General features: G+C 41.1%; 3 protein-coding genes and 2 long non-coding RNA genes across 27 annotated transcripts; 3 read left to right on the top strand and 2 right to left on the bottom strand.

Annotated features, from left to right (window-relative positions):
• Positions 1–12,532: 12,532 nt before the first annotated feature.
• On the top strand, positions 12,533–79,387 carry REPS1 (RALBP1 associated Eps domain containing 1). Of its 12 annotated transcripts, none has more exons than XM_040551474.1 (20): positions 12,533–12,890; positions 29,139–29,262; positions 33,850–34,046; positions 41,786–41,939; positions 48,268–48,395; positions 48,862–49,024; positions 49,335–49,398; positions 50,284–50,438; positions 57,254–57,393; positions 61,848–61,928; positions 64,874–64,961; positions 65,834–65,935; positions 69,897–69,966; positions 72,111–72,229; positions 72,966–73,030; positions 74,322–74,507; positions 75,346–75,441; positions 75,991–76,139; positions 76,766–76,871; positions 78,047–79,387. In XM_040551474.1, exons 1-20 carry the CDS (start codon positions 12,738–12,740, stop codon positions 78,113–78,115), a joined length of 2,409 nt encoding a protein of 802 aa, XP_040407408.1. In that variant the 5' UTR covers positions 12,533–12,737; the 3' UTR covers positions 78,116–79,387. The 12 variants fall into 12 exon arrangements, with proteins under 12 accessions (XP_040407408.1, XP_040407417.1, XP_040407413.1 ...); XM_040551483.1 differs by having other exon boundaries at positions 69,894–69,966; positions 75,991–76,096; XM_040551479.1 differs by having other exon boundaries at positions 12,534–12,890; positions 57,275–57,393; positions 61,851–61,928; positions 69,894–69,966.
• Positions 79,388–85,884: 6,497 nt separating this feature from the next.
• CCDC28A (coiled-coil domain containing 28A) lies at positions 85,885–90,920 on the bottom strand. 2 transcript variants are annotated; one of them, XM_040551485.1, is made up of 6 exons: positions 90,852–90,920; positions 90,408–90,585; positions 89,456–89,619; positions 88,341–88,495; positions 87,651–87,673; positions 85,885–86,640 (listed from the first exon to the last, which is right to left on the bottom strand). In XM_040551485.1, exons 2-6 carry the CDS (start codon positions 90,563–90,565, stop codon positions 86,586–86,588), a joined length of 555 nt encoding a protein of 184 aa, XP_040407419.1. In that variant the 5' UTR covers positions 90,566–90,585; positions 90,852–90,920; the 3' UTR covers positions 85,885–86,585. The 2 variants fall into 2 exon arrangements, with proteins under 2 accessions (XP_040407419.1, XP_040407418.1); XM_040551484.1 differs by lacking the exon at positions 90,852–90,920 and having other exon boundaries at positions 90,408–90,744.
• A 223-nt stretch (positions 90,921–91,143) lies between these two features.
• Positions 91,144–103,631, top strand: LOC121068191. Of its 2 annotated transcripts, XR_005818690.1 has the most exons (5): positions 91,144–92,138; positions 95,402–95,544; positions 95,785–97,391; positions 100,342–101,365; positions 102,438–103,631. It is a non-coding gene; the product is annotated as an uncharacterized LOC121068191 (long non-coding RNA). The 2 variants fall into 2 exon arrangements; XR_005818689.1 differs by lacking the exon at positions 95,785–97,391.
• Positions 103,632–109,383: 5,752 nt separating this feature from the next.
• NHSL1 (NHS like 1) lies at positions 109,384–276,067 on the top strand. Of its 10 annotated transcripts, none has more exons than XM_040551765.1 (9): positions 176,015–176,906; positions 227,519–227,671; positions 242,628–242,755; positions 251,777–251,969; positions 256,820–256,951; positions 266,240–269,668; positions 270,213–270,342; positions 270,747–270,798; positions 273,784–274,008. In XM_040551765.1, the coding sequence occupies exons 1-9, from the start codon at positions 176,702–176,704 to the stop codon at positions 273,808–273,810; spliced, it is 4,449 nt and encodes a 1,482-aa protein (XP_040407699.1). In that variant the 5' UTR covers positions 176,015–176,701; the 3' UTR covers positions 273,811–274,008. The 10 variants fall into 10 exon arrangements, with proteins under 10 accessions (XP_040407689.1, XP_040407699.1, XP_040407694.1 ...); XM_040551764.1 differs by lacking the exons at positions 176,015–176,906; positions 270,747–270,798 and adding exons at positions 189,999–190,069; positions 190,431–190,559 and having other exon boundaries at positions 273,784–276,067; XM_040551755.1 differs by lacking the exons at positions 176,015–176,906; positions 270,747–270,798 and adding an exon at positions 109,384–109,758 and having other exon boundaries at positions 273,784–276,067.
• LOC121067367 lies at positions 168,530–171,438 on the bottom strand. Its single transcript, XR_005818267.1, has 3 exons — positions 171,172–171,438; positions 170,878–171,063; positions 168,530–170,729 (listed from the first exon to the last, which is right to left on the bottom strand). It is a non-coding gene; the product is annotated as an uncharacterized LOC121067367 (long non-coding RNA).
• Positions 276,068–288,358: the final 12,291 nt, after the last annotated feature.

Genomic DNA, 288,358 nt, shown 5'->3' with positions numbered 1-288,358 from the left:
CAGTCCCGTCACGTATCTATGCAGTTGGCTGGCCATGAGTCACTTCTCAACATGGGTGTGCCATGCTCTGCAACCCACTGTAGGGTTGTGACTCAACCTGAGGTAGTAAAGCTACTTCAGCCCTGGCTAAAATAGGTCTTTAAAAATATGTTTTCACATGATTTAAAGATTTCAAGTGGCAGAGGGCTGACTACATTCCTAATTCCCATGGACTATATAACCCCACAGAAAAAAATAGAATATCTTTTCCTTGAACAAGATAGGGTCACTGGCTGCAATAAGAAACATAAAATCACAGCAGCTCAGTGCTGGCATAGAAATCTGAGGGGAGTAAACAATAATCAGAGTATGGTTGTTTTTAGAGACAGTCAGAAGAACAACTATATTGTTTGAGGCAAGCCATTCAACCAGGAAAATAGCGCTGTATTCTCTTATCAACTCTGTACCCAAAGCATCTCCATCATTCTTGGTCCAGTCATTAGTCTTACTTGGCCATTCTCTGTCTTAAGTCAGCAGTTGTTTCAAGGGAGAAAATAATTTTTCCAAAACAAAGAACATAGTGATGCTTTGTAAAACCTTACACGAATTTTCCTGTAAAGCCATGTTTTAAAAGATTAATTGTATGGATTCTTGTCTTTGCTCTTCCTAAAACCAAAGCAAAACAAAACAAAAATGTTCTCTTCTTTTTTCTTTCGATGAGCTGAAAAAGTAACCTAGCAAAACAAGCATTTCTTTCAGTGTAAAAGTAAACGTGACGGACCAGCCTCAGAACAAGACAGACTATAAATACAGACACAGTTACTGCTGACAGTCTTGGCACCTGAACGAGCACTTCCGTGGAATTAAGTGGAGTGATTCACTTACACTGCTATTCACCTGTGTCTGCCTGTGATAGAGGCCTTATTTCAGAAATGGCCTCAGGGCATCATCCCCTCCTTGTTATCCACTAGATGCCTCAAACAATGCAATGCCTCTTCTCCCTAGATTAAGCATGTTAATCTTTACTACAGCTGAGCAGAAAAGAGGAGGAGTACTTAAAATTCTTGATGTAAATGACTGAAATGACTTGCCCTACAGCTAACCCAAGAGTAAACCTCTGCGTAATGACAGAAATATGCTATATCAGTACAGCCTAAAAGACTGCACTCATAACCTTAACTGTCAAAAGAAATACGGGATGACCTTAATCATATGTCTGATAGTAGTTACTTGAGAACCTCAGGACCAAACTCAAAACCTCTCTAAACATGCACAAGGTCAGAATTAGTGCATGATACATGTTGAGCTTGGGTGATGCTTTTCCATATAGGAGGCTGTGAAGCAAAGAGGATATGCAGTAATGCGTTTTTTGGAGAGTATCCAAGAGTGTTTGGAGACAGTTTACACAGAGAAAAACTATATAAAAAGCTGATTGTATTTCATGTGTTTTATGGCATTCTTTGCTATAACAAATGAATACTTGAGAGAGAGGAACATGAAGACATTACTTTCTCAGATTCATTTTATCAAAATCTCTCTTGTAGCAAGGAAACAGCAGTACATCTCTTAATTTCCACACAGAATGGTAACAGATGAATCATCTAGTCCCTCTGTACTCCTGTTTAGTATGCATCACATAAAAACAAAAAAACAACCCCCCCCCCCCTCCTTTCTTCTACACATACACATACTGACATTTTGGGGACTTTTTCGGAAAACCGACAAAACTGGCTTTACATAAGGTTGTCAACTAATGGTAGCAGAGATGACAGTTACATTAATATAGAATTACTATTCACATCCCCTTCAAATACAGCTCTAGGTATAATATCTCTATTTATTAGTTTCCTATAAATTTCCTCCCTAAAGCTCAAGCGTTTATAATGACTCATGACAGAAGGACATCAAATCTTCTCCTGAAGGAAATCTTACTGAAATAGTACTGTGAATTGACATTTGTCAGAAAACATTTATTTAACATATGAAATGTTGTCAATGCAAAAGTTGCTACGTTAATTTTTTTTTCAGTGAAATGTCAAGACCTCCTACTGGTCATGGAAGCATTTCAGTGTACTTATGACAGTTAATAATCATTTAATGCAATGATCCTGTTTTTTATATGCATTATTTTTAGGAATAAAACCTGTAACTTTGCTATTCCACATTCAAGTTTTTCATCTCAAAAACTTGCTTAAGGTGCAAGATACTGGATCATTTGACCCCAATAATCTTTGCAATTTCACTGTATTTACCCTGTATTTTGAAGTCAAGTACACTTGACTTTAAAGTCAAAGTCAAGGAGCACTTTATTGGTTCCTGCTTATGGAGAAGTGTGTTCTTAAAATGCAGTTTTCTGGTTTTAAGATGCAATACCAGCTCTGAAATTCAAATTAGGTTCAAATTCTTAACTGTTCAAACTTTATTAATTTAATTGTCACTGCAGCAGCAAGTCTTTTGATCCTCAATCATCTCATGCTGTTTGAAACTACAACACACAACTCTGGTCAGACTCCAAATGCTGACGGTCTCACCTATGGAGCTGATGTTCTAGGAGGAATTTCTGTCAAGGTGCAGGAGGTCGAACTGTGTGCTGATTTCAAACGGTAGACAACTATCTACTAGGGACGTACTAGGACAACACCAAATTAATTTACACTGTTGAACATACCATACAGGTTGATTACAAGCTGATGCGTCCGTTTTCTCCTGCATCTACAATTTATAATCTTGCATGGATTTTCCATCTGCTGCATTATTTGTAATTGTGAATCCAAAACTTCTGGGATAAATCTTACCATTTCTTTTTCCCTTGAGGAATTTTTTTGCAAGCATCTCCAATGCATTGGAGAAGATTAGATTTTAAAACATAGTTAAGAAGTTTAAGTGTAACTACCTTCTTGTTTGGCTCATAGATACCCTACATAATTGTTACATGTATGTAAGTGTTTCTCATGTATGTAAGTGCTTCTCAATAAATGCTTCTCAGGGTGTTGTGATGTAATATTTTGAAGCAAATATCTGTTCTTTGTCACACAAATGTACAATGGACACAAATGAATAGGATAAATGCATCTCACTTTCCCTATTTTTAGTCAAGGAAAACAGACAAGCTGTGTTGCACACAGAAAAGCATTTCCTCTGTATTTCCCTCGTATTCCCCAGAACATTACTCCATTTTAAAAGTTCATCTCCATTTTCAATGTAAGGGAGCCTTGTAAAATAATGTTATATGACATGAAAGTGTATTTCTGATGGCCTCCGATTTTGGCAGAAACAGTATGGGGGTGGAGGGCTGTTAATGATACTAGAAACTACATATGTGAGTATTTGTGCACAAAAAAACCACACATATATAACTGCAATTAAGGTCATATCATGAAACAGAAATGGGAAGGTGGCTTTATTTTTTCCTTTAGACAATGAGATACATCATGGACTAAGTATAGTAAGTCAGTGTAGGATGAGGAACTTGCTAGCTACATAAACATGGTGTGCTTATACACCAGAGAGGAAAGGTACATGTGGGCACATGTACAACATTTGGGAAGAGGTACAAAGGAAATACTAGCTATATTCTTTAGGAGCATATTCAGGAGAGGTGAGCTCTTAAAACAGAAATTCAAAAAAATGGAACAGGGGCTTATTTTCAGTTATTTTGCACAGTTACATAGCTGGAGCCTTAAGAAGACAGTTCACAGACATCCTATAGGTGGAGGAAAAATACGACTCTCTAAAACAGAGTCAACTGATCATTATGTCAATCAGTGGATCAATTCTATGTAGAAATAGGGAGGTATGCAAAGCCAAACAGTACAACTTTCCCTCTTTCAGTTCCATACTGAATTATTATTTCATTTGCCAATTGAAGCGAAGGAGAAAAGAGAGTGGATGGAAAAATGGAGCGAGAGCCTCACCTCTTGCTTTTAATTAAAAGGGTGGGTTGTGACCCTTCACTCTCTAATCTTTTAGAAGACTTCCATGGACCTCAGCTGGCATTTCCTCAGTGCACCTTTCAGAAGAAATTGCACTAGGATATACATCAGCCACTGAGAACTTTTTATCTGTAGATGCTAGCAAAGCAGGGTAATATGAATTGCATAGAGAACACAGCGCATAACAATTAACATCCTCCCTGAAAAGTCAACCAATGTTTAAGAAATCATTGGGTAAAGTGCAGTGTCTAAGAATTGGGGTAGGAATAGAAACATCCCTAGTTTTTGATCAGGCTTTTAAATTGTATTACCTGTGCATGGACCTGCATTAGTAGCCATAGTAGAAAGTGAAATGTCTACATTAAGTTAGTTACCTGACTCTGTGAATATATAGTTATGTCATATAGTAAAGAAGAAAGATAAGGATCTCACCTATTGAAGAGCACTACTGTGGAGAGAGCTTAGGGCTGTTTTCTTACTTTTTGATAGCTAAAGGCACATGGAACCAAAACCAGTTCTTTGGTCAGAGTTTTAGGTTAAGAGACATATAACTCATAATGCAATAACTGAAGTACCAAGGCTATATTGTTGACCCCATTCTCTTGTTTACCCAAAGATTCCTAAAGCAAATACAAAAATTATCCTCAGCATTAACAGCTTCTCAAAATAGCAAATAGTCATCAATAAAGACTTGGTATGTCTGTTAATTAGCTACTATAGCAGAGAGTGTTTCCATCACAGAGGAAGGCAAACAGAAGGTGGTTAGTCTAGTACATCACCAGAAGTGTAGATCCTTTTTCATTCACTTACTTTCTGAGGAATACACATCCTTTATTTCATTACTGGGAAATACAGTTTGTACATGTTCCCAAGCTAAAAACTAACCGCAAAAGCTATTTTTCTCACAGGTCAGATGTGAGGAAACAGAACCATTTCACTTCCTTCAACATCCCTATATAAAGAGAAGAGGAAAGTGGGACCAGACCTATTGTTCTTACAGTTTCCTGTCTCCTTTCTGACTATGCCTCATTTGAAAAAGCAGGGCTCTGCCACTTAGAGTGCATCATCTCCATTTAGGGTATTCGGATATTTAATAATACATAAATGGCTCTTGTACAACACAGACAATATCAGAAGAGTCTTCATTTGATAAAAAGGCTGTATGTCAAAGGTAGCTGCTGCCTCTGTTTTGCTTTCATATAAAATATTGTAGCTTTTCAAATCACAACTAATTCAAAATGAGTTTTCTCTCTTCCAAGAGAGTAAGATGAAAATGCACAAATATATATCCTACCCCTCAAGGAACTACTTTGCTTCTTTGCTTTTTTTTTTTTTTTTTTCCCTCTGTATTTTTTTCTGATTCTTCAGTTGTTTGAGTGGCTGGAGTACGATGATCAAATATAAAGAGGGGAAAGGTCTGAGTTATGAAGTACATTTGGCCCACTGTTGGCTGCCCTCAACCTGGGCTGTTTGGCCAGGGGTCACAACAATTCTTGTTGGAATGAGCTGGGAAATGGTAGAAGAGCTTCCTGCTCTTGCCCAGCTAGGAGCTGTAGCTGGAGATCTGTGAAAGCAAGCATGAGCTCACAGCTCCCCACAGGCCCTACGTGCTGTCCAATGCTAGTTCTTCTGTCTGTACAAGATCCTCCGCAAAATAACTCCAGTGATCATGCCCTCAGCTTTTCCTCTCTTGGTATCTCAGGGATTTGTAAGAGACCTATAAAAACAAGCAGTATCCAGACATTTTCCAGAGCTGGCCAGGAAGAGCTAGTATATCTCCCTGTGTGTTGGGAGGGGAAGAAGAAGATGCTACTTCATAGCACCTGTTCAAGCTAACATGTTCTAAATTACCATCTCATCCAGACAACAGTAGTACTTGGATTCCTGTAAAGAATCAGCCTTGCCTTGTAGCACCGCAGTTGTCTGATCTGCTGTGGAGCACAGAGGAGACACCAATTCGGGACACAGCCTTTCAATCAGAGAGGCGACAACACATTCTAATCCCTTCCAAATAAAATTGTTTCCTTTGTATAAAAGCCAAACTGCCCTTAGCATGAAAGAAAAGGCACATTGGAAGAGGAATGATGCAAGGAGCTGCTTTTCTTCACCTCTTAATTCACCTTCCAGAAGAGGGAGATGCATTCACGTGCTCAGGGCAGACTCCCTCCTCTGTCACAGACACAAATCCTGTCAATGGACCTTGGTGGGAAGCACACATGCGGACATGCATAACTTGGCAGTTATATGAAAAAATGTGAGGATAGCAAAAGATGCAAATGTTTTTCTGTATTTATACATCTATATCCATTCCATCCTGTCGGTTCCTAATATGCTCCTTCTATGATTAATTGCAAGAACTGTACAATTTGAACCTTTTCCTAGGAGGCGCAGGCAGAAATGAAGTACTTGGCAATAATTCCTCTTCGACTCAGACAGCCTTATCACCATGTAGATTTAGCACCCGTTCTACCAAATATAGTCCTCCGAAAATGACTGGAACAGAACATGATGTTTCAAAAATAAAGAAATGCAATTTCTTTAAAAACATTCAAATGTGTGGTAATTAAGTGTATATCCACTCTGATCAAATAATAGGTTCAGTTCAAAGAACATTTCTTGATTTCACATTACATACAGGATTGTCATTAGCATTTGCTAACTGAGTCAAGTTTAGCAGGAAGTTATTATGGTAAGAGCTTTGCTTTAGGAATTATTTATAAAGGAAAACTTCATCTTTCTTCTCTGACATCTTGAGTAACTCAATGCAAAGAGAAGTTTCAGTTCTGTGTATGTTCTGTATACTTTGCTGTGCGAAGAAATGAGCCTGTAAAATACATTAAAGGAAAGCAATAGAGAGAGACATTTAATTATTAGACTCTTTCCTACAGTCACCACAGATGAAGCACACAGAATTCTTAATATTCCTCCTATATGCAACCCAAAGATCAGGCAAAAATCATTAATATCTGTGTTGTTTTTAACAAAAGAAACAGATTTGAAAGCAGGTTGAGACATTTTTGATCTAGAGGGCTTCAGTAAAAAGACATAGACTAGCTCATTGTTATCATAAACAAATGTAAGACTTAGTAGGAGGTTCATTTTTTATTTATCTTAACATATCAAGAGCAACCCACATCACTATGGAGAAAAAGGAAGGACTTAAAATCCTTGGAAAACTGATATTAATGGAAAACAGCTCAAAGAACAGGCTGAGTCAAGTGTTGACCAAGAGGCAGAATCCCACTGTGAAATAACAAGCTGGTGAATCCAGAAGAGAGAAGGTACCAAAGCACAAGGAAAAGATGAGTTGGAGTACAAATCCCAAGACCATTAGCATCTTGGAAGATTGTGTTGCTAGTGGGAGGAAATAAAATGCAGAAGGAGAAAGGGGGAAACCATCACCACTGAGTAACTGATTTTAACTGAAAATGGTTAAGGAAGAAAAACAGTAAGATGGAAACTGAAACATAAATGAAATGGGAAAGGAGTATTACAATTATGCATACAGCTAAAGCAGAGAGTAGGAAAAGGAAAGAGGGGTATATGTGTAATATGGGAAACAAATAAAGAGGTGAAATTTAGCTTTCAGCACTTCTTCCCACCTAGTAACCAATTTCTGAGAAATTCAGCAATGTGCCAGAAGTTTCTTGAAATAGCCATTAACAATCCTCCCTGATGGAGGTAATTACTTAAGGTAGGGAGGAATAACATCCTCTTCCATCAGCAAGTTGGAGTGCACTTCCACATTCAGGGGGCAAGAGGAAAGAGAAAAAAGTAGGAGAACAATGGAAACTGCTTAAGAACCCAGAGAGAGCCAAGAGCCAAGAAAATAAGATAGTGAAGGGGGTATAAGAATGCATTCAGACCAGCTGGGGCTTCAGTAATGTAAGCCCCAGCTAGGGGGACTTCAATACAAAGAAAGACATTGAGGGACAGCAAAAGTAACCCAAATGTATGAAGGAAAAAGTAATTTGATTAAAACCTTATCAAACTTCATTTTATCAATATATAAAGAATTTTATACAGAATTATGTACATTAGATAATACCATAAAGAACAAAGAAAAATTGAAGCATCTTACTCCTCCTGATGCTACTGAATTATAAATACAGGCTGTATTTATAAAAGAGGATGTAGACACTGGCAAGAATAATCTGTAAATAAATACGGCAACAAGACCAGATGGATTTTGAGTTAAATATTGAAAGGCTTTCAAAGGAGTTTTAATTTCTCTAACAAGAAACTTATTTGGTAGTTTAATGCGAGCAGAAGACATCCTCTCCTTTTGGAAGAAACAATGATAGTTTTTAAATCTAAAGAGAGGTGGGATTTGACCAGCTGCTCAGGCTTTTGAGGTAGAGGTAAATGTGAAAAGACCTTCTCCCTTCACTCATTCTCTATCAGAGTTCCTCTCTGGAAGTGATCAAACACACAGCTGTGGTGGGGTGAGGATAAGTGCCCCGCAGCTTTTAAGGTGCAGGTATGAAATCTGAGGTAGAAATCTGCCCAAATCGTAAAGGAGTAAAGGCTTCTCTTTTCCAGTATCTTCCACTTCAAGGTGTTTGTTTTTCTCCTTTTTTTTTAATCAAATATGTTTTCCTTTAGAGGCTTTAATTTGATTTCTTACTCCTTTCAACCACTTGACATATTTGGATGAAGGAGAAAAGGGGTTAATTTCTGAAATAAGTGAAACTTCTATAGGGGCTATTATAGATTTATACAAATTAAAAGCTTACTGGAGAGAGCAGGGAAAACTGAGCAGATGCAATGGCAAATGATACAGAAAAGGTATTACACATCTTCCATTGTGGAAATTTACAAAAAGAAATACTATGAAATACTCCACAGATAGTAGATGTCTCCAGCCAGGATCCCGTACATATTTCAATGGTGACACAACACCCTGGAAAGGCTGCTGAGAAAAAGCTATTATTTGCCCTTACGGGATGTACTTGCACAGAGGTGCAGGAGGGACCAGAATGACCACTTTGTGGTGAGTAACAAAATTGCTCCAGATCCTCTTTGCTTGCTGAACACTCCTTGCAAAGGCCCTCACCTTGTACAGAAGGAAAAAACAACACCCCCGTGTTGGGACTGGCTCTCTGTATGGAAATAATTTTTTCATCCACCAATGAAAATTTCATAGTCTTAAATGTGGAACACCCTTTTGATGGAGAAACAACCGCAGCAGGGCTGGTAGAAAAGAGGGTAGACTCTGTGAAATATGGATGCTATTTCATAGAAAGTAAAATAAGTGGCAGGTGTAACCTTACCATAAAGCGACATTTTTTGAAATTGTACAAATGGAAGGATTGCATTTCCATCAAGGATGGAAAGAGGTTACAAACTGTAACGTACCTCCAGAAATGTACAAAAGTGTAGGTACAGATACCTGTAAAGTGACAAATTTTGCATTAAAATGTAGCTTCTAGCCAAAGGAAAAAAGAAGGCTTTTAGAAAAGCAGAACAGGCCTTCTTCCATTTATAAATGTTAACGCCATTCTGAAAATATTCTTCTGTCTGGAAATAAAATATGCCACCTCCAAAAGCACCTTCTTTTTGAAAAGAGCAGACAGTAACAACAAAAACAACTCTGAAGTCAGAGGCAGCAGGTTTTTTTTTAAACACCTCACATTCATTTCTAGCCTTAATCTACTCATCTTTTCACGGAAGGATCAGGATAGAACAAGTTTCTGTAGCTCCTGATGAGCTGTAAGTAAAGGAGTATATTGACAGAGATTGTAAAACCTGCTCCACAGCATTATGTATGTGAAAGAATTTAGAATGACAAATAACCTCAGGGTCATTTTAATAAACTTGGGGAACCGGGTGCGAGATGGAAAGTGAACCCCAATACATATTTTAAAAGGTTGGAAGTTATTTAAAGTTGTTTTAATTTAAAAACACAGTATCTGAGCATATAACATACTTTCCTGCAAGCAAGGGTAGTGCACGAGTGCAGTTCTGATTCACTGTTGTCAGAACTCAGAGATCAGAGGCCCATCAAAACCAGGTAGATCCTAGACATCGCATTCCCACTGTACCTGGTGAAGACTAGACCCTGCTTATGTGTATGTTTGAGTTATGTTTATCTTTAGAAATGAGTCTCGACATGTGTAGCAACTAGTTTCTAGAAACCAGTACTAATTTCACAGCTGATAAAATATACAGAAACCTGAACAGTGTTTTAACTGGCACTTCCCTTAAATGAGTAAAATACTGCTTTTACATTTTTTCTTTTACATTTTTTAGTAGCCATGGACACACATATTTCTGGTCACATATCAAGATGTATTCTTTTTCTAAAATTAAAAAAAAAAAAAGTTTTATTGATGTATATAATTTGGCTCTGATTATAAGAGTTGTGATGGGCAGCAAAATACCTTTGCACTTCCTTCCATTAATTGGATCATTAGACTTGACCTTCCCATGATGATGATTTTCTCTGACTTTGATCCCTTAAAAGGATGATTACTTCAGTACCAATATGTCATTTAATAGTTGAATCATAGAAAATAAAATACCAGGTGGAGAATGACTTAACTCTTAGCTGGTCAGGACTCTAAATTCTAAGATATATTAAAAAGAGAGAATGAAAGGTACAATACTTTAAAAGCCAAGAGAGTTCATCCTCTTGCTATCTTGAAATCATAATTCAAGGCAGTTAATCAAGTTTTTCATGTACGATAGACTGAATTTACTATATCAAAAATGAAAGTATGACTGATTATATATTTTGGTGGGGATTTTTCCAGAAACCTCCTTCTTTGCATATCTAATATGAACACTGGGAAATGCTGTGATACAGATCTTCCCAAACCAAGGGAACTAATAATAGACATATGGTCTCATTGTTTAGGTTGGTTGCACTGAAAAGTGCAAATATGGAGAAATTAATCTAATTTACAAACATGCATTAATAGTATTTTCCTCAGCCCATCCTGTAGGAAACTGCATACTGCCCAGCAAATAAAACAGGATAGAAATCCTCACTGAGAATTCACTGAAATTATTATTATTTTTTTTATTATCAGTAGATGCTGACCTAATGGGAACAGGTAATGTTCTGAACAGCAAAACTCCCCTTGGATTGGAGATTAGCAAGCATCTAATCTGGGGGAAAGGAGATCCTCCAGCCAGACACTGAAACACTGTACTGGGACTCTAAGGCAACGATGCTTCCTCGGGAGTTAGAAATTAATTTGCTACATATCATTTCATTCTTATTCTTTCTGCTAAGTCTTTGAACTAGCACAAAGGTTATGGTATGAGAACTGGAAGTGAGATCCAGCAACCTGTTCTACAAAATAGCTAAACAAACAGCTTTATAGTGGTGCTATACACAGTGAAAAGCCCAGTACGTTCCCCCACACACACACCTTGACGTGACATATCATGGTTTTAGTGAAATATACATTTATTAAACTTATTTCAGCATTGTCTGGATTTAGAGCTGTAGAAATAGTCCATTCTAGGGAATCTCCTCCCCCTGTTATTCTTTGTGTCTTGCACGTACTGTTGCAGCCAAGTAACGGCCATTAATGTCAAGAGTGTCCCCAGTGCAAAAATTGCAAACAGTAAAATAGTAACTCAATTAAAATAAGGTGTTCAGATTATTTTTAGACATAAAACTCATGCAAAATTATTTTGACAAATACAACTATTTCAGTGTCTCCTTACCCTAGCTTATGGTGAAGTTTACGGCTATAGACACACATATACTAATATTTCAGTGCCAGTGCCCACGCTAGCACACAATCACTGAACTTGTGACGCAAAAGCACTTGGAGCCCAATCGTCTACTAATAAGTACTTTAAAACTCTTCTACAAACGTCTCTGTAAAACTAATAGGATTGCAGTGCGCAATTAGGCAGTGAAAGAAAGGTTACGTTTGTTGTACTACAGAGGTTCTGATGTCAAAGTAGCTCCAATTAAGTGACCTACGATGCTAAGTTGGCCTTATCTCAGCCTATAAAATCATAATAACCAGATATAATATCAAAAAGTTAATTATGTTTTCAGCATAGCCTATATTGAAGAATTTTAAGTAAGTGGGAAATGTGGAGAATCTGAAATGTTAAGAAACTGTGTAGTTTCAACATTACTATCACTTGGGGTTGCAAAAGGCTGATTACGATGCATTTTGGGGAAGATCCTTTATTATTTTAATGAAGGTAATTTATCAGAAGTTTTAGTTTGTACCAGGAGGATGTACAGCGTATTTTAAACAGAGTGGAAGATGAGTCCGTGGTTGAAGCTGAGAACAAAACCATGTTCGGTTGACAGGGAAGAGGGACGAAGTGCTGAAGGGAAGCACACCAGACACCAAAAGCACTCTGGAAAGGAAAAAAAATGGCGGCGCTGCCTCCCCCTCCCCGCCCGCCTCCCGCCTCCCTCCCGCCTGGGGGCGCTGCGGCGCCGGGCCCCGCTCATCCGGGCCTCGGGGAAGCGGGGCGGTGCCTCCGAGCCCCGCCCACACGGCTCCAGCCCCACCCCTCCGGCCGGGCGCAGGCGCGGGGAGGGGGGCGCGCAGGCGCGCCGCCGTGTGGGCGGGCCGGGGGGCGGTTGGCGGGGGGAAGGTGCGGGCGGCCGCTCGCGCGCGGCGGCGGCGGTTGGCTGGGGGCGCGCGGCGGCGGCGGCCGGTGGTGGCCGGGCACACCGACGGGCAGGGCCGGGCCGAGCCGAGCCGAGCGGCCCCGTGCGCTCTCCGGTGCCCCCCCTCCGCCCGCCCGCCCCTCTCGCCGCCAGCCAGTGGATGCGGGGAGGCGGCGGCGGCGGCGGTGGTGGTGGCGGCGGCGGTGCGGTGCGCGGAGCCGGTGGGTAAGATGGAGGGCCTGACGCTGAGCGAGGCGGAGCAGCGCTACTACTGCGACCTCTTCTCCTACTGCGACACCGAGAGCACCAAGAAGGTGGCGTCCAACGGCCGCGTCCTGGAGCTCTTCCGCGCCGCGCAGCTGCCCAACGACGTGGTGATGCAGGTAGACCTGGCGGCCCCCCGCGGGGCGGCGGAGCCCGGCACCGCCCCGCCGCTACTGCCCGCGGGGGGACGGCCCCGGCCACTCCCTTCCCTTCCCTACCCTTCCCTTCCCATCTTTTCCCTTCCCTTCACCGGGCTCGGGCCGGGGGGTGCGGGGCTATTGTCCGGGGCCAGCCGGCCGCCGCCACCTGAGGCCGGGCGGGAGGGGACGGCCCAGCCCTCGCAGCAGGCCCCGGGGTGAGGGGGAGTCTGGGGGGGGGGTGTCCTGCAGCTGGTGGGGGCGCTCGGCCTGTTGGTTTGCCCCCAAAAGGGTCTGGGGGGTGTGGGGGGAGGCTGGGCCCGCAGCCTGCCGGTGAAGAGCAAGGCGGGAGAACAGCTGGGTTCTGGAACAGCTTCTGTTCCCGGCAGGTATTAGCTGTAGTTATCAAAATACTTCCAACAATGAAAAATGGAGTGCTAATAGTGACGTAAGTCCGCACTTGCAGTATGTGTACACAGACTTGTAACGCTATTTCCTTGGCCAAGTAACATCTAAAAGGTGGTAGTAGTAGTACAGAGCCACTGACATAGAAAAGTCTGCTCTGGTGCGCCTCTTGTAATCACTTGAGGAACGCGTCCCCGGTGGACCATTCATACCGATACCTCTTTGCAATAGTTTGTGGCTTTTGGAGTACCCTGTGTTCAACATGTTTTAGGGTGGCTCAAAATAACACATTAATTACAAACTTCTTTTGGATACAGCTTTACCCACAGTCCATTCTGTCTTCTATGCAGTTATGTCCTGTTCCTAGTGAGAAAAGCTGCCCTTTTAACAAAACACCGAAGTTACTGTAGTCAGAAATACAGCACACAAGTTTCAGCATTCAGCAGTTGAGTACCAGATTTCAGGAGAAAACTTACCCTTAACAAGGATTACTGATCTCTTTTGGGCCCATAAAAGCAACTTGTTTAGTTGAAAGGAATTTAAGGTGCCCTGAATCATGTACTCCACCTCAGTATGAAAGATGATAGTTGTCGGCGGTTGTGTTTTTAAATGAAGTAGCAGTAGTGGGGTGAATAAGAAATGCTTCTTACTGGTAAAACTAGTAATCTTTTATTTGATGACTTGTTAGACTGGACTTAATGGTTAGAGAGTCTGCACGTTCAGTATTAGGAATGAGGTTTCCCAGGGGCCGCCCACTGCTCCTTTTCGCGTGTGGCCAACACGTTACAGAAGAATCATCCTGAGAAAGTGAATGTTTACATGTTTGTTGTATTTAAAATCTCTTTTTCCATAAAGCTTGCGTACTTTTTCTACACTGTGACCCAGGCTCATGCTGGAGATTTTTATGCAGGGATTTAGTACAAGAACTTGGAGACACTTTGAATTTTGAATGGAAGTGGCCGCAGATTATATCCTTATCTGTCGCAAAGGAGGTGAAATATTTTCTTGCCAAGTGGAGTGCATCATGAAGGAAAGAGAAACTACTCAGGCATCATTCCATGGGCTCTAAATAAGTGAACTTAAGAAGCAGACCTGGCTTCTCTCTGTGGTGATCTCAAGGAAAACCTTGCCATTAAAACAGCAAACAAGATGTTAGATTGCTTGAGGAATGAAACTGTAAATAATGCAAAGAAGGTCAAAATGCCCTTAGTAGTTTGACCCATTTAAAATGTCTTGCGCAATTGCTATTGGTCACCTGTGAAGTACTTTGTATCTGAGGGAGAGAATCTAGTTGCCTAGCTCTTCTTCCTACTCATTGAAATATGGCTGCACCTCTGCTTAATGCACACGCGGTGGGTGTTCTTTTGAGGGAAAGTGTATTTGTTCCTTCAGAAGCTGTGAATGTGCAACTAAAAACTCAGGATGATACAAGCTTAAGAGATAATGAAACCCCATGATGGAGGTGGAATTTTACTTTAACCACACGGTACCGTGTTCTTACTTGTTCATTTGAAGCACCTGATGTTTGTGAGGGAAAGGAACTTGATTCAGGTACCCGATTTTTATATAATCCTGGAATGCAAGTGGAGTGCTAGTCAAGTGAAATGCTAAGTATGTTGTAGGTATACAAGAGTGCAAAATTGCTGCTCTTCAAACTTGCAGGCGCCAGGTAGTCTTGAGGAACTACAGGAGTTTTTTTCTCTTCAGTGCTATAGGTCTGTAGATACCTTTGAATAATCTAGAGTTGATCCTATTGAAAATGAGCATGTGTGACTTAATTGCATTTTTAGACCCGTAACTTGTTTTGTTCCCAAGTCTGTCTGGGGGCTGTTTGCACATGCAACCTGTCCTGCAAGAAGCTGTGTTTGAGTTTTCTGTCTTGCAAAAGGAAAATTTAATACGTGATCTTATAATAAGTGTTCTTAATCATTCTCATTTCTGGCTCCAAGGGATACTACCGGCTGTCTGTTAAATGGGAATAAATGAACATGCGGAAGACTGAAGCAGTTATGATTGGTGTATATAAATCATATGCTCTCAAAGCAACAAAAAACTGGAATGAAAAGCGGAGCCTGCCACATAGTATGCATCCGTGAAAGGACAGCCTTATCGTTACCACAGCGTAAATACCACAGACAGCCTTACAACCTTAACTGCGCGTGTGAGGACACCGGCCTTTCATTAACCTGTATTTCTGCCTTTTTGTGCACATCCTTGAAATGAGCATTCAGGTGGAAGATTTGCATAAAATGGTGAATAAAAGTGTGTGTGTTGAGATGACAAGTTGGGCTGCTTCACAACAGTTAGGAGTTTTAAAATTGCTCTCAGGGCATGGTTCCACTCCGCAGTTACACCAGTCCTGTGGTGAGCTGCCACCGAAGGAGGTGGTTCGGTCTTCCCCCGGCCACGTGCTCCTGCTGCTTCTTCCCCTTGTACAGACACCAATGTCCATCCAATGCTGTTCTACTACACTGGTTCCAGGGGCTACACAGGCAGAAAATCACAGTTTTTGTTGATTTTTTTATCTCTGTATCACCTAACGGTGAGGTTGAATGGATGTTAGCACTGGCACAAAGAAAGAGGCAGGAAAACTGTTTGCTGACAAAGGAAAAGAGGGGAACCTTCCTCATTTATAGTTGCTGGGTATTTCAGTTTTGACTTAGCACGAGTTTCATGGTAGCTTAAACCACCAGAAGTTGGAACTACCTTATTCTTTTGAACATACAGTGAGCTGGTTCAGGGGGCTTGTTTAGCCAGAAGTTTTGTCGCTTTTTTTTGTTGTTTTTTCGCTTGTCTCAGCTGCCTGATTGATGGCTCAGTTGCCTGTGCATTGGTGTTTATGTTAGCAAGCAATACAGCGCAACACAAGAGATGCCGAGGACCTGACACTGTATATGCATTTCACAGGCTTTGCTTTGACAAAGTTCTGGCATGATGTCTCAGCGTGAGTGTAAGCGGGAGTTCATTAGGTGCATTCCTAGAGTGCGCCTTCTAGGTTCACTTCACACAAAAGAAATCCAGTTGCCTGTTCTGAGGTGGTTCCCGAGCGTGAACCAGAGCAGCGGGGGTGATCAGAAGATCTGCTTCAAAAGTGCTTCTCACATCTGACCTAAAATACTAATGTAGGTACGCTGTTCAAGTCTGTTCCTGGTTCCTCTGTGCTAGCGGTGAAGTTGCTTGTAAAAGCTATGGTCAGACAAAAGGGGGAAAAAAAGAGAAGTTCATTATTTGTGTGTGGGATTAGTATAGCAGCTGTCCCGTTTGTTTGAACTTTCACTCTTTGATTATGAATTATAGAAACTTCGCAAGACAAGAATACGATCTGTTGTGCATATAATACTCATCTGAAATAAGTGAGTCAAAGCATCTCACTTTAAAATTACAGCATTATCATTAAACAACAAATGTTTAATGCATGTACTTTTTCGAAATCTAGTGAACTGTAATCTTCAGTGTTGGCATTGTATACCGTACTTACCCAACTTCTAATTCTGTGTTACAAAGTCTTTGAAATGACAGATGAATTATACAGTTATGCTATTTTTTTCCAATTACAACTGTGGTTGCACTAACTCATTAAAAACATAATATTAAGCCTATTTTAGTCTTTGTCTTGTTTGCCAATTTCAGGCATGTTTCTAAGGAGTCTTTACAGACAGATTAGTTCTGATCATTCTTGTGTCATTGGTAAAGAAATTACTGCCACTGCTTGCCTACCTCTACCCTCTGTCAGAGTTTGCTTCCTTCACATGGAAAATTGTAAGAAAGTGCATACCTGGGATGCAGCTGCTTCACTGTAAGGTCCAGAATCCGAGTGTAAAGCCTAATTCGTCAGCTACGATTTCTGTCTTCTGTTGTTCTTGGGGTGATAGCTTTTGGCAAGCACGGGGAGCAGAGAGCATGGAATGGCAGTTTCCGAAGGTGCCAGAGTTCACCTGTCGGCACGGGGTGCAGTTACAGTTGGAATTGCAGTCCACAGGCAGAACATGGCAAAATGAAATGGCAGGTTCTTGGGTTTGAAATGTTGGCTACTTTGTTCGAGGCTGGGTATTAAAGAGAACAGCAGTCTAAGAAAATAAAACTTTGTTCAGGGTGATTTTGTTGTTGCAATTAATGTTTCAGTGAACTTCTCTACACAAAGACTACCTGTTTATCAGATCAGTAGAATTTACTAAACGCCAACTGCAACTGAAAGCTGAGCCAGGGCATGCTTAGGTTTACCTGTGCGGTGGAGACACGCAGAAGACTACTTAAATTCAGCAAATTAATCAGAATTATGATATTTTCAGAGCTGGTGGGGTAGGAAGTTAGAATTTCTTGTGCAGTGCAAATCTGTACCTTCCTTTCAACTGTTTGGATTTGGAATATATTTAAAAATTTATAGCACTTTCAGATCTTCTCAAAAAATGCATGCTGTGTAAAAACCATTCTCCTCCTAATAATGATCTTTGCATAAACTGCAAACAAGCCCAATTTTAAAAAACAAGCCCAATTTTCACTTAATTGCATCCAACTGATACACTTTGGGGTTGTATTTTTTTTAGTGTAAAGCTTACAGGTTTTCTGCATTTTAAAACAAAATTAGATTTCTTCTGAGGCATATTTGTAACAGCTGAGTATTAAGGCATTCTTCTAGTGTAGAAATATATGATTATATTACTACTAATAAAACTGCTATTTTTTTGTTAGCCTGAGCAAGTAAAACTTGCATCTGTAGCCCTTTATAATTATGATGATATGTAATCTATGTAAATAATCTATATCATATTTATTTAAGGGACGTTTGTATGTGCTTTGTATGCCAGTTCTCATTTAGGAAATGAGTTGTTAGAAATCTTGTAAATAGAAGCAGTGCCTGGATCTACAGCTAAGAACATTCAATTTGTGAATTTTATATCTTTTTCCTAAAATGCTGTTGTGGTGGAGTATTCTTCTTCCAGCTGAGCAGTAAGTTAGATTTCTTTCTCTGTAAAGATGAGGTATTTAAGCAGTCTACTTCTTGCTAATGCCAGAAGCGATGCCTAGATTTGTATCCTGTGCATTGTGCTTTGCATTTTCTGTAGAATTCTGGTAAAAATGTTTTGCGTGAATGCTGTTACCTTCATAGAGACTGTGCTGGGCTGCAAATCAATTTCTCTTTGCAGTTAATTAGTTTGAGTAGTCTCATATCTCACTTAGCATTTAGTCAGAGAATAATTATTGTTTTTCAAACCAAAGGCAGGAAGCTGATGGCAAAACTTCAGTACTGTAGATAAGGTCTATTAGACTTGCATTTGTTTTCAGCTGGTTTCTCAGTGTAATTGTTTTTAAGCTTTTGAAATTGACTGGAATTCATAATGTATAGTCACTTCCGTAGTAAATGACCCCTTCATAATTCCATGTGCCAGCACAGCATTCAGCTAATTTTGAGTGTCACAGCTCAGCTTTGTTTGAAGACAGTTTTTTAAATGTGCCATCAGAGCACAGTAGGGGTGATTAATACCCATTAAAAATCAGGAATTAGGTGATCTTTAAGGTCCCTTGCAATCCAAACCATTCTATGATTCAAATATCAGAGCCTTTTGTGACAAATGCATCTGTCTTAGAATCAAGTTAACAAGTACAAAACTTGTAAACTTGATGTTTTTCCTGTAAAGATGATTCTTTAATACTAAAGTTTTGAGGACTTTCCACATGGGAGCAACATATTGTCTGTCAGACTTTTTTTTGCTGGAGTTCCAGGAATGGTTACCAGGAAGACGTATTTCGTACTTGTTCTCTTACCTTTATCGTTTCTTTAGACCACAGGGATATTATTAAGGCAGCAGTGTTTTTCTTTCAGTCAAGCACTAAGGGAGCTGGTTCTTGCGTTTGTGACCTGTGATTTTCCAAGTGGGGTTGGTGTCCAAAGAGTTAGATTATCCCTTGCACTTGTTATACAAAAAGTACATTAAAACTTAGACGTGCCTGTCTCAGTATAGAAACAGTGTTTTGATAGGTTAAAGGACTTGGAAAAAAAAACAGTCTGACCTGAATTTCTGGAACGATTAACTTACGAGATCTAAAATGCTCTTGAAGTATATTATCAGAGCAGCTAGGAGGCTCCACTTTAAATGCGTCTCTTTCAACTTCAGTAACCCCAGAAGAGAGTGACCAGCACTGGGCTGTACAAAATCTAGCATTGGGTGCTGACTTACTGCTGCTTCAGAAAATTAGTCATGATTGTGTAGAAAAGCCTGTTCTTACAGCAGTGACGCGTGCAACTTGTTTTTCAGAAATAAAATGTCTTAAGTCATTTAAGAACATAGTGTTTGTTAGTAGCTCTAAGTCTCAAATAGAGCCCTATAAATGTGCAGTTCTTAGAATTTTAATTAGGTTTTGTTTCAACTTTGGTAGACATTAAGGCTTGTAGACCTTTTTGGGAGAAGGAAAGCAGTGCAAAGCTAAGAAACTGATCAGTACTGTCAGGTTAATACTCTGAGGAAAACAGACATAGATGGGAGAGCAGCACGAAGTAGCGGGCACAGTAGCTTCATGTGAACTTGAAGAAGTGCTCAGGTATAACAAGACTGATCGAGCAGTCCTGTTTGGCCAGGCCACTGTGTCTCCACTAATTCTGGGATGGAGAACGTCTTAATTTTCATTTTACATTAGTGAAAAGCCAGTAGGTTGTGTTCACTCTTTGAGGCTTTTCTGTTTCATGTTTCTTCTGGTGTAGTGATGAAAGATGACTTTTGGTGAAAATACTAAAGTCCAAAAAGTAAAGAAATAACTAACAAGGAATATCAATCAGTGGAATGTTTCAACCATATATGAGGTCTGAAAGGAATCAAAATCAAATGCATGCTGTTTTGTTCAGCATTTAGCGATTTCGAAGAAGTTTTGCAGTTGCATGGCAGGAACATCTGCAGTTAGAACATCCACGTGACCTCCCATGAAGAAACTTGCAAGATTTATTATTGTAGTAATACTTTGAAATGCTAAATATATTGCTGTAAAATGCAATACTTCTTCATTACCTGCTGAAGTTGTCTGCTTTTTCAGTGCTTGTATTGATGCTTTGGCTGTTATCATTTGTTCTAGAAAATACAATCACTTGAGTATGATGGAGTCATCCTGGGAGTCTCACATTGTCACAGACTGACTCAGTCATTGCGAGTTGGTGCTGAAGTGTGTGTTTCCTCCTCTCCCATTGCTTGAATTCTTCATGGCACCACCAGGAGAAAGGAGAGAGACATCCTTGTTTTGAGGGGAATTCTCCATAACCTGGTGTGTGAATATATTTCCTCTATCTATAGGTGGTTTATTTGGGCAAGGCATACAGTACTTTGTGGATCTTGCAGTGACGTTCTGTTCAGTTGCCTCATTTCTACCTTTTCGGCACCTCTTAAATGCAAAGCACACAACTTTCTGAAAGCTGCAGCCTTGCGAGAAGTTTAAAGGCAAATGAACAAATCATTGCTGCCAACCACATGCTCCCATGTGTCTTGTAGCTGCTGAAGTGTTTATTGGCTTTAAACTAAAAGGATTCAGTTTAATAAAACAACAGATAACTGTCACTTTTTGCAGGCTTACTGAGTAATCACACTGCGATCAGACATGAGAATCAGCCAGTGCTCAGGAAGGGGGAATTGTGCAACTGAGAGCAGAGAAGGAGCCACACAACAGTGGTGTGTCTGAGGGAAGAGTTATTTAGGTTAAGCAGCGATGTAAAATTGCATAGGAAGAGGCAGGTATGTGGTGCATCTCCTTTTAAAAGAACCTCTCATTCAGTGTCAAGAATTGAAAGTGGCTTTTCTGGGCTGTGTTTTGCTGCTTCATTTTTCTTTTTATTCTGAAATCTCCTTGCTGCTTTGTTATTGTTGCTGATCATAGGTACCTTTTTCACATGAGCACCTGCTCTACCAGAAGAACAGCGGTAGAGAACATCTTGGGGGCGAGCAGAGAGCAACTCTACCTTCAGTTTTTCCAGTCTTCCAGCTATGGCTTTGTACTCCTTTACTTGGGAGGACAATAGTTGCTTTCTAAGTGAGTGTTCATCTGTCTATCTGGATTTTCCTTTGATCCTATTAACCAAGTCAGGAAGGATATGCTTCTTTGTCCTATTTTTGAGGATACTTGGCAATAACTGGTTAAAGAGTTAGCCCTCTGGGACAGTCTGTGGCTCTAGATCAGTAGTCTTTGGAGGGAGGCCCCCTCCAAATCACCATTTTGAACTTGTGTAGTTCAAACACGTGTGCTCCAGGCAGGCAGCACCAGTTCCCCTGCGGCCTGTGGAGAGGCCCCTGGTGGAGCAGGCTGTCCCCCTGCAGCCCATGGGTCCCACATGGAGCAGATCTCCACGCTGCAGCCCGGAGAGGAGCCCCTGGTGGAGCAGGAGATCTGGCTGGAGTTGCTGCCCTTGGGGTATCTTTGCTGGAGCAGTCTGCTCCTAAAGGATGGACCCCATGATATGGACCCATATTGGAGCAGTTCTTGAACTGCAGCCTGTGGGAAGCCCCCTTCAGGAAGTATGGCATCCCATGGGAGGGACCCAAGCTGGAGCAGGGGAAGAGCCTTGAGGATGAAGGAGCAGCAAAGACAAAGTGTTTGGGACTGGCTGCAACCACCATTCCCCTGCGCTGCTTAGGGTGAGAGATTGAAGGGGGTGGATGGGGAGAAGGTGTTTTTAGTTTGCTTTTAATTCTCGCTGGTCTAGCGTGTTACCAGTAGGCAGTAAATCTCAGTAATCTCCCTACACTGAGTCAGTTTTGCCTTTGATGGTAATTGGTGAGTGATTCCCCTGTTCTTACCTCAGTCTGTGACCTTTATCATATTTTTTCCCCTCCATTTGAGAAGGGGGAGCGAGAGAACTGTGGTGGTGCTAAGCCTACCCATCAGTGTGAAACAATGATAAATAATAAAGACGTGTGAAAAATATTGATTTAGAAATGAAGGATCTAAAATATGACCGGTTCAAAAATTAGTACAGTATGTGAAAACACTGAATTAATTTTTAGTTGTAATGTTCAATGCATTCACTTCTTAAAAGATACATTTATTTCATGTGTATGTCAGAGCAGAATTTCAGATGTTCAGTGCTTTTTGTCTGCTGCTTTTCTATTAACAGAATGCAAGCGTGACTCCAAATCTGCTGACCCTTATTCAGGGAGTCGACACCCTTGTTTTACAAATTCCAAAATACTGGAGCAGAGTCATTCCTCAGAATTAAAATGCTGGCTCATTTTTATAAAAGCTAATTAAATTCTTTATTTCTGACGTGATTAATTCTGGAACTTCTGAATCATATGTATGTTTGAACCTGAAATGACCTGTGGAATGGGAAAGTTTAGCTTTATCCATAGAGAACTGATTCTCAGAGCTAATGAGTAGGTTTTTCTTATTGCTATTTGTTGCAGAATATATTCCATGAAAGTACTCTAGCAGTCTGCTTGCACCATGGCTACATGCAGTGTGTGAAAATCAAGGACAGATAAGTATGTCTCTCCATATATAGAGACAGTAGGAGACAAAATAGTTCATTGCCAGAGTGCGTGCATCTTCTTGGAAGTACTCCAGTGCTATTGGTTCTGTTTCTTTAAAGGCCTGTGTTCTGAAGCCAGATTTGTGGCTTTGACCGAGATCCCTCTTCTTGCTATGGTCAGTAGGACCTGAAAGGAAGACCTTACTATTCGTTGTGCAACAAAGTACGTCACTGTCCCAAATATACCCGCAGGTGGGAATTCTTAGTATCAACTGAGTGTACTTAACGCTATATGTAAGTACCTAATAAAATAACTATGTATTAGATCTAGGTAATATTATATTTGCTGTTCAGCACATGAATGTTTTCTACTTCACAGTTACTGAATTAAATATAGCTGCTTCTTCATAAATGCATTTTGCAATGATCTTCAGGTAGGTTTAAGTCTGTTTAAATATGCCAGATACTGCTAATAGTGGTGAAGTGTAGAATCCTGAGCAATAATACTAGGACTGTTTCGCTTAGTGGCAGTTTGTTTGTCCTGTCTTCAGATTTTTCTTCCTGTGTGCCAAGGTTTGTGGAGCCCTGCAGGGAACTGGGTCAGAGACTTGGTTAAAAATAACTCATCGGAAGGAGGATCTCTTGTCAGTTCTCTGTCTTGTTCTTACTACACGGTGCTGTAAACAAGTCTTGCATCTGAGAAGCTGCCTGTTGTCAAGTGAGATTTTTCTGAAGGAAATTCCCAAATTCTTAATAATAACTAATCGATGTTGTTTTGTCAAGCTGATGATAGCTGAGAGAGACTAGTTGGAGAGCTGTCAGGCTGGAAGACAGTGGTCTGCAGTTAGTGAAATAGATCCAGTTAAATGAAGTCACAGAAATTGATCTGTTGAAGATGACTGCAGAACAAGATTAGAAGGTAACGAATGTCAGGAAAGATTTATTCAATTCAGAAAAAAACACAGGAAATAGGTGGTCTTAGGTCTTCTGTGTACGGGGATGGTCACTGATTACAGTATAGGTTACTAAAACATTTTTTCAAGTTCCCTTATACCAAATTACATTACACTGTCAAGTTATGGTTAATTTTTGTTGTAGCTGAGTTGAGTGGATTTTGTGACTTCAGAAGAGCACCTTTGTATGACAGCATATTCTAGTACCCAATATGAGGCTGTAGTGCAATACTTTTAATTTGGACAGTATCATGTCATTTTCTGTTTAATGTTTGTCCGCAAAGAGCAAAGCTCTTCGTGTCATTGGAGATATCAAAGGATACTCATCAAAGAATGACTGCATATGGGAGACAGAAATAACACTATTGACACAATGTTTTTTATTTTAAACTGTGAATCAAAATCATTCTGTAATCATAGTTGCATTTTTATTAAATTACTTAAAAACAGAGTACAGGTTATTCTGTTTTTTATTTTTTTGTCTGAAGTGTAGATCCTTAGCTTGTTTTTGAATGTATTGCTTGTTTTTCATTAAAAAATTATGGTCAATACATGTAGCAAAACTGGAATATCATGTACTGAGTACTGAAGCACCAGTGTGCTCATATGGTCTGGTTTAACTTTAGTTTTTACAGTATCTGATACAAACTTACGAGAAAACTTGTGTTGCACCTCTGGTGCATAGTTTATAGGATATAATTCCTGGTAATTGTTTCATTTAAACCTAAGAGAAAACTTTCTTACTCTAAGGTTTACTGAACACTGGCAGAGGTTGCTCAGAGAGGCTGTAGAGTCTCCCTCCTTGGATATACTCCAAACACAACTGGACATGGTCCCAAGCAACCTGCAGTAGCTGAGCCTGCTTTGAGCCAGCGTGGTTGGACTGGATTATCTCCAGAGGTCCTTTCCACCTTCAACCATTCTGTGATAATGTGCATTGTTTCTTTGTGTTTATGATTTAAAAAAAAAAAGGTTTATACCAATAAGAAAATGCAGTCACAACAGGACTACTAGAATACTCCAAATTAATAATCTGTTTATAAAATTGGGACCAAAATGTTTATTCTGAATCCCAGTTCTGCTTCTTTCTTAATATCCATATGTGATTTGTATACACGTATCTATAAAGTAAAAATAACTTTGTGTCTATATGCTTTTAGTGGGTATCAGACTTGTGTTAACATCCTAGTTAGGTTGACATGTTACAGAAGGTCCACCGGAGATTTTGTTCACTCCCTCCTCTCACCATCCACCATGTGTGTTGTCACTGCCAGCCTTGAGAAGTGCCTCAGTCTTGCTTCTTACAGCCCTCTTTTATGGAATGGTTAGTTCTTTAGTAACTCTCTCCAAGCAGGTGAAAGATTTTTATCTTTACTATGTAGGTGGCATGCATCTTATTTCCTTTACTGCCTTACCGTTGAAGAAGTTAGAAACTGTTGTACTTTTGTATAAATAATGTTTACAGATTGTGGGCTTGATTTGCCTTGTAAAAGAGCCTGGATGCATGGGACTGTGATAATCTGGGAAACTTTCCCAGAGAGGTTTTCTGAGGTCTGAGAGGTACATTTTGATAGATGTGATTTGTTCCACTTCACCTGGATTTCTAAAAAAGTTCTCAACCTTTCATTTTTTTCAGTTCACAATCATTTCCAAGTCCAAGGACCTCTTGCTTGAAACCAGTAAGAGTTCTAGAAAGTATGTGCTTGAAGAGGTGCCCTTTGTCAACATACTACTTCCTATATACGTCTGATCTGTGCCAGCTCCTAATATTGTTAATGCTACTGTTACCTCTTTGCAACATGCAAATGCACTGTGTGCAACTTCCTAATTGACAGCCACTGCACTGATTTTTGTATCAACAGTTTCAAGCTATTCCGGAACTTCACAGAGTTGTTGGCATTAACTTGGTTAATCACAGTACTGTAATGTCAGGATCCTCGTAACTAAGGAGGTGAAAACAGCAATAGAGCATTTTGTCTTGAAGATGGCTCTGCATTCCTTGAAGAGTTTAAGGAATTTATTCCTTATCTTCAATAGTCCTAAGAAGATGAAAGTCCTAAACATAAAACAAATCTCAGAGAAGCAATCCCTTGATTTTTTTTTTTTATTTTTATGTTTTTGATCCTGTCAGTATAGCTTACTGCCTCGCCTGTTGAGTGTTTAAATCCTCCTTCAAGGAGATTATAGGTAGGCTGTTTTGGGTACGTTCAAGCATGCTGTCAGTCAGCTGAGGTGCTCCACTAGTTCTTTGCGTTTAGTGATTTTGCTCAACCGTCAGTCATGTGTCTGGGTTATAGTCTGTTTGAACTGGAGGACTCCTTTATGCGTCTGGGTGGATTTGACAACTCCTTGTTCAGCAGTGTACAGGAATTTTTTCTTTTTCTGTATCCTTTGCTTTTTCCTTCTCATGATACTTAAATGGCTTTCTTTTTTTTTTTTTTTACTTTTCTCTACTTTCTGAATCCATGCTTGTCTTTCCTCTCTAATACTTGCCTGCCATTGTAGCTTAATTATTAATCCAGTCTTCAACAAAGGTTTTTTTCAACCTGGCAATATTGACTAGCTCCAAAAAAGACAACTTCTAGTCTGGCACTGATTTTGAAATTGCCAAAAGCCATTGCTGCCTGATGATTGCATTGGCTTCAAATAAGTATGTCACTGCTTCCTTTCATAAAAAGCTTTTCCAGAGTCGTCTTGGTTATTTATATGTTAATGCTAGATCACTGGATCCACAAGTTTTTTTTTCTTTAATTATTGTCAAGTGCATGGATACTCAGCAGTCTTCCAGGATACGGTGCTTATTTTAAAAGTAAAATAGCTCTTCTGCTGATTTTGTTTGTTCTAGCTGTCTCTCGTCGAGTCTCCACTGCTTTAATTCTGCCAGTTATTTAAACTTAGTGTTATTATTTCATCCTTAGGCTGGGCATGGACAGTTTATTTCAGATGTTGATGCCTCAAAGTTTTTGAGTTTTCACCTGACAGTTTACTGTCACTTGTTTCCTTATGGCACTCTTTGTAGTCCAACTAGTGTATTGACAGTAATGTACTGTATTCAAAATTATTGAACTCTTTAGTTAATGAACTTTAAAGAAATCCATTGGCATCTGTCCAGATACCATGCTGCATAAATAGTATATTGGGAAAATCCAAATAACACAGGTGCCATAGGACAACGTAGGAAGTGTAATGCAGACATACCCAAGTGAATTACTGCAGCAAGCTTCTGTACAGCAGGATTTATGAGCGCTATGTACAGCTGTAGACCTGTTGATCCTCCTGGGAGTGCTTTGGGACTAAGTCTTTGTCAGCTTCCCACTCCTTCCTGTGACAGGTTTCACAACAGCTTATTTTCATGGGGTCCTAGAATCCTGGTACATGGTAAGGAAATACCTAAGGAGCTTTTGCTGGGCTATATCTAGCTCAGCTTTAGTTAATAAAGCCATGTGTTTGATAGTAGTTACCAGAGTCTCTCTCCTGTTTTAACAATGCTACAGCATACAGACTAACTCCTTTGGGCCTTGTGGTTCAGTCGCTGCTATGTGAAATCAAAGCCGACTTTCTCAGTTGTAACTTGCCTGCAGCCAGTAACTGTGAACTTCTCTGTCCTTCAGAGCTGCTTCTCATGAAAACTGGGAAATCTTTCAGGACAGCTTTCTCTAAGCCCAATAAATGTTTATCCCAGTAGTTACGAGACTGAGAAAATATATCGAGACTAGATTTGCTAAACTGGAAGCTTATGACTGAGCTCTGATGTGAAGGGTGAGGAGGGGAATTTGTGATTAGTGGATGTAGATAAGGCTGAGATTGGGTACCTTCTCTGCATTTATCTTCATAGACGAGCTTTCACAGGCCTTTGAGCCTGGAGAGGGGTTTGAAGGAGATGTACTAGTAGTATTGTGAGAAGAGTGGACCTCTTGAGAAATATCAAGTTCATGGGATCAGATGGGATGCTTCTGAGCATGTTGTGAGAGCTAGCTAACGTCATTGTAAGCCTTCTTTCTTATCTTTGGATTGTGAAGATCAGGGATCTTGGTGACTGGTGAAAGACATGTAGCCGCCTTCAGCAAAGAACTGCATCTTGGTCAGACACTCTTCAGTCTGTGAGAAAATCATAGAGCAAGTCCACCTGGAAGCCATTTCTTAGCATACGGCAAAACTAGTGACTAGGGTCAGCAAGCATGAATTTAGCAAGGAAACTTGTCAACCAGATTGCTGTGATGGAAAGACAAGAACTGCGTAAGGGGAGAAGAGCAGTGATGTTATCTACCTTGACTTCAGCAAGGCTTTCACCGTGGTGTCTCATTTGGAATATTACGGTCTTGATGGGACTGCTAGGTGGGTTAAAAGAAAAAGTGGATTGTTGAATTCAGTCTGATTTGGGGCATGTCATGTTTAATGTCTTGCCAGTGACCTTACCAAAGCAGGAATGTATCCCTACCAGGTTTGCAGACTCCCAAAAGGGGGGCGAAAGCAGGCAGTGTGTTTGAATGTGACAGCTTGAAGAGACCAAAATTTCTCTAAATTCATAACAAAAAGATACTAAATCACTTTCATGTGGCACATGGGGGAAGAAAGGGGAATAAGATAACATCACTTTTGTGCTGTATTTCTTAAATGAAACAGAGCATCTCTGTCATCATTTAGAGAACGTGAAGATTTGCCGCCTTCAATCCTGAAGTGATTTGATATATATATATATATACATACTTTTTTTGTGCTCTGAATGCTTTACAGGTTTATTTTACAAGTTAGAAGTTGAGCTGTAGCAAACCTATATCAGAATAGGCTGGAAGATACCATTTACAACTGTATCGAATTTTCACTTTTTATAAATCCTACCATCTTCATGGAAATTCTTCAGGCAGAAATCGGGGAGAGATAAGGGGCAGGACCATTTCTCCATTCTCTTCTTTATTAGTAACATCCTGTTCAATTTTGAGAATTGAACTTGAAAACCCTCATTTCATGTTTCTGGATTACATCTGGTAATCAGTATAATACTAATACCCTTAAAAGCAGATTTTTCTTTTCTATAATAGTTAAGAAACAAAGACAGTATAGCTGCTGATAGAATAGCTAGTAGTGAAGTAGGATGCTTATGGGCTTTCTAGTCTAATTTAAAAAAAAAAAGTCCCCAGCAGTGTCTTTTTTCACCTAGACTCTCACAGATGTTATGAGAATAAAAGTTAGATAATTGGGAAAAACATAAGATTCAGACTTGCAACTTCTGGTTGTGAAGAATGTCATTCTCTTTAAGTCTTGCCACCTACTATTTAGGGATTCCATGTGAAGTTGTTACTGAAAGGTTGTATATAGAAAGTTATGAGCATTTAATGCAAGGTAGGCTGCTTTGAAATGTATGAAATTGCCTCTGTAGAGCAGTTTGTATTTTAAGTTTCCTTATAGAAGTAACTGTGTGTTTTGTTGCAGATTATGGAGCTCTGTGGTGCAACAAGACTTGGCTATTTTGGAAGAAGTCAGTTTTATATTGCTTTGAAACTTGTTGCTGTGGCCCAGTCTGGTCTCCCTCTAAGAGTGGAAAGCTTGAATACAGGTAAAATAAAGGATGGAGGGTGGGTTGGAACTCAGTTGCTAAGCGGAATTGCCGTACTTGGCTCACAGAGTTTGTTAGAGTAATCTTGTAAATTAATATGGTATGTCTTTCTATGTGTGTTACTAACTTAATACCAGCTGTGGAGAGACTATGAGGAAGTGTGTTCTTATTATGCAATAAATGAGATCTTACTCCTCCTACTGAGTGAGGAGTGCGGTGCTATCATGGGCCAAGTGGGCAAATACTACTGACTACAGTGTTGGGGGCAATTTCATTCTATAGATTATTGTGTGATAACTTTTGTGCTGCATCCTCTGAATAAAGTACAAATAGGACTAATGTGTGAAGGAAAAGAGGAATGCAACATTTGCAGGCTTTTGTAGGTGATGAGTTTATGGAGCCTTGATTACAACAAATGCACTTACCTTTTCCAGTGACACATTCCTTTGCACTTGGCTTGACAGTTTTCTCCCTTGTGTAGCCCAAATACAGAGATTAATGGCTTAAGATCTTTCTATTGAAAAACCTGAGCTGTACAAGATCTTTATCAGCCAAAACACGTTATCTTGCTTTTTCAAAGGTCAGCTGTGATGTGGGTAATTAATTGGAAATAGGAGATGCTCATTTTAGAATGAGGGTTCAGAACAGCGCAGAGAGCTTTGATATGAGGCTCTGCTGTAGCCTTCTGTAAGTGGATCCATGTTGCTCTGAGATGAAAAGAGATTTAGGAAAATGATGTACTGAATTGTAAGCCACTGCAGCCTTTTGCAGCAAGCACATAACTCTCAGCTTGCAGATATTTTTGGAGTGCAACTTTGTATAAGGGTGACTTCTGTGGCAAGTTTTGTTTGTAGAATACATGTTATGAGAATTTTTATATGCTGGTAATATAAAAACTCTTAAGCTTTCTTTCTGAAAAATATAGATTAAGCAGAGTAGGTAAGGAAATTACATTAAAAGCCATTTGATAGCTTTATCACATACTTCAGTCCTATAAAAGCAAGGAATCATCAAGTATACTTTACAATTACGTTTATTCTAGAATTGTACAAACGGTTTATACTGCTTTCATTTTTTGTAGCCTTTTGGAAAAGTGCATAGTCTTATTCAACACTTTGCTAATATTCAAGTTCCTTTCTGCTCGTAAGCCACCCTCAGTGTATAAACTGTTACCCTTGTTTTTGTGCTGAGTGGTCTAAAGCTTCAGCAAATTGTAGCAGAATGCCGTAGAATCAGCAAGTTGGAAAAGGAACCTTCAGCTCCTAATACTTCATAGAACTGGGGCTTGATGAATAATCCCACCATAGTTTATCAAATGCCCATTGAAGAAAGTCTATAATCTCTATATGTAATTGTTTCAGAGTTTTCATATGCTTGATTTTAATATTTGATACCTTAATTGGGCTTTCTAATATGAAAAAGGTTAGCTGTGATATCAGAAGGAATTTGAAGGAAAGAATTGAAATGAAGGTACAGAGTTAATTCAAAAATATGAAAACTCTCACAAAAAAGTGGCAACTGGAACTTCTATGATGGTGTACCTTTCATTGGTTTATAACAATACTAGAAAGACTAGTAATGGTTTCTTCTAGGAATAATTTTCTGTAACCAGTTTCAAACCTACTAAATACAGTAAGTATAATTAACAGAACATTTATGTTTACCCTGTTTTTAGCTTTGGTTGTCTGTTGCCTTGGTTGCAGTGGTTCCAGTCCTGTCTATGAAATCTGGGCTTCTAGGATAATTTTGGGGGTGTCGTTGCAGATACTAAGCAGCTAAAATACAAAAGGCTAAAGACTTGTAAAATGATTCTGAGCTTCGGTTATCTTCCTTTGAGCACTAGGGTTCAGCAGCCTGGCCAGCTGGGTTTTGTCCATAGCTCATCTCCTGGAGGGTTTGAAGAGGCTATCCCAAACTAAACTGTCCGTTCTCTCTTCAAAGCTTAAATATTTAAAGTTAGTTAAAGCTTTTATTTTAGGACATTTACTTTATATCTCTGTATTCTGTGCATGTTTTTTATTCTGTGACTGTCTTAAATATTTTTCACGCGTTTACATTTTCTCTCCCCTTCTCTTCTTGTTTGTTTTGCTGTGTGGGTCCCTGTGTTTCTCTTCAGTGGGCAGGAAGCTTTCTTTATGCGAGTTGCTGAGACCAGACTACGGTCAAATTTTGGGTGCTAAGTCCATTCAATGCAATTTTTGTCCAGTTGATTCTCAGTTAACCAAATGCTTTTATGAATAGACTAATGTTGTTTACTAAAAATACTGGCTTTAATTATACTACAATCCTCTCAATTTGTTTGTTTTTGCCATCCCAGAAAATTGTCCTTCCAGGAAGCTAAAAATTGAGACATTAATGAGCAGTCTCTCTAAAGTAATGTTTGCTTTCTAAGTATGGAATACCAGTTTTGGTGGAAGATGATGTTAACAAGGATGTGGGCATGAAAAGTATGGAAAACTTTATAATTTGTTTGAATTCAGGATCATAATTCCATTCATAACAGCTGTTGCAGTTATAATTCAGGAATTTCTGAATTATAGCAAATGTCAGTGTTAAAATGAGTTTTTCTGCTGTTACAGGGAAATGACAGAAATAAAGATGTCTTATATTTCAATTCCCATGTAAAAACTTAGTAGTACAGTAAGAATAAATCATTATCTAGTCTTGTCTTTAAACAATATTTCATGTTCCTTACGAGCCCTGGATGTTGTTTTGTGAGATGGTGCTAGCTAGGTACCTCATGATGGAACAAACAGTTGTGTAGACTCAATAGACTTCTTACCATAGAATCATAGAACAGCTTGGGTTGGAAGGGACCTGAAAGACCATCTAGTTCCCACCCCACTGCCATGGGCAGGGATGCCACCCACTAGACTAGGTCACCCAGGGCCTCATCCAGCCTGGCCTTGAACACCTCCGGGGATGGGGCATCCACAACCTCTCTGGGCAACCTGTGCCAGGGCCTCACCACCCTCTGACTGAAGAATTTCCTCTAATCTGTTTCCCCTCTTTTAGCTTAAAGCCATTCCCCCTTGTCCTGTCATTATCTGCCCAAGCAAAAATTTGATCTTTTTTTTTTTAAAGCCTTCTCTAAGTATTGAAAAGCTTCAGTAAGGTCACCCTGGAGCCTTCTCTTCTTTAGGCTGAACATCCCCATCTCTCTCAACCGCTCTTCATAGAAGAGGTGCTCCAGCCCTCTTGACTTCCCCAGTGTCAGACATTCTAGTGTTCTATGCAATGACTTTTTCACTTTTTTTTGTGGGCTGGTTTTAGTTCACTTTTCAGCCATGGAAATGAATTTCCTAGTACAACACAGAGTACAGTGAAGATATGGAAATGGGCATTCAAGGATGAGGAAGAAATTAGAAATTGTTTTAACGTTTGTCTGATGAGTGACCAGAAATTTAGCAGAGGTTGTGTTGCCTGCTCCTTCCTTGTGTTGAAAACCATTTAGCATGTTGAATTGTGCCTAGTGACTGAGGCTTAAATCCAGAATTTGTTCTTACTGGGACGATTTTTCTTTAATACTGGATACAAAAAGTTGTCTGTAATTGTTGAGTGCTGTTGATTCAAATGACACTCAAGTACAAATCAATTTAATGTATAAAGTTTTTGTAATAAATTGTATGCCATTTCGTTAATTTTAGTATAATTGATAGTACCACTGACCAATTTTTCAATATCAAAATCAATGTACAGCAATCAGTGGGAGAAATTAAACTTGGCCCATACTTGTAAATTGTTTTTCAAACACACCAAATATATGAGTAAGCTGTATGGCAAATTCATGGTTTATTTTGATTCACGGTAGACCAGTGAGAAAACTGCCTGGGATTCAGAAAAATGATAGAAATCTTGCAGTGAGAAGTAGATGATTTATATAATTCTTAACTATGATACATAAAGCTAAGGGCCTTCTATTTTTTGTAGAAACTTTATTTTATAGATGTTCATAACAACGGAAGGTGATATTGGATATTGTTCACAGTTTATCTCATTAAAACAACTAATTTAGCTTCTCATGTAGAAAGTCATACACAGCTGTGTTTAGTCATTATTTGTGGTTTTTGCAATAAGGCTAGATTATATTGTCTGCTATAAATAAAAATGACAGCAACTCACTAGAAGATGATGGTGAACATATTGTAGTATTTCAGCATTTGTTTTGCTGATGAACCATTTTTATGAAGATGTTCTGATTTTATGTATGTGCTAGAAATGATAATATCTCGATAGTTACCGCAAATCACACTTCAGTAGTTAAAATCTTGGTAAAACTAAGATAAAAATGAGCTAAATCTGGACTGTCTGGTTGCTACTCTATTAAATGCAGATTTGTAGTGCAAAACTTACCTCACATAGTTCCATTAAGTTCCTGTACCAGAATTTGGCTACAAGAATCATAAAGCGTGATGAAGAAAAGGCATTTCCTTTTTTCCAACCTGCAGGTGTTGGCTTGACTGTAGCAGTGTTCTCAGTGTTTAAATAATTGAGGCACATGAAATTTTAACTACAAAATCAAGTGCATATTTTTTTTAAGATTCATAGTTCTGTACAGTAAATGGCCTGCTCTGTTTTTTTAAACAGTAAAGGACCTCCCTCTTCCCAGATTTGTAGTGTCAAAGAATGAACAAGAATCAAGACACACAGCCTTGTATTCTTCGGATGCTGATAACCCAGCTTCATATTCGGGTGTGATTCCTCCTCCACCTGGCAGGATACAAGTCAAAAAAGGCTCCGTGAGCCATGATGCTGTTCAGCAACGTACATCAACTGATCAACAGGTAAATTAACTTTAAAGGATTAAATAGGACTTGTAACCACTACTTTGCCACATAGGTATCAATCTGATAGCATTTCTGAACTTTATTGCTTTCAATATTGTTTATTTAAAAAAACAAAAATTATAAGGTGTTATATACTACATCCGCTGCTAAAATCTTTGTAGGGGGCGTTTTTTTAATGCAGTCTTAGAACATGTTTGAAATATTGGTGATAATTGATAAAGAATTGAGACAGAAGGGGAAATAAATGCATAAGATATGATTGCAACTATAAAGTGGTAATCATTGCATTAGTATCTAGTTGATCAGATAGTTCACGTCAGCTTTCTGATCTTCACAACAGCATTACTGAATGCCATTGAAGACTGGATGTCTAGTCCTTCAATATGCTGTCATAACCTTAAACCTGAAATACTTTATTTAGAAAAATCTCACAATGACTGTTCTCTTTCTTACATTTTATTGTTCAGGATTTTGATTGTTAAGTACAGAAGATAAGAACCGGAAATAAGACACGCTTTTTCATTGTGTTGTAGTAATGAGGACACTGATTTCCTTTTGCTCACTGGTTCCCATTTTTAAGCTACTGAATACGTGAATGAATGAAAACTGTATGGGCTTACAACTTTGTGCTTCCTCATAATTCTTTGTTTAATTATAGTATTTACATTCGCTTTCCGTGGGGAAATCTAACAAAAGCAAGAACACTAAGTTCAAATACTGTGTCTTCCAGGGTGTATGTGTCTGTGCATAGGTGTTGACTCTCCTGTTTTCTTCCACCATGACATGCTCTTTCCTGAGCTTGGTTTGTAGAGAATCAAGTAACTTGGAAATTATTCTTAATCTTGCTGTGAGTCAAAGAGCTCACTCATCAACAAATGTTTATTAATCTCTCTGGAAGTAGCTGAGGTTGATCCATTGTTTTTAAAGTGGTGTGGAGTAAATTGGCAGAGGCCACCTGTAATCATTGTTTGCTTGCTACTTCCTTCCAAATTGCAAATGAAGACTGATGAAATGAGGTCTTACTGAAGATAGCTTGTTGTTGTCCAAATTTGGGTAGGTATGTTTGAAATATAGTTCCAGAGAGGCCCATCAAGAAATCAACAATCACAGACCCACTTGATCTGATGATGGGATTTTAGTTTGGTTGAAATAATATTTGTATGCTTCCAATTGGGTGTTGAGTTTTGGTGAATGGCTGTAATTTGATACAGAAATATGACCTGTTGTAACTTCAAAATAACAAAGTCTGGTGTTTGAAGTCTACAAATTCTGTCAAAGAAACCACATACTCAGAAAGGTGTATAAGCATCCAAATTTCATTTTTTCTGTCTTGGCTGACATAAAAAGCACGGTATCTCTCTCTCTCACAAATCTGTATGGGTGTATCAGAATAAAGAAAGTCTGTGTACAAGTGCTTTGAGAGATCTGGCCCAGGAAACAGTCTTGGAGCAGATGTAGCAGACAACACTGCATTGAGTCCAGCAGTTTTAAGCTGTATTCATGGTTCAGAACATCAGGGAAATATTGTCTGATTTTGCACCCAGTTGTAAAACTAGATTTTCTGTGGCTGATTCTTACATTTCTGACTGTACAATGAATCTATTCAAGCAGCCTTGTCCCAATCTAATATTTATTGATTAGACCATATTAGAAACGAGCAGAGAATTTGAGTGCCCTTTAACTGAGAAAGCGATGGGAACCCAAGTTTCTCACTTAACCACATAAACAGGTTTTTTTCCCAAAATAGAAGCTGTTTTTTTCCTAGAAATTTCTGATCCAGTTGTTTTTACCTGGAGATATTGCTCAGATTTGTTAAAGAAATAAGTTTAGACTATGAATTGCCATTACATGCTACCTCTTTCAGTGATGAAGATGGAAGGAGCTGGAGTTTGAGAAGTAAATTATTTTTCTATAGGTCACTTTTCTTTTGGGAGGAATTTGTCCTAAGCTTATATACTTCGTTTACAGAGCTTGTCATTTAGCTGTTAGATACTCCGTTAGTGACTTTGGATTTTGATTTTTTTCTTAAACTGCTTGCTGGCCTTGACAATGTTAACTACTTCAAAATACACTGATTTCATAAATAATATTTCAGCAAGAGTGTTTCAGGTGAAATCATATGATATCTTGGCCTTGGTTACTTTCATGTGACATTTTCTATATTGGTGAAATTAGTCACGCACAGGTTAATGTTCCATAATTACAAGTAACGTATGTAGAAGAATTTCACTTAAGGTATTGTATACTGGAATGTCATAGCTAGAACTTTATCAATGCATTGTTCTCGCTGCTCCCCTCAATGAGCTCCATTCAGAGGCAGTGGAGTGTCAGGAAATTGCAATCAGGTTGTGTTTGAAAACAGTTGTAAATGAGGTTTCTTTTAAAGTAAGCATAAGGCAAATTCAAGAACATCCTTTTTTTTTTTCTAGCCATTTTTGTGGTGAAATTTTTAGTTTATAATAGTATTATGTAAATGAAGCACTAGCCAGAAGTTTGTGGGTTTGTAATATTACTAGTATGAGTAGTAGATGACTGAAGTCATGCCCAGCTCTCATGGAAGTTACAAAACTGACTGTAAGAGTAAAGACAAATAATGAATCAAACCTTTACTAACTGTATGTTGACTGCAGACCCTAGTGGAGATAAAACACAGGGAGAAAATATTTTTTTCTGCTAGAGGAATTTCTTCTTGCCAAATAATACAGTAGGCAGATCAAAACACTTCTGCTGACATTGTGGCATCTATATAACGGTCCATAATCTCAGTTTTTGTTTGACAAAATATTTCACAATAATCCTTGTAATCTTTCCCTGCCCTTGATCCAAATTTGTTCTCATAGGAAATACCTGGCTAGGTTTTTATTTTTTGTTTCAGATGAGATCTCTCTAGTATTAATAATTATTTTTAAGATACATTCCTGTTTCTGATGGATGTCTCACATCATATCTTGACAGATCTGCTTTTTCCACAGCTGCTATAATTGACAAGTTAGTGGTCTGACAGTTGTTACGCATCAGTCTTGTCTTCAACTTGTTGATCCTCATTATGCACTTTGATATTAATTTCTATTCTGCAAGAAACTATTTTGCACTTTAAAATTTGATAGTACGGTGTTATCTATGTCCCTGAAGTAATTCTGATGCCCCCTTTACATTTGTTGTCAGAATTCATCAGTGTGCTATTTAGTGTGTATAAACAATTACCTAAAGCATCAAGTTAGGTCATTCCCCAAGTCAGTCTTTTAGAGCTTTCATTTCAGTCGTAGTTCTCATGCTAATGCAGTTCATTCTGTAGTGGGTTCTTTAGCCACTTAAATTCCTGTATTAATCTACAGGTTGTTGGAATTGTCCTGCATGGCACCACACTGAAGTATTCTGAATTTTAGGTTAAGTGTAGCGTGGTTCCTTTGTCTAGAAAACCACAAAAATATCAACCAACTTGAGTATAATTTCTGGTGCTGTGATTTATCCTCTTTCTCTGGGATTTTAGTTATTTTCTTCAAAACTTAGTCTAAAACCTTTCAGATTATTGAGGTCAAGCAAGTTTGTGGTTGGCTGAGCCACGCTCCCATCTAAGAACATGTAGTGCTTCATGCAGAGAAGGTCCCATTGAACCTTGGACTATTTTGTTCTTCAATGTGAATGCTAGTTAATTACCAAATCATGGGTTCTGCAATGCAATTACCACCTCTAGCATAATCTTTCTTCATAATGGATCTGTTCCCTGACTCTTATGCAGGCTGTGTGGTATCAGGACCTGGATCACAACACCCTTAGAGCTACCCTTCGGATACCATGTCTGGCTTCATTGTCTCTGGAATTCTTCTTAGGAGGCTTTCTTCTGGCCTGAGGTGTGATGAGATCCAGGAAAAGGTTTATCATCCCATTTGACTCATGTATGCTTGCGATTTCCTTTTGAGGTTGAGATCACTCCAGAGTTGCTTTAGCACAGTATTGTTTTGCTTTACACCAGTTTGTTTGACTTACATTCACTATGGCTCTCTTTTTAGAGCCGTATATTATAACACCTTTTTTTAATTAGCACGTTTAGTTACTGCTTATCAGCCCCCAAAAGTACTAGTTCCTTCATAGTGTCTTAGTTTAGTAATTCCAGTTTAATAAAAATCATGCTTTCTTAACAACTTAGGTTAGGTTGATTTTTAATGTGACTTTTTTTTAATTAAGATGTATCACTCGATTTTTGCCTGTTAACTATGAGTTTATTTTTGTAATTGAGAAGAGTGTTCTCAGTGGATTGATGTAACATGAAAATGTTAATTATTTATTTCAACATGCTTTAATTTACATCTGTTTTCTGCAATAAAGTAAAGGGAAGATAAATGTGTTAAGATAGTCAAAGCCAGAATGTTGCAATTACTATCACTTCTATTGAGTTTTGTTCGGATAGAAATTAAAATCTTATGTTAATAAAATTTTTATTAAAGATTTAATAGAATTGCTTTGAAAGTGTTTCAACATTTTTTCAAAATAAGATTTTAATAGTAGCCGATTTAATAAACGATACATTAACGTAATGATACATATGCAGATGAGTAAAATTGTTCAAGTTCCCAAAGAGATTAGGTAGGTAACTTCTGTTAAAATTGATAAAATTGAAAACCAGGAAGTTATCAGTGAGTTGCACAAACTATTGTAGCTGTTACATGTTAGTATTTTGAAGAGCGTTCCATTTAGGTTCTGTACTGTAATACTCTCAGAAAATCTGATCCCAGATATTTCAGGTTTTCAAAATTAGATTCTTTTACTAATAGATTGGACAGAGGAAAATGAACATCCCTTCTCAACTGCATCATATTCTCTCATGAACTGAGAGCGTTTTGAGAGTGAATGTATGTGGCCGTTGAGGAACAGAGGTGTTCCTCAGGAACATATTGCCTCTGTTTACTAAAACTAGAAGTCTGGTGTAAAGTCAATGTGGTCTGTTGTATGAAGTTTTCACTTTCTCTTAGGCATGAGTATATTAAAACAGCAACTGCTTGTCCACTGCAAAGGCAGGCACCTAGTTGTTTTCCTGTTTATAAAGGGTGAGTTAACCTGTATGTAGTTAGTTTTGGTAAGTCCTTACTCTCTGTGTTTTTCCATGACTGCTTTTGCATCTGAGTCAATGTTCCTATGGTCCTGCCTCTCAGTCTTTTCTGGACTGTGTCTTCCTTCTTTATGCTTGCATCAATCCATTAGTACTTTGGTTGAGCCGTTTTTTATATAAATATTAAAATATATAAAAAAGGTGTTTAGTTTTAAGCTTCTAATAAGTTAGCTCAGTGAATGTGAGGAGTGGTTTGAGAGGGACTGAGATTGCACAGGAGAGCACATCTGTGCCTTGCTCAGTTGATTTAAAATGTTTTGGGAATGTCTCATAATGAAGAAGCTGAAGATGTGTCAAGTCCTTCTTCCAGAAGCATTTTGACATTAGAATTAATTGTGTGTTTTTTCTGTTTAATAATTTTGAAGTCTGTAAGCTGAAGCTCCAAATTAGTTGTGGGAAGTTTGTAAATGTTTAGGATTTCAATATAACATTGACTGGAATGATGAGAACAAAGTTAACGGTTAGGCCTCTTTGTGCTTTTCATGATCCGACAAAAAATCTCACAAAATTTTATGGAAAGTGTTAGAAGATTTGAAGTTGGGGATCATTTATGGTTTATAGCTTGAGCATAAGTCAAAGTGTTAGGCTTATTCAATAATAACAGTTGTCAGGTTCCTTAGGACAAGGCTGCTTCATGGGGACTGTGTCAAGACTTAATGTTCACATCCAGTTACTAGAAGTAGTGAGTGGTTTTCCTTTAGGTAGGTATCTTACATTTGTCTACTTCACGGTTTCTTCTGTGTCTGTTTGGACCATCTGACTTAACTAGATAAGAATACTGGAGTATTCTTTCCCATCTTTCCCCCACGTTACCTGTAAGAGCAAAAATATACTACCATCTGAAATAAATTTCTTGCCAAGTAAGACACTAAGAAGAGGCAACTTCAGGCAAATTTCAGAAGGGTAAGTAACTGCAATAAAAATCTTGGCTGGTGGAGATACTGTGGAAAATAGTTGTGCAAATGGATGGTTTATGCATTAAAAATTTAAGTGATTTAGTACTGCTCTCAGCTGCTTTGTAACACTCTTTGCAAATATGTATGGGCATCCATTTAAATACTTTGAATGAAATGTTGAAAGTCATGTGGCATAGGAACTTGTTTAAAGAAATCTGACTCAGTTGTTAGGACTTCATAAAATCTCAGTTGCAGAACCAGCCATGCTGACCCTGTATCCAAGGAAATATAGAAATCAGAGATAAAAAGAAAAGTGAGAGAGAGTCTGCATCAGCACATCAGAAACTAATCTTGTCATCGTGGCCCCTAAAACTTTTTTTGTTAGGATACGTGTAGTTGTAGTATGTACCTTGATTGAAGAATGCTGGTTTATGGCACTTTCTGATTGACTTAGGTTTTTACAGAGGTAATATTGTTAAAAAGCACAATGGCCTTTGCATTTTTGGCAAAGTAGACGAATTTTTGGGAATAATCGTGTGGAAACCTGCAGTCGATCTGGCTGTTGGTACTTGATGGTATGTTAGCAGTTGATAGGAAGCTCCTTTCTGGATATATTCTTGTGACTTTCAGTTTATTTGGATAGCTGTCTGAAACTAACACAAGTTATGGGATAGCACACATTCAAGTGTGTTATTAAATGCTTGAAAACTTATTTACAGAGGGTGTGTTAGTCTCTGTGCCTTATGGGTGAACTGGAAAGGTAAATAAAGACTATACCTTATAATATATTCAGGTGAGAGAGTACCAAACAGATATTTTTGTCCACTGCTGAAACAACTTTTGAGATGTCTTAGCTTTGTTTTTACTTTTTAGGAAATTTGGAGCTTAAGCTTTGCCTTCTTGTACTTGTTTTCACTACTATAGTTTAGCTAGAGTTGGAAGGTATAGTAAGCTAATTTAAAAATTAGCAAGGAAATTATTCTATGATATAAATACTTTGTACAATTTAAACTACTTTTCCATCATATTTTACTTCAAAATTGAATTATCTCGTAATCTGGATCTCTTGTGAGAACTGATCTCAGTTAAAAATTACACGTGATTCTATTTTCGTGTCTGTTCATGGGGGGGAAATAGTACAATATGATATTAAGGAAAAGCTTGAACCTTAAAATTAAGACAACTACCTTAGTTTGTATAGCAGAGAAGTATATCATAAATGGCATTATTCTTCTGGGAAAAAAATACATTACATTTTTGCGTATTTAAAAATAATGGACATAGTCTGTCGACTATATTTTTTTTCAGTGTTTTATTCTGATTTATTTCTTTAGAATAAATTTGGATTGTGAATCATTTGATAAAATTTAGGTATGATGATAGGCTGTATAGTAAGTCTCTCTTTTGAGACCTGGGTTCAAATGTAACTTCTATCACAGGTGAGAGTGAGTCTTATAAGAGTCTCCTTTGAAACCAAGTTATTTAGCTTGGCATTGATATTGTCTTAAGAATGGCAGATTAAGAATATGGTAGATGAAGTGTTTTTGAAATGAACATGTCCAGTGTGAGTTGTACAGTACCTGACATCTGTTCCCTCATTTTGATAAGTACTAAAATTTTCACTGAGTATATTTGAACTGTAGTGATGATTGTTTCTAGAAGTTAGTTTTAGATAGGCTTTTATGCATTTAGTTATATAGTACAAAACTTAAAAGATTCCTTTGTTTTATTAGGAGTCCACATCTCCAGTTGTTTCACCACAGCAGTCCCCACCAACCTCTCCACATACATGGAGGAAGCACAGCCGCCATCCCAGCGGAGGGAATAATGAACGACCTCTTGCTGGACCTGGGCCTTTTTGGGCTCCATTTAGTGAAGCACAACCAGGTATAAATGTCTTCTGTTATGCTTCAGCTGTAGCATAAAGTTGTGGAATTCTGAAATAAGTATATTCTTTGTGTTTTCCAATTCTGGAAACTTTGTTGTAGATTCAAACCTTCATGTTGGTGTCAGCATTGTGGAATCTGTGGCCTTGTACATGGCAGATCCATTTCTCAGTGTGGTATGGGAAATGCTGAGAATTTGGAGGGAGGGAGAAGATGAAAGTGCAAAGTTATAATATGATGCTCATTGATAGGAACCATCAGTATACCCAGAAATGTGGGGAGCTCAAGGAAAGAGGCAGATAATGTATTTTGTTTGAATTATGTTTCTGGTAGATGAGGTGACTTGTCAGAACAACTAATTCTCTTTTTGCTTCCTTTAAAGTTCACATAAGCATGACTGAAGCTACTGTATCTCAGATGTGTCAAAGTAGAATCGCTTGTTTTTCTGAAGTTTTCATCCTTTCGTGTTTTTCATTTAACATGAAGACCCTCACTGTTGTTGTATTTCTGTGCTCTGATTGAAAAAATTTTCTCCCTTAGTATCTCAAATTTGAAGAAGCTGTTTTATTTTTCGATGTCTGTTAGACTTACATTTGGGAACAGTGTAGTAATTCTAATTCAGATTTCATTTTTGATGCTCATAAATAATATGTTGCATTTTGTAGGCTGTGATTTCAGGTTGAACTGTCGTTGGTTGTTTATTTAAGCCTTGATATTCTAATTGATCTTTCAGTTTATCCTCACTCCATGGTTATAAGCATCCATAGAGGACCAGGTATTACGTTGTCAGAATTGGTTGAATAAAGAAATGAAACTTACTTGCATGGACATTTAGAAGTGAAATGGGTTTTATGCACAGGTTGATGTCAATGTTTGGCTGGCACTTAGTAGTAAATAATACTCGATTTAGAATCAAAAATAAATGTTATTAGTATGTTCAGGTTTTAGTCCAGCCATTTAAGCATACCGTTTGTGATTTTTTCCAGTATTCAGTTTCCTGATATCTCTTCCTTTGCAAGGTTTAGTTGCGTTTCTTGTAAGCTTGAAATAGAAGTTTGTTAGCTTCTTTCTAACTTAGGCAGTCAGGGACTACAAGGAAGCATAGAAATTACTCCTACTGTTGAAGTGTTCAATATTGCCCTTCAAAATAAAGTTGTAATACCATGTTAATACTTCAGTTCGCCAGTGCTTTCCTTGTGATGTCTATTGGATATTTTTTCAGAAGTTTGAAAAACTTTCTGAATTAGTTCAGCGTATGTTGATTTTACGTTCCATACGGAAACATATCCTTAGTGTGTTTAAAGTAATACAGGGATGCTGTTAAAGAATGTTTGTTTGTTCTGCCAGTGCTAAGGATAGAGGGAATTTCCATATATTTAATAAAAATTGTCATCCTCATTCACTGGATGATTCTTTTGTGCTGTAGATTATTCCTTTGAATTTCAGTTGTTGTAGACAGTTCCTCATTCTTCTTCCACCCCTTGTCTTGAGCCTGCATTTTAAAGATGTGATTGTGTAGAAAAACAAGAATTCTGATGTTTAGGTGTAGAACCAGATAGACTGTTGGTTGCTTTCCTTAAAAACAGTGCTGCAAGCTCATCTTGATTCTGATGTAAAATGTTGCTGAGAAATCAGGTAATTTGCAGCTACATTATTTCACTAGGACTTGAGGCAGGACTATGCCATTTCACTTGTGATCCAAGAAAAATAAGAACCCAGGTCTCTCTGCTTGTGTTTCATAGTCTGTGAAATACTGTTTGAGAGTAGTGGTGGGCTTGTCAACTGAAAGCATGGAGCCTCAAGTATGAAAATATTTCTAATGGGTCTAATAATAGCACTGTCCTTAATCGGACAAAAATTGAAGCATAATTTCTGTTTAAAGAAAGATGTGTTCAAAGAAATATTATGACCTGTGCATAGTAAACACATTCCAGTGCATCATCATATTCCCACCATGAAGAAAATGGAATAGTACTCTGTATCAAATCAGGTGTACAATAAATTAATAGATAATGCCTCAATTGTCATTAATTGTCCTTGTATCAGAAGTGTCAAGCAGCACTTAGAGCTGTATTTCTTAATTTCTTGAGGAAGAAAACTGGTTCCTGTCTCAATAGAACAAAAGAATTTGGATTTTACGGTTTTTGCCACCTAGTTTTCAAGTAGTTCAGTTATGATAGTTAGTGATCCTTCATAAGGAGATGGAATCTGAGGCACTGTCATGACTAGTTCAGTGAGTTTACACAAGTGATCTGAAATCATAAGCTAAGGTTTGTTACCATCTTTGTTCAAGACTTTTTGTTAAGGTGGGCCCTAAAAGACACATTTACTTTAACATCAGGAACAAAGTTTGATGACAGACACTCGTCACCTGTGGGAAGTGAAGTTTATGGTTAGTTTAGGTCTCATTCTTAAATGTTAGTCAGTTCTATTAAAACCTGAGCCTATCAAGTCTTTCAGGCATCTGATTTATGTTTGTTAAGGTAAAGCTGTTCAAAATTGCGTTAATGTTCCCAAGCAAAAATGACTGATTTCTAAACTCCCCCAGCCTTTTCACGTTTTATTGCTGAGCATGGTGCTATGTGGTGTGGAATATCTCTTTGGTTAGTCTGGGTCATTGCCTGGTTGTATCCCCTCCCAGCCTCTTGCGCATTCCGCAGTCTATTCACTGAGGGGGGCAGAGAGAAACAGAAGATTTTGATGCTCTGCAAACACTGTTCAGTCATAGCTGAAACACTGATTCACTATTGTTCTGGTCACAAATTTAAAACATAGAACCATATTAGCTGCTATAATTCCACCCCAGCCAAACCCACTACATGCAGAAACAGAACTGAATGTGAGGTAGGACCCTCCTGCTTCTAGAATTACAGAAGAGGAAAAAATTCTGTGAACTTCAGCTCATTTTGCATTCCAGCTTCACCAGCTAGAAGGATGCTGACTCTGAGAAACATGGAGAAAGCACCTGTTCTGCATGCCCAAATTCAAATGGCATGTCATGGGACTAGAATTTATTTTTTAAGTTTGATCATCTTGTAGTTTGGACTGGAAACAGAGCTGAGCATTTATGTTGGTAATATCCAAATAATGATTTTAAACTAGTAAAAAAAAAGTCTTCTGTTCAGTCATAGGGTCTCTGCTAGCTTTCTTTGGCATTACCTGAGAGTTTTATTTCAATGTTTGAATATGTATGAGAATTTGCAGCCCCAAGCCATTCTCATTTGTTTCCCTTGTTGGGAGTGATTTTGCTACAGCTAGTGAAATCAGCCATCAGGAAACTTCGTGGACAGAAGTGGAGGATGTCTATTGCTTGAGTTTACTGAGCTTGCAGGGCAATATATGGTCCTTTGTCTCCTACTTAATACTTGAGTAATTACTGATACTTGGCCTTGTTACAGGTGTGGTTATTCAGGGAGGGAGGAGCTCTACAGCATTTCATTATTGTACTCACCTGGTTGTTTCTTCACAAATAAGTGGTAAGGAGGGTTAATTTGCAAAACTACTTGAAAAATTAGTTCTCAAAAGAAAATCCACCTTGACATATCTTATTGAAAAGTATAAGTTACTTCTTATCCAGATAAACTACAAACATAAGAAACAGCCTAAAGTGAAGGGGTAACTTTTCTCCCACAGGAAATTAGATTACTTTCCAGAAGTTAACTGTGTTGGTATTGAAGCTATAGGAGAAGAATATAGAGCAGCCACAGGAATTCAAGCTATGTCTTCATAGTAAACATTGCATTAAGACCTCTCTAGCTTGTCCTAATCTGATATCTGATAATCAGTGTTAGGCATACACTCTATTCACAGTGCTTTTGATGGCGTTCTCTGATAGAAGCGCACAGTTTTGAAGTTTTATTTCTTCATTTGCTTTACAGATCATAAGTACTGACTGTTCTGAGTCTTCCCTATGACTCAGTTTTCTTCCACCTTCTCTTCTACCAGTGTTCCCAGTCTGGATTTGTAGTTTGAGAAGAAACTGGAGTGTGATTTTTTTTTTTCTAATTCAAGTGTGAAATAGATGTAGTTTTTGATGACTGAGATCTACTGGCTGGTGGTATTTCATGAATGTGTGTCTAGGTGTCCACAGTTACTGGCAGTCTTTTTTTAATGTTCTAAAAGACATAGGATGTCTGTCCCCTAAAAAATCAGTGTAGCCAGAACAGCAGAACAAGAGTGTCCTTGGAAGATTTGAACAGGGGAGAAGGGAATGATGTGTGTGAAGTACTTGGAAGTTCAGACAATTTGGTGCTACTGGTGTCCCCGTTTCTATGACAGTACTGCTTTGGAAAAGGTGTAATGCAAAGAGGGGTACAGATTGAACAGTACTAAAACTGTTGGAAGAAATAAAGGTAGGAAGAAACAAGCTTAGTGGTACTAATGTCAGTTGCTGCAGAGCAGAGAAAGGGAAAAGCAGTTTCATCAAAAGTAAACTCGGAGCATGGCGTTTTCATTGGAGAGATGGGAAGGATTTGCCTGAATCTAGTCTGTTAGCCCTATGCTGAGAGAGAGCAGGTGGATAGAAACTGAGCTTTACTGCATGCTTCTTTCTGAAGCTTTAGAGTTAGGCTAGCTACTGAAGAACACTGAAGGCAAAAAGAATGCTCAAACACATTGCCTTTATTCTCAGGAATTTGGGCTAGTCACTAAAAACTCCAGGTCAAATGGGGAGCTTTCAGGAGTGGAGGCACATTAGGGAACAAGTTAGTTAATAGTGGTCCTAGTAAAGCCAATTTAAAAAAAGGGGGGGGGGGGAATCTATTTCATTATCTTGTTGAAAATCAGAAATAACATAACCTTTCAGTTTTGTATATTTGATTTATCTCTTCCAAAAATTATTTTATATCTTTCTCCTCCTAAAAGTCTCAATTTTTCCTCTTTGTAATGTGAGGTTAAATGTATTATATACAATTATGGCTGTTGTACATTGGAGAACAACAAACAAACTGGTTTTAACAAATTTTCTCATTACTTTCTTAGAAAAGGTCCTTTATGGAACTAAAAAGTAATTACATACTGTCAAATATTAATTAGCAACTTTGTATACTAGCAACTTTACTGTTACTCTAGGTGTTAGCCCTAAGTGTGCCTCACTGATTTTCAGATTTCCTTTGCTGCTTACTGCAGATTGTGTACCTGTTAGTGTTTTCAGTCTCCAAGAACCTGAAACTGTTTGTTAGCTTCATAGAATTGCCTATATGAAAATGGATTTCTTCTAGCAATAGTTTGTCAGTTTCTTGAGAATAAATTTTGGGGTTTTATTGCTTCAATTTGGATCTTAGTGGCAGTTGTGTTATTAACATACTTTTTGTTTGTGGGTTGTGTGGTGTGCTTATAAAAAGTCACAAAAAGTTGGCCTGCCTTTTAAGAGGGAATCTGCTTCTATAGAGGAGACAAATTCCTATTTACGTTCTTCTTGAAATAAAGCATTTCAAGAGAGAGAATTTTCTTGTTCAAGAAGAATAAAATATTCAGTTCCACAACTGCTGTTTAGATTTAAGGAGTTCAGCATTTCTTTTAAGAATTGCGGAGTTGAAGGGAGTCCTGGAATTCTTCTAGCCTTTTAGATGGTTCATTTTCCCTCTTCTCTGAGTTCCTTGTACGCAGAACAGTAGATGGCCAAATCTTTCAAGGTTTGCTTCATCATTGTTTTAATAATAATTGTTTTAATCATTGTTTTAACAGCAGTATTTCAGAAGTAGCTTATAACAAGGCACTGGGTGAATGACAGTTACTGTGTTCCAGTTACTTAATACACTGCAGATGTCATCAGTATGCCTTTTATAAACCAGACTGTTTTTAAGTAGCTGAGTTAATTTTTTAGAATAATTTCTAAGCTTTATGTGCCGAAAAGTGTGAGATTAAGAGGAATTTCAAAGGCTGTGTTTTTGAAAGACGAACTAAAACCAAAAAAATAAAAGTTTAAAATAAGTGGCATGCTGAGATCACTTGCCACTTTTAAACAACTGTCCATACAGGAGCTCATTTCAATTAAGTTAAAACTTTGAGTATTGTTCAAGAATTTTTAAGTGTATGAAACCCAATTTAAATTTTACACATGTGCAATAAACTTGTTCCTCACTTCTGTATTTTTAGTACAAATTTAAGTTCACCTAATGTAGAAATCTACAAGAGTTGTCAGGAGATAAACTTTTTCACCTTGGTGTAATTTAGATTTAGTTTTCTTCACCATTCTTGAAGTGTGTCTTCCTGACAGCTGTCTCAGGCTTTTTTCACTGTTTTCCCTATCTGTAGTTCTTAGACAGTTTTTCAGGGTTGGACAGTTTTTCAGGGTTGTGTTCTGAAATAAGTGTTTCTTCTACTTTCAGGCTCATCTACTTCTAGTGATCCCATATGGTCTGGCCATTCACCACCACCTCACCAAGAAAATTGGGTCAGTTTTGCAGATACCCCACCAACCAGTGCTCTTTTAGCCATGCATCCTGCTTCTGTCCAGGTGTGACACTTTATTGGTATTTAATTTGCTTCATTCAGATTGTTGCAGTCCTTTTTTCATATTTTTCACTGCGGATGTTTACCGTGTAGCTGTGCTGTAGTTTGTTCAATGCTATATACCCAACAGATACTTGTTTAAATTGAGTTGACCTCATTTGGAGTGATTTAACTGGAAGTTACTAATCTTAGAAATGTCAGCAGTTATGACTTTGAATTATTTGTGCTTAGCTTCTTTGCAAATGTGCTGTGCTTTTTTTTTGCTTACATACCTGCAATCATTCCTACCCATGCGTATCCATGTGCAAAAATACCCTGTCACTATCCTGTAGATGCAATCTGTTGATAGTTTCTTGTAGTTTTTAAAGTACTGCGAGATTTAACTATGCTTTACTTTTTGAAGGCAAGAAGTTCAGAATTCATAGGAACACTTTAGGTAGATAATACTGAGGAAAAATATTTCATTTCAGGACCAGACAACAGTACGAACTGTAGCATCAGCTACAACAACCAATGAAATTCGTAGGCAATCAAGTAGTTATGATGACCCCTGGAAAATAACTGATGAACAAAGGCAGTATTATGTTAATCAGTTTAAAACCATTCAACCTGATCTAAATGGATTTATACCAGGTAAGTTACTCTTTAAAAAAATATAATTGTGGGTGCAGTAGTTCTGTTACAAAGACTTCATTGGGTACTCTAGGTTTGCATACCATTTCAAAGAAAGTTCTGCATTTTACTGATAACTTCCTGGTAAACTGCAGTGTAATTCAAGAAAGGACTTGAAACCAGTTTGCCTTTTTTGTTTCAATTCTAGAAATAAGTTCTGTTTTTTCCCCAAACCTTTGCCAAGTAGCTTATCTCCTTGACCATAAATCTGCAAATCTTCTAATTATTTAACTTGGTTCAAATATTAAAAATTGTTATTGTAATTTTTCAGGATCTGCAGCTAAAGAATTTTTCACTAAATCAAAACTACCTATTCTTGAACTTTCTCATATTTGGTAAGTGTAATGCATATTGAGATTATTTTGAAAGATCACAGCTACCTGTCAATCATTTACCTGATTTTCTGTTTACTAGAAGGTGTTAAGTAATATTTCACTATTACTCTAGCAAGTTCAGTCTTACATTTATGCAAATATTACTTTAGTGGGCTTCAGTGGATCTAGCCTGACATTACTAAAAAGGCATTTTTTAGCTTGTGAAGAAATTTCAAGCCCTTTAGAGTAAGAAGTACTTTGACATTTTATATTGTTAAAGATGTATTTAAATACAAATAATGAATTTCTTAATCCTATATTTCTTTGAGTCTCAGTACGTTTTATTTAAACATACAGATGCAAATATTTTTAAATGCAATTCGTGGTACTTTATAATCAATTCATCTTTGACTTGATGCAGATCTTTTATTGTATTCTAGAATTTATACTGCATCATTGCATTGTATCATTAAATGGCTTACTTTGACAGATTTAGTCTTTCAAACAGTGTAATGATTTATAATTCATTTTTTTCTGTTGAAAAACAAATCATGTTACCTCAGCAGTATCATTTCTAGACACTTTAAGAAAGTGCTTTAGTATACTAGAAATCTGAGACCAATAATGTTGTGTAGTACTGTCTTAAATGCAGGGAAGCGAGTAAAAACCAACCCAAAATGGAGAGAAATAAGCGGGTTTAAATATATTTAACTTCTGAGAAATGTCACTTGATAAAAGCTCACCTTCTTTGAAGAATAAAGCATGTAGCACTAATATGGAGTGCTTAATAGGGTAAATAAACTACAGGCTGCATTCTTTGATCTTCCAAGTAGCACCACAAAAGTTTGTCATTTGGAAATAAACTTAAGAAATTTTGTTGTGTTTATAGTAAGTTTTCCTTTTTAGGGAACTCTCAGATTTTGATAAAGACGGTGCACTGACGTTGGATGAGTTCTGTGCTGCATTTCATCTGGTAGTTGCTAGGAAGAACGGATATGATTTGCCAGAAAAGCTACCTGAAAGTTTAATGCCCAAACTGATTGATTTAGAAGACTCAACGGGTAAGACATGTTTCAGCACAGATTTTAGTATTTGCAATTGATGTCATAGTTAAGGTTATATTATATCAGCAGACACCTGTAGGTTTGTTGAGTGAGTGAGCATTTTGCTATACTTGGTGAAAAGTGAATCATTGTGCAATTTTTAGAAATCTTAATCGGTGCTCAGAAGTAATCCAAGCACATATATATTTCTCTACATGGAGATGTTATTTAAGAATAGTATACATATGGTCTCATTTGGAAATGCAGCCTGTGTTCTTTATAGGTGGTTTAAGGAAAACGAGATTATCACAGTATGGATTTATTCATGGTCACCATTGTATTCCAAATTCCCAATCCAAATGTACTTCAAACTTGGTTTCAAATAAATATACTTTGCCCAAATTTCTGAAAATAGGGCATGAGTTTTCTAAGTCTTGAAGATACTTTAAAAATATTCTGAGATTCAATGGTAGGGGTAGGACAGTTAGGTAGTTTAAAAGTACAGGATCAAATAGCACAGATATTTTAATTCTACTCTTGACTAAACAACAGAATTTATCCTCCATTGCCCTCACAACTAGTTTTTCTGTGCATAGTCCTTTAAATTTGGTTACTCCCAGATAAACCATTGGATGTATGAGTTCAGCTTGTTAATATTTACCTAAAACACTTGGAAAGCAAAGTGGAAGCATCACTGAAAAGCAAACTACTATCCCATGTAAATGTGCTATTTAAAAACAGGCTGGTTTTGGCAATCTTTCATTTTTATTTTAAAACAGATAAATGAAGCTGAATATTTATAATCTGCTTCATAAATACTATACTTGCATCGAATACTGAATCTTTGTAGAACTTGAAATAATTTGTGTCAAAATGAACTTCAGATGATTCCTCAAAATTCCATTCTTACCATTCTTGATGGTGAGGCTTTGAGTATAGGTAATAGGTAATAAAACTTGTAGCCTTTTTACTTTACTGTTGCTTATGATCTTGTATTCAGAGGAAAGGTGTTTTTAGGTACCATTCACTACTGATGACTTCTATATTTGTGTTGCTTTTTAAAAAAGTGAAATGTATTGGATAGGAAAAAAACACCTTAAGCAGTCTTTGCTTTGGAAAGTCAGGTTATACTGTAGGTATTGTACAGGTATCACGGTTTTCTAGAGCTTTCTTTTTACTAAATATTTCAAAAGGGGGTCCCTTCCTATTGTGTTTGTCAGATTTCAGAGATTTTTAACCTGGCAATTATTGATGAGTTCTTAAACTAGATACAGTGGCTCTTGCTATCTATGCTTTAATAATTAAACCGTGTTTTGTGGGGGTAGCTCAGCTTCTCAGCCTCTCAGCTGCAGTCAGCAGCAAATGCAGTGTTCTCAGTATGAGTTAGCACGTTACTATGGAGAAGACTTTTGTAAGAAAAATCTACAATTAATTGGGTGAAGGTCTAGCAAATGTCTAAAAGCTACCCACTCTATTTTTGTGTCAAGGTGATTGCCAAGCAACATCTTGATAGGATATGGAATAACGAAAAAATAGTTACAAAAATACCTACATATATACCTGGTCGTCCACTACTTTAATTGGCATAGCCAGTTTTGAGAGTTTTGTCATATAACTGAAGTTGTCTGGAAACTTTATATATTGGACATAAACCAAGAAGTTGTGTATGTTATTTTACAGGCAGCTTTGTTAAAACTTTTACTTATTTTTATGAAATACAAAGTAGTCTTTAAATTTGAGGAAAAACTTCCTTTTAGAAGGAGTAAAAATGTTTTTCCTCCCTTATATTAAAGGGAAGTTATCTTATTCTGGTGAATATTGAAAGGTTACTATGCTGTGTAAGCTATGCTAAAAATAAATAAAATCCAACTGATACTTGATTCTGCTGATGTTTTTAATGGCAACAACGAAAAGACTTGCAAACTTGTTAAGTTTTATACAGTTAAATGTATTTCTTCTATATTTGGGCCACCAGTGTTGGAAATAGCTTATCTTTTCTAGCACTTGACATGGATTTATCACCAGAACTTGTAGGTTAAATATTTTAGGAGAAGTTACTGACTTAGCTTAAACTTCACTTGTAGTTGCAGCAGTTCAAATCTATATTTCTATAATCTATTAATTTATAATTAAAATTTACTAATATATCTAAGTGTAGGTTACTGTGTATATTAAGATGTGTTCACCCTGAGGACTATAAATTAAGCTTATTACAGTCAACCAGTTAAATTTCTTAATATTTTTCCCATAAAAAGCTGTATTTCAATAAAAGCTCACTTCCACAGCCGCCTTAGAAATAGGAACTGTAAAGTATGGTACTGAAATAGCTTTTTGACTGCATTTTTTCACGGGATAACAACTTTCTCAAAGAAAGAAATCGTGTTAGTGATCCTGTTCTGCTGACTGAAGCAACAATACCATACTTTCGGACAGTTCAAGAAAGTGAGTTACTTGATTTTTCTCTTTACTTTCTTTTATATCAGTTTTAAACTTTTTTGATGTGTTAACAGTACCATTATTTACTTTTTTTTTTTGGTTAGAAACTCTTCCTTCATATTCCACGCTGGAAGTGTGGAAGCTTCAGCTCTGCACCTGAAACTTGCTGTATCTTTCCATTTTAATTTTGTGTGTTATAGCACTACTCTCCTACAGAATTTTAAAAACAAATTTTAAAGGAGGTGGTGATACCCCACACAATATTCTTATCTCTAAATTGGAGAGACATGAATCTCATGGATGGACCACTCAGTGGGTAAGGGAATTGGCTGTATGGTCGCACGCAAAGAGTTGTGGTCGATGGCACAGTGGAGATTGGTAACAAGCGGTGTTCTTCAGAGGTCAGTGCTGGAACTGGCATTGTTTAACGTCTTTGTCAGCAACATGGACAGTAGGAATGAGTGCACCTCAGCAGGTTTGCCAGTGACACCAAGCTGTGTGGTGTGGTCAACATGCTGGAGGGAAGGGATGCCAACTACTGGGCCCTGGACATGCTTGAGAGGTGGGCCTGCGTGAACCTCAGGAGTTTCAACAAAGCCAAGCACAATGTCCTGCACCTGGGTTGGGACAATACCAGGCACAAACAAAGGGTGGGCAGAGAATGGATTGAGAGCAGCCCTGAGGAGAAGGACTTGAGGGTGTTGGTTGATGAGAAGCTCCACATAGGCTGGCGATGTGCACTTGCAGCCCAGAAAACCAACCATACCCTGGGCTGTATCAAAAGGAGCATGGCCAGCAGGGTGAGGGAGGTGACTCTCCCCCTCTTCTGCTCTTGTGAGGCACCAGTTGGAGTGTGCGTTCAGCTCTGGAGCCCCCAGCACAAGAAGGGCATGGAAGTATTAGAACAAGTCCAGAGGAGAGCCACAAAGACGATCAGGGGGCTGGAGCACCTCTCCGATGAAGACGGGCTGAGGAAGTTGGGGTTGTTCAGCCTGGAGAAGAGAAGGCCCTGGAGAGACCGTAAAAGCAGCCTTTCAATACTTAAAGGGGGCCTATAGAAAAGCTGGGGAGGGGCTCTTCGTCAGAGAGTGTAGTTATAGGACAAGGAGAAATGGCTTTAAACTAAAAAAAGGGTAGGTTTAGATTACATATAAAGAAGAAATTATTTACTCAGAGGGTGGTGAGGCACTAGAACAGCTCAGGTTGCCCAGAGAAGTTGTGGATGACCCATCCTTCATAGATCATAGAATGGCTTGGGTTGGAAGTGTTGAAAGCCAGGCTGGATGGGGCTTTGAGTAACCTGGTCTAGTGGGTGACATCCCTGCCCATGGCAGGGGGGTTGGAATTAGATGGTCTTTAAATTCCTTACCAACCCAAATCATTGTAAGATTCTGTGATCTTTATGCTGACTAGGGAGAGAAATGAGGTGTGTTGAGTTCTTAGAATACTGTGGCAATTCTGCAATGCATTTGAAAGATTTTAGTATTTTGAATTGGATCATACACTTAACTATCTGGATTGCAGCGGCTTCACTTAAGATATAACATTGTGGTGTGGTATCTGTAGATAGGTAACGTCAGCTTTTCAGAATGAGTCAGATGTGTCAGCGTAAAAACTACCTGTAGAAGAAAACTGCAGTGAAGAGAGGATGAAGTCAGAAAATTGTGCAGATACTTCTCTCCAAGTCATTAAACATTTATTTTAAGAATTGAGTACTGTTGATAGCATCTGTCTCGATGGAATTTATGATCTGCAGCTGAAATGAACACTAGTCTAATATTTATTGTGAAAATTAATATCGATATCTTCCTTTAAACTCAGTTTTATATCTGTTTATAAAAGCTAACAATCCTTTACAAAACTCAGAGCAGGTTTTGCTTGTCTGTAAATTTATTTTTTGTTTAGGCTGTTGCAACAATGACACTTCTTTTTAAGGAAAATAAACTAAATTTAGTTCTTCTGTAGCTGGTATTTTGTCACTCAGATGCCTTCCTCAATAACAGAAAACAGACTGAGTTTTTGCAAGAATACTTAATTTCTACAGGGTGCTTTTAAGGCTAAAAGTGTATTATGTATCATAATTATATCATTCCTAACTAGAAACATTTGTCTTTTATTTAAAAGTACAGTTTTTAACAAAGTACAGCATATGAATTAATTTGATGCTTCTCAATCATTTTTAATGGAGAATCTGTCATGCTTTGTGTCGCATTAGCTGTACTCAAATTTTTCCAAATTTTTTTTGTTTTATTTTTTCATGTAGGTATCTGTAAATTCCTTGAATTACAGGTAGCCACGTAGCCTATCCACAGCAGTTTTCAGCCTTTATTTTTTAACCTTGCATTTAAGATTAGTAGTAGAAATATGTATTTCTAAAACATTACTACTGGTATATGTTGAATTTAGTATATTAATGTTGTGTGCAGTGACCACAATGTCATCTTGACTACTTGCAGACATCATGCTGCCTCTGAAGGTCTTGATAGCTTGATATAATGTTTGTTGTCAGTTTTTTTCTAAAGGAGATATTAGATGCAGCTTGTATCTTGAATAATTTAAGGCATTTTATCCGGAAGGGCAGTCGTACAGGATGTTAGGTACTGGGCATAGTTTGGGAAACAAGTCTCAACCTCACACCTGGCTGTTTACTGAAAGTATACAAGACCTTTGAAGTTTTGACAAGTTACTGGTTTTTCTGTTTTCTTTTTGTTAAAAGACTGAGGTGTTACTGACATTATCGGCTCAAGATGGGACAATTTATTTCTTTCTGGAGGTGTTTTGGATATTGTTATTAGTCAGTGCCTCCTGCTGTCCCCAGCAGCACTTTAGAAGTATCGGCTGCTATTGGTTTTTCAAGGTGCAGTTGGCCACCATTCATTCAAGTGTTCCCAGTTTGAATTTACTCTGAGCACCAATTTTACATATCTGCACCCCCTCCAAACCATGCAACACCACCTGGTGTTGGATTTTTTATAAGTTTCTTCACAATGAAAGACAGCAGACACAATGCAGAGTTACAGCAGAAGAGTAGGCTGCAGAGTTTAGTTGTCAAGCCCGAAACCAATCCTTTTGAAATTTTTTATAGATTTTAATTTCTGGTACAGTGTGTCACGTGTTCTTGTGGTAGTCATCTTCGATATATCTTTCAAGCAGTCCTCTTAAGTGGTAATTTAATTAAATAGTCTTCTACAGTATTTTACCTTGTTCAGAGTTTTAATTCTTTGGTCTATAGACATTGTTAGTTTGTATAGCTACTTATCAGTCACTTTTTCCACCTATTCTTGCTACATTATACATTTGTAAACTGAACTTCAGTTGTTGGAAGCTTTCAAGGCGTTACTTGTAGTCTGTGTAGCAAATTAGCTGACACTAAGCAGGATTTCATTGTGTCATGCAGTATGTAATCTGCTGTTTACATTTAGGTTACCCAATTCCTCTATAGTTAGAACAGAACAAAAGAGTGCTGCATCATGAAAATTGGTACAGCTCTGGAGGAGGAGGCTTTCTGCGAGGGATTCTACCTGCTGAAAGCCCAGGGAAAATTGTAATTACAGGAACAATGTACAGTTGCAATGTGACAGCTGCTAGACTGGTTCAGGTTGCAAGATGAAATGAATGGAAACACGGTTCTTTTAGTAAAGAGGCTTAAAGCTTAAAATCCTCTTTGCAGAATAGTCTTTTAAGGGAGTGGTTTACTTACCTGTTTTCATTTTTTTTGCATTGATACACTGTTTTTGCTTTATCTTATATAAGGGTGTATTTTATTCTATAAGGTAACTTGTTAGTGCTGGATTTTAGGTAATAAACACAAGTGTAAAGTTACTTTATCATACTATAAGTAATTATATTTACCTGTACATATAATCAAGATCTGAAAGTGCTATTTAAAACCTGAAGTACAGGGAAGCCAGTAAGATTGGGAATAATGTCAAAGTCTGATTTTTCAGGAAGATCCTCTAAAGAAGGGTAGCACCTGATAGTACATGTGATTTGACTCTGTTTTGTCTGTTGCTAGGTATTTACTTGGAATAATCTGATCAGGAGGTGTAGGGATGGGTCAAGGAATAATGGCTTTACATTAAAAGAAGGTAGATTTATATTAGATATTCAGAAAAAAAATCTTTACTCAGAGGGTGGTGGGGCACTGGCACAGGTTACCCAGAGAAGCTGTGGATGCCCCATCCCTGGAAATGTTCAAGGCCAGGCTGGATGGGGCTTTGAGCAACCTGGTCTAGCAGACCATCGAAGGGCGTTGGAACTACATGATATTTAAGGTCCCTTCCAACCCAAACCCTTCTCTTAAAAGTTGAAATAAGGGACACTTAGCATTTGAGATATGAACAACTTTTTTTTTTTTTGAGAACAAACTGAATGCCATTCATGATTTTGGTTTATAGTCATTTCTTTCATTTCAGAAGTTGGGGAACAGACCGGTGAGGTAGGTTATTCCAGCTCTCCAGCAGAAGCACCTCCAAGCAAGTCTCCATCAATGCCATCCCTAAACCAGACCTGGCCAGAATTGAATCAGAGCAGTGAGGTTAGCATTTCTATCTAAGAGTTATTTCATTGCCACCCTCCATCAATCGCTAAACTGTATGCATCTGTAATTCAAAAGTGTATTGTTGATCGCAAGTTGTGAATGCATTGACAGAAACTTCAGCAGAACGATGGATACGGAATCAGAAGAAGATTCCACACATTAAATTGTAAAAATGTGTTTTAATTTTTGTCTTATTGTGACATGAGCTAATGTTTAAAATGCTGTCAGTAATATTAAGCTTCATATTCATCACTAAATGATCTCATGTCATACATATTGGAGAGGTTTAATTAATTTTTATTTCTTGGTGTTTCATTATTTTATAACTGAAGGCTTTTATAGCCAAAGCTTTTGCAAAACTTCAAAATAAACTTCAGAATAAATTCCTGGCGTATCTGGACATTGATATTTTCTCTGGAGGTAATTTTACCACGGAATATAAAATGCTTCACAAGTAATATAGAGAAATTATAGCTCTGGGATTACATCAAAAGAAAAGTTGGATCTCAAGACAGTCATTGGTAAATTTCTTTAAATTTTAAATTTTTGCTGTTTTGTGCTGCAGGTATTCACTTGATCATTGTTTGCTGTCTGTATTTACTGTATAAGATTGCTTATATAGTAGGTTGTATTTTGTCAGCATTTGGAGCTGAGGTTACAAAAAAGTATTTCTTCACAAATGGCCATTGTTTATAAAGTCCTTAAGAGTTTAACTCCTAGAGTTTCTTATTGATTTTTATTTTAACATATTTAGCCCGTGATTTAATCGGAATAAACCAGTGTTTTATTCTGAGAGAGATTTCAGAGGCTCAAATGATTTCCTGATGGCAACCTTACTACAAAGATGGTATAGGCTTATTTTTTCATTATAAGAGAAAGTATTGAAATTACTTTAATAATGAGACTCTCAAGAAGATTCTAAAACTTCTTAACATCTAAGATAGTTCTATCAGTAGTTGAGTATTATCTTGCCTCTTACTGAAAGAGCTTTTTGTGGCTCCTTTCTTAGTTAGACTTCAAGTGACTAGAAGATTCTTGGTAAGAGTTTTAGACAGACCAAAGCAGAGTCAGTATGAAATGGAAAATAAATTATTTTTTTTTAGGATTAAAGGTTAAGAGCAGAGGAAATTTCCTTCATCTCTAGGGGGAAGAGAGCTGATAAGAGTCTCCCCTTCCTTTCAAGGGCAAGTGCAAACCTCACAGTGGTATCCTTAAATAAAAAACGTGTAAAATAGTGAATCTGAGTTCTGTTTGACAGAGTGGCTTTTAAATTGCTGGTAGAAAGTATGTTTTAGGAGGGAGGCAAGCAGATACTCGGTTATTGCTAAAAAGTTGTAAATGCTTTGCAAATGTATTAAAATTTGCATTGGTATATTTCCACATGCTTATGATAAAGATTTATTAAGTTAACTTGGTAAGCTGCATTGTAGTTGAACAAATTCTTTCAGTGTCCAATGCAACTCAAATCAACTGCATATAGGGTAATTACACTGGTGGAACAAAGTTAATGATAACTTGCTATCAGCCAAAATATTCTTTTACAAAACTGACTTTATACATCAAGCAAGAGACTGTGATACTTTCTTCTGAAAATCAAATCAGACTTTAAGAGCTTTGGAAAAGTTCTCTGACTAAATATACTACCAAACATTAACTATACTAAAATAAGAGTTAAACATTTATTAAGCGTTGAGGTTTTTGATCTAACATAATGGAACTTCTGATTCTTCAGCTGTACGCTGTGCATGCTTGCTCCTAAGCATTTTCTTTCCAGCTTGAGTTAGGTCAAAGTCCTCAAGGTTTTAGTGCTGTGAAAAAATTTCTGGTATTACTGCAGGCACCAGTCTAACTGTTGACTCTTGTAGTTGTCATCAACAAATGAGTTGTTTGAAAAAGCTATGCAGCTTTGGATCAACTGCCATTCCAGACAGTTTGCATCCCAGTTACTTTAAAAAACATTGGTTACTCTTTTATTTTTTTTCTAGCTCGCAGTTGAATTTTAGACTCTAGTTGCTAGGTTCAGTTAGTGTAAGCTCACAAAGTATATGGACCAAGCTGTCACCTTCAAACTTCAAAATAAAGGAACACCGTAAAAATCTACCTGGTTACTCCATTTTACATTCTCATCCCTATTCACATTCTCATCTCTACAATCCACTGACCACTTTTCTCATTTCAGACATCTTTTCCATCCAGATTCAATGTTGAGCATTTAGTTCTGAGAGTTTAAAAAATTGAAAAGCCTATTTTTTGTTGAAAGCAGTCTAGTGTCATATTAGCTTTGACACAGATATGGAGAGTTGCTTTTGAGTTCACGACTGTTTCAGATATTTAGATCTTTTTAGTAGTAATTTAGGTTGTTGAATTGTAGCTTTTAGTAAATGTTTTGAAAGTATTTTTAAGACTTTTATGAGTCTTAAAGACAGGTATTTTAGATTCAGCTAGTGGAAGATTTATCCTAGCTAGTTATTTGTATTGTCGGCGCTCTTAAATCTCTCGGTTAAATGCAGTCCAGTAGATGTGTAATGTATGTAAGTTCTTATTAACCAGGGAGTTAACAGTAACTAGCTTCTGGTACTATCTCAAGGTGAAGTATGAATAGCATGTTCCCTGGTTTAGTCAGAAGGTGTTGATATTCATTTATCTGTGCCCAGCTATGGACCCTGAGGACAGGTAATAAATGCCCTGCAGTATGGTTTTGGAGGACTGGAGTAAGATGTAAATTCAGCACCCATCTCTTAAATATATTATATATATATATATATATATATACACACACATGTTTATTTTAGGTATAACATATATGCTGTATGCCTTTATGAAAGTGTTGAAAAATTGAGAAGCGAGATTTCTGTAATTAAATAGTCTATTTGCCAGTGTAGCCAGTAATGTTGAAGCCACTAGCCAAGTAAAGTTTAAACGGTAGTGGTAGTTTTAAAATAAAAATTAACTGCATTTCATGAAAATGAGCAGCCGTGTAAAGGCAAGAGGCCAAATCAGGGAAAAGGCTGGCAGAATTTGGCTGTTAAATTTTTCACTTAGTAAAAATTGACTAAACACATTTGTGTAGCTCCATACTACTTGCAGTGGTGCTTCTTCATGGAGGGGTGGAGTGCCACTGAGATAAGTTGATTCCTACAAGAGGTGAGATGGAGCATTTAGGAAGGGAAAGCTTACATCCTCCCTAAAAAGGTGTAGTTTTGTATTTAAAAAGAACAAAACTGAATGACATCTCATGGTCTTTGCCTTTGTTGGCAAGTCTGGAATGAGAAGTAAGGCCCTGTCTCTGCAAGGCACCACACATGAAGGCTCTTATAAACTCAGTGTTTTTTTTCCAGATTTCATTTAATTAATTTCAGCTGACTGAAAACAGCTCTTTAGGAATTTCCTTAAAGACCTATTTCTGAAATACTGTTTTGGACTGGTTTTATATACAGGCTATTAATTTCGTATAGCTTCATGTAGAGGAGTGCATGAGGTTGGGTTGACTAACACCATATACCATGTCCTGTGTAGTCTGGAAACATTCGCGTTGATTTGTCTCTAGAGCTGGGACAAGAGTATTAATTTATTTTCATGACTATACTAACATTTTTATCTTTCTGAGTGCTAAAAATCTTGTTTGAAGATAGGCTAATATGGTATTTTACCAAGATATAACAAGTTCAGCATTCCTATTGTGATTTGTCATCTAGTTTTCTGGATCACATTAATTTCATGTACTTTGGTACTTCATTGATCCAGTCGTGGCTGTATTTTGACTTCCTAAGCATGAGGACTCTTGACAACTATGTATTGATAAAAGCATGCCTATATCTTGTAAAACTGTTCAGAGATTGACTTATTTGCTTTTAATTTAACAATCAACAGTATGTTTGAATTTAATTCTTTGCCTTGACAATGATTTAGATTTGTAAAAATACTCTTACAGAATAGAATCACTTCTCAGGGGTTGCACTGGCAAGCTGAACTGGTGTGATTGGAGTACTCTGCTCAGCATTCATTTATCTGAGACTTTGTAAGAAAATCAGTGCTTACTAAATACATTTGACACTGGGCAACTACAAAGCTGAGGAACCTTTCTGTAGATTTTATAATTACAAACAGGTGGCACTGATTGAATCTCTACAGTATTTGATTGGCTAACCAGTTTTTTGACTTGAGACTTTCACTGGCAAACTCTGACATTATTTCCGAGGTGACTGTGCACCTGTATCTTCATTACGAAATGTAAAAAGATTAATATCTGACAATAAACTTGGTTGCACAACAATATCAGACTGAAATAGAAAGATTTTTTTATGTATTAGTGTGGTTTCTAAGTCAAGTACTGCCCAGTGCAAATACAGTACTTCCCAGTGCAACATCCAAACTACTATGCTAAGTCCTCCTCAGTGATCTTTTACTCCCATCTTTCTCATCATGCTGACTTCTCTCCTCTGTCTGTTCAGCAGTGGGAGACATTTAGCGAACGCTCTTCAAGCTCACAAACTCTGACCCAATTTGATTCTAACATTGCACCAGCTGATCCTGTAAGTCAATCACTTAGCTTGCTTGTTTGAAATTAATTTTATTAACACTGAATTTCCATTCATTGTATATAGCTGTTATGCATGATTCCATGAACTGCTTTTTTGGGAATGGTGGCAGGCTTATTAATTTTTTTTGCTGATTTTAGGAATAGAAATTTTCTGGTACTGCTCACGTTTAATATCTGAGTGCAGTGAATGCTAATTTTCTTGATACAGATGCAATACAACACTGCTGTCAAAACCTGTAGTAGACAAAGCATTTAAACAATATGTTTTGAAAATGAGTTAACTCAAGGGTCACTCCCCATGATAAATTAGTCCCTTTTTCAGATTCTGTCTTCAGTATTTTTTGAAGCTGCAGATCTTTATTTGCACAAAATCTTAGGAGCTGATAATGCCGACTTAACTGAAAAAGCTATCAGGCTTTAATGGAAGTGGTATTTCATACTGCTTATGTTTTCAGTGACTTGGTTATTAATTGGGCTTTTAGTATTTCTCCAGCAAAACCTGTGCTGTTTTAATGTTTTACTTAGCGAGGAGTGCTCTGAATGATGATGTACTTAAATATCTTGTCCAGCTTTGGAGCCAGAAATCTACTACATTGTTTCATGTTCTCCTGGTTTTCAACTTCAAGACATGTAACACTGAAGTGATTCTGTAGCACATTAAAATTACTTGAGAATTTAGCTGCTACTTTTCCTCCTGCTTTTCTTACATATTCAATTAGCCCTATGTTACTGTCCATTGTCATTTGATTATACAGCGAAATATAATAGGTGCACATAATATGCATTTAACTGCTTCTAATATTAAACACGCCCCTTCTGAAAAGATATTTACAAAAATTACATCTATATGCAAGTATAGTACATATTCACAAATATATACTTAGTATTAGTACTCCAGTCTGAGATATCACTGATATTTATGTGCAAATAGCATTTCTAAATGCTGGAAGCTGGAATTCAAACTGCACTGTCTCCAGTGTCCAGAATTGCCTGGAATACTTAAATTAAAATGTCACTTAGTTAAAAAGCAGCCCCTTTTCATCTCCAAGATAGACTTTTTAGGGTTAAATGTACTATATTTTTGAAGTTGTTTTTGAAATCACTTTATGGTTGTTTCTCTTCGTATATAATTACTTAACAATGTAGAGCTATCACTGTCTTGTTTCCACAACAAAGTAGTAGTATATTCCTGCACATAATTATTAAATGACAGAAATCTGAAGTTTGAAATTTTCCCATGTGTGGTTAACTTTAAAAGTAGAATTGTGATGTGTGGAAAACTCATATATGGCCATATACTTGTGTGTGTATATACATGTGTACATAAATATAAATTCAATAGAAATTTATACTGGTAAATGCCTTTGTACTCAATTCTTGTAGTTGAGAAGATTTTTAAAGAACAGCAAGCATCTTTGATGCGTGGTAACTTTGTCTTCTTACAGTAAGCAGAAATGACAGCAAATTTTCACTAACAGCATTCAGGCTTCTTATTTTAACAGTTTCAACAGTGATGCAGTGATTTTTTTTTTCAACTACTGTTGCTCTCCCAAGGGAGGGAATTCGCTTTCTTGAGTATTTGTTAATAATGATCTAAAGAGTGAGTTCATAGACCAGTTATTTTTTCTTACAACTGGAAAAGCAGTTTAGTTGGAGGAAAAAGATGAATGGAAAACGTTTTTAAAAGCACTTTCATCTCCTGGTATATTAACATAATGTCCCTATTTTAAGTGAAAGTTGGTAGCATGTTAAGTTGTTTTCTGTAAAATTAGATTATTAATCTGTATTAATACTTTATGTATAAATCCATTTAATTGAGGCAAATTATTTTTGTAGTAGCTGCACATTAGAGCAGAGGGCTGAAGTAACTACAGCAAGTGATTTTTGCATGATAATCCCATTATGGGGGAGAAAAATGCAGTATATCTTAATGTATTCCTAAAAACCTCATGTGACAAATGTTTGAGCTATATCTAAAAATGTGGCCTTAAAAGTTTGTTTGTGTTAAGAGTAGTGCAAATCAGTTTAAACAGTTCTAGAAATGAATAATGTAAATGTACTATTCTTGGTGAAAGTGATCTACTTGACCAGTCAAAATCGGATTAAGCGTCTGATACCACAGCAGTTTTGAAACGATGTTTTTTCTAGGGACAGAATATAACCTAGTTTGTTCTTGTGCTGTCATCGTTCCCTCCATTTGCATATTCTGAACAGAGGTGACAGAAAAAATCTCACATGAGTATGGCTGTATTTTAAGTTACTTGTGGACAAAACAAAATTTGAGATATTTAAAGCTATCTACACTTAGTTTAGTATCCTATCCAAGTGGAAAGGGCTGTCTATAAATTACATTAAAATGGAGTCACTTGTCTGAATAGCAAAGAAGATGCCTAAGTGTAAGATCAACATCTATCTAAAGATACATTCTGTAGGGTTTATTATACTAAAATTCCAAATATTTTTACCACTTTAAAGAAGACTGATGAAACTATTTGTCTTAAAAATACTACAAAGTACCTATTTTATTGGGAATTAGTCATACCATTTTAAAGGGGAAGTAATTTTCTGAGGCATCATAAGTAAAGCTTAGGAGTAGGGTTTTAAAGGTTTTTTTTGAAGATGCACTTGATGTAACAGACTTCAGTATGCCAAAAGTTATGGAAACCTGTCAAAATTGGGGTCCTATTTACAATAGTCATGGTTATCTAGCAAAACATTTTGAATGTGCTGTAAGTAGAATGTTAGGTTACACTTTATAAATGGTTAGAGGGACTTCAGCTCATACAGCTTTGGTTTTATAGGTATGTTAAATTCCCTAGAACTGTGTAAAATTAGACTTCGGGATTTTTGTTTAGAAATGACATCTCACATGGTGTCAGACTCTTAAGGGAACAATGTAAAACTAGGTTAACACCACTTACTCTGTCTCCTCCACAGGATACTGCAATTGTGCACCCAGTTCCCATAAGAATGACTCCAAGCAAAATCCACATGCAGGAAATGGAGCTTAAAAGAACTGGAAGTGGTATGATGTTTTCCCTTGTTAACCAGGAAAGTGTTGTACACTTAGTGTTGGGTTTGCTTCCTTAAATATCCTGACTTATTTTTTTCTACTTGAAAATATCTTGAGTTGTAACCAGCATAACAGTTGATGAGATTTCTGAGTTAGGAGTTTGAGTATTGTTCAGGTAGATGCAGAGTTTGAATTAGCCATTTGCTACAGTGAGGATTTCACCATCTGTAGAAGATTATTGCTTGGAGTAATAAAGAAGCATTATGGTATATGTTTGATTTGGGCCTCAATGAGAATGTATAGGTTTCCTTATTAAATTCTGGAGGTGGCTGTGAAGATGGGGGAACGTAGCCTGCTTTGGTAAATCCTGTATTTAACAGGAAATGAAACTGAATTTTGGAGAGACAACTTATACTGCTGTGGTCAGAAATACTGCTTATTCTTTTGAAACCTAATAGCATTCAAAAGTATCTGTAGGCCTATTTTATACTCTGGTCAAGAATAAACAAGGTTGTTTGATAATTTTCCCTGAACAGTGGAGTCTACAGTCTTATAGATGTGTACTAATATGTCAGCATTTTCTAAAGTAACGTACAGCATTCAGCATATGAGAATAGAGAACTATTCTCAACATGCTTTTAACATTTCCTTAGCCTTGTAAATAAATGAAGATTCACAACTCTCAATCCTGAGAAATGCACACAAAGTGTAAATTTCAAACTTAACGCTTTTGATGTCTCAATTATTTTAAAGTACAACAGTTTTAGTCTTCCTTATAGCACTTCAGATAAGGGCAGAGAAAGCTACTGTGAAGCTTTAACCTCATAAGTAAAAGCTAGTTTGATTATATCTGTTTATTTAGACTGATTTTTTTTTCTGTCCAGATCATACTAACCCTACTAGCCCACTACTTGTGAAACCGCCTGATCTCCCGGAAGAAAACAAAATGAGTTCATCTGTAAAATTTACATCTGGAAATACAGTTAGTAAGTATCAAATACCTTCTGATCTTGTTTTTATGTTAAGCAAAATGTAGAGATATTCAGTGGATGAAATGCTCAAAAATGAGATAAACGTATCCTGAGAATAGAGACATTTCTGATATGATGTATTAGAAATAGTATTAAGAAGGTTCTATTAATGTAACTGTAGATATTTTCCTGCATCTGTGTTCAAAAATGTTCATTTTTATCAGTTTTGTCATCTTTGTTTTCTATTTTAATTTTAGGATGAGAAATTGAAATGTATGGAAAGTGGAATTGACTAAGTAGCATTTGATTCTGATTTCCTCAGAACCATGTAACTTGATGAGCAAAAACCTCTTGACAATAAAATTTTCAGACAGTTACCTGTTTTAGGTACTAAACAAAATAGACTTTTAGATTTTGTTTATAGGTACAGCTTTTCAAGTGTTTATTTGCTTATAATAGCCTCCTTGATTTTCAGCATCTCCTGTGTCCAAAAAGTTTTACGTTATTTTGGTTTGATTAGTCAGAGGTCCCAGATTACATGTAGCCTGAATAATGAGTTCTGGAGTCTGTTGTGGAGATTGTTTTCCTGTTCTCTTTTAGCTGGGAACATTTTTCAGTAAAAATAAAGTTTGAAGAACTCATTACTTTAAATCCTTCACTGTGCCATATTAAGGCAGAAGTATTTAGGTTTGTAACATAAATTGCAAAAATGCATCTTCTGAATTGCTCTGTTTTCTTTTTTTCATGAACTGTTCCAATGACACACTTTTCTTCCATGGTAATTTCTTGAGCCTGTATTTTTCTTTCAAAGCACGGTTCCATTTTCGGTAGGAAGCCCTCTCACGCAAAAGAAAGAATAAGCAAATACAGTCTTGTAGTAGAAAAGTTACTACTATATGCAGGATCTAAGTTCCGAGACTCCTTTCATACTCCCTTATGTGAGTATAGTTTAACATTTGTAATTGTACAATTACTTCTGTAATTTTTGTTATAGCAGGAAGGATTCTTCCCTGAGAGGAAGACTAAGGTGAAATACAACAAACCTTGTTTCAGTATAACAAAGGCTACTCTGTAGTTTCTCAAATTGAGTTACAGGATGCCCATTCTTTTACTGAAAGAAATGGCTATTGTCAGTATTGTAAGTAATTTGTGTGGTTGTGGTTAACACCATTTGGGTAAATCCTGAACAAATCTTCTAATATAAGCTACCTCTAGAAACTGAATTTCTGATACTAAAAACAAAACAACAACAAAAAATTAAGAATCTAACAAGATTTTGTTTTGCAGATTTGCTGTCTCGATAGTTAAATTTTCAAGGTTCTTTAGAGTCATGCATTAATGCTGTCTGACTACCTTCCGTGCTAAGTCAGTGACAAAGTCTGTAATGTATTTCCTTCAGTTATTGGGTTGATCTCATTTTTCAGTGTTTGCTTTATTTGCTTATTCTCGATTATCTGTGCCAGAATCCATTTAAGAATGAGTCCCATTTTTATTTTAAACAAGTATTTTTCTGTGTGGTTTTTTTATATCACTGTTTTGGAAATGTTTTCTCATAAATGGATATTCCTAAATAAGAATATTTGGTTGCTAGGTTCACATTCTTTTTTTCGCATTGTACAGAAGAGTACAGATATTTCAGTGGTTTATTGATCAAAATTTAAATGCAAGTTAGTTATTTTACTTCACTTATTCTTCTGTTCGTGGATCAAGATTTTAAAATAGTATTTGAAATTGAGAGCCAATGGAGATTCATGAGCATCAGCTTGGTATTGAGAAATTTCCATTTTGACTTGATTTTTCATGTATTACATCGAGTAATTCAGCTTAGAAGTGATTAATTTATAGAGAGTACCTCAAACCTAATCCAGGAAGCAAGGAAAAACTTCTCTATTGCATGATATGAGAAAAGTCATTAGGCATAGACACTGCGCTGTTGTTTTTCTTTGCAAATGAAGTGATTTGGAACAAAGGAGAAGAGAATTAAAAAAGCTTAGTGATAACTGGAGAAGCTAATTCATCTGATTGCTGGGCACCCACAGTGTTGAAACTGTTGCTATGCAAGTAAAAATAAAAGCAGCAAAAATAATTACTGTTTTCACAGTTTGTTTTCACTTCAAAGCAACATACTACTTCAGCGTGTCATAAAGGACAAGTTTGTGAATGTTATTTTAAAATCCTGTTAAATGATGTAAACAAGATCATGGAATACTGCAGTCAGAAGGGAAAGATAATCTAAATTACCTCCCTTCATAATGAAATACCAGCAAAGCTGGAGACTAACATGCACTACTAGCATGGGAGGGCAGAAACCACTCCTGAGAAAAATAACATTGGAGAAGTCCCTGTATCATTCCTAATAGGAACTTTACCTGATTATCATACTGAAGTAACTGGTAATGCTCAAAAGGGATTCTCTTCTATTTAAGATTGTGTTCAGGTTCGTGGGTTAGGACTAGCCAATATATGAAGATTACATTTGCTGAGTGACTAATCCTTTGCATTATGTAACCATTAAAATCATTTACTCCAAATGGCTTTGAAATCAATTCAGAAATATTCCTTATACTGTCAGTGGAAACCCAGTAGTTTCATACTGAAATGATGTAAAACTTCTTGATCCAGAAGATCTTGCTCTTTCTTCCTTAGAAGTGGGATTGATTACACACATTCTTGTTTCATTAGGTTATATTACATCCTGAATGGCTCCAAAAATGTATACACTAGTAGAGATGTCTGGAGAAAGATCATTTCATTAACTGAGTAGCTGACTTCTGCTTTAAGCTTAATTTTCTCAGTTGATCCTTGGAAACTTAAATACCGTCACATAGCCACAAATTCTGTAGGTTTTTTTTTAAGACTGTGTACCTAGGTATTTTTTTTAATTTTCTGTAGATCTCATTCAATAGAGACATACCTGTAAACCTGCAAAATAACTTCTAATCTGAAATTAAGGTGAAATAGGGTATTACTCAGCTGGCTGTGCATGGTAAAGGTGTCAAGCCAATTTCACTAGACCAGTGTATCTGCAGTTTCAAGAAAAAAAAAGGAACAGGTAAGAAGGTGCCTTAATGAATAGGAAAGCTACCTGTGCAGGATTCTCATGTCTGGGTCCTGTTCCATGCATCTTTGCACTTTTGAAAACTTCATTGTCCTCAGACGTTAAAGTAATCGTTTGAGACTAAGTAATCCAGAAAAATTATTATAGTCTTAAGTAGAATTTTCTCTTTACTGGTAGCTAATTGTGTGAGTCACATTTTTCTTGTTGCTTACCCACCCTACATTGTGCTTCACCAGGTGTTCTGGAATCATCCCGAATTAATTTTTGACAGCCATTTTTCTGTCAACATTCATTCCATGCCAATTTTGTGATTTTGGTGAGACTAATTTCTGATGAGAATAGTTGGCTTTAGACAGCTTTTAAGGCTAAGGGTGTGCTTAAGAAAACTGTCTGAATGATGCTATAATAGCATCTTTCATTTTCATAGGTAGGCTTAAACAAAAGCTGAACAGTTAAAATATATATAATATATATAATATATAAATATATTTATATATAATATATAATATATTATATATTATATATTTATATATATTTTATATATATATATATATATATATAATATATATATTTAGTCCAAAACAGAGCTGACTACTACTAGCATTGAAGGTACAGAAGTTACACTAGTCACAAAACTATGTAGTTTGTCTGCGTACTATACATATCTTTTGCTTTGCCTGACTTCTAAGGTTAGTGACAGGCTTTCAGTGCTTCTACAATCACACATTCTACTCGTTCATTTTTTTGAGTGTCCCTTATGTTGACTAAGTTGTTATAGCGTTGGAATGCCGACTGTTTTAGAGCTATGCTCAGGAAATTTACATTTAATATTTTAAATACAATATATTATCTGTATCTGTTGGAGTATATTGGTTGTGCAAACTGAATATGAAACTTTTTACTTCCTTCTACCAGCAGATGGTTACAGCAGTTCGGACTCCTATACTTCAGATCCAGAGCAAATTGGAAGCAGTGTAACACGACAACGGTCAGTAGAGTAGCAACTGAAAAAATAAGAATTGATTAAAGAAGCCCGTTCTGAGCTTCTGTTTTTTTGACAGCTTGCTTATGAAGTGACAGCCAGATAAACAATTACTTTAATAGTCGGAAAAGTGGAGGCAATCTGTATTTTAACATATTAAAATGTATGCTGTTCATGTTAATGTGGAAAGCAAACGTTCAGAAACACAGGCAATCATAATGTTGCTTGAAACCAATCTTTGGTATCTTAAAAAATATCCATTAGGCATTAATGGAGAAGAACCTTGTGATTATGTACTGCAAGAATTTTTTTAAAAAAATCCTGGCAGTAACTTGATCTCTTTTGTTAATGGGCTTCTATAAAATGAAAGGCAGGAACAGGCCCAACACAAATTAAGGGGCTGGGTGAAGTTATGCAATCATATAACCAGCAACTGTATTGTATGACATAAGAGAATGTGCTGTACCAGCTGGTGCTAATTGTCCCCATTAAATCTGTGCCTGAATAGGATAAAAACCAGCTATGCCATTAACCACCTTACCTCTGAAACTGATTGTGAGTTTCAAAACAAAAATAGTGTGACTTCCATAGCAAAGAAAGATTTGCAGTTACCTTTCAGTACAGCAGCTTGAAAACTTTTTTGCCCCATTGTTACTTAATGGGGAAAATGGACTCTGTCCTGCTTGTGTGTATTTTTGCACTATCAAGAAGACGGCTCGTTGTTTGTTTTCCATGTTCTTTTCATCTCTGATTTTGGGTTGGGTTCTCTTGCTGGTTTGTGTAGATGAGTGGAGCTTTCTTATGAGCTGCCGTTTTCTGGCACAGGTAGTTTCTATCTAGAACTGACAAATCTGGCCATGTCCACACCCACTTCTACTTCCTTCTATTTATACCTTTTCTACCAATTGCAGCTTTATCTATAAAGATGACATTGTCCTTAACACTACCCTAAGTCCAGAGTACTTTTTGTATTTTCAAAAAGCAAAAACAAGTCTGTATCAGGTAATGATACTTATGTGATACTATGTGTCAGGAGTGTTTGAAAACCTCTCTCCCTTTTTTTTAATCCTACTTGTGCCCTTAATTCCTCATTGTTTTCAGACTTCATTGTTTGGAAGGTTACACAATTTACAGAAGTATCCTGGAGAGTATATTAAGAAAACATTTTTTTCTATTGAGATAACTTGATTTTCTGCCTGACTTAATATGTTCAGGAATGTCAAGTTTTGTATGAAACCTACGGAAACCTACAGTACCTGTTTCCTCTCCTAGTTTTATCTCATTTACAGAAAAATGTTACAGAAGTTAGTCATTCAGAAAAGATTTTATCACTTACATATGAGTTGAAGAAAATAGTAGCAGTATCATGAGTGATTCAATAAATCTGTCTTGCTCAAGACAGAGCAGACAAGTTAGGAAGTTTAAGCAAACTGTTTTTAAGTGGAAGCTGCACAAAAATATTGTATGCAATAAATCCCAGTATCCTGCTTAAGTTCCCCTTGAGAAGTGCAGTACTAACCATTGCAGCCTTTCTAAACTTTGTGTGTTTGATGAACTTGCAACATACATCCACTAGATGGTGATCATACCTAAGAATAAGTCAAAATTTCTGAAGATGCTACCAAGTGTAGAGATTGGGAAAATCTCTAGCAGAGAACTACAATCTACCTTGTATACTGTGATACTCCTTAAACCTTATATATCTGCAGGCAGATCCAACAGAAACACATTCTTCTTCAATGACATTAAACTTAAGTTTAATTAGGATGTTGAGTACATTTTATGTACTTTGAAAATCAAAGTGACTACCACCTGGATGAAATTACCATATTTAAGATTCTGTACTCCTGAACTATCATGGTTTGGGTTGTGTATGAGAAACCATTGGTTTCCTAACGATAAATTACTAGCAGTAATATAAGAATAATCTAGAGAATGGAGATTTAAGTAAGTATAAATAGAAAAACAATTGTGAAATCAAAGGATACCAGAAGTTTGAAACTGATTTTGCACTCTTCAAAATCAATGGCAATCATCAGGCTCTTTTTCATCTGTCAACCTTTACTTGTTAACTAAATATTTAGAAGAAATTTTGAATTTTAGTTTTGTTGTGGCTCTAAAGTGATTTTAGGCAGCTTTTTGTTTTGCAGATCACATTCAGGAACATCTCCAGATAACACCGCGCCACCGCCACCCCCGCCAAGGCCTCATCCTTCTCATTCTCGATCGTCATCTTTAGACATGAACAGATCCTTTTCAGTTACCCCAGGTAGACATACTGTGTTCCTAGTATATTTTATTTTTCAACATATATTCCTGAAGCAGACAATTTCTTCTTTTTTCCTCTGGAGTGAGATTTAGAATAAGCTTTTAAAACACTACTTCTGAATGAAAAAGCTGAAAATATTGCCACTCTTAGCTTGTATTGAAATCTGTACAACGCTTTGCTTAAATAACTTAAGACTAAATTTGAATCATAGAAGTGATGTCATTGTAGCCCTTTGGACAAATGTGAGAATCTAAGTCAGGAAATAATGTTTTGGTAGTGTATCCATGTGCAGTGGATTGCATCTGCCAGTAAATGTTCAAGAGGAGTTACTTTGGTATTGGATATATTAAAGATGAGTGTTAAGTTCTCAAGGCAAAATCATTAAAGGTCATTTTTGGTACTGTTGTTAAGCGTTATTGTACTTATGATTTGTCAGTACATTTCAGCTTGGGATCACAAAGTAGGGGGAAATGTTAACAGTATATAGTGGGAGTAAAAGAAAAAAAATCAGGAAAGTATGACAATATTTTGAACGGGAGCAAAGGACAAGATACATGCTCTGATTCCTTGTTTTGTCTATTTGCAAATTTGAAAGTTGACATTACAGTAGTGGTCCTAAATGGCAGATTTGTATGTAGGCAAAATTTGTATGTCTTCATTTTTTGACGAGTCAAAAAATTAGATACAGTGTAATTTGAAAAGTAACAACCTTAGCTAAATGTGATCCCTCTTACAGGACAGCAACAGGCTGGAGTTGTTGCCTATCCCCCCGCAGTGCCTCCAAGACCACAGCCTTCACAGGTGATGTCCCTTTTGAAAAGTCATACTCTAACCTGATGCACTGGATGGTACTATTTAGTACTATTGTTATTTAACTCTGAATTTTAACTTCCCTCTAAAATGAGGAGTAATAGCTGATAATTTTTTGAAACCGCTGGGGTGTGAAAGATGTGAAAGGTCAAACTTATAGCCAAATGTTAGCCTTTCCCAAATAACGAATTGCTTCTGATAGAACCATGTGAAAGAATTCAAGTAGAGGAAGAAGAATTTAACAGCTCTGAGTTGTAATAACGAGAGAAATGTTACACTTCAATATTTCTTTACCTGTGCCTGTATAGCCACAGAGAGATCTTCTAAAGTTTTTCAACTTAAATGCTTGTGTTTACATCCATGACTCTGGCCCAGGTAACAGTTTTTAACAGAACGTGTCTGCTCCAAAAGGCATGTTTCGACTACTTCCCTTGTTATAAACTTGGTCATTTTTGTAGTCTCAATCTGAGTCAGTTCAGTTAGCTGATTTGGTAGAAAACAAATCCTGCAAAAATTGTTTTTGTCTTAGACAGCCGAATCCTTCAGCTGTTCTGCAGATCTGACATGGGACAGGTAGAATCTCTTTCGAGTTGTTTTTCAGGAGCAATTATTTTTGAGTCACAAACAATAGAAATAAGGCCTTGTGGTTGCTCTGTTTTTCTATTCTGTTCGAAACTGGGTTTTGCAGTGGAAATATTTAATAGTGATCTCCTGAATGCTTTCTCTGATATGTACCACCAATTCAGACATTGCTACAGTGTTTTTCTTTCTTGAAATATTTGTAATGTCCATTTCCTGCTTGGCTTTCTGTTTTCATCAAACTTCTTGAAGTGAGCCAATTGATTCAGAAATTATCAGGAAGGAAAGAGGGTATAATGACAGACATATCCCATAGACTATGATCACGTAATCATGTGTTTTTCCCTATGGAACTAGACTAAGATGTTTAACAGAGCCAAGTCAGACTATGAAACAGCAGAAACGTATGTACTGTCCAGTGAGTCTAGATGGCCCTACTCTATGCATCTTTGGTCTCATCCATTGGATGATAGTACATCTGACTGAACTTCCTTTTCTGTTATCTGTTTCTGCTTTCACAACCACACAGAGCAGTCTGTCTTTTAGACAAGATGCACTTTGTTCTACAGACAGGATATAAATCTTTGATTAAAAAAGCAAATAATATTTAATATTCTGTCACAAACTGTTGTTTGGCAAGAGTCTTTGCATCAGGTAACTGTTAAGAGCATTGTTACTAAGCATTTTTGTTCCTTTATTGCAGGGTGCAGGTCCTCATGTGCATCGCCCAGTAGATGCTGAAGGCCTAATAGCTCATACCAGTACCTCACCTCAACAAATACCAGAGCAGCCAAATTTTGCAGACTTCAGTCAGTTTGAGGTGTTTGCTGCATCAGCTGTAAACAAGGAGGAAGATGATGAAATTGAAACACACTCGGAAGTCTTGCAGGTGAGTGGAAATGAAGATGTCAATTGTTTAATGCCACCAACAGTTAGGAGATTTTGTTAAAACCTACTTTTGCTGTTTGAACCAGTGGTTTGGTTTGTGTGTTTGTTGTTGTTGTTGTTGTGTGGTGCCTCAGTCCCTTGCTAGAAAGCACTTACATTATGGATGGCTGTGCTTCTTTATTAATTACCAAACACGTAGGCAGAAGAACTTGTTTTCCTCTCAATTCTTCATTGTAATTCAAAAGATTTTATATTTATTAGCATATATGGGCACAAACATAATTGTGTTTGTACGTTTAACACTTAGCACAGGCAAAACTTCTCTTCTGCTCATTCTTGCCAGCCTTCCAAATGACTTACGAAATGGTAAGTTTTAAAGTAGGCAGTAGGTCCTAGTAAATGAGATAACTATCAAGTATTTTAAACATCTTCTAAAACCCCAGTAATTTGGTTTTGTTCAATGTCACTGGACAAACAGCTGAAGTGAATAGAGCTTTAACATATTTCTACAATAGATTGAGATGTTTACAGAGCCTTGTTTCCTACTACATGACATAGAACAGCTAAAAAGCTGAGGTTTCCTGACTGTGTGCCTTTTTTGTGAGCTGCTTCCAGGTCAGAACAATGTGACCAAGACAGTTTTAGATGGTTTTGCTCCAAAGCATGTATTTTTACTTTATTCCAGCCTATGCCTCTAAAGAAGACTTCAGCTTTTAATTTAAATGTTAACTGTATTCTTATACAAGAAAAACACAGCATACTTCTGTTTATTCCAATTGTTGCTGAATCAAGCATTTGTTAAGCATTAATTTTCTAAATGTAGTTTAATATCCCTTTAGGTTGAAAAGCCCTCTGATTCTGCAAGTTCTCTTAGAGTTGCCAAAGCAGATGGAAGAGTCGAAGAGAAAGCATCTGCTAATGTCCCCACTAGTGCGGTATGCAAAGTAAAATTGGAAGGAGAGCACAGTTGTCTGATGTATATGCAATTTCATGGTGGTTTTGATTTATTACACCAACTTTATGCACTTAACCCAATTTTATTAGACCCATTATTTGCTTGAAATAGGCACGTGCATGATGAATTCTTGCATCATAAGGTGTTCATGATTAGCATTATTCTCAAGACAGCAGAAAATTAAGATACTTGCAAGTGTTCAAATGTTTGAAATAAAACAAAGCTTTTCATACAAATCTTTGTAACGGTAGCTTTTTTATGGTATAAAAGCATAATTATTAGGAGGGAAGGAAAGGGTGCACAAAGGAAAGGGTGCACTCATCTGTTGTGTATTTGCAATTGTCAGCTAGAGTTCTTATTTTTTATCTACACAATAGGAAGATGCAGTTACATGTCCATCAGAAAACATGATTGTTAATTCAGTTAGCTAGTTAACTGGTTCTAGGAGTATGTAACACAAATTAACATGTCATAGATCGAAGTTAAAAAGCAGTTTCTGAGAATTAATAGGCTGTGTTTTCCCCTCCAGGGTAAAGGCACTACCCCACTTGCTCCACCACCAAAGCCTATTCGCAGAAGATTAAAATCAGAAGATGAACTAAGACCTGAAGCTGAGGAACATACACAGAAAACAGGTGTCATAGCTGCTGTTCTTGCTTCACAGCCATCTATTCCTAGGTAACCCAAGAAGTGTATAAATACATCTGTTATTGGGAAGTTTACATTTAAACAGCAATACACACTTTCTGTTCTAGGAACTGCAAATAACTTTAATGTGTTTGAATTAGATTTATGTAACAGCTTAAAGATTTTTGGTTTTATGAGATCATCCCAAAGCCCCTGCTTATTGAGAGACCGTGTAGAGATCTTGAATTCTGGAGTGTGAACCCCTAACTTCTGCGAGTATGTTGGAAACAAGCGGTGGAAGTATTAAGATGCATTACTTCATTTTAAGTAATGGTTACTATTAACAGTCCAAAATCTACAGTCTTTCTGTCCCTAACACAAAAGTAGGCTATTACATTAGTCTCTTTGAGGTGAATGAATGTGATACTACTGTATGTTGGGACTTCAGAAAAGTGGTTATGAGAAGTTTCTAAAATGTGCTTCTTGCTGTTTCCTTGAAACCAAGTATATGTGACTTCTGCGCAGACAAGATTAATCGAGCCAGGCAAAAGAGGGAAAATCAACAGTGCAACAAGTTTAAAATTCTGAAAAGAGAATTCTGTTCATTTTTAAAAAGTGTAAATGAGGTATGCAGTTAAGTAATGAAATGACTTAAGATACTTCTAATATATTTTCAGATCGGTGGGGAAGGACAAGAAGGCAATTCAGGCATCAATCAGACGTAACAAGGAAACCAACACTGTTTTGGCCAGATTGAATAGTGAACTTCAGCAGCAACTAAAGGTAATACAGTAATCTTTATTTTAAAAACAAATCAGAAGGCGGCAAGATGTCAGTGATGCACAGTAGCTGGCATTTCTGCAAACCAATGATTAATAGAGAGTAGAGGAATAGAGGATATCAGCATAAAATATTTAGTTGTTTTTATAGATCACAGAATACACCTAGTTTTGGTAGAATTTGTGAAATTACAAAGGACACTTGTTACTACTAAATACATTTTCAGTGCATTGATTTGCTTTTGGCTCCACTAAAATTGCAGAAACCTTAAGCTAATACAGTCTAGAGTAGCTGTTGTGGTCATCAGATACTTTGAAAACAGTATTGAGAAAAGCAGATGAAGTGGCTTGCCTTCTTCTGAAGGAAAAGGCAAACCTTAGTCTTATCAAAATAATATTTTCTAAGCAAATACATATATGGGACATATGCGTACATATATGGGATAAAAGCAAATACATATATGGGATAAAAGCAAATACATATATGGGATAAAAGCAAATACATATATGGGATAAAAGCAAATACATATATGGGATAAAAGCAAATACATATATGGGATGCAAAGCTTGCAGCTCAATAAGAAGAGCTACAGCCATCCATTTATCTAGGTCAGCTGTTATCTTTTTGAATTTGTCTGTAGGCACCATTTTTCTTAACATCTTTTGCCATCTTTCTTACCTTATGTCTAATTTTAATTACCAAGTTAATCAAACTTAATGTAAACATGAACTAAGTGGTACTGTCTAGACTGGAAGATAGGCCATTTTAAAAAAGGATCAAGTGTAATTGTTTGTTACTGTTTCTTAAAGAGAGTAAAGCTGCATAAGTCAGGTAAGAGGGGGAAAATTGTCTGTTTCTCATCTTTTAATAAAAGCATTTTATACTTTATTTAAAAATGTTAGATTTGCAGCTAGTTTCAACTTCATGGTTTTGGGTGACTTGAAAGGAATGGAGAAATACTAAGTGGCCACACTTTTGAGCAAAGTACTGATTCTTCGCTTGAGTGCTAACTATCTAGTCTTCTGTTCAGATTATGAGAAAAGCTCTCCACATTTTTAGAGGAGATCTGAATATTAGTTCTTCAAAACTGAAGCTGACATTTACCAGCTTTGGTCACATGAGGAAACTTTTAATGTTAATTCTCTGTGGGCAGTCAGTAGAAAATATTTCTTTTGTAGGATGTTCTTGAAGAGAGAATCTCCCTGGAAGTCCAACTGGAACAACTTCGACCTTTCTCTCACCTCTAAGCCTACTGCCGTTAACTGTGAATTTACTAATTTTGAAAGGGGTATTGGTTTAAAGATCCTATTTAAAGATCCATGCATCTAGCTCAGTGCACTCTATTCTACATTAAATGTTGTGGTTCTCTTTTGTCAATTTGTCCACTTTTGTATTTAAGTATTTTAATTTCAGTACAGAAAAAAAGAACTTTTTCCTTGAATGTGACACTGCCTCTCACATCGTTTTCTGTGGGCATCCGTGCTTTTTGTTGAACTTGAGTTTGCAAAGTTTGTCGCCAAAATTTCCAACTGGAACTTCTTAGTGGTTTCCTTTTTTCCCTGTTGAAACATCTGTGCAGAAGAGGATTGCTTATCAGTTGACTTTAAGCACGTAAACTCTTCTTTTGCTGTGGCATTTATTTTATTGTGCCAGAAAAGAGAAAATCTAACAACGTGTCATCAGCCAATAGTACCTCCCAAACTGCCTTGCACAACTTGTAAGTTGTTCACAATTCTACAAAGCCTGCCCCTTTGCAATAAACCAACTTACACAGGTTGACAGAGTTCTTGCAGGCTGTTCACCATATCAAACAGATTTGGGTTTGTGTTTGTTGCATACATTGCAGAGTATGTAACCGCAGATTGTCAGGTGTTCCATTTATCCATCCATGACCCTGATTCAGCCGCATGCATATAAAGACTTATGGTACAATTGGTAGTCTCTCCAATGGACCTTTTTCAGTCCTCTTTTTTTGTGAAGAGTTGGGTATAAATCCCCAACGTAATTGCACATTTCCTAAGCACCACCTGTAATTGCATGTTTCACACATTACCTTTTAATAACAGATCACAGCCACCAGTCTTCACTATAACAAAATGTATTGTCAAGTAATGTGTCAATACCTCTGTGAACTTCTAATTCCCAGCAAAAAATAAATAAATCTAAAAAAAAAAAAAGAACAGTTTGCTTCTTAGGAATTCTGGGGTACCTTCTGTCATCTTGTTTCCAGGCCTTATTTCTCTGGCATATAGACAGGCTTCACTATTAACAGAGTTCCCCGAGTGTATCCTGCTATTCAGGTTGATGTACTGTATTAGGATTTGTTGTATATTGTATGATACACACCTTTTGATCTCATATGTAAATTTGCATTAATTGCTGACTAACAGCAGATATTCTATTTAATGGCTTCTTCTGGCTGTGGGATCATAGATGTTTAACTGCATGGATGTATCTCTGCAGAATCAGAACTAGCAATTGTGTGATTTTTACACCAATAAAACAGCACAATATTTTAATTTTGTTGATTCATCTTTACCTGGGAATTGAAACTCATTCAAATAGGGGGAGGGGCTTATTACAGGTGTGCAGGGAATTTTTTGTAATTTTGTGGTATGTACAAGAAATAGTTGCGTACTCCCTTGACCATTTTCTTTCCTCAAATTTTTTTAGCTGTTGGTCAGAAATTATTAAATTCTCTTGGTAATCTGTGGCTATACTCCTTTTGTATCCTCCTATGAGCAAATTAAATGTAGCTGTAACTTTTAAGAAGTAAATGCTGGTACTGACTTGGGTCGAAGAATTGTATAGTTCTTTAGTCTGCATTTCCAGTTTTATTTCTTTGAGAGTACTTTTCAAAATTAAAACTAAATGGATTGCCTGTTAGCAATACTTACCTTCGCTGTCTCACCTTTATGCTTAAATGAAATTCTCTTAATATTTGCTTCTGTTATAAGAGGACAGCTCAAGTCAGATTTTTCTCCTGGATATGCTGTTACAGTAAAAATGAAGTATTTCTGGTTTCGGTTATCATACACAGACTGGTTAATTTTTATTACTATAATTATTCCAACATGTTTTCAAATGTCATGAAAGTGTTACAGATGACGTATATGTTAATCCAAAGCAAGATTCCCTGGTATGAAAAACAAGAATGTCACAGTTGCATAAAAAGAGATTTTCTACTTCCATGTATAAATGGGTAGCTAAATGGGCACAAAGTTTACATTTTAACTATATCTTGTCAGTTAGTAGATTAAAGTGTAAGCCTTGAAGAAAAAAAAAAAGATATAACCAGGGATATGCAAAACAAGAAAAAGCTTAAAGTAGGTCACTTCACTGCAGTCAAAGGATGTTGATTTCAAACCCAACTGTATCTTGTCTGTACAGTTTATTTTAAAGTTAAATACACCTTAAAAGTAGCATGTTTTTCATATTGATATTTAAGTATTAATCCTATGTTTACAGCAGCAGGATTCCTAAATCAGAATTTTGCATTTTAAGCTTAAGGGTAAAAAGCCTTTAGCATTCAAACATTACATGTACGTATGAATTTTTAACATCCATATCTTTCAGTTGAATGATGTTATGTAGTGTTTTAAGTGAAGAATTTAAGAAAATTGAACACTTGTATCTTGCCAACAAATCTATTTTAAGGGTTTCTATGGTTTATTTTAATACATCACTTAGTACACTTAACAGTTTTTTTCTGATTAGAAGAGCTTCTAACTGAAAAAAGTGTATGTTTTAAGAACATCACTGCCAATGATGTTCAAAAATTACCTCAATTAGTAACGTAACCAAACTTTAATACTTTATGACATTTACTTGCACTTCCCTGTCTGCTCTGTTTGTTTTATCTTGGTCCAAGTACCTGATGCATTATTTTTTTATGATCCTAAATTGTAAGCTCTTCTGGGCAAGGAATATATGTTCAGTACAAGAGAGATGCTCTCTGTACTGCACGTATGAATACAGGCCAGTAAGTAGCATAGAGCATGATTCATGTACCCAGTTAGGATGATGGATAGGGGCATGCATTTCTTAAACACCTGCAAAAAGTTCTTAGGATTTTGTGATTGGATGAGCATATGTTTTCATGTCTGATTTGCTTTTCCTCTTTCTGCTAGTGATGTGCCTATTTCTTCATTCCACCTGCTTTAGAGTTGCTTTTCAATTGCTTTTTCTCTCTACTGTCCATCTTTGGTCTGCAGAGATCGTTTCCAAAATGCAAAGGTGAAAAGCTACTTTTATTAAAGCAGTACTTTAAGTCTACCCAGTGTAAGTTAGGTATTCTCAATACTTTTGTACCTCGTGCCCCTCGGTTTACTTGCAGTTGTTTACTACCTGAACTAGAGGATCTCTTAACGGTAAAAATGTCTTATGTAGGATAAACTAAGTTGAAGTTAAGAAAGAAAAACTAAAAATAAATTTTCAGCATTGTTTCTTGTGTAAGATGTCTGTCCCTTGTGGATGGGGTGTGCTGTTTGTCTTCCATGCTCTCTTGGGCTCAGCTATACTCAGTTTCTCTGAATTCAACCTTATGTTTTCTGAATCACTTTTTCCTAAATGGAGAATAAATATGTATCCCTGTTGATGAGAGATAAAAAGTAATTTCCCTGATACTGCCCTGCTAGAGAGGGAGCTGTTTTAAAGCCTGCATCTCTTTAATATTTCTCATATTCTGTGTGAAGACAGTGCTTGCTCAATCATAAAAAGTTGAATAGTAATAACGAAAAACTTATTTCCATTCCTTACTCTTCTGAAGTGTGCCCAGTTATTACCTTTAAAATCTCCCACCATCACACCCTGCCACTATTTGCTGGGCTTCTTTCATTATCGGAAAGGCAATGAAGAGTGAATAGTGGTTTAATGTGCAAGGCTGTAGCCCTGCCAGGATGGTGGTGGCTTTTTGTTTGTTTGTTTTTCCAGCACAAGCACTTTTGCAGAATGTTTCTGAAACCCTACCCGAAGAGAGCCTTTGTGGTTGTTCTTGTACTCATGGTCCAGTTCACCAACACTTACTTGGCTAAATAATTTTACAGAAGTAATACAATGTTCTGTTATAAAATGTTTTTCATTTGCTATAGTGGACCCAACTTTTCTGGCAGAAGATCTGATTCATTACCTAGTAACATGGGACTGTAGATTTATAAGCTTACACAGTCCAGCCACTGTTTACTTTCCTGCTATGTTTTAGAGGGTTTCTAAGGGACAGTCTTTCAGTGCTATGATCATATGAGGACCAGGGAGTTTTAAAACATGCTTTTGATGTTCATAAAGTGCAAATTACTAGCATTCGTTTTCCTTGTAAACCAATATTTAGCACACTTTCATCTTCTCCCAAGGTACAACTTTGAAATGAGTGTAACAAAAAGTAAGGAATAAGGATCAAATTTTCCATTTCAGACTAGCAACTTCTCAAGTGCCAGGCGACTTCAAGGGGACTGCTGGTGTTTGTGGTGTACCTTTCTGAATCCATAACTCTATTTAAATTAGATCTGCTCAGGTAGTTTCATGTGCTTCTGACAACAGTTGCTTCAGGCCAACCTCAAACTTAGAAGCCTGGTACTTCCAGCCAGTGCCTTGCCTTAGAAACCAAGTCTCCAGCCATCTTCAAATTTCAGCCACACTCTTTGGGTAAAACCCTTGTGTTTTCCATTGAATTTAAGACATTGTATTTTACAATGTGTCTCCTGCAAGAACTTCTGGCACAGATGATGATCACTACTGCATCACAAGGCAAAGATGTGCTAATTAATTAAGGTGAAGAGAGAAGCTGAGCTCCTCCATCAAGGTGCTTGTGCACCAAAAGCCAAATCAGGTGAGTACAGCCATCTGCATTTTTGGTACTGTTTCTTATGCGAAGAATAGCGCTACCCTTACGGATCATTGCATTCTGAGAGTCTATTTGTATTTTGTTGAAATTTATCTCCAGTATTTTGAACATCTAGAGCATTGCTTTTAAAGAGACTGATACAATTGGTTGCTGTGCCAGATTAAAACAGAAACATGCTTTATTTCTTCAGAAAGCAATGCTGCAGTGATGAGATTTGGAGCAGTATTTTTTTCTCCTGCAAGCTTTTAACAATTTTTAAGAAGTTATACAATATGCTTTAACAATACATGTAATAGAGAACAGTCTTATTTTTGTAATGAGAAATTTCAAATTCATTTATAGCTGTATTTACATATTCTCAAAAGCAAAGCAGCAAATGTGCAAGTAGCCTGTTATCCATGACCTGAAGTCTTCTAGATTGGCGCCTACAAATTAAAAGACACCAACTGAGCTGCAGCTCATTTGCATTTACTCTAACAACCGATACCCTGTGACAGTCCCTTGCAATGAGCTAGCAAAAGCCGAGAATTGTTATTTAGATTGTTCTGCCTTATTGATGCAGATCTAACAGAACCATCTTCCTTCCATTTACAGTGCAGTTGTTCTCTGGGGCCTGCTCTGATGTCTTGTTCCCACTGTCAAGTGTTTTATACTGCCTGCTGTTTGGTACTTCTGGGAAGTCAACAGAGTGTTTGGTATGTATTCGTTCATATTAAATGTTCTTACTATCTTACAGGGAGGGAGAAGAGCTGTGATAAAGTCCATGTTATGTGAAGACAGTGAGATTGCATTAGGCATAAATCGCTGACTGAATTTAATTGCTTGTAATTAAAAGGGAATGAACTTCCAGTGTTGCTGGCTAAAATGTTCTGTTAGTAATGCTAACTCAGAATAATACCAAATACTACTACCAAATACCACCAGAATAATACCAAATAATACCAAATAAATATTAACAGTATCCACTGTAAATAGGGAGAATGATATAATTAAGTCTCAGTATTTTATATGTGGCTTATAAGAATCTGACATGCCCCCGACCTCCACAGTAAATCTCTGATTTGTTATGGATTTAATGAAATCTATGTAAGATCACGATCTAAATTCTTAACCAAGCTTTTAATTTTCAGGTGACCTTGCTCTTATGCCTTTGTTTCTTGTACCTTTGTGTTACATAGTTGTGAACTACAATCTGCAGAATACTGATAGAATCAGGCCACTAGGGCTTGATAAATTTGTTGCTGTTACTTCACACAGCTGAGCGCTTCAAAACACAACTCACATGAACGTGTTAGCATTTGTATACATTTATCATTTTAACAAATGTACTGGGGAAAAAAACACAGTCCTTACCTATTTAGATCAAAACTTATTTTTAGAGTTCATTTTTATCTACTAAATGAAAGATCTGTCTGAAGACTATCCCTTTATTTTTGGATAAAGAGGCAGTTAATTTAATACCCCTGGCTCTTGTCTTAGAAAAGAGGAGTTGGAGGAGACACTGCTTTTCTTTTAGCCTTTCTTCCTCACTTTTATTTTCCTTTTTTGGCTCATTACGGTTCTAAAGCTGTCTCGGAGTGAGACAGCACTAGACTGGTGATGCAGGAAATAGTGTCTCCTTTCAAACACTCTTTTTGTTGTCAGTGTAAGTTTAAGGCAGGAAATATTCAAGGTTAACACATTTTTTATCATCATAAACAACTCTTCAAGAAACAAGATAACAAAAGGAGTTTGTTTCTGCAGCCACTTGGGGCTTGTGTAATTTTATAATTGCAAAAGACTGCACAGATGTGTTACAGTATCTTCCTTTCCTTCAAAAGCTTGGAAATGTGATTAGTTTATTACTGCATAAGAACGTGCTCCAGTCCTTCAACGACCTTGCTACAAGATTTTTTTTTGTGTGAAATCCAAAAGATAAGGAGCATATACCATTAATGGCTTGTGTGAAAGACACTTTTGTTTCGAAGAGACAAAATTCTAATTGTGTCATTCTTTGCAGTTACTGTATTCTTTAAGACTTGCTATTGCCTTCAGGCTTAAGATGCTTGAAGTACTAATTTTTGTATTGTTCTAAGGAGCAGTTTAACTTGGAACAGTTTTATGTCCATATCTTGAATTACACCTATGTATTATGTACTTAAATGCTACAGCAACTGAGATCAAGACATCAACAGACACACATCTGTAAGTTACCTGGTTAAAAACATAAGCTGAAGCAGAGTTAGATGACAGAGCCCAAAAAGGAATTAAAGTTTTCTTTAGTGTAAAATAGCTTTAGTTATGAAAAATACTGTTTAAAAGTGTATTTTGGAGACCTGTATCTATTACAATAATCTGATATACTACACTGCTGTTAGTGAGTGTCTAGCTTTCCTCCTGAACTAAAACTTGCTGAAAATGTCATTTTGCTTGTATAAATGCAGCTATAATAATGACTCTTGCCACTGTAACTAGCACCACACCTTTACATACCTTAAGGTATGAGACTAAAACATAAACACGCTGCCTTTTATGCTGAGGTCTGTATAAGCAAGGCACTAGTGCTGACAGTGAAAAGTTATTGTGTGGAAAAGGGTTAATTGCCTAATCAGTTGTTTGTTTCTCCACTCTTTAACCAATAAGCTTCATTTTGTGAGGAGCATGTTAGCTTAGTAGAACAAGAATATGTCTTTAGGTTTCACAACATCACAGGTATATATATTCATCATCACAGTGCAGACTTAGTGCTATGTGCAGCCGAGAAAGGAGCTGCAGCTGATGAAATCCACAACTGCATCTTGCAGCTAAAGCAGATTCTCCAATTTTGCACCGTTTACTCACTGGACACATGCCTCCTTTGGAGGGATGAAAGCTTTACTCTCAAGTAGAAGGTTAACGATATACTCTAGCGGTCAGCAACCCTGCCCAGAGCAGGAGGGTTGAAACTGGATGATCTTTAAGGTCCTGTTCAACCCAGGTCATTCTATGATTCTATGATACCCCTTGTATTATAAGTATATACAACAGAATTTGCACTGTATCATCTAACAAAATCTAGAACCAAAGACATGGTTTCATGCCTTAGAATAGAAATTTTGGATCTAAAAGCAGCCTTACTTCATACTAATACAGATATTTCTTCCTGTGAATACAGAGGTATTGTTTCTACCAGATTATTTATAACAAACAACTGCAGAATTATGTATAGTGGATTTATATTGAACATAACTTTTCAAATTTTTGAATTTCACAGAACTTAATCAAGATATACGGACAGTTATCATGCATGCTAATTCTGTTTAGTGACATTTCATAATTATTCAGTAATGAAAAAAGTAAATTGCAACTATTCATACCATGTAAGAACTCATCATTTCCTTAACATAGCTGAACAGAAAGCACCGCCTCTAAATAAAAATTTTATATTTAAAATGTCTTTTGACAAAAATTAAAATTTCAGTGGGTCAGTACTAGTAAACAAAACACACTAAGGACAGTGTGCAGATTGTCTATGTACTGATGAGGAAGACAACAACACTACTACCTCCAGAAAATTTGGAGAAATACAAATGAACTTATATACATACCATTTTCAACAATATGACCAACACTGAGCAGAACAGATTTCCTTCCACATTTCCCTCCATTTTCCCATTAAATAAGTCAATAATATAAATCATACCACCCATCACAACCACCTACTTCAGTCCCTAGAAACTGAGTACTGACCAAATGCAGTACTCAAAGAGGAATGCGCAAGAGTAAACACTTGGATTTGCACTTTGATTCTTCGTTGTGTAAGATGATTAAAACACCACCAACAACTCTAGCTTCCGGTGGCAGGGAGGGAAAAAAAAACACAGAAAACTGCAAGAACCCAACTTCAGAAAGCTGTTCTTTCAGCCTGTGGCACTATTTGGAATATCTTGAGCATCTGCTAAATGTAGTTTTTGGCTGAAGCAAGACATTAAGGAATAACATTTTCACAAATAGATGAGGTATAAACAAGATAACGATGTTATATGAAACTATGTGGCACTTAGTCCTGTGACAGATCAGGTATGCACCAGTCCAGATTCAGTTCTGAGACCTAGATTCGTTTTCAACCAATGGATTAATCCTCTCAGTAAGAATGAAGCATTACTTAACTCCAGAGTTAGCTAGCAGATTAAGGGAGAATGGCAGAGGAATGTTACCACTATTACATGCCATTTACATTGTTCGTGAGACTCGGGCTTAGACAGCTTTTCACAGATGGTGCACTGATGTATGTATTCTCTGTATCTTAAACTAGAGTACCACCTTCCTCAGTGAATACACATTTTTTAAAAAGAAATATCTAGTAGTATAAACTAAATGCAACGCTCCTCACCTGTATTCTTAGCTCACTGAAAGCACAACATACAAGCCAAGCCATGTAGCTTTGTCTTCTTGATGGGTTAAGAGCATTTTGTTCAATTACCTAAGGTCAGCTGAAGTAATCAATGCACCTGTAGCCTGACTCTAGAAATAATAAAAGAAAGGCTAGCCCCATATCCACAGTAAAAATCAGTGCTAAAGAGCTGCATATATTCCTAGAGAAAAAAATAAAGGAATTAGGATTCACTTATCAATGAGACAGTACTTCTGAATTCTATAGAAGGGATATGTTTGTTTCAGATTTTCTTGGCAAAGTGCATGTGGAGACTTTGCTTCTGATGGGCTGTTATCTACAGCCAACAAACTGTCGAAGTGTTGAATTCTAGCTAAATAAATCACTACGTGAAAAACATCCTGTAATTAGATCTAGTAATTTATGAAGTAGAAGGACCTAAAATCCATGCTATATACAATACTAATTTCAAAGAAGGGACATTATTGAACAGATCTGACTCCTAGGAAGATACCAGTTACAGGGAAATACACAGTAACATGCTTACAGTTAGTAATTATAATGCACAATAAACAGTTAAGGAAAAGGATACATAGAAGAATTCAGTTCTTCCAGCTGCAAAATAAGTATAGAAAGTATCAGAAATGCATTTCAGTTAAAGGCAACAATTATGCTGATAAAATGCAAGAAATATTTTAAAACAACAACGCAAATCATTAATGGTTTGAGCTGACATGTTTGATTTGATTAGAAAAGAACAGCAAACCTGCACTGAATTTTGGAACAACAAATTTAAATCTGTATATCAAGAAGTTTTAACAACTTGAATTTTAACAATTAAATCTTAAATTTTGTTGTTCAATTGAAATTAAATGTTAGCAATTTAGCGATTTGTTTGTATGGAAACACTAGAGAAAGAACAAACTGAAAGTGTTGAATGTGTAGATCAAAAATCCTTATCTTCCACAGATGAAAGAGGAAGTGCCACAGGAAAATGGTCATAGCTGATCTATAGGCTGTCTCTAAAAATGCCTACACCCTCAGACAGTTTACAGCTAGACTGCTCCACTCACCAAAACAAGCAGCAGTCTACAAAAAAGAAAAGGTACTGTATTTCTCAAAACCAAGATGAAGCAGCTAAGACATGTCTTTACTTGTTACATAACTGTTTTCCTCAGCTCTAAGTTTCATCATGGGTTGCAGTCTGCGCAAAATCAGTACCCCTCCAGCAGTGTTTTAAACACAATCCATGGACTGTGTCTCCTGCCTTCCCTGTACTTACATCTGATAGCAGCCTATCCAGATTGGAGTCACTGGCTAGTTTTCTTTTATCTTCGGGGAGTTCTTCCAGCTCCCCATAGAGCTCCAGATTGAGGCGAGCAAGTTTCTCCTGCATACTCCGCACATGCTCCATTTGCTCTATGGAACATTCATTTCCTAAAAGGACAAACAGCAGCTTTAGAGAAAGAAACCGGAGGGAACAACTGAAAGCATGAAGATAGTTTTTACATTAGAGAATATGAATTTAAGCATCAAGTTTAAAAGTTAACTTGTTTTCTAGAGGATTTCTTCCTTTTTCACTACTGAAATTTCAGTCATTCTGTCTGGTGTTAGTGTTGTGCTGATTTTTGGTAAGTGTTGGATGTACTTTAAGATTATACATTTACTGACTACATTTTGACTTTCAATCCCTGTATTTTTTTTAAATCTGATCATAATAAACCTTCCTAACTTTGATTAATCTTGGGATTTTTTTTCAGTGTAACTGATTCTTTATATATTATAGGTTTTCTGTATTCTCACATAAAATCAATGTGGACGTAATGTGACATGCTGACCTAATGCTAAACTTGCAAAAGCATACCTGCATCTTTCTACACAATACAGAAAAAATGAAGTAGAAGAGTCGCTTATGGCTTTTTGAAAGCTCCATCAACTGTGAAGTAGTAAGAATAGTAAAATATGACGTTAACATAAGAATATGAGTATAATGCAATTTGCATTGAATTACAGTTTACTCCATAAGAGTCATTACCAACAGCATATGAAGTGTTAATACACTGTAAAATCAGGTACCAAAAAGTGATTTCTTAGTAGAAGGTATCAAAAGTGGCTTCAAGTTTGGTACCTGAAGTCTACAAGCTGAGGTACTGCCCTAGGCGTGTCATGTTGGTTGGAAGGTACAATCAATGGCATTTGAATCATCTCTCAAAGTCACAGCAGCATTACCATATAAAAAATATGGTATGATCTATTCAGTCTTATTAACCTTGATTTCATACAGCAGAGACTAATAAGACAAACCAGCAGTCTGTCAACATAGCACACTTGTTTGCAGATGTCACCATCAGGTAGTTTAAAAAGCAACCATTCTGTACAGATAACTCACACATTTACCAAATGCTTGAAGTTTGCCAGAGTGGAAGTCATTCAGGAGGCTCAGAAGTCCCCTTTCCATTTCCTGGACATCTGATACATCTGTGAGAAAAGAGTGCTGGATTGGTGCTGCCTGTGCCCCTTTTGCTTCGCCTCCTGGAGGTTTGGCTTTCTCTTTTATTACTCTGAAGAAATTAAATGGTTAAACAAAATGATACATTACTTCCTTTGAAAATCTGAGATGTAGAATCATTTGACAACTGGGCTGTGAAAATAAAATGAAAATATTTCAAATACTCCTTTCAAGTTAATAGATCGCAAGCTTGTCTTAAGAATAAAAAACACAGTCTTGACAGTTTAATACTGCAAAATAAGGATTCCAACAATCTACTTTCCTATTAAGTGAGAAACAAAACATGTATGTAACAGCCATCTTGATAACCTAAGTATTGGATTGTATTGGATTGCTCTATGTGTCCTTACCCAAAAGGAACACAGGGCACAGGCTATACAGTCACCCAAAAATCATCAGCAAATAAAAGACAGAAAAATCCCTCATAAATCATACACACGCACTGTCAAACCCGCCTATGCTCTGTAACGTGTGGGAAATGGCTCATTATCATCTACCCAGGAAGATCCCCTTGCCCCTCAGACAGGTTTTCCTAGCGCTCCTTCTTAAAGCCTCCAAATTTTGTAAACCCCAACGTCAGAAGCAATCTGCCGGTACTCTTAACGCATACCACACGGACCGCTCCATGCCTGAAGAAACGTTAAACTTGCTAAAAGCGTTCTACATTCTCAATCTAAAAACCCATGCGGCATCAGTAACTCACGGACTGTTCCAAAACGGTGCTTTCCCAAGAGCTGACTGCCCCTCCGCATGCAACACGCCTGGGCGCTACCGCTCTCTGAACAGAGCTCCCCAAACGCAAACACAACTGCTGTAGCTCATCCTGCCCCCCATCCGCACCTCTTCAGCTTGGGCTTCTGCGCGGCGGGCTGCGGGGCGGTGCTGCCGAAGGCCGTGCTCTTGCTGACGGGCACCGCGCTCTTCTTGGAGCCGGCGGCCTGCGCGGGGTGGGCGGTGGCTGCCTTGGGGCTCCGCCTTTTGATTTTCCTCTCCTCCATCTCCTCCGGCTTGCCTCCGCAGGGGAAAAGCGCGCTCAGAGACACGCGCTCACCCCGGCACCGGCCATAACGGCACGCACCGGGCCGCAGCGGCGCCGCTTCAGCCTCCTCCGGCGGCAGAACCCAGCCCCCGGGCACCCCCCGGCACCCGCCCGCCGCCGGCCCCATCCCCGCTAACGGCCGCGCCCCCCCGCCGCCGCCCTTATATAGGGCCGCTGGCCCCGCCCCCCCCGCAGGCCCCGCCCCTGCCCCGCGCTCGCGGACCCCCGGCCCCGCCGGCCCTCACCCCGCCCCCGCGGAAGCGGCCGGCTCGGGCTCGGCGCGCGGGTCACGTGGCTGCGGGGAGGGGCGGAGCCGGAGGTGGGGCCGGCCCGCCCTGCGCGGGCATTGTGGGAGGCGCCGCCCCCTCCGCGTGGCGGGCACAGCAACTACCATCCCCAGAACCCCCCGCGGCAGGAGGCTCTGCGCATGCGTGCGAGCTTCCCCCCCGTCCCCCCGCCTCCCGCGTGCAGATGGCGGCGCGCAGCCGTTAACGGCTGATGGGCGGGGCGGGGCGGGGCGGGCCGGCCGTCGGGCCGAGCGGCCGTCGGCGCCCGAGTGGCCGCCTGTGGGAGCAGCGCCGGGGGGGTCCCCATGCCGGCTGTGGGAGCGGGTGGCCCCGTGGGGAGCTCGGGGTGCCCGTCCCACAGCCCCCGGTGTCCCCTTGGCGGTATTCCTGCCCGCAGGACTGTCGTGCGCAGAGATGCGGGACTGCAAACGGGGGTGTCTCGGCACGCCTGGAGCTCTACAGGCTGCACGAATCCTTGTCGGTGACAGGCTCTGTGCTCCAGAGGGCAGCAGCGCTTCGCGCTCTCCATCTCCATAGCCCTTGGATACTTTTTTACCTTTTCAATTGCACTTTTACAGCTTTCTGTTAAGTATCAGGGGTAAATAAGAGATCAGATAAGCAAAGATCCGTGCTTTGTCATACAACTTCATCCCTGCCACAGGTGTTCCCAGGGGAGTTATTGATCTAAACTGACTGAGGAGGACCCTGATACCAAGTTTAGCTTCATACATCTCTGTCCTTTCCAACCTCAGTTGCAGTCTCCAGTAGCTGGTTTGCAGGAGCTTAAGTTTCAAGGCAGGTACCATCAGCGGGGCGTGCCTACCTACCCATAGGAACTAATGAGTTCCGGTCCCCCGAAGTGCATTTCCTGGTTCTGTCTCTTGTAGAGGAACTCAAACAATTGCATTTCTAGTAATCACTTTCTCTTCCATGCCCCCTGTCACTGATGACTTTAATGACTTGAATGCTTTGCCCATCCTTCATTGTAATGGCTTGTAGCTGGGGTTGGTTTTTTCCCATGTGGCTAATTCTTCTCCTAGAGAGATGAACTTGTCAACTCTCTCTACTATGTGCTTGTCAACTTGAATTTCTTCTATTAGCAATGAGATTTTAGTTTTCACCTAAGAACGTGCTCATAACTGTATGTTTTCTGATGAAAACTGAGATATAGCTTATGCACCACGAGTGAAGGGTGATATGAGCTGCAACACCCAGAGTGCAAGCACTGGCCAGCAGCTTTACATGGTATGTATGTTTCCGTGAATGTTTCCATGGTATGTCTCAGTATAAAGCTATTGCGTGAAAGGCGATATTACCCTGAAAGGTGAGCAGTTAGGATGTCCCAGTCTCTGCCTGGACCTTCTTTAATATCAAAAAATGATTCTCTGTTTATACACTGATCCTGAACCTTCTTCCGGATCTTGAATTAGATTTAAGGGCCATAACAGAGCTTCATCAGGACTTTCATAAGCGTTTCAATTGTGAGACTCAATGGCCACTTTGAGCCTGTAAAGTGGTGCTGCCAAAGGGAGATTGCAGTTGCAATTACACTCAGATGAAGGACAGTGTCTAAAGGCCTTCTGGCATTAAGCTGCAGTGGAAGTAATTTCTGGGTAGCAAAATACAGCTGGGGTCTGAGGTGCTCAGTCGGTTCTGGTATGTTTTGAACAATTTTCTTGCAAGAGAACTGTGCCAGAGACCATCACCAATAGACTAAAATTTCACATATGGGATATAGTCTACGGGGTTTTACACTAAAGCTATATGTCTTGTAGGAAAAAAAAAAAAAAGGCACAAGTGAGAAGAAAGGAAGAAAGAGAAAGAGGAAAAGAGAAAGAAAATGAGGAAAAAGAAGAAAAATGTGAAAGAAAAAGAAAAGAAAGGAAAAGAAAAATGCGAAGAGAAAGAAAAAGGAAAAGTGAAAAGAAGAGAAAAATAGAAAGGAAAAGTAAAACGTGAAAAAGAAAAGTGAAAGAAGAAAAAAGAAAGGAAAAGTAAAATGTGAAAGAGAAAGGAAAAAAGTGAAAGAAAAAGAAAATAGAAGTAATGTGAAAGAGGAAAAGTGAAAGAAAAGAAAAAGAAGGAGTAAATGTGGAAAGGAAAAAAGAAAGAGAAAGAAAATTAGAGAAAGGAAAAAGTGAAAGAAAAAAGAAAGAGAGAAAGTAAAATGTGAAAGAAAAGTGAAAGAGGTTCTGTAACACTGGAGATACATTAAACAAAATGTGGTGGGAAAGACTTAAAAGAAAGGTAGAAAACAGAAACAGTCATTTATTATCTTTTTGATTCCTTAATACAAAAGTTTTCTGATATCCAAGTAGACAAAGCTGGCAAAATTCATGTAAGCTCTAAGCCAGTCACAAACTCTCATCCACAGAGCTGCGTGAGTAAAATCCTCGTTCACCCATATACATATATACAATATTGAGGCCTGCAAAACTGGAAAAAAGCAAGTTTTGCAGAAACATTTTTGCAGGTATTTGGGAGATTTCTATACAATAAATACTGTTTCTATTAAGTTTAAGTAACTTTTGAAGAGCTGGTGTTCATCTATCTCATTTCTCGCACACTGTGTAAGCAAGTAAATGTACCCTTGCAGCTTGTATAGAGAGGGCTTTTTTTCCTGTGATTATTGGTGGTCTGTGTGTGCAGAATGAAGCAAAGAGGCTAGACCGTTAGGTTGCAAGGTGACTAGGAATTCTTCCTTCCTTCCAAAGCAGTTGAAATAGAACATTTTGTTTGTTGGTTTGTTTCAAATAAAGGGAAATTCTTTCCATGACAAATGTAAACATTTTTTAAAATAAAATTACTTTTATATTCGGAAAGCATTTAGATTCCACTATCAATCCTGCTGCAATTTCATCTCTCAGTATGAGGGATCAAATACATACAGTTATTCTTATAAACAGAATATGCACAGTGTGTGAGTTCCCTAGGACACCCAGGAAAGACCTACAATAAGTTTTAGCATGCGGATAATGTTTTACTATAACATTTAATTATGTATTATATTTATATTAACAAATAACATTTGTTATCACTGCACACTGCCTGATATTAGAATATTATTAAAATGTCTGTTACTCACTTCTGTATCTGATTTATTGGAGCCTACAGGGGCAGATAGTTGGGAAAGCATCAGACCTTATTGTATGTTTTCATAGTGAAAGTAATTTTGTAGAGACTACTTAATTTCTTATGAAAGATAATAGTAAGTTAAGAGCAAAGAATCAAAGGTAGTGTGGTCATGATTTGATACTACAAATCCTATTGCAGATAACATTGTCTGGAATCAAATAATGATATCATACACTCACCAGGAGGGAAAAGAAAAAAAAAAAAAAGTATGTTTTGGATTGTCTTCATTTAGCTGAGCTTTTGCATAATTTTGTATTGTGGTAATGATTCACAGTTTGGAAAATGCTTTTTCTTCTTATATAAGGCTTTTTTTTCTTTTCTTTTTTTTTTTCTTTGACAACACCAGCAAACATTGCAATGGTAACGTATGCATATACTTGTTGACTTAAGCAATCCAAGGGTAAATGTTTTAATAGGAACAATTTTAATATTAAAGAAGCAAATTAAAAAGTTAATCAATCTGATTTTATTTACATATATATCTCCTTGCAAACTAGAGGCCCACCTTTGAGGATGCTTTGAAGAAGAACTTCAAAGAAATAAGTATGTATTTTGTATTGAGATATGCATGCAAATAAAGACAGATTCCTCTTTTTGAAAGCCCTATTCAGTTAACATGAGGTGGCAAGTAGGTTCTAGAGGCTTCCAAGAAAGTGATGAAAGCCTCTTGTTCTTTGGCTGATATAATTAATCTCAGGTGTATTTCACAGGGTTGTACCTTGTACTCTTGGAAGCATGACATTGCTGTAGTGTTGCCTTCCAAAAAAAAAAGAAAGAAAGAAAAACCCACACCATAGTATGGGACATACCTGTTCATGTGAAGTAAAGTACTTATTTCTTTTTTAAGATGAGCAGCATAGCTAAGTGTCTCTGTATTTATCAGCCAGCTAAGCTGCTGATAGTGCAGCAAAGTTGAAATGATATATAAAGAAATGAATTAACAATGGAAATACAGATGTAGAATCGTGGGTTAGGCATGCATTTTTCTGCTTTACAGAATGATGACAGATATGCCCTCAAGAAATGTCACTGAAAAAGTGTCAACATGTGTATTTATATCTCTCTCTCTCTCTCTCTCTCCACACTATGATCTGCCTATCTAAATGAACTAATATTAGGGTAGATAAATATTTAGACTTCTGTATTATTACTGATCAGTTCCTGCATCTCAGACATGAATGGTCCATCTGAAGTCAAACTGTTACACCAGAGAACAAGTAGTTTAAAACCTCCACGAATATGGTGTGTGTAAGGCAATGTTAGCTTACTGAAAATAAATAAATAAATAAACAAAATTCAACACTTTGTTAGTTACCAAAACATTAAATATGTGACTGCTTAAAAAAATAAACAAAATAAAAATCTTTTGCCAGAATGTATGTGTTGAATAAACAACCTCCTCGGGCCAGCAGCAAGGTGATTCAGGCAACCACAGTGGAGTAACAAGGAGAGGAAAGAGGAAGAACAGAAGACGCTAGCAGAACCACGGTGGAAAACAGAGTCTTTTAGGTAACAGGTAAGCCACCTCTGAGGCTCGAAGCTTTTCCTTTCCTTTCAGTTTGACGCAGTGTCCTACAGTGTACCAACCTCTTAGTTCCCTGTTAATGTTCTCCAGAGGCTTCCTTAGCCAGTTTTGTTCCAGCCTTCCTCACTTTTGGAGATGCCTGCTAGTTGTGCCCTTCTTTGTTCCTTCTCTTTGTCTAGGTATACCCTCAGTTCTCCTCTCCAGCCCTGCTTTGTCCCCTTGCTTTTATAGTCCCTCAAACTGATGTGATCTCCCCAGAACCTAGGAGCTCTCTGGAAATGAAAGTTGATTCTGCTCATCCTGACAGCTTTGCTGAATGCCAGCAGCTATAATGGCAGCTGTGTCAGTCAGAACAAAGGTCTGTATAGCTCAGTGTCCTAACTCCAAAGCAGCCAGTTGCAAAAACCTGCAAAAGCTATGAGAAGCTGGCAAACACTATGATGTTGCTTCTGTGCACTTCACAGTCTTCAGCAGGTTTGTGATTCAGATGCAGTTTCTGAGCACATCGCAATGTTACGCTGTCAAGGACTCCAGGACACCAATAGGCCTGAATGGCCCTGACCAGCCCTACCGTGGACCTCCCACCTCACTGCCCATGGGCCCAGGAGCCCCATTTCAGGTCAGCTGGGGCCTTCAGTCCCTCTCTGAGCTATGCCGTAAGGGTGCCAGCCTCCAGCTCTCTCTCCAGCTCCTGGATGGACCCCTTGGGTGTATGCTGGGGCCTTGTCTCCAGCCCTGACCCTGCTGCTCCTCACTGGGTTCCCTGGTCCTGGTTCAGGGCTTGCTGTGCCTGGGGTTGTCGATGGACCCTGTGACAGGCACCTGGCCCTGCCCGCCATGCTCAGACCCCTTGGGATGGTGCCGTGTCGCTGAGGGCACGACCTACGCAGGGCCCTTCTCCTGGGGAGCAGCCAGGCCTCACTGCTCCCTGACACCAGTTGCCTTTTCAAATTGCTAACAAATACTAATGCTTGATTACTTGTTATCTTTATAGACATAGGCTGGGTCATGAAATGTAATCTTTCTACCAGCTCTGGATTTTATTCTGAAAGGTGTACAAGAGATAGGAAGGTCTTTACTTACTGTAAACTTGATCATTTGGGAGACAGATCTAGCAGTGATACATGGCAATGTTGTAACTTAATGCTTCTTTTTTCATGCTCCTGTTTCCAGTTATTTGGGGAATTTTGCTTGCATAACTCCTAGACTGTTAGGAAAAAAAAAAAAAAAAGGATTCATAATGTTCAGTTCCAAGGCTGCACATACAGAGGTCATTAACCAAGCATTGTCAGATGTTCATATTCCAGTTCCATTTCTTCTGCTTTAACCTACCCATCTTAGGAGACTCCCAAAACTTCACAGCTATATCTCCTGGGCAAAGGAAGTCTATCTTCCTTTCTGAACACCAGAAATTTCCCCCCATTTTTTTGAGTTGTGGAAACTTTTCTTTCCCTTACATTCTCCAGACTTTGTCTCCCAAAGTCTTATGGGCCTCAGTATTTTTCTGAAGAGTTCTCTGGGCATCTGGAAACTCCCAGCTTTCTTTCCCAAGACACCCCTCTAGATTGAATAGGAACAACTGCCTGTTGCCAAATTCAAATAGTGAGCATTCTTCCTTGAATTTAGAATGTTATTTTTTTATTGCTGAAGTTAACCAAAAGTGGTTCTAAAATACACCAAAAGTGTGATTGCTGCTGAAGTTTGCTTGCCTGTGGCATCCACAAAGGGAAGCAGCAGCAGCAAATAACTGTCAATTCTGTGTTTTAAAACTGATAAAAAGAGAAGGTGACCTTATATTTGGTGTAACTGAAGTTACTGCTGGAATCTTCAGAGCAGAGGTGGGGGGATGAAGGGAAGAAAAGAGACCACTAAGATTCTTTCCAGGTTGCACCTGTTAGAACATCTTTTAAAAAAAACCTGGAAACTAATCCTGGGCTCCCAAGTCCTGCAATCTATCTGTGATAGTCACTGGTAGTATCTTATTCCTGTTCAGTGGTTTCCCACTCACAATGCTAGTGTAGATATCAGATCCTTCATTAGTTCGACTGCTGATCAGGTCTCTGTAGAAGAGCTAACAGTTTTTGCTAGCTGACGATGCAGGTAGGTGGCAATGTAGTGTGTCTTTTTGGAGGAGAAGGAGTTTCCTTCTTTCATATGTCAGAAAATTTATGTTGAAAAAATATAATGAATATGTTCCCTACTTAGTCTGGATTTAATATGCACAGAATCATGGAAATAGCATCATAGGATGCTTCAGGTTGGAAAGAAGGTCTTCATGAGGTCTCCAAGCCAAAGTAGGGGCTGTGAGCTCAGACCAGGTTACCCAGGGTTTTGTCCAGCCTATCCTGAAATCCTCCAAGGACAGGGACTGCACAAAAATCCTGTGGTACAGCATATTGTTCAGACCAGGGTTATTGTCACATCAGGTCACTGTGGATTTGTCTCAAAACCTTCAACAGGTGATCCGTGTTCCAGTACTGCTCTACAGTTCTATGAAGATGTTTTTCCTTATACAACTTTGATTTGATCACCCTCTAGGTGTATATCATGACAGAATTTTTAGTTATGTAAAAACATGCTAATTTTCTACATATTAAGTGTTTGTTGAATAGATATCAAAGCCATTGTACAGCTGCATTTGCCCTCCTCTAAGTATTTGGTTTAAATATGTGTAACGTGCAGTAAGATCCTCTGAGGTAAAAGCACTTTGGGACTGTAAATTAGTTTCTTCAATACTAGTGCTCCCCAGTACTCCAGCTGAAAAGGGAGAGTCTCTCATTGGATCTATCAGCACAAACAGTACTTCAGATATAATCCCAAATTTAATGCATTTTTTTTATTCTGTAAGGGATGTAAAACTAGGATTAGTGAGAAATGCATTGGCGGTTCACTAGTGTGTAATACATTCTCATTTTGAATTATTTTTAAACATATTCCATGTCTCTGAAGACTGGCATGTTGTAAGAAGAGTAGGGTTTTTTGAAGGATAAGGCTGTGAGACACCTAAAGGGAATGTTGTGGAATGAAAGCAGGTAGGGAAAAGACTTTTCGCACAGGAGGATCGCTAATCTCCTTCTCTGTCCCTGTCTTGCTTGCTCACTTTTCAAAATACTTTACTTTATCATAAATAGTCTTTCTCACAGGATACAAATGACCCATTGATAGACTTGAGAAAAAGCTTGGAAATGCTTGCATGTTGAATATTAGACAAGGATGGATTTATATATGCTTTTAAAATAAATCAGAATAAACGTAGGGCAAGTCCGTCATCCTTGGGCAACCTGCTGACTTATTTTGCAAGCGCTTATTTTACCTCTCATTGTAACTGTAACCATGTTTACAAACACTCCAAGATCAGCAACATGGTATTTACATGAATTCCATTAAGGTCAGCAAAACTGAACTCTCTAAGAGCAGATCAGAAAACACTTGACGGAAGGCTTTCCTCATGTATGACTGGGGACATAGTGCAGGCTGTGTTTGGAAATGATACATGGAAAGGATTGTTGCATTTTATTTAACCTTAAATTCATAACACTTGTACTTGGCAGGCACCTGCTCTTTCCCCATTGTAAATATTGAAATATTGTTTAAATATTGAATGTTGTTTATGATTAATTCAGCACAACAAGATAGAACATGCAGCTCATATCACAAAGAACCAAAGTGCATCTTTTGTTTTCTGTAGCCTGCTTTTTGTACTGTTCAGTAATTTATCATAAGATGATTGTAATGGAGCAAGACAGAAAAAAAAAAGTCTTAAGATAACAATTGAAATAAAATACTTGCTCCATTGTTTTCATAGCTTGGCTAAGTGCCTACAAAAAATGTTTTATTTATTTTACATTGTTTACACCTAATGACAGTAGGATAAACTACTATTCGTGTTCCCTCTGTGAAATGCCACTGAGCACAATTGCTAGTACAGTGTAACCTAGGGGTGTCAGGGAAGGTCCAGTAAATAAATATTAACTTTTCAAAGCAATTTCAGCCTCACCTCTAGTGTGAACAAAAAAGGCTTATGGACGTAAGCCATTGTTTGTCATCTGTGTTGTCATCTGCACACACCTCTGAATCTTCAGTCATAGCCAATATCCCAAGGTACCAAACTCTGTACAAACTCGGGAGCACATGAAGGCAATTCCTATTACAAAGGTTGTACAGCAGATGGATACAAGACAAAAGAGAAAAAGAAGATGGGAAAAGGGGAAACAGACAACATGGATCTATATGATCCGCCAAGGTTTTAGCATAGCAGTAAATTTTGTCTAAGGTTCTGTGGGCACCATGGTCAAGGATGACTGTAGGTTACTGGAAAGAATTTGTAGGTTAATTTGTGAGAGATCTTTTGACATAAATGAAAAACAAGCAAAGTTATCAGTTTCTTCTTGAGACACACTTTTTTAAATGGAAAATTTGATATGCAAAATCATAGGCCTCGTTTAGAAAATTTGATTCAACTCAATAAAGTCCAATTTTTAAGTGAGATTTGTGAAGATTATGTCTGAAAAGAACTTTGAAGGCAAGAAAGCAGAATTCCTTCACTGAATGCACATTGAGAGCATGAAAGATCACTTCCAAACTCAGATTGTTATCTTAATATCAAAGTTGGACAATGAGTTATTTGCAGTCTGCAATTGTTTCTGGTCAGATGTGTAGTTGGCCTCTAGTTACTTCTTTGTGTTACATCTTAAAATGAATTCCCTTCCCCTTCTAGATCTTGGTGGCTCAGTATAAATACAATCACTATAATGTCTTAAGAGTGTCAAATGACCATTTTTTTTCCAGGCTAGAAGAATATTGCTGAAAAGTTCCACTGACTACGTGAAGTCTTCCAGACCACTAGACAGACATCACAAGTCATGTTTGTAATTTCAGACTTTGTTTTCTTAGACATATACAAATGCAGAACTCAAAAAAGCAAAAACTCTTTCCTAAGAGAATATGCACACAAATATTTGCATAGAAAACTGTTTCTAAGCAATGCATACACTAAGCAGTATACTGGAGTTTTCTTTTTAACATGATTTTGCTCCAGTAACTGTAATTAGGGAAGGAGAAGTTAAATATTTAAAGCATTTTCCTTTGCATTGGAAATACTACATGAAAATAGCAGCAAGAGGTCTCAGGTCCAAACTGAACACCTGTGACTGTGTGCACCGTATTCCTTTATAATAAGGACAGTCTTGGTCACAAAGCATTTAAGACAACTTAAATACATGTTGGAATACAGTGGACATGATGAGAGTAGGACTAATCCAGTGAGGCAGTTGTATGTAGCCTAATTTAATTATAGTTTAGTACAGTTGATATTAATGAGAAGAATTTTAAGATTTTCCTCAATTAATCTTAGTAGAAAAATGGGTTTAAATAAAAACTCCTTACCAAAGTACGTTAAAAGCAACAACTATAGAGAAGGCTTAGTTACTTAAAAATTATAGTCTTCAATGTCAAATAACTCACTGTATGCATTTACAAGTTTTGGTTGTGGATCACAATAATTTTATTAGTGTTCAAAACTGTAGTTATAACTGTCATTAAATATAAAGCATAAAAATGTTAACATGTTAAAGAACCAAAGTGGCATCGTTGTGAAAGAGTGTTTTAAGTTTTTCTCTCTATGTACAACCAGGGATTAAATCTGCAAACATTTCTGAAAGAGACCATAAGGGAGGCTCCTGGAAGGAGACTCAAATACAATCAGCTTTTTCTTTTTTTTTTTTTTTTTCTTCTAAACAACTATTCCTTGGGCTGAAATTCTTTATACTTTCTTTCACCCCATGAGAAGAAAAGCCAAACAGAACTTCTTAAGGTACATTTCACTGCATTTAAAACTTGTTTCCAACATTATTAAGCAAAGTGTTTATATGTTTTTTTCTTGAACTAACTAAAAGATTATTTTGCCAGAAATGCTTAAAAATTGGCATATTCATAGTCCTCCAAGGAATGCGTACTCTGCCAAGTTTGAAAACACTTGGAATAGAAAGAAGGTCTAAGTAAATCTTGCATACTGTGCTACATTTCGTACTGATGTATGAACAACATGCTCATGCTTAACTTGTACAGTTTGTCTGATCTATGCAATAAATAAACACAGCATGCATTTATTACAGTGATGCATAATCACATATTTGGTACCCACATACTTTAGGGAAATATTCAGATAGCAGTATATGCTAAAACTTCCGATTTCCTTTACGTTTTCTAATACCACTTTTATTTTAAATTTAATATAAGTTTTTGTTTGTACAAGTTAGAAATTTTAATAATAATGTTTCTGCAACACTCGAAGTTCAGATAATTTATACTTGTTATAAAGCAGTGGAGCAACGACCACACAGGTAGTAAAAAGTACAAATGTGCCAGCAATCATAGGTGTCACTTTGTTACCTAATTTGGAGGCATATAACTCCTCAAATGCTACTCCAGTAACTCCAGTACTTTGCTACTCAGTGTAATATTTAGATCGCCTTAAAAGAGCTTTTCCCTTACTGTCAGTCCTCCAAGTTATTATTTTGTAATCGAAAAATATTTTACTAGCCTTTATTTATTGGCAATATTCCAGTCTCTGACACTGAGTGAGTAATAAACAGAAACGTTGAGCTTTGTAGCATGAACACACTGAATATCATCCCAACCAATCACCAGGTAGGTGAAATTATGCAAAGGAACTTAAACAAGGCATCTAGAAATCTTTTAATGATCTACCACAGTGGTAGTTTCTTCCCAAATGAATATTCTTAAAAGTCAGCTCAAAGTCAAACATATTTTTATTTCCTGGCATATAACAAAGAAAACGTACTGTAAATATCCAAAACACGAACAATATGCTAACTATGTTCAGGAAATATTTTATCTTTTTTTTTTTTAATTTTATTTTATAGGAAAGGTTCAAGATGTACCCTGTGCTTTTTAAAAACGGAGGAGTGAGTTTAGGCAGCGGGAGAGTCTGCTGCAGATTGCTGCATACAGCAATTTCCCCAGTGACCGCTTCATCCATGTTGCAGACCACAGTGACAAACTGTGTTCAGTTGCAAGGAAGAGAGTGGGAAAATCTGCATCGGCTGGTAGGCGGTTTATCATGTTCTGCATTTTTCCAGTGTTAATGAGGCAGGAACCACGGCAATGTATCAAAAATCATTTGTGACTGACTGGCACACACTGGTCTGTGTTCGTCAACTGAAGTGAAGCAAGGATGCATATTTCTAAAGAAATATTTAAATATAGTCAAAAGTACTTTGCTGTAGATGCAGTGACGGATTGTGGGAAGCTAGTACCAAAGGAGAAGCTGAGTTCTGCTTTAGTGAACAGCACAGTCTGCACGTTCGGGGAGCAACTGAAGAGGCTCCCATCCATCAGATGCATTGTTTGCTCTGACTCCTGAGGCGTTCATCTGAGAACATAATCAGCCTTGTTAAAAGAATACACTTTCAAGACTTATTTGACTGAATTGTTTTTGAAACTGGTTTAGTTGTTTTTTATTGTTTTGTTTTGTTTTGTCTTTTTTATTATTATTTTTGTTCCAATATTTAGCTAATGAATCAAAATGTAAACTGTGCAATTACTTCAAAGGAGACCACATGTAACACAATTAGCAAAGACACAAATGTGGTCAGTGTCTAAGATAAATAAAAATTTCATATGGAATTTACAAGAGCTTTCAACACAAACTGTTCTCATTAAGCTAGGGATGGCAGCAAAAGACTTTGCTCAGCATTTATGATATCTCCATATGTTGAGTCTGATTTTCAGCTGATAATTCCTCCAGCCTTTGCTTTTCCAGATGAAGTTTTTCTTTCACAAATAATGATACCCATATTCCTGTCCTACAGTCAGTTGCTGTACACATGCTTGCAGCTATGTAACTAACTTGGTAATAATTTGTAATTATACACGGTATTTGGATGACTTAAGTCCTTGTGAAGCAGAAACCTAAACACTTGATCAGTTAAAAAAGAAGTAAGTTCCTTTAGAACAGAAGGGTTTTTTCCTGCCATGGAGGAAGTGGAAGTGAGGAATGCACTTTGTTAAAAGACACAGAAATGCCTTAACCAAATGAAGAAAACTGGTATGGCAACTCTAGGAGTAGTACTACCAATACGTGGAGATAATCACTCAGCAACTTGGTTTCTCTAGAAGACTCAGCTTGGGCCTGTTTCCATTTTCCAAGAACTGGGGTCCTAGAGGCGAGCTGTTTCTGAGTGCCACCCGATCAGAGTGGCTGGCAGTCTTCTCTTTGCACTCTAGTCACTTGAACACAGGGCCCAGAAGTCTCTGATGATCACTAGTGCTGAGATCTGAGGTAGCTTTAACACTATGCTTATGTTCTCATAGACTCATACGATTTCTTGCATGTTTTTTCTATTCACAGCCTAGATTTTTCCCCACCATTCTGCTCCCACGAGAATGATTGCTACACATACTGTTGTGGCTTGAAGAGCAGATAGTGACGAGCAGATTTTCCTGCAAGTTCTTCACAGCACATCAAGAGACTCATTTATGCAGCTAGAACTGCAGCAGTTTCACACTGAGGTCTTCAGATGCTTGCAGAGCTTGCATCTGGCTGGTGCTGAATCATATCCTTATGCCATCACAACTACTGCTTCCTCCATGGTATCATTCCTACTGCAGTTAGCTTTGATTGTTCCACTGCCCCCACTGCTAGCATGGCTTTCTTTTATCCAAAGACAGCTGTGTAAAGATAGAAAAATGAGAATGGGTTTGAGAGTTTTTTAAGCTGGCAGAACACAGCGTGCTGACTCTTGCATTGTGTAGATATGAGGAGCGCTGTAGGTCTGAAAAGCTCAGGGACCAGCTGGCAGAACAACTAAACCACAGGCTGGACAGACTTGGAGAATTAGTCTTAGCTTAATGCTAGGGCTGAGAAAAGAGAGCAGGGACAGGTGCACGAAATACTACCTTTTAAGATAGCACTCCAGAAATTATTAAACTCTTCTACTATGAAAGTGTGGATACATCTGCTAAGTAGTGAGAATAGCAGGAATGAAGGTGTTGAAGTTACACTGCTGCCTTTGTTTAATGGTGAAGATAATATGGTGAAAGAAATGAGCAAAAATATACAGAAATAGTAGAAAAGGGAGCTCAGCTCCAGGCTTCAAGCAGGGAGTTGCCCCAGGGATACACCAGTAAAGGAAAGCTCGGGGTGGACAGAAGTTTGTCGATGAACGAGGATACGGTCACTGGAAACCCTGCTCAGGGAGACAGGACTTTGTAAGCAACCCCGTGTCAGAGAATGCTTGTTGTCACCAGAGAAATTATTAGTTAAAGATTCTGCTTTGGGAACAAGGAGGGAATTTTGGGGGATCCATTGGTAAGGATTGCAGTAAGCAAAAATACCTGTTACAGACCCTTGTAAGCTTGAAGAAAGTTGTGATTGGAAGTTTTGCTGCATTGTCCGCTGAAGATGGCCGTCAGCCTGACATAGTGGCATGTGAATTTACAGAAACACTGCAAAACAGCTCTCATTCTTCTGTGGTGAATTGATTTGATTATTAGTTAGTATTTATATACAGACAAAATGTAAGCCAGTCATGAGAGACATCACAAAGAAACACGGGTAAAATTCTGAGACCATTGACTTTGCAGGAGTCAGATTTACTCCCCATTTTCTTCATATCTCTTGCGGGGTTCTTTGAAAGAGGTTTTCTACTGGAGACAGCAATGAAATGTAAGATGATTGAAAGAGTCCAGAGCCCCAGCAAGACTGGGAACATCCACATACTTTTGGTTAACCAGGAAAGAATAAAATATCAGAAAACACCCTTCTCTTGCAGAATTGCCTCTATTTTAAGCATTCACCAACCTCTACAACGCAACAGCCAAAGTAACTCAAAACTACAGAAGCTGACTATGTGCCCAGAACATTGAGCTTGCTTTTGAAATTACAAAGCAGAACCTCATTTTGCACTGCTCTGGAAGCAACCAAGAAACACCCCACCTCCTCCCAAGCCACACTGTTGTGTGCTTCTTCATATTGACTTGGTTGGGTTTTGCTGGCACACGTAGGCAGGTAGCTTGAATCTGTGGGCTAAGCTACAATAGATGAGCCCAGCGATCCCAGATGACCACATCCTAAACTACCATGTAACTACAATTTCAGGAAGAGCTGCCCGATGTTTAATGGTTGGCCGCATGGTTCTTGCACTGCTGCTCTTCTGGGAGCCCAGAGGGATTGCAGAAGCGAGCAGAGGGCAGGGTGGTGTTCCCCCGCAGCAGGCGATGAGTAACTTCCACAAGGCTTGCCTTCTGTTTCTTGAAATAGCACATGAAAGTTACTAAACACTTAATTTGGTAATTTAACCTCCAGGCTTAAAGTCCTGCAGGTAGACAGCTATAATTCAGATCTAATGAACTTTCCAGTGCTAGCACTGAAAATGAAATCAATATTGAATTGAAAACATTTAGTGCAAGTTTCTGCTGTCCCTCCTCCCTCACATCTCCTCCTTTCCAGGCTCTGTTCCCCTTCCCAGAACGTCTCCCACTCCTCACTGCGGGCACCTGCCTGTGCAAGAGCTGGGGGAGCAGCTCGCAGCCCCCGCTCCGGCAGCAAGGGGAAGCGCTGCAGCGGCAGCAATGGGAAGGGGCACAAGCATCCTCTCCGTGCTGCTGGAAGGTGAACGCTTCCCAGCCACAACCGCGTGAAGCAGACAATCCTCATGGGTATCTGGGGGAGTCTCGATGAAGGTCTGTATTTCCGCTGGACTTAGAAATTGAAAAAGCTTCCTTCCTAGCACGATGAATACTTTAAATCTCCACCTGCTTAAGCACCGAAGCTCCTTCTCCCTTCTTATATCCCTTCCTTTGCATGTGAAGAATCAAGCCTGAGAGCATCATTTACTGGCTTCAGTTAATTGGTATTCATACCTCTGTCACTCAGTATTTACATTTTTCACACTTGTGGTTTATTTATTTATTTATTTATTTTCTGATTTTTCAGTACAGTAACATCACATCCCAGGAAAAGATAACCAAGCAAATTAATGAAAAAAAAAATTTAAAAAGTATCATTCTGGAATAAACATATAACTTTTTTTTTTTTTTTTTTTTTTTTTTTTTTTTTTTTTTTACTAAATGCCAGTGCATTTTAAATTCGGTTTTTATTTCTTAACTTGGTTTAACTGTCAGTCCTAACCAGACCTTCTTTTCTGAGACATTATCCCACCACCAGCACTTGGGACGTCACGGTGGTTCATTTTACACTCTGCAGACATAGGCATCATTGACGTCAGTAAAGCAGGCTTCCCTGAGAGTGAAATTGTGCTCATTCACAGCAGCCAAGGATCTTTACTGCATTTAGGTGTTGCTCAAAGTTTTGGCTTATTGATATTATTCACTATTGGGTTAAAATCTGATCTATTTTCCTGCTTAGAGATAGAACATGCAAAAGTATTTGCTGAATCAGAATCTTGATATGAATTTTCTTTTGTAGGAAAGGATATCAGAGTCATAAATTTACCTTTTAAAGCTACCTATTGCCAAAACTTCACAATAAAAATTAGTAATTTCCAACCAAGCAAACACAGCTTTATGCTAAGCCCCAGCAGGTATGTTGCTGTGGGTTGTCTTCAGCTGACACCTGAACTGAGTTCTCTGCTTGTTTTCTTCCTACTGTGTTTTCCATTTAAGCCCACCTGATAGTTGGCTTCCCTCGATCCTTGCGTAGTTTAAACAAGACAGATATGAGGATGCACTCGTCTCAATTCAAACAGCCTGGTGAACAGGTTTTTATCAAATGACTATTCCAAACAAATATGTCTAAGAACTAATGAAGACATTATGTCCCAAAATAAAACCAGAAGAATTTAATATGAGAGAATGACTGCTTTCTATCTTTTGCTAATCGATACCGACAGCTTTGCTGTTGTAAGATTATTGCTTGGGATTCCTTTTGTGTTTAGTCCTTGCTTAAACACCATTCGGCCTGTTTGCACCATGTTCTTCTCATCATTTCTACAAATATGGCACACGGGCACCCAGCTGTACTGCCCGTAACAGAAAGGCAGCAAAAGTCTTCCGAAGCTGTCCATTGGTAACTTGTTTGGACTGAGGTCTGAAGAAAGGTGTTTTTATTCCTCATAACACCAGATTGTGTTGCTTTTGTTGTTGTTCTTTCAAGGAAAACTTGAAGACGAAAGCCTTTTTATGCTTCGTAGATGAGAAGAATTAGTGACTTCCCGTTTTTGCATATGAGTATCACCCCCAAAACCATTTCCTGTAGAATGCCACCAAGTCTTTGCTTTGTGCTCAACTGTCTGTGGCCTTGCCCCCAAACTCCTCCATGCACCAAGGAGCTTCTGAAAAATTACCCATGGAATTGTTTACTTCCCATTCCCTCAAGCAACAAAGGCTAAAACTGTGTATGAGAATTACTGTCATTCAGAGTATTTTGTTCTCAGTTATGCAGCCCCAAAATGCAAACAAAGGGCGCACTGGATCCGTCCCAGGATCCCTTCTCCTCCTGCTTCCGTTTCTTTCATCACACTGATGCATCAGCTGCGGAGGGAATGGAGTTGGCCATGGGGCCGAAAGGGCCATACAACTGCTTTTCCCCAGAGCCCTTTTCACAAACAGTGTAAGACCACGTTCTTCTCTTTATCATACATCAGGAGTGGAGCCAGCAGCCCAGTGCCCAATTAAAATGACATAGCAGCTGTCAACAGTCGCTCGTAGGCTAAATCGGTTCTGGGGGAGCAGCCCATGGGAGCGACCACCCAATGCAGAGCCCATCGCCCCATCCCTGGAGGTGTTCAAGGCCGGGCTGGATGGGGCTTTGGGCAACCTGGTTTAGTGGGAGGTGTCCCTGCCCGTGGCAGGGGGGTTGGCACTGGATGGTCTTCAAGGTCCCCTCCGACCCAAACCATCCTGTGATCGCCTCTTCCAGGGGCAGGGCGCGGGGGCTTCCCAGGCCTGGGTTTGGCTTCAGCTCTCTCCAGGCCGTCCCGCGGCGGGGCAGGGCCCGGCCCCGGCTCCCCCCTCTCGCACCGGGCTCGGGGCAGGGGGCGGCGGCCGCGGCCCTCCCGGGGAGCCCCGCGGGGCCGAGGGCAGCGGGGCCGGGCCGCAGCCTCGGCGCCGGCCGCCCGGGAAGGGTGAGGCTGTGGCGGAGGCTCCAGTTCGGGGAGCCGCAGGTAGGCGGCGGCCTCTTGTGCTTTTCCCAGGTTGGCGGAGGCTGCTCCCCCCCCTCCCCTCCTCTCTCCCCAGCTCTCGCTTTCCGGGTCGGGAGTTTGGTGCGCTCAGAAAAGTGCCTGCAGCGGCGCCGGGGTTCCCCAGGTGGGGTTGCTCCGGGCTTTCTCTCCCCTCCCCGCTCCTCCTCCCTCCTCCTCCTCCTCCTCCTCTTCCTCCTCCCCTCCCTCTCTTTCTCTCCGGCCGCTTTCCCTCCTTTGTGGCCGCATCCAGGGCTCCTCGCCCCCCCTCCCACGCTTCCTCCTCCCGCCCCGATCTCCACTTTCGGGGGGGACAGCCCCGGGCCCTTTCCTGTCTCCCTGCCGCCGGGCAGCGCGGCTGCTCGGGGTCTCTCCCCACCGCCGGGGCGGTGCGGTGCGGTGCCGGCAGCCCCCGCACATGGGCTCCGTGCGGGGCTCCCCCTGCGCCGGGGCGGCTCCGGCTCCCCGCCGGCCCCGGCTGGCGTAGCGCGCCCGCCCTGATTCATTTGTTGTTGTTGTCGTCCTCCCTCCCTCCCTCCCTCCTTCCCTCCTTCCCTCCTTCCTTCCCTCTCCTCTTTTTCGGAACTTTTTCGGGAGGCTCTCGGCGCCGGGGACGCTTCTTTCTCCTTCCCCCCCCCCCCCCCGCCCCCGCTTCCCCGCTGCTTTGCCCGCCGCCCCCCGGCCGCGATGCCGTTCCCCCTGCGGACCCTGGAGCCGCTGAAGCTGTGCAGGTTGGAGGAGGCCGGCGGCGACGGCGCCGAGCGGGGCGGCCCGGGGCCGGGGGACCCCCCCGGGGCTGCCGAGGGGGGCGGCCGGGGCCGCCGGGGCGCGGTGCCGCTCTTCGGGGCGCTGGAGCAGGTCAGCTCCTACGCGCTGGTGTCGCTGCTCATGCAGCTCTCCGACCTCTCCCGCTGCGCCGGGGACATCTTCGGAGGGATCCTGAGCGAGGCGGACTCGCTGTGCCACCGCAACGCCCGGCTCCAGCGCCGCCTGGGCGCCCTGGAGGCGCTGCTCGCCCGCCTCGACCACCGCAAAGTCAAGATCCGTGAGTGAGCCTCGGGGGGGGCGGCGGGGGTGGGGGGGACGGGGGCTGAGGTCGCTGTGGTCTGGCAGTGCCTCTGCCCGGCCGAAATCTCAGCCCCGAAACCTCAGCTCTGAAATCTCAGCCCCCAAGCCTCAGCCCCGGGACATCCGGGGGGCTGTCAGCGCTCCCCGCGCCGGGAGATGCCCCCCGGCTTACCCCACCGTGCTGATATGGGTTTGTGCTAGATTTGGGGTCAACCAGGCTCCTGACAGCCCAGCCCCTCCTGCCCCATTAGTTCTTTTGTGTGTGCACGGGGAGAGCCGGGTGAAGTGAAGGCTGGATGGAGTTCCCAGCTGCTCGCGCGTCTCCGCTCTCCTGAGCTCCTGCTTTGCTCTGCTGCGTGCAGGCTGATCCCGAGTTCGTAGCTGCAACTTCGTGCGGGGCGCAGACAGCAGGGTCCCGGCGTGGCCTTGCATTCTGACATAGCGACACTTCGGGGAGGTTTTTCTTAAGTTCCCATATCGGCCTGAAAATCGTCCCTCAGAAGTGACTGTGCAGAAGTGATTGTGCAGCTGCACGTGGCTACAGAAAGTTTCTTTCCCCAGCTTGGTCTGACTCGGGAGAAAGGATCATGCAAAAATTGGGTCTGCTACACGTAGTTTCGTTGGTGCATGTCCTAGCTCTCCGCAGAGTAAGTGAAAGATGGGTTTCAGCATCAGCTTAGCTGTCTCAGTGTGCTGGAAACAGTCACGAGTCACAGAAGGTGCGTAAGGTGTAAGCCTAGCCTACACAGGCTTGATGCCCCGAGACCACTGATAGGCTTCATTTCAATGGAAGTAGATAACCTGCTTTGCATATGGCATACTTGCCAACAAATTTGGGAAGGAAGGCCTTTCATAGATGGGGTTCAAAGAATATGGACCCGGTATGGGTAACTTGCCTGCTTCATTGCAGAATTATTCCTTATACCATTCCTTATGGTGTACTTCAGTCGATTCCCCCCTGCTTCCAAAGGAGGAAACTGTCATCGCTCTTACCAAAAGGCTATTTCTGTGGTTAGTAAGCGTTTGGCTAAAGTTTTGCGATAGCATGTTTGACTTCTTGGTACTGTGTGAGTGCTTGCCAAACTCAAGGAGCTTTTCCTCCTCACCAAGACAGATATATTCTTTTCCGCTAGTGTTATGTTAGCATGGCATGGCATAGCATGGTGCGTTCAGACTTAAAATATGAATGTTTTCCTGCTGGAGATACCTGCAGTAAGGTGCTGTATTACATCGACACCCTGATATAAAGCAGAATTTATTTATCTCTGTGTTTAAATAGGGAGCTTATTGCAATAAAGTGATGCAACACATCTAAAAAGAACAGTGAAATGAGGCTAGTGCTGCACTGTACAAACCCTGACATTTTGCACGTGTCAGACATTTGGTTATTGTATTCTCTCTTGGTCATCATTTGGCACAAGTTACATGTTTGCTACTTATTTATTGTTATTATTATTATAACTCAGTTCTTTGAGCTAAGCTTGTTATTGTTTTTAATGTAATGATCTTTCCTCTTGTCATGGCAATTCCCAAAACTGGGTGCAGTTCTTATGTTTGCCTTTCCCCACGTGGTTTTAAATTCTTTGGTAGTCTTTGCTGTCAAATTTCATTTCACTACCTAACAGTTGCGTTGCTGCTGCTGCTAATATTTACTTTTCAAAGAATTCATCATTAATTTTCGATTACTTTGATAAGTGAGATGTTTCTAACCTTTTTTTAAATTGCTTGAAATACAGCCGTCTTGCAAAGCAAGATTACTTTATTTGTGTATCAGGCCCAAGGAATTGATACGTAGGCTAACCATGTTGACATGAAGTTGCACGTAAAGACATGTCAGTTCTCTTGGTGCATGCTTTCTTCATATTGTAATCGGGCCAAGGGGACAGGGCAGGATGAGTTGTAGTTACCATCATGAAGTCCTCTGTAATGGCAGCCATCAAGGCTTCTCTGCAGATTTAACCCCATTGCTGGCTTTAAAGGGAAATATCTCCAAAACAACAAGAATGGTTTGGTTTAATTATGCTGGCTTTGTTTGGGAACAATGGCAAGGGTGGTGTTATTATTATTTTTTTCCTTTTCTTTTTTTTTTCTTCCATTTCTGAAGATACAGAAAGTTCATGGAGGAAACTGCTGGAGTGGGACTGTAAGAGGAACAAGGGTTGTAAATGAATTAAGCTACTTTCCCATTTAACAGATGCTTGCTCGTGAATGTTTTCTTGTGGAGGGAAAATATTACTAACTGTTGGACCTCTTGTGGCACACAGGCAGGAGAAACACAACATTGTATCAGATGATTTAAATATCCTGGTCTGGCTTTCAGGATGAGAGGATAGGACCTGTACACCTGCTTTTCAAATCATGGGTAATTTCCACTTGCAGAAATGTTTTCTGTTCTCTTTGTGCGGCCCAGACAATAATTTCCTCTTGGAAACAAAGCTTCTTGGGTGATCCCAGCGTGATCTTTTATGGGAAGGACCAGAGAACAGGCAAACTTCAAATATGGGTCAACAAAACTTTGTCTATGGTGGGTTGTTCTGCACAGTCAGGAACACTACTTGCCTGTCAGGCTGTATCATGTCCTTGCATGCATGTAGGATCCCTATGCTTCTAGGTGCTGCTGTCAGATGTATGTTTCTGCATATGAGGCTCTTAGTAGTTACTACGTATGAGTCTCTTAGTAGTTGATTACGTCTTGAACGATCTCTGCTGTTTCTCTTCTGTTACCAGCTCTTTGACACGCTTTAGTGAAAGCGTTGAGGTACATCCCCTCACTCCACCACATGCAGGAGAACTTTCTGATTTCACAGTCTGGCTGATAATGTCCTCTGTTGCAGTGGGCGCTGAATGCTTGCGACCTTTACAAGGGGGAAACTTCCTCATCTGTCAATGCTAGCTGGATTTCTGTAATGCCTGTCAACTGGGAGGCCTGTTTTCCAAGTGTTTTATACTGGTGTGCCGCGTACACTCAGATAGTTTAGTTTCACATATGCTTTAGGATATTGAAGGTAGCTTTCAGTTGTATGGGATCTCAGTGATGGTTGCTTTTTCCAGGGTCCACCACTGGTGATGGGGTTCACTGGAAAGGTTCAGCTCTCTGTGGTTTCATTTGGCTGTCTTAACCTTTACATCGACGGTGGCAGAGAAGTCTCTGTTCATGACCCACGGCTTAGAGACTTGTGCCTGACTCCCTCTTGCAATTAGGGGATATTTGTAAGGCCATTTGGTGAAATGCTTTCCTGACACTTATTTGAGCTTTGCATGATGAGCAGGGTGTTGTGCCATAAGAAGGGACATCAAAATTTGAGACACGTCCCTGTGGGCCTGATGACTGGTTTATAACTCATAGTGGTGGGAGGCACTGATGGCTCAAGGTGGTTTATGAAAATGAAGTGCCGCATGCAGTGCTTGTGAGCTGACTTCAAGTGCAGTAGCCTCATCTAGAGAATTAATTAGATTCAGTAGATTTTCGACGCTCTTTCATCAGGTTTTCATTAAGTTTGTGTGCATTGCGTGGTGCTTTGTTGTACGTTTCCAGCACACAGTCACCGCAGCATGGTTTGCACCATAGAGCTTGCTTAACAGCTTTTCATTTTCTAGGCACTGTGCATCTGTATTTGTGACCTAGCATTAAATGATGTAGTTTTCATCACTTTCCATTCTTAAATGTCAGGGTGGGTGAGGACAAGCGCTGCTTTGAAGTGATCAGAGCTCATCAAAAGGTGTGTGATGGCAGCAGAGAAACCTGGCGTGAATTACAGGGTCTGCTCTTGGGAAACGCTGTGAGGCCTTAAACAGTCATTGTTTCTATAGTGAACACCGAAGGATGTTTTTTCCATTAATACTTGTCTTTCACCATCAGCAAATATTTATGCAAAAATTAATATTGCTGCTCTTTTCTCTGAGTCCTAATGGTTTGACAGACTGGAAGGCTGTCCCTTCCCTCTTCTATGCTGTTTATTTTTAGTCATTCTGAAGAGATGTTTTGAGAGAAATGCTGGGAGGTTAACCTAATGACAACTTCTGGTTCAGTTTCGCCAGTAGTAGGATAGGGTTTGGCCAGTTGTACCTCCTCTCCTAACAAGAAGAAACTGATCCTGTGGGAGGGAGGAAATGCTACCTCCTAATTACTGTTGTTGTTTAAAATCCTTCGGTGTTTGCTTTTAAAGGCACAGAGCATACTCATTTGATGTTCATGCGGAAAGTGTATGCATATGTATATGTTTTTTCATGTCTAAGCACATTAATGAAAGAGAGTGAGGGGGATGGGGAGCATGGCTTTCCATTTGTCTGCATGATGTAAGGACAATCCAGTTTACACTTCATCTCCTGCTATTTTGTTTAGTAAGTATTTTCCACTCTTTGTGTGTAAGGCAGTCCTGGAGCACATTTCCTGCTTTAGCTGAACAGGAAGCTTTATTCAGCTTATTCCTAGGGAAACCCCTCCTCCATCCCTAGCCACCAAAAGTGAACGTTATTCAGGACAGTATCGGCAGCAGGCAGGAGATGAACCGTCTGGCTGACTTTCTGGGCTTTCCGTAGCTTCTAGTGTAAGGAAAGTGGGTACGAGATATCCATCATCTTGGAAGAGCAAGAAGAAACCTTCTTTAGAAAACCCAACCAGAAAGAAAGAAAAAAAAGAAGGAGAGAAAGAAAGGAGAGAAAAAAAATCACAAACCATGTTGTGCTGAAGCTTTAGCAAGAAAGGACTGGCTTTCATCTGAAAAGTTCTGTTCAAACATTTGACTGTTTGGGTATTTGGGAGCTGCTGTTCAGCTACGATACTCTACAGATGCTTCAGGTGACCATGCACTGTGGTGCTTTTCTCCTCTCTGTAGCTGTGAAATATGAAGATTCAGCAGCAACTTGAAGCCATGTTAAACAGTTAATTGCTAAGTTCGCCTAAGAAGAAGAAAAAGGAATTTTCTCTTTTACCCTGTTGTAATTATTCAGATTGCTTCTGAGCAGCAATATAACTCTTCTTTTATTTAGCTAGTGCAAGACTAATTATCTGTGGAAATTCAACCTGATCCAAAGGAGATTTCGCTTGAAATAAGCAGGAAGAAAGCCTGAGTTAGAAAAAGATTTCCCATGGGGACAGTGGGCCAAGTCGCTGTCCTGCTGAGTGGCAAAGCTCCAGTTGAATTCAGTTTGATGAGGATTTGGCTTGCTGTTTTGAAAACAGTTGACACTCTTTGGCTGAAATTTAGAGCTGCTTTGTGTGTTGCTCAGAACCTATTATACAACACCTATGAAGATTTATTTCTGTAGATCTTATGATTGGCTTGATCGTTCAGGAAAACGGTGTTTGGGAGAGGTAGTTAATGAATTAAACATACTCATATTTGGTTGTTTTTAATTAAGATCTATTTTGAGCATTCCTAAATATTTAAGGAAACAATAAAATGTCCTCAGAAGTTTCTCTTCCTATCCACATTGGCACAATCTCAGCTTGGTTCAGTGAGAGCTAGTAATCTTGGTCTTGTGGGCTTCTCTCCTAAGCTGCTAATATGAAGTTCCTGCAGAAGAGGCATTTTTTTGGGTGAACCTAATAACAAACATAAAACAACACAGTGGAAGCCGCTGAAATTCCTCAAAACCTCTGCCTTGGAGTTGAAACCAGCCTCTCACTAGTGGAGATTCAAGTGAGGTTTCCAAGGGGGATGGGGAGCAGACGATGCCACACGTGCAGAGTTGATTCTGAAGCACTTGGTGCCATGGCAGCCATGGGATGCTGCACTTAACGTGTCTAAGGCCAGGTCTACCGTGGTAATTCTTACTCAGGGAGAGGATTACTTGCCTTGGGGAGAAAAAGAGGAAGGGAGAGGTAGCAGTATGGTTATGCTTGGCGTTTTGAAATCCTATTTTTCCAAAACTGCTTTGACTGCTGCCCCTGAGGAGCTGGTGTTAGTGCAGTACAAGCAGAAAGGGCAATTGAGAAATAGGAGGAATTAAAAAATGCACATCGAAGGCTTGGCAATTATGCAAAGTCACAGTTTCTTCTGTAGTCGTAAACTAGTTATCAGAAGAGAAGATCAAAGCTGTCCATCCTAACAGTTAACGAGATCAATTAAACATGGTAATTAAATGTTGTTCTTGGCTGCAGGTTTGATATGAAATCTGCTGATTGGATGGCGGTACCAGAGAGCCTGGGTGACATGCCACTTAAGAGACTGGAAAAAAAATATCTTGGTACCTGTGGGTTAAGCGCAGATTAATGTGGGTGGACTTGGCAAGTTGTTTGTATTTATATCGGACTGTGTTTTAGTTGGGCAGGGCTTCTTCTAGCTGCAGGCTGTCATGTTTTTTTTTCTTTGTCATTTGGGAGTTACAGCGCTTTATGTTAAGTCGTTTTTATTTATTTATTTATTGGTCTCTTGTCCTTTAATCAGCACGGTCCGTATGAGATTTCCTTGCCCTTTGACAATTAAGAGTAGTTAGAATACAAGCGTTTAAGGCCCTGCTTAATGTGGTTTAGCTTGCGTCACCTTGCAATCTCGAGGCAGAGTAGTTATGCCTGCAGAGAGTCAGCGCAGAGTAATTACTTTGCCATAACTCCTCTGGGCAATTTCCCCATCAGAGACACTGGTCTACGTGTTTGTTTTTTTTTTAGGTTAAGGCCTGTTTTATTTTTCTTCATCCTTCTCTGTAGTAGTCCAGGCTTCTGACCCCACATGTACTCTGTGGAGCACGTACTCCATCTCCAGCACCCATCCTGCTCCTGGTGTGGGCACTCTGTGATGGCCGTCCTGCCCCTTGCAGGCCATACCGTACCTGATAAAACAGGCCGCGGGCATCTCCCCATCCTGACATACAGCACTCTGCGTGTCCAGTAGTTGGGAGGGTATGGGCAGGAGAGACAGAGACAAATGGGGTGAGATTTGGTGGAGCTTCTGGCTTTCTCATGACAACCCTGTCTCAGCCCTCCATTTCGTACCCCTGGGTGTTTGCCCCAGCGTAAGGCCTTCCCAGCTGGGGCTGTGGTGCAGTGGCAGTCTTAATCCTGTCTGAATCTGTCCCTTCAATGACTGAACCAGTTCATTGTGCTGGTTTTCAAGCGTTTAAAAAATAAAATATCTGGAAGCAATAGCCCCATGAAGATCTGTCTCTTCTAAAGCCTGTGCGTGCATTCCTGGCAGCAAGCTTCAGGCCTCAGCACATTGCTGTGGTGCAAAGGTCTTGAGATCTTGATAATAACAATGGGATTTTTGTTGTTTTTTCTTCTTTTTCATTTTTTTTTTCTTTCAGCTGCCTGAGGAGTTGGTAGTCAGTTCCTACTTATACATAAGAATTCAACTGAAGACTTCCTATGAACTAAATTTTTAATGCTTCCCTACCAAACACAGAGACACCTGCTGCTCTGCTATCGTAGTATAAATCAAGAGCAAACCATTTACACCATTACAGTGGTTGAAGTAGGAATATCCAGGTATTACTTGAACTAAAAAGCTCATAGGAATTCACTTTAATTTAGCTCTGTGGCTGAGTTCTTGTAACTTTTGAGCTTAAACGACATTTTCATGTTTCAGTGTGTTTAATTTCCCTAATCTGCATGTGAGCAGCAGGCCTGTTTTAATCTGGAATTTAATATCTTGACAATGAGTGGACCTGTTAAGTTAGTTGATTGGATGTTCTTTTCACTGTAATCAGGTTTTAGTCTAAGTAAATTTTGATTGTAATTTTTTAAGTGACTTAGCTCCCACATTTCAGACATTAGGACTATGGCAGATGCCTCCTGAAGTAAATTGGAACTACGGATGCTTACTGTATTTGAAAATTTGAGCCACTTAATTTTTCTACTAGCAATAAATAGGGATTCCAGGCATACTGAGTAATAGTGACTGTTTCTTTTTTTTTTTTTTTCCATTTTTTTTCCTGGTTGAATTGCCAAGTGGAAAATGAATACAAGAGGCTTCTACACGTGAACATTTTCTCTTCATTCCTCCTAAGTTTTTTTTTTGTTTGTTTGTTTGTTGTTTTTCCCTTTCCTAATCAAAATGCTGGCTACAGAAGAGCTCTCATCAACTTCTAAGTGGTGAGATAAATATTGCCATGCATTGGCTTACTACATATATTATTCTAGGTCAGTTGTCACATTGATAAGCTTTCCCAACAGTCTGGGGTTGAGTAAGAAAGCAAGCTTAGCCTTTCTTCTAGCAAAGGGACATCTGTCTTCTGTTTTCTACTTTGGCGAGTTTTGGCTTTTGGCAACAGATGGAGTTCTCTTATGGGAAGCTCAGCAGGACCTGAGAGGAGTGCTTTGTAGGTTATCTCTAGTGGCACCTTTTGTTCCTATTGTATGGGAGGAAAGAGCTCCCAAGTGAAGGGTGTTGGCTTTCCCTGCCTATTAAATATATAGTTGGGGCTAAATAACTGAATCTGTTCGAATGGCTTGAAAATGGCTTGAAAAACCAAGTGAAGTTTGACTAATGCAGAATCTTTAAATGTTAAAAATTGAACCACAAAATATTAGCCACATGCTTCTTGGAGGTGCTTAAAAATGTTGAATTAGAAAAAAGGAGGCCAACTACCAGCAAATGGGAACAAGCTCTTACAAAGTTCAAGTAAAGCATTTATTTTTATTAGGTGCGGCATGTGATTTTCAATTTAAAAGAAATATAGGACATGCAAAGTTTGCTTGATTACACAGCAAGATCTGCCTACCTTCCCCTTCCTCCTTCCCTCCCTCTCCTCTTCCCTCTCTCTCCCTTCTGGACCTGTTGCAAATAAAATAATTTTTCCTGAAATTCTTTTTTTTTTTCTTTTTTTTTTTCTTCCAATATATGCAGTAGCCAGTGAAAACATCCAAGAATCCAAATTTCTGGAAACAGTCACTCTGTAAGATTGAAATGTATGTTAATGAATAAATGATAAATAATGCAGCAAAGTGTATAGTTATAGTCTGTCTTACACTATTTTGATTTGTAGTGTTGGAAGGATAGAGGCCATGTATTGTGCAGCAGAGGAACAACATCTGCAGTCTGGGAACTTTAACATTTTACATATGAGAAAGAACTTACTAAGATGTGGCTGCTCTGGGTGTGCAAGGTGTGCTGCCGCAGCCCTGCCTCCATGCTCGCGAAAATCCCCCGCAGCATCACGTAGGATTGACCTCATCCTGGGGAGGCAAGCGCTGATCCTAATGATGGTGGTTTGAGTAAACAGATTATTGCAGCTGATTTTGAAATTATAGTGACAGTTATAATTATATCATAATTATAATAGATGGTATGCAGGGTTGTAATCAATAATCATCCCCTTTAGTCAGGAAAGGAAGGAAAGCTGGAGAAGTGAGGTGAACGTGAGGCAGGTCTCCTGCCCTGCCCTGTCTCGGTGGCCATCAGTGGGCCAGGGCCATTCAGCTGGATGTCCCCTGCATGGAGCAGAGGGACGCTGTTCTTGTCCTGAGGGACGGTGAAGCTGCAGTGTCAGCCTTCTTACCAATTTCCTTAAAACATGAGAAAGTATTTATGTAGTGCACCCACAATGCAGATTTAGCTGTGAGCATAAGGCTCTCTGCCCTTAAAGAGCCTAGTCTTAACGCACACAAAGCAAGCTAGAAGATATCAATTCAGTGAAACGTGGTTTGAAAAGACTTGGGTTGAAGAAACCAACATTTCAAAATAGTTATGGGCCTTCTTGAGGTCTAGATGAAGAGCAGGTAATTAGAAATCCGCTGAGTGTTTGCCTGAGGCAAGGAATGCCACAAAAACGCGGAGCTCTTGGTGTTTCTTTGGTTCGTCACGTTACAAAAGCCTGTTTTTTCTGTATCTGCTACAGAGACATCATGTCTATGTGACTGTAAGGAAGACCAAAACCGTCTGCAGTGCTCGTTATCTGGCCTGCTCCCACTCGTTGCTGAGGCTGGCTCAAATTCTGTAACTCGTGATGACCCCTCTGGAAAGCCTGGTATATGGGATGGGAGGGTGTGCGGTTTGAGACGTGTTGTTCTGGCCCTGTTGCTCTCAGAGAGCATGTTCTCCTCCTCTCCCTTCCCTTTTCCCAGCACACATAATACTGTAGATTTTTCCTTACTGACCATTTTGTTGCTGTTAGTAACCTTGCTGGCAAGTTTTGAAACTTGCTGCAGTCTGGAAATTGCTACAGTTTGTCAACAGGAGAATGAGGAGTACATAGTTTAGCTTTCTACATAATGTACTGCAGGTTAATGCATCAAATACTTGAATGATTTAAATACATTATGTGGTACAACCAGTAGAAAAATGAATTAGGTCACAGTGGACAAAAGCGTGTCTTCATTTGAACTCATGTCAGCTTGGCATGTTTGTGCTTGGTTTTGTCACTAGTTATGTCTATACACATAAATATTTTTCATTTATATTATTATTAGTGGCTTATAAAAATAAATATGAATACTTTCCCAGAAGTGGGAAGGCACCTCCAGAGATCATCTAGTCCAACCCTCTACACACAGTAGGCACAGCTTGAGCTGGATGCTGAGGGCTGTGTCCTGTTGGGTTTTGATTATCTCCAAGGGTGGAGTGTCCACAACCTATCTGTGCAACCTGTGTCAGTGTTTGATCACCCTCTCAGTAACAAAGTTTTCCTTCTGTTTGAGTGGAATTTCTTCTATTTCAGTCTGTGCCAATTGGCTCTTGGCAAAGTAGTATAAACAGGAGTGCTTGTAGACTCTTCCTTCCTAGAAGGTTGGCCAAGAGGGGTGGTAATTTGTCCACTCAGGATGGGCAACCTGAACAAGAGAGATGGAGTACTCTGCGGCCTTAGGTAAATGTCTTAACACATTTGTTGGAAAATGGTTGGGTAAGGGAAAGTATTAGTTAATCAAGTAGCAAAGCTGGCAGCCAAAAATCACATAATTAGTTACAGGAGGACTTACGACCTTGCAGTGCTTCTGTGGAATAACTTTAATAGTCTCAGCAAAAAAATGCCTACTGCTTTTGTTGAAGGACAAAATAATAAACTTAGTGATCAAAAGGATGGAAACTACCTCCAGTGGAGATAGTGGAAGCTATTTCCGCTGTCTCACCTTACAGATACTATTGGCAATGTCTCTTTCAGAGTGGAAAGCATTCGGTGTTTGCAGGAGGCGTCCTGAACAACCCTAATGCATGCCCAAGAATTTCAGTACCAGCTTCCTTTTCAAAATTCTGACAAAGATTCTTGGCTAGGTTTTTGGAAACTGTCTAGGATCTAGGTTACATTAAAACAATAGCCTTTTTTTTTGCTTGTCACCAGGAGCTTTATTAAGCAGGTTAGGAAGGATACTGTATAGTTCTGTTCTTCATTTTGCTGGAGACAACCAAGAGAACTCCATTGAGAATTACAGAAAACATCTTTTTCATCATCCACAGCAGCAGTAGGTTGAATAAAGTAGTCCCTCAGTAGCCTGAGTTGCTGTTAATGAATGTATTTTCCTATCCTTCCCCTAACTAAGCGCCCTTTTAGGCTGAGTTAATTGGCAGGACTTTGTACACATGATGGTGCTTTAAATGAAACCTGTGATTTAAGGGCTAAATAAAAGCTGTTGGAGAAAAAAATCACTTATTTTAAAATGTTTCTTTTTTTACTTAGACTCCAGGATTATCTGGTACTTTACATAAAATATTACTTACACACACAATAGTAAACTATTATTATACTTTTTTTTTTTTCCCCCAAGGAAAGTTCATAAACTCTAGTTAAAGTATCCAAATTCACATGGAGGAAGCCAAACTGGCATTTGATAAAGCTATATTTAAAACTCTTGGCAGGACTTTTGCCATATGAAAGATATTATGTATAAGTTCTTGGAATAAAACTTCAAATTTGAGATGTCAATTCAAAAGACTATCAGATCATTCTAAAATTAAGAGATTTAAATACTACATCACCGTTTTGCATCAGAATTCTCTTGTCCTACACTCTCTTTGAATTGTACATGTAAATTGATTTTTGTTGTAGCACCTTTGGGAAATATGCAGTGGATAAGCTTGCCATTTCAGGTATTTGGCACCTCTGTTGCTTTCTACTGTGAAACCTTGCAAAAATGGGGTTCGCTGAGAAGTCTGGCTGTAAATACTTGAGCATAATGAATGTTTTTTTTCCCCCTATTGTGTACCTAAGGAGAATAGTCATAGCCTGTGGAATACATCCTGTTTTCTATGCTGCTGTGAAGCCATTGATTTTTGTAATGTCTTCTACATTTTTTTCTTTTGCTAAGGCCACCACCACCCAGGACTTCTCAAAGCCAAAGTCTTGAGTTTTTAATCAAGCTTTGTTACTGTTTGTAATGACTATGGTATAAGAGCAGGACGGCAGTGGTGGGGTGAGCGGTGGCATGTTGGGTCTGGTGCTGTGGACTTCTGCCAGCGGTCTGGGGTGTCCTGGAATCAGAAAGTGGGTATTGTGGCTGTCTGTGCTGCCATAATTATTTGATGTTTCCTTTGCTTTTTTATTTATTTTTTTCTTCTTCTGCAGATGGAGAAGGTAAAGTGGGTAGACCAGAAGGCACAAATTGAGATGGACGGATTGAAATGAAAAAAGATTAGCCTGGGAGGCAAACATCAGTCCCATTGAATTAACGAGGGTCTGTCCTCTGCAGCCACCTTGCAGCCAAGTTAGATTATTGTGTATGTTTTACTGTTGCCAGTTTTTTTGACAGGCTTTTATTTATAAAACCCAGATGAATGGGAGGGGCAAAAGTGCAACTTGTTTTGTTTTGCTGGAGGGAATTTTAGAAGAAGAGTAAGTCAAAAATCCTTAATAGATAAAATGCTGTGGGTGAGATCCTATGAATAGTGGTGATGCTTAGGGTGCTCAGGGTTGCCAGCATCCCTATGAGACCTCTAATAATGACCAGCTCTCTTGTACTGTAAGCTTGTAGGATCTTCTATAATACAATGATTTTGGAAATAGTCTCCACAACCTCTCTGAATGCCTGTTGTTTTGCTGACTTGGACTGATTTTGAAAATTAAGACAGCTTTAATGAACAATAAAAATAATAGCATTATTCCCTGTAATACTTCATAGATTTTGAAATACAAGGCATTGTTCTTCATCCCAGTGTTACATGAAATTAATACTTTATTATCATCATAACATTTCATTTAGGTGCACTGAAGAAGTTCACCACATCAATAACTTCGATAATGATCGATATTAGGACGGCCCAAAGCTGCCTCGGGTTACCTGTTCACCTGCTCATATGCCCAAAGACACTCTCTGCAGCACTGTGATTAATGCTTGCTCCTTCAAATCCAGCTTGTGCTGGAAGCCGTCTCGCTAGTCTGTTGATTAATTCCTGTGCTGAAATCTTTCCTTCTGCTTCAACAGTCCTCAAAAGCCTTTCTCAAAAATCCCCACTTTGATTAATTCTAGCAGCCCTTTGCAAACAAATTGAAGGAAGTTTTTACCACAGAAACTGGTTAAGGATTATAATGTACACATACCTTATGAAGTAATTTCGGTATGTCTGAGAATTTCTGTGGAAAGGGTCAAAAGCTTTTTGACTTCGGTTAAGTAAATTTCATAAAAGAGGTATATGTGATATCCCCAATGATTAATAGCTCTCAAATACTTACTCCAGCTGAGTTATGCAATATGAATCTCTGAAGAATTCACAGTAAAAAGTTTGTGAATGGTAGACGTGAATGTCTGCAGAGGCTTTTGAAATTTTATATGTGGAAAGTGCTAATGGGAAAAATATTTTGCATAGCACCTAAGGTAAGGACAGGGTCCAGGATTTTTTGAGGCCTTGAGTTTAACTCCCACTGATTTAATACTTTGGGGCTTTGCTATAAATTGTTCCTCATGCTTCTGGCAGAATAAAAGTTGAAAGAATTCAAGGAAATTAGATTAAGGTTGAGAAGTAAAAAGTAACAAATGTAAAGGTGCGTAGCTCATTCTAACTGCTGCATGTAAAAATATGTTATAATATACTTCAGATTGTATGATAGGGTGCTATTTCTGAGTACCTCAGTATGGATTATTTTTTTTGGCAGCATGATGATTAACACTTACATCAGTCCTAAATCTTTCAGTGCTTTTCGCTTGCAACCCAGAAATTGGAAATGAACAGACACTTACTGAAAAAATCTTTCCAATAGTTTCTCTGGTCTGACCATGGAGAAGTTTTCAGTATGATCAGAAAGCTCAAGTGAAATTTGAAAGCTTATGGCATCTGTACTAATAACAAGGCCCTGAAGATCACAGAAGAAGTTAGGAATTTTGGGGGTTTTGTCTGAAAATGGAAGTTTTGGCTGTGTGTGCTTCCCTAGGTGGCTGGAGGTAGAGCAGGTTCATTCTTGTCCTGGAGCACTGGGGCTGGAGTTCACTCGGGATACCTTGCATTGTTTGGCTGCGGGGTGCGGGAGGGGAGCAAAATCAACAGTTTCAGTAGTTAGGTGGAAAGGAAATGTAGTAAAACTCTTGTTGTGGTAAAGGAAAAACATACCTGAACACATGCTAGAATGAGATCTCCAATCCAGATAGGCATCCAGCCTGTGTTTATCTTGCCTGTGTTGTTCCCCCTCACTGCTACCTCAGAAAAAGCTTTGAACGATGAGGCTGCCGGGGCTCTCACTTTGTCCCAGGCTGCCTGCACTGCCACAGTCGTGTTCCCTTCTGTTTGTCCATCACTTGTGGGTCAATGTCTTTTCTGGTACCATGCAACCATGATTTCTGCCCAGTTTATATGGCAGTGGTGGCTTTCAGGTCTCAACATCCCATGTCTGGCAGCAGTACCCCTACTTTCAGTTGCCTGACGAAAGTGACAACCCAGATAGACTTGTCCTGTAGGCTGCTGGTGGGACCACTCCTGCTTCAGCTGCAGACCTGTTTCTTTGATGCTGGGAAGAGGTAAGTATTTCTACTAATAAAAATAACATCAGGCCTAATCTAAGATGAGCGGTACTGAGCGTGGCTGACTGGTTTGCTGGTGCTGTGGTCTGCCTGGTGGTACAGGCCGCTTCGTGCAGTAGTGTGAGATTGTGTTCAGAGACAGAAATTGTTTCCAGTCAGAGCCACAGCACAGACCTCGAGACACTGTGCTAATAGGGCTTTGATGATTATTAGGAATAAAAAGACGAGAACTTTTGCTAATGTAGGAATGCAGTGCAGTGTCTTTGTTTCACTGAGACAAAATGCAGACAGTCATGCAAGGCAGCGCTGTCCTTTCTGTTGCAGGGGAAGATGGATCTTTTGCAGTGCTGCAGCTGGTGACCAGCAGCTTCTTGCTGTGGTGTTTTACTTGGTCCATATCAGAACCTGCTGATTAGATGTGCAGAAGAGTAACAAGAAGCAAGGAGGAAAATTCACTGTAGTTGAAGCCATGCAGTAGTGGTGGTTCCTGTGGTCTCAAACATCAGGTCAAGACTTTAAAAGAGGTGTGGATTTCAGGCTGTGTCTCAGTATCCAAAAGGGGAAGCAAATGTACAGAACTGAATTTTATAAAGCCCTAAAATTTATTTATTTATTTATTTATTTTATTTTTGTTATGCTGAGGAAAGACACTTTACCCCACATTGCATTCATTTAAAAGGCTATTTCCTTTTTGCTGTTCTGTCTTGGTGTGTGTGCATACCAAAACACGAGGCAATGACAAAACAAAGTGCTACGGTGACTCCACAGGACAGGCAAAATCACTGGCTGGCACAGAGGCGGTGAAGCACATGTGTAGGGCATCTGGCAGCTCCTGGCAAGCAAATGTGCTGAACAACTTGAGGAAGCATGGCCAAGCGCTGCCATGTGGGGCTGCTGCCAGTTAGTGTGAGTTCGAGCAGCCCCAGGTTACAGTGGCACTTGAGAGAAAACCATCAAATGGGAGCCAGTTCTGGTACCTACTTGGCCAGCTCTCCGTCGCTTTATGACCACGTGGTGTTGGCACTACCTTTCTCCACCTCTTCAAAGCCAGTGGCAATGTTTTGGAAAGGTATCCTATTCCAAAATAAATGTGCACATGCAGATTTGCTGAGAATTAGCACAAAGTGTGAAATGAAAAGAGATTAGTTGTTTTGGTCTAAGTTGGTGTGTAGTTTAACTTTCTGTAACCATTCCCAAAGGATATAATAAATACTGAAATACTTAAATATAAGGCCTCATTTTCTTTAATAAATGGCTTTGAATAAAATGTTCTGAACTATTTTGTTGACTGTAGAGTGGCTAATGGCATGAATATGTTTTCAGTATTTTTGTTCAGCTTATGGGTTGATAGACCACTGTTTAAAATGATTCCCTGTTTATAAGTGCATTAAGCTAAAATACATTTTTTGAAATACCGTTTGAAAGTCATTATTGTCTTAAGATCAGATCGATAGTAGTGATGTTTTTAGGGTTTCTTTAAACGGACAAACAAAAAAACCAACAACAAAACAAAAAAAATTCTGCTCAACTCATTCCTTAAAATACAGCAATTCCCCCAACAGAAAATACTTTAAAACATTATTTTTAGCTCAAAAGTAATTAATAAATTAATAAATGAGATTTACTAACCTTCTTCTCACCTGCCTGCTATCTATAAGCTTGTGTGGCCTGATCTCCTGTATGGAGTCATTCATATTATTGCTAGCTGAGATCTGTTCTTGGTAATGTAATTCCCCACAGTAATGCTTTTTTATTTATGAAACCCTGAATGTCATCTCTGCACCATGTGTTTATGATGAGAGTGAGGTTTTTCAACCATAGGCATTACTCTAATTTACATGCCCGGAACTTCACTCTTTGTAATCTTCTGAGGTACTTGTTCTTATTCTTGCAATAATGGAAGTTCAGCTGAATAGCTATGAAGGCTAACCAAGCCCGTCCTTGCTTTCCGTACTGTTTGCTTGTTTTTATAGTTGTTACTTTTAAATTTTTTTAGCAAAGTCAGTAGTGTGAGTATTCTGAAATTCTTCCATTTTGTGGAAAGCACCTGGATGGTCCTGGTTTGCTCCACCTCGGTGCCTCCCAGTCTGGCCAGAGACGTCCCGCTCCCTGCTGAGGGGTGTCCAGCTCATCCAGCTGGCTCTGGGGCCAACCACCCAGCCCACCCCTGTTAATTACTATTCCTTGAGGACCGTGCTGCCGTGGCATCTGTTAGTCATTATACCTTCTTGAAAAATAAGCCGCTGGGAAGAATATATGAGGGAGAAAAACAGTGCGGTATCAGTTTAGAGCACAGAGTTGATAACAAATGCTGTAGTGCAGGTTTCTTGGCTGACATGGAAGCCTCGTACCTTCATACAAACAATATACATTTCTTTCATCACCTGTTAAATGAAGTCTGTGCCTGCTGCTTGCGGGTGCTTTGATTGTATCAGTAGAAAGCTTTGAAAATTCTTTTTTTTTTTTTTTTCTCTATCCCTTAGCCTGTGATATCTCCCCCCGCTAAGACATGGTTGTTATCTGGCTGTTCTCTGGATGGCTTTTCGCTTTGCTTTCTGAGGCAAAGTGGCATAGTGAGCACTGAGAGGCTCTGGTAATGCAGGGGTTGGAGCCTGCGTTGAATCAAGGCTGTGGGAGGTGGCACCAGGTGCTCCCTGGGACAAGCCTGGGAGTTGTCACTGCACTGGTGTCAGCAGCTTCCCTTCAACAAGGTGATGGGGTCGAGTTGGGATTTTTAGAACAGTTACAAACAGAATCTGTGCCGTGATTGTGAAATAGCTTCATACTTCAGCTCTCACTGTTTCGACCTAAAATTGGATGGATACGATTGCTGCATGTTCCCAAACAGAATAATTATTTCACACACTAATACATAAATAGGACTTCCTTGCCTGATACGATGCAAGAGTGACAGAGGCAAGTACAGTGTGTGTGCCTAGATGTTGGAGTGGTGATCTGCATAAAACTGCAGCACACTTCAATCTATGATGACTTATGTTTCAGGACAGCTTCTGTGTCTTTTCAGCAAGTTTCAGCCACTGGAGCATGTAGTTGATCAGAGAAACAAGCCAAGCTCAGATAACTGTGGAAAGAACCTGGAAGGAACTCTTTGTCTGGCATTGCTTACTGTAAAACCATATGTGCATAACTATGTCCTTGGGAGGATGTTAAGACATGCAGTTTCAACTTGATGTCCAGCAACTTACCTTGCAAGCTAAACCTGAAGGCCTAAGCTCAGCTGATACCTCCCTCCTAGATTTTTTAATTCTCTAAGGACAACTACAGGTAGCTTTCATTTAGTGGTCTCTTCAGACTGAAGCCTGTTAGCATGCACAAGCTGCAGACATTGGGCTGGTGTGAAATAGCAGCACTTTCTATCCCTCCTGTTGAAGCTGAGGTCATGGCACCAGAAAACGTGAAATTAGAGAAGAAGCCTCCCTAGGCTTTGTAGCTTAGGAGTTAGGGCACTTAGTTGGTTTCGCTTAATGTGGGGTTTGGTCAGTGCTCCAGGATTTTTTCTACTTTAGTCCAGTGATGTTTTTCATGTCTTTAATAATAATACCAACTGTTACTAATAAAAAGTTCTGTGTATCCAATTCTGGGTTCTCAGTTCCATGTAGTTTATAAATCTAATTCCTTTACCTAGATAGCCAAGTATTTTTGGCATACCAAAATGGAAAACTTTGCTTCCCGTGTTTCTCTGTACATCCCCTCTCTCTTGCTGTCTCTTTTCTTTGTCTGTATGGACTGGAATTTTCTCTTAGCTGAAATTCCTGTTTCTTTCACACACCTTGGGTATTCATTAGTTTTACCTATTGAAATTGATGCCAGACCTGTGTAGCTTGATCTACTGCTGCAATTAAATGCAAATTAAACCAGTTTTGCTCAACGTTAGTCTGCATTACAACTCAGTGATTAAAAATGCCCAGTGTCTTGAAAAACCTGAGTCACTGAACTTCTCAGCCTGGTACAGCAGCCTGTGACTTACATGGCAGGGGCAGAAAGCAGCTGATATTGAGTTCAGAGCACAGCAACACAGATGCCTCCCAGATCCTATATACGTAGGAGACAGAAAAATACCCCTTCCTCTTTGTAGCTGCTTTCATAGATATGGAAGAGGGTTTTTTAAAAGGCTGTTCATAAATGGTGTGTTTCATGCAACCAGAAACTAGTGCTAATGTCCAAACAGACAGGTCTGCACTTGTCTTTTTTTTTTTTTTTTTTTTTTTTTTTTTTTCTGTCTGTTGTTCTCTTTTGTTTTGCTGGAAACTCAGAGCTTTTAGGACTCCCCATAATCCTGCTTCCCCAGCAGCTGGGGTGGGAGGGCTGCTTCTCTGTGTCCAGCCCTGCCTAGCTCTTCTTATATTCATTGGTTTCTCATCTCCTTTTGCATTAAGATGAAGTTTCCTCTTCCTGCTTGGTGGTTGTTTTTTTCCTCTCTGTTTTCTTCCCTTGCACATCTCTATCCTGTTTTCCCTTGTTCTATACATTTCCATTTCGTATTGATGCTTCCTAAAAAGCTCTTGTGTTCTCGGAATGTTCTGGTTGTAACAGTCAGGCCCCTTAAAATGAGCTCTTTTTTCTGTGAGGTGCACACGGTGTCTGCTTTTGAATTTCTCCTTGGGATGGGGAGTTTGTTATTGCTCCACATACTTGCTCTGTACGGTGTTTGTAAGCACAACTACATGTACAATTTAGCTCTCAGCACTGTGTGATACCTAATAGATGTGCTGGAATGAGCAGGCATATTGCTATTGATAGTGGGTAGCTATTTACTGCCCAGTGTATAGTTATTGCCTAATTGCTTCTCATCAGTGTTGTTTTTTATCTGATTCCACCTCTATGCATGTGTTCATTTCTAACGCAAGTCTTAAAAAGTTTGGGAAACTGCCTTAAGATTGTCAAGCTGGTGACACTCGCGGGTTGTCTATCTGGGATGCTTGGTTTATGATCATGTTTTGGAACTTTGTCTACTCACATGAAGAAGGCATTTCTCAAAATCAACCCCAAGACAGAATCCAAACACCGTGTTATGTTTTTTTCCTTCGTTTTCAGTGTCTCCAATAGAAAACTATTCATTCAAAGGAAATGTTTAAAATTCATGGTGGTTTTATTCCTTGTCCCTAATGCTTGGTCATACGTAACGCGGATCCTGAGTGCTTAGGTTGTAGTTTGTCAGTGATGTAGTTAGAGTCAGGATTTCTGGGATTTTAGCATCATGTGGACTTTTTTGGTACCAGCATCATCAATGCACAGTACATCTTTTGACTTCTCTTGGGTAAGTGTGAATTTACTATAACCAGCCAGTCTGTAATTAATAGTCACAGTACCAGCGAGCAAACCGATCAAATGTTGCCTCCATGAAAGCTGAGATGACTGGCTAGCTAGCATTATAGTGTTTTTCACCTTTAATGATTTGTGTTGGATATGAACCAATGTTCCAATATTTGGACGTTGGTCAAACTGTGTCAAAACCCTTGGCTTTTGTGAGATGCATTTGTTCCCTGCCCACGGCCACTACTATGGAAGGAAGAGTGATACAGGTTTCACAGTGACAGCAGTATTTTTGTCTTTTAACCCGTAAGTAGAGTCTCGTGTTACAATGCAGAACCAAAATGCAAAGAGCTCTGGCTTGGGGGCTCAGGCTTTTGACCTTCTCTGTAGCTTTCTGGGTACATCAAAAGTACAAGTGGTGGCATTTTGTAAGAAGAAAATACACGCTCTCTTTTAAACTTGCGTATGCAGACAGTGTTGAGAGTTGGTTGAGCACTGGAGTATGATTGACAAGTCTTGAACTTTAATTAGAGCTCTACCAATGATCCTCCACAGAAACAGGGATAAACTCTTCCTGTGTCCCTGCATTCACTAAGAGATCTGATTCAAGTGAGCTAATAGGAAGCATCAAACAATTCAGTGAAGAGTGCATTCCTTCGGTTCTTCCTGTTGAAACCAAGGCCTCTCTCCATTTCCTATTTCAGCCTTGCTACCATTAGTAATCCCTCCTAAGCCTGTGCTGTGACTCCGAGTTTTGTGATCCAGCCGAAAGCTAAGCTAGGAGGAGGAGGAGGAGGAGGCTGGTGCATCCTCCGCTGGGGCAGTTTCCTGCCCTGCGCTTCCCTTTGGCTGCCGGAGAGTTAAGTCATGGGGAGTGGGCAGTGGGGCGGGGACCGAGGCCACACTTTTTTTTATCAGTAACTGAATTCAGCTGTGTGGGGCTTTGGCTGCTTCCCTTGCCGCTGCATACCTCACCATACCCCAGATCAGGGGGTTTAAATACGGGAAGCAAGGGGAGTAAAGTAGGGGCTTCTGTCCTGCTTGGGTCTTTGCATCCTGTGCTCCTCTTTGACGGTAACCTGTGAAGACAGAGCTGGGGAGTCGTGGGAGAGCCGTGGGCAGCCGTGGGCAGAGGCCCTGGTGGAGCAGCAGGAAGCCTGAAGGGAAGGAGGCATCCAGGTGGGAGCAGAGATAGCCGTCAGTAACAGTGGGGTCGGTCCGGCACTGGGGCGCCAGCCTGGGAGTGCTGGAAGGGGAGAGCAGCGGGGGGCCTAAAAGGGAGCAGATGGAAGTGGCAAAAGGGGGAGGAGGAAGGGGAGAATGTGCGTGTGTGTTTGTTTTCAAACAAGCAGAACAAATGTCAGGAGATGGAATTAGAGGGACTGGCGGGGGCTTAGAGCCTGGCTGAGATGGTGCTGGGGTGTCAGCTGCTGTGCTTGCGTGGGTGGGAATTGGTGTCCTCGGTACCAGACCTGGTACTTGAGGAGTATGTCAGAGGTCTTTGGTTTAGGCTTCGGAATGTGGCATTTAAGTAAAAGCAAATGTTCTGCTCTGCCCAAGGATGTCTCCTGCTAGCAGAGGATTTTTGTGCTACCCTCTCAGTTCATGATCGTGTCTGAGGTTGTATAAATTCCTGCAGCAGAGTGTAAAACCAGAATATAATCTGTTCACGCTGAAACATTTGCTTCCTGATCCTTCTGAAGGACCAACTTCCCGAGACTGAAATATAATAATGATTATTTCAGCATGCCCAACCTTGCTTATTGCCCTTTCCCAGTAATTGTTGCTGTATGTTTTGAGAGGAATACCCATTCATTTTTTCTGAATTTGCATCTTCTTACCAAAGTATAGGTTGAATCTGTTCTACAAAGTAATGAATGTGATTGAGAGAAGAGAAAAAAGAAAAGAAAAGGTCCCTGCCCTCTCCAGTACATTGTCTGTGGAAGTCTCATGCAGCTTGTCTTTGCTGGAGGATGTTTTCTCCACTGTCGGTTGCTATGTGAAATGCACTAACTCCAGAAAATTGTAATTGGTGATCTCAGGGGAGGTCAAATATAGAAATTCTACTTAACCATATGACATGAGTCCACTTAAAAGCCAACAGAAATAGAACTCAGCCACAAATAATATAATGCTGCAGTAGTAATAAGAGACTGTATTCTGTTTTTGTTTCTTTTTTTTCCTTTTATGTTCGTCCCTGCATACAATTCCTGGTAGATTGGTTTTGGGCATCAACCTTGTACAGCTTCAGATGAAGCATTCTCTGAGGAAGAACAGTGGTTTTTACCACAACAGATCTCTGCAGGGTCTGCTTAGAAGATCACAGGGTTCCTCTTCTGCCCAGCCAGGGCTTCTGACTTGAGAGGACTGATCTGCAATCAATTTGTAGAATTCAGATTTATCGTTTACAATCAATTGAAACTTTTACAATGAAAAGGAAGCTTGCTACTGGATATTTTTGCAGTAACTGGACTAATACTGCATGCATAGAAAAATAAAGCAAATGCACGAATAAAGATCTAATTATTGAAATTACCTGCTTCAAGTGTCAATACTTCAGTACAACCTGATTCAATAACTGCTTCAAGGGTCTCAAGTTTGGCATCATGTGAGCAGTGTCTGTATGGTACAGATGAGCAGTGTTGTTAAGGGCAGGACATTCAGGTTGGGAGGTTTTAGTGAATGGCTGAGAAAACTCCAGAAACCAGTGCCATGAGTCCTGTTTTTGTACTCAGTTCTTACATCTCCTGACTTTCTGCCATGGAATTTTTTTTTAAGACACCAGTTAAATAAATTTGACTATTCATTTGTAGAGTGGTAGGTCCTCCTGTGTAGATGGGAGAAAACTTTGGAAAATGTAACGTATTGGATAAGAGAGAAAATATATTCTTTTTTTTTTTGTATTATATGAACAGTTTGTTTTTGCAGTCAAGATTGTTTCAGGTTTTTCAGTGAATGTTGCACTTTGCCGTGCTTCAAAAATAAGGATCACAAAAATCTGTAGTCATAGTGCGGTCAACAGTCTTGGTGCCTGTTGTGAACAGGAGCTTTGCATAGCGTCTGGTTCCCTCGGAAAAGGGCTTGACGTGCTCCTTCGGGGCTGTCTTCTGTCTTGGGGGATGGACTTACAAACTGTGAAGATTTACAAGCACGTGTTGAAGAACTGCCGAATATCTGGTTTCAGAGACTTTCCTCCTCTACCGAAAATAACATTTCTGCATGCTGTGTAAGCAACGAGTGGTGGTGGAGATGTGTTGTGTCTGCAGCAGGGAGGTGGATTGAAAGCTGAGAAGCTGCTGCTTGACAGCGAGGGTCTCCCTGCTTTCTGTCAAGTTGTCTGCGGTTATTTACCTACTTTTTTTTTTCTTTTGCTCGCAGCCCGACAGTCATGAATTTCAGTCATTCTGCAGTGGGAAATTTGACTGCCCAAGGGGCTGGGGTGTGTGCATTATGGGCTTTGGGCCCTGTGCACGACGTTAAGTTGAACAAGACACATCTGCCTGTCTGCTGCTCTGTCAGCCTGCAGAGCGCGGGGCTAGGGAGCACAAGGCATGCCTGCAGCAGGGGAAGAGCAGGGAGAGGCAGAAGTCCAAGAAATGGTAAGGTCTTGCCTGAGCGTAGAGGCTGCTTTCTGCTGTGAACTTTTGTACCCGCAGAGCTCTTGGATTCAGTGTGGCCAGTGGGAGCAGTCAGGTCGAGAGCTGCATTCGTGATAGCCAGGCAAAGGCGTCTGGGGGAAGAGCTGCAAGAGCAAGGGGAACCAACGCACGTTGGAAACACATTAGTTTCTAGAGTCCTTGCGAACTGAAGAATCGCAGAATAATTTTAGCTTCAGAAAGGCATGTGGAGTTGAACTGGTGCTTTTTGCAAGCTGGGATGACCTTTGCCATTCTTAAACTGCTGCTCACTGTGAGAACAGAGGTGAGGCAGGAGATGAAAACTGAGCAGAGTTCGTGTTCCTGCCAGTGAATCATCTACCATTTCCCACCTCTGGTGGGAAAACAGTAACTAAGAGAGCAATGTTGGGAAGACCCTGGAAAAAATCAAGCGTGGATGAGGCAAAGAAACGACAAAATCATAAATGTAGAATGGTGGCAGCAAACAGCGTGGGCATGGCACGTGAAGTACTTTTTTTTTTTTCCAAGTTCAATTGAAGTTTTAATTTGTGGTGAGATGTTTTTTAAAACACTGACGTTATCAAGGATTGACACTACAAGCCATTCCGATGCATCATGTGGATTGGAAAGTGTTAAACAAAGCAGACAATACCTTTATGATTATTATTAAGTGTTTCTAAATTCATCTTCTTGGTGAAATTCTCTTTTTCTTTCAATTCTCATTTTGGGTTTACTGTATGAAAAACTCTGTGGCTTGATGGTTACAAATGCTTTCACGCAAGCATATTAGCTTTTAGATTGATACATAAGCTGCTTTTTTAAAAAATAAGGAAGTGAATAAGCTTGTAAAATAGTGTATTGAAAACAAAAAAAGTCTTTTTTGCATATAGACAGATCTGATTCATCAGAAAGCATCAAGATAATTGTCACGATTTTCATTTTAAAAGGAAACCAAGAAATCTTGGCACAAGTGTAAAACTTTCTGTTGCTATACTGGCCTGTTGCCTGGAGCTAAATATTTGCCTCATGAATTTTCCTTTCCCTATCAGGAACAGGAAGCAATGTTACAAATGAAATACATTAAGGTTTGTAAGTGATGCCTGTTATTCAAAAAAAGGAAAGATGCGGTACATGTTATACCATTACAAATGAGATGCAACGAGGGATAGGTTTTTCTGGCTGAAACTTGTATGGTCATTTATTTTTCATCATTTAAGTACTTCCTAGCGTGGAGGTATTGTACCTTCCTGCTGGAAGTCTCCTTCATCTAGATAACTAAAATTGACTCTAATATGTAGTTACACAATTTCAGACACTGTCAAGACATGTAGATGTATTTTACTCTTCTACGGGGAACATAGTAGAGGATGAGCAATTGATTCCTGTTCTTTTCTCTCAGTGGTAGGACAGCGGGCTACATGGATACAGCTGATGATATGCCGAATGCTTCTCTAAACCTACAGCATCACATTTCTTTCTCCAACTTGGTGGATTGTTTTTTTATTTGTTTGTGACAAAGGTGATATTGCCAGTGTTGATTGTCTATATATATCCTTAAGAATCTACTCCACACATGGAAAATAATAGTGATACTTAACAGCAGTAAATCATTCAAGCATCCTTGCTGAATCTTCAAGGCAGATTGCTTTTTGGCCATGTTCTGCTTTGTAAGTAGCACTTGCCTTATTTATGGTATTAAAGGATAAAATTTAATGTCAAAATAAATTAGCCAAGTTTAATTATTAAAATTTAATTTATTTAATTAAAATGCAAGGCTTTTTTTTTTTCAGAGTTTAATTAATTAATTTGCTACTGTATGTGTCCCTGATGTTTTTCCCGCAGTCTCTTTCCAGGGACATCATGTTGTCTGGTGTTCAGTCATTTCCCTTCCATAACATACAATAAAGTAAGATTTCTGACCTCCAGTACAGACTTACATCTTTTATTCCCTTTACAGTTAATTCTCATACTTTTTCCTTTCATTTTGCCCCTGTCATGCAGCTGTGAAAAGGCTTCCCTTCTTAGCAAAGGATACCTGGCATTAACCGTTCACTGCATGTATCATTACCACGTATTTATAGTTCTTGAGTTTGCTAGCTTGAACAAGAGCTAGACACATAGTGGAGGTTTTTCCATCTGTTCTGGAAAAGCTTTGCCTGGTAATAAGCACTGCAGTTAGCTGAAGTACTCTGCTTTTTCCTAGTGCTATCTGCTTTCTCCAGACCCTCAAGGAACAGCGGGAAGTCAGAGGTAGCTGTGCTTTGACTCCACCTGTGTGTGACCATACACCCTTGTCAAGTCAGACACAGTAATTTTAGAAAACTGCTGTACTGTCTTTTTTATGTTTACATTTTTTAATCTATATAGCATTCAGAGGATATAGGCAGTCATAAGAAGTGCAGTCCTACAAGGGACCTATCCATTGCTGTTGCAATCTCTTGACTTCACTGGGTAGGCATTTGTTTTTGTAAAATGCATTGGGATACATATTCATAACAGAAACAATTTATTATGTTAAAGGCTCTCTATTCAACTTCTTTTTTAGTTTTGTGTTGTATAAAAGCAGTGAAGTTAGTGTAAAATAAGTTTTTGTCACTCAGCTGTAATGTTTGTATGTTCAAAATTAGTCATAATTATTGCTTATTAGAGTGTAGGAACTGCACTTCAATTAGATGGATTCTAAATATATATACATATATATATTTAGAATCCATCTAATTGAAGAGAGAAATGGGATCGAAACCAATACAGCTCAAACCCAAACCTGTGTCCATTCAAGAATTTGAGTGACCTGAGTTAGAGGCTTCAAATGGGGAGGGGGAAGAAAAGTAGTGCCTTTAGGCAAGAGAAAGAATATAAAAAAATAAATCTGAAGAAAGATGAAGAAGAAAGCTTTGGACTGAGCCTGGACAAAGCTCAAGGCGTGTGGCATTGGGGCTGTGCCCTGTGACAGTGTTTTGGGGCTGTGAGCGATGGAAGCGCCTCCTTTTTAATCCCTCACGCACACAAGGATGCTGTGTGTTGCTATGAAAACTTCCAAGCCCTCATTGCAAATTCTCTTTAGCTACAGCAAATTGTCACACACAGTGATTTTTCTCTGGCTGTTCTAATGTAAATGGACAACACTGATTCTTCTGTTGGAGAAAAAGTGATACTGAATAAACCATCTGCATGGGTTTTTTGCCTAGTGCAAATGCTGGGAATATAGCAGTTTCATTCTGCTAAGGGTTTATTTGATGATTCCAAACTGTGTTTTATTTCTGCCTTTTTGTTACTGCAAAATCTTTTGCAGCACAATTCTTTTGACTTACTGGTTAGCTTTAAAGTAGGTTTTAAACTTTGAGACCTTTGACTCCTGTTTTGTCTCAAAAGACTTTAATAATGAGTTGGTGTAAGTTGTTTCAGAGGCTCTTTGGATCTTTTAGACACCAAATGGTGTCATATAAATTGAGATAAAATCTCTGATAAATGTGGACCAGGTTAATGATTCTGAGTGAGTCCCCAAGGTTATATTTATTGTTTCTAGGTTGTTTTAACTTGTGGTCACCCATTGAGGAACCAGTAGAATAGCCTATTGTGATTTGCAGCAGCATGTGCCGCAGAATGCACTCGCTAGCGCTTTCCATCCGCTATTCAGCTTGCTGTTGGCTGTTTGTTTTCTGTTTTTTAAAACGTATTTTCGTTGTAAAACTGCATTCAAACTGTTCGGTTGGAGCAGCCCATTTGCTGGAGCTCCGAGATGCTTCGTATTGTCACAGCTGGCTCCTGACGATGGACACAGACTGTTCTGAACCGAGTGGTAAACGTGAGTGCTCTACTTATGTCACTGCTTTTAGATATATTGATTTTATTTAAACCCAGCACATGTTTTATGACTGTGATTGAATGTGGAAGAGGTCACGGTACTGTTTGGAGCTCTGAATACCAGCAAAAATCCCAAGGATGTTAATATGTAAAAAACAAGCAAACCATGGGCATAAACAACTGTGTGTAGAACATTGCTGTGATGAGGAAGAATGATTTTTGTCTTCTGCTATTTCTGAAATAATAAAAATTAGACAAATATGTAGGATTATAACAGTGGTTGGTAGTGAATAAAGGTCTTTGATTAAATCTGACTTTATTGCCCCTTGAAGGCTAAACAGCAAGAACTGAGAAGGAGCTAGAAAAAGGAGTTTGGAATGTCTTTCTTGGCGAAATAGGAAAAAAATGTAGAAAAGCCTGAAACAATGGGTGTACATAGAGTGCAAAGTTTAGGGAGACGATTGCGCAAAAACCTAAAGGCAAAGATGAACTAGATACAAAGCCCATGTACTGCATCACGTATTCTTTACACTTAGTTTATTAAAGGACTTTTCTGCTCAGGTAGTGTCATAGCAAGTAATGAAAACAAGGACGGACAGAGAAGCCTTTCTGATGTGTTTTTAGAATTCTTGTTTGTATTTAAGGAATTAATGCAATTTTTAGGGCATGATTCTACAAATCTGTATAATTTTTCTTATTTTGCATCACTTAAACAACTATACACATGGTCTGTCAAATATGAAAGCCTTTGCAGGATTAAGACTTAACTGGTATAAAAAAATAAGATCCTTAAAAGATTTTTATGCTTTTTGAAAGTTTAAGGCATATATGTACTTGGTATTTTATCTCAGGTATATGTATTTGCATAACTTCTGCAGCGGAAAGCCCACAGTTATTCTTTTCTTTCTGTTTTTCTCTCTCTTTTTTGTGTGCTCTCTCTTTACATTTTTTAACTCAACAACAACAAAAAAAAGTTTTTCATTTTGATGTTGGAGAGTTTTTGTTCCTCTTACTACTGTGCATGTTTATATTTTACATTTTAAAGGAAATTAATTTTGAATGGTTTCTGAGTAGTGGCTTGGCCCTGCTTCATTGTCGTGCTGATTTTTCATATGGCTCTCTTAAAAATAAAACTGCAGAGAGGCAGATATGGCAGCAGGGGAGAAAGAGACGTCCTAGATGTCGCTGGCCACCTGAGCGTGGGGAAAGCTTTTGAGGCCACAGCAGAAATGGGGAGCCAGATCCTGACATATGTATCAGGGCAGGGAGTCAGGAAGGACAAGGTGGGGAGAGGAGCGAGTGGCGAGGGCAGGGGATAGCTGGGCATGGTGTGATGGAAATGGGCTCTCCTTTGCTCCCAGGTCAGGAAAATTAAATATCTGATTGCTAGTGTCAATTTTTCTCCTCCCAGGTTTTATATAAACTGCTATTTTGTTATTACCTAGTAATCGTGTGTGCTATGTCCCATCTCATATGTTCACTAAAATTACTTTATGTCACTGTGAACTTTTTAATCTAGTCAGAATAAATGGGACTTTGGAAAACCACAGTGTCCTTGCAGCATTGTCTTTAACTTCAAGCTAATTAAGCAAGGAGCATACGGGCACAGGTGGCTGTCACAGGAGAGGGCTTGGCACTTCATAGGCAGCCAGTGCAGAAATCACATTTACTCCTCGTTTTCGCCTTCATCCTCCCCCTAATTATTTTGGTTCTGGCAGAGTGACTGTACCTCCTTCTTATCTGGCAGAAGTGTATCAGCCTGGCACTTTGAGCTGAAACAGAAAAAAATTGTGATTAAATCGTGATGCTGGCTTTTCCATTTGCTGAAGCTGGCGGTAGCTGGTCAAGGGGAATACAATGCCCTGCTAAGTCTGCTGTCAGTATCAGTTTAATAACAACATCAAAAACATCTTTTGTTCACTGCTAGTTTATAAAGCTTTTCCTGATTGTTTTTAAATTGGCGTCACCCACTGAGAGAAGTTCTAGATTTGTATTTATTTTGGAAGAGCATGAATGCATGAATGTGTCCCTCTGTGTGTAGGCTGAAGTGAAATCTCAAAAGCATTGTGATAGATCACTATTTTTTAATGTTAATAGGTACACAAGTAAGACTGCCTTTTTTTTTAATTTTTTGGTTAGGGAAGGCCAGGACTTTGTGTATTGCCTGGAGGTGCTAATTCAAAGGCAATAGGTAACAGAGGAACTGAAAGAACTGAAAAATTGAATGAAGAGATGCTGCTTGTGTGACTGAAGAGCTCAAGTAAACTGCAGTCAATTTGCTTATGTATTTGTCAGTAGACTTTCTTTTTAAATTAAATATCTAATAGTCTTATATTTGGGAATACGATAATGCAGATTTTTATATAGAATATGAATTCTTTTACCATGGGTTTGTCCCTTATTTCAAAATGGACAGGCAAAGGAAAAGCAGTGTCAAGCTAAGGTAGTGCAAAGGTAAACTGAACTATGGAGATGTAACAGAAGTTTTTATTGATTCTGTTCTTTCCGTCTGAATGTTTACAACAAGAAAGAAAATGTTTGGGATCAGACAGGCCAGAGCCGAAATTTAAGACTTTTATGACGGTTTGAAGGTCCTGCTAATTTGCCTGTGGGCAACTCGGAAGCAGTATCCCTTGAGGGCCTTGTGTCGTCTGTGCCACGCAGACAGGCCTGATCCTTTCTGTGATTAATATGTGAAACAGCCTTGCTTACCTGCTGACAAAAATGAATGAAGCTCTGTTTTCTGTCAACTAGCAAATTAGTTCTGTTGCATTATTTCTTAAAAATTATGTAAAAACTTGTGAGAAGCCCGAATGAAATAGATCTAGGTGTCGTCAAGTGAATATTGTTTGGAATTTAAGGTTATTGCAGTGTGATGTTTCTGGTAATAAATGAAATCTTTGGTCTCAGTTGTTTTGCAGATGGCCACGTCATTCATATTTCCAAGGCACCTCTGTAGTTAGCATAAATTTACAGACTCTTTGACAGGACAAACAAATGTCAAGACTTTTAAAAACAGGCATTAAAGCTTTAAACGCATTTTCCTGCTCACGTAAGCAGCTTGATGACTCTCTCCCTCCTCAGAAGTGAGGAAAGGAGAAGTGCGTATATAATAACTGGTCCAACCAAGCACAACTCTTCACTGTATTGTAGTGCAGTACTGTATGGACAGTGGCATTGTCTATAGCTAGTGCAGTGCCATATACATACAGCTGATGCATCTGCTTCGTTAGCTGTGAAGGAATGATAGTTTGTCATTTGCTTATTTTTTTAATAATCGTATGTTGTGGAATGAAAAGGTAGAGTTGGAAAGTCACTGTTTTCCTTCTTCTACTTACCTCCTTCTGCACATTTAGAAATACCAAAAATGTCAACTCTGATCTTTCTTCCTTTTTGTGAATGATATACGGTAAGACTTCAGAGTTTTAATGGTGAAAGATGCACAGTTTTTCTTCACCCAGTGTATTAGTGTAGCCCTTGTGAAACTCAGAAATTTGTAGGAGAACTTTCTGGAATCCATTGTGTTGGTTTCTGTAGTCTTGGTTTTGTTACTCTTGCAGTGTCATGATTTTTCAAACTCTTGATCTTCCAGCGTAGACAGGATCTGAATTTCTAATAGAAAAATTCAGACATTTTTACAGATCAAAATGGAACAAAAGTAGACAAGTTTCTCCAGAGCTATTAACCTGGCGCCTTCTCATGAATGCTAATTAATCTACTCAAAACGAACAATGACGCTTCAATTACAGAGATTTTCCTTGAAAGCTGCATTATCCAGAAATTTTCAGGATTTTTTTTAAGTACTTCTGATGGTGGTTTAATCCTCTGATGAGGATTAAATTTTGTAACTTTAACATAAAATCTTATCTAGATATAGATTTTTCTAGAGAAGACACTAGCCAAACAGAAAATATACTTACAAAATACAAAGGTTGTTCAGGAACTTGCACGGGTTCATAACGTTAGAGAGTGATGAAGGAGTAATGAAATAGGATATTCTACAACAATAAAGTGCATTTAAGATATTTTAAGAGTTATATTTGCAGGAATGTTTTTCTCTGATACCTCACGGTGTGAAAAAAATCCAGGCGGGCTAATACATTGTCAGTATTTTCTCTTCCACAGTCTCCAGTTAAATTGGAGCCCAGCTCCATCACGATTTTCTCTTCCCAACCTATCCCTCTTTATTCCTAGTGTGTGAGAGTATAATTTCAAAAACACACCTATCCCCTGGGCAAGAACCAACAAAGTGTGACTTGTTCTACTGGATGAGCTCTTCAACCAAACTAATGCTTTCAAATTAGGCCTGGAACCGGGTTGATGAAAACAATAAATTGAAGATTGAGAGCTTGCTGATATGCAGATTTCCCATACAGAACTTCATACAGTTTCATATTTGTGTTTGTCGGGTATGCCATCATCTGTCTTGAATCACTCACTGAACTATGTGCCATTGAAATCAATGCAAGTTTGGCATAGATCATGGTACCACATCTTGATTATAAGTAATGCTGAATATAGGAAAATTGTACTGGTGTTTTGGTAAATTCTAAATTTTGGTGTGGTGTTGAACTTGTGGTAATAACGCAAGACCACAATCAAGACTGACGTTTTTGTGTGCTTGGTAGTCTATACAAATAGGTTGGCCTCAGAAGAACCCTGGAAGTTGCTTTGGGGTTAACAGATAATTTGGAAGTTGGTTTAGGCTATAGTCTTGTGTTTATAACTTGCTGTTATATTTATTTGTGTTGTCCAAAGTTCTAGTCTTGTTAGAGGTTTTCTTTTAATTTCTTTTTCTCTTGTGTGAATTTCAGTGTGCATAGGTAAGCTTGAAATCAAACATAAATGTTAACACATCACGTTGTTTGAATGTTACTCAAACAGACATTGAGTGGGTATTAGAGCAGATTCAAAGTGAATATTACCAAAATAGAAGGAAGTGCAAGTACATTTTAGCAGAAGGGGTATCGCTGAAAGCAGTGCAAGAGAAAGCTAGTGACAGAATCAAGTATCCTTCAAGGTTCTGGTTCAGATTTTACCAAGTAGCTCTTCAGGTCTCAAGATGCAAACTTAGAGCATCTGGCATGTAGTTAGGGATTTTGTTGTGTTGAGCTGCGGGGCACAGCGACAAGGAGGATTTGGCCAAGGTCCGTGCTGCCACAGCCGAGCTGGAGCCACGTGTTCCCACACAGTTTGGTGGCGGGGCTGGTGCAGCTGTTTCCTCGTGCTGGTGGCTGGCTCTCATGATGGGAAATGATAGGAAAGTTGAAAACAGTGGTTCACAGGGAGGCTACAATTGGCAAGCTCTCCCACTCGCTCGCGTGCAGGAATCTACACGGGGCATATAGTAAGGTAAACAGACTCTGGTTTCTGGAAGGAAAATTGCATTTGTGCCAGAGCCGATTCATGTGCAGATTAGCTACCTTTGCCTTGGGACAGGGCGGGCTGTTAGAGATAGTAACAACTTCACTTGTCTGATTTTTACCAACTGCTACAAATCTGTCAGAAACCTGAGGTGAGCTTTGGTGTCTCTGAGAAAGGAACAACCACAGAGCTGAGCAAGGTCCTGCCTCGAGCCCTCTGCTGCAGGTTAGTGCCCCGGCAGCCAGATTTTCCAAAGCTTATCTGTCTAGTGCTTTATCATTAAACTGTTAAATTTTAATGTTTAAAAAATTCACCCTCAATCTACTTTGAGGTTTTATGCAATAGACATGTAAATAAGGCAGAATATTTTCATGCTGTTTTTGGAAATTGAGAAATAGTTCACTTCTCTGTAACCTGTTTCCATTTTTACACAAATTCTTCTAAACCACAATGAATTATAATAAACTGCAAGACAGTAAAAATTTAAAACAGATATCATTGTGACTCTTGGAAACTTGCCCTCTCCAGAAGGCTTCTGACTTCCTTAAAAGCATTAAGTCTGTCCATATTTATTATTTTGCTATTTTGCAATTAGCATGTGCCTAACCTTTTACATCTTTGACCACTTTACTACAGTGTGCAGGTGCTTAATGTATTACGCAGTGGGATTTACAGATGAACGTCCAGGAACCTTTTGGTTATATTAGGCTGTCAAGGATTTTAAAAAGAATAAGCTTTGGCTGGATAGCCACGTTTCTGGTTCTGTCTTCCGTGCCTTATATTCCCTCTCTCTGGCCTAAGGGAAAGCAGAGCTGCTGGTCAGGGACTCTTGCCGAGCAGTGCTCTCACCACTGCTTGTCCTTCTGCAGGAGGCAGTGGGCACGTCAGACTTCCCGAATATTTGCTCTTAGCCTGTTCTCCGAAGCTTTGCTACCCCCTGATGCGCAAGCTCTTTGACCCATGTTCTTAGTAGCATATGTTGTTTGTCCATGAAGTTACTGCTTAGTTACTACTGTCCTTGCCAATTGAAATGCTGCCATTGCTCATCTTCCCCTGACTTGCTTGGTGTTGTATTTTTCCTTCATTTCATACTGCATGCATGAGCTTTTGCTGAGTTATACATGCAGAATTATTCCTCATTTAAATATATAGAGGCTTAATGCATACCTGAGTCTAGTGAGTAAGGAAATAGTTGTTTAAGCTGCAGCATTTTATTTGTATCTTGTAACTCAAATAAACAGTGCAAATCCATAGGCTCCATTCCAACTAACCTTGCTTTTAATAGTACTATGAAGCTGCATGTGTATGTTTCTCTATTACCTTTTCTTTTGTTATTCCCAGTTGTTTTATTTTCTCTTAAGGCTGTAAATGTCTGGAGAAAATGTTGTTTCTTCCTGTGTGTTTGTACAGCTCAGACTGGAGTCCCGTACTGTAAACAAGGGGAGGGAGGTTTTAATGGGAGTGGTGCAGGTGGAAGGCAGGAGTTCTGGCACCAACATTAAAGGAAAGAGGTGGGGCTAGTTTCAAAATGAACATAAGCTCCAAATTAAGATGGGGATGCAAAATTCAGGTAACCTGTTTTTCTCTTCTGCCCGAGTCTGTTTCATACCATGCTTTTATAGAGCAAAGTCTCTGGGAGCACTTGGTCAGACCTCCCATACAGCTCCTGCCACTTCAGCCACAGCTCTCAATAACGCACGTCTCAGCCCATCAGCTCTCTTAGAAAGCTCTTCGACAGTTGAAAATTATAAAACATAAAAATGTTTTTCACTCTGAAAGGTACGCTTTCCCAAAGTACACCTCAAATACTCTTCCTCTTACCTAAGGGTTTGCACTCTGCAATATACATAAGACACACAAATTTTCATAACTTTCTGAAGGCAATATTTGAGTTTGAGGAATATTTTTTTCTAGTAAGTCTGCATTCCCCTGGCATTATTTGTGTAATTCTTCATCTATAGAGAAGTCCTGTCAAGATTCCAATTTGTTTGCAACATTTCAAGATAAGGCAGCAAAAGGCCACATAACCAGCAAAAAAATAGTGCAGAAGAAGTCCAAATACCAGCAGCTCTGAAGTTGGAAATGGTGGCTTTATCTGCATGTGTTTGTTATATATGTCACTTTTGATTGAGCATATAAAGTCTGCATCCTCACAGTAGGGTATTTTCTAATGATGACAGGATGATAGGCAGGGCGCTGTGTCAGTGATGACGTTCTGAGAAGCAGGCAAAAAATCTCACTGTTACATCCCTTTTGTTTGCAACCACTATGAACAGTTTTGTTAGATTTAGGTAAATGCAGCCTCCTGCAGAAGTACAGCAACTGTACAGAAAATATTACACTCCACGCACTCAGAAGTTTTTACAGCCAGCACAAGTTTCTTGCAGCACCCACAGTGTATTTACATGCTGGTGTAATGCCAAAGAGCCACAGCTCCTCTCACTTTTGTCAGAGCCCAAGGAAACGCAGTATTAGAAGCATTTAATCAGCTTGTTTTGCAGCTTCCCATGAAATACTTAAATAAGAAAATAGTAGTGAAATACAAATATATGTAAACCTTGGGAAGGTAGCTGGGAGGGTTGATAAAATATAAAATATATTTTGTGCAAGTTTGTCTATTTGCACCAGATTTGCACCAGTTTTCACATTTAAGCACCCTTAAGCATTTAAACATGCTTAGGATGTGCTTCCAATTCTTAATGATTTTTTTTAACTGTGTGCTATGGTGTAGTGCCAGGAATTGGCTTTGAGAGAGACCCAAGGAGCTAAAAATCGAGCTTCGCAACTTAAGTTTTGAGTGAGCTAAAAGCTTCTACATGTTAGTGGTAGGTTTGGTTAAGCCACTTCTTGGAGTTGCTGTTTGGTTAAACTTTCAGGTGTGCATATACTGATTTTCCAAATTACTGATTTATGAAAGTAAGTAGAATATGGATTATGAAGATGCATAGATACGTCTATGAATTGTACCCTTTGTTTCTGTGCTAATAAAAGGCACAAGTTAGCTTTCCTTCTCTAAAATAATTGTGAAGCTTGATCAGGGATGGGGAATAAAACAAGCTCTGTTACATATTTCAAAGTATTTTTTTGGTGCACATTAGTTTTATATATGATTACTTTATTCTCCAAAATCTACCTTTACAATAATTAATCAAACCTGTGACTCTTGCTGCTTTCTCTGCATGCTTGTCGCACACGTGATGTTTCTTTCACGTGAGGCTTCTTTCACATTCCACAGAAGTCTCTTTCAGAGCAAGAGTTAACATCTGAATGTTTTGTCACTCTAGTGGTGGAAAAGATCTGTTCAAGTCTGCTGTGGTAACTCTGAAGAAGAGCGAGAGCCCAGGAGAACAGAAATCCAGCATTTGAAAAGATGGAAACGAATTTATGCTTTAATAAAAGTGATGCTTTTTTTTTTTTTTCCTGTGGGCAAGGATATTGTTTGCCTTCCAAGTGAGAATTCAATTAATAGCTTTCTCAAATCCGTTCTCATTTAAACAGCTGTGAATGTATGAATGAAACAAAATGTAGAGAATGTGAATAATGCAAACAAATGAGAAACTTTATCTTTTTAACAGTTGAAGTAAATTGAGTTCAAGGTATTTGGAACTGATATGGAATAAAGGAAATCAACAGGCATTTTGCTGCAGTCAGAACCCTGGTTATAACACCAAAGTGTTATAGTAACTGATTATTCTCCTTGAATTCAGAGCTTTATTTGAATACAGGTGTTGTATTTGCTAGAAAACTACACCACTTGATTTTGCAAGTGAAGTTTTCCTGCGTGCTGATGTTCACTGAGTGCAGGTGACAGGCAGTCACCTCTCCTGGGATGCAATTTCACAATTTGTCCCTTCGTGACCTAAAATCTGGATTACAGCTCGGGAGTGCCAGCCACGGGTGGTGACTTCAGCAGGCAGGTCGTGTTTTATGCTCACGCTATAAGGGACTCTTCTGCAGTCTCGTGACAGCATATGTTGTCAGTGACAGGGAGTCAGCATCTTTGAAACGTGGTGTTATTTATTCATCTCTCGAAAATGTGTGTCATATACATGATGCAGTACTGCATAAGATGTAGCTTTGTCTCCAAAAAGGCTTATGTGGCTGGGCTTTACTTGCTCATTTATAAATTCCTCTAAGCCTAGATAAATCTCCCTCTGGCAGGGAGAACTGGCTTAAACTGTGTTTTTACAAGATGAATTCATATCTCTTGTTCCCACCCCACGCTCGCAGTCGTTCCAGCACAACCTTGCAGTTCTTCTGTGACCCCGATCAGGGAACTGATCTCACTTAAAAATGTAAAGGCGGGGGGGAGAAAGGAGGAGAAAAAAAAAAAAAAGAAAAACACCACAACAACCATGCTTTGTGGTTTTTGTTTCGTTTGGTGAAGCCAGATCTGATCCTCAGTGTGGCTGTGTAAACAGTCGTACTGGCATCGCTGTAGGGCAGGCAGCAGCATCCTAAACAAACACAGCCGTGGAAGGCTCCGGTGCATGAAATCACGTCCTGGGCTTACGGCGCGTCTGTGCAGCAGTCAGGCTGTCCTCCTGGCACACTCATGCTGATTTTCTTTTTTCCTGCTTCATTCAGACCTCTTCCCTTTCCTTGAGGTCTGAAATATCCTTTGATTCATTTGTAGGCTACAGGAAGAGTAACACATTCAAATACGGATGGGTTTACACAGGATGTCTCTCTGGTTATTGGTGCTGGCATTGTCAATTCCTTTTGAAGCTGTATCTTTGAGACACTTACCTGCTTTTTTGCTTTCCTTTTTTCTCCTTGGAAACTTAGCAACCGCTCTATAGCTTCCTTTGCTTTTTCTGTCTTCATCTGGGAAACCCTGGTACAAGTTGAAGAGAGCATCTGACAACACTAATGAGAATAAGCATTCTTCTACTTCATTGTGGTCTCTACCTTTTACCCCTCCACGTTAGTCTTTAAAATCTGCTGTGCAGTAGCTGACCAAAATAATTCAATTTAAATACTTTGGGAGCCTGTATCCTCCCTCTGCTTGGCTTCCCCATTCTGTGGGCTGGCTGCGCTGTTTTGTTCTTTATCTCAGTTAGCTGCTGGGGTAGGTTGCAGATACATTTCTAATGTGAGAAGGTGGCAGAGGCTGATGCTGTTATTACTGCATTTTGAATACATTGCAGTCTGGTATTTTCCTGTGTCTGGAGCGCTTTGAAGAGCTTGAGAACCAGTTGTGTGCCCTTTTTGAAGTCCTTCCTCCTGAGTGAGGAAGGAATCCAAACTGGTTGTCCCTGCTGATGTATGAACCTGAGAGCTTTTCCTTAGGACTGCATCCTAAAAAAGGGATATGAAGGGACACAGTGACACAATGGCCACCCTGCTATGTTTCTCCTTTTCTTTTTTTTCCCTTCTTCTCCTTGCAACTCAGTGAGGAGCAGCAAGGCCATACCTGCAGCATTGCTGGGACTGCCACATAAAAGAGGTGGCCTTAACCCTAAGAGTTGCTGGTGGTGTGATTCCTCCTGCGTTTTTGATGCTTGAAACAGCTAAATTGTGTAAAGTCATGCATAGTAACTTGAATGAAACAAGATAAAATCAAGAGGAAAAGAAACAGGACCCAAGGGCCTTTAGCATGCCCTTCTAAAGCTTGCATACAAAAGATATGTAGAAATTCTTATTAAAGATCAACCCAAGTCTGCTTTTACACCTCTGATCTGAATATCACAGTTTCAAAGTGGCGGGATTGGTTTGACTTTTCAGCTGGTAGAAGAGAGGGAGGGAGGTGAAAAATGTCTGATTCACCAGTTCGTACATATCCAATATTGTCTTGTCATGTTAGGCTTCGTTGCCTTTTGAATATGCATGATTGCTACTTCCCCTTGGCTTAATGCTTGGAACAAGCCAGCGTTGCAGAACTGCCAAAAGGGCTTTAAAGCCGTTTCAAAAGCCGTCTCAGAAGCGTTTTTCTGGTAGATCAAATGAACATCATTTAGTCTGTTTGAAGTTTTGACCAGAGAGACGTAAGCTGTAGTCTGTCGGTGGAGGTGCATGTGGGGCTCTGCTCTCACCTTTCCCCCACAAAGTATTTTTTGGTTATTTTTCAAAAATATAGATATTTGGCTTCCCTGTCTATTTTAAGACCACTGATGCTGCGATAACTCAAGAACACAACCGCTGTGTATGTTCTCTTTATCCAAGCCATTCTTCAGCTGTTGCAGCGAATTATAGACGGTTCGTGATGAACGTGAGGCAGATTTTACCTGGTAAATCACCATCACTCTAGTGTAGGCAGGCTCGGCATCCCCTGTGACCATCCGCAGCTTCAGAAAGCCTGGCTGTGTCTGACGGGCACCAGAGATGTTGCATATAGACTAACCGGGTGCTGAACTCAGCCTGTGTGACCGGGCTGTATTAATTGTGCTTATATTAGCTCTCTGCTGACTGGAGCCGGCCTGGAGCACAGCGGGACAGGGCCGGCAGCAGGGATCCCACCAGGCCAGGGCTCTCCCTCCTCACAGCGGTGGCGAGAAGCAGCTGTGCTTGCCGGGAGCTTCATTCGTGGCTCTAGGGCAGGTGGAAATGGGGGAAGCAGAAGAGGGAGGGATGGAAATGATGCATGAAATGTGAACGTGCTGGCTCCATCACAAGGTTGCAGTCCAGATATAAATATTTAAAGTCTTTCATTCAGTGTAACCAAATCCATGTTCGGTCACAACGTGAATTTCACTTCACATAAATAAAGAACCCCGAAGTTATGTAGGAAATAATCCACATTTAGTCATTTTGGCACCGCTTTCCCATGATGGTTCACCACCTCCTAGACCCCACACTACTGGCAGCGTAGCTTCTCAGCCAGCTCCTCACAGGCCGGGCCGGTAGCTTGCAGCGATCTCGGCGGTGACGTTCAGCAACAGGCTGCTCCCAGCCGCTCCGTTGTTTGGCCTGGTTTAATCACGGTGCTTTGAGCAGGGTTGGGATTGTGGTCAGGCAATGCAGAGTGTGTTTTGAGGAGTGGAGCTGAGCGCCTTGCGCGCTACGTCTTGGGGTGACGCCGCTATCTAGGTTGATGTTGGTGGCGGTGACTACTCGGTCTTTTGAAACAGAGATATCAGCTGGATGGCTATCTTTGGTGTGCGTGGTAGTATGCCGAGCAGATATGCAAAACTGATTTGCCACGTGGTGGGAGGTGGAGCTTGAAAACAACAGCCACATTTCCAGTCCTGAGTTGTGTTCAGTTGGTTTTCCTTTATTGTCTTCCTGCATTTTATTACAGCTGCAAAAACATACATTCCTCCGGTAGAAGATAGTGACCTATATATTAAAGTCCCTGTGCAATTACCAGTATAATAAACCCAGGAAACTTCAGGAACTTTTTCTCAAAACCATAAAAAAGCAACAAAATTAAAGATCTCCTGAAGGTGGTAGTTGGCCGTGTGGAGATCTGATGGCCTGGTGCACATACATGGAAGCCAAGAAGCTCCCAAGTCCTCCTCCCATATTTGACAACGACTGCGGCGTTGGTGAGCAAGTTGCATCACTTCTGCTCAGTTTCCGTGTTAAATAGTTTCCTCTATTAACTAGCCGAATGGTTTGTTTCCTCTGGAGAACTTCATCAGGAAGCTGCCAAACCTGACTTACGGTGGAGTCTGCCTTGTTCCTGACTAGTCTCATTGAAGTTCGTGGGTGTGCTTGTTAGGCTGTAATTAGACTTTGTTATGTGTAAGTAGCATCAGGCTATAAACATAATATCCTTCTAAGATGAGCGCCACTTAAATAATGCGTAACACTCTGTTTTGTCTATCTGGTCCAGTTTAAATCCTGTAAGCCTTCAAAATGAAACACTGTATTGTATGGCTGTAATAATTTCCTGCAAGTAGCAGCTATTTCGTAACTTCATTTATACCTGCCTTATACTTGGTAAAAACACGTGTGTTATGTGCTGATGTTTCCTTTACTTAATAATACACTTCTTAATTCAAAATACTTTTTTATTCAAATATCTTTCTTTTGCAAATTAGCTCTTCCTGTTTGCTGCTGGCCTCCAGTCCTTACTCTCATCTTGCCTATCAGTGTTCTCTCCAAAGCAATTAGTTCTTACATTCCCTGCTGTACTTTCTACAAACATTTTCATATGTGACATAAAATCAGGCTAGATATTTCCAACTTTGCATCAGCTAGACCGGCTGAGGGAATCAATCCTGTTTTGTTTCTTCCTTAGTTCTGCCTTCCTTTTGCTTCCTAGGTTTCTCTTCGAAAGCTAAGGTATGTGCAGTGCCTTCTTCTATCTTTGTGCAATTTCACAGTGCTTGGAAAAATGCAGAAGGGTCAGGCGGTGTCAGCTGCCCTTCCCTTGCTGCCTCACCTGCTGCAGGCTGGCCCTGCTGCCGCTTGTAGCAGTGACAGCCTGTCCTGAGCTGGCTCCGGGAACTGATCTGCCTTGAAGAAAAAAAAAAAAAAAAAAGAAAAGGAAAAGGGGCAGGCTTTCTTCATCGTTGTTAGATCCTTGCTGCATACCCATGAGCCGCTGAGCTGATACGGACATTGCTCAAGCCAGTATACTGCTGATGCTTTGCGAAGTGAGGCGGTGGGCTGAGGTTATGTGTGATGGATTTGCTGCAGGTTTGAACGTTTATGTGCATAGTTTCAGACCCTACTACTGTTTACACGTACTTTAAAGAAAGTAAGTATAGTTAGCATAACCTATTCTTTATGTGCACTTGGGGTTGCTCAGAACAATGTACCCTTGGCTGCCAGCTCCCTGCTAACAGGCTGTATGTTTTCAAGAAGCACAACCCCAAACACGCTTTTGTTCCTGCGCATGTTCCCTGAGGAGCAGCTGTGCCCTCTCCTTTTGGGGTGAGTTCTTCCCGGTCCAGGTCAGCTTCTTCAGGGATGAAAATGGGAAGAAGTGTACCAGGGCAGATCTCTGCACATGGGTGTGCAAGAAGGGGGAGCAAGGTCCCTGTGGTGCTTGCTGTGTGCTTGTGGGCCCGACCCTTGCTCTACCCCTGCTTCTAAAGGAGGGAAGGCTGTGAGCTGAGTGGGTTTCCACATTCCCCTCAGGCCCTGAACACAATTATTATCATCATTTTTTTGTTAAAGGTGTAAAAATTGCCACAAAGTTTTTAGTGTTACCCAGAGGGCTTAGAGGGCACCTTGAACACAAAATTCCGTTGTTTGAAGTTGGTTTTCATTGAAGTTGTATGTGCATCTCCAAAATTTCCAGGTGTTTAGATATTTGCTTAACAAAAAAGCTTGTTTTGTGTGAGCTAAGCCCAATACACCAGATTTGATTTCCTAGGAGAACGAGCTACCTCCTCGTCCTAAGGACTAATTACGGGGCCTTTCTGTTTTCTCAGGAGTCTCATCCCCTTAGAATAAATATTGCATTTTCAGAGCACATTTCCTGGCTCAGAATGTCAGCTGTTGGGATCAGCTATTGTGGTGCTGTCGCCTGCCCCGCGGGGCTGCTCCTGCCTGACTGCACGGGGGAGAAAAGGGCGAAATTGCTGCGGCTTGCAGAGATGCTTTGCCCTAATTATTATTCTTCGTGGAGAAGCCATGGTCCACCTTAGCACACAAAAAGTGTGTGTTTGTGAAGTATACACTCGTGGAGGTCCAGGTGGAGAAACAGCCCCTGTGTGGGTATAAGCACCATTACTAGTGCAACTGCTCGAGGTGCAAATATTATCAAATTGTTTCTGGTTTTGCCTTTGCAAGTCTTCGTCGTTTTTGAAGCAGGGGGGTAGTTTGAAGCTTCTTTTTACTAGTTAAGTAAAAATAGGATGTGTACAGTCTGGTTTTGGAACAATGGGTATGGCACTTTGATTAGGCAGTTAAGGGAACAGAAGCACTCTGTTTTTTATTTTCCGCAATTTAAGCACAGTAAAATGCTGTCAAATAAGGTCTATCAGGATCCCTTAACTCTGATGAGGCCCTTTGCTTGCATTTTTCTTCCCTGCTAAGCTGCTTGCTATTCCAGCGAGCTCCCAACTTTTGCATGCTGTGAAGTAACGAAGCAGAACATTAAATCTTTTAAATCCTGAGAGTGGCGGCAATCTACTGAGCACTGCACAGCGCTCTTGTCAGTGAAGAATGCGTGCGTATTCTCTACATTGTAATCCCTGGAGTGTGAAATTAGATCTGCTACCAGTTTCTTTCTATTTTTTTCTTTAATTCTTTTTCATATCAAATATAATATGTAGTTTAATCTCCCTATCTGTTTCTGGGTATATAAAGCAAGGGATTACCCTTTTGGTGAGTAGATTTCTTCTCTTTTTTTTCCAGTGATACAGCTTAATAGTACAATTTAAATAGAAGGAATGGTAGTGTGAAGAATTAGACGCTTTTTTTTTTCCTCCCTTTATTCTTACACTAGTAGATACTCAAAAGGAGCTCCAATGTCAGTCCTTCACAACCTTATTTGTATATATAAAATCTGCTTTAGTTGCATGTGTGATGAAAGTTGGTCTTAATGAGTGCTTTCAAAACCCCAGTTTAGTAAACATAATTTTATATCAATTTCAAATTTCAGTAGCACAGTCATACCAGCGCGTCTTAAATAGTTCTCCTTTACCATGTTTTTGTTCACAGTTAACTTATGGTTGACTTGAGTCTTTCTTTGCCCCAAGTTTGAACAAGTCAGTAAGCTTTTTTTCTGTCTGTGTCTTCAGCTGTGAAATGAGACCAGTGCTTACCTGGCACGTCGTGGTGCAACGTGAGCCTGGTGAGTGAGTGTGCAGTAAAATCAGTAAAATAGTAATGCTTGAGGCTCAGAGCGGGGCCAGGAGGAGCAGGGAGAGTCGGTGAGTGACTGACGTGAGTCACAGAGGTACCCTTATCTGTGAGGATAAAAATATACAGGCAGGAGGCGAAAGACACGAATGAGATTGAGTTGGATTAATTTAAATAAAGGGATCCAGTGGGGCGGATAGCTTAAACAACAGAACTTGCTCACACCATGAAGCCCCCACGTTAGGAAGGATGGAGAAGGTTCAGGTTCCTGTATGGAAAGCTGAGCTACTTGGAGATGTTCAGCAGAGGACGCAGCAGGTAGTGTTTGCTGTGAACGTGTTATGAGTTAGCAAATTTGACGTTTGTCTGATGGGATTCCCGTTTGTTGGAGCAGAAGAGGACTCAGGAAAAAGGTGCCGATTTCCATGCTTCTTAGCACAGGTGTCAGTAGGGCCATTGCTGGCTGCAGTCGTTTGTTGGGAAAGAACTAATTTTGCATCCGTGTACATTAGGTTTCATGTTTGGAAATAATAGGGGTGTGTTGCTGGTCCATGCTTATTACAGGTAGATTTAAATAAAAGGATATATTTTTGACATTTAGCTGACTAAACAGAAGTTGAGCATGCTTTCAAGCTTTAAAAGAACAAGTTGTCCTTTCTGTTCTGACTAAGCTAGCTTTTTCATCTGAAAATGAAGTCAGTTAAAAAAGAATTGTCAAAGCCTACACAATACCCAAGGTCTGCTGCCGCAGAGAAACCTGAGTATTCTTGGCTTTAAATTAACATATTTATTCACTGATTTATCTTCAGTTAAAATGTAGGGAGTAGAAAGCAATGAAGCTGGAAGGGGCTTTGATGTAACGAATCTTGGAAGCACAGGTGAAAATATGAAAAACTTAAACTTCCTTATACCAGTCAACTCACAGAGACTGCAGACTAAGACTTAAAAACAACCAACCAACCAAAACCAAAGCCCACCACCGCACAACAATGAACACTTTTCTTCAGGCTGATTTGCAAAAATATTTTTTCATGTCTTTTAAAATAATAATTAAAAGCTTTAAGGGTTTGTAGATATCCTTCTTGGAGGGCCATCTAAGATGTTATATTTGGAGTCTTCTGTGACCCTCTAATACCAGTTACATGGCTACATCTAGGGTGGAATGAAGTTGAATGCTTTGCCTTGCTATGGCCTGGCATGTTTTTTTGTGAAAAGTACAAACATTTGAAACGTTGGAATTTCTGTTAAGAAGCTGCACTCTGGGCTCTCGCTTCCATTATCTTTAATCTGGGTGAATATGTCTAAACAACTACTCCAACATGGCAGTCGTCACCCAAATGTTTACATTGTGCTGCGAAGTAGAGGAAACACATGAAAAAAATCCCATTACTTGAGATTTATTTGACATACAGGTGTGCGTGGTTTTAGGATGCTGCTGCATCCCTTGTTTCCTGGAGAGTCCTCTGTGTTGATATAATAATTGTGGCATTTGTCTCCTCTGTGAATCCTGTTGCTGTTAGCAATGCTTTTTTTGGCTTCCAGAGACAGAAAAAAAGAAGAACCCTTCTCTTTAAAATTCCGTGAGACAGACAGGAAGATCAGAGTGGAGCAGAGCTGCCTGTTTATCACTTTCTGTGCAGAGAGATGCTGCGCTGACTGCTTCCTTGCTTCCTGCTGTGGCTCACTGCAGTGACCTGCCTGTGCTCATGTTCATTAGTGGAGTTCTTGCTCTTGCTTAATAAAGTTAGGGCTTTTGATGCTGTTGGCAGGACCGTGTGGTTGAGGGCCCTCAGCTGCATGGATTTGGCCATAGCTGGAGTATAATGAAGCTGTACTTGTTTGCTGACTTTTTGCCCCAAAGGTTTGGAGCGTGGCAAGAACTTAGGTATGCCTTTGCGTTAGGCATATCTTATACTCGGGATATAACTCTTGTTTTAAAACAGTAAGGAAATGTGGTGAATCTCATTGTTTAAATTATTTTATTATGGACACAGTCTGTCTAGATGCATTCACACTAAGAAAAAGAAGGAGAGGTCAGCCAGGTGCAAGAAACTCTGTATGTTTGGTATGCTTTGTAATCTAAACAATTTCATTTTAAGAACTTGATCTAAAAGACTTTGAAAAGCTTTCCTTCCTCCATTTTGAGGCATTTCATTATTTTTTCCCAGTGAATACAGCTATAAACTTGTTGTTGGATGAATCTTCCAAATCTCATTACATTACCATTTTAATTGGAAAATGAATGAAAAGCTGACAGTCATAACCAGGGGCAAAAACAGGTATGAAAGAAGTGAGAATCCTCAGAGGGGCTCTGGCCCTTCCTGAAGTAGCCTTTGCTTTGCACTTTAGCAACACATTCAAATTATTTATATAGAAAGTTCAATATGGATAATAACCACTCAGCGCTCCTTCAGTGATGCACTTTTGAAAAACAAAAAACGAACAAACAAAAACCAAGAACTTTGCACAAGCTGGTAGCTTTTGAAACCAGTTTTCGAATATTTTAAAACACAGAGTTGCCCTTAGATGGACATAGTCTTGTAGCTAATAATATTGAGAACTTGGGAGTGTCTCCAGTGATCCTACTGCTTTATGAATGGTCTAGTCTTAGTTCTCCTAAAATTAATAAGAGTTTTGCCACTGGCCTCAGTGGAAGTAGGGTATGTCTCTAATTATTTGAGCTTTACTTCAATTAAGTTTGGTAGTAATTGCAAAGCTGAAGCGCAGGCATAGAGTTGGAAAAACAGACATGAAACTCTGGCCCTTTAGAAATTAACTGACTTCTATTGTGGGTTTCCTCAAGGAGTTTTTTAATAATCTACTTAATGGAGATAACTACTGTTCTTTAGTTTTCAGTTTGTAATGCGGAGGAAATGATACCGTAAATCAGAAGGTGCTCAAGGGGCTTCACTTACTAATACTCTCTGATGAAGTGTTAGATTGTTTTGATTGAAGCATGGTGTGGACATATAGGTAGATTATTGAGTCTGTTGTACTCTAATAATAAAGTTCTCTCTTCCCTAAATACTAACTCAGTAATGGAAACATAGCAGAAAGAAATCTTCTTTGTTAGCAGACGGCACATTTAAGCAGGTGCCAATTAATTCTGCTCTGCTATTTGTGGCTGGGTGGTGGTTTCAGACAGTGGCATCTTCTTCCTTGATGATCCTTATGGTGATTTGCTTTGTGTTTTTTTCCACGTACTGCAGGAAATTCAAGAGCCAAGGTTCCACCTTCATATTATTGATGTATGTTATGTGATATGTTTCTTTGTAGAAAATGACATGCTTTTGCATGTTGTCAATGCCAGGCTGTGCTGACCTGGTTGCACCGCATCTTTTCCGTAAGGAAAGAAGACCAGAGGTCCAGCAGGCGTTGCAGTGGTGATCTGGTTCACTCATACAAATCTGGGGCTTAGACATGTGTCTGTGACCTGCACCTTGCCCAGTGCCTGCACAGGGAGCAGGGCCCAGCTCATCGACCAGTCATTAGGGTAAGAGGGCGTCTTCAGAGGCTGGGCCCTGAAGACTTTCTCTGTGGCTTTAGAAAAAGGACCACGTTGCGGGAAGCTGCGGTGGGTTTTGCTCTACATGTCTGTGTATTAATGTGAAAGTTATGAGACTCACAGAGGCCACCAGCAAAACGTTGCATCTCTTTGATTACTTGCTCTGGCCGTGCTGTGGTGACACCTGCATATTCTACACTCCTGACACCCACAAAAAATGTTCCTTTAAAAAGAAATAAAAAGTTTAAAAATAGCCCATGAATGTTTGGTTTGGTCTACTTGGTTTGGCTGGGTAGTGGCCAGCAAGGGTCCTTGTGCAGCATGGTGGAGGGCACAGGCAGGAGTGGCTGTGGTGGTGGCTGTTGAAGCCACGTGGCCACCAAACATCGAGTCATGGCTTAAATATAGCTCACGCTGCTCCAATACTTAGTTTAATTTATTTTGGCTTCCCTAGAGAAAGTCATTTGTTATGAAAACTTAAATGTAATAACATTGCTTGACTAATTCCTCCCTCATTAACCACGTGGTGTGCAATAGGGAACGGAGGAGCCGCTCGAGCTGGGTGAGCCCATTTTTCTCGAAGCACGCTTGATCTCAGGAATCTGTGAGGCTGAGCTAGTGATGCCTCTGCATTTCAGTAGCCTGCATTGAGGTATACATTGAAGTTATAAAGGAATGTTCATTTCCAGTTAATTTTAATAGGAATACTTCAATAATTTAAAATGCTTGAAAAAGATCTTTTCAGAAGACAGCTTTATTGCTGCATTAAAGCTCAGTGTCACCGTCCGCGTTCTTGGGACACCAGGTAGCAACAAGATTTTGCCACAGATGTCGCAAAATTGGATGTGCTTTGAGTCAGTGTCTCAGCCACCTTCAGCATGGTAGTGAGTTTTGGCAGTGCAGAACGTCTCACAACATGCAATAGCTTTAGAAAAGTGCATGTCTCTCTTTTTCTTTTAAAACAAATGTCTTCATTTTTAGCTGTAGATCAATGCTGATTTTTTTTTAATATGGAGTGGAAAAGAGGGAAGAATGCATTTCTGTACATAAGGAACTGTTCTGGTTTTAAAAATATACTACAAATGCATTTATGTCTTCAACACCAGTACTGGAGATGCCCTCCATTTGCAAATGTGCCTGTTGTTATCTGTTAATTTTAAAAAGGATGAGCCAAATTAGAGTTCAGCGGTAACTGTATGAAGTGGAAAATTTGAACAGAACCGGTCTTAATGTTTCCCCTTCTAACTGTGGGAAATACACGATCTTATCTGTGGTAGTGGTTTGCTACCGATGTATCCAGTAACTACAACGGTTACAAAGAAATACAACAGAAACACGTTTTCCTGACTAAATGTGAATTTCATTGGGAGTCTGTAACTATTGCAATGAACATGCATTTTTGAAGAAGATTAAGTAAACAAACAAAAAGATAAAAAGGTTGCTTGGCAGTCTGACAGCCTGCTGGAGTTTCTGCTGACTCTTCCGAGTTTCCAGTGTGATCTCTTTCCTTTCAAAACAGGACGGACGGGTTCAAAATGATCTGGCTGCGCTGTCTAAGTGAGCCTCTTTTCACTGTCACAGTAAATGAATTTTGATTAAAGGGATGCTTTGAGCAAAGGTAGTGACAGATTTATGCTCGGCAAAGCCTTACCTGATGACCGGAGTCTCTAGGCCTGGAATTATTCTATATTTAGAAGGCGACAATTAAACATAGCAGGAGCAACCGAGGGCTTTTTATTACAGCAGTGTGGCATTTCTGATGCTGCAGATAAAAGCAGCACTTTGGTTTACGGATGAAAACTTGACACTTTTTTGTGTGTTTGTATAAAAGCCAGGTGAGAGAGTCCGGGCACATGGATTCTAACCGAAGTGTGTGTCCTTACGATTTTGTAATAGGTTTTAAGCCAAGCGTAAAGAACAACAGAGAATGCTGCTGAGTAAACTTCATTCAATAAACGGTTGGAAGAGCTGCTGTAAGAAAGTGAATAATAAAACCAGGCAGAGACTCTAACTCCTTGGTTTTTAAACAACGCTAGTGTACCTTTAGATAGAAGTCTTCAAAATCCACATTTACAATACAGGCAAACTAGTTTCAGTGTTCTCACACTTACTCGCTCCAGATGAGGGACATCTGTCAACTGAAGTGTATGTACAAATGTTTTTTAAAATGGGATCGAATGTTTCATGCGTTCCAGAGGCAGCGTCTCCTTTTGGATGGCTTCTATGTTAGCATTTTGTGCATTGGACTTCACCTACTGGGTAGATTTAAATAGCGTGCAGTAAATAAGAGGAATGGAAAGCGTATCTATCTGTGTATATGGATAAATAGACCTAAGCAGCTATCTGATGGAAGCAATCTCCTGCAGAGAGATGCTGCTGACTGAATACACTCCAATCTTGCATATTGATTTTTGCGTGTCTGTGTTCCATAGAACAGTAAAAACCTTTGATGAAATCATCTGCCCATTGATGACTTTCAGGCCAGGCCGGCCTTCTTGCAGGGAGACTGGCCTCTGCGGTGCCAGGAGAGATTCTTGCTTCCCACCCTGAGGCCGTCAGCGGGTCCCCTGTTTCTGCTACAGTGCGTCCAAGTTTAAAAAGCCTGGAGTTCCTTGAGCCCATCGTTTGGTAAGAGGACAAACTATTTTTACATGCAGTATGTAAGGCCAGAACTGCACAGTCCAAGCGTATTACAAGAAAGTGTTGGTATGCGTAAAAAAAATATACGTATGGCCGAGTTTATATTAATGCAGTTATGTGAAAAGTTGTTCTTAGGAAAGAGTTCATATTGCATCGAGTCCAGGTTTAAATAATGAACTCCAAGAATCTCCAGTTACTGATGAGTTTCTTATATAGTGCTATTGTAATTTTTGGAAGAAAAGCAGGAGTGACTTCATTCGAATCAAGGAGTATGGCTTTTTTCCACCGTCTCCTGTAACTAGTCAGAGAGAGAGAAGCACGTGTTCTCTGTGCACCTTCCCAAATGACTGAGCGTCCACGGTTACAAAGCCCTCATTGAAATGTGGCAGTCCTTTTCAAATAACTACAAGTGAAAAATGAATTACCAAGTTTTAGTAAAGTGTATGCTCTGCTCAGCAACACTTTCTTTCTTTTCAGCGTGGCAAAAAAGTAATACAGCAGTCAGTCTGGTGTGCAGTTTCCAGGAATATGCCAGGCCTTCATAACCAGAACTGTGTTCATTTTAGTTCCATGAGTTTCCCCAAAAGGGAAGAAGCAAGCCGTGTAGTGCAGTGTTAGCACAGCCACATTTTCCAGAATTTCTGCAGTTTGCAATAGTAATACTTCTGCTTACTTGTTCTCTAGAAAATGTGTTGATAACGTGAGCGATCGTCTCCGAGAGGAGCAACAGATGAGGGGGAACAGTGAGGGGAGGGTGGGAGAAATGGTAGCAGGGATGCTACTTTGAGCAAAGAGTAAAAAGATACTTGTATTTAACAAGCAGGGGATGGGAGCTGTGTAAGGAGATGGGTGGGGGGTAAATTGAAGACTTGTTTTCAGGGATTTTCTGCAATAGGGGTGAGGAGACTGGCACAAATGAAGCTTCATAGGGGTGGGAAGATGAAGTGTGAAGGTTGACGGACACAATGTGAGAGATCTAGGGAAGCTGTGCAGTGTCTGACCTGGGTTGTTTTGTCCCAAGTGCCCAGTTCCTTCCTAGCTGCATCGAGTGGGCTGGGGTGTGCAAGAGCTTCAGCTCTGGTTGCTACAGCTCTCTGTTGGACAGTAGGCTTTGTCTCCCCAGGAAACTCCGTTTCAGTGTCCAGCCCCTTTGCATGAACTTGCATGCTTTCTGTGAAACCAGTGGAAAATCAAGGCATTTAATGGGGGCAGATTTCCAGGTATGGAAAGGATGGGAGGAGGGTCTTCTGTGCAGCGCTGTATTACCACGTCACCAGCTGCTCTTTGGATACGGGAGGCACGTTGTCTTTAAAAGAAAAGAATACTTCCCCAGGATTGTTTGGGGAGCCGGCTGCTGGCTTCTTAGGGGCAGAGGTAGGGCCGTACTGCCGAGAATTTAGAAAAGGGAATATAATAAAAACCAGGCTGAAATGACATCATTCTTTGCTGTTTCATAAGCATGTGCTGCATGTGTGGACAGTGCACAGATGTTTTGCTTTGATAACTTGCTGTGTAGGTTTATGGCCGCAGAACGTCAGTAATTAATGAGGTTGGTTGTATTCTGAACTGCAGGAGATCCTGTGTAAGCAGGTAGCAGATTTTAAGTTACATCTCTGCAACGTTCAGGGTGTTCTAGTCAGAAAACCTTACTACTTTAATATCTACTTTTTTTAAGTATTATTTTCTTTTTGATTACTTTTCCTTCTCCTTTTTGAGTTGCAAGTTGTTTCCAGACATTATTTTCACTGTGATGAAGACCATTTTCATTTTCTTTTTACATTCTTTTTTCTTTTTAGCTGCAGTATGTATGGAGGTGTTTTGATTCTGTCCTCTTGCTAGAAAGTCAGAGCAGTAAACTTTGAATCCGTTTCTTGCCATCAGGATTTCCTGCCGACAATGTCTGATACAAAAAAAAAATAAAAATTTAAAAAAGATGAAGTCTCTGGAGAGCTTTCTAATGGTTTGTCTTAGTTTACTCTTGTGTTCCAGACTAGACTTCTATTGTGTCTAAGAGCAGGATTGATACACGCTGCATGAATCTGCTGATTGCTAGAGAACAGCTTTGCTAAATTAACATAACACATGCCGTAGGTTTCTCCCTTTTATGGTCTCAGTTACAAATAGTTTTCTAGCTCTAGTGTGGTTTGGTGACTGTATTCTGCTTTTAAATAGACATTCAACATATGTGTTTCTGCTTTAACAAAGAGCCAACAAGCCATAGATCAAATCAAAAAATCATTTTTCAGTTTGACCATATAATCCTACTAAATGGAGTTTATTTTTCCTTGTGTGTCTTTCTTCATTTGCCAAAATTTCTGTTCTTTAATATTATCCCCAAGATATCTGAGAACCTCCCAGTCAAATGACCAGGACTCTATTTTAATCTTTTGTGTTGATGATTCAGAAAGGCCATAAATCAAGAAGAAACAGCAACTAAAAGGTAACATAAATATAGTAGAGATGGTAGCTGTAGCAGGCTGCTTCAGTGACGGACCAACTGTGGTTTAGAGTAGAGCAGAGCTTGTGTTTCTTCATAGATTTGTCTTTCAGACAAGTGAGAGAGATCAGTAGAACGGATGAAATTTTTCATTTAATATCATATAAAGAAGGCTGCACAACTGAAAAAAAAAAAAACAAACCACAAAACACCAAAACCACCCCAAAATAAAAACAAAGCCAACAAACCCCAAAATCCCAACAAAGTCAAACAAAAAATCATGTCCAAATACCCCAAACCTGTAAAATCCTGTGCCTTCAAAGATGCCTTAAGTCAGAGAGCTTATGTGGGTGAGGACTGACTTGCAGTCTTCTTTCACCCCCAAATTCTAAGTAGATTGTAGCATCTGGCCTTGGGCAGAGGGTCATCTCCATCTTTGTGATGGAAACATCAGCTCTCATTCTGCTGATTATTTTTTTTCTTTCAAACCCGCAGTAAGCTCCCGTGTTGTCTAGCACTCTCACCATTGTCTTCCTTTGCATGCCAGAAGCATGCAATCTTTATAGTAAATGTTCTGAAATATCATTTATTTCTAGTTCTAAAATGTTATTTAGTTCCAAAGTCTTCTGATCAGTTTTCAGTAACTGACTCTTCTGCTTTACACACCATATCTTATATCAGCTGCCTATTTGTTTGATCATAAAAACAGAAAAAGCAATCTGGGTTGAACACTCTTGTTTTCAAGGCAGATTTATCAATTGATGTCTTAGTTTAGTAAATTTCAACAAAAATATTTCCAGTATGCCCTGATTTATGTAATCAGTCAATTATGGCTCTTCTTTCTCATCTCCCAATATACTGGCTTAATTTTCTCTTGACAAAGGATGAAGGAAGAAAATGTCGGTCAGTAACAGATACAGGGCACGTGGCTAAAAATTGGCAGGCATATTTAAGCTTTAGATCCAAAGTGTTCAGTGTTGGTTTGGTCCATTCGAGTTTGTGGTTTACTATTTAACACAGTGCAATATAAAAATTGGTAAGCGAATTTGTTGGTGAACTGGCTTCAATTCACTGACTAAATTTTTAGTCTCTTGTCTTTGGCCTAAATTCATTACTGATGCAGGGAAAATAACAGAGGAGAGGAGGAGGAGGATAGTTGAAGTATAAATCTTGTGACAGTAATGGATTGTAAGGTGGACGCACCCGTCCAAAGCTATGTTCTCGCCTTTGCACACACCCAGCTTTTTGTGATTCAGAAAAGACTTCTTTTACACAGGGCTAGTTAAAGAAGGGGAGGGAGATGGGTGTGCTAGTGGTCATCTCAAGCAAGGTTTACTTTTTGCTGAAAAAAAATAAAAACAAAGTCACCCTTTTCACTTTTATAGCTTTTAAAGTTTTTTTTTTAAGCTTGTTTAAAATCTGACTGTGATCAATGATGAGAGTTTTTTAAGAATCAAGACCAGATTTTCACTAGCTACTTTTTACAGAAAAAAATGGATTGTAGGACAAGAATTTGAAGTTTCAGTGATTTAGTTTTTGAGCAGAATGACTTTAATCACTTGTGCATGTTTAGTTGTATGTTTCCTGAGAAAAGAGTGTGTGTCACTGGTTTGTACTGGCTTTACCATTAAGTCTTTACCATAAAGGAAGCTTTCTTATTTATTTCCATACAGGAAATACAGCTGCTTCTCTTCCGATGCTTTGGATCTTACAGTATTTTTGCTAGTGCTCTTGTTCTAGCTACTTGGTAGCCAGTAATTACTTAGGAAACTGCTTTCCCTAATAGGGGTGTGCACCCCATTATCCAATAATGAAAAGCCTGTATTTTTCTTGTTTGCACCCTGATGGGGCATCAGATTGACAGGGGTGACACTGAAATGACTGCAAATTGAAATGACTGTATGCAAACGTTCGGCATCCTCCCCAGGAAAGCATCCCGTGTCTTGCTGCAGCTGCATTCCTGCCACGTAACTGCCTCCACCACAGACGATTTGGCCAAGGTCTTCCCACCTGTGGAAGTGTGTTTAACCAAAGCATTCGGGATCATGAGCTTACCTGAAAAAATCACGAGCTATGAAAACAGAAAGGATTTTTTTTTTTATAGCTCTTGAGGTTTGAACTTCTGTGATGTTTGGGTTGTGTGAATTTCCCCCATCCCTCAAATTAAGCGTAGAGACTTTCTCTTTTCTTTGAAGTTAAAAGATGAGAATCTCGCCTAGATCTGTGACTCCCAGGACTGGGATGTGGGAAGCAGCAGCAAAGCTATGATTCACCCTGGGCTTTGCTGAAATTGGCAGCGCTGCGGAAGGCAGGAGGGAGTCGATGCACATGCACGGTGCTTCCCCCCCGCACGCAGAGCGCCAGCCTCCTTGCTGCGTGCTACCTTGCCTCGCCTCCCCGTAGTTTCCCACTTGCACTACCCTGACAAGCTGTGCTTGGAGCTGCTACGGGACTGTGGAAAATGTTCGATGAGGTTAGAGATATTTCCTCATGGGTGAGCGTGTGGCTCTGACTAACAGTGTCCATCGTCAGAGAAGAAAGCAGTCGTGGAGAGGCTGTGGGATGAGGAGAGAAGGTAGGAAGGAGGCCAGCCTCCCCGCCAGGAGACGGCAGGCCCAGCTCGACAGGCAGAACCTGTAGGACAGCCACAGAGGAACCTCTGCCGAAGACATGCAAAGGCAACAGCCCTCTGAGCTCAAAGCTAGCTGGCGGTGCCCAAAGGATGAGCGTCTGGCCAGCAGACCCGCTGCTGGCGGCGAGGAGAGCATTTCGGGCGGCAACCGGAGCAGGGGGTGTGTGTTGGTGAAGGAGCGAGCGTGTCTCCTCAGCTCAGCCGCGAGGCACTGACGGCTCTTTTCCATCAGGACGCTTCGTTTTCCCTCTGTCCTTGCTGCTTTATCACCAAAACGTATTTTTTTTGCCCTGGCTTAGAGTTGCTTTCTGCAGTAAGCTCGAAGGCGAAGGTTTCCAGTGGAAGAGGAGGGAAAAAAAAAGAAAGTGTTGAAAGCCAAGCAGCAGGCAACAGCATTGCCAAGAGGGCCTAGCGTTAAAAATTTGTAAAGGAAATAAGGTTGCCTGGAATTAGGGTGGAAATACATCTCCATTCAATTTCAACAGGCTGCCCTAACAAATTGTAATGTCTAGTTGGCTGGCAATGTAGAAATAACCCATGAACCAAAAGAAAAGTTTACTTCGGAAGACAGCTCTCTTAAATTATTTACCTTGGCTTGGTCCTCTCCTGAATTGGGGAGAACATAACAGTGTTTTCCTCTCTTGATCCCTGTCTTGGCTGGTTGCTGTAATGCTTTTGGATATAATGAAACTTTCTTAGTACAGTAGAGAACTTCCGTCATAGCAAAAGTGATTGCCAAACTTAAATATATATATGTATTTAACATATATATATTTATTTTCACTACATGTATAGAGGGAAATTTGTCTGAATACAGTAATGAACTTCCTGTGATCTTGGATGCCACATCCCTTTTGCACTGGGGCAATGACTTTTCCACATGTTATGAAGCGTTTTGAGTTTTTTTTGGTGACATAATTCAGATAAATATTCCGACTGCTCTGTTCTCCTCACCCCACTGTGGAGCTTTTTTTTTTTTTTTTTCCCCTGCATTGAAAACTACCAAAGACTTCAGGCATCTTTTTCCCACACACAGCGAAAATAAAGCACCATTTACAAAGAGAGAGAGAGAGGGGAAAATAAGACAGCACCTCGCCCCCGCAAACAGATTTCCCCCTGAAGAAGAGGTTGTTTGAAAACCAAAGCTTTTTTTGAAGTACAACTTGAATAGGGATCCAGGAAAAGACTCTGCTCCCACCACTTTCTCCTCGTCAATGCCCTGGATTGTCAAGAAGGGAACTTTATTTTCTGGCTTTTCTTGAGAACAGAAAGAAAAGGTGCCTTGTAATAGCCGCACCTGAGGGTAGCTCCCATTGAACACCCGGGAGGGGGCGGCAAGCAGTCCCAGGGGCTCGAGATACTCGCAATGATCCCTAAAGCAGCCAGAATTTGGGAGCCATAAAGGAGCTGCTCAGTCTGTTTGCTTAGTTGTTTTACATAGACCTAGAAAGCAGCACTTTTTCCAAAAAAGCATGCACAATTGTAGTTGAACAACTCAACTGCATTTTAATTTTAAAATTACCCATTCACTACTGAATGTAGCCGAGATGTGATTTAATTTGCTCGTTTGATTATTTTTTTGGTGATCTTTAGCGCTGTCAGTCTGTTACCTTTTGCTGGCCCTAAACTAAACAGAGTAACTCGGGACCCTGTAACAGAGCAGCCCCTTATAAATGAAGGTCAGCTGAGTGCCGTGCTGGAACAACAGCCTTACACCAAGGCGTCTTTTGTTAAGCAGAGAAATATTAACTACACTGAGAGTTCCTGAAAGTGGGTGGTTTCTCCTACCAAGCTCAGTAACGCTTTGTCGTAATGAAAAAACAATACTGTCTGCAAGCGAAGATTTAAAGCGTCTCCTAGCATATGTTTGTCTAGGCTTGGGAAAAGGTGCCATTGGATGAGAGGAGCAAATCCTGCTGTGGCCGTGCTCGTGCTTGAAGGAAATGCTTTAAGTGCCAGCAAATGCCAAGATGTCTTTCATGAAGCTACTTTTAATTTATTTTTAGAGTTGATTAATAGTTACTGCAATATTTGCCTTGCACATTTTTAATGGAATGCTTTAAAATATTGTTTAATATGTGATCCCTTCTGTGTAATTGTGCTCTCATGTAATGTCTTTGGTGAGAATGAACTAGCACAGTTTTACCCAGAATTGTTTGGAAGACACCAGTGTGAAAAGTAGAGATGACTCACAATGCCTTGGAGGAAGAAGAGCTAGCAATTAACCACAGAGCCATGGTATTATCTCTGTGCCAAAGCTGGCTGAGAAAGTTGGTGTGTTTTCCGCTTTGGTATTTCATGAAACAAAGTACTGCAGAGAAGTATTGGCTCTTTAAGGAATCTTGATAATCTTGTCAACCTGATGGGTTTAGAACAGGTAGTATGGGAGGCATGTGAATCAAAAGAAGGTGGTGGTTCCCATCTAGAACCCATTGTTATTTTTATTTGATGAATAAATGCATATGAAACATGCTCCTCATTTGTCAGTGGACTCCTCCAGATGAGTAAAATTGGTTGCATAACAAGAATGTGGTATGTGATAGAGCGCGTGATTAGGTAAGTATTTCTGCATACATTTCTTTTGTATGTAATCTCATGTGTCTGTACTCGTATTTCTTTAGGAATATCTGTATGGGCATCTGTTTCTACTACTGGTAGCTTGCCAGATGACTGTAAATAAGGAATCCTTACTGCAAGTTAAATGATAAGTATCTTTTACTTCTCAGTGTCCTTTGTTTTCCGTGTGAGTTTAGTTCAGTCGGGTTCATGTTGATGAAGGTGGCGCGACTTTACAGTCACAACTAGGTGAAAAATACACCAATTAAATCCTCATTTTGATTTCTTTACAATAAAAATCCATCCTTTACGACATACGTTAAATCTTTTCCTTTGTGATGTGCTTTATTTAAATTAGCTCAATGTTTCCTTGTAAGTTTAATGGTCTTTACTTTTGCTCACACAGAGTACAGTAAGAAAGGAGTTGACTTCCACGTTGGGTCCTCCTCCTCTTCCTCACCCCCTGAAAGACATACAAACACATTGCTGTTGTGGTGCACTGCTCTGGAGCCTGGGCTGGTTCTCATGCATGCTCATGGGTATCTCCTGCTGCAGCACCTCTTCCTGCGTAAGCATGCATTCCTTGTTCCCAACGAGCAAAAGGTGAAATACCTCATGAAATACTGGATTTGGCACGTGGGCTGCCAGCTGTACTAATTGCTTTACCTCATTTACTAGAACAGAAAAAAATGCAGAGGTAGGAACAGTCTTTTGTCATTGGCCGTATGAGAAGTCATGCCAAAGGAGGTGTTTGTGGGTGAATGATGCATCAGGACTGATATTCAGTTTCCAAGGCACCTAAAGAGGAAGGTTTTGAAGAACTTGTGTGATGAGGAGCCTGCAGTGGCTTTCAGGTTAGCGGGGTATTGCAAGCAGATTGTACTGTGGGCAGGAAAAAGCCCTCAGTGAACCCTAAGCCTGTAATTTAGTCCACTGGTTAATATTGAAATGTCAGGGAGACTTCATTTGAAGATGAGTATCGAGGTGTGTATCTATGCCTTGATGAAACTGCCTGAAATATTGAGCAGTGGTTGGAATTAGCTTCTGGAAGTCAGGAAGTCTGCTTTCTGGACGGTTTCTTTCCTCCCCTGGAGAAGCCGATTTGGAGTGTTAGTATTGTGGGAGACATCTACTGTGCTCTCAACAGATTAGCATCTGATGAACAAACATTTTGTACACCTGTAATTTCAATAATATGTGATTGCTCTTTCACTTTCTACCCCTCCCACTCCATATTTCACTAAGTAAGTGCTGTGCCAGAAGATGTGCTTTCTTCAGATATGTAAATCAGATGCTATGGTACAAACTACATTGCAAATCATGATTTGGTTGTCTCTGTGCCGAGCAACAGGCAACAATTTCAAAATTGACACTCACAGCTTTTTAACCCTGACTAAACAGCTGTTCTCTCGAGGCTGATTATTTCACATGCCAGTGGTTGAGCGGCAGCTTAACATTGTTCCTGCTGCTAGCATGAATGTCCTGATTTATCCTGTGTTCTCTTCTACTCAGGATAATTTGGGGTTTTCGTTTTCCCTTCTGTCCTCACCTTGTTTTGGCAGCTGGTGAATAGGAAGCCTTCCTGCCTGTGTGTTTTCCATACTGTCCACTTGGAGTCACCTCTGTGAGAGTGAGTGGCTTTGCCAAACGTTATTTTATGTTCTTGGGTCTTGTTCCCCCTGGAAACTGCTATTGGTAGGGAAAAATATTAAAGTGTTTCAGGTTTGCAAAGGAGAATCCAAGTTGGTTTCAGGCCTGGATACAGCAGAAGGGGAAATAGCAGGGGGGAATTTCTCTCATTTGTCACAGTTGGTGCTCCTGCTGAATACATGGACGTGTACATACGCAGTGAGCACACACACAATACATACTCCACATAGAGCATGTACACATACATAGGCCATATATTATTTTAGAAATTTTCTTTTCTTGTGCATTTTTATCGGACTTTTAACAGGGCTGTTTTAATTGGAATTAAATGGAACGATGTACGGCAGTAACTGAGACACAAACTCCGTGTTTTCCTCCTCGCTCTCTGCATGTCAGCAACATTCCTTGCACTCATCCTCCGCCTAGAATTGAGTTTCTTTTAACCTAGAGCCTGTTGTGGGGAAGAGAGGGGATTGCAGCATTCCTCCGGGCGTGGCAGGGCTGGGTTGCATTTACAAATTCTCTCCAGAGTTGCAACACTTCCTCAGTGCTTACCAGACTAAGCAGGCATGCAAACGTACAGCTGCACTGAAAAAGCACAACAGCCATCCTGTACCTGGGCGCACACATGTAAAAGTGACCCTTCTGTCTGCCTTCTGAAGTCTGATATTATTAATGCATGGTTTACAGAAATAATATGTTCCTAGCTTGCTTCCTATAAAAGAAATAAGTACAATGCCAGTAAGATCAAGTAATTTCACTGTTTTGGCTGTGAATTAATTTTGAAATATGTTTTAAAAAGAGACAGGACATGAGACAAAAAGATGTGTGCAAACAGCACGCATATTATAGGAAGGAATTGTTTCCTTTGTTTTGCATGGCAAACATGAGACCTGGTTATAATGCGTATATAAACCGCTTTTTCAGTGTTGGAGTGCTCAAGTCTGCCCATGCATCTCACTGGGTTCTGAAGTTCCTTTTTTGCATTAGGTATTATTGCAAATACCTAATAAGATTTATTAAAGTGCGTATTTTGTAAGCCCAAAGAGTGTTTAAAGTTACAAACAGGAAAAAAAAAAAAGAAAAAGAAAACCTACCCTTTGCATTTATGGGTCTAGTAAATAAGCTGAAGAATGACAATTTCTGAGATCACCGATGATTTTTCTCTGCCTCTTCCTTAACCACCCTCTCCTTTTTGTGTGTGTGTGTGTGGTTCTGTTATCTATAGAAACATTCAGATTAGCGTGTTAATTAGTTTATGTTAACCAGCAGAGGGCTTTTCTACCTCAAAGCAAACAGGCATATCTTCACTCCAGTTTCCCTGGTATCCCCTTAATAGAGAAGTGGGAAATAAAGACATTTATTTAGTTGTCTAGGGTACTTTACTGCTAGCAGAAAGGTCCTCAATTGTATGTGAATAAATGTTTCTTACACAGTTCGTTTTTAACTGGCTTCCAGTTGTTTTTAATGAGGCTGTCAGCATTTCCACAAGAAGCTTGGATGACCTAGTAAAAGTTTCTTGTGCTTCACCAAAATTTCTTATTTCTAAATTCCTCGTGTAACTGGTGTGCTGCAAGGCTTCATGTGCATATTCAGGTCTTAAAGGGGTTTTGAGCCCCTTTTTAGTATGAAAACAGCATATGCTGAGTAAACTAGCGTACACAGCAGTGTTCAGGAGGGCTAAGTAAATACAAGAGGAGAGGAATATAGGTGAAGCAGGAAAGGGTTTTACAGAAGGTAAGAGGAGCCTGCCAAGTAGCAGAGGGTGGTTTTGTTCAGAGCATCCTTTGTGTCAGTGGGGTCAGCAGCCTCGGGAATGGGTCAGTCGGTGTGGTCCTGCAGCACCCACGCGCCCCAGTGCTGGCTGGCTGCTGTAGCACCTCTGGGGTTTCTTCTCTGGCCCATGCAGGTGGCTTTTTGTGCTGAACTGTTGCTGATAACCCCTTGTGACTAAATGAGTGGCAGGGAAAAAATAAAAGCTCTTTGTCAGGGAGAACACTTACTCCCTCCTCAAAAATTCCGTATTTAAGATAACTAATCTTCATGGACCATCAACACTTGAGATTTATTGGCTAACAGTTGTGAGCGGAGGGTTTACCTGGCCAAGCCTTGGCTTCAGAGCAGAAGTGGTCGAGAGATTTTTTGCTGTTTTGCTTTTTAAACAGATTTTGCATTACGAAACCAGCGCCAGGCAGCTCAGAACTACCAGGCTGAAATCGAGGCAGCGGCTGCAGGCAGAGCAGGAGCTTTTGGTAGACCAGTCTTAATCAATGAGGTGTCACACCTGAGTCAAAAAAAAAACACACTAAAATAGTTCACTACATTTTAAGCCGAGAGATCATAACATCTTTGTGTGAGTAAATTGCTAAAAGCTAGGTCACCACTGTCTCACCTTCCCCGTGTGGCTCCTACCGCCCCTCGCTAATCCAGGCTAATAACGCTGCGCCAGCGCCTCATGCTTTGTTCCTTGGCGCCCTGTTTGTTCGCAGGGCTTCCCAGGGCGCTTCTTCAGGAGGATTAAAAGCGCATTTTCTATTTTGCAGGAGGAAGAGCCTTCTTTGTGCCGGGCTCCGTCCTCCTCCTCCCTGCTGCTGCGGGAGGGCGCAGGGCGGCGGCAGAGCCGTGCCTTGCTGCACGCTGCCGCCTGGCGGCTCCCTGGCCTCGGGGCCGGGGGGATGCGGTGGTTTCCAGCCCTGCCCCGCGTAGTGCTGCGGGGTTTTGGGGTGTGTGGGTGTGCGTTTGGGGCGTGGGTGTGGGTTTTGGGGGGTTTTGAGGGGTTTGGCTGTGCCCCCAGCTCGTCAGCATCCTGTTAGTGGTTGACACAGATTGCGCGGTGAGGTGAAACCTCGGTGCTCTGGGAGGAAAGGTGTTATGTTATTTTACTAATAGCTGCAACCTGCTTTATTTGGAAGATTGTTCCTGGCTGCCATGAGGTAAACCTGCCTGAAACATAAAGCTGCCTGAGCCCTTTCCCTCCGTGCTGCTGGGAATGCCAGCATCCTTCCCCTGAGGGAGTCCAGTGTGGGCCAGGGAGGGTCTCCTGCAGTCAGTGGTTGCCTGACTCCCTCCAAATTCACAAATTTCCTCTGAAATTTTGGTTGCACATCCATCCTGGAACTATGGTGATGGACAAAACCCAAAGGTCATGACTGTGTTTGTGTCCGGTGGGCAATTTGGTCAGCCGAGCAGGACCTGGTGTAGGAGAGCCTGGCTCAGGTTGATTTCTAGAAACCGCCCCCTGCTTTTAGGGAATTTCCTTACTGAGGCAGGTACACCTCGTGTCAGAGGGAAAAGAATTGCCTGCCGTGACTCAGTGACCCCTTCCAGGGGTCCAGAAGTAGGAGGGAGGGAGGGAGGCTGGTGGCAGGTCCCTTGTGAGGAGCTGCCCGAGGCCTGCTGCGGTGTCTGTGGCCATCCGCGGGCTGCTGAAGGCTGAGCTGAGGCTGGGATCCTCGGGGCAGCCCGGCCGCCTTCTCTTTTAGGTGCTCGTTTGTGGTGCGTTGTGTATTTTTAAGCTTAAAATAATTTTTAAAAAGGATAAAACTGGCACCAAAATAATTGAAATTTTCATGTGTAATTTGGGCCTCCAAAGGCTCTGTAACGGCTGTGACAGAAACAATTAACAGGCAGTGCTTTCTGTGCAGGGCAGGGCCTGCTGAAGTAGGTTATGAGGCTGGTCGCCAGGAGACTTACTTCCTTTTCTTAGCTTTGGTGCTTATCCTTCTTCAATCTGGGGCAAGTGATCTCATTTTTGTTCTTTTTTTTTTCCTTCATTATTATTTTTTTCTTCTCTCCGGTCCATTCAGCTTGGAAGGGAAAGAGTTTCTGGCTATCTGCTTCATACAAAAAGGGACACCATTTTACCAGACGTTTCGGGCCCTGTAGTAATGCCAAAATGTGCTCCGTCTCAGCCTTGCCGTAAATAATCATTTAGGAATATGGATTACTGTGTGGTTTTCCTATCTGAGCGTGTTACAGGGTCCCTGTAAGAACAGACGTGCTTTAGGTGAAGACCTCAGATGAAGGCCAGGTCCACAAGCTTCCTGTAGCTACTGAATTTCCCCGTGTCCCTGCCTTGGAGATGATCAGGGGTGCTGGGGAGGTGACCACGCGTGGATGATCTGGTGGTGCTGGGGGCTCTTTCGGGGACAGAGAGTGCCTCAGGGCACCCTACGCCCTGCACCCGCCCCAGCGAGAGCTGCGGGATGAGCAGTTGAGTCTACAGGTGGGATGCTTTCAATGGGCTTTTGACTGTGCTTAATCCAAATGGCTTCATGACCAGCTGGTGATGAGTTGTTATCACCTGGAGGAAAATACCTGGGAAGCCTCTGTGGGAGGTGTCCTCTCGGTTGCTGGAGCAGTCGCTACCCTAGGAAGCTGTGCTGGTGAATCACTGCTGTTGCTGTCTGGTTGAGTCATCAAAAATGATAGACTAGGAAATGTACAAATTAAATTAACACATGAATTGTGCCAAAAACCACAGCCCAGCCGAAAACAGAGCATGTCTGTGGGTTTGGTTTTTTTTTTTTTTTCTTTCTGTTTTGATGTTTTTTTACACTGAACTGAAACCTTTTCCTTGCAACATTTTTTGTTTGCTGGCCTTAGGGAAACACAGTGGCTGTGAGCTACATACATGTGTTTGCTTAACTTGTAGAGAATTCTTTGAAGAACAAGTTTGTGATAGATGGTGAAAGTCCTGATGGTGTGTGAGGCTATGCATATTTACTCTTGTTTGTAATAAAAAAAAATACAAAACAACAACAGCAAACTGGGAGGAGGACCAATTTAGATTTCTACATCAAGCTCTAGTTTTCCTCTTCTGTGATTACTTCATGGTCTTTACAGAGATTACTGAGATGGGTTTGTATTAAGTGAAGCAAACATAATGCCTTAATCTTTATATGCGTAACCTGGAAAATATGGAGCCTATTTACACGTATGACAACTTCATAAGGGAGAAAATAGGAGGGTAATGATCTAAACTTATTAGATGAGTACCTTGTTTCTGTTAAGGGGCTTTGCAAAATGTTTTACAAAATTAAATTGAATCCCCTAAAGTGTATAAGATGCTAAAATTTTCAACTTATTGGCCTTGCATTTGGCTACCGATTAAAGCACGGATTAACCTGTAATTCCATTTGTGTTAACGCCTCTATGTGTATTGTTTTGCAAATAGTAAATTACAAATTTACTTTGATTCAACTGGGCAACAATGTACACCGGTACTTAGCTTCTCATCACCTACGAATAAAAAGCATTTTGTGGTAATGACAGTATCGCAAATGATCTTTTCCTGCAACAAAATATAGTAATACCAAACTCTGAACCAAGTGTTGCACCACTTTGTATTTACAGTAACAGTGGAAATGTTATGGTCAATCACCTAAAGCAACGTTTTCTCCCTTGCATCATCGGGTTGTGACTCAGCACCATGATAAAAAGCCAGAGCTCCAGACAGGTCAGGAAAATTCTCAAAATTAAATGGCTGCCAAGACTCTGGGCAGGTCTGTGGGATTTACTCTGGCATTTTGGGTTAGTCTGACATGGTTTTACTTCTTGTTGCTTTCTCTAATCTGCGTCTAAGAAGCACAGTGGAGAGGAGATGCCTGTGATCCTGCAGTTCCTGCCAGGGTTTTTATATGTCTGGGTCTGTATAATTTAGGCAGTAATAGCTGTGGTAGTTTACAGTTCTCTGTCTGTTACCGGCAATTCCAAATGATGGCTTTTTCTCAAAAGAAACAATAAGTTGACTTAAAACATGATCTTTGATTTTTACACGAAATCCTGCCTATTTGAACACGGACTGTGATGAAGTGTATATTCCAGTGGTTGAAAGTCTGGGGGGTTGTCACCCCACGTTCTCAAAATCTTCTTTTTAAGCACAAGGTCTAAAGAATAAAAACAAAACAATCCCCTCCCCCAAACCCTGCCCAAGTCTCTTGTCACTCTCTCAGCAGGAAAAACAGAACAAAACAAAACAAAAATGCCATAAAAGAGATGTCTTTTTAGGAAGAAAACCTCCAAAATAGAGGTACTCAGTGATGACAGGGTGAGAAGAGCAGTTGTTAGCAGTGTGTGCTCCCATTTCCCCACCCGCACAGTCCCACTGCACCGCCACTTTGGGGAGTGCTGGAAGGCCACAGTATGTACATATACATTACCTCGCCAGGCGAGCTCAATTTAAATGCAGCCTATTAAATTATTTACAGAAGACAGTTGGCCAACCCATTGTATTGTGCTGTAGGAGCCAAAGGTCACTTTGGTGTGCGCGGTTGATTCATAGGGAAATCTGATACAGTACTTAGCTCTTTGCCTCCCAGTCAGTGGGTTAAACCTTACGCTCATTATGAGTCAGAGAGCCGTAACTTTCAGAAAAAGCCGAAGTCTGTGTTTCTGAGGGTCTTTGAAGAGGCCGTGCAGCAGAATCCAGAGGGCCACGAGAGCATCTGCCAGGGGATCGGGGCGTGTTCGGCCGTAACAAAAACCTGGCTGACGGCGTGATAGCTGAAACTCTCTACCCATGTTTTCTTAAGGTTCCAGTTCTTGTGCTAACATCTTCATCAGCCATTCGGAAATTAAGGCATTAATGTTTACTCTTCAGATAGGTAACACGTGTTTTTTTTTTTCCTGGTTCCTGGATACCAGCTTCTCCTGGAAGATTCACTGAACTGGTTTTATTGGGTGCCTGATACATTCAGGTCTATCCTTTTGCCACAAGATACAAACTTGTGGGTTTCTTGGTGAAAAATCCTGTCAAAGCACGTGGTATTGGGGTGCCTGTGTGCTGTGTTTTGCCAGCTTCTGTCTGCTTTAAAATACTGCCTGTCCCCTGCCAGGCTTGCTCCCTCCTGGAAGCAGCGGTGGTGTTGGGCAGGGCGAGGCATCGCGGCAGCTGCTGGTGGGGTCTGACTTTAAAGCCAGATGCTGGTTTAGAGAGAAGGTGGGAGAACAGAGCACAGCTGGGAAACCTGTTTTGTGAGCAGCAGTCACACCAGTGGGAGTCTGGGCTCTGACAGCGTCTCCTCATGCACGGTTTTTGTTTGTGTCTATGCACTTGTCTTTTGTTTCTTTTTCCTAGTGCTACCGCTAGGAACAGGGGCACAAATGTTTTCAACACACTCCGTTCAGGAGCTTGTGGAGCTTGCAAGCCCAGAGTGTTATTTTTCCTCTCTCCGAGTCCACAGAGGCGCACAAGTGCTTTTCTATTTCTGCGTGCCGGGTTCAGAAGTTTGCACTGCTGGCTGAGGAAAGGAGGAGTTTTGCTCCTGCGGTCGTGCTTTTAGGAGAGCGAGCCGATCGTATTTCACTCTAATCCTAAGCGATAGCCACGCAGCCTCGTCTGCTGTTAGGAGAGCCTTACCGGAGCTCCCCGGCCGGGCTTGTCCTCCAGGGAGAGCGGGGCAGCCGGAATTAGGAGTCGGGAGCGTGGTGGGTCTGTGAGCCCTCCCGAGCCGAGCCGTGCTCCGGTGGGATCCCCGCCTGCCCGCCCGTGGGCTGTTTCCGACGCACCGGGGCCGGGGGCTGGATCGTGCCTGGTCCTCTGAGCGATGCCAGGGAGAAGAGCGGAGCTGCAGTTTGCGCTGTTGAGTGGAGAATGGGGAAAACACGTGCCTCGGTGCTATATTCTGCTCCGCCGTTACACGCTTGCCTGAGCCGCTGCAAGGTGCCACTTTCTGCTGCTTTTCTCCCCTTTGTTTTCTTTGGCAGCTCACAAAGCGCCCTATCAAAGCAGCTTCAGGGGAGCTGCGCTGGCACGGCGACCTACCTCCGGACTGGTGCTGGTCTCAACGCGGCGAGGAGAAACCTGGACGGAAGTCGCTTTGAAATTGTTTAGCCTCCCACGAAAACCACGGGGAGAGGGGACGGGAACAGTTTCAGAAAGACCGGGTTGGAGCTGAGGCCAGTAGCGGGCTTGAAAGAAAATGAAAAAGGAGTGTGTTTCCAGATCTTTCAAACTCAAACAAAACACAGGCTCCCTCTCGCGTGCCGTAAGCTGGATAAATTTCTCCTCCTTGTCAAGGCAGACAAAGAGATTGTTTCGCAGCGATGGTGAGCTCTCCTCCATGTGCGTGCAGCAGGTAGACGAGGATGACGAGAACTGGACCTACAGAAGCCAGCACAGAAAAGGTGACTCGCTTTCTCTTTCACCCTCGTGGGCGCTGTTGCCTGCCAGCCGGTACCGGGTCAGTGCCCGTGTCCAGGTCCCACCGGGAGCCCGGAGCCGCTCGCTCGGGAGCTGCAGGAGGGGTGGGAGGAGGAGGATGAGGAGGGCAGCATGAGAGCCGAGACATAGCACTGCCTTGCCAAGTTTTTCTCAGGTTAAAACTGTGGAAGCTTATGGTAATCAGCTGGAAAGATCTTTAATTTCCCGTATGGGAGACATAAAGGTACTGACTGTGGGGTGTGGGGGTAAGTTGGGCTTATGCTTCCTGGAGCCAGTAGTGGCTAGCGGCAGATCTTCTGGGCAGGTGCTGCAGGAAGCTCTCCTCTCTCTCTGTGGTACCAAGAGCTGTTTAAGACTCCTCTTGTAATACACTGGATGGCTTTTTGGATGATTGCCTTGTGGTCCTGCTGGAAAATTTGAAGTGTATTTTGTTTCATGAGAGCTGATTGAGAAGAGGTCCCGCATGCAAAGTAAAAGTGATGATGGGCTGGTAATGGGAATTGCTTCACAGAGAGGAGGAGAGACGTCTAGGATGCGAGATAGGCAGCTCCGAAGGAACTCTCGCAAGGCACAACATGGAGTATATCTTACAGGGAACTTTAAACAGCCGCTATTATGTTTGTTTGGATTTTTTGGAGTAGAGTTTGTCAAGCATGCCTCATATTTACCATAAATCATAATAAATTTCAGAACTTTGCTCCTCTGAGATGGTGAGTTATTGTTACCAGGGCATTTACTGGCTGGCAGACAGTAGCGTGCGTGTGTGGGTGTTTAAAAATACTTCATAAAAAGCAACTTGTTCATAATTTCTCTAGTGCTGCCAGAGCACTAGATTGTTAATGGGAAGCGTGAGGCGGGCCCGATTCTGCTGTAAGGTCACTTTTGTGAGAGCAGGCAGGCTCTCCAAGGACATTTGAACTTCAAAGTGGTTTTTATTTCTTTTCACTTCTGGGAGCAGTTAAGAGCTTTGTGACCAGAATTTCAGTTCTGAGTCAGAATAAATTGTGGCTTTAGTAAACGGTTTGGAAGCAGGAACACTAACACAGGATGTATACACTTGTGCTTTGCTCTCAATACGCTAGGAGACGATTTTAATCTGTGCTTTGAAGATCGCTTTTTAACCCTTTTCACTGCTGGAAAAAACTCCTGCAGTGCGAGCTTTTATTTGCAACTGGTTGCTGATTTTTTACTTTTAATTGTTGGCATGTTAGTATCGTACAGCACCGTCAGCTCTGCGCCCAGTGTGTTTGGGAGCTGTCAAGCAGCGTATCAGTCCTGCTGCATAACTCCCGTAAAGTTTCTCATTCCTTAACTAGCGCTCACACCACAAGGCAGAGATGGGAGAGGAAGCTTTACTGATGGATTAATGGTGTATTAATTTTTCTGAGAGCGTTATTGTATGTGTGATTTGCATAAAGAAGCCATTGTGCAGGCTGTAGGGGGAGGGCAGAATTCCTTCCGTAATTGGGCAGCGAGCTACGAAAGCCTCCATGCCTTCTCCTGGCGGGATGACAGTGTGTCATTTTTGAAAGGAAGGCGGAGGGAGGTATAAATCAGGTGGGGTTCGTTTCCCCTGCACAGGGGTATAGCATGCAATGTGACTTGGCTTGTAAAATCTGTCCAGATCGTAAATCCAACTGTGTGTTTCTGTCTGACTGGGGTTCTCTGCATGGAAGGAGCTGATAAACTGGCAGGGGATGCCAGGGCTGAAGGGAGCTTGGGTTATATTCTGGCAGGAAAAACTTCTTAAAACTACAAGCGTTTCGCCCAGTGCGCTGCAAGTCAGGCTTGTGCGATGTCAGAACAGTTTGAGTACCAGTACCTGGCTGAGTCGTCATCTTGGTTTTGTGTTCAAGGGCAAAAAATGTGTGATAAATGAATACTTGTGTTCTCAAATTAGCTTGCTCCATTGGACCGTTGCTTTACTGCTTGCCAGCCTTTGTAAAAATGAGGGCTCAAAAAAGCATTGTCTTTAGTGCTTGAGTTAACCTACACGGCTTAAAATTAAGGCAGACTAGAAAGAAGCAAAATGCATAGCAGGCTGGGAGGATGACTAGTGCTGTATAGAAAATCCGATTGTTTATGTTAAGTTAGCTGAAAAACTATTAAAAATTCATTTATCAGAATAATTTTACTTCCAGTTCTCCCTTGGGTAAATTGACGAAGCCTGACAAATCACAGGTTCACCTTCTACCTTTTCCTTTAGCTAACTGTACATGTAAAGGAAGGAGCGTTAATAGGAATTGGAATTAAATGAATTGTTTTTCTTTCTGAGCTGTTTCTCTTCCTGTCTTTTTAAACCTCTTATTCTTCTGCCGCTTCATTGCTCTTCCCGTCTCATGTTGCATTCCCACGAGGCTGCTAGGTGACAAGCACAAGGCAGCATGTGTTGCTTGGTATTTCACCAGCAAAATGGCTAATCTGCATTGGCTGCAAACTGGGACTTGCAAACAGTAGCAAGCAGCGAGACTGGTTGGATTTGTCAGTTTAAAACGAGTTTAAAACGAGTGAGAGAAACAAAAAGTAAATGCTAACTACCAACACAGGGCACATCCTGACCTCCTACTCGGCTGAACTCTGTTTGCGTGGAAGAAAAGTCAGGTTCTGATGCTTCACTCTTCGTTTTTGAAACCCACACAATAGCGCAGTGGAACCGGTAGCAGCAATTAGACTTCCCATCTGATAAAGCAGGTACTGAAAGAGACGGTGGAAGTTGATAGTAAAATAAAGGTTTGTTGTTTGAAACGTTTATCGCTGATCCCTCTTTCTCTCCAGTGGACTTCTGAAATGAGAGCGAACTGTTACTCCTGTGTTTCTCTTCTTTAGCCTGATTTTTTAGGTCCAACCTCTTACCTTTTGGAGTAGCAGAATATTTATTTATGCTGGGGTGTGCACGCGTGGATGGGGTGAAATGTCATACCTCACATTTCGTAGTTTTTAGTTGAAACAACAAATGACATTGAGAAATGTAAGTTGTTTATAACAGTCAAGTGTGATTTATCCTACTGAGGACAATGCATTCAGCGTGGCCGGGGGCACTTTGGACTCAGCCAGCTGGTTACAGACCCACACGCTGCTCTGGCGGCGTGGCTGCACGCGAGATGTCGGTGAGGTGAGGTATGGAGGTGCCTGTGGCTGTGACCCTCCTCTGGTGGGAGTCTCTGGGGTGGCAGACAACGACCCTCTCGGTGCTGTAGCTGCTCGCTGCCACTTCTGTGAGCACTCGGTAACTTCTCTGTGTGAGGGATACAGGCCTGCTTTCCCTCACAGAAAATACCTGTGCCATGGCTCCTCCTGCTAGTACTTCGGAGAGGCAGGTGTGGGAAGAGGCCCAGCGGTAAAGGTGGGGAACAGCGGTGTGCTGTTCCTGCCCCCAAGTACCTCAGACTAACTCACGGCATATTTTTTTCCTGTAAAAAACACGTTATTGAAAAACACTGATGGAATTGTTCTTTGAAACTGGAGAGAAGGTACTTGAGTACACGAAGAAGTGTTTCTGATGTAAGGAAGTATACAAAAGTCATTCATGTGGAGCTTTTTTTCCCCAGACCCATTTGCTGTATGACATAGCAAGTTAACTTCAAACAGAGATAACACCTGAGTCACGCATTTACCTCGGCTTGGCAGAAAATGAGTCAAGTCGCGTTTCAGCATCAGAACACCTTCCCCAGTTTGGCAGAGTTTGGATGTCCTTCCCTCCTCCCTTCGGATGGGGGCTGGAGCAGGACAGCTGCAAACGGCGCTGCCCTCACCCCGGTCCCACGGGGATGTGTTTCCCTGGAGCCCAAAATACCCTCGGACCTTGTTTCTCGTGTGATTTCCTTCGGATTTTTATCTCTGGTCAAGTGTTGATGAAGTCCAGTAGCTGTTAGGGCTGCCACAGGCAGCAGTGGGTGGAAAGGAGACTTTCACCCATGTGTGCCTTCTCCAGCCCTCTCCCCCCAGCTCCCGTCTCTCCTTATTTCTCTGTTTTTTCACCCACTGCTTCACTTGGTCGCTTTCCAGCCTTTCTGCACCACGAGAAAGTCAAAAACTTGGCTGCTTTTTACAGCAGGCTGTTCTACCTGAAAAACCTCTTTGCACTCGTTAGTCAGAGAAATCTCATTTCTCCTATAACTGGGCTTTCTAAAGAAAATCCAAACAGAGTTCAAAAGGTGGCAGCCACTGGCAGTTTGCTGTCTGCTGGCCAAGTCTGAACATAAAAGTGTGTTTGGAGTGCCCTTTTTTTTTTTTTCCCTTCCAAAACCAGTCTAAACTTCAAACTTTCTTTTAATGCTAAAATTTCTTTAAATTCATGAGTAACTCCTTGTGTGTTCAGCCCTTGGTGCCACTGTAGCGTGTCTGATAGAGGTAATTGTGACGTCCTGATGACAGCTCTTACCTTAGAAATACCTAAACTGTAAGTTAGCTTCCTAACCATCCCCTGCATAGTATTGCCTGGGAATGCCATAGTTATCAGGGAATTAAATTTCCATAAATTATTGAAATTTCCAGAAATTCCTTTCTTCTGTCACAGCAGCAGTTTTGGTGCTGCCTTGTTATGTCAGTAAGAATTATGTTCTTTAGCTGTGTCTATGTCATCTGTGCTTGGCCTAAACATTTGGTAGTATCAAATAAGTTTGATAATATTGCATACATTTTCCTTAGCATTCCAGAGGCACAATCAGGACTCTAGGCTCTGAATTTTTATAACACCGACAAGTTTATATTTTCAGTGCTTCCTGTAGTTTCAGGATTTACAGCTCTGACATCGTCTAACTTCAGCAGAGAGCTTGCTTTTCAGAGCATCAGGATGGAGCATCAGGATGGTCTTTTTCTAAAGTCCACATGAATTTTAAAATTTTGTTTTTAAATCATGAGCACAGCTCTTACGTATTCCAGTTTGGCTGAGGTGATTTCATGGAAAATCACATTTTCCTTAGTGATGAGATGTAAGAGTAACAAGAACTGGTAAGTCTCCGTAAGCAGGACTACTGAATCCATACCTCTCTACTACAAAATTATTTAACAGGGCTTTTTTCTGTATGCTTTTTGCAGAAGACCTTGTGTTCAAGGGGGAGAGAATGTGTCAGTTAATGCGTAGATAAAGGCCTGTAAACCTAAGGGAGCTGCTGGCATTTGTAGAGGCAGGAATATGTGGTGGTTTGTAGCGGGGGGGGCGTCTGTCTGTGAAAATGATTCTTCAAGCTTTGGGCAAGTTCGTAAATAATCATTTATGGAAGCCTCCAAAAGCATTTGTGTCAGAGACTGGACTAGCTCCAAAATACATACTGCATGTTTTATATACATTTTTGTGGAAGGATTGTTTTTTTTTGGGGGGGGGGGGGGGGGGGGGAAGAAACAGATGTTTTATAGACACACAATTTCGCATGTGTGAGGAAGTGTATAGAAATCTAAAGGTTTAAGTGGAAAAAATTAGTGATTTGATACGAAGGCCCCTTTTTGTCTTGTCATACCTGTTCCTTTCCCATGTAAGCTCTGTTTGCAAAGGTAAAATTGGATATATTTATATGTGTTTGCAGCAGTTCTAAGAGTTTGACAATGTGGTCGGGTTTGCATCTTAGTACTACGGTGTGGATGCTACACCGTACTACACCATTGGATGCTGTGCACTTATGGAAGCAGTTCCCAGCTGGGAGCAGAGACACGGCTGCAGTTACTGAGGCTCGTGCTGTTTGTCCCCGTGCGTCCGTATGGTTGAGCAGCAGAGGGTTGTTTAAAGCTTTAGCGCTGTACAGCGGCAATCAGAACTCTTCATGCTGGTGGAACAGCTGGAGCTATTTGAAAATTCTGCACTTAACTGCAGCTCCAAGTAGCAACTTCTGGATGTTTGCACTTAATTGCAAATTTAATCCAAACTTTTCCTTCTTTCCCGCGTCTTCTGGTAAACGTGGCCATACGTGGGAGTCTGAAAGTGGGTTGGCTGAACAAAAATTTGTAAGCTACAGAAACAGATTAAGTTCAGGTAAGAAAAGTTGATCTGTGTCACAGAATCATTTGTTCAGATGTACTTCTCTACTTTTGTTTTATGAAAAACCATAGATCCGACTGTCATTGCTATTTGTTTCATAAAATCCTTCCCAAATTCCAATCCCTTGCTAGTTTTATTCCACAAATATCTTTTATCCAAAAAATAGTTATAATTGCTCTTTGTCATCCGATCAAAACCTTTCAGATGAAAATGGAAATGAGAAAAAATAATTGTTCGTGACCTTAGACACGTACTGACATCTTTCCCTCTTCGGGCTGGGATGCCGGGTACCTGTTCCTCTCCAGGCCGCGGTGAGTGGCGAGCTGCAGCCTCTGCTGAAGAGGTTTCAGAGCAGACTTCTGCAAATAGCTGTGGCTGGTTTTGCTGTCTGCGTGCTGTCTCCTCCAAGAGCCGTAACCTCTTACTAATGTAAGTTTACGTTGCTAAAGGGTCTTAGTCTCCTAGGAGACTGTGGATTTTTTTTGTTATGATGAAAGAGCTGGCAAGAACATGCTTGCTCTGAGTTATTGTGGGGAATCAGCATTTCGGAGCTGTTGTCTCAGTGCGCTTTTGGTAGGTGAAGGGCAGGTAACGGCTGAAGCTCTGCTGGCTGCGGTTCCCAGGTAATATCCCAGCTCCTGGGCAGCTCTGCGCTGCCAGTGTCACTCATTTAGGTGTTTGCTTGCTGACACCTGTTATTGTGGAGCCATATCTTCACCTTTGAAGTGACACTACCTGCTTTTATCTCCTGAATTTCACTTGCAGAGTAGCTCCAGTAAAAGTTTTCTTGGTTGGTCCCTGGAGAAGACCACAATCTTGGGAAATGCAAATCGAGCAAATTAAGTGACACCTGACTTAACCGTGCATTTCCAAAGTTAAAAGGACATCACAACCCAATTTATCTTGCAGTTCAGCTTTACGTGACGTTTGGATTAGCACAGTAGGCAGAGCAGCGCACCTCTCAGAAGAGCGTATCATTTGCTAGCTTCTTTGGAGGGATGAAGAAATGAACAGGGTGCCATGACTTTCCTTCTAAGTGTATGGGTTTTGAGCTTTAGGAATGGTTTCAAGTTGTATTTCATGATTCATATGCAGCTTTTGTTTTGTGCCCAGGACACCTCTAGTTCTCTCTTAAATCCAGCTAATCCTTAGGCTGAAAAATTTGGGCAAATGCTTCCCTCTCGGGAGAGGGGCAAAACTGATGTCTCCTGACCTCCACATTTTTCTCTGAGCTCTCTGTATTGTATAAAGCAGGCCGGATGTTTCCAGGTGTTGTATGCCGTGTTTGAGATGAGAATGCACTGTATGCGCTTTACTACTCCCTGCTAATAAAGTAATAGCATATATGAAAATTGCTGTTTCCATGCAGTTGTTAGCCAACTGCTCGTGAATTGTCCCCTGAAATGGAGGGAGTCTGTCTTTGGAGTGGTCATAGCTCACCGTTCTGGCAGGACGTTGCAAATATTATAGCTCCTTTTTTTTTTTTTCCCAATTTGTATTACAAATGAAAAAAAAAAGTGAATTTGAAAGTTAAGAATGTTTTTAATGACTGAAGCTAATGAAATTTGCAAGAGTGTATTTAGTTTCTCTTACAGTATTTGGAACTTCTAAAAAAGGGATTTGACAGCTTGTAATTTAAACTGTGAAATATGTTTACCTGTCTTTTATCTGCAGAATCTCAATAAAAATAAAGCTAATTAAGCTCTAGATTTTCCATCCAGTCATCCATTCATCTGCTTTTTTTTTTTGCTGACATTTAATTATTTTTTTTTTAATTTAAGTTTAATTTATTTACTAGCCTTTTTTTCCACTTATAGCTTGAAAACTCTTGTCTATTTCTGGTGAATTGAAATGGAAACTCCACTATAACCTCATGTGTAGCTTGCTGCTCCAAAGCCAGAGCTGAAGTCAGCTGTTAAAATGTAAGGCTTAGGTGCTTGTGATGTCTACGCGAGGTGTATTTCCAGTGTGAGCGTGCATGTTGGACACCTAAGAGGGTGGCATGCTTTCCATCCCAAAGGAAGGTAATTAATATGTATACCCTCTGCTCCTTCTGGAGCTTCCCTTACATATGGTGTGGCAGCTTCGACTTGGCACTGCACCTTCCTGAAGCAGATGGTTTCCCTGGACGTTGAGTCTCCAGGAACTTGCAGCGCACCAAGGGGAGCTGTGAGCTGCGAATTAAATGCGTTTCAACTGGTGTGTCGTTTTCGGGTGCATCACTCAAAATGAAAAGATGTGAGAGCCGAATAGAAGGCTTCTGACAAAGTTAGGAAAGTGTGTGTTCGCTGCTGTGTCTGCGTATCGGAAGGGAGAGGGGGAGGCAGAGACGTAGCTGAATCCCTGAACTCTGAATACTCCGAATTGCTCTCTCGTAGGCAGCTCCCCAGTTGACTGTATTAATTAAAGAGGGAGCTATAGAAAAAACAGGCTCGTGGCTTCAGTCAGTCATGCCTAATTTCAGTGCTTGAAACAGGTACAGAAGAAGCCAATGAATAATAAAGGCTGTTGCCTTGTAGAAAGTGAAGTCTGTTTGTACTTGCTTGTAATTTCCATTGATTCTTTTAAATCTGCTTTTCTCCGTTGTCATCAACAGTGCTGAACAGCTGAGGAGTAAGGGTGCCTGAGTACAGCGTAGTGTACACTACGCAGAAACTTCCATCCAGGGCTGTTAACTCAATTGCGTTAACCTCGGGTAATGCATGTGATGCCCTATATGATCAATACAGTGTACTCGTTTCAGAATAAAAGTGAGGTAACTGTGGTGTGCGGTGGCAGAACCAGGTATGAAATTCCACGTTCGACTTGTGGCCAACTCGACCCGCTTTTGCCAAGGGAGAGGCTCCCTGCGCTCGGCAGGAACCAGTGTACATGTGGCAAGGGCTGCAGCTGGCTGACACGGCGAGCTGAGCCCGACACCGAGCGGACCGCAGCTCCTCCACCGCCGCCGGTAGGCTGTGATGCAGCTGGGACTGAGAGGAAGGCAGCAAACCTATTAAATTAATCAGGTCAAACGAGAAGTAGCTCATTTCGTTCTCCCTGCCCTGTGCTGACACTTCACACACACACGTGCTGGCGCCTCCATGAAGAAGCAGGAGCTTTTCTACCCTGGGGGTAGCCACAGCAAACGCCTGGGAGATAGCTCAGGTTTGTAGCTTGGAAAGAGCTGGAACGGGAAGATTCAGGAGTATTTCCCATTGCAATGCTGTAATAACCTAAAAACTGCTGCTGCCTCCCTCTCTGCATGGCCCCTGGTGAAAGCTCTGGCCCAGTTTGCAGCCCAAGGACAGAGAGTGTCAAGCGCAAATACTTCTACGTTTGTATTCAAGGACTTCGGTGTCCCAAAAGAGAACGGCTTAAAGTACTTCAGGTTTAATAAAGCTTAATTGAGTTCGGTGGACTATTTGTGGTTCGTTAGGTGAGTGTTTTTGACTATGTGAATGAAAATTGCTCCCAGCCAGTACTGATGGTTTGCCTGCACAGTCGTACTCCCCAGACCAGAAGAGAAACTGGTATTTCTGTTTGTTTCTTTGTGTTTGTCCTCTGTGTGACAGCCCTGGGGAGCTTAGGATGATTGTTCTGTATTTGATTACCTCGTGTCATAATTGTGCCTATTTAGGGAGGCAGCCTCTTCTGCTCTGCTCCTCCTTGTAGGACTCTGCACAAGGGTACAGTTGTCTTTGTTGCTCTGACCTGTTAAAGTGCAATTTGCCTTCTAGCCTACAAAGGGCATGATAGCGCAGTAATTCCAGGTGCCCTTCTCGCCACCCTTAGTTTTGATATTCCCCGTTACCTCAGAGCATTCTTCAGCAGCCCTGGTGAAATGCCCTGTCGGTCTGAAGGAGCAACCCACGTGGAATCATGGTACCCCGTGGGGTATTGCTGGAGCCATGCACAGATGAGTGGGCAAACGAAGGTGCCTGTGGGTTTTTCTTTTTGTTTCATTTTAAAAATAAACATCATTGACAAAGCTCTGTTGCATCAATTAATCAAAGATAATTTAACACACAACTCTGAAAAAAAAAAAAAGATTTTTTTTCATCAATTTAGGAGTAGATCCTTTAACAGCACATTGAAGTTATGGGATTGCCTGTTGTTTTTCCAGGCTTTTTCTTCAGAATTTCTCCTCTTGCCTCTCTTGAAATTTAGGACTGTCAGTTTCGGTGCAATTAGTTTTCTCCTTGTCATACAGGGAGCCTTTATACATTTTGTCCTCTTTGTTCAACTTCTGTGGCAAATAAATTCCTGAATGAATTTAGAGAAGTTGGTTGCAGATTCCTTTCTTGACCTGCAGCAACTCTTAAAAAGATTTTGTCCTTTCCGTGCCCTTGGTCTGAAGAGTAAGGCAAACAAAAGATAAGGCGAACTAATTCATGACTTCATTTTGTTTGTTTTCTTCCTCACTTAAGGCAGAAGATAACCCTTTCTGAAAATCATTCATTTTGTTGGTTTTAATGCTAAACACTTTGCAGCTGCAGGGATTCCTGGGTTTATTACAGAAGAACTTTTTGTTTGTAATAGGCAGAAGCCATAACACAATTTCATAAATGCTGTCTGTAATATCTAGTTGAAAACTCTGCCAGTTTAGCTATAGCTATTGTAGGAATAGAAATAAAGCTGTCTTTTAAAAAGCTGCTTTTGATGAAGCAAACAGGTAGATAAATAAAGAATTTTAATTCGGCTCCTGAATTTAGATATGACAGAAGTGGAACTAGATGCCTCCTTCAAGTAAGGTGATAGCACTTTCGGCTTAATTCTCTAAGAAAACAATCTGAAGTGGTTTCAGAGGTTTTATTGGAAAAAGGTTGTTTTAGAAATAAGTTTAATTATGGGCAACATTTACAGATTTTTATAGTGGCCCTGTTTTTCCCTGTTGCTTTTAAGCGCTTAAAACTCAAATTTCTTTACCTTTGAATATTTGGAAAATCAGTTTCTCGTGCCAGCCTTGAGAGGTATGACAAGGCCCTGTAGCTGTAAGACTACAGCTTGTAAGTATGTGCATAGCTTTATGCTTGCTGTTTCACTGGTAATTTGGGAAGGTCCATTCACCATAAGTCACCTCCATGCATTATTTTTAGCGGGACTGGACACCACCTTTTACCTCTTGCTGTGGTAAATGTTTATCAGTTTGAGTTATTTGAATGGATCGATGGGGTTATTCTAATTATTCCCTGTGGATTCTGCTTGAAAGGACGTACTTTCAGCCTCATCATCTGAATGAGCCGTTTGTCTTGCCAGGTCTGCTGTGACCTTCTCCAAACCAATTTCATCTTCTATAATAATTTTTAAAATATTTCTTTCCTCCCTCACTGTGTGAGGAAACTCCACCCTAATCAGTGAAAAATTCCTCAAGTGGAACTGGTAATAAAATAATATCAAGCGCAAGAGAGAGTAGCAAAATATTTTCTCTTGCTTTGCAGTTAGGAGAATGTTTGGTGCTAGTTACCAAAATAATAGTTAATAATTTTCATCCAGTGCTCGGTGTCCGAGTCGATGCTGTCCCTTTAAGCATATGCCGGTGCTGACCTCCTTTACCTCGCCCCTCTTATCACCCATGCGGCCACCACGCCTGGTAGGCTCAGGGTCTGGCTTTTCTTAGTGCTGGGGCTGGTTGGAGACAAGCGGTGTGGGACTGTGACTGTCCTCTAGTCGAAAATTGTATTTTTACTCCAGCTGTTTTCTTTGGATAATTTTTCAGGGCTTTTTGTTTGTGTGCTTTATGCACAGTTTGAAAGGGAAATGTGTCAGAATGATTCAGGCTTTAGAAAATCTCTTTCAATAGTTGGCGCCCGTCCAGGGTATCAGAAACATAGGTCTCCACAGACCACTTTGGTTCTAAAGGAAACAGTGTTTAATTAGACGTCCCAACAGCCCTGCTGGCTGGCGGTCACACTGGGATGCGCTTTTGCGGTACAGCAACACGTGAAGCAAGACAGAAAGTGCCCAAGTCCTGATCCTTTTTCCATGAGTTGGGCAGACATCTGCGCTTTTTTCCATGCTCGTTTTAATGGTGCAATCCTTAGTAGCAACAAATGCTACAAGTACATACATATTTTTTTTCTAAGTTTGACTTGAGAGCAAGAAAGAATAGTTTCGATGTGTCAAACCTCCTGACTTCATGTGATTAAAACTTTTCAGGTGACCATGACCAGCCCTTATAAAACATGGCCATTTATATATGGGGAATGGCATAATTCTCCATGTGTCAGTCATGGTCTGCTCTATCAAACCAGTGTGTTTAGTATCCAGTTAGCAGGAGCAGTGCCTTCGTGAGCGGTGGCCGTGGCAGTTGGCATCACCTCCTGTGCTTCTGCCCTGATACGGTAGGTGTGGTGGGCACTAGCATTTCTGGAGGCACCATTTCACACTTGCAGCTCTCTCTTCATATTCAGCTTGATACAGAATGCTTTATTCAGTCAGTTATACTTCGTAATTTGCCGCTTGGAAGACATTTGTATATTATTTCCGTAAGAGTTCAGCACCCCAGTACAAGGAGAGGCCTGATTGCTTAGTGTCACAGACAGCACAGTGCACTGTGAGCAGTCAGAGAACTAATTGTCTGGTGGGGCTCGGGACCAGGTGTGAGCTCCTGCAAATGTCACAGGTGCCAGAGAACATCCAGACACCTCAGGCTGCGTCGGCTCTTCCTTGGCAGGTCTAACTACCTGGGGTGTTTGGGAGATGGAAAACATGTGTCCCTATTTCCAGAGTTCTCCTCTCCCAGGAGGGCTTTCGGAGCACCCACATAAACCAATGTTTTACATGGTTTACACATCCACTAATGTAAACCCACATCAGCTGGACCTGCCCTGCATGTGGCCACTCTCATTTAGAGGCATAGCTGCAAAAATGAGGTGGTGGTGCTTTGCAGTTCCTCAGCAGCACATGTGTTTTGCCTTAAGCCATCACTGGATAAGCTATGGAAGCAGATAGAAGCTAGGTTGATCCCCAACCAGTGGCTTTAAAGGCAAGCTCTTTTTTTCCTTGCTGTTTCTTTGACCCCATGACTGACATCCTATGGGACAGTAGAGGCACTTCAAAAGACCCCACGCTTGGTGGCTCGGGCTTCCCTCGTTTGATTTTTTTTTTTTTTAATTTTGTTCTCTTGGTTTTTGTTTTTGAATGAGTTCCCTCTTTCCCACAGACATCAGGAAGGTGGGGATCCCCTTCAGGCTTCCCCACTCCACTCCTGATGAGGGCAGAAAGGGAGCTGTTGAACAGGACAGAGGTTGCCTCAGGAAAGGCTGCTGGAGAGCATCTCTGCTGCAGCCGGGCCGCCCTTGGTGGGGGGGGGGGGGATGCCGGCCCAAGCCCGCTCTGAGCAGCACGTGCTACTGGTGCTATGGCCCAGAGCAACTTCAGGCTTTTCAGCACTTCACTACCACGTTGCGTCTGGGCTGTGTCTGATTTCTCAGACAATAGCACTGTTCTGTAGGTGGCATCCTCTGACTTGTTTTATTTACATTTTTCCCACTGTGTCTGTGTGGGCTTGATTGCTCTTTTTCTCTCTTTTCAGTATTTTTCTGCTCATATTTGTGATTCCCCTAGAATCTGCTGTGTTGTTTCTCAGTCCCCACTGGGGTGTTCACAGCTGCTCCCAGTCCCCTGTGAATACCACTGATGTGCTTCTTACTTCCTCTTCCAGGTAATTAATGAGTAGATTTAACAAGATTGGACCTTTAAATCCCTCTGGTAGCCAAGGAACCTTCCTCCAGCTCCAGTATGTTTCTGTTTGTTTTGCATATATCAAGTGTATTCCTAGAGCCCTCTGAAGAATTACAACAGCAAACAGTGCGTGTATGCTTGGAACACCAGAAAAATGAATTAAGAGGAAAGGGTCTTTTCTTCTTAGAGCATAAGGAAATCTTGAAATTAGTCTGTACATTTTCAATCAGATGTTTAAAAAAAAAAAGAAAAGGCAGGCTAAGCTGTATAAAAACTGGATTTGGGGCTGTTCCACTGTAATGTCTCCACATTTCAGCCACAGCAGTCTGCTCTTAGCTCGCTCTAAAATGAAGCAACTTCTCTTACATGGTGACAGATCCCTGAAATGTGATATTTAAGATCTAAGCATGGCTAATGGTACTCGGCATCTCATTAGTGCTGCTTCATCGTCTGTGGTCTAAACTACTGCCTTCAAGGTGTTTGAACCATTTTTTTATTTTTTTTAAATTTATTTTTTATTTCTAGAGCTCTGCCCAAAAATAACATGTTTACATGTGTTCTTTATCACAATTTGGCTTTACATGAAGAATTTTAGGACAACTAATGTATTTGGAGAGGGCTACAATTCTAAGTTGTTAGTAAGGGAGGTTACCATGACCCTTACCCTAGGGAATGCTCCCTAGTTCCTCTATTTCTTTGCTTTTTAGGACCAGGCCCTACAGAAGTTGGTCAACACCACTTTAACTTAGTGTGCTGCATGCGGACCCAAGTATCACCAGTAAGCAGTGGAGCTGGTGGCAGCTGCTTGTGACCCTTACAAAAATAAAATATGAAGTTGAGTGCTTGTCTTCCTATAGGTGTCCTGTGCAGAAATAAGCTGTATGCAAAAGCTCTTTTTAGCAAGAAATTAATCTCTTGTGTTGAGCTCAGGAAACATTCTGCACACAGAAGGGAATAAACAGTATTTTTGGACTGTGTTGTGCAAATCTAGTGCCCCGAGAATTGAGAAGTTAGTGGGAATCCCCTCTCTGTGCAGAGGGAATGTACCTTTGTGGGGTTTGTGCTGGTCCTGACTGTCCTAAATGTATTCGTCATAAAATGAGAAGTCAGTCAAGATACAGCCCTGTTTGGCATTTTACTTATACCTTCACACAGAAAGCTGGGAGGAGGAGTGCCCTGTCTCTAACTAGCATTCAGGTGAAGAAAGCTGTCTCTGACTGCCATCCGAACACAGCTGCATATTCTTACAATCCTATCACAGGCCCGAGTTAGAAGGGACCCGCCAGGATTGTCGAGTCCAACTCCTAATTTCTGATTATTAATTGGGCATATACCTATATCTGGAACAGAAAACGAAGCGCTTTCTGGAGAGGTAAGACCTGCCATATATTCCACAGCATCAGGCTAAAGCGCCGTTTTCCCAGCGCAGACCACGCTGGGCCTGCAGCAGCGACACCGCAACAACACGACGTGCTGGGGCCTGGGCCTGCTGGGCCCCACGGAAGAGGACCGGGAGCCTTTTCCCCGCTGGTCCTAAGCCGCTTTCCCTCTGCAGGCAGCGTGCCCCGGGGAAGGGACTGCTGCGGGATGTTCTGCCCGAGAGGTGAGGAGCTGTGCGGCCGGAGGGTTTTGTTTGGCGATGTGCTAGTGCGGATTTATCGCCGCTTTTGTTCCTGCGTGCAGGGAGTGGGACATCGCGGCCCTGCGAATCCTGCAGGACGATGCACAGCAGACAAAAGGGCGAGCTTTGCATCGCAGGAACTTCTGTGGTGGCTCCTGCATGGAGCAGGGAGGGCCCTGTGGCGGCCCAGCCGTGGCCCCACTCGCGTGGGCCCCAGCGGAGAGCCTGGAGAGGAGCAGGGAGCGGTGCCGCTGCGGTGATGTGGATGCCTGATGGAAACCCCCGCTGCTCTGCTGGGTCAGACGTGCTGCACAGCCATAGTACAAAGACAAGGGTTTGCATGCCCAAGGCAGAAGGGAGATGCTTATTTTCTTTAATTGGACTTCCTGAGAATGTGGTTCTGAAAAGACTGAGAAAAGCTCATTATTTTTGTTTAACATCTGTACTTCTGTTTTCATTCAAAATCTGTGTTAGTGCCGCTCTCCTTTTCTTACTGAAGAAAGTAAGAAGCCGTTGTTGAAAGGCAACAGCAGAGAGCTGTTGTAAGGAAGGAGTTAGGAGTGGTAAAAAATGTCCTTTCCCTGTGAAAGGATAGCAATTAAGTTAAGTACTTGAGTGCGCATCAACCCTTGTTCAGAAGCTTTTGCTCTTCTCTCTAAGTTGCTTCAAAATGTTGACTATTTTCACTCTACCAATGTCTTTTATTTGTCAAAAATCCCCAGGAAGCATCTTGGTACGCTTGCCAACCATTAATTAAAAAGCAGAAGTAAAGTTCAATTCCTGCAAATTTTGCACTAATGAATCAGTTGCTGGTGAATCAGTCAGGGAATCTAGACAAAACCTTCATTAATTTAATGACACAATTTTGCTGTGTATCAGTTTATCTTAAAAAAAATTGCTACTGTGTACAAAGTTTAAAAAGCAACAACAACAACAACAAAAAAAAACAAACCCACAGACAAAACAGAACACCTCTATTTAAATATTTTAACTGCAGAGCAAGAGGTTTGCAGTTCATGACATAGTTCAGTGGATTACTGGAATTCAGAAACAGTGACAGCTGAAGCTTTTTTAGAGCATTAACTTAGAGATGCAGAATAGAAGTTATTGTTTAAATAAAGAGCATAATAGATGAAAGATTTTCAAGTGAGTTGGGCAGCTAGGCAGCTAATAAGACTTGGTCTCCTCTGACCTAGAGCACCTGATAGAAAATGAACCAAGGAGTAAAGTTTTCAGAGATGTTCAGCAGATGACTTTGTACAGAAAGGTACATGATAAAACTGAACTATGCTTGCTTTTTTATTAATCTCAAGTTGAATGTATGGAAAGAGTGTTTTTAAATTTTTCAGATTGCATTTCTGGATAAGTTGCCAATTTCCAGGCACAAAAGCCCATCTTAGGGCTGTGCTTCAAAACAGTGCAGGTACTAGAGAGTTTTGTTGGATAGCAATATATTTTGATTGCCATGTTTTAGTTTTTTCCTGTTTGTATGCTTCTTACATACTGTTTTCTCTAACCTACTGTGCTGTGCACTGTTTTATGAGATTGTAGTAGACTTTTCCCTACCTTTAGAAGCAGCAATTATTGTCTATTACATTATTAGCGTGGTTTTGAAAATCATGATCCTGAAATAATCAGCTAAGGCGTTATCACTGATTTCTTCCCGTTAACCTTAACGTGCGATGGAGAGAAGTTGTTTTGCCCCAGTCCTTTCATTGAGGAGGAGGATTTGTTTGTCTTCGAAACAGCACAGCAGGTCTGTCTCTCAGATACTGTTTTTGTTTAGGCTCTGAAGGCTCTGGGAGAAGTGGTGCGGTTGTTTACGTGCTACCCTGACTCCCATGTTGTTTTCTCAGTCTGATTGTGATGAGCAGCCTTGATATGACAAATGATGGGCACTGAGTTTGTTTAGGGACTGAGTTTGAGGTGTATTAGGTGGGTGTGGATGTGCTCGGCATGCGTAGGATCAGTGATGAAATCCCTGCTCTAAAACTGGGGCCCGTGTAGGTTTAGGAGCCTGGCCCTCTGCCCACACACATCCAGCACCCCGGCTCCTCCTGGCTGGGAGGGTGACCCGAGCCCTCCTGCGCTGGGTGCTGGGGTGGCCCCAGTGCTGCACCCTCCTGCAGGCAGCACCTGGTTCTTCGGCACAGACCTGGGCTCCCCCTCGCCACGTGCAGCACAAGCCGCCTTGGGGCTTGTTCGGAGCTGGGCATCCTCAGAAGAGACGATGCGGCGTGATTGCTACGGTTGTTTGGAATTGGAGACATACGAATGGAAGAATTAAACGCCTTTTCTCCCAAAAGAATTAATTCCTAAAAAGGTCGTGAGCCTCGGTTCGTTGGCATGTGCTGAAAAATGAGATCATGTTTCTGTAATATTTGCCTAGAGTTTCTCTTTGGTTCGTAGTTTTTGTTGAAGGCGAAGAGTGCCAAGAAAACGCTGTAAAGCAAGCATGTGTGCTTACTGCTTGCCTGCACTTGGGATGTATTTTCCATCCTTGCTTGTCTTACAGCTGTGGATTTGAGAGGGAAGTCTTTTATACTAATAATAGCAAGAAGTTATGATAGAAGCTATCCATGAAAAATCCCAGGCATGTGCTGCTTGTTCCCTGGAGAAGGGATCCATGGTAGAAATGCAGATTTTTTTTTTTATTTTTATTTTTTTTTAAAGATCACAGGACTGCTCACCAGTTGTCTCCTGTGTTCTGTGCATGTAAGGACATTCCTTGGATTCTTTTCTTGGCAATGTTCTCATAAAATATCCAATGTTTGAAATCAGAAACAGATTTTCTCTGATGTTTTTAAACAAATGCATTTTCCAAGTTGAACTGGGCAAGCCAAAATGTGTACAAGTTGCTTTCTTTTTTTTATTTCTTTCTGCTTAAAGTTTTAATTCGTTCATATAACAGCAAGTCAAAGTGAGGGAGGGGACTTGCAGTAATCTAAATGGAGTAATCTGTCAAAGCGAAGATCCTTTGCAGAATTTAGTGTTTGGTTTAAGCTTAAGAAAGCAGCTGATTGATTGTGTGGTATTTGTTCCTCTGGCTTCATTTCATTTTTTTTTTATTCCTGTCTCAGTTCTGTGTTATCACAATCAGGCTTGTGAGTCAGACCCATTCATTTTGTGGTGTTTTTTTTTTTTTTATGTTGTATGTTATTTTAATAGTGTAAGTAACTTTGAGGACGCTTCTCATCAGTAATTCTTCAAAATCTAAAAGCCATTTGAAGAAATGCAGAATTAGTACAGGCAAATCAGAATTAAATTTCAAGCACGGGACTGTTTGAGTTAGTAAGCCTGCTTCTGAAAGAAGAGCTCTGCTGTTCTTCGTTTCTCCGGTATTTCACGGAGTTCTTCTTCCTGCTGTGCTTGTTCCAAGCTGTTTTCTTTGCCACTTCTTTTCCTGTCCCCATCCAAGCCGATCACTGCCTGGTGCATCTGTGATGCAGCTGAGGCCTGCCACTGAGGGGAAGTCTTCACATAGCTTGGTCTTAACAATTACATCTGTGTGAATTCTTGCCATGGCAATGCACAGCTAGAGAGGTCTGTCAGACGTGGCGTATTCATGTGCTGAGCAAACAAACGAATTGTTGCTTTGATACCGAAGAGATTTGAGTGTTTAAGATTGCTTGAAGTTTGGAGTTTTTGTTGATTAAACAAGAACTTTTATTACCCCATGCAGAAGGAAGTAGAGATGTAGAGGTGCAGAGATACATACGTGGCTAAGCATATTCGTAGCATCTGCCACGGGTCTGTCCACCTCATATCAGAGAGCAATGAATAGGACGTACTTCTAAGCGTGCCTGGAACTGCAGAATGAAATTGAGCATAACGAAAGGAAGATTATAGGTTTAGATAATTAAATCCTCACTGAAGTTGCTCAGGTGCTTGGAAGAGTCACAGATCCCCACGTACTTCTATTTTTTCTCTTAAGGTAGGGAACACATTGGAAGGAGGGCAGCGTATGTAAAAGTGAAATGAGTTTCCAAGGCAGCAGAGCACTGAGGCAGTGCCCGCTCCTCCTCTGCCACTTGTTCCTGGGTCTGTGTGCAGTCGATGGAGCAAAGGGAAAGCCCAGTGTCACTCCTGCCATGAAGACCCATCAGGGAGAGCTGTATTCCCCAGCTCTCATTTCCATTATTTGGAGATTGCCCATAAATATATTTGTTCAACACGTAGTGTAAGCATGTTGTTACGCTCCTTCGGGTTGCCTTGTTTGACTGCCCCGACAGAGGCCACCAAATGGCACAGGCTCAGACCCTACCAAATGAATGCCTTTTGTTTGGTGTGTTTGTTTTTTTCTTTTTTTGGTAACAGAACAGGGTGTGGGCACGTATTTTTTCCGTTAAATTTTTAAGAGCACTAATGGCAGTGGGTGAAGCTGGGCAGAATATAATCAGGCATTAGATAAAAATCTCCTCCGGTAGGCATGCCAGCCCTCCCCAGGGCACATGGGTCTTTTGCCCTGCTACACAGGGGGAAACTCACCCTAAATTGGCATGGAGACAACGCGAGCTGCATGGATTTGGATGTGAAAGCAGTTAGTATTGAACCTCCCCTTCAGCAGACCTTTAGCTGATAATTGGAAATGTGGAGGTCAGGAGAGGTTTCTGTACGTGCCTGTCTTTCGGTAGGTGATTGGAGCTTGTGTTTTTTAAACACAGTCTGGTGTAAACACACACAGGAATACTTGATGCTCATGATCCATTGGTTTATTCAGGTGTTGTTGTTCAGTCTTTAAGACTCTTTGAAAATTGACTTGTCTACTGTCACAAACAGATAATTAACATGTAACTTTTTCTCTGCCTCTAGTTTTACTTTCACGTGAGCATTTAACGCATTCCCTGCCTTTCTGCTCCGTGTCTACTTCATTGCAGGCTGCAACAGGAACCATTTGCACAACTGACACAACACAGCAATCCTGAAGGGGGACTGATAGTAAATGAATCATAGGAAGACCACTTGCTGTTTTCCGTGACCTGCTAACGTTTGCTTTCAGGCAATACCTGTTAACGCCCCCAGTCACCCTGGGGCTGGCGAGCACAGTGCAGATGGTGATTGCTGTGCACCGCAGTAGCAGAGGGCGGCGAATTCCTGCCAAATTGCAGCAAGAAGCCAACTCTGTTAATTTTACACAGCAAAAGTGTGCAGGTTAGAGAATATGAAAACATAAGCAAAAAGTAGCGTGCACAGCTGATGGGATACATAAGTATTGAAAGAATTTCGTGTTGAAGTGGTCTTTAAAAGAGCGTGCACATACTTGGAGCCTATAAATATCTCCACACATTTTTCAGTGGTTTAAGCTTAGTAACGATTTCACATTGTTTAAGTATAACATTACCAGATTCGTACTGTCCATGCTTGTCACTCGTCTACATTGGCATTTTTTCTCCCCCAGCAGCATTTGTGCAGAAGACTGGTGTTGCTTCTGGGGAAATGCCATAAACTTTTGTCAAATGGGAGACCTGCTTCCTGGGAAAGCACATTGCCTGGCATTAAGAGATGGAAATTTTATTAATTCTTTTATTCAAAGTCCTGCCACAGCTGTGATCTTGCCTGTGGTTACTGTCTGGTGAAACAGTCTATAATTACCCCAGGCATCTTATTTTAATGCTATCCCAGTGTTGCCTGCCTTCCAGTCCTCTAGAGCATCCCACTCTTTTCTATCTATATTTTAAAAAATTCAGAAAATGTTTCTGGCACTTAAAGCTCTCGTGTAACTTATCTGGACCTTCAGATTTGAAAATATTTTAAGCTTAATTGCTGGTCTTATGCAGAGGGATTACAAACGCAGGTCTTATTTAGTCTAGCTGGTAGCTTGGGAGGTAAATATCACAAGGAGGGAGGAAACCTGCTCAAGTTAAAGGACTGTATTGGCACAAGATGAATGGTTACGAGTGACTTCTGGATTAATTGAAGTCAGACATTAAAAGGTCCCAAACCATCTGAGGAGGGAAGTTGTGGAACAGACTTCCAAACAGGATAATGTGGACAAAGAAGTGTTTTTAAGATGGCTCCTGATAACTTTCGGTAAAGTGTAAGTTAGAATTTGTAGAGCCCGTAAGTGGAGTCTGTGGCAGAGGTCGTTTGGCTACCTGGAGGTCTGGGGACTGTGAGGGCCAGGAAGAACGATCTCCTCACACGCTTAATTGCGGTGTCTTTGTGGTGTTCTGCTGCACTGGAGGCCAGGCGGGGAGTAGGGCACGGCACAGGCCCTGCTGGCATCAGGCCCCGCTGGCATCGGACTGCCTGGCAGGTGTTCGGACACTCCCCTCACACGGAGCTACAGGTGCTGCTGAGGCAGAAATCCTGCCAGCTCCGGCTGGTTGGGCCCGATGGGCTTCTCCTCTCTTATTCTAGCACTGGGTGCACTCCGCCTTCCTTAGGAGTTGTATTTTACAGATTGCCGGCTCTCGCAGGGACCTCGGACCTCGCTGACACCCGTCAGTTCTCCCTTGCCCTTTACCTGTGACGCGCTGTAGTTACACAGGTGGCAAAACACCGCAGTGTCTTTCTGTAGGCTGCCTGTTACAAGGTCTTTCTTGGCCTGGGAATCCTCCTAATACAGAGATCTGTTAAAACTCTCTTTCCAGCACAGCATCCTGGGCCCTTTCCGTTTCCAATTTTTTAATCCATCCCCATTCTCATTTAAATCCATCGGTATACTTTTTGTCACATTTTCATATGTCAGGTGAATTCAAGAGGTTTTTGTAGTTGCTGGCAACCAGGAGGCATCACTTGAGCAGTAGCACCCTGTGGATAGCTGTCCTTCCCCATGCAAACCAGGTGCCTGCTGGAAAACAAGCAGCTTGTGGAGACACCAAAGGAAGAAGGACGAAAGTTGGTTTTAAACTTCCCTCCTGGCAGCATACTGGGAGGGAGGGAGGGAGGGAGGGAGGGAGAACTGGGAACGTACTTGGAGTGATGAAGGTTGTGGAATTACGACTAGTAGTATGTACTTAGTATCTTAATTAGAATTTTAGAAATATATATATATATATTTTCACATTCCTGCTATACCGCTACATTTTGAGAATTTTGGAAAAACGATTTTGAAAAGGTGAATGAAAGCTGTCAAGTTGTCTTGGTTTCTTCATTACCTTCTGAGGGTTTGAAAACAACACTTTTCTGTGCCATGGAGTTCCATTTTACGAAACTGTTCCTGTGTGCTACTGTGTGCTGATTTCTAGGTGGCAGCAACAACCCTTGGCAGGATTGAGGCCAAGGATATACTTAAGAAGGGGGTGGGGGTGGGGGGGAGTTGGACTATTTTACCTGCTCAAACAGTATTTGGAAAACAGTTTCTGATTCTTTTCAGAGCCTTATTTTCCTTAGTCCAAGTGTCCAAATTGTATTGTTGTGACCCTGGTCGTGCCCTGTAGCAGTGTGACTGGCGAGGACAGTGCCACTGCCACACAGCTGTCCCGGGACTGCTGCCACGAGGTATATTCAACCCCGGTGGGCCAAGCAGCTTGTAGCTCCAAGGTCTCTGATGGCTCCTTGTGGTTTTTTCCTGGGGAGAGATTGCTCTGCTTATCAGACTCTACATAAGCACGAGCTCATGTGGATATGTGGGCTAATCACTTCAAGTTTGCGAAAGACATTTGCATTAGGAAATTTACATTTATGTTTACATTTAAAGTAATAAAACACACCACAGATTCATCACTTGAACTGAGAGAACCTGATTGAATAGAAGGCGTGACTGAAGTATCACGAAAATGCAGTTTCTTGAAGGCGAGATTCCTATGGCTGCCAAGTGCTAAGTAAACAGCCAGTGTGCTCAGCCGTTGTTCGGATAATTCTGTGGATCTTTTTTAAGGGATTAAAATTTTTGCTGCTGTTTTTCTTAAAATTTTGGAGCTGAAATAACTCTTTAGTTTTAGGTTGGAAATATCAGAAGACCCCAGATAACCCAGGCTTGCAGATCAGTATCAGTGAGAGAACCAGTTTTCCTGCATACACCGGAATGCCTGGAAACTTTATCCACAAAAACTCAACAGTGGGCAGCTTGAGCCAGCCCCTTGCTATCTTTGTGGGACCCTGGTGCTTTTTGTCTTTGCAATAGTGGCTGCAGAGAGAAGCTTCCCCTCATCCTCTAGCTGGAATTTCAAAGACTAGAAACTCTTTCTTGATTTTAACTTGAAATCTACCTGGGATGTAATTAAGTCTGTAGATTTTGAAACATGGCTTTCTGTTCTTGCTTTCTTTCACAATATAAAGAGCTTGTTATGCCGTTTATTGTTTTATTTGGTGAAAAAAAGTCCATATGTCCATCTTACGTCCATCTATATTTTGATTTTCTTCTGGCTTCTTTTCTTAATGGATTATTTTTAAATCGGTTTAAAATAATTTTACTTTTCCACTAAAAATTTGAAACCTAGTCTTGAATTATCATCCTAATTTGTGGGGCTTTATGGTCATTTTTCTTTAAAAATAAATCTAACGGGAGGGACAAAATACATGTAAAAGCTGAGTGACTCTTTTGAAGAGCAGCAAAGTTTATAATGATTTGTTCAGCTCCAGACTTACCTTGATCAATAGTCTGAGGAAGATGTATTTTGTCAAAATCTGTAATTCCATAACACGTAATTTTGAAATTACCAGAAGCACAGACTTGGAAAATTATATAAATTTACTGTGTCGTGGTTTGTGTTTTTGATGTGGGCCAAGATACATTTTGCATTGCTCAGTCAGGGATATTGAATACAAAATTCTTCCCTGACCCAATAATGCCTGCATGTGGGGAGAGTAATCTAGAGGGGGTCTTATTTTTGAGGATATTGCTTGGAATTTTAGAATTATTATTATTATTGCTACTGAACAGACAGAAATTGAAACCCATAGACAATGGGCTATATTAATTTGTGTGCTGACTGTGGCAGGTACACAGATGACTGCCCTTCCCAGATGATTTTGTGAAGCTCACCATTTCACTTGTGTTCTTTCGCAGAGCAGTAACTTGAGGTGCCAAAAAAGAAGGGCGCTGGTAGGCTGAAGCAGCTATAGCACTTTTGTTTAATCGTTTTGTTGCCAAATCAGATACTGTAATTTTAAGAACAGTTGCCTTCAGCCAGTAACTGTGTATTCTGCATGAAACAGCACTCCAGAAAGTCTGCTGTAGAAGATACAAAAGGGACAAATCACTTTGCTTCTTTTTTTTTTTGTAAAAAAAAGCAAGACTATGTAATTGATACTAAAAGTTTACATAGCATATGGATATCTTATTGATCCCTGGGCTCAAGAAGAACATTCTTAGGGTGTAACTTTGTCTTGGATTGAAATACTGCTACTTTGTACTGCTCCTCATTAACCTAATCTTTCCATGGTAATGGCCACATATTTTTGTCATTACTCTTTCTTATGGAATTTGATGCATTCCTCTGCCGTGATCTGTAAATCCGAGAGTTTACCTACTTTTTTTAAAAAGCCTTTATGTGACCTGCTGTAAAGTATGCAGGCTGTATCTAGCCATAACTCCTAAGAAGCTAATTCTAACTGGTTTATCTTGCATAAATACAGTTTGCAAGCAAATGTGATGACTTAGATTAAAAATTTCGTACCGACCCATTCCAGGTTAATGTGATGATATTTGATATAAAATATTGGTTTAGCTCTTTCAACATGCTTCTCTTTGCTGAGGCGCAAGCTTTCCTTAGGCTGCGGGCAGAAGCGTGCGACGGGGTTACTTTTCTCATTGGCTGTGCGTTTAAAAATAATGAAACTACCTTATCTTAATCAGCCAGCGATGACTATGAAAAGCTACGCCCGCAGTAGCGAGTGCCACGGGAAGAGGGCGCGTAGCCTGGAGCGGCGGCTGTGAGGTCCCATGGGACGGGGAGGTGGCGAGGGCCGCGCTGAGAGGGACACCCAGAGCCGAGTGAGTGTGCGGCCGAGCTATTAGCAAAACCACGCTTCTTTCTTCCTTTAGTGTGAAGGCTAAGAGCGTTTTTCTGCACCGACCTCCTCGAGGCATTCTGGCGTGCAGAAAATGAGGTGGTTGTAGGAGCAGCCACCAAAAACTGACCTCTCTCTATAGGGCTTTGGATCCATTCAAGCTCTGGGCTGTGTCCCCGGCAGAGGCAGGCCTCCTCGCGCCTGCCAGCGGGAGGTGGCACCGTGTGTGGAGGTCAGCATCATCATCAGTCCCAGGCCGAGAAGCTCCTCTCCAGAAGGACATGGGCTTAGGGGTTGCAGCCTTTGGACGGAGGGCTTTTGGTGGAGGCTTTTGTGAAGCAGCACAGGTTGCTTTGGTTTTTATTGACCCCCCCCTTCCTCAAGTGTGAAGTCCCATGTTTCGGTGAACTGCTGGGAGGAAGGGGGGTCGCTGCTGCTCCATGTCCCCCTTCGGGCTTCTAAATCTGAAAGAGTGGTGGGAGAAAACGGGTCGGGAAGGTGGCTTCTTTCCTTCTCTGTTACCACGGTAATGAGGTTAATAAGCAGAGCTGCTCTGGGCAATCCTACCACCCCTGTGAGCTGCCATTAGCACGGGCTGTGAAATCAGCTCCCAGCGCTGTGCCTTCTCCTTTTGCAGGGCGTGTGGGCCTGCGGTGCTGCCTGCGTGGCCCTCCGGGCTGGGAGCCGCCCGCTCCCACAGCTTTTGGCGGGTCATTTCTTGCTCCGTGTTTTCAGAAATGTGGGACCTCGCCCCTGAAGCCAGGAACTGCTTCCATCTCTCTGATGTCCCCGTCCTCACGCCCAAGGGTGCCTTGCCCCCCTTCCCAGAGGCAGTCCGCTTCCCAAACGGTACCACCCCAAATGCTTCACCACAGCAAGAGCCTCGCTTCCGTATGGTGGCAGAGCTAAACCAGCAAAGAACGGTAAGATTTGTCTGATCTACCTGCTGCTTTCACTGCTGGCTTTATTTGCTTTCTTGTTTGAATATGATCAAGAGTTGATATCAAACAAAAGACACTGTTTGTTGCTCTTAATCAGGCTTTCAAATTGAAAGATGAACAATTGCAACACACAAGTGTATTTTTAAGTGCTCAGGGACTGCCAATAATGTAATACATGTGCTTCTTCTCCTCCAGTGTCTTACACGTATGCCATATCTCAAAATACTTATTGGATTAAAAATAATTACAGAGGGCTATTACATAACAGCAAAGGAAAAATGAAATTAAGGTATAAAAGCGAGAGTCATGGGTGTGCTGAGAATTGCTGAGGCAGGGAGATACGGGAAGGCTGTTCCAGATTATAATAGCTCAGCACAAGAGGTTTGTATATAAAGAGGCAGAAAAGGGCTGTTGTTGGAAGCAAATATACCAGAAGTATGTGGAGCAATCTCTGCATGGTTTTAATGGGAAGCATGTTAATTTTGAGCTCAGAGTGAAGACAAAACCAGAGGAGCTGTTTTGTGAATAGGGATGGAGGTAGTAGAGAGTGCCAGAAAAAAACTTCTGTCAGGAGGGTTTTTTGAAGACGTTTCTGCTTTTCACAAGGGCATTGATTCTTTACATTTCTTGATTTTACATTTTTTGTTTGTTTTCTGTCTTCCTGTTGTGTCGGAGTTGTATGGGTCCGTGCTGTGTGGATGGCTTTGCAGGTTCAGCGCCATGCAGAGGGCTGAGCTTTGCCCAGGGGTGGCACCCAAAAATTGCGGCTGGCAGTTCTGACACCAGGAGCCACAGCAGCCTGCCTTCAGGGGCTGGCATCCAGTCTGTCAGGCGCAGTTGCCAGCATCACTTGCCATAGCTCTTTACAAAGTGCATTTTGTTGTCAGTGTCGCTTTTAGTTGCCATGCCATTCAAGCTCTTTCAGCTGCATGTGCCTCATTACTTACGTCCTTAAAAAAAAAAAAAAAAAAAAAAGAGTTAAAAGCTTGATGTATGCTGTACAATAGCAAGCATCTGATAAAAATAATTCCATGAAAGTATTCAGGGACGGTGCTAATGCCAGGGAATGTGAACGTGGCCGTGTGGAGAGAGCTTTTGGAGCAGCGTGAAGCTTGGTGTGCATCCTGGCTGCAGGGTGGCCGCCCCTCCTGCGGCCCCTTCATCTCCAGTGCTCATTGATGTCTCTGGGTATTGTAAGAGCTCTTCAAATGTTTGACTTGCTTCAGAAACTGTAAAGCTGGTACATCCTGCTCCCTTCCTGTTTGACATACTCATTTTCAGTTAAAAAACGAATTACAATACCTCAAGGGTTTGGGGTTTTTGTTTTTCCTTTCTGTGTGAAATTCTTCAGCTTTTGTCTACTCTTGTGTGTTTAACGAACGTGAGTCAGGGCTTCAGATGCACTATTTTGTTTGCTTGTTTGTTTAAAAAGAACTGTAACTACAATTCAAGCCCCCAGCTGATCAGCTGAGAAGCCCAGAATGCATCAACCCTCTGCAGTTATAAATAGAGTCGCTGTCTAATGAGGGCAGAGTTCATCCCCGCGGATTTCTACCACCTCCCTTTAATTTCGCATGTGGCTGCTGGGCTCGCATTGGAAATTACTGGGTTTGATGGTTTTGTTTTGTTGTGCATGGTGTTGATAGAGGCGCTGTTGTTTTACTACATTGTGTATATTACATTTTTTCTTCTACACAGAGGATCTGCAAATTGTACATAAAGACCGATGATCAAATTTCTCATGTGGCATATTTGGAAGGATTATGTTGATATCAGGGTAGGACTGCCGTGCCCATACTTTGTGATTCCTAATCCCCTGTGTTTCCATTATGCACATCCTGTAGGCTTTTAAAACTCCTACATGTAATAAGTCATCAGTATCTCTGCTGGTTTTGGAGGTCAGGAGCACGTAGGCATGTCTAATGAGAGGGCTGATGTTTTCTTTGGTTGTCTTTTTATTTTGTTTCTTGTAATCACCAAGTTAGTCGCAGTTTTGGGTGTCCATCAAACTCTTAACCACCTTTTTTTCTTCAGACCAAATGTTGTTTCCAGTATAATGTAATCAATTTGCTCTCTAATTATTCAAACTCTCCCTAACAGAGCCTGAGAGGCTGTAAAGAGATGGTTTAGCAAACATGAAATATGCTGATAAAAGGATGCATACGCGTGTCTAACAATCTGCTCAGAACACTTGTACTTGAATTACTAATAGTTCAATTTTTAAACAGCGTGAAAAAGAATAATAAAGGAAATAAAATGCTATTTGGGGAAATCTTTATATTAATAATAGCTCAAGGCTGAGAAAATGATCAGCCTCACTTCTGTGATTTTTAGAAAAAATAGAATAAAACAGCCCTTTAGCTGAAGTAGACTATGTGAAGTTCAATCAGAAGTTTTATGGTAAGATTTCAGGTGAAACTTTGACTCAGATTATTGCTCCATATGTTTACAGTACAAAATAATTGTTTTTATAGGTTTTTTGTTAAGGTACAGTTGGCAAGGTACACAATGCCTTTCTCACATGAGAATGGTACATCCTCTTCCTAACTCGTTACGGTTCCTCCTTTGCTAATAGCTGAGATCACAGCCGTCATCAAATCCTGTATCATGTATGGTACCAAGGCCTTCCAGGCACCAGGGAAGAACAGACTTATTCTTTAAATAAAAAAAATTGTGTGGACCTTAATGCCTGCCATATGGTAAATATACTTGTTAAACTGGATTTCAGCCCTGATCCCATTATCGTGTGTCAGCCTTCCTCCGTGAGCATGCATTGAAAACATGGCTAATGGAGTATTTCTGTAGTCCGGAGAAGTGCATGTTAAACGTTATTGGGTCTGCAGGCCAATATGTTATCCTGTGTCATCTTGTTAAGTGCTTGGGAACATCTCAGTCTGCTGAACACGGAATTTTGCCTTTTTCCCCCATCTTATTGCACCCATGTTAGCATTGCGTGTTGCAGAGCACCGTTGGTTTGAGGTGTATGACTACACCTCGCTTTCATGTCAAGTGACAGTTGCATGGCGTTGTGATGACATCAGCTTGTGAAATACAGTTTGATAACATGATTTTGAGTTGTTAAAATAAAAAACATAGCATAAATATAACTGTATTCTTGCCTCATAAAAGACGTTTCTGTCTGCGGGCCATGCAACAGAAATAAATACAAAACACCAACGCTCCCTTCTGTCAATTTTCAGAACTTTTGTGCATGTTTTAGACAGGGACCCTTCCCAGGACAGGGCTTGTTTCATCCCTGTTCATTAAAGTTTTCTGGCACTCGTCATTCTAAGACCTGTTTTCATCCATTGGCAAGTTTGCTGAGATTCAACCCTGTGAGGTGTCTATAAAACATTATATAGTGGAAATATTTTGTTCAGATCACTGTGCAAAGTAGCAGAACATTGAACAAAACCAAACCAAAATGAGCCAGTTTCTGGCTGGCTTTCTACACTTCGCCAGCACTGTTGACTCAGTTTCGCAGATGATTTGTGCTGGGTGGTCCTGTGCATTTTGCATGCCTGAATCTGGATGCCACCCTGGTGCGGTGCCCGCAGGCAGCCTGCGTGCACACGCTGTTCCTGGGATGGGGCAGGAGATGCAGGTGGCAGCAGGTCTGTGTCTGACTTTTTTTTTTTTTCCCCTAACCAGGGATTTTTCTGCCCGAAAGTTTGTTCTAGGCACCAACCAGACAGCAAAAAAGCCTTTTCTAAAATACGTAAATACTTACACGACGCTACTGTAGAGCTGTAGCTTTGATGACTGGTATGGGTTGAGACCAGAGCATCTACGAAGAGGAGTTAAGGAGGCAGGCCAAGAGTCAAACAATATCAAGTCAACCCGAACTTTAAAAAGTTGCTGAGGACGCGCTGTACAGGGTGCATGTCTCTGTGCTGTTTCCCTTGCTGTCCCAGTCTGAGCGGGCCGCTGAGCTGGCTGAACAGCCCAGGAAGGGCGTGCTTCCCGAGCCCTGAAGGCAAACAGCGCAGGGGATGCAAGATTAGGGTTGGTGTGGAAACCAGCGTGGAAACTTCCTCTCCTCGGTGGTGCAGTGTTTGGGAGAGGTGCTGCGGGCTGGTGGCTTGTGGGTGGAGGAGCCCAGAATACAGGAATTGTAATCCTGGCTTTTCTTCTCCGTGGGCAGGTTCCTAAATCCCCTTGAGAGCGTCTTCGTCCTTAAATAGGAGTAATGCCTATCCTCTAGAGGCGTTGTGGGGATGTGTTTATTTATGAAGCACTAATTGGGTGCAAACTGGTAACTGCTTGCTCTTTGTGCTCACCATAAATACGGCTGTAGCCTAACCTGGAAGACACCTGCTTCTTCTTGTGGTGGCAATTGCTATGCTTCCGACTTTGAAAGGGGGTCTCCTTCCTAAAATCCAAGTATGGAAAGTGCAACGCTTTGGGTTTTTTCTTTACCCCGTGTATCTTTTCTGCTCTTGCAGCCTGGAAGAATGCAGATGCCCCTGCTGCTGGCCGATCCCTGCCCAGCAGCGGTCCTCTGGCTGTCGGTGTCACGGCGATTACAGCCAGTGAGCTTTAAATAAGCTCCTTGGCTGCGGCCATCTGCGTACGGCCCCGGTACCTGTTGTTCAGGGGGTGCTGAATAATCGGGGATAAAGCTTAAGAGGAGCAGCAGGCTTGGGCAGAAGCAGGAAGGGAGAAGGCTGGGGCAGACGCCTCCGTTTCGCAGCTCCGTGCAGCCGGTGGTTTCTGGCTCTGTGCTGTGAGGCGGGGGCAGCGGCCGGCAACCCAGCAGCCGGAGCGAGCTGTTTCATGAGACGATTGATTTTTACTGTTTTTCCTTTTTTTTAAGGGGTAATAGAATCCCGTTCGAAACAGTTTGCAGCACAACCGAATAGTTTAGCTCGTCTGAGCACAGGAGGAGAAAATCTTTTCCTTCGCAGTGTCCTGAATGCGTCCGCTCAACGGTTATGAGCAGGCCACTCCCTTCGGCTCCGAAGTAGCCACTGGGGACAGCGGGGACATCCTTGAGAGCAGCGGCTGACAATGATCGCCTATGTGCACTGCCTGCCCGCCGACCCGATGGTCGGGTGCCTCAGCAGGAGCAAGTGGCAGCCCGGCTGCGAGGATGAGGAGGAGGAGGAACTCATCCCGCTGCACTCCGGCAGGATGGGCAATGGGCACCCCAGGCTGCCCGGGCGCCTCCAGAGACGGGTGCTGAGCAAGGAGGACGACAACTTCTGGCCGAGTAAGAGAGAGCGGTTCCTCTTTGGTAGCTGGCGCGGTCGTTCAGCGCCGCGTTTATTAAGGGAATGCATAACTGAAACAGATTTGCAAATGGGGAAAAACACTCATATTCTTTTACTGTTTTGGAGGATGAAGGGACTGGGAAGAATTTTCGTATGGAGAGAATGTATTTTCACTTCAGATGAGTGTCTGTAAATGCTGCATCCAGTAGGCGAAGTTAATACTGCGTGGCACTGTCTTTGTGCATGTGATATGTCCGTGTTTGAGAGGCCTCGAGCACTTGCTTTGAGTTCAGTGCCGCTCCTTTTCTGCAAAATTATTGTTTTAGGGGAGTGGAGCTGTTGACACGTCGCTCTAAGTGAAAGCCATAGAAATAATCGGTGGATGAAAAGGCCGGGAGAAGGAAGAAAAGGGTCTAACGTTCAAAGACCTTTAATGCAGCCAATGAGGACTTGTTTTTAAAGAAATCTGCTTTCAAATAACCTTAGGTCTAAGGTTGTTTTCCCTCTGAATGTGAGCAGAAAGAATTCCTGAATTGTGATGACTGTCTCTTTTTCAGATCTGTATAGTTTCAAGTTTCATTAGCAAATACAGATGGGGAAAGGAGAGAGCACAGGATAGACAATGGTAATGCTCAGCTGCTTTGTTTTTAGCCGTACTGCTTGCCTTCCTTTCTTTTCTGACCACCTAAGCAAAGGCACCCAGCTGTTCGTGGAATGGTTGCTCCAAAAAGTGTATTTAAGGGTGATGGGGGAGAAATTTCATGAGACAAAGGAAGCTTTTCCTGCAAAAACCAGCTGGCTGGCTATCTTGCAGCAGGCCGTCTTTCTTTTATTTTATTTTTTTAAGTGCATTATTATGTTTGCAACTGTGTTGATTTCCTTTTTCCTCGGTAGCCTCATGCTGATGATCGGACAATGCCTAGGTATTACCAGCGTTTGATAAATCGGCGTCCAGCCCACGATGCTAGCCCTGGCAGTGAAACCACGCGCACTTCTGTTTGCTGCGTTACGCTTCGTGTGCAATCACGTGGCCTCGGCACTAGAAGAGCTGGGGCTGCCCAGAGGTGTCGGGAAGCTGCTCCTGTGATGCCTCAGGGGGCAAGACACAGCTCCTTGGTGCCATGCTGGCCAAGGGGAGGCAATTTGAAAGATCCTGCCGCCTGGCAGCTGGGTTTGGTCCTGGCGGGAAGGTGTGAAGCTGACATTCAGAGCTGTTCTGGTGCCCTCAGAGGCAGCCAAACGCTCTGGGGCACGGAGATGGGAGCGGGGACCATAGGCAGAGCATGCAGATGGCTCCCCGCAGCCCATTCTTCCTGCTCACACCATCTGCAGGGCAAGGTGCCTGTCCCCCTTTCCTGAGGTTTAAAGTATAAAACCCAGAAGGCGAGCAGGGAGAGAGGGCTGGGGAACAGAGCAGTGCCCTGGAGAATATTTTACTGGAGTATTAGAAACAGCCATTAAATATACGCTGATGATCTTCTCTGCATTTAAGAAGTTTGAAACTCTTGATTTTGTGTGCAAACTGAACACTTGGTTTTGTGTGCAAACAGCTGGGTCGCTCCAAGGCACCGCTGAGTTTCTTTCAGGCCTCAGAGCTGGAGCAATGCCGTGGCTGTGCGAAGTAGAACCTGGGAAGTTTTCGCACAGCTCAGTTGTTGGATTTCGATCCCAGATATGCAGCGGGAGCATCTGCTCGTCCTGTCCAGGTGCATTCATCTTTTTGGTGTTGCTTCAGTATTCCCCCAGCAAACAGGGATGAATTCTGTGTCGTTCTGCTGACTGTTATAAAAACCATGCGCACGTGTGTGATTGTGTTGATTCGTAGCATAGCGCACACATAAGCAGTTTGGTGGCAGATTTGTGGACTTGTGAAAAGCTTTTAAAAGCTGTTTCTGACCCCCAATGATAAACTTCTACTTGTTTTAGACCGAGTTTATTCCTGGCTTCCTCACGTTGAGTTTCACTGATACCTGGTACGATCCTGCGGCTTTTATTTTTTCTGTCTGAATTACAAACCATTGAACTTTCCATATTTAACACTGAGTCCTTTAAGTGGTGAGTGGAAAAATCTGTTGCCCTGCTTTCTGCCCTGACTTTTCTGCCCATGGTACCAGCACATAGGGCCGACTACCAGCCCTGTCTGGTCGGCTCCCTTTCCCTCTTGTCCCTTCGCACCCCGTGGAAACAAAAGAATGGGAACGCAATTAAGCCATCCGTTACAAGTGTTATTTGCTGGACAGGTCCTATTGCTCTTTGAGATAGGGAGAGTTGTGTTGCTTTTAACCTCTGTTAATGTTTATTTTAAGGAACAAAAGTGTTTCAGCATGGAAGTGCTTTCTGGGAACGGGTCAAGTGATAACTGCCGAGCACAGCAGGTGATTATTGGCCCAGCTTTATCTCTGGTGATAAAGGCCTCCCTTTGGGGTCCTTATCGAGCGCCATGAGAACTGCGTTTCGAGAGGTTTCACAGTGCTGATTTACTCAGTAGAAAATGCCCTCGGCAGTGTTGCTGCTGTCTGAAAACATAATGCAGTCAAATTGTTGGACTCGCTCCCGTGTGGGGCCAGCTTCCTCTCTGAGGGATGTCGAGGTCCTGCAGCAGAGCCCCCCGGCCCCTGGTCACCTCCAGCGTTCCCGCAGCGAAATACTCGGGTGTGCGTTTGGGTTGTGATGCTGCAGCTGTGACGACCAAGTGAGCAGGTTAGGGCTCGGTGGTTTGTTTTCAGCTGTAGGAACGGTCTGATAAAAACGTCAACGTAGGGATACAGCGAAGCGAAGGTTGAGCCTTACCAGCTCGGCCTTGTTTCAGCATCCGTGATGCCATTCCTCTGCCACTCTTTACTGCCACGTTCATTGCAAATAGATGATGTGTGACTGAAAAGAGCCGGAGGTCAGGAAAACACCTTGTATCAGCCTTCCAACCTGGAAGAAAACCGGCGTTACGGCAGCAGAGGGACGGTCACCATCACGTGCGTATTCACGATTACTGACCAACCCCAGCACTGGTACTTGTCAGGTAGTTGGTTTTCCTGCAGCAAAGCCAAGCTGAGGTGCTAAGCTGACCAGGCTTGGCAGAAGTCCCAAGGGTTGTTTTGTTTTAAATGCCTGCTGAATTGGCATCGGAGCCTGTTGGCAGTGACTGCTGCCGTTGGCGACTGTCACCTCCTCCTGTCGCGAGTATCGCCTGCCTCTTGCGGTGAGCATCGCTGCTTCGTGTTTTAGCAAATTTTCATCAAATTTTATCAGAGTTTAAAGATGCAGTAGGCTGTTGCTAACCTAGCTCAACTATTGCACCCGTCTGCTTTTTGTGACAGTTCTGTTTTGGTAAGGATTTTGGAGGTTTTTTCCTTCTTTTGCAGACGTGGGAGGGAGCCAATTGCAGTACTGGATTACTTCTAATGTTTGTTAAACAGTAGCTTCAGTTATTGGGACTTTTTCTCCATGTTTTGTTGCTCAGTAGCTCATGAAAGAATGCTCTATTCTTTTTCATTCATTGCCCTTTCTAAGGACAACAGATCTGTCGTAACTGCAAAGCCGAGACCTTTCTGCATGATGTGTGTTTTGTGAAAAACGTATAGAATTTGAAAGAATAATAACTAAACCTATTTATAAAGAACCGAGTCGGGCATTTTATTATTCGCTATTTGCAATGTCTTTTTTTTTTTTTTCCAGGTTTCTGTTCCCAAAGCTATGAGATTTAAATTTCCCAATTAAAGGAAGTGAAATTAAAGAAAAAAATGCCAAAATACTTGTGGCTTTGGGAAGCTTTATTCTTTGCCCTCTCATTTAGCAGCGTGAAACAAAGACTGCATCGCTTTGCATCCCCCCCGGAGCCGGGCCTTGCAGAGCACTGAGCAAGCCTTTGTGGCCTTCGGTGGTGTAAGTGACAGAAGGGCTCAGTCTCTGCCGCTGAATGGCCGTGGTGACTGCTCACAAAGCCCGATGCAAGGGGCCGCCCAGCCCAGCGCCCAGCTTTAGCTGGGGCACCGAGCTTGTACCGTAACAGCTGACACATACAGCACAGACAAGACGGGTTTGTTTTCAGGACAAAAAGCAACATGAATATAATCTTTATTGCATGTCTTTAAAAAAAAAAAGTTTTTTTTTCCCCTTTTCTCTTAATGTTCTTAACAAGAGCTTATCCAATGCCTGTTTTTTCTTGGAAATTGATGGCTTTTTTGGCCAAATGAGTACAATACCTTGCAAAGCGAAGGAACTTGTCCTTTTGTATAAAATTACTTCAGGTCTTGGATAAATGACAACCTTTCTCAGTGTCACAGTATGCGTGTTGTGTGTTGCTGCAGGTTCCCTGCATGAGCTGTACAGAGCACACCTCCCTGCCTCTGGGGTGGTCATGCACTGGCCAGGCACCTGGTCTTGGTCTCCTGTGCCAAATGAAGCTGTTGAGATGCAGCTCATAAGCCAGCCCTTCTGAGAGGCACGAGAGTGCTGTGGATGTGGAGAGGGAGGGCAGGAAAAGGAGCGGGGATGAACTTGGAAAATGGCAGAATCACAGAATGGTTTGGGTTGGAAGGGACCTTAAAGACCACCTAATTCCACCTCCCTGCCATGGGCAGGGACACCTCCCACCAGACCAGGTTGGCCAAGGCCTCATCAAACCTGGCCTTGAGCACCTCCAGGGATGGGGCATCCACAGCTTCTCTGGGCAGCCTGTGCCAGGGCCTCACCACCCTCACAGCAAAGAATTTCTTCCTAATGTCTAATCTAAACCTACCGTCTTTTAGTTTAAAGCCATTTCTCCTTGCCCTGCCACCACAACCCCTGACAGAGTCCCTCCCCAGCTTTCCTGCAGGCCCCCTTTAGGCACTGGAAGGCCGCTGTAAGGCCTCCCTGGAGCCTTCTCTTCTCCAGGCTGAACAACCCCAACTCTCTCAGCCTGCCTTTGCAGGAGAGGTGCTCCAGCTCTCTGGTCATCCTCATGGCCCTCCTCTGGACTCATTCGAATAGGTCCATGTCCTTCTTGTGCTGGGGGCCCAAATGCTGAACACTGGTTAGTGTTGGGATACCATAAGACATGAGAAGTGAATCAGCAGCACGAGTACGAAGGCCCTGGTGTGTTGCCTCACTGAAAGAACACACTGCTAGCCTGGCTGTGTGCTGCTAGGTTCAAACGCCGGGATTTGTGTTCGCATTGCAGCATGGTGCTGGTAGTGGACGGTTTTTATGCCTTCTTCTTCGCATGTGACTAAACGAGAAACTGTGTGTGGCTCTGAGGAGCGCAAGGAAGAGGCGGGGAGGTTTTAATAGGGAGCTCATTAACATCACTCAAGTGTGCCTGGAGGAATCTGAAAAAAACGGGGAGCTCCGAGACAGCTTTTCTGTGGTGTCTGTAGCAATTTTAGCAGTGTGCATCTGCTGTGATTAAGGAGGAGGAGCAGCATAAGTGCCAACCCAGGTGTGAAACAGGTGAGACTTGAAAGCCGGTGGTTGAGGATGATGAAAAACAGAATGGAAAGGCTCCTCGGTGCTTCGTCTGATTAAAATTCACGGATGGTAGTGACAGTGTCTTACTGGAAGTTGCTCTTTCTGGTGCACTGTAGGTAATAATTAGGTTTGAATGTTTTAAGAAAATTAGGCTCAAACCAGATTAAAGCTGAAACATGACAAGGACAACGTTAAATGCCACAGAAATGACACAGGCGTTTCAGGGGATGCCTTTATTGGCCTGGCTAATGGAGTCACACTAGCAATCAGAAATGGATGATGGTAGCGTTATCAAAATCCATTTTACTGTGCCTTGTTTCTTATTGCCTCTTCCCCGCCTTCCCCGACAGGCCAGCACTGTGAGATGAAGTGATAAAAGGTAGCCAGGCTTTATAGCTGAAGTGCATTTTCTTGTGCCAGAGGAGCAGAGTAGCAAATTCTCCGATTAACGAGGCAGATACTCCTATCATCCCTTCTGGAGCCTGTTTTTCAGGACTCTGCAGATCAGTGCCTTCCGTGCATCCGCTCCTAGCTGCCGAGGATGGCTGTGTGCCTGCACATGTGCTGTGGTGGTAAGGGGCTTTTGCACTGTTGGGCTCATTTGCAGTGCTCCTGCAGCAGAAATCCTCCTGGTCGCTCATCTTGTTAACTGTTCCTAAATGCAAAAATTGTCAAAGATTTCCTTCTCCTCTGCCTTCTCCTGCTGCAGAGCCACGACGAACGCCTACCAAAGGAAGCAGTGTGAAGTCTCGTAGATCACAGAAATTTTTTTTTCCTCTCCTTTCCCTAACCTAATCTGATGGCAAATGGAAAATCGTGCACGCTGCTTCATCCTTTGTAGGTGGCTTGAAGATGTGCAAGCCTCTGCCTGGGCACAGCTACAGATCAGATCTGCCTTTGTCCCTGATGCAGAGCCACCAGCTCCGTACTGCTCAAGGAGAAGCACGCTCGCTCTCTGGAATAGCTCACTTCTGCTGTTAACCCTTGGTGGGCATGTGCAAACATTTGGGAGGTAAAGCAAACTTGCACTTTGCTGTCGTTGCAGCCGGCAACGTATAAATCTGGCTTACTGATACCTTCCAGTGTTCATAAAAAAAACATGTTTAAAATAATCCCAAATGCCAATAGGCTTCGTGACATTTAAGCATGAGCGATGCTGTCAGTTCATCCGCAGACAAAAGCGGTACGTCTTAATTTGTCTAATTACGCTGTAACATGCAGACCAGCTGCTTCTGGGAACAAAAGCAGTTGATCGCACCATTTTATTAATTGCATATTAATTGCCACGTTCATGTTAACCATATGGGAGATGGAGGAATGGAGCGAAGGCTACTTAGTGGTGGAGAAGAGAAAATGAACTGAGTGCTATCTTCAGAGAACAAACCTCAGAATGACAGGGTGCGTGGTGTTAGTGGCTGGGATCTGAGTTTTAGAAGAAATTTGTATTTTTCCCCCCTTGCTAAATTATTATATTTACATCTGAGTAGAAAAGATTGTGCCTTGAATGACGCCTGTGTGCTCAGGAAAGCGCTCTCTGCAAGTTGGTGGTGAATTTGTTTGGTAATTTGCCGAAGCCAGGCTTGCTGGCACGTGGCCGTCTGCCTTTGTCTGCGTCTGTACCGATGGATGCACCCTCTCTGCTGGGAGCAGTTTGCCACGGGAGCAATGCTGGAGGAGCCAAACGAAGCACAATACTTGTTGATTTTTGTACTTCTTGCGATTTTGCTGCAAACGTGTAGGCTCTTTCTCTAGTCGTGTTAAGTCTTGAGCTGAATTGGGCTTCCTACGGCAGCGTTTTCTCTCCTGAGGAGATGCAGTAAAATATTGAAACTTTGAAGCTATAGGGTTAGCTTGTGTAAAATACCTACAAAAAAAAGCAAATAGTGAGCTGGTTGTTGCTGGTTTGCAGTGCTGGATTGTGTTTTAGGTTGTTGGGTGTCGTTCTTCCTGAAAGCGAGACTTCAGAAAGCTGCCCTCTACTTTTTTACGGTGCTGCGCGAATCCAGCAGCCACTCGCAGAGGATGCTCGGTGGTCCTGTCAGGCAGGAAATGTAGGTTAGGAGTACACGAGTGGTGACTTCTCGCCGTCACCCCCAGACTGCGATTAGCACGGTCTGGTGGACGCCGGCGCGGCGGCCTGCGGGGCTGCGGCGCTGTAGGTGGCAGTCTCTGCGTGCAGCAGCAGCCTCTTCTTCGTCTTGCCCTTTTCACCATGGCAACTCTTCTTAATTCATTTGCAAAGTTTGCACAGTACAGTGGAATAGAGAAGGATGTTGCGCCCTTGTTGTTGTCACTCCAGTGCTGGCTCATTTTAGAGTGCTCTTATAATAGTGAATAACATAAGGTGGTCAGCTTCGGTTTCATTCCGCTCTTTGTTGTAGAGGATTGTAGAGGATGATGGTTTTCTTTTAACCCTACATTTCTCCTTTGCAGATTACTCACAGTTTGCCTTTGGTATGGTTTTCTTTTAATGGTGGCAACTCCCCAGTCAAGTTGATCGATGAAGTTCTGTTGGGCTGCATCCAGTGGCTGGTTTCTGCCTGCACTTGCCCACATTTTCGCTGTGAATTGAGGTTTGTCATTTGTGGCATCTGCTGCAATGTGTGCTCCTCAGTGACGAGCTGCGCCTCCGCACCTGCACGTCCTCTTCTTCTGGCCTGTGCACGTGCAAACATGGAGAAGTGATATGGTGTGTGCTAAGGATGCTTCCTAAAACAGATCCAGAAGAGCCCTGCCAAGGTTGGCCTTTGGTGTATTTGCCCTCTCCTCCTCTTCACACCTCTCGAGGAAGGCTCACAAAGCCCAGTTCTGGTACTTTCAAGCTGATGTGGGGGCATCTGGTTTGGTGGGAGAAAGAACCAAGGGCAGTTTATCTCAGAAAGGAAGCTATGAGCTAATTGCAGGTCAAATATCATTATATCTCATTATGTGAAGGCACAGGACCGGACCTGGAATATGCTCGAGACGACTGGCTGATTAAATGTGTCTGCTTGGCTATCCCAAAGTGAGTATTCCCACGTGCAAGGCTTAGTGTCACCTCATTGCCTACAGATGGCATTTTGCTTGCATTTCCTAAATATTTTAGAAGAGTTGGAATTGGGAGAGCTTGATTGTTTTTTTAAAAGGGAGGGGCATCGATTGGTTTGATTCACACAGTGTGCAAAAATACGAACAGAGTATTCAAACTGTTGGAAAACACAAAAGGATGCACGAAAAATGCACAGTTAAGAAATTATTAACAAGCAATTGAAAAGTAGACTGGGTCAGACCTATTCTAAGAGTATGTGGTACGAAACAAAGGTGATATTCTTATGCCTACACAGAAATTGGGGCAGAGGGGTTGTGGTGGTGAATTTTTTCATCAGAAAAATGCTTTAAGTGGCTCATCACAATTACATCTCAATTGATGTTGTAATACATCAATGGGATCTGGACTGTGGGGATGATACATGATTGGAAAAACACAGCTTGAATTTAGGTTTGCCCGCGGTTACAGCAGTTACACACACAGCATCTCACTTGTGAGCTGACTGGTTCTGACCTGAAGTCACTGGCAGGGAATAAATAGGAAACCCCATGATGCCACTTGGGCAGTCACAGCCAAGAGGCACTTAATCAGCCTCCGCATGTCTCCTGTGCACACGCAGGCATGCGGAGGGCTGAGTGTTACTCATTTAAAGGCAGAATTCCCCAAAGCGCTGCTCTTAGGCTGCAGCTCCTCTCTTTTGTTTGGAAACTGGTTTTCAATACACCGGCAACCTAGGTTGCTCGCTAGATCCTGATCCCTTCAGAGGAATAAGAGCATGTGTCGCTGGAGACTGAACTCGTGGAAAAGGGTAAAAAATCGGTAGGTGCTGCGGTGGCCACACGCTGCTCATCCTGAGGGTCTTGTCCCCTGTTCATCTGATTTCTGGTCTGAGCCACGATGACTGCAGTATAAGTTGCCTTCCTCCTTGGGTTTAGTGCTCTGTTTTGTTTGTCAGCTGTCCTTGGACGTTTCAACAAGGGCTTTCGGAACAGGGAAGTTCAACACAAAGGGCTGCGGAGGCCCTTCCCTGCTTGTAAATTAAAAAATGTCATGCTCCTCCCTGAGCACGCTTGCCATTGCCCGAAAGCATGGACAGAGTTTCATAAAAGCGTTTTTCTACACCTGTGTGATCTGTTCCTCATTAAACTTGCAGCTGGGTAGTGTCTCCAAAGAAGGCTTACCACCCCTCCCAGCTGAACGATCCCTCGTGGCTTTTTCCAGCAGCAGCAGCAGCAGCTTTCAGTCGGCCTGGCCATCCTTTTGTTTGTCCAGCGCTTGCCGGGAACGTGGTGGCACGGCCAGAGCAGGGGCAGCGCGCTGCTCTTCGGCAGATGGTGGCAGCGATGTCAGGGTAAATAATTTATAGCGTCAGGGAAAAAGGCACCCCCTTACGTCCAGCAGCTGAAGGTGAGTGCAAGTGTTTCCCTGTTTGTGATGCTGCCTTGTCCTCTTAGGGTTTTCTTAATCAGAAGAGGAGTGGGATGCTGATTGCCCTCACATAAAAATAAGTATTTCCAGGGCCTATATGAACAGTGTTTGAATGTCTTCATTCCTGGAGTAGGGTGTATGCTCTTTAGAGAATATTAGACACCGTGGACTGCTTCAGAGATGTTTAACAGCTGTAGCTGGAACTATTTTATGCAAACCAGCTGTGGTTTAAAAACAAAAATGTAAATTGAGTTTTGGTGTGCATTAGCTTAGCTGATTTCTGGCATGGTGGCAAAGTAGAGATCTTGTTAGGCAGCGCTTCTGTCTGTCAAATCAAACTGGGATTGAAGTTTGTTTAGTGCTGTATTGCAGTGTCCTTAAAAGATGTGAAAGACTAGAACTGGCTCTATCATTATCCAGAGGGATGGGAATAAGGAAGAGGCTTCTCATGCATAATACATTCTGCAGAATAATTTTGGGAAAATACAGCTGTGGTTTTATTGATTCATTTTCCCAAGGGTGTAAACTTTATTCACATTGACTGTGTTATTGATCTCCCACCTCCTCCTTTACATTCAAACCAAATACTCCCCTCCAGGGGTCAGACCTGCCCTGGAGCCTGGGGGAAGCATCTCTCAAAGGTTTCTCACCTGGCTCTTTCTTCCAAGCTATGTTTAAAGTCATGCTTCCCTTCTCATCTCCATAACCTGTGATGCAAAATGGTGGAACAAATAAAAAAAGCATTGGCAGAAGTATTTCTACAACTACCATTAGCAGTCCTGAGTTTCATATTTACACTCTTCCCCTCCAATGCCTTCTGTGTAATTTGTATTTTGTGCTAAGCAGGGAAACCGGAGATAGCAAAAATGACATTTTAGCAATTAAAATGGTATCTTTCATTTTCGAGTGGTGTATGTTACACCCCTTGATGTTATAGCTTTACTGTTTGTTTGTTTTTTCTGACAGTCTCCATCCAAAGCAGGGAATAACTAGTTTCTCTAAAACAAGAAAAACTGTGGGGATCTACAGGAGGGATCCTGGAGGAAAAAAATAAAAAATAAGGCACTTCTTTCCCTTTCTGGCAGGAAATGAAGGCAGAACTAATTCAGGAGAAGAGAGAATTTCCATTTTTCATCTTTTCATGGATTACCTTTTGATGAAGTAGATGGTGAGGCCTGTATTTGCATAATGCCCCCACCTCTTTATTTACTGATAATTAAAAATCTTGATAGTTGGTGCGCTCACAGGTCCTTCTTGAAGATGCTTGGTGGTAAGACACCTTTTTCATAGTAGCATCATGTAAACCACTAGACACATTTGTTCAGTGAACAAACGAAATGCAGCTCTACAGCTGTTCATATTGACTGAACGCAGCACGGTGTGAGGTTTGCTTGATTGGGTATGATTAATAACAAACATGTTTGCATCTCTGACTCTTTTAATCAAACAGGTGGTAATAAAAATTTAAGTTATCCACATTATAAATTTCAAAAGTTCAACCAATTAGCAGTATGAATTTATGAGGCTATCCTTTCATTATCAAGGCTTTATTGACAGTGTCTAATAAGAAGATGCAGACTACAAAAAGGTCATTTTGAAATTTGTTTTCAAAATCCATTGGTATTTGATCGTGTCCGACATCAACACGCATGTGAGCAGCCGAAGATGTTCTCTGGAGATGCTGTGGTACAGATGTTGGCTCAGCTGTGTGCTTAGCAGCTTGACACAGATCACCGAGTCCTGCAACAGCACAATGATTAGGTGACTGTCGCGTGCCTTTGGCTGGAGAATATAGTCTTTCGAGGTAGTTTGTGCCACTATTTAATTGGAACATGCCCAGCTTTTCAGATTTTGTCAATTCTTAGGGCTTTAGGGAAAATGCCAAATGTCATAACTGCCGAAATCCATTTATTGTTTGTGAACCTTAGCTTTTACTTACTTTGGGGAAGTAACTGAAAGTTTCCAACTAAGAAACAAAATTTGTTTTCAATCTGCTATGTGAGTCAGTGAGCCTTGTTTGATTTTTGCATTAACAGGCACAGAATTGTCTGAAGGCCGGTAGTTTTCAAGGATTTTATTTTTTTTAATTTACAGATTGCAAAGTTCTCAGCAAACTGCGGGACATACCAGCCTAATTTTGAGAGAGCGTCTTGGAGCTTAGGGGGAAAAAAAAAAAAAAAAAAAGAATTTGCTAGCTCTTCGTGCTAACTCCTTGTACCAGAATAATCCATATATAACTAGAAGTATCCCAAAGAGCAGTGTTGGGAGGGGAGGCTGAGATATGCTGCAAGAATTCTTTCTATGACCTTTAAATAAGTGAAATAAGCGGGGAGTGTGTCCCCTTCAGGACACCCCTAAAGAGAATGCAGACTGAGATTAATTTAAGATGTCTGTTGGATATTAGTGGGGATCCACGAGGGCACAGCTGCCAAAGACGGAATTACAGACCGAACAAGGAGACAGTGTGGGACAGAAGTCCAGCAGTGGTGGGTTTGCAGTCTGGTTTTGTTGGTTTCGCTGAGTCCCACAGAATGAATAAACCAGAAAACTTAAGCGAACTTGCTCACTTTATGTGTTTTTCGTTTGTTTGTTTTCCCCCATCCCTAAGACAGAAGAGGACTATCTTTGCCACGGTGCATTTTTAGGGCAAATAAAAGTAAGATTATGCAGAGATGTGCTGCCAACGCTTTTGATCAGTTCTTCAGGATAAGCCGTAGCATAGGAGCGTTAAGGTGGATTTGGAATTTAAAATCCGGATGTTTCCTGGTGGAATGTTAAAAGGGTCTTCCTATGGAGACAGCAAAGGATTCGTCTGGGAGCTGAATTCGCCTTAGTTCGGGAATGGCCAAAGGCTTGTGTCTTGCAATTTAAAACAAAGACATTCAACAAAACTGCACATTCACTAAATGTTATCTGTTCTGTCTGCAGATACAGTGTGTCAGGAGATGCTCTACCTGAGCAAAGCTGCTGCTTTGTCTGCGTGCAGCTCGAAATTCTCCCTATTCTCTCTGGTGATGTGTTTGCATGATAGAGGATCTGTGGCAAGACGTTTTGAATTGCAAAAGGAATGAATTAGCTTTATTGTGCGGTGACCTAAATAGGATCATCAGATCAATCCGCCTGCTGCTTTTCTGTCCTCTCTGGCTTAGGTTGTGCTGCTTCTGCTTTCCCGTCTCATCTTCCCCTCTCTTCCCCCGCCAGGCAGCCCCCTGGCCAGAGCCTGGAGCTGTAATCCCTCGTGGGATGAATAAATGAAGGGACTCTTCTTTAAGGCAATACCTGCCCGGTAATTGCCTGTGTGGAGACAGGCTTGGTGCTTCCCCATGAGTTCACTGGGCCGGGGGTCTCTCTTTTCTTTTGTGGTGGCTTTGGGATAAAATACTTCTCGTCCTTTGTTCCCTCTCCCCCATGCATTCTCCTCTTCATCTTGATCGCAGGTCTAATGAATTGCGATTTCCTAGTAGCTGGGGAAGTATCGTGCTTCGCCCAGGCCGAGGGTGCCTTGAAAGAAGCCATTGTGAAGGGCCTCGCTTGGAGAGAGGAGGGCAGCTGAGCGCCTCGCCGCTTGGGACCGATGGCGTTTGTGGGGGGAGCACTTTTGTTCTCCTGAAAAATGCCAGGAGATGGCCAGACATGATTGGCTCTGATAGGAGGGGGAAAAAAAAGACTCGCAATCATAAATTATTAATTCCTGTGGTCCACAGGGGTGGGTTTGAATCCATTTAAACACCAGCAAGTGCTCAGAGGCATGGGTGAAGGTGGTCAGAGCAGGAATAAAGCCTGAACACAGCTACATTTGGTGTTTCTTGTCGCAGGTGCTTCGTGTTAGTTTTCCTAATGACAAAAGTCCCAAGTAGAAGTACAGGTACGGTTTTTAAGGCAGCATGGCCTTAAAAAAAACAATGGCCTTGCCAAAGGCTTCTTCGTCTGCAGCCTCACATGAGCTGATTTTGATTTTGAAATTTTATTTCAAGCGAGTGACTGAGATCGGTAAAAAAGCAAACACATTGATTTCATTGTGTTGATTATATCTGCTTTCCAACGTTTTAACTTTCCCTTTTGGTTATTGCATCAAGGCTCACTGGAAGAGCTCTTGCCATGCAGTTCCTGGTTCAGTTACACATTTTCCCTTTTTTTCCCCCCCCCCCCTCTTAAAACAGCAGCAATGCTATGCAGCTGCTTAATGGAGGATTTTTCCATTGTCTAAATAAAATCGCTAGGGCTTACCTCCTAAAGTCTAGTTTTCAAGGCGGTGATACATCTGTTAGTGGTTTAATGCACCGTTCATTCCATGAAGTTGGTATGTGTGTTGGGCTCATCCCTCCTGCGTGAAAATTAGTGGAAAAATTTCTTTATTCATTTTATTCTTTTATTCATTTCATTTACTCATTTACTTTATTGCTTGTGGCAGTATCCGTGTGAGGTGGCAAGTCAGCGTCATCCCTGTTTCCGAGGATGTGGGAGCTGAGGCAGCGGGTTAATATTAACTCCTCCAAGGTGAACTCACAAGTGTGCCACGGAGCACGGCCTCCCCAGCCTACTACCAGCACGGCTCGTAAAGAACCGATACTGCGGCATGCACACACTTGCTGCGTGCACAGCTCTTAGCCAACTCGAACACTTCCAAAAGTTTTTCTACCAAGGTAGTTTTAGTTTGGTAGTGGTGTTGTTTTGGGGGGTGTGGGCGTTGACTGCTGGACTGGCAAAGTTGGAGGCTAAAGGCCTTTGTTTGGGTAGTGACTACGACATGAATTTTCTCAGACTGTCCCCTCTTTTTCTTCTCAATGTGGAAACGACAACCTTCAGAGAAGCACACTTCGTTCACGCTTTCAGCTCTAGGAGAGCTACCACCAGAGCCAGTTGTGCTGACAGTTTTTGTGCCTTGCAAAGTGTTCTATAAAAACCGGGTTGAGACAACATGCTGAATTTCATGGAAGCCACTGGGTTTGTCTCCAGTGAAGATGAGTTTGGGGTTATTGCTGACCCGCTGCAGACTCTGAGTGATGCAGATGCATGTTCCTTGAGGCATCCCCTCATGGTACTGATTTTTGATGCCTGGCCACCTTATCAGCATGACCACAGGGAAGGTGAAGGGAGGGTGAAAGGCAGCCATCATTTATGGATTGTTTGCTACTGGTTTTGAATAACTGTGCCTACATGCTGGAGATCAGGGCTTGACGACAGCCATCAAGCGCTTGTTTTCAGGAAGGAGAAATGCTTCGGGCTGGGGGAGGATCCAATAACAAAGAGCAACCCTGGACTTGGGACACATTGCAGCCCACAGTGGAAAAGGGAGGAGTTTGAAAAAGGGAGGAGTTTCCCAAGCTGTCCAAAGTAGCCAGGAAGATGGCAAAACACCAGGTACAGGACCTGACCCTGAAATGTAGATGACACCTGCTGCCTGTGGCTCGTGAGCCACCGTGAGATGCCAGAGAGGCCTCAGGTTCAGTCTGTGTCCCTGGCCAAGCTTGAAAGCATCACCTTCTCCTGTGCAAATGCACAGTAGTTCCTCTTCCCGCTTGCAAAAGCACTTCCTACATCCTAAAAAAGATCAACACCACACTAAAAACCAAGTTACCACCTTCTATGTGTGCTCTTAGATGGCAGCGCTGCTGGAGTCATGCTGGGCTCACCCCCAGAGTGTGTCCACCAAGTGCGCATCTAACAGGGTTTTAATGATGAATGTGTAATGGTAAAGTGCTAAGGGGGATACTTTTGTGTGTGTGACTTTTTTAAAATACTAAATAGCGTTGTCAGATGTGTCATGTTAAATATCACAAAAGTCCTTAAATCAGGTGACTCTCAAGGCCTACAGCAGCTAACAACAACTTGGGTAGCCCAGTTTATAGCACATAACGATGGTACCTTAAGTTCCTGGCTCAGAGTTTGTATGTAGAAGATGAGATTTAAGCTGTCATCTGAAAGTTTGTTTATAATTTCTGCTGCACTGCCCAAAGCATGTTCCTCCTCAACAGCAGTACCCGCTTTCTTTAGGATGAGGCCTACAAGTCAGAAGGTGACAATTTGAAGTCTTTGCTGTGTGAAAACAGGGTGATACATGAATGAGCAGTCGCCTTGTTGCCAGAATTTTGATGCCAGGGACATTTTTTGTGTAAGGTGCTTGATGGGGATCAATGCAGAAGCAGAGGTGCCTTCCCCATCACGCTGCCATGGCGTGGGGGTCCTCTGTCCCTTTGGCACAGGCGCGCCCATCAGAAGGTCTCTCGGACCAGCAGCTGCTGGAAGGTCCTGGCACTTTTGGTGTCAAACCCACGTTGTGATTGCCAGTTCTGTGGAATTGGAAAATACTGATAAAACACCAGTAGCAGTGTGTTCAGACACTGATGGGGGCACTTTGCTTACGCTCTTTTCTGCGTGGCACTGAGTCTCGGCGTTGTGGTGAAGCTTGGAGCAAAGTTCCTGTGGAGCGTTTGCTTTTTACGCTGCAGGGGCCAGATCCTGCTGCAGCTTTGGGGTCAGGCCGAGACCCCCGCTGCTGACATTTTTCTCTTTCCTGAGGAAAAATCCTTCGCATTGTTAACCCGAGGCAGTTTCCTACGCTTGCTTTGTGAGGCAGGGCTTGCTTCTTGAGTCTTAACAGTGTGAAGGGCATGCCCTGCTGAGCACATTGACTCGCTGCTTAGCATTTTCCCTTTAACTGCTTCAAAATTGCAGTTCCTTCCTAGGAAGGACAGCCGTGGACCTTGATATTTATTTTTTAGGGTGTGGGGATGTAACGTGCACGGCAAAAAGTTGGGCTGTTTCATATCTCTGTGCTTGAGCTTCATTTGACGAATAACAGGTTCTCCATTAGGCAGAAATAACTTGATTTTGTTTTCCATGTATCTGGTCCGGGTTGACGCTAATAAGAATAAATTGGGAGCGCTGCTGAATGAAATCCAATATGTGAAATGACCGGGCTGCCGCAGTCACTGCGATTGCCTGGGGCCGGGGGGGGGGGGGCAGCGTGTCTGGAGGGGGAGACACTGCGGGGCTGAGGGGCGGAGGGGAGCGGCTGCCCTTCCCCTCCTCTCCTTTCCCCTCCCTTTTTCTCCCTTCCCTTCCCCTCCCCGCCCCGCTGGGGCTGTGGTGAGCAGAGCGCTGGGCTTGGCCCTTGCTGGGGTGGGGTGGCAGGGTTGGGCAGAAGCACTGCGCCGTCTGCCAGGGAGCTGTGGGCCTGAGCCAGTGTGAATGGCATTAGGGGTTGGGGGTTAATTATTTTGTTTAATTTTCTTTTTTTTTTTTTCCCTCACATTTTATGTGTTGAAGCTGGCAGTCGTCAGCCCGCTGGATTGCATTCGAGGGGGAGAAATTGGGGCGAAGGGCTTGTCAGTGGTTTTGTGCACCAGTAGGGAGGTGTAAAGTTGTAGTTGAAGGGGAGTAAAAGGGAGAAGGCTGGAGGAGAGAAACTTGGAGCACAGGGGCTGAGCGGGACCAGGCTGAGAAGTGGTCACCTTTCCGCACCTCCGACTTTTTATGGGATTTAAACTCCAGGATCACAGTCGAACGCCTTGAAAATGGTGGTTTTCATCAACAAAAAGCTTACATCTCTCGTGAAACTTTTCAAGAGAAAGAGTAAGTAGCCGTGCGTGCTTGCTGTTCTTCGGGGAAGGAGCCCGGCAGGGGAGCGCAGCTCAGGCTTTCGCGCTGCCCTACGGCCGCTGCTGTCGCTCTGTTGAGGATGTGGGGAAATGGCCTGGGACGGCTGCCACGGGCTGCTGTGCCACTGCCACCTCCTCTGCCCTTCTGCGGGTGTGGTGGCATCCACCTGCCGGCTCCAGGTTGCGATGGGGCAGGTTTGCCTCTGGTTAGCGAGAGCAGGCACAGACCGGCTGCATCTGTCCCTTACTGCAGCCAGTGCGAGGGGACGGGGTGTGGGACCAAGGCGTCCTGAAGGTGAGGAGAGTGATGGGCGTTCTTCAGAAAGCTTCTCTGAGGTCCCTGAAAACAAGTGAGGAAATTTATCTGAGAACCTCCCACCACCCTCAAGTCTTTTTAAGACAACACAGGCACTGAGCACCGTGTCATAGGTATGCCTTAAGCTTCACAACTTTATGTTCTTTGATGTGAGTACAGATTATTTCCGTCTGAACCGATCCTGGCGGATGGGCTGCGGTGTTAGAGGAGAAGCCCTTTTTCAGGTGACAGGAGGCTGTTGCCTTGGCGTTGCTTCCTGACGCACCTCCTCCGCTACCCCAGAGGCACGGCACAAACTTCAGCAAGGATGCTGCAGGCAGCGAGCCCCGCACATCCACGGCAGCATGGAAACAAGGGAAGATGCAGAGTTGGTAGCAAGGGCAGCACATTGGGGCCAAGTCAGCAGAGCAGGTGCCTGGGAGGCGGCACAGCTGTAGTGGCTTTTTCTTCTCTTTTTTTTTTTTTTTTTTTTTTCCTGCTTTGGAGAGCTGAGCAAGGATATGCAGCTTGCTGGCCGCAAGCCAAACGCTGTCTGGGGGATCATAAAATATGACCCCCAACTGCCCTTTTCCTGTTTATTGCGGGGCGGAGGGATATGGCCATTCAACTGTAAAAGTTTTTATTGATGATAAACTTTAAACGAAAGGTAATGGCTGTCTCTCGGGAAGCATAAATGATAAACAAATCTTAGACTTGTGCGCTTTGGCTGATTCATTACTGACTGTCTGTAGGGAACTTTGAACTTGAGCAGCGTCAGCATGTTACTTTCATGTGTATACTGGCAGGGAAGATGTGGCCAATGCAACCCCTCTTTAGTGCTCTTCTGCTCCAAGTAGTATTTCCCCAGTGAGTTACTGCTGTCCAAACCTGCTTTCCACTCATGGAAATGTAAAGTAGCTGATTTGTTGGCTTCGGCTGAATTTTGGTTCCTGGTTTTTATATGTGTGAGGTCAGAGAAGGTTATTTCACGGTACAAATGAACCTGTCATAATCTCTCATGACGACTGTCACATTCTCAGGGTCACCCTTGAGCAAGGGGAAGCTCCTGGCAGGATCAGGGGACAGGAAAACTGATTTCATCTGCTGAGACTGGGAGCTAGAGGGGGCACACGGTTGCAAGTTCACAATAAATGCATCAGCAAATATAAATGCAGGAGGAGAGAAAGGTGTTTCCTACACACCACAGGAGAATGCATTTCGACTAGAAATGAGAGGAGGGCTTTTAAACTGCCATGGAAGCAAGGTTCTAGAGAGCATTTGAACTGTAGACTATAGTGGACCTAAGCCTATGGTGAAAAACAATCTATTTGTAGTAAAAAACAATTCTATGATTCTATGAAAACAATCTTTTTGGTTTCAAGAGGATGCATGGCAAACTTACATATGGGGTTACATGCTACAGCTACCTACAGCAGCATTTAGTTTCCTTCTTTTTGTCTCTCTCTGCAGCTGTTTCCAACTTAGATGAAGAGAGCAGATGGACTGTCCATTACACTGCTCCGTGGCACCAGCAGGAAAATGTGTTCCTGCCTTCCTCAAGACCACCTTGTGTGGAGGACCTGCACCGACAAGCCAAGCTGAACCTCAAGTCAGTACTGAGAGGTAAGATGCTGCTACAGGTGCTAGTGTATCCTAAAGCAATGGTGGTTTTTGCAACAGTCTTTGCAATCCAAGTTGTAGGCTTCAGAAGAAACTTGTTTGGTTTGGCTACAGCACACCAGGAACACTGAGTGGGGTTTACCACTAGAGATAAAGGGAAAATACTTTTGCTATCAAGAAACAAGGAAGTCTGTTACCTGGTAGAGCACTCTAGAGTGGAAAAATAGAAAACCTGGTGGGTTTTGGCCACTTTAGTCCAAATTTAGGCCCATTTTAGGCCTTTAGTCCACTAAGTTAGTCCACTTTAGGCCCATTTAGTCTTTGGAGTGCTTCAAAAATGGTGCCTTCCGTTTCAGTAAGTCCTGAATTATTCCATTTATGTATTAGTTTAAGAACCAAATCAGAGGTATGTCATTCAGCGACTTTTTTTGTTGCCGTACAGTCTCATTTCTGGGAATGTAGCTCTTTGTGAAAAGTCGGAAAAGGTGTTAAGTGAAAAGAAAAGAGATGGTGAACAGAGCACCCACAAGGACTCTTTCAGTAGTATAACTGCTTTCTTGCAGAAGGGTGCAGGGTTTTTCTGAGGACCAATTTCTGCCCTTATTACTCAGGGTGTACCCCTACACTCCAGTGTGACATGCACTGAGTTGTGTTAGTGCAGTGGGCAGGCAGCAAGCAGAGAGGACTGTGAAACAGCTGTTGCTGGGCCAAAAGGAGAGCTTGAAATTACAGCATATTGTCCGTGTTCTGGAAATTGTTAGCAGGGTTTTCTTTACATTGGTTATTTTGCAAAGGGGGTTAACCTGCAAAGAGCCAGCTTATTTTGAGTCCCTTTTTGTTTCAACAGGAACCACAGGCACTTGATACCTCACAGAGTTAACTTGATTTAAAAGAGTGGTGTATTTTTGTTTGTTTAATACTGCATTTCTGCTTTTTAAACATGCAGAAAACTTCATTTTATATGTCTTGAGTGGAGAAGTGTTTGGCTGTCACGTTTTATTTCTCTTGCTGTTTCTCCAGTTAATTGAATTTCACCATCTCTTACTAGGTGCCTTTCATTATCATTTAATAGGGTAGTCTTGACAGCCAGGGTTATTAGCTCACACATGGCTCAGAGGATAGCCTATGTGTTCCTCTGTACTTATATTCGATTAATACATTTGTGCAGTGCTTTAGCCTTGAAATGTTTACTGTTCCCTTACAGGCACACTTACCAGTTCTTTCAAAAAAAAAAAAAAAAAAGATATTTGCCTGCTTTAGATGAAAATGATACTGTCTAGATTTAGTGTTTTGTAAGCCTTAACTACTTGTTCTTATATTTTTCTATTCTCTGCTTGGTTCCATTATCAAAGAAAAATCCACAGGCTAAAATGCTCTTCTGATTTTCTTATGTTTTATTGGAAATATAACCACTGCATCTTCTATTTCAATAAATTTATATCTAATCTATTTGTGTGAAACTGATTATCATATGCTGCTTCCCCCAGCTTACGCACCTAAAGTTATTTCTTTCTGCTGGGACTTTTCTCTAGAGCTGCTTCTCTTTATAAAAAACAAACAAACAAACAAACAAAAAAAACCAAACACAACTATTCAGTACTACGACAATTTACCAATTAGACATTTGTGGTAAATAAAACTTGCATATACACATGATGTGGGACTCCTTGTTAATGAAATTTCATGCTTTCAGGGAAGTAATTGAGAGAGAGAGAGAAACAAAACTACTATGATGCCTTCAGCAGACCTCCAGCTGCTGACATAGTCAACAAAACTCCACTCTTATTTATTTAATTACTTTTTACCTCAAGCTCTTCCCTGGCCATGTTTCTTCCTTACAAGCAGTTCCTCACTGTGGCCTGTAGCTGTCCTCGGTAGCTACAGCATGAATTTAACACCATTTTCAGTAATTTCATTACTGCCTGCAGGGGCTCCGAGCATTAAGAGAGGCATTGCCTGAAGTTTTATCAGCTTTACTCTTCAACAAGCACTGTGAAATCAGGAGGACACCAGTGCTTCTGAGCACATTTGGAGGATTAGATTAAAAGTTCTCTGCCCAGAGTTGAGTTTCATTTAGCATAGAGGCGTTGTAGAAATTGTTGTGTAGTTGTGACTACTACTGAACTATTTTTCCATCTGCTGTTTCAGAAAAGACAATTTTTTTCAAAGCTGCTTAATGGATAGGAAGTAAATTGCCTAGTGCTATGTGATTATAGCATAGAAGGCTGGAAGGAAAAGTAATGGTCCATAGCAAGTTGATTGCAGGCTATTATTTTGTTACTGCGTTCATTGCTGCCCCAGTGAATGAGAGAAGTTAAGTGTAAAACTTGTGTTACCAATAGTAATTCACTTGTAGAGCATAACATTAATTTAAACCACCTCTAAAGATATTTAATGTATAAATTTTTTTCAAAATAATTCAGGTAAGATATTCCTTTCTGTCAAGGTGTTCTTATCCATCTAGTTTCACCCACCTAATACTAACCAGATAAAATCCTGAGTAGCTTTTAAAATAACAGAAGGTCAAACCTATTTGTGCTGGTACAATTTTAAGAAATCAGCAAATTTTGCCAGCATGGGTGTAGCTAAAAACAAACAACCTAATTTTCGGGGGAAAAAAAAAAAACACAACCAAGTGCTCTCTGCTCTGTGATCTCAGTGTACTCTTCGTACCTTTAGCAGAAGCAGTGTTGCATTTGGAGGAGGAGGAAGAGATTTTTCTTTATTTTTTTGTACAATTTATTACTTTATAATATATATATTTGTCTATATTGAAATGTCCTCTGCTTATTGCACTGTGAAATTGCATGCAGCTTGTGATCATAGATGTTACATGGAGGGATTCTGTTAGATTTTTGTACCTGTGAACTAGACTTTTTCACTCTTTCAAAATCAAGGGACCATGATGAGCTCTTCCTTTACAAAACTACTTTCAAGTATAAATGGTGAGATCTTGCATTCAAATTTCTTCACAACTGAGGTAAAGCTATTTATTATTTAGGCATGCAGGTGCTCGGGTGCCATCTGAAGTTTTTTTTTTTATATAAACAAAACAAACAAAAAAAACCCACAATATTTTCCAGTAATCTGAATTAGAAAATGAAGCACCTGGAAGTTGGGAAGTTTGTGATGCACATTATTTGTTTCTATTCTCAAGAATCGGGGTGGCTTTATTAGACTTTCTATTAAAATGTAAAGTTGTTACTGACTAAAATCAGTGGCTTGGAAATGTTGAACTCAGGCTGCATGACTACTAGAAACTATTTTTAAATGAATGTCTTTAATGTCACTTTGAAGTCTCAGCGGCTGAGCTGCTGGAGCAGAAGAGCTAATTGAGCTGCACTTCATTGGCATGGTACCATTGCAATATGATTTAAAATGCAGTTTACTAAATGATGCAGTTCTTTGCTGGTGGTGGTAGCTCCCATTATTTTAAATGTTTTGTTTCCAGTGGATAAAACAGGCTCTCCCTTTCTCTGGGGAAGCAGCCAGCACCTTGGATCGCCCAGCAGAGCAGATGGGGCGACACGTTGGATGTCAAGCGTGGGCCATCCAAGGCACCTGTTTCCCTACCCTCAGGGCCAAGCTGCTCTAACAGGCCTTTCCTGAGAGCCTGCTTGAAGTGGGCTCTTGCTCATGCCTCCACGGTCACCTCCTGTTCCCAGGATACAAATGTTCAGGTGGGAACAACACGATATTGGCCCTTGAGGAGTTTTGTGCGGCTCTGTGCCACTCTTTCCTTCTAGGGAGCAGGGGAAATGGGAGGTGAAGAAGATGGATGGTGAGAAAGAGCTAAGGCTCTGCATGGTGTCTGGACCCCAAAACTACCTCTTTGCACTGCGTGCCTTCAGCTTTCGAGGCTGAAGGACTGCTTGACCTTTTTTAGTCTTGTGTTGCCGATGTCTACAGAGTGGTTGGACTGGCATTGAGAGTCCGCTGTGTACACTTACTGCAGTGTATCCTACAGCTTTTTTGGCCTTTGAGGTCAAGAGGTTAAGTGGGTGTTTCACCAGAGTCAGGATGGTGGCACTATCAACCAGCCCCTGTCAGTGTGCACTGACAGATCTGTCTTGTTGCTCTGAAGCTTTTTAGTACTTAAAGGATCATGGACTGAAGTGTAGACCAGTTGCTCACCTGAACTCGCTTTGCTCTGCATTTTTTTTGAACCATCCTGTGCTCTCCATGAAATGTGGATATAACTCAGCTGGAGTAATAGGAGGCAGTGGGCATATGTGGCCTGATTTCCAAGGGGCAGTCATCTTCCAGTTCCAGCAATTGGCACTGTAGGGTCCTGAAAACAGATCAGACTCTCAGCCGATGGCCTGTTCCTCAAGGGTCTTGTGAAGCTCTTTCTGCTCAGTTCAAGTTGCAGGTCGGGGATAATGTTTTGGTGCACATTGCTGTTTATTGCCTGGGCTGGCTGTCATTTCCAGTGGGTTAAGATGGCAGGTCTGTACTGAGAAATTTACACCTGTAAACAGTGTGAACAGTTGGATATGCTTTCATACTATTTTTTTCAAACTATAGCTGTAGAGGATTCTTGCACAAGTGTCTGTATTTTGTGCCTTTTCCCCCCCGGCGTAATTGTGTTGATTCAAACTACGTATATAGTATAGGGCTTGTTGTTCCAATGTCTGTGATGATTCATTTATTATCTCATTTTCAGAAGAGCTGGATTTGGCTGAGAGTGGCTTCTGTTTAGCTTTGTTGGCCAAATTCAAGGAATGTATTTAAGCAGCAGTGATTGGAATACTTGATTTGTTTTCTAGGAGACATCTGGTTAGCATTGTCAAATAAAACCGGATTTAAGTAGTTACTCATAAAGCCCCTATTATGTCTTGCTGCAAGACCCTCCAGACAGGTACGTGTTTACCCTTTGTCTTCTGAGGGCATCTGCCAGATCACTGCTCAGATGAGCAATATTAGGGTCAGCCCTACTAGTCAATAATCCTGCTTAGAAGATTATGGACTTAAAATAATCTTATGTTTCATTAAAGAGCTGCAGAGTAGTGGGGAACCACTGGTCTAGTTCAGGTTCAGAGGGATATTAAGATGTGAGTTCCGTAGCAAATGGAAACCTTAATGAAATAAAAGACCATTAAAGGCTAGGGGTAGACCATATTTTCTGGAAAGGCCTTGGAGATGTAAAATAAAATTAAAAAAAAAAAAAAAAAAAAACAGAGAAATCAACTTATTTCTAATTATTTTAGTTTCAGCAGTCATGTTAGTGTCAGTGGTTCTGTCCATACTCTAGCCACCCTTTCTAACAGGGAATTTAAGGGGGGGAAAAAAAAAGATTTTTTTTTTAAAAGGAATATTCAAATGAAAACTAAGCAGAATTTGATTGGGAGTCTACAGTTCATGTATTTGAATGCTGCTCTTGTGCTGAAAAAAATGAGTTACTTGGGAGGATTTAGATTCCCTATTTTTAGGTTTAGTTATGTAGTGCAGTGTTGAGTGTATAAAAACATACAGGGTTGTTATACGTAGATTGATTGCATGGTGTCATACATACATGATGAAGTGAAAGCATTTCTAGTAAAAGGGTTAAGAAGTCTAAAATTTGTTTCAAAACACTAATGATAATATTTTCTTAAACCAGATTAATGTGTTTTTGTAGTATTTTCTGATGGAAGTCAGAGTCAGTAGGAAGATTTGATTGAAAGATTATTGAACCTCACCCCGTTTCAAATCTGTGCCTTTAGTGGAGAGAAGAAATCTGAAGTGTTACTGTCTGGTATAATTGTTTCAGTGGTAGGTAAGCAACTTCCATCACAAGGAATAACAGACTTTCAGTTGATTTCCAGTTTGTGTTTTTATCTCCTTCTTCTCTTATATTGGGTTGTTATAAATGCTTGTTTGCTGCATTTTAGGTAGCTTTAAGCTGAACATTAAGTGTCTTAGGAGAAAAAACATCAGAAATTCCCTTTGTCTTTTTATATCATCTCTGTTCAGTAGTCTTAAGAAACAACAAATATCCATAAAAATGCCAGAGAAAAAGTGTAGAGAATGTTTTTTAATGCCAGCATCAAACATGCAAAAGGAAGCAAATAGAAACTGTTAAACTTAAGACATCTTGTCACCAGTAAATGTAGTGGTATAACACTCATGCAGAAATTTAAATTAACTCAAGACAAACGGTGATAACTATTTTGAGCACTCCCCAATGACAGCTTGTTAACAAATATAATCTGTAATGGCTGTTGCATTTTGGTGCCTTTAGATAGGTTTTCTGTATGGCTAAGTCATACCGACCACCTGGGGAGCTATGGGTGGGATTACATTTATTTGTCTTTGAAAAGCTTCAGAAAAAGAAATAAATGATCAGAATGTTTGTATTTACTTAAAACTCTAGAAGTATTTTCACATTTCAGAGGTCCTTTTAATTTGGATCCTTATTAAAGGCTTGCACCTGATCTGGACTCTTGGAGAAAAAAAAAATCAAACTGCATGCCTCCTTGACTTAAATGTTGCACTTCATGCACCATCCTTGTGCATTTACACAGCTGAGCCCTGAAGCAGCCTGGGGAGGCTGGTCTGGAGGGTTGGGCTTCCTAGCCTGACTGGGTGGCCTGCTGTTGTGTCAGGACACCCTTCCCAGTGTAAAACAGGGCACTTGTGCATTGGAGAGGATAGACCTAACATAAGTACATTTGATTGCTTTCAGTTAGATTTATTTGAAGTATCCATTCAGCAGACTTCTCCATTGCAGGAGAAGGCTCCATTAGGGTTATCTTTATCCTGTGCAGCCCAAAACATCTTTGTTTCTGGGAACTTACCATAGTATCTGTTATTAAATCTACCTGTGAAGCTGGGCTTGGGCACTTGTGCAAGAGGGAACACACTTAGCAGTGTTTGAGTCTTGGAAAAGTCTGGAAGACTTGGTAGACTTTCTTTTTACTCAACAAATAAGAAGGCCTTGTAATAAATAATTAACTTTAGGCAATAGGTTTAAAGCCTGCAGCTTCATACAGCACTTGCGTGTGAAAGAAGTCTGTTGGGTACCAGTGTTGATTGTCTCTAGGGTTGTTTTATGCTTTTGTATATGCACTTGTATATATATGGAGCCAGGCTCTTTTCAGTGTCGCCCAGTGCCAGGACAAGAGGCCATGAGCACAAATGGGAGCACAGGAGGTCCCATATGAACATCAGGCAGTACTTCTGTACTGTGCAAGTGATAGAGCACTGGCACAGATTGCACAGAGAGGTGGTGGAGTCTCGCTCCTTGGAGATCTTCAAAAGCCACGTGGGTGTGCTCCTGGGCAACCCACTCTGGCTGTCCCTGCTTGAGTAGAGGGTTGGACCAGATGGCCTCCAGAGGTCCCTGCCAACCTCAGCCATTCTGTGATTCTGTAAAAATACAAATCTAGAAATAGCACTATCAAATTACATTTTGGGGAAAGAGATGTGAATAATAGGGAAGGCAACTGGACTGGCAAATGCTGGTATTAGCCAAAGCATCTAGATAGAACTGTTAAGCAGAAATTTTTTCAGCTGATCTGGCATGGTAGTATATATCTGTTGAAATTCCTGACCCATTAAAACGGGAGTCTGAACAAACCAGCACACTGGATATATCACAGCTGAAGTTCATGAACTTGCTTTACAGTTACAATTGGTCACAGCTCAGTTGTTACACAAGTGCATCGTTGCTGTGGCTTTACAGCATATTTTAAAGCTTTGATATAGAAGCACTCCCTGTGATACTCAAGTTCTGCAGATGATATGGGGATTTATACATTTAAGAGAAATGGGATTTGATCCAAGCTGAATGAATTTTTGGGAGGAATATAAAGTAGTAGAGGCAAGCTGTCTGCCTCATTTAGATTTACGGACAAAAATAGATGCTGCATTGGAATTAAACTGAGCTGTTTTTTTAAAGTCATATTTAGCACAAGATCTTTGTCGAAAACCAGATTGCTTTTGTACAGCTCTGCATTTATACAACCTGTTTCATCCACACAAAGAGAGTTGTGCGTTCTTATCCCTGGTTTGTAAATGAGGGACATGTAAAGAGTGAAAGCCAGTGACTTTAGCTAGCTTTACTAACCAGAAAAGACCTTTGAACTAGGGTGTCTCATTTTAATTACAGTTCCAGGACAGATCGTTCTCAGCAAGCTCTTTATCTTGAAAAGTTGTCTCCCGGAATTTCCCATTAACTGTGCTTCACAGGCAGTCCAGAATCCTTGTCCCTGTCCTGCAGTTTAGAAAGTAGTCAGGGAGGCAGCTACGCCCTCTAAAGGGGACCCAGTTTGGTAGAGTATGTTCCAGTATAACACTGGTGTGACCAGTCCCCCACAAAATGTAGCTGTGTCCATTAAATTTAAGGCAGCAGCCTTTTTGCCTAATAGAGCATGCCACCAGTAAGCTGGATATTCGGCTGGTGCTCATCTCACCCTTAAATAATTTTAAATCCTATCTACTGAAAAATCCTTTCAGGCATTTTACTTTAAGCAACCATTGGATAATAAGCACACAGTTCTCAGAAGTGGAGATGTTGAAATCCCTGTTACATTCTTCTGCTCCTTGTGAGAGAGATTTCTGCAGTGTTGTACCAGGCGCTGGTTGTTACTTGTGTGGAAAGGACACGAATTAAGGCAGCTCGGGTTCTTCTTTAGCTGGCTTTATCCCAGGGTGCCTCAATGTGCCCATGTGCTGCAGGCAGAGGGTATATACCCCCTACGACTCTGCATTTAGGAGGTACATCTGTGAAATTTAGATGGTGTCATGTCTGTCTACGGATGTACAGCACTTGCCTGGATCTAACCTGAGGAGATTCGCTTGGACAGCAGAAATACCATGTCTGGAAGTCAGGTCTTCTGACACCCGGTCCTGTCCCTCACAAACTCGTGAGGTCTTAGTTGTCTCACCTCAACTGGAAAAACAAATTCAAAATGTGCCTGAAGTAAATTAAACTTACATGCGATTATTTATCAACCTTAACAAAAAAAGTTCTTCTAAATCAGAAAGCAGTGATATATTACATTACTGTGTTTATTAAAGAGCAGTGTGATATATGAAGTAATGTTTTGTTTTTTAAAAGTTTGCTTTCACAAGACAATTTTCACTCTCTTGGAAAAGTGTACTTATGTAAGACAAACGTATGCTGTACTGTAGTCTGTCTGTATTTATAAGACAGTGTTTGTAGTTGACTTAGAGGAAGGAGGTTTCTGTGTGTTTACAGAAGAAGGGAATGGCTGCAATGCCTAAAACAAAAAAGGAAAACAAAAATCTGACCTGAGGGAGTAGTTTTCCAGTGATACGTGCAGTGAATAGATAAATGTATTTTAATACGCTAGTCAGCAGATTTGTTTCTGTAGGTGACAGTTTAGCTGACTCTTGCAGATAGTAGCCTCTCTCTACAAAAAACAAAAAACCCACCCACTACAAAACACAAGTTACAACATGAAGGGCGCTGCCAAGAAGTCACCCTGAATGTAGTGGAGATAATTTTTCAAGCATGCAGACACAGCTGTCAGCGTGTTGCTTGCCCGCCCTTGCTTACAGTGGGACAACCCAGAACGGTGCACGTGCTGCCTGCTCACCTTTCACCCTCCACACCGCGGCCTTCCCCTTTTCGCAGCTGGGTGTGTGGTGCATCTCCTCCTCCATGAAACTGCCCCGATCCATCCAGCATTTTCTCTTTGGCTTTTAGCAACCGGTTCCCAGGCCCTCTTCCTTGGGCATGAGGCAAGCTCAGGTGTTTCTGGGCTGTTCTGTCCTTGCTTTCAGGCTTTCATCACTCAACCCAACCAATGACTACCTACATAGCTACTTACTTCAAGCAAGTCAGAGCTATTTAGATGTCTGAATAACTTTGATGCCGTATATGTACATTGTGAGTATCACGTTAGTTTAATGTTCAAGACAGCAGTGGTTGCTAATAAATACTTAGAAACACAGACAGGTGGATTTATTTTCGTTAAACTCTTTAATTGTGACAGCATGTGTGTTCGTGTGGATGTAGACACCTACAGAGCTTATGGTCTGATCCTGCAACAGTCACGTGAGCCGTATTTACACGCGTAATCTCATTAGGACTAATTTAGTAAGTGACAGCTACAAGTTCAGGCCTGAGGCATCGAGGACCGGGCCTGGCTGTGGTGGCAGGAAGGTGTGGCCCTGCGCTATGGCTGGGGCTGTGCCACGCAGAGAGGGCCCAGGCCTTTCACCCTGCTGCCAGAAGAGCAGTTTTCTGAGGAAGCGTCTGAAAAAATGACACTCAGCTTTGAACAGTTACAATAAAAAGAGATAACTTTACAGGTATATTAGGGTTGTTTTCAGAAGCTGTCTCCCTCTGACCAGTTCTGTTGCTGGCAGGGCAGTGCGTTTTGCTTTGTGTAAATTTCCAAGATACTGTGACTAGTTTTCGTGGAAAATTTCTGCAAGTATGAAATGTTACCAAAGGAGAAGAAAAGGCCCAGTACCTCCAGTCCTCTCCCAGAAAACCCAGTCTTTCTTGCATCATGGAGCAATACGCTGTGTGTGTCTGACTGAGCAGACAAGGTATTCGTTAATCCCGGTTTTCCACAGTAATACCATGTCAAACGAATGGATGAGGTGTCTGAGCTGTGCCTTCTGTTCACTCAGGTGATTTGTGACTCAAATTCTCGTGTAAGAATATGGTTTCAAATTGTTTGAAAAGCAGTAAATAGCTCACGTATGCGAGACTTGCTACTGTGTGTTATCAGCTCAGGGTCAAACGGAATTAAATGTGAGTTCCTAGTGTAAATTGAAGAGATCTTCAGGATTGAGAGGCCTTGGTGGTATTTTGTGCCCTTGGCTTGACTGCATGCCGCAGAGGCCACAAGGGTTTACGTGGAGAGTTTGAGTTATTCAGCTGGAGTCTGACCTTCAGACCTTGCCCTACAGAAGTATTGCCAAAAATAGTAAAACATAAGAATCAATAAAGCTCGCTAAGCTGCACAACAGCACTGAATCCAGTGTTCATGGTTCAAAATTCTTGTACAGGATTGCACTCAGCTATATTGCCTTTAAATTGCCCCTTTTGGAAGAGAGAACTGCAATTAGCTCACGTATTGTTGGTGAGAAGCATCCCTAGCATGCTGGTGTCTTATACCGGGATTTAGTGAACTCTGCAGTAATGAAACGCCGAGCAGACATATGAGGGGTTGATTACATGGCAGCAACTCAGATGTAATGGTATGGGCACTGACAGCTTTAACACATTTTCTCCTGTCATGCATCCCCTGAATATCCTATCTACCATGCTCTAACAACTGTGACAGTGATGAGGGAGTCTTTAAAAGGTTTTAAACCACATTTCCCACATGCTTTCTTCATGCCTAACTAAAACCACCCTGTGAACGGCAAAACTCAACCTCAGGCAAAATTTTCTTCTCTAGGAAAGGTTTAATTTAGTCACATAAGTGGGGATAAATTATATTATAACATAATATGACTACAGTCATTTTAAAGCAATGCTTATAATACAGAAGTTTTGACATTTAATATATCACTGGTATAGAAGGAAAAGCGCAAGACCTAACTTAAGACTCTACCTAATCAGAAAAACACTTGAAAGGCAGCAGAAGTCTGTGCACAGCACCTCTCTGCACTTAGTCCCAGAAGCTAATAAAGGGAGAAAAACAGGGAGGTAGTTCAGCCTTTGTGCCATGGCACCACCCATTGTAGCCACCCATTGCAGTTGCCAAGGCAGAGGCCTTTCCTAGTCCTCCTGGGCGAATGGCCGCTGTTTGTGTAACAAAACCGGTTCATCTGGGGCACAACAGTATTATTGCACAGTTCGGTTCAGATCCATGAGTGGTAATGCAGCACACAGGGCATATTTTGAGCTTGCTCTGCATGTGCTGCTGAGTTGATCTCAGGCAGACGTATCCTCAGGAATTGCTGTTTGCATCCTGCCTGATGCAGTCTCCCGTGTTTTGCCCTGGCAGTTTTTAGGCAGAAATTATGGAAAGCCTGTACACATTTTTGTGTATTGGATAATGTGAGTGATGGCAGCCCTGCCATGGGATACAAGACTGTGCATATCCCTGGCTCAGCTAGCACTAATATACTGTCACGTTCTTAAAACCAAAGATTATTAATAAACAGAACTGACCCTCTTCTTTTGTTACCTGTTCAGACATCTCTGAAATAGCATGCTTATTTGTAGGAACTTTTTCACTAACTCAGTGTCTAGTGCTCCTCTCTGTTTGCATAATGGGGCTGTGGGACGAGGACAAGGTATTGCTCTGGGAAAAAGGATCCATGTCTGGAACTTTTTTTAGAGTACTTCTTTCAGGTTTAGATATATATATTTATTTATTTATTTATTTATTTATTTATACACACCAAACCTTTAGCTGAAAAATAGAAAGCTGATTGCTTACAGAAGACCGTGTGCACCTTATGAGAGTGGTCAGTTGGTGTGTGTGCTCCCCAGCTAGCACAGTTTTCATATAGAAGCTACTACCCTTGGTGTGGCAGTGACAGTAGCTTCAGTTAGGGGCACTGATTAATTCACCTCATGTTGTGCTTCTGGGCTGTTGGAACATGAAGTAAAAGATACCTGCCTGAAACTTCTGATGAGGTTTGCTGGCCTCAGGTGCTGTCTAGAGCGTGTGTTTCTTGCTGTGCTGTGAAATGCACTGTGACACTGAATAAATAAAAAAGCTGTCCTTTGGGACAGGTCACCTTTCTGTTGGTGTGTTTCAGCAATTTGCAGCAATTCTCTTGGCTTCTGCAGCCACATCCCTACAATAGCTTCTGATGTTACATGCATCTTGTGTTGTGGACTAACAAAGGTTGTGAGCTTGATTAACTGTTTTATTGTCAGTTCACTCATTGAACTTGCTGTGGTCTTGAGACATTCAGTGTTGCCTTCCTCAGGAGTTCAGGAAGCTCTTTGGGCTTCATGAAGTACGCTATTCATCATCTTCATCGCCTTGGTTAAGAGAATAAATAAGGTTAAGCAGCTAATACCAGAGCATGCTCCATAAAAGCCTGTGGCTCTTGGGGCATCCATCCAGTGATGCCTGGTGTTGGAGAGTCGCAGAAGTGGTCAGTAAGGACCCGAGGCCTCATCCCAGCAGTGAGAGGAAAAATAACTTCACTCCCATGTACCTCTTAGGTTTCCTTCGTGTTGGTTTGTGGTGATGAGTAACTGATCTGAAGGCAAAACTTGTGGTGCCGAAGTTGACAGCTCAGTGCATTAGCTCCTGCTGCAAGTTGATGCAAGTCTTCGTGCCATTTCGTCCTGCCCCAGGCCACTTACCACTGCTCCTTTGTAGCTCAAACCAACAAACCGGCCTGTCAGGGTGCTCACATTTGTGAGCGTTAAGAGCTGGGTCTTGCTGATCCAATGCCAGGTTTGAGGGGGTGGAAGAATTTGTTTTACCGTGGTTGCTGGCAGCCTTTTCTCACCCCCCTCTGAAGCACGGCAGCTGTTTGCCAGATGCATGGGCTGTCAACACGCTTACACATGCCAGACAGGTAAGCGGGGTTACTGACGCTCTGCTGCCCAGCTGTAGTAATTGATCGGGATCTCAGAACCCACCACCGCCACCTGTGGTCCTTGAACTGAGGGACAAGTGACAGGTTCATGCCATACAGCCCTTTTCGACCCCATGCTGAAGCATGCGATAGGCCAGGACATATGTCTGGCTCCGATGGAAATGGCTAATTATCAAATCGCATACTTGCACTCTTGTGCATGTGCACATGCAGGGCAATCCACCTCGATTAAATCGTCACAGAGCTGTGGTTGCTCGAGGTCAGTTAAACCACCACCGTGGAGTTCTACAGACCTCGGTCTCAGAAGCATATGGATGTAACAGAGAAAATACATGCTCAAGGTGCAAGTCATAACTCCAGTTAATCATTTGGCAAGCAGAAGACTCTAAAATGTTTCCCTCAAAATAAACATTGCATATTTTCCATTTTAAGAGGTATTAAAAAGATCAAGGTAGGGAGACAGATGATACAGTCACAGAAAATCTTTCTCCAGCAAGTGATGACAAAAGCACTTTGTGTTGTGCCTATATATTGTGCAGAAATTTCAGTTCCTTAGATAGAAATATAACAAATACTTATTTTTCTTTTTGCTTTCCTCGTCTTTCAACAGATTCAGATGTCTGTCTCTGGAAATGTAAAATTAACAGTTTGACTGGGCTGATGAGTTTGGTTGCCGCATCTTGAACATTTATATTTTCCTTATGCTCTGGCGTCTGTTGTTCTTTAGCACAGTCGCACTGAATATCAATTAGGAGACGGGAGGATGGTTATGGAAAACTTGGTGGGGGGATGAGGTGCTGTCTGGTATTTTGGCCGTGTTGAGCGGGCATGCACGTTGGTTCTGAATTCTTTCTGAACTTTGAATACTCTTTGCTTATCAACTTAAGCGAGCTCTGCAGTGCCATGAGATTTTGAGATCCCTGTACTTCGCGTTCTTCTCCAAAATCACAATAAATGGTCTATTCTGCAGGCACGAGGACAAGACAAGTGGTCAGTGCCAAAGTTATTTAGCAGATGGTGCTTGAGTAGCGAGCAACATCATCATTTCAAGTGCAAAGCGCATAATGGGTGTCTACCGGCCTGGCAAACGAGACCCTGGTGTTACGCTCATGCTTCCGTCTCCCATCCTGCAAGATGCTGCCATCTGTCAAGACACTGAGCCAGATCTCACTTAAAAAAAAAACCAACAAATAAATCAATTTCTCTCTTCTTTCCAAAGCTCTTCCCATCTCTTGATTTAAATAAAAGCCACGTGTATACACGCTATGTGTGGGCATACATACATAATACATATAGAGAGGTGAAAATATATATAAAAAAATGAGAAATGCAACTTTTGTTTCATTACTTGGGACAGGCAATGCTAATGCATGGTAAATACTGTCAGTAAAATGTACGTATATAAGGGCATTGTACACAAAGTGTAAACAGGGGTGGCTCTGGTAATACACTGATTTCATCTTTCCCTGTCTTTTGGCAGAGTGTGACAAGCTGCGGAGGGATGGCTACCGGAGCTCTCAGTATTACTCTCAGGGCCCCACCTTTTCCTCATCCTCCAGTGCAATCTGTGGAAATTACCAGGATGATTATGAAGAAATTGAACAAAAGGTAATGGTGGTGGGCAAAGTAATGGAAAGAATATGTCTGCTGCAGTTTAATTGCCTGCAGTATTATTCAGATAAGGTGGGATTTCTAGAAGGTCATAAAGATGCTTGTTCCTTTGAATTGCAGTATTGTTAGGTCCTCTAACTTCCCTAGTCTCTTAAAATCCCAGTTCTACTCATGCATTTATGTAAAGTCATCGTATGGCACGATAAAGATGAGAGAGGCAGAATGAGTTTGGTAATGTTCTGGGGGGAGAGCCCACTAAGGGTAACCGTTTTGCAACTAATATGTGTTTATATTCAAGTACCAGGGAGCGCTATTAACCATCCGACAGTGTACTCAATCTGAAATAGCTGCACATGCACACTTTGAATTGCTTTTCTAATACAGACAGGCAGTTTCATCAGGTGGGCTTTGTCCTGTTGGATAACAACTGCTTGTGTAAAGGCATCCAGAAGAATGAAGGATGGCCCAATGAGCTGGGTTTACCTTCTCTGTTTCAGTTTGCTTCATGTTCATATGCCCACTTCTCAACTCCCTGTATACTTAGCTTACTTAGAGTTTAGAAAATAAACAAATAAAGAGAGAAGGAAGGGACAGCTGAGCAAAAATCCTAAGAAGGTTGCAGAAGTGTCTTGTATACATCAATTTACATATATATCAATTACAAAACTTGTAAGTTGCGTTCATGTTCTAAAGAGGAAAGGAAGTTTTGCTCCCCTGTCCTTACCTTATTCTGTTGTGCCTGTGAGCTCCAAAAGACAAGCTATGGCTAACTTTGGTGCTGTGGGCTAAGATCGTAGTGCTGGGGTAGACAGAAAGATGTTCTGGAGCCTGGATGTCCAATGCTGGAGCTGAAATGCTCGAGCTCTTGACATTTTCAGGTTAGATATTCTAGAATACTTTGCCACAAAATGTTGCTTGAAGAGTGGGAGGATATCCTTAATTGTAGCAGAGTATAATATTTTGAGCTGTTACTAAGCCATAGGTGCTTTTGTGTAGTATGGACCAAATAATTCTGTCCGTGTGTAAAGTGTGGAGATCCTGAGAACTCAGTTTAAAGGGTACAGTGTTTTCAGTTCTATCCTCCATGCTTTTTAAGCACATAACAAAAATTGTTGTGGAATACGTATATTCTCTCATCCAGGTTTTGATTGCTTTATGTCTGTGTATTGGCAGGGAGTGTTGTTGCGTCCTGTTGGGCTCTTTGTGGTGTTTACTAGCAGCAAACAGAATGTAAAGCATGTTAGCACTGTGGGATGTATTATAATGACAATTTGCAAAACCTTACTGAAACCAGTGGAATTACGATTTTCACTGGTGAAAAAGTATTAACTGTTTGTGGCTGTTAAGGTACTGCATATATATCTCTCTGCATACATATATAACCAACTTGCCTTAGCCGGTGCTGTGCAGCATGTGGCCCAGCTGCACATGTAAAACAAAACATTAAAAATAATGTAAATACAGTATTTTTAACCATTCACATGAGAACATATTAGCATGGGTGAGGCCTCTTCGAGACTAAGAACTGTCATCCTTATGTGGCTAAGGATTTCATGGTGTGTTAATGAAACGTGTTACTAACAATTTCTGTTTATTCTGAAAACTTTTTAGTATAACAAGCTGTGCTTCAAGGAAAGGTTAGCACTTCCATTTCAAATTAGAATAGTTTCCCTGAAATATTTTTATCTGAAAGTAGGATTCAGAGCACTAGAGAAAGAGAGTTGCCAAACTGACATTCTTGGATGTTGCTGTTTATCTCAAAACCTTAACCTTAACCCTGTCACTCTTATTTGCAGCTTAGGAAGATGCCGATCCTTGTAAACTGCAGCATGATACTGCCTTCTTGTTGTAAAACTCTGTGTTTTGTGGTGTTCTTTGACTAGTATCTTTTTTTAATTGGCTTTACATTATGTAAGGGAGTAAAATTTTACTTTTTTTAAATAAATGAGCATTTAACAGATCTCTGAAGCTGAATTATAATTCCACTGGTAAAATGCCAAGTGCTTCTAATAAATCTTATGCCTTGAGACAGTCATCTTTCAGACGTCAGAAGAGTTCTTCAGTAACAATGTGGAGCTGAGGTCACCAAAATCCCATGATTCAAAATGTGAACTCCTTACCGCTTGATGAAAGCTTTGTGGCTTTGTTGTCTGTTCAAAGCAGGAAAGCCAACATTTAAATTCTGTGCATGCAGCACTTGCAAGCTGAAATTTGAGAATAGCAGAATAATGACAGATGAATGAATAGCTATTTACTGTTTGTAAATTTACTTCTAAGTTGACGTATTTGCCAACTTGCAGAAAAACTGTTTTACTGTGTGGTAGTTCCACAAAGGAAACTGTCTTTCCCTTTTATCTACTTTTTTTTATTATTATTATTTTTTAAGTTTATTGTAGCCAGATATTGCACTTGTCTGTCTTCACTGGAGACATAATTTGAAACCATGGTTTAGATCACACAGAGAAGACCTAGATCTACAAACAGTCTCTTGTTTTGTGGAGGTGGGTGTTTATCACCAGAGGGTAATATTCATACTACAAAACACATGGTTTGCTGTGATTCTTAGAAAATGTTTAAGAGAAGCAGAACATTTGCTGTTGCAAAGCAAAACCACTAGGGATAAGCAACCCGACCCAAAACCAAGCCAACGTAAGTAGAAAACACGGAAACCTGAATTCTCTGAGTGTTAGTGTATATAAAACAAAGTCCTTGGAAGTAGCCTTTTACTCTTAGGTTGATTCCTGTAAGTGGTATTGATGGAGCATAGACCAAGCCCCACGTCAGTGTATTTCTGCTGATCCTAATTGAGTTTGTTGGCAATTAAATTGGTTTATCTGGATTTTACATCTCAGTACAGCAACTAGTGTCTTCCGTTGTCATCTCTTACATGCCACTGTTGGTGACACTAGCTGGGAAGTATTCCTGTCCTTCATACTGGTCTGTTTTCCTAGTGCCAAGGATGTATTGAGATGTCACTTAAACTCTAGTTCCCTAATATTCTGAAATATATACACTGTGTATTTTAAGTATATTTGTCTTTTGTGTGTGTGTGTGGTTTTTTTTTTTCCTCATTCTCCTCTCTTTCCCTTTTATCACTCATTATCTCTGTTTCTTTTTGTCTCACTCAACAGTCTAGTCTGTTAGACTGCATCTCTCAGTCTTGCATTAGCGCCTGCTGTAACTTGGTTCCCTGGAGCAACAAGGTACTTTGCCCACGAGTGGGACCATCCAGCTGTCATACTTGCAGCTTGATGTTACTTGTAGCATTTAGCACATATGCAATCTTTTTGTTCTGCTCTTAGCTTTCAGTTACTGTTCCCTGCTTCTGTTTTCTATTAAAAAAAAAAAAAAAATTAAAAAAAAATACTGCTCAACAGAAGAATGTTATGCCAGGATTGTTTCCTATCTTTTTCATCACTATTCCTTTTTTGTCTGCAGTCCAATATCCTTTATTTAGTTGGTTCACTGAAATTTTGTAATTACTTTTGGTCTATTAACATTTGTCTCCTTTGAAACCCCTCCTCTGGTGAAAAATGTGTTTTATTTATTTGGCTGCTTGGTTGTTTTTTTAATTAGCCAAGGAAAAACTTTCCTAATTGGAGTAGCATAGTTTTTAAATGATGAATGTGTGCTATAGAGAGTACTTGCTCCCAGACGTGCACTATATCATGTCTTCATTCCATCTATGAAAATGTTTGCATGCCAAAAACCCGTGGTATTTTTCCCTAGGTCTTGTCATATGGCTTACAAACTTTTCCTTGATACACTCTGTTAAACTTCGAGTGACAAACATTTACTTTGCTTATTTATGGGGCAAAAAAAGTGTACTTTTGCCACTGTACTCAGCCAAACTGTTGGATGTCTCTTTAATATCTGCAAGAGACTGGTCAGTAATCTGAAGGGGAAACAGATGCACTGACTGTATTGGCTTGAGGGACTTGGGGAGGTCTGATCTAAAATTTTGGCGGGTGTCAAGAGGGGCTGAAGATGTTGGGTGCTGCTCCAGGTTGGAGGTGTGAATGCCTGAGAGCCCTGACAGTGGGCTCTAGCAGGCCTGGAGATACTTCAAGACAGTGGTGCCCTCAGCTGGTCTCCCTACCCCTCTGCTGCGGTTGCACATGGGTACTCTTGTAATCAGCCGATGCATTTTATACTGCTTTATGTTTTTTTGAAAATGCCTCTCAGTTTACTGGGTTGAAGCAGCAGTTCAAAGCATAAAATGTCAAAGCATAAGGAAGTGAGTACAGAAACTCTCCAAACAAACAATAGAGGGTAATTCTTCACGCACCACATACTCAGTGCTGCACAGTTGCTGCAAGGGTTGTAAATGGTGAAAGTTTGTGTAGGTTCAGAAAGCAACTGGATCAGTTCTTGGGAGGAAGGGGAGTCTTTCCAATGCTGAGAGACTCTTCAGGGGAAGGCAGCCACTGCATGCTTCCTCTGATTTGATTTCACGTGTGTGGGAACTGTTGGACATTACCTTAAGACAGATGCTAGGTAGGCTTTATAGAGCTCTGATCTGATGTAGGATGACTCTTATGGTTTTAATCCCATTGCAGCAGAGCAGAGGAAGAAGAAGGGAATATTTCTGCAGTGCGTGGTTAAGGGGATAACTTGCTTGACGGTCAGTAATTTCTGCTGGGAAAAAGAAAAAAAAAAGAATCCCTTCCTTAATGAGACAGTGAAGGCTGTAAAGTGAAGGATCTAGTAGGGTGGCAAAGTTGGCTAGTGCAACTGAAGATCTGAGTGTAGAAATAACAAGTAACTGTTCTACCAAAATCTGGGGGGCTAGACTGGAGGCCTTGGTTTAGAGGGACACCAAGTCGAGCAGGACATGACTAATTCAACTTAAATGTAATTTAATGTATAGCTATAATGGGGCAGTGTTCCATTACACAGTATAAAACCACGTGGTTGAAGCAGTCACACAAAAAGTGCTGATTGGCCAAGTAACAGGAATGTACAGATTGTTTTTGTTTTAAATTATATTTATTGTTCAGTGTGGTTCCTTTGCATTTGTAAAAAAAAGGCACTTGAAGCCATCAAAGGCTGGAGAAGAAATAGGATGCTGAGGAACATTAATAGACAGATGAATTGCCATGGCTGTCATCTGCAGTGCTACGGATTTTTTCTCAGCTTTTTTTTTTTCTGAACAATGATAATTTTAGGAATGGTTGCAGTGGACAGTGAGGTAAACGACATGCCTAGAAGTTTTAAGTTCTTTTGCTGAAAAGTAGAATTTGTGTGGATTCAATATTCCTTGTGGAGGTCCCATCTTCTCAAACAGCATAGTATAAACCACTAGAATAGAACAAAACTAAGAATAAACAGGGAAGAAGAGGGGACTTGAGGCAGCATGTACTGTGAGATGCGCAGCATGTACTGTGAGATGCACAGCATAGAGTCAGCTGGGACTGCTCAAGCGGTATGAATGTGCTGAGACTGTGAAACCATTCTGTACCTCAGTGCCTGAGCAGAGAGGGGAACAAGAAGCCAACAAGGCAGTGGAGAGGCTCCGACTGAGCCAGATAGCTCCTCTCTGTCCACAGTATGTTTATGAGCCAGTTCTCTCCTGCTTTCTCATTTCAACTTGTCCTTCAAAAATTCACGCTTCTTCCCCTTTAACGTGTGTTCATGGAAAGATGGCTCTGTCCAAGGCTCTCACTTTCACTTACCACCTTTCCCTATTTTCCCCTTCCCATTAGAAAGCACAAATTCCAACAAGTTTTCTGGAGGAGGTGAGTGTAGCGTTCCATCTAGAAGCTGCACAGAAATTTGGCCATTTAAGTCAAACAGTAAAGTTGTTTTGAATCAGAGCCGCTATAAAAATGAGAAGAGTGCTTTCTGTTCTGCTGTGAGCGTAGTGTTTATGAGGAGATTTGCTGAGCAGATAACATGATCTCAAAGCACTGCGTCAGCCAGTGCTATTTATCCTATAGCAGACCTCACTTAAGAAGACGTGCCTGTCTATATATGTAGCAGCAGTTTGTTGAATCTTCCTGCAGACTTCTGTGCTGTAAATCTAGGAATGTTGTCTGAAACTATGTAATTCTTGCAAAGGAATTTAAAATATATTTTTTCTCTCCCCCTAATTTCATCCTATAAGAAAATCAGATAAGTAATTTGTGTGAACGAAGCTGAAAGTTGAGCTGCTGCTTGCCACTCTGCACAATAACGCTGCGTACAGCTTTGCAACTGTCCTGCCCCTGAAAGGAATCTTTACATCAAAAAAGCAAGTAAATATACCACGGTCACTGTGAGTGCTTTGGAAGAAGGTTTCTAAATAGAGACAGTCACGCTTACCCAGAAACCACAGAACGTGTACCTACAGGTGAAGCACCGACACTTCTTCCTACACTCTAAACCACCTGCAACTATTCTGCTGACCTCGTTTGTAGAAGTACCACACCACTGTCCAACAGTAGAAAATCAGTTTTCCTGAACCAGTGCTTTGACCACAGCTGCACAATTGGGTTTTCAATAGCTTTTCATTCGTTACGTGCTCACTGGAGTCATTCCTTTCCATCTTTCTTCCTCAATTTTCTGAACTTTTAATTCTCTAAAATTTCAGATTGTGGTTCCAGGCTTTTTTGGATAGCTAGGATTCCCTTGTAGTCAGAGCTTCAGTTCTCCACTTCTTCTATCAGTTTATATACTGTAGCAGAAGAAGTGTTCTGTTTTGGCCCGGTAGTTTCCTTGAGAAGGGAGGGCAGCAGTGTAACCAGTATTTCTGTCACCCGACGTGCTGGAGTAGCCCTGGTGACTGCTGCCTGACAGCTGAGACCTGGCCCAGCACTGCGGGCTGAATGTGACGGGGACTGATGCCGACACATCAGTAGGTGGCTGGAGCTCATCCTCACCACGCACAGACCGCAAAGCTGTCTTTGCCCCCACGCCGCGTTGGTCACCAAGCAGTTGTAAAACCTGTCCGGGGGAGGCACATCCTGGAGGCAGCTTTCCCTTCTGCAGTGGCATTTCTCTCCGACATTGCTCAAGCTAGCGAAGGTTGTTATAAATGTGAGTGATTTGAGATGGGAAAGCATTTTAGTTTGCGTGTAAGTACATACACATACGTGTGTCTGCACTGTGTATGTGTGTAAACTGTGTGTGTACACACACCCATAAAAAGATAAACATTCACGTTATATTTGTATAGAAACAGTTTTAGAACCTTTTAAAAATAACACAGGCCTGAAGAAATACCGGTGTCCTCCAGGTGACTTGTACTGAAAGAATTTGGAGGGGCTTTTGCAGGGCTGAGCCCATGCCTGCAGAGCAGCGTGGCCCCTCCACCGTGAGCAGAAGGGTGCTGGCATCCCTGTGCCTGCAGGGGTTTCTCCTGGCAAAAATGTATAATTTGCTCAAAAAAAACCCACCCACATTTCAAAGTGCAGGTCCAAACCACAAGATGACATTCATAATAATTATCATGCCTGCAATTATTATTTTTTTGTTATTACCTGAAGAGATTTCACTTGTCTTTCTTTTTTTGTTGTTTTTGCTTTTTGCCTGGAAGCTGCTTTTATTTATATATTTGTTTTTAATGAAATGCTGGGCCCTGTCCTAAAGAATTCACAGTCAAAGCACAATGCAATAAATAAGTGGTTATTTGTTTATAAACAGCGTGAACCTCCTCCGGGTAACAGGGAGAAAATTAAAATCAGAAACGATAAACGGTGGTTGTGGCAGAGTGTCTGGGCACGCCTTTTGTGTACCGCTCAGCTTGAAGAGAAACCAAATTGCTTAGACTTACAAATAATAATAATAAAAAAGTCCATATGTTGTAAGTAGCAATAATGTCTTTCTCAAACAGCTAGGGAGTAACTTAGGGAGAGGTGGCGACCCAGTGCTGGCAGCTGTACCTTGGGTAGCATCCTGCACTCCAGCGGGAGGAAGGAGTAAAGAAAAGGTGTGTGGGGAGGGGGGAAGAGGAGCTTCTTTCTCCTCCAGGTCTTTCTTGCTCTCCTGCTTCTGGGATTCCCTGGAGTGCCTTGGTGGCCCCAGGTAGAAAAGCCTAAAGCCTAGGTTTGCCTAAAACTTGTGACCGCCTGCTGCAAGCCCCTGTGATGTTTTTCGTGTGCCCTGAACCTGCCTATCCTCGGGGTTTGCCATGGAGCAGTGCTTTCATATTGATAAAAAGCAACATTATGACTTTCTGCCCTTACTGGCACCCAGCTGAGGACCTTGCAATGAAAACAGATTTGTTCCCTTAAAGCAAATGTCTCTTTTGGCATTGTAACTTTGTCTGGCGGAAGGATTTGTACAAGCTGTTGCAACCTCTTTTTGCAGTGCACAAAGGTATTTTGTTTGTTTGAGGTGAAACACCCATCGTGGATGCAACATCTGATGCTCTGATAAGGAAAAACTTTAAAAATGGCCATTCTGTGGCTGCTAATATTGTTAAGTACTTCACCCCTCAAAATCGAGCAATACAAACACCTCCACTGTGGCATGAGTTTCTCCAAGGCCACCACAATTACTGCTCCTGACTGCTCCCTGGCTGATGGTTGGTTATGTAGGGTGCATTGCTCGAGTCCTTTGCTCAACCCTCCCAAAATGTGTTTCTTCCTAACAGATGTCTTGCTGAGACCTTACACACCCCATAGCCTAGTACAGCTAGATTGAAGCAGGGCTCAGTCTCATCTTCCTAGTGGGACACTGCGACAGGACAGAGGAAGGGAAGGCAAACCCAGTGCACTCCTTTGGGGAGTGAGAGGGGTTGATCACTGCAGGAACAGTGTAAACGTGTAGGGTAATTAGTTACTGTGCTTTGCTCTGCTCGAGACCACTCATAATTTTCTCATTTAAAGACGCTCCCTAGTCTGACGAGGTGTCTTGGATAAATACAATCCTTTTTTTTTTTTTAAGTCTCTCTTTGTAGGTCTAAGTGTGATACTCATGGGGGTACGTTTTGTTCCACAAGCCGTCACGCTGACTGCAGCGGCAGTACCGCAGTACTGTCATACTCCTGTGGTTTTGGTAGAAAACTTACACTGTCGCATGTATTTCTGTTTGCAGTGTTCCCTCTCTTCCCCAGAAGAAGAAAAGCTTATTACCATCAAAAGGCCTAAAACCCCAGTTTCAAATGAGTTATCAGATATCAACACCCAAACCAACTGGACTAAGTCCCTGCCACTGCCAACGCCAGAAGAGAAGATGCGACAGCAAGCACAGGCAGTCCAAACAGATGTGGTTCCTATTAATGTGACTGGTAGGCTTTTAATTTGAATAATTAAGTTACAGTGACTGGGGAGGGAAGGGATAAAAGGGGACCCATACGGGTGGATAGCATTTTGGCATATATTTGTGCATGAATTTTATGTCACTTATTTCACCTTTCTGTGAAAACAGTATTTTGTGTTTAATAGTCTGTCTCTGAGCTTAATGAGAAAAACTCAAAATTCCTTAAATGATCATTAATGAAGATAGTCTACACATTGTGGGCTTGAAGTGACGTTAGATATTCATGAACTAAAAAAAGATTGATAAATCACTGAGTTGCTTTAGGCTTTGCTGAAGATACATAATGGAAAATCATGTTTTATACAATACTAATGACATTCAGGATTTTCTTCTAGGATTTTTACTTAAGGAAGGTTATCAGAGACTTCGATATTTTGAAGACTAAAAGTTCCAAAGTTCAAGAAGAGTTTTCTACGGTCTTACTTGTATCAGCAATAAGAGGTTTAGGTGTTGAGGGAGAATAGGGAAAGAATAGATAAGGTTAATGAGTCTGTGTCCTCAAGCAAGACTCTTGGTAGGTCACTCAACTTACATGACAGTAGCCCACATTTTCTTGTTGCAAGCTCTATATTGACTGTTTTCAAAATGCTCTTTGGTTTCACTGTTGCAGAATTCTCACTCTGTGAGAATTTAATAAGTTAATTATATTAAAGTGTAATGCTGAGTAGATATGTTGATGTGTGTAAATAGAATTTCTATGAAAGATTGAATTATCACCTCAATTTAATAATTCCTCTTTTTCTGCAGTATCAAGATTGTCCACTATTAGTTAATTAAAATAACTGACCGTTTGCCTGCCAAAACAAGGATGATATTCAATATCCAATTTATTTCAAATGCCATATGGCATTCTCTGGTTCCATACTCACTCTTAAAATCAGTATCTTGCAATGTTTGGTTTTGTTTTGAAAGTAGTTAGATATTCTATTTTTCTATGTGATTACCAATATTCTTTTCACTTTTTTTTTTTTTTTTATAAATTAGTGTTTTGTAAAAAATGAAACACTAATTCTCATACTGAAGATGTCTGATGGTAAAGTTTTAAGAAGTAATGTAGTTTAAGGCTAGTGACAAACATCAGAAATCTCTGAGAAATCAGTAAGAAAAGTTTCCTAAAATAAAAAATGGAAAACAGTTGAAAGCAACAGAAAAATATGTACACCCCACCTCTGGAAAATGAATAGAAGGAAAACAAGTGCAGTGCTGAAATGTAACTAGGCCATTATCTAGGAAATGTAGGCTACAGGTGCAGAAGGCAGAGTTGTGGGGACAGTGGATTATGTGATACAATCAATAAGCTTGAGCATGGCTTAGATACTGTGACAGCAGGAAGGTGGTATACTTACAGGAGGGGTAATCTGCAGCGTGATTTAATGACCCTGTGTACTGAAAAATACAGGGGGGAAGTAAACAGGTGGAAAGAAAAACAGTGTAAAAGAGATCAAATAACCATCACAGATTTAATTCAGTATCAGTGAATATACTAATGCATCTGGATAAATTACACTTGCAATTTCAACCAGATTAATTCAAGTGGTGTGACAAACCCTGTATCCCCTGAATTAGCTGGTTTGCCCTCAACAAATACAGCAGTTCTCAGCTTCTCTGATAAAAAATAGTGCACGTGCACATTCACCTTCCTGGACTGTGTTGTGTAGCATTCATTCCCCTATAAACATAGTAATAGGAAGGTAGAGAAAGGGAGGGCAGTGAAGGAAGACTGGTGTTTTAGTGTGTGAGCTGGTCTCTGGGAACCAGTTTCTCTTTGCCATGAAATAATCGTGTTGCTATTTTGCATCAAGCCAAGTGAAAATAACAAACTGAGTCCCACACACACATACAAAAAAAGCTGCCGTCCTTGTTCCCCTTTAAAAAGTCACAATCTGCTCCCCTCCTCTGCCCTCCCACACTCTGAGTAATTCTATTTTGTGTAGTTCCTTATGCTACTACACGAGGCAGGAAGAAAATGCCCCAAAATTCTGTGCCGTTTGTTAAACGTGCTGTGGAACGAACCATAGCTGGGCTTTGTTTTGATTCGGCTTTTTCTTTGCTTGCTCTTTTTCTCACTCTCCCAGAAGAGAGGTCAAAACCCTTCCATTTATTACTCCTGGCATGAAATAAAACGTTAACCTCAGAAGAGGTGACAGCATTTTCAACAGTGCATCAGTAATGATCCTGCTACAATGGCCTCTCACGTGGCTGTGCAGCAACTGCTCCACTGGTTCAGCTTGCGGGGCTCTTCGGTGAACAGATTGCAACTAATACAGCGGCAGGCAAAATCTGTCGGACAGCCTGAAGGTGCAGGGGCATTACATTAGGCTGACAAGCTGCTGACTAGACATCCGATTTGGAAGCTGTTTCAATCCTCGGGAGCGGCTGGGCTGAGCTTATTCTGGCCTGGAAGGGGTTGGGCTGAATTTTCAGTGGTGGTCAGTCTTTGCTTTTACATAGCCTGTGGGTTAAAAGATGTATAGTGGTGTCTGCTGTAGTGGGTTTTCTGGAACTAACTTTCTTTCCAGATGGAGGAGTCTGGTGTTGGTGGAGGTGATCAGAGGCAGGCTGGATCCTGCAAAACATTTAAGCATTTGCTTGAGTCCCACTTGACTGACTTTAGTGAGATGTAAGCACATACTTAAATATTTTCAGTGAATCCAAGAAAATGAGTAAACTGTGTGAGGGAAACCCAAGTAAACTGAACGAGGAATGCTTAGATGATTTGTTACAAACCTGACAGAAGAAAAGTATCTTTACATCTGCAAAATTATATGTAAACATCAATATTTTCTAAAAACAAGATGGCAACAAATAAAAAAAAAGAGACGTTTTGATTTTGCTTCTTGATTTAGAGTTTATTGAAGCTGCTGCTTTAAAATCCTATAAATTTGCGCAGTGGCTTTCAAAAAGTTGTTTCAAGTGCCACTGAGGATGGATTGGTCAGAGTTAGGTCTTCCGTAGCACAGGGCAAGAAGGTACTGTGGATCAGGGGACACACAGTGACTTTTCCCATGGTCATCCTGTTTGTCTGTCTGAAAGTGTATAAAAGACTCTCCTTGTTTGCACCCTCTTCTTAGCATTTACATATTATTTTATTCTACGGCATTCGAAGCAACATTTTAATTTCTTTGCAACTCACTGTCTCAGGCATAATTGCTGGCCTTTGAATGGATTAAGACATATTCAGAGATGCAAAGCTTTCTCTTTTGAATTCATTATAATGTGGCCAGAGTTATTATCCTGCATGGTAGGATTATCTAATAGTCCTGACCCTGACCCCATAAGGGTCCTAACATCATAATAGCAGTGATGCCCCAGACAGTGGATATTCTATCTCAATATTTTAGGGCTTCTACGAAGCCTGTGGGATTCATAGCTCAAAATTTCATAGATCCCATGGGATTCCTTCTCCCTTCATCTTCCCTCAGTTCAGTCAGTCAGAAACTCAGATGAAAGCAACTTCTTTGTAGTTGCAAGGATTCTGCCTAGCACGAGTGCAATTCGTGGGAGCTCAAGATCCATTAACACAGAGTGAGAGTCTTTATATTTACAATATGGTGAATGAAACTGCTGTGTTTTTCCTTGTATTTTCACAAGTCCATATGCTACGCTTTACTATATGACTGTATCTTTAACTGTTATACAGGTAATCAGTTTTTCTACACTATCTGCACGACACACATCATGCTGATGTGTAGTCAACCAGGGATAATATTTATGACATTAGTTAATGTGCATTACTCACTTTTCAGAGGTAAATAATTTGGTCATCAATTTTCAAGAAAGCATACAAGGCAAAAAACATATTTGTATATAAAGCTTTTTCTGCATTTAAGTTTTAAATAGGTCATCTAAAGGATACTTAGCACTGCTTTAAAATGTTTTAACTTCTAAAAGGGGAACTTATGTGTGAGATTGGGAGTGGGTAGATTTTTAGAAGTGTAGAGAATTAGCTCACAACTTAGTGAGCAAGTTTTATCTTGCTGCTTGTAAAATGGCCAAATTATGAACCTCTAACCAAAAGTGAATTCCTAAAGAAAAGCTGCTCAGCCTTAATGATAGTGGTGCTTCTGGGTCCCATTATGATACAGCACATGGTCATCATAAGGCTTTGTCTAGCAACGTGCACTTCCACATTTTTTCAGCTCTTTCCATTGTATATATGTGTAATCATTTATAAAATCTCAATTCTAAGCAGCTTCCACTCTGAAATATTTATGAGATCATAAGATCAGTTTGATCTCTGCATGCTCCCTAGTACTTGTTTGTATTCATGTTAAAAGATCACCACCAGAAATACGATAGACCTGACAGTTTCAGAGAAACGTGGTATGAAAAAGAAGTGTCTTGTGTGATTTAATGATGGAGATCTACAAAGAAATTGCAATAGCTGTTGCCAATAGCAATGTCTGTTCCTGTATTGTAATCTTTCATTTGCAGGAGCAGATTTGCTTTTTCCTCAGGTTATTATTTAAAAAAACAAAAACCAACACCCTCCAAAACAAACAAGCACAAGAAAAATAACATACAGGGCCAAATTCAAGCAAGGATTCTGATCACTTGTGGAATTACAGCTGCTCTCACAAGACCTGAAGTCAAATTCCTCTTGAAACTTGCAGTACCGTGTAATGCATGTGTGTGTCTAAAGCCTTACCGTGGCAGTATGCTGTATCTTTTCCTCCAGTGTAAACTTTCACTGTAGGACCAAGCTAACATCATTTATTAATGCCTTTTTTCATTTCTACAACAAAACTAGTGGAAGAAAGTGCATGATGTCAGCGTGCTTGGAAGTAATGTTGCTTTGCTTGTTCTACCATGTATTAGGGGAGAATTTCGACCGCCAAGCCAGCATTCGGCGGTCTCTAATTTACACAGACACGGTGGTAAGACGGCCGAAGAAAGTCAAAAGGAGAAAGACTATAACAGGAATCCCTGACAACATACAAAAGGAGCTAGGTATGGCTCATCAGAACTGTATTCCATCCACTGTTCATTGTCACTGCTTATCATTACTCGACTAATAACATTACCAGTGCTCATGAAACCAATACAGTCTGATAGCCGATTACAGTTCCAAATACACGTGTGCCTCCTTGCCACCTTGTGCATCTGGAAATTAGGGCCTTTTATCTGTTGACTTCCATCTGCTGAAGGGAACGTGGTATTTTGAAAGCGGTTTACTGGTACAATGGAAATCTGCAGGGATGTAAGGTTCATGGTGCTTAATGCCTTTCTGGAGATTTGGTCCACTCCCCCAGGATGGTCACTGAAGCACACCTGAAGTGGGCAGGCATTTCAGCTTGCCAAGAATTATCCAATGGAGTAAACTAATTCACTGATGCCTTCCTGAATCTGCTGAGAGTTACATCAACAGAGAAGAACCTGTAAATTTTCCAGCTTATCTTAAATCTAATTGACAGCCTCTCAAGTATCAACATTATTTGATTTGAAGTAATTTACATGTCATCATTAGCTATTGCATATATACCAAAGGAAAAATGCTCAGTCAGTCACATTTACACTACCTCAACCTGTCAGCTTTTCACAGTTAGTAGCATAGATGGTATTCAAAGTTGATGGAACAGTCTGAATTTTGGCAACCTTTCAGACACTTTTTGCAGAACTCTGATGGTAGCACTTAGTTATTTTTTAAAAAGATGTTTTCATTTTTCACAGATGATGACTTTACAGATAAAATGATGCCCTTCTGCCTCCCTTCTCTCCTTTTTTTTCCAGTAGAGAAAGAATGTCTTAAAATAATCTGGCAGAATATATATATATATTCGGTTTTTTTACATGTGCAATCAACTCATTTATTGACTTGTTTGATAAGTTTTACTACCTTGCATTTTGCATCTCTTTCTTTTTAATTATATTTTCACTTCTTGCTTCTTTGTCTAGATTTTTCAGAAACAAAAGCAAAAATATGCAACTTTTCTGGATGGGTTTGAATAAGCTAGAGAGCTAGGCATAGGGAAAGACAGGAAATAAGCAAGTACATGAACAGCAGTTTGTGACTGGAACTGGAACTATGCTCTTTCAACTGTAATGGGACAGTGCCCTGCCATAGGTATCCTCTGTCTCAAGAAAGAAAATTCACTAGTCCAATCCCTGCATTGAGTCTTCAAGTGGCAACTTTAAATTTTATTACCTTTGGATCTCACATAATGATTTTATGTCTAACTGCTGCTCTGAGATTTGTCCAAAGCTGCGAGGTGTCTTTGTTGATCTCTTCTTATGGGATGGATGCTGTTTTGTTCCTGCCATAGGGAACTCCTCCTCAAAATGTGTTTTCCCTTCCTCCTTTCTATTCTTAAGAGTTTTTATTCTTAGTAAGAGTTTTTGCCTCTTAAATGCAAAATTGACACTAGATATCACTTAAACTGTTCATTTTCAGGATTCTTGCAGTGTTCTTGAGCGTGGTATTCTGAAAATTACATACATACCAAGGTCATAGTTTTCACTTTTCTGTAGAGATTTTCTTGACATAGGTAGGACCTACCTTGAGAGCAGAGCAAAGCAGAGCCCTTTGTTCCAATCTACCTTTTATTACTTTTAGGGGTTCCTGACTCTCTTTCAGGCAGGTGAATTTTGAAATGACTGGCAACTGTACTTGCGTGGATGTGAGGAGAATGCTTCCTGCTGACAGCATCTCTTAAGCTTGGAGGTTACATTTGTGACCAATTCAGACCGATGCTTAATGCTTGAAAACATCAATGGCAGTTTACCTGGTGGAATAAACAGAGAACGCAGTTGGCATCTACGTTAAAAAGAAATCTTCAGTGAATATCTTAAGAGTTTGTGACTTTTGCCAGTCCGTTTGCTAAGGGCAATAGGTTCTGTGGTCTTGATTTTGTTCTTTCATCTCACGCTGAGGACATTTCATGTTGCACTGCTTGAAGGTTTTCCTTGGCTCCTATTTTCAGTGGCGGAAATTCTAGGGCTGACAGTATCTCACTGTAGGAGCTCTCTCTGGCTGGTTCTCTGGCCTACAACCGGCAGGCACGCAGCGCTTCAGCCATCTGCCCTACAGTGGAAGTTGTCCTGAGTAGCTTCATGTTGCTTCTGTGTTGGTTGCGTGTCATCCAGACAGCAAAATGTATGCCAGGAAAGCTCTCTGATGGCAGTTTACATCCTGTTAGCATATTGCTTTCCATCACTAGAAACAAAGCGTGTTTGAAGAGTGTCTTCATCTTATAGATGGAAAAACTAGATGTGCTGCAGTGAAGTGACTTTGCTGGAGTCACCCACCAGGCTGCTGGCAAGGCTGGGAATAAATTACATCTCCCTCGCCCTTGTTCAGTGCACTTTCTGCCTTTTCTCCCCTGTCACTCCTCAGATATTTCTGTAGCCATCCATTCCCTATTTCTCTTACACTGTCCCAAAACAAACATCGAGTTGTTTTAAAACATTCCACAGTTCATTTGATCGGAACAAGGATCCGGACTAAACTCCAAATCAAGCAATTGCATTGTGCCTGTTGACATTCTTCCTGTGGTTTCAGCTGAATAAATCTCTTTGTTTCTCCCCTAAAGCATTGCTGCGAATGGCTACAATATTTACACAAAGATTAAAATCCCTTGGTACACCAAAGTTGCTGTGCACAGGCTAAATAACCAACACGTACAGCAGATTCTTGTTACCTCTTGTTTATTCTTCAGAAGGAAGCAGAAACTTGAGAGAACCTCAAAGCTTCAACCAAGCTTGAACTATTTTCCTTTCTTGCTAGAGAGCCTGGAAGAGCTTCTGCCGGGCCAAGCTGCTGGGGTTCTCCCCCAGCTGCTTTGGCTCCTTTGGAACAAAAAAGGCCAAACAGAAGAGAAATCGTATGCTGATTGCTGGCATGAGCTCAGCGGCCATGGTACCCTCGTAGAATTTAGCCAAACATACTGAAAGGAATCATTAACAGTACCCACGAGGCATGTGCTGAAAGTATCTTTAAGCATTCCTACTTTGGAGGATTGTAACACAGCCGTGTTTTCACAGGTGTGTTCCAGCGATGAACCACTCTCTGCAGGGCCTGGAAACTTCCGCATAAAAACGCTGTGTAAATAAAATGCAGTGTGACGGATGTGGTTCTGGGGCAGACTGAGAGTATTAGATGCCTGCTAGTTTAGAGATGCTGGTTATTCTCTCAACAGTTGCTGTCTGACAGCAGGAGCATCTCAGTACTATTTAGCAGAGCAACAGCAAAATAAAAAAAGGTGAAGTATTCTTTCTCTGCCAAACGTAGGAATCAAAAAAGTAGTTTTGCATACCTCTGAATTATCTTTGTTGTCTTGTAGAAAACATATATATTCAATATTCAATAGAACATACATTCAATTTAATTATATATATGTCAGTGGAGTTAATGTTGGATCAAACCTTCAAAAAGGGCAAGAAGCTTTCATTTACTTCACACTTTTGTGCTATCTCAGTTTCTCTGTTCTGTGTTGCTAATATCCTCTATATATATATCTCTAGCTCTCTTTTTTCAGATAGTACCTTTTATCCAAACCGGTGTTCTCCCCTCAGGCAAGAAGATGATTCTCTTCTCCTTGGTACGGATGAGCAGCTCTCTGGGAGAACCTGTCGCAGGCCTTGCTCATTTCTCAGCTCCTGGTAATCTTCAGCTTCCCTCACATGTTCTCAGCTCTCCAGACTGAAATAAAGGCAGCAAAATGCCTTCGCGTTTTTATGGTCCCTTCTCTGTGTCAGTGATCTAGGATCTGACTCAGACTTTTTGTGCAGCTACAGCTTACCTGGCTGCACATGTTACTCCAAAAGTCTGTGCCAGTGCAGTCCCAGGTACTGCTGAACAGTTTCTGCTGTCCTGGGCTTGCAGCAGGAGCAGGTCCCAGACCATGGTATCTGTTCTGCCACAGACGGTGCAGTTCATCTTCCACGTAAGCATGTCTCACCAAAGCAGCAGGGAGGAAACCACCTTCAAGTTTTCTACCTTTTGATTTCTTCTTCTGCCAGACATCTTGCTTTTCTTTATTCTAGTGGAAAGTTTCTGTCCTCTTGGTTTACCAAAGAAGGTCTGACAAGTTCATGCTTTGCATGTACTTTCCTTGAATGACTTCATCCCCTTTTTTGACCTTTTTTTCAGGTGCAACTCAGGGCCTTTATGGCTGTGTGATTTTTTCCCCATCTACTGTTTTGTTTTTGTGTTTTTTTTTCCAAGCAAAAGGATTCAGAGGGTCAGAACAACCTCATATGCTTTCTTCAACTTGTTTCCCTGCCTCCCATCTTCAGTAGCTCACAAGAGGTTGTCATCTACAGGGCTTTCTGTCAGTCATCAGAGTGGATATGACTGACACCTGAACGCTCAGTCCCTCGCCTGCTTTCTTGTGGCACAGCTCAGGACCCCATTTGGTACTCCTTTGAAATGGTTTGTAGGAAACCATTCCACCTCAAACAAATGTGAGCATTTGTGTCCTTTTGATCCTTGGGAACTCAGCTGTTCTCTTGGAGACTCTTCTTAACTGATGTTCTTTTCCAATCAGTCCCTTGGGTGCTAGCAGTGCTAGCAGTCATTCAAACTGGGTCCCGCAGGTGAAAGTCCCAGGTACCAGGGGTCATCCAGGAATACACGCAAGAACCCAGCTATTCAAGGCGAGGAATTCTGCATCCTGGTTCAAGCTGCAACTTTAAACAGTCTTTTGAGAGAAACTCTCAGAGTTATTTTGCCTTTTAACTAATTTTTTTTTTAGCTGTAGTTTCTCAACATTGCACCCAGAGCAGAGCATTACAAAGTATGCAAGTATCATCAGCTTTTTGATAATGGGGAATGAAGCACAGGGATGTCAGGGATATAATCTTTTACCAGGGGCTGGATGTTCAGTTACCGAAACTAACTAGTTTCACTAATTAGTTTCAATTCCCTATATTTTCATCAGAATTCTCCCTCTCAGGGTGGCAGGGATACATGCAAGGATTCAGGATATTTTTTATCTGGCAGTGTGGACACGTATTGCAGGATCCTCTGCAATGTTTTTCTTCCCTTTGAGAGATTACAGATGCATGGAGCACAGTGAAAATTCCTGAAATTACCCCAAGCCTGATGTACTTGTCTGTTTCTTGTTGAGCATCTGTTAAAAATCATTGGTATGCAGGCACTAGGGTAAAACAGATGAAGGATCTCTGTGTTCTTGGTGTGTTTTTTTTTTCGTAACATTGTGGAAGTTGTGGTGCCTGAATAGTGACTTGGCCAGGTCACCAGGTTTGGAGGAGGATTGCTAGGTGGGGCACGAGAAGAAAGAAGATGAAAGGAACAAATCCTAGGAATGTGCCTATGGCAGAAGAGACAAGTGCTTAGAGTAGAAATGATTAGTCAGAAGTAGTCTGGGAAGAGAGCTTGCTTCTCTATACACTAGTTGAAACAAGCATGTTCTCTGTGATATCAACACACACTTTATCCTCTCAAATCCTCAGTTTTCCACCCTCCTTTCAATGCACAGAGGACCCTTCTGCTGCAGCAGGCTGCTGGGGCCACCAGATCAGCCAGAGTCATGGGGAGACAGTGAGTTTTCTAGGAGCTGCTACCCAGCCCTAGGGATTACATGCAGACCCATTTTTTTTTCCATCAAATTAGCACAGTCTTAGTCTCTGTCACACCCAGTAACCACCAGAGTCAGGCATATACAGGTTACACCAGCTTTCCCCAACTTGAATTAAGTGCTTGGAGCTCAGGTATGCATTTGAGCCTCTTCTCTGTGTTCTCATGCAAAAGATGTTAAATGTATTGCATACTCCTCTTCTTCCAGGTAGGGGGTGTTCTTTATTTGCTGCTGGGGTCTACACTGAACATGCGCATTAAGGAAGAGCATTTGCCCTTAAAAAATCACTTCAGCATTTTCAGCATAGCAAGAAGTGGGGTAACGAAGAAGAAAGGAGTCCAGATACAGGTCTCCTTTGGTGGACTTAGTGCTGGCTGCAGGGCTGCTGGGCACAGGATAATACAAAATGCAGACAAGAATATTATTATTTTCATCCACATTTATCATACTACCAAACTGCAGCTACTTCTGACTTTGTAACATTCAGCATCCGTAACCTGATGGCCATTTCTGCAATAAGTTCTTGCTGCTGTCTGCTCAGACATTGTCCCTGGAACTAGATGGGTTGGTGGATATTATTCTTTAATTCTAGAATTTTGGTGTTACAGAACTCCTGTAACTTCTGACTGTTGCTTAATCAGAGTTTTTTTTTGATAGACATAGAATTTTTAATTTAATATTCAAATAACACTGTGAGCTGTCCCATAGAACTGGACTGTTCATCTCTCAGCTTCAGTACTAACAAAGGCGGTTTGCTTTTAAGAATTTTTGAAAAAAAAAAACACAACAAAACACTTTTTTTTTAGTTACTCTAGAAGCAAGTGAAGGCTTTTCAGTACATTTGGAAAATGCAAATAAAATAATCCTTACTGCTGTACTTTGAATTTCACCTAAACCTTAAAACCCTCAACATTTTAAAAGAGCACACAATTCCTCAGTGGTCCTTCGTTTACTTGTTTGTTTTTGAACCAGTTTCCCTGCAGATTTCTGTTGTCCCCCTACAGGAAACAGAGGAAGAAGAGCAATTGTATTATTAAAAAGGGCAAGTAAATCCTTACAGCTTTGCATGAGGTTGTGCATACATGTAAAGCTGAAAACAAAGCTGAAATGATTCAGAATATGCTGCATATCTACAAAACATAGTTCAGACCTCAAAGTTAATAGCATGAACCATGGAAAGCCCCTTCCCTGAACATATCCCTGTTCATACATCTGTTCTAGTAATGAGCACAGGGTAGGGGCTGATGCTCAGCAGCATCCCGCGGTCACTCGCGTTGCCCCCTTGTTAGCGAGCTGCTCCAGCACAGGTTTAGCACGGGCCAGCCAGCAGGCTACAGGCTTTGCCTGGCCTTGGGTGCGAGGGGATGGTGCGGGAGCTGCTCCAGCAGTCACTTGGGTACAGTCATCCATACGGGAAAAGGGCCTAGCTTGGATTGACATGAGTAGGGTCCCTGTCCTCTTCTTTAGTAGCACCAAGGTTTCAGATATAGCACCACGGTTTAATTTTGTATTTCTCCCATTTTAAAGCATCGTTTGCATTTGCAGTCGTCAGTGTGTCCCAATACCACATTCTAGAACTCCTAGTTTTGAAAAGAGGAAAGAGGAGATTAGCAAGTCCGGTCTTGTGCTGCTTTGCCGTTTGCCTTCCCTAGCAGGAACTTTTTAAAGAAGCATAAACTGTCCATGTGTGTTAAGCTGCTTGTGAATTGGACTGCATTTAGCTTCCTGTGTGAACACAAATAGATTACATGCTGAAATGAGGTTCTCTCAGCCTCAGGTCAATATGTTACAGTACTAGATGCTGTAGTGCTTACAGCTTCGTTCTGCACCAGCCCCCTCACTCTGTGTCGCATGTGTGCGTGTATTTCACCGTGGTAGAAAGAGGAAAAGTACCCCACCTCTTTGCTTATTTATGGAATTTAGTACACAAATTTTTATTACCAGATATTTTTAATTGCTAACAGTTGTTATCAGGCGTGTCACAGCTCCAGAAACATTCACACTGTCTGCTTAGATGGTTTCCTCTCTCTTAACCAGAGGGGGACACTGATTCTCTTAAAAAAAAAAAAAAAGGAAAATGTGGAAAACAAAAATATTTATTCTTATTGTACTGTTCTTAATAACTGTATACAGGATATGCAAATAGCTATTTTGATTGGCTGCAGTAGTCCATCTGCTCTGACAGCATCTCATATTAGATTATCCAAGATGTTTGCCAGCATCTGAGTATCTAGCTTTGCTCTAAATCTTTACCAGGAGCAGAAAGAGGCTACATTTTCATGAGAGCAAGAGAAATCTACACAAAGCAAACTAAATAGGCTTCAAGCTGCTAAAAGACTACTTATGTGCCTGGGAAAAAGAAGTAAACAATCTTCTTGTGTGTGCTGCTTTCACTCTAGTCTTTTCAGAGCCCTCTTTTCCTTATCCTAAATGCCTCTTGTGGCTGCCAAGAATAAGGATAATTAAATGTCCTTTAAGTGGTGTTTAAAGCTGCACGATAAGAATACCTATCTTCCTGATCCGGTTCCGTACAGTAAATGTAAAGAGTACAGTCCTATTGAGCTGTGCTACCTCATCTCTCCTGAGAGCAGCTTTAAGGTGGAGATTTGAAATAACCAATTTTCCCTTGCAGTGACATGTGCAGCATTCTTACACGCATCTCCAGCAGCATGGCTGCCTCTTGTGTTTGCTATTTATAAAGTGGTGCGACTGAATCGAAAAGCAAGAGCCTTACACAGACTAATTTTAAAGCTGTACTCTGGTTCTTGATTTTAAGGCAGCTACCAATAAAAATGTAAATGTAAAAGAACCTTAGGGTCCTTTCTACTGACCCAGGGATGCTGTATTTTGAATTAAAACAGTTTTTCTATTGTCCTCAAAGTCTGCTTATGCCAATATATCATTATTATTTCATCTTTTAAAGTACAGTTATTTTTGGTTTTCTGGTGGTGCTGAGGATGAGATAATCATTAGTACTAGCTGTTTCTTTTCCCCATTTCCTGGAGTTATTCCTCGGTGATAAATAGAAAGCAGTTGTGTGGAGAAATGTTATTTAACGTTTTTCTTTGTAGTGTTGGATCCTATCTCTGTATAAATGTTGTTATAGCATGTGTATTATTTACAGTAAAACAATGCATGTTTCAGTGTGTTAGCCTCCTTTTAGAAGAATGGCAAGACCTGGACAGCTATCCATGTCTACTGAACATTTTTTCTGAAGTCTAATGCTTTTAAAAAGCAGACGTGATTATTCACATTAGTCTCCAGATTTCCTTCCCCTTTTCTTTATTGCACGAGGCATTAGCATGGAAACACACTTCACATTTCTCAGGCTTTTGTCTGTTCCCGCTGCTTTGCCTCGTGGAAGTCAAACAGTGCTACTTGGTTTCTGACATAACTGATTACTATGGAAATTATTACCATGTCATAAAAAGAGGATTTCATGTGTCGAATGTGCGGCAGGAACACAGACGGTTCTGTAAGCAGAAGGTTCCTAGTAATGAGGAAAAAGGGAAGAGAAATGCAGAAAATAAGCAATGCCTGTGCAAAATCCATTGTTACAGATTCTTTTTCAGGAGGCATAACCTTCAAGAGATTGGGGATCAAGCAGATTGCTGATTTTTTGTTGTTGTTGCTTTTAAATGAGTAAGAAGATAAACGTGAATTTGCGCTTCAAGGAATAATTATTTTATTTTGACTCCAGCAGTTGGCACTGGCCAAAGCGATTTCCGAGGGCATTCGATGTATGTCCCAGACCACTGTTCCACGCTAGGGAGACTAGACAGCTATCGCTCTGCTATGCAGCGGTCTGAAACCAAGGACACCAGCTGCCAGACCGAGGAAGTTAAAGTTGTGCCCCCTTCAATGAGAAGAATACGAGCACAGAAAGGACAAGGCATTGCAGCCCAGATGTCTCAGTTCTCCAGCTCATCTGGAAACATGTCAGTGATGAGTGATTCTGCCGCAGTTATATTTGCGTCTCGCCAAAATAGTGACATGGGTTTTCACAGCTTGCCTCGGGCTGGTGCAAGAGTGTCTATGCAGTCCCTAGAACAGACACAGAGCATCTCTAGGCAGACAGAAGACATTGCTGGCACTTTACCCCACCAGATAAGTAAACTGCAAGTGGATGATGGTGTTGTGCATCTGAGGAATAATCCCACGACAGGGACTGTTTCGCGGCCAAAGTCGCAAGAGGTGAGAAGCTATGACAGTGAAAAGTCCACGAGCCCAGCATGCGTGGTCTCTCCTCATGCCACCTACTCAACGAGCGTCATTCCCAATGCAACGCTGTCATCTTCCTCAGAAGTTATTGTTATTCACACTGCCCAGAGTGCTGGATCATTGGATAATAAAATGGGCGGCTCTGCTGTGTACCCAAAGCCGAGAGACAATCCTGTTGCCAGCAATGCAATAAGTGGGAAAGAAGATCATCATTCTTCAAGTGGTAACTGGAGTGAGAGTAGCTCCACACGTCACTCGCAGACTTCAGATACCATCCCATCTAACACTGTCATGATGCTCTCTCTTGGTGACTCTGCTGTCTCTCTCAGCACTCCTGGAAATGCAGAGGCTGGATCTCAGAGTGCAAACTACAGCTGCAGAAACAATCTTGCTTTACCAAACCAGTCCCAGGACAGCGATGGTAGGAGTGAATCTAGCTATTCAGGGGAGCGAACGCAAGCAGCAGTGAACAGCACAGAGCATTGGCTGTACAAGTCTGCGGAAAATAGCGAGACTTCTTCACGCAAGGTGGCTTGTACCACACCAGGCTGTGCCACTCCTGGTAGCAACCTGAGCAGCAGCAGCCTGGAGAGGACGTCGGCCAGAGAAGATTCTACTTCTCTGTATTGTGTGGAGCAGGATGGTTATTACAGCTCCATGCCCGTGGACTCTGGGCTGAAGTCAGACATGCCGTGCAATAGCACCAATGGTTTTGGGAACCCCAGAGACAGCGTGATTAACGTCTTTGAAGGAAAGGAGAAGAAACATCAGGATGACCCGTCGGGCCAAGGTGACAAATCCCTGGTGAGAAACATTTCTCTAAAGAAGGCAAAGAAGCCACCTTTGCCACCATCTAGAACAGACTCACTCAGAAGGGTACCCAAGAAAAAAGCCCAGTCCAACGGACAGGTACTTGATGAAACCCTGATTGCCACCCTCCAGCATTCTCTGCAGTTGAATCTCAAGTGCAAAAACGGCAGCTCCCCTTCCCAGAGCCCCTGCAGTGATTACGAGGATCCCTGGGTGCTGCGCTCTCGCAGCCAAAGCTCGGTCAGTGCAAGCAGCAGCATGATGTCCACCACCGCTCCAAACCTGTACTCCATCTGCACCGTCACCCCCTCCCAGAGCGAAACGAGCAGCATCAAGTCCGAGTATGCCGACCAGTGGGGTTACTACAGTGACTACACTGCGGTGGCAGATGACCAGGTAAAGTCCCCGGTGACCCATTCTGCCAGTACGTCGTCTGCTCTCAGTGATTACAGCATCAGCCACTTCAGCGATGGCTCGAGGGCTTCTGTACCACAAGTGCCCAGTGGACTGGCCAAACCAAAGAGCACTTCTCCGGAGAAATCCCACCGAGTCACATCACCATCCAGTGGGTACTCTAGCCAGTCCAATACGCCCACTGCGCTTACTCCAGTGCCTGTACTGTTAAAATCCGCATCATCAGGAAATGGGAAATCCAAGCTGAAACCTAAAGTGCCTGAAAGGAAGTCCTCTCTTCTGTCTTCAGTCTCCATTTCTTCATCCTCCACTTCTCTTTCTTCAAATACATCTACTGAAGGGAGCATGAGCGTGAAGAAAATGGACCCCACCCCGAGCTCTCCTCTGGATTCTGGTGCACCTCCTCCAACACCTCCTCTCCCAACATCTCCTCCACATTGCCCTGAGCTTTCTCCTCCCTATCCCCCTCCTCCTCCTCCAGCAGAAGTCATGGATCTAGCACTATCGCCAGCCTCTCCCACATTTCCCCCTCCTCCGCCAGAAGCTGATGCAAATTCTTCCTTTGCCCACAGCGTCCAGTGGTTACCACAAGAAACTTCCATCACTTCATTCTCTTCCCCTGTTCTTCCTCCTACTACGTTCCCCTTAGCTGTCCCGCCACCAGCACCACCTCTTGATCCAACGCTGACAAAGGGTGCAACGATATACCCACAGTATTCTTTTAAGAAACGTAATCAGGAAGATCTTTGCTACAGCCCAGTGAAACAGCCCTTCAACAAGCAAGATGCATCAAGACCAGTGATGCCCTTAGTAACTACCAAAGCATTGCAAATGGTGCAGCTGAGGTCTGTGAAAAAAGCAACAGAAGGTGAGCCATCCCCCGAATCTGCTTCTGAAACCACCTCTCAGGAAAAGGGTACTGTAAGCTCATCATCGCAGTCTTCCCTAAAGCCGTCTCTCTCCCTGAGACTCAGTAACAGCTTAGGTGAAGAGGAGATGAAAACTCATGGCACTTCATTTAAAAACTCAGCCCAAACACTGGCTCAGAGTTCTCCTCTGACTCTCTCTGACAACATACCTGCACTTGACAGTGATCAAAAATCTGCAAGTACAGTAGGTCTAAGCAAGTCTATCGAAGCTGTTTCAGTGGGGACAGCTACCGAAGACACGCCCGAGTCTCCAGTGCAGAGCAAAGACTTCCATTCTGGCATGTCACCTCAGGGGTCACCAGCATCTCCAGACAAGACTCAGGTCGTATTGCCAAACAAGAAACCACCTCCCATTTCAAAGAAACCCAAACTGTTCCTCGTTGTACCACCTCCACAGTTAGATCTTACAGTGGAGAAAATAGCTGAAGTGAGTGATACTGTCAGAGGCGCACCAAGCCCAACTAAGAGAGACGCTGTGCTTGCACACTGCGAGGAGGCGAGAAATTGTCTTACAGATGGACTCAGCTCTAGCGAGATGGACTCTGGCAGCCTGGTTCCAGAGGGAGGAGCTGCCGGAGTCACCTTCTCCGAAACAGTGGGAGCTAGTGCCTTTGTGGCACAGCCTGCTGCATCACCAGTTCAAGAAGAAGCCAGGCAGGAGGAGCAGCCTGCTTTTGACGAAGGAAGCAGTTCAGGCAGCAGCCAAGACAGTGGCAGTAACACTGACGGGCACCTATCTCAAGAGAACGAAAGCGGTGAGTCTGTTCGCTTTGCCTCCTCTTCAGACGTAGCAATAGCTATGTTAAAGAATGTGGGGAGTGAGGATAGCAATCCTAGCAGTCAGATGGTCTTCTGTAGAGAAAAGAAGCTCTTAAGGTAGTTAAAGCTAAAAGCCTAAAGAAAGTTGCAGGGATCAGATTAATAATTGATGACATTTCTTCTTATTCCTTTCTGACATCTCGTTATCGCAGACGTGGAACTAAAAATGATGCTTTATATAACTGCTAGGATTAAAACATGCTATGAGAACATGGTTAGCTTTGTTGATTTTGATTTTGCATTTTAATGGAAACCATAAAAATATTCTTTCAGCATCGTACTCTGCATGAGTGTGAACAAGCACAGGCTTTTCATGCACTGCAGTTTCCTAAGCGAGTGTATTCTGAAATCACAACGACTGGTGTACTTGCTAAATCCCATGGGTGTTTTGCCTTGGAAGCAAAGAGGGGTGATTTCAGGATTATAAATCTGTTGGGTTCCTGTGATGGACTGACAGTATTGTTCATTATTTCTGCGTAGCCGAGGTGTTTGAGTCGGATACAGCAAATAGTTCCTTCCTGCCAAGCAGTAGTTATGGGGAAGAGACGGACGGAGTGGCAACACCAGCGAGACCAAGGACTACTGAGGATCTTTTTGCAGCCATCCACAGGTACTGTAGAAATTTCCCTGTCCATACTGCCTGGTCCGTTAATTCCCTCAAAAATTAATTGACGTTGCTTTTCTAAAACACCCAGTTACAACAGTCATTGCTTTAATTGAAAGCACACGTTTATCAGCTTTCTACTAAGGCTATGTATGAAAACATATGGAAAAGAGCTTGTGTTTAATTGTTTTACAATATATTTAATTCATTCTGAACTAAAAGCTACTTGGTTAAATCAATATAGATTATATTATAAATATCCTGCCTCTTAAAATATCAAGTTACATCTAGTATTTATTGTACTGTTCTCAATCTGCCATATTAACTCTACTGTTGCTTTTTCTGTGTATCTTTTTGTTTTCATTCTCGTTCTCCATCTCTTTTTACTCTTCGCTGCTTATATGGTGCAGTTTGGGACAGAGGCTCAACGCTAATGCTTCATGGCAAGCGTGGCTGAAACTGGCAAGTAACGCAACATGTCAGTCATATGGCAAAACATATGGCAAACGCTGGATTATAGTTTGCCATAATCCAGCCTGAGGTCGGGTGTTTTGTGTCAGACTGGTTCATGAATGAAATGTGCAATACTGGCTCTTATTAATGACATTATTCATTTCCCTTAAAAACAAAACAGGCAACTAGATTTCCATGCTGTTCATGGTAGGTTTGCAAGGAAAAAAAAAAAAAAAAAGAAAAGCTTAAAAATACAAAATGGAACGTGTGCACCATTTAAACAGTACACACAGAAGACCATTACCACTCTCTGAACTACCGAGCTTGCATTTAGACTAGTATTAGTGTAGTGGTAGTGCCATCTTGTGGCTCTGTCTTTTACTTCAAAATCTGACGGGGCCATCTCCTGGTCACAGAAAGTGCTTAGTGGCATCCAGATATGTTTATCCAGGTGTCTGGTCAGTTTGCACATATGTGCGTGACTTCTACATCAGTACTGAGGGACAGAGAAAGCCTTTTGTGAGAAGTTGCCTAGGATTTGGGAGACCACTTGGGATGCAAATGCTTTTTCTTTCATTTTTGAAACTATTCTGTTTCAGATGTTACAAAAATGACATATGTGTGATTCTGACTTTTTATAACTTACTGTTATCCCTTAGGATTTGGCCCGTAGGAGCTTTTCTAAAAACGGTCTGTTGCATTCATGCTGCATGGCACTCACTAGGACTGCGACAAGTCTGTTTTTAGAATGAAGTATTCTGGCCAGTAACCTTTTCCATTTTGTATGCAGATAGAGAGTGGCTCTCTGTGTGTATGCACATACACGGAATTCATGAGTTTATGGGGAAATGGACAATGGAACTGGATGTGACATAGTTAAAACTGCTTGACACATTTATTAGTAAGACCTTGCTTTTGTTGGCTTTAGACTTGAACCACTTATCTTCCTTGGTTGTTAGTTAATCAAAAATGTTCCCCTCCCTCTGTTTCTAAAAGGTATTATTTCAGTGATTGGCACTCTTGAATATGTCCTTCAGAGTAAGACAAGAAATTTGGTGGTATGTGCGTCAAGGGCAGGAAGAAAAATCTAAGTTTAAGTCACAGTTTTGTTTGAATATATATCCTATCTCTGTCTGAAAAGCCACCAAAACCAAATCTGGTTCTTAACTCTAAGTCTCTGCCATAATTTATACATGCTGAGAAAAACTGGTTAAATGCTGTCAGCAAACTGACCACTCTGCCCTGCATTCACCGTGTTGCTGAGTTACTTCAAGCCAGGATAACCAAGTCTTTCCCTGCAGATCTTTGAAATTGAGTTTTGTGCTGTTTTTCTTTGGAATTTAATTTGATTTTTGGCAGCAGTACAACCTCAGCTCTGGAGCGTTTAAAGATACCCACAGGCAGTCAGTATCCTAATGAAAGTCTCTTCCCTGTAACCAATTCACACACGTGCTTGCACACAGCATTATAGAGCCATCCAAGCACCAGATCACTTGCTGCCTATGGTACTGACACACAGTCAAATCTAGACAAGCTTCTCAAGTTTGCCAATACCAAAGTCATCGTTTTATCCTTACGCCATCTTCTGTTGCCCATTCATCCTCAGGCTGAATGGATGTCAGCATTACATTCTTCTCTCAGACAGAAAAGTGGCAGCGGCAGCAGCTGAAAATAGCAGCTGTTACAGTTGCCTGTGGGGGGTATCACAAGTGGTATATTTGTGAACTTCACTACTTAGGAGAGACAGGATCGCTCCTAAGTATTGGCAGAGTTTATGGCAGTACCTGTTGCCGCCACCCACTTAGCTGATGGATCTTGCTACTTTGTTTTGTTGTATTTTTTTCTGTCAGTAGGCTGCAATGCATAAAAACATTTGAGCTTGCCGTGGCAAATTCTCAGACCCTCTAAGAAAGTACAGCTAAAGATTGCCTTGAGTAGAATCTTGTTTTACAAGGGGAACGGTGTGTATTGGACACATCCTTGATAAACATTAGTATAGAATTATACCATGATAATCTTGTATTTGTAACAAGTCTGCTGACTTGTTTTAAACTTCTGGCAAAAGAGAATATGTAAAATTAGGATTTATTCAATCTTCTTGAATTCATTCTTGTTTAGCCCGCAAAGAAGCAAAGCAACTTTGCTACAGATACAAGGCATGTTATACATCCCTTTCTTTAAGATTTCTAATAATGTAAAAATGGGGCAATAGAATTCCAGTTTCCACTTATTCTCAGTCCTATGCTTGTTTCTTTTTTTTTTTTATCACTGCACTTTACATTTAAATTAAAAACACTGAGTCCTTTCATGTGGAGAGAGAACTTTCATTCAGAAAGTTGGGCTATCCTTCATTAAGTCAACGAGTTGCAATGGTAGAGCACCAACAGGACTGTGGATTTAGAAGCTAGAAAACTTGGTTTTCACTATTCATTTAATTTGGGTTTTTGGAGGGATGGTTATGTCTGCCTCACTTAACTTGTTCTTAACTGCAGAAGCAGTGCATTGCAATATCCTTTTCTAAGTGAAGTACACTAAAATACACTAATTCTCCAGAAAGCGTCAAATGAAACAGAAAAAAAAAAAACAACACATATTTGGAGGCATAATTTTAATCAAATCCCCAAACTAACAGAAAAATGGCATTGAGAATTACCTTCTTAATGAATTAGTCTTAGCAGTTGAATAGTGACTCCAGAAAATTTGATTTGCTAAACAGACTCGAAGTGTTTTGGACATCAGTATTGCCGGATTTATTGTTTCATTGTCCCAGATTTGCAGAAAAAGAATAATGAATTTAGCATGTACCTCCAATACTTGCATTAATGCCTTTACAGTTTTGGTGGTGTTCTTGCTCATACTTTAGATTTAGATTACTTCTCCCTTCTCCCTCTCGTGGCTTTAGCTTAATTCATTGTCATCCCTCTAAGCTGAGTTAAACTAAGTGAGGAAAAAAGTTTCATTTGTTGTTTTCTCTTTTTTGTTTTCCAAACTCAGATCCAAAAGGAAAGTCCTTGGCCGTAAGGATTCTGAAGACGAGCGCACCCGCAACCATTCTCCATCACCCCCCGTAACACCCACTGGTGCTTCCCCAACTTTGTCTACCCTCAAACAAGCAGGATCCATTCAGAGAAGCATTCGCAAGAGCAGCACCAGCAATGACAACTTCAAAGCCCTGCTGCTGAAGAAAGGGAGCCGCTGCGACACCAGCTCCCGCATGTCAGCAGCAGAGATGTTGAAGAACACGGACCCGCGGTTCCACCGAGCAAAGACAGACGCCTCCCCTGACCTTTCTGACAGCCCTGCCAGCTGCTCGCCCAGCAAGAGCAAACGGGCCCAGGAGGAGTGGGCCAAGAGCGAGGGCCTGATGCCAAGGAGCATGTCCTTTTCTGGCACTAGGTACGGCCGATCGCGAACGCCCCCCTCCGCTGCCAGCAGCAAGTACAATGTCCGCAACCGCATCCAGAGCAGCCCCATGACTGTGATTAGCGAAGGAGATGGGGAAGTGGTGGAGCAGTCAGAGGGCAGGGTCCGAAGGACTTTGGAAGAGCAGCAAGAGAGGCAGCTCGATATGTTTAACAGTGATGAAATAGACATGAATGACTTTCCATATGCCGAGGAGCCAGGCTGCAAGGAGACCTTGGATCCAACCCATCTAGACTTAATGACTCAGCCAGGTACTTCGGGGAATTATCTAAGTCCTTCAGCTGAAGAAAGTTAAGAGGCTGTGACAGAAGGCATTGGATATTTGTCTAGAAAATGACAGAGGACTAGATTCCAGAAGAAAGCCCAGATCAGGACAAGTTTACTTCACGGAGCATTTATTCCATGAACTGCATGTGTGTGTTTAAATGCTGAAGCAATGATAGTTCTGCATGGTTGGGTTGGGGTGGGGAGGACTTGCTTTGAATGAATGGTCTGTGGCTTAAAGAAAGTAACAGCTGAAATTTTTGTGTAAAGCCTTACAAGTCCTCTTGCGGGGTGTGGGGAGGGATTTTTCTCAGAGCCTGTAGGGGTGTGAAGTTTTTCTTTTTCTTGAGACTGCAATTGTGCAAGCAAAATTTAGGAATAAGCCTGAAAAAGAGGAATGGGAAGGCTTCTGTGGTACAAGCTGGACGTTTGCTTCAAAAGCATTGCATTGGTGCAGCGTAGTGCATTCGTTAAGCGGAGAGGTAGGACGAGGTGCGTTGACCTGTGAGAGGGTAGTGGAGTTGGTGCTGGGGCTGCAGGGCTTCTTACTCGGGTACGTCCCAGTGTCGGAGCGTGTCCTGCTAATGCAAATAGGTCACCGGGTTAAGAGTTGCTCCAGGGTACTTTGTTTTTTCCTGAGGGAAAATGAAACACGAGTTAACATGGAAGAGGGAGCGAAGTTTTATAACACAGTACTAGCTGCTGTGCAGCCACACACGTACACTTGGCGAAACACTCATTTCCAGGTGAATTGCTTCCCTGACCAGAGTATTCCCTTAGAGAACTGGAACAACTGCACGTGTGCAGAGGTTGTGAGCAGACAACAGAGAAGTGGGAGAGAAATTAAACTGTATTCTGCTGGGGTTTGGAAAGGTTACGTTTCTGAATTATAAAAAATAAATAAATAAAAATTGAGAACTTGCACTACAGAGCTGTAGGTGGAGCCTGTCTTTCAAAATTGAAATTTGGGAGTAACGTTTTGCCAGAAGTCTTTCTTCCATTTGTCAGAATGGAAGGGCTATTACTTTTCATCACTTGAAATACAAATACTTGCTAACTTTTGGTTACCAAAGAATAAGTTACAGTTACTTTCCTTTTTGATTTGCCTGCAGTATTTCTTTTCCTTTTTTAACCTTAATAATTTAGTGAGGTTCATTTTTATTGTATATTTTACAGAAAATAAAAACATTAAACAGTTTTCCAATTGTAAAGAAAACCATTAATTAAAACTGAACTATTGGCTGGAGTTTGGGGTTCTTAGTAGGAGTGAAGCTTTTCATTTGTAAGAAGAATTTTTACATCATTTGATGGCGTGAGCAGTTTTTGTATTGTTTGTAAATATTAAAAGTTGTTAAAATATCTTTTGATCTCCCTACCGTAGAATTTATACATTTTTAGATTGCTTTTAAAAAGAAAAAAGCACTCTTTGTAGATTATTTATTTTAGAGAAATATGCTTGTAATCTCTTTCTTCAATCCTTTACTTGTTAGTAATGTAAATTTCAGGGGCCTTTGTTTAACTCTTCCCTTCACAAGAGGGGAATAGTGATGAAAATGCTGTGACTTTGCTTCAATAAAGAAAAAGGCTGCCAGTTGCCATATTGTCTTTTGAGTTGATTAAAATCTCCTTCAAAAGATGTGTTCAGCAGTGTATGGCAACGCGCTGAATGCCATAAACCATGCATCTGGCTACTAATCTCTACTTTTCATTGCAAATGTTACTAATTCAGTTTAGAGACAGAACTAAAGCATACTGACACATCCATCCCATTTTGGCATGTCAATGCTAAGACTAAAAAAATTGAAATAATCATAAGCTTTTTTTTTTTCTTTTTCCAGTATCATACATGAGTGTTTCTACTACTCCTTACTTGCAATCTGTCCCAGAAAACTAAAATTCTTGGAGAACCAGATTATAAGCAGTATAGGAAAGAAGTGAAGAGTGAATGCAGCTGCACACACCAGAACAAGGCTGGGATTAACTGGTGCATAGCAAACTTTCTCCCATTTGTGCATGCTAAATGTATTTAAAGAACTGTTGGCTTTTGGAATTAAATGAAAAGCTAAATGGATAAAATAGAACATTTCAGGTGTTATTAATATCGATCTGAACTAGAGGTCACTGACTGTTCCTTTGGTGTTTCTCTCAGAGCAGATCACGTTAAGCACAGAGCACTGCAGAGTGCATGGAGCACTTCTAACAGCAGGTACTTTCCTTCTCAAAGCCATGTGTATGTGTTGACCGGTCCTCATACCACCATCCTGGCAGGAAAATACTCAGGCTTTGTTTTATTGTTTACAAATGGGGAAATAGTCTAAGTGAAAACCTGCAGTATTGGAGGGAGTCATAGTTCTGTTGTCTGCAACTTCTGCAAAGTTTTGCAGCATTTTACTTAAAAAGTACCTCTTGGAAGGAGCCTAGCCATTTATTTTTTTTTTTTGCCTGATGCTAGCCACTTGATGCTGCCATAAATTTATAGTCTATATAGGAAACTCTTTGGAAAGTCCTGGTTTATTTACGCAGCATATTGGCAACACAGGTAGGTGGGATTAAACTGAAAGGTAGGCTAAAATATATTTAGTAGCACTTATAATGATATTTATTTAGACAATTGACGTAACTTTCATATGGAAGTGTCACCATATCATCTACCCTCTGTGGCAGCTCTCAGAATTGGTTCATAGCTCGGATTTTTCAGCAGTGTACTCCTCAGCCCAAGTTTCCACTACAAAATCTTAAGAGCACAACAGCTTTAGGTTGTGTTTTCTGTACTGGCAACAACTTGGTGTGTATGTAATTATGGTAAGGAAAACATGCTTAACTTTGTGTCACACATCCAAATGCAAAGTTACTTTCTTCAATTATAAGCTTCCTCTGTAGGAAGGATTTGCAATTGTGGCTTTATTGGTCAACAAGTATGGATTAAGTTTAGAAAACCTTTGCTAAAGACATCCAGAGCCCACGGAGGGAAGGGAAGATATGCAAACTTTCACCAGGTTCGAGAGAAAAAGAAGACTGCTGTCGTTCTGATGCTTAATTAATCATACTGTTACTGGGCTTCTTCATAGAAGAAACCAACTGTAGTTGGTTTACACTTTTCCTCTAAAGCTAGCATCGTTGAAGCTTGATCTGAGATTAATTTCTGTTTGTCCTTTTATTGAGAATGGTTTTTAACTTCCACATTTTCCTATACTTTGCTCTGTATTAACTCATTTTGTGCTTCCTTTATGTTCAAAGTTCTGTCTTACTCCTGTCCGATGTACGCAGCCCCAACCCCCCCTTAGAATTAGAGCCCCTAAGTTATTACATGTTAATACTTCTGTAAAGCTGCATGGTATTTACAAGTTTTCATTGCTCATACAGTGGAAAAAGGGGACTTTATTAACTTTAATGAAGGATGGTTATGCAAGGAACAATAGCTTGGTGAGAGGAGGTTTGGAAGGCTACTGGAAATCAGTGAGAAGAATTCAGGAAGAGGTGGATTTGATGAAGATGTGGTTTTGGGGAACCAGGACTGGTGGCTCGTTCATGCATACAGCGCAGCCTGGAAGAAGGCATAGGATAATGGCAGAAAAGGTGCGGTCAGGAGGTTACTGAGAAGTACGGTGACTTCAAGGAATGTCAGTAAGACATTGGGCAGGCAGGTACAGAAGAGAGAAGGCGGCAAAGTAACCATTGGATAGTCACAGCAAGGGGAAAGAAAAATTTTAGCCTTACGTGTTTCTTCACAATGCCGTAGAGCAGGCCAAAGTCAGTCAAACATGGAAAAAGCATTGCAGATAAGGAAAAGGCAAAATTCTGTGTGCTTAGAGAAGTGGTAACAGGCTGAAGTGAGGAAACATCAGGCAACACTGGACAGGCAGCTGCAGGCTCGAGCACAATAGCTGCAAGGGTTCTGTACGTAAAAGCCATGCCTGAAAACTGGAAAGAGTATGGGATCAGAGAGACTAAAGCTCAGATTCATCCTGCCTAATTTCTACCAACACCCCTGTGCCCAGTGATTCCTACCAACTGGCTATGGTTCTCCAGAGACACCTGTATTCTAGGAACTTGCTAAACTTTATCAGTCATTTCCTAGAGTGAGGAGAGGCCATTTGTGCACAGGGATAAGTTTCTTTATAATATTGCAAGCAAATATATCTTGTTGGGTGTTCTTCAGATCCCGCAAAGTTCTGGAAAAGCCATTTATAGCAGCAGTCACTGCTCCAACAAAGCTGTTGCTATAATGCATTCGTTGAAGTGGTTCACGATATATTGCTTGCTTCAATAAGAGAAGACTAAAAGGATGGACTTCTCCAACAATAAAGTGTTTTAAAAAATTGCAGTGGCAATGAGGAATCATTTTACCTGTTTTATTTAAATGAACTTCAGTACTCAGACACACACAAACACAAAAGAAGAACACAAAAGCGTACATTATATTATCTTTCTGATTTTTCCACTTACACTTAGTTTTCTGAATAACTTTCAGAAGTTAGTTCTTTCATGGTTAAGATTAGATAAGTCTTCTGACACAGAACTGATCATTTTTTTGGCCCTAAAGTAGCATTATCAATTCTAAATCAGTGGTGCATAAAAATCTTGCAGGTATTCAGTAGCTGATCGAGACTGTGGCCGTACTGGTCTGAATTAATATGCATTGAAAGATTAAAACACAGAGATGTTTAATAAAGAAGTGACATGTCATGTATTGTTCTGGAATACTGGATAAGTGCCTTAATAGTGCTTTGACAGCAGAATGAGTACATTTTATGTTGCAAATTTAGCTCTTTGCAGTTGGGTTATTTCACACAATGAGTGAACAACCTTTTAAGGGCCAATCAATTCTCCCAACAATGCAAATGCAAAATGTCATTGATTTTTAGTAGGAAATTGTCTGTTAATAATGAATCCAAAAGTGTGTGTATTTGCGTGTGCATGGGTATATACAGAAGAGAGACAGGTCAATCCCAATGTACATGAGTTCCTTCTGTCTGCAGCACACTGCTTTGTTTGTGTACCAAACTGGTATAAAAACAGAAGTTCCAGCTACTGAAGGAACAACAACAACAACAAAAAGTAAAAATCCATCGGGACAGGTAGGCTGCAGAATTTTGTGCATATTCACTATGTCTTGCAAAAATAAAATAAAATTTGACTTCGTTTTGGATGGTAAAAATTAATCTGGGAAAAAAATCAAATGTTCTTTTCCATAGACATACAAATTAACAACAGTCAAATGAAATCTGGCAATGAACAAGGGAACAAAACGCCATATCTGTCGTCTGAATTAGAATGCTTCCATAGTAGCAGTACTTAAGTTGTTTAAGTCCCATATTCTTGGAAAACTAACACCTTTTTAAAGTTAGTCAAACATACATTGAGAGATCCTGAAGGCAGGAATTTTTGTGTCTATTTTGCTGCAATCCAGTGCAAGAGGAGTGTCAGAAACGTAGCGAGTAATTTCATTTGGAAAAAACAGGCTGACTTCCAGGCTGTTTTAAACGTGGTGAAAGAGCATTGAAATGATGAGTACTCAGTGCCATGGCACAGCATCACCAGTTGAGAAGCTGCCCTGGTGGCTGAAGATGGTGCCATCCTCTCGTTAATCACGATGTTTCAGTTTAATCAGCAATGCACTGCCTGAGAAATGGTGATTGTTGTAAATTACTGTGCCAAGTGGCAGCTGCAGTAGTAGTGAGTCAAAAGGATTTTTTTTAAAGTCCACATTAATATAGCCAGTACAGCAGTCATAAAATAGAGAGTGAGAATGATTTTCCTATATTTACCTTTTTACAGAGGCCTAATACAAAGCAAAAGTACGTTTCAGAAAGATCTTAAGACAACAAAAATGTGTGCAGCAGGGAGCATATGGTTGGGCCACCTGGTTGCACTGAAGTCGAAGTGTGGCTATGAGGTGGCTTGTAAGCCATGTACAGAAGAGGCAGTACCAAACTGCTGGCGATCCCCGATGAGACTGGCATATTTCCACACAAAGCACACTTTATCTTTTACAACAAAAGTCTGTGTTAGCCAAGATGAACCAAACTTAAATTCTGCAGAAAGGTCTTGATATGATATACAGGAAAAACGTGTACCACAATAAAATGCTCAAGAAGGCAGTCCTTCATTTGTTCCCAAATGCAACTTTGATAATAGTGTTTTGCTCCATGTACTGATGCGGCTTTGGGCAAAATTTTCAGACAGAAGTGAAGACCGTGGCACTTGGGGACATGAAGAGCAGTTGATAGGTTATTTCTCTGAGATTAAAAAATCACCAGTACTACTTTGTTTCTAGACTGTCAAGCACAACCCTAGGCAAATGAGCTCTTGTAAAATAAAAGCTTTTTCTCAGAAGTTTTTGTCCTGAAGTCCTGGGCTTCAGAACTACAATTGAGAACGCAATAAATTGGTCATTGAATTAATGGAATTAATTTCTTGTGTGATGACCTCTGAGGAGCCAGGTTGGATTTTGGGAACAAAGAAACTCAAAAAGTACTTTCTGTGGCACAAACATGCTCTGTCTCAAGTGATCACCAGTGTGTGGGAAATTGCAGTGTCATCCTAGAAGAGAAACTGTTAGTACATACCAGAACTTATCTAAAATGTTTGCTGAGAAAAGAGGGAAGAAAGTATCTTGACAATAAACTGAAACTGTCTTTCTCAAAACTCCTTCTGGTTGTCACTGTTGTTTGTGGGCCTTTTCTTTCTTTGGATGAGCCACATCTCATGTCATCTATTAATTTATGTTGAGTGCCTCAGTCAGCAGTGTTACAACAGGCATTTTCTCATCCAGCTTCAAACATCACGCTAGCATCAAGACTTTTTGTTGGTTCTTTGTGATACTGCTGTATCTTCTGAAAGGCCTGCCAGGAATAATAAATATGAAGGAAGGCAACACTGGTAGTCTGAGCTGGATTGTCCTTTATGCCCTAGTCTCTAGAACACAGACACCCAAAGTTCATATGTCTGGGAAAATCCCATCAGTGACTGCTTCTGTGCCAGTTCATGTGCATATGTGACAGCATGGGGTCCTACAGCCTTGTTGGCTCTTGTCCTTATTCGTCCCACCTCGTCCTCACACCCATGGAGCAATTAATTGCAGACAGCTACTGACAGCAGTGACACCACTTCAAATACAATGGTATGAAAAGGCACTTACAGTCTGCACTTCCATGCAGGCTGGGAGTTGTCTCCACTGCCAGTGCCCAACATCAACTTGTGGTTTCTGCCTACAGTGTGGGAGCCTCTCCTATATAGCCTTACAGCCTACACCTTTGAAGACTGCTGCCTACAGTCTATTTTACTGTGCTCTCTTCATCTGCAAACACTTGGATTTCTATAATACCTGTGAAAAGATGTGGTCCTGGAACAAAGACTAGCATCTGTTAAGCATCTTATCAATGAACAAACTGGTAAGATAAATGAGTGCACACCTTCATTTGCATTTCTCAAAAATTTGATGTCCTGAGAGATGCTTTCTGGAAAAGTAAAATTTCATCAAATAGAGTATAACTGCGAATACTGAAAATATGAATGGAAAAGATCTAAATTTTTCCTGGTAGTTTTCATTTAAAATTTTCAGTAGTCTATAACTTTAAGAAAATACTGGAATCTGGAAATCAGTTTGTTGCCTTCATGTTTGCAAAGTAGTCAAGTTTCTTCCTCTGCTCCCTGTTTCCTGCTGGCACATGTTTTTATTGTGCTATTTGAACAACCAAGGAGGGAAAACATGACTACAGAAAGTAATATGTGACCTGATGTAGATCTTATATAAACTGTTGTCTTTGTAAGAAAAGGAAAAAAGAAAATAAAAGAAAAAAGGAGAGAGATCTGGCTTTTGCATAAGAATCACCCCAGTAAATGCCTATGGTAAGAGGGTAATGACTTTTGCAGTATTAAAAGCTAATTCAGACCAGGTTTTGGCCCTAGGCAATGCACGGTTTAGTTGATGAAAATGAAAACTTCATTCCCTCATGCAGGTAGGTACTAGTTCACTGACTTTCTTACTCTGTAGAGTCCCTTTGGATTACAGAGAAACAATTTGGCAGCACCCCACAACTTAATCCACACCTAGCAGACACACTCATTTCTGCTCATTCTTTAGAGTAATTCTATCAGCCTGGTGTTCACATGGAACTAACTGCAAAGATGGACTGCAACGATGGATGCAGGGTGAAGCTGCACCAGACTCACTAGGTAAGTCTGTATTTTTGTCCCTACAGAAGACCAGGTAAGTAGCTCAATGGCACATAGAAACTCCAGCAGATCAGCTAAAGAATATGGAGTTCAAGAAAGCATCTATCTGGGTGACTTCTTCAAAAGCTCCACTGGCTCTTTTAATTCTGTACAGGGGGCAGTAATACAGCAAATAAATATGATTTAAATTTGTTGTCTTACCATAGTTCTGTGGGCAACAAAGTAGAAGGGACTGTTCCTCTGTACCTTCACGTCTTGTTGGATTCTCTGCTGTATCACACAGTGCACACTGCAATAATATGCTCCCCATATTTATGGGGTCATTCCTCTGTGGACTGTGAGGTCACTATTATGGTCCCTTTCCTACCTCCATTATACTCAAAAAAAAAAAAAAAAAAAACCTTTGTATTTTTGAAATTAGCTAATTTCATACAGATTTCACAGGGTGGTCATAGCAAGGTGGAAAAGCCAGTAAGAGGAGATGGAAAGACTCTGAGATCACGTGCAGCAATCACCTTGCATTAGACTAGTTTCCTGAGGAAAATTTACTAAACAACACACCTTTGCTCCTCAGTTATGTAGTAGACTCCTAGCACTGGGACTGGAGGGAGTATGCCTGAAGGACCAGTACTGGTCCTGACTATTACCTGGGTTTTGGGAAGCCTGTTAGGAATGGGAGCAGCTCCCTGTGGGCCAAGCACTTCAAAGACTTAAAAAAAAACATTCTTCCTGTCCCTAGAAGGTGCTTATTAGCTTCAGTTGCTATCTCCCTTCTGAGAACTGGAAAGAGTTAAATTTACTCACAGGTGGGCACAAGAAAAGACCACAGCTGCCTGTGGGAAAGGAAGGGCTCAGCCAGGTGGTAGCAGCTAACGAATTCTCAAGAAAGTCATGACCAACACTAGGATCTAATTGAAAGTAGCCAGAGTGGCCAAGAAAATTAAATTTTGGCTGCATAATGATTGCTTGAGGGTTGCTTTACATCCTGCAAACTCCTTAACCACTGTAAAAAACAGGTCACAGGTGAAGCCTTATTAAAGTTACAGTTAGTTTTGTTGTGAGCTTTGAAGGTAGCAGTTGCATTTGACAATACCTGTAATGCTAGACCAGAGCTGAATCTTGCTTTCCTGTGGCTTGTCAGGCACAATTCGTTACAGGTAAGTGCACAATATTTACTTATATTGCAATATTTGTTACTATTTTATTGACTATGACCCACAGCAGAATTCATTCCTTCTCTTGGAATGATCCTTGCTTTCATAATACTATGTCAGGGAAAAACTGTTGTTCAAGGAGTTATATCAAAGCTAAAAACCTTGTACAGTATGGAAAACAGCCCTGGAATGCTCTCAAAGTGGTTATAATGAAGTAGTTTCAGGTCAAAGGTTCTGGTTGCTTTGGAATTGTCCAATGAATGTTTGTTCTTTAGTACTTGTATTTACTCTAAAGTTACAGCTTTGAGTGGTGTAAACAGGAACTAGATGATGGAATACTGAAAAGATTTTAAGAGGAAGAAATTGTAAAGGAGAACTGAGAGGATCTATGAGTTACAGTGCTTCCCATGGTGAGCATGGTGTGGCTCCAAAGAATAGCCTTCTCATTTAGTCCTTGCTTTAAAGTTGACTGCTGAAAGGACATGGTACTACCTATCAGCTTCTGCACCCTTGATTTAGCAACAAGTAGATTTAAGGCAGCCTGACCGGAAAAACATGTGGAGGCTGTGGGTTAAAGTGGGGTGGCTGCAGGTGTTATTCTTGCTATTACTAGACTATTTGCAAGATGGGTTCCCTCTACTCTTCAAAACCAAACTTGTTATGTAGCTTCTGGATTGCTACAGTTTTGTATCTAGCAAATTAAGATAAACAAAATCATGCTGGTCGATCCCTGTGGCTGTGCAGCAAACATCATGATTCAATAGGTATTTGATGACCCTTTCTAGAAAACTGCTATGGTGTCCAATCTCCACCTAGAGAAGGGAAAAGTGTTAGGGAAAGCATTCCCAGGTCCTCTGGACATGGAAGCAACACAAGATGCACATGTACTGAGAACAACAGAAGTTGTTTTAGGTGCAGTGATGAGGTGTATAGCTGCCCTGCAGGTCTCCCTCACACAGTCGTGTTTTGCTGATTTGTTTTCACGTGATTTGCTGCCCCTTCTGCTCCCTTTTTCCCCCTCCTGAGCTCTTCTTCTTTACCAAGCTTGTCTTCTCTCAAGTAAACAGCCTGCCTCTGTTTACTTGCTCTCTATTTACTGACTTAATACCTTTATGTGGTATCTGTGAAATGGCTGCCTTAGTAACTGCTGCCTTGGTCAGCAATTCTACTTAGCTGTTGCATGACCCCTTATCTGTGATGTTCCTCAGCTGTGTTATTTCCTATATAGCTACTGTGTTAGCATAGGTAGCAGCTAAGTTAAGTCATCGGTGTATATACATTACTTCTTTAGCTACTTGAAATGCCTTGTAACATCTGCCATTCTCTTTTTGGGGTATGTGTGGATCAGGGCTGGCCACCTGCATGGGCACCTTCAGAGAAAGGTGTGAGGGTAGGGGACATTAGGAGCAAGCTCTGCAGGTGCCCAAAAGCAATGGGAGTACTCAGTGAGGGAAACTACTATTTTGGTATTAAATATTTATAACTGCAATGATTTACCAGAAAGTTACTTAATGGTTCAATATAATGCTGGATTTTCTTGGAAGAAGCTGCTGCTTGGTCCAGAACTACCATGCAACATCTCTAAAGTTCCTGAATGGCTTTGAGAATTTTCTGTTCCCTTCTCCAGGAACTTGACATGCAAAGGGAAACATCTCCTAGAAACCAAATTTAAAAGGGGGGGGGGATCCTTGTCCCACTAAGGACATTTGATCATGTGTGAGTTAACCCAAGTTGTTCATGACTATTCAGCAGTTATCTCGCTGCTTGGGGCACACAGCCGTGGAAAGGGAGCCTCGCTGCCAGCTTACACAACCCCGGGATGAAGCTGGCAGAGGCCGCACCCGCAGACTAACGCGGTGAACTCAGTGAGGGGGATGTGTGAAAATGGTGGCCGCGGCCCTACGCCGCCATCTTGAGCTCGCCTTGCAGCCATGCTGCCATCGCTGCCGGCTTATATTGTCATGCGCGGGCCCTGCCCCGGGCCATCCCGAAGGTTATTGTGAATTCCTGAGGTGCAACTGCAACAAAAATCAGTCTCTTTCCGCAGAGCTGCTAGGTGTCTTGTCCACTTTCGCCGAATAAAATGAGTGGGAGTTTTCAATAAGTGGGAGTTTTCCCACTTTCAATAAAGTGGGAGTTTAATCTCTGTGTCTGCATAGTGGCGAGGCACCTAGTGTCGGGAAGGCCTGCTTGCGCGGTCTGCTTTTGGGACCCGGGAGATGAATTGTGCAGAACACAATTTGTGCCAAACAAGCAGATTGGCATTATAATGACAGAGTGGTTTTAGCTTTGCAAAAATGGGTATCATCATTGTAGATAAATATGTTATATAGCTTTGTGGTGTAGAAACAGGGAAGGTCCCAGAGAAGACATCTACATCTTCCTTGCTCCAGCTAACACTCTTCATCGCTCCTGACAGATGTTTGTGTAACTTCTTTGTATGTCCAGAGATGGTGATGCCCGTGCTTCACTCCCCTTTTAGACTGTGGATTGCTTTTAGAAATTTGTTTTTGCACTCTTGCTGCAATTTAAGCTTTCTAGTACTAGTCCAGATTGCTGTAGGCATAAAGTATGAAGGATTATTTTATTCTGTTTGCAGTTACCTTTTATGTATTTGAAAACTTAATATTTCAGTCTTGTCTACAGCCAAAACTCCAATGCTTTTCTTTTACATGGTGTACTCTAAACCTTCACCTTTCAGGTTTGTCAAGCTGGACATGAGTTCTTTGTAGACTGTGAGCTATGTTTCCTTCAAAGGACATGGTAACTGGTCAGCAACCAATAGCACTAATAACAGTAGTTCTGTGGTTACTGCCTGGTATGTCATCACAGGCTGATATGATCAGTGGTAGCTGCTAGGCAATAGAGATCAATATTTCACAATGTTTGCATAAGAAATATTCTTTTTATTATTATTTTATAATTTATATTTTGCTTTACTGGATTTTTTTTCTTTGGAGTGTAGATTTGAGTGAGATGCTGCTTGGGTTAAAAACTACCAGGGACAATTAACATGCAAGACCAGACAAAACTGTGTTGGAATGAGGTAAGGGACACCAATTATAGATGGGGGGGAAGTCTATTAGAAAAAGCAATTGTAAACATGGCGGTATTACTGCTAATTTGAATTTGAGCAAGTACCTGTTCTTAATTGTCTATAGTACAGCTAACAAACATAAACTATTTGTCTAAGGTAGGATTTGAGACTTTCCCGATAAATACTATGTGAGAGACGAACACTCTCAATTCCTGACTAGTTCTAGAAGTATTTTGGTCCTGATCACAAGAAATAGCTCTGAAGAAGTTATCTGAATTGTAACCAAAATAACTGGAGAGCAGTTTAGAATAATGAACCTGGGGTGGGGTTGCAGACACTACCATGGTAAGAATAATCAAGAACTTCTGCTGAAGAACAGTATAACTAATTTCAGAACATAGCAGATGTTTTAAGGCAAAAATATACTAAATTTGATACAATGAAGGCTGAATTTTCAAGCATACCAGTACAATTCTTTTGGAGTTAGTGGAATATAGAAACACAAGAGGCAGAAGTGATTCTCTTTGAGCGTTAAACCTTTTAACCTTGCTAATTAGCAAGTATATGTTGTTTGGTACTCTGCTTTCCATGTAGCTGGCAACAACTGCATGTACCAAGTATTAAGGAGGCATAAAAAATGCAAGGAGACAGTACGTTCAAATACAGTACGTTCAAATGCGTTAGTGAATACTAGGAATTCATCCCAGATATGGTCTGAAAAGAAAAATGGTTGGTTGCACTTGCATTTATCCAAAACAACAGCTGCTGCTGTTCTCACCGTCTGGTAACCAAAAGTAGGCATTAGAAAAGGAGAAGATCTCAAAAATGTAGTTTAAGAAAATGGTGCCATTTCTGAATTACGAAGGGCAGAGTGTGTTTTTTTTCTTTTCTTTTTTTTTCTTATTTTAAGAGAACCGTATGAGTATCATCAGTTTTGACCTGGACTATTTGGTGGTATGATTTGTGCCACTCTTGATGTAACAACATGAAACTTTACCTAAAAGTGTCTGGTCTCTCTTCTACCAAATAGCGATGATTTATTCTTCTATTATTGTTACACTTAAGAGGAAAAACAAAAAGGTAGTAAATTCACAAAGCAGGATGACTTCTACACTAGCTCATATTGACAACTTGTGAAAGTTGCTATAATCACACAGTGCAAGTCAAAACAGCTTCTGTTTTAGGAGTTGTACCAAGACTACACATGGTCATATATATGTTGTTAAGCCACGGATAGTCGTAGAATTATAGAATAGCTCACACCTGCAAGGAAGAAGCTGTCAAAATACATAAAATCATCGGATTTCATGATAGCCACCTTCCAGATGCTCAGAACAAGAGCATCTGTCAGCATAGTGAAAGTGCTATCCTGTCAGAAAGAGTTAAAGATATGCCACTGCCTAAAAGCAACCATGTGCAAGCCCTCCTGAGACACAGAACTGGCACCAATGCATCTGAATGATACTTACTTTGCTCTAGTGGTCAAGAAGTGAGTATAATGCTGTTTTGAAAT

This window comes from Cygnus olor, chromosome 3, assembly GCF_009769625.2.
Source record: "Cygnus olor isolate bCygOlo1 chromosome 3, bCygOlo1.pri.v2, whole genome shotgun sequence".
Lineage (NCBI taxonomy): Eukaryota > Metazoa > Chordata > Aves > Anseriformes > Anatidae > Cygnus > Cygnus olor.
The sequence above is the reverse complement of the archived record's forward strand: the minus strand, read 5'-3'. Positions and strand labels throughout refer to the sequence as shown.

Bases quoted from the DNA above. Each gene is read 5' to 3' on its own strand.
- CCDC28A (XM_040551484.1), bottom strand. From the start codon at position 90,733: ATGGGGCCGGCGGCGGGCGGGTGCCGGGGGGTGCCCGGGGGCTGGGTT. The intron at 87,674-88,340 runs GTAAGTACAGGG...CTTATTTTGCAG, and splicing joins TGGATAGGCTGCTATCAGAT to CTGGAAGAACTGAATTCTTC. The intron at 86,641-87,650 runs GTATCCTTTTCC...GTCTTGCTTCAG, and splicing joins GAAGAACTGAATTCTTCTAT to CCAAAAACTACATTTAGCAG.
- REPS1 (XM_040551472.1), top strand. From the start codon at position 12,738: ATGGAGGGCCTGACGCTGAGCGAGGCGGAGCAGCGCTACTACTGCGAC. The intron at 49,025-49,334 runs GTAAGTTACTCT...GTAATTTTTCAG, and splicing joins TCTAAATGGATTTATACCAG to GATCTGCAGCTAAAGAATTT. The intron at 72,230-72,965 runs GTAGACATACTG...TCCCTCTTACAG, and splicing joins ATCCTTTTCAGTTACCCCAG to GACAGCAACAGGCTGGAGTT.
- NHSL1 (XM_040551755.1), top strand. From the start codon at position 109,401: ATGCCGTTCCCCCTGCGGACCCTGGAGCCGCTGAAGCTGTGCAGGTTG. The intron at 227,672-242,627 runs GTAAGATGCTGC...GTCTTTTGGCAG, and splicing joins CCTCAAGTCAGTACTGAGAG to AGTGTGACAAGCTGCGGAGG. The intron at 256,952-266,239 runs GTATGGCTCATC...TTTTGACTCCAG, and splicing joins CAACATACAAAAGGAGCTAG to CAGTTGGCACTGGCCAAAGC.